The sequence below is a fragment of the Pteropus medius genome, unplaced genomic scaffold, assembly GCF_902729225.1.
Source record: "Pteropus medius unplaced genomic scaffold, Ma_sr-lr_union100, whole genome shotgun sequence".
Classification (NCBI taxonomy): domain Eukaryota; kingdom Metazoa; phylum Chordata; class Mammalia; order Chiroptera; family Pteropodidae; genus Pteropus; species Pteropus medius.
Genome location: NW_024355205.1, coordinates 27,937,339 through 28,202,802, shown reverse-complemented (window position 1 = coordinate 28,202,802; position 265,464 = coordinate 27,937,339). Strand labels below are relative to the sequence as shown.

The following is a 265,464-nucleotide window of genomic DNA, read 5'->3' as shown; positions in this document are numbered from 1 at the left end:
CACACACAAATGTTGCTTGCAATGTTGTTGGACAAAACACTACATTTCTGAACTTCAGTTTACTCATAGCCCAAAAGAGAGATGACAGCAAAACATACTGCATGGGGTTGTTATGAATATTTTGAAGATCTAGCACAGTGCCTTGCAAATAATAGTTTCCATATCACTTGAGAGATTGATCAGCCATTCACAGAATACTCAATAAAAATGACTTAACCAATGGACAATTATCTTTTCATATAACAAGAAGGAACCAGAAGCTACAGCCACGCCACCCTGAACATGCCCGATTCCATCTGATCTCAGAAGCTAAGCAGGGTTGGGCATGGTTAGTACTTGGACGAGAGACCTCCTAGGAAAACCAGGTGCAGTTCAGATAGATAGATAGATAGATAGATAGATAGATAGATAGATAGATAGATAGATAGATGGATGATAGATAGATAAATAGATAAATAAATAGATAAATAAATAAATAGATAGATAGATAGATAGATAGACAAACAAACAAACAAATAAATAAATAAATAGATAGATAAATAGAAGTAACCAGAGGCAAGATTGGTTTCTTTAATAGCTCAATAAAGTCAGGGCTATTTATTCACTTCCCTATTGTTTTAGTAACTTTATTTTCTCATGGTCTCAATGTGGCTGCTGCAGCTCTCCACACCACATCCCCACGTGACAACTTCCAACGGTAGGTGGGGTGGTGAAAGAGAAAAATCTTTCCCAGAAGCCCTCAGCAGACTTCCTCAGAACTGGGCCACATACTTACTCTCAACCACTGCAAAAAGAAATAGGATTTTTATAATTAACTTAGATCATTTTTCTATCTCAACAAAATAGGGACACAAGGGAGAAATTGCTTTTTCATAGGCTATCAGCAGTTTCAATACTGTTTCCTTCTATTTCTGAGATTTCACCATCCTGATCAGGACAATTTTCTTTAAAACAGAATTTCATACACCCCAGAATCTGAACACTATCCACCTTCCTCCTCTTAGCAGTCAGCCCGAAACCCCTACTCAGGCCTGACTTCTTTCTTCAGAAATAAGCCACAGCTTGGGTAAGACTGGTCAAAGCGATAAGAAAGAGCAAGGCGGGATCTGTACTTAAATGACTGGCAGTGTGTAAACAGGTTCCTACGATGGGGCAGAAAGCAGGGCAGAGGTTGGCTCCAACAGACTGGCCACACGCAGACTGGTAGGGTTGGGGTCTCAGAAACAAAACAAGGTAGGAACTGCTCTGGGACATAGAGCTAGCGCCAACCGGTCAGAGCTGAGTCACCAGGCCAGAGGGGAACCAGTGGCAGTGGTGATTACATTCCAAGATTTGCAATACTGGAGCCAGAGATCATGCCCCAGGGCTGCCTCATGTGGTTGTGCAGACCCCGATCTGCACAAGAGCCTCAAATCAAGAGGAGTTGGTGGGGCCAGAATCCAGCTCAGCTCTGCTCTCCAAGCCAGGACTCCATGGCTAAGCTCCATCTGCCTAGAGAAGGAGGTACCTTTTCTTCAGAAAGACTGCCTTTCAGAAGAACCTTGGGCTTGCTGAGGCCTGGAAGGTGCTTTTTTCTAATTCCTGTGGCCTTTTTCTAATTTGTATGAGTTACCTGTTGCCCTGTCCCACCTGATTCTAGAGACTGGGCGCTGGGATGATAGGAAGACAGGGAAGTTCAAGGAATCTCAGTTGTGGGAAGAAAAGGCCAGGAACCAGGGAAGGACCGCCTAGGACCTATTTTGCAGAGAGCTCTCTTCAGCAATATGTTAAGGAGCAGAACTTCTTTCTGTCCTACCCTAAAACAAGTCACCCTCGAACTCCAAGAGTTAGAGTGTGGGGCCATAGGCATTCCAGCCAAGGGGTAACTCTGGGCAGGATTCTCCTTCAGTCCAATGCAGTGTGGGTAGATGAGTGAAAGCACTTTCGAATGTCACCACTCCTACTCCCCCATGAAAAGAATGTCCTTGTAGATGGACTTCTTATAGCTCCTCCCCAAGAATATCATGTGTTTTCGTGTTCCTAAACCTCTATATGTGATGTTTAGTCACTACCCCACGTGCCCAGGTAAACAATACTTGCTCCTTCCTCAAGGATTCCATAGAACTTGAATGTCCCTTAGGTCACTAATCACGTTTCACTGAGGTTGTTAGTTTTTCAGTATGACTCCATAGCTAAGCAGGAAACCCCTCCTCAGGACCAAAGATCTCATCTATATCATATTGGTTTTCAGCTCAGAGCCGGAGGGGCTATGAGTGAGCCAGGGTAAAAAACGAAAGACAGCATTTAACCTGTGGAAGGGCAATAATCAGCATGGCCTGGGGGAGAGGTGGAAGAGAAGGAAAGAACACCTGTAAGAGGGCTGAGACAGATCAGAGAGAAAAGCCTCTCTTAAGCATAAAAGCCCCCAAGACGAGCTCTGGAGATACCAAGCAAAAGATCAAGATTAGTGCAGAAGCTAATCAGGAACGGGGTTCCACCACTAAGCTGGGGCTGGATACCTGACTGGAAACCAAATGACTCCTGGTGCAACAGGAGGCTGCTAATGAGAGCTTCTTTCCTTCTCCTCAAGAAACACATGCCTCCCAGGGTAAGAAATCCTATCTGTGGCTATCGGGGAGTGGGGAGCAGAGTTTGACTAAAGAGAGCTGGTTATTCACAAGTATCTGTTAAACTGTTGAATGTATCTGATGAGAGGTAAAGGGAGGCCCAAGTGCTCCCAGAAGATAGGCCAGTGAGTCACCAAGGCATGAAAAGACTGCAGGAAGGAGACCATTGAGAAGATGGTACCGCAGAAAGAGAATCCCCACCTCGGTTAATGAGGATTAGCGGGAGGACGTGCTGGGTTCACTGCAGCGTACTTTCGGGGTGATGCTTCCTGGAGTGCTGTAATTAGAGACGGCCATACACACATTCTGTCATTTAGGCAGGTTAACAAATACGCAGCCCTTTCCTGTGTGTGATTCCAAATACTGCCGGCCCGGGACAGTGTCAAGTTTCTACGCAGGAGCTGTCTAATCCAGACAAGCTTTCCCTTTGAGCAAAGAAGGTTCTCAAATTCACGTCTGTGGGTAAGGCCGCCCTGCGCAGACTCTGCCCGCCTCCCCGTGGAAGATTTGCTTACTGTTCAGCCCGCCCTGCAATTGGAAACGAAATGACTACGCGTTTAAAGGTATGCAAAGGGGTTTTCTGCCAGGACAGCAATAGTTTAAATGTAAATCATGGCTCTTGCTGAGAGGAGACCCGGAGGATATTTCTGAAAGGAGAACATAGGGGAAACTTGAGGTGGGGGAAATGTGTTTTATTTTTTTAAATTGAGATAGAATTGATACACACACACACACATATAATATACGTTATATTAGTTTCAGGCGTACAACATAATGATAGAATGAAATGATCACCACAGTAAGTCTAGTTAACATCCATCACCACACATAGTTACAATTTTTTTCTTGTGATGAGAACTTTCAAGATCTACTCTCCTAGCAACTTTCAAATATACAATACAGTGTTGTTAACTACAGTCACCATGCTGTACGTTATGACCCCAGGACTTATTTATAACTAACAGGAAGCTTGTACCTTTTGACCACCTTCATTTATGTCCCTCAACCCCGAACCCTGCCTCTGATAACCACCAATTTGTTCTCTGTATCTATGAGCTCAGTTGTTTTTTTTTTTTTAGATTCCACATATGCTAAGATCATATAGTATTTGTCTTTCTCTGCTTGACTTATTTCACTTAGAATAATGCCCCCAGGGTCTACCCATATTGTCACAAAAGACAGGATTTCCTTCTTTTTTATGGCTGAATTATTTTTATATATACATAGATATATAAATATATATATAATTTTCTTTATCTATTCACTTAAGATTGTTTCAATGTCTTGGTTATTGTAAATAATGCTGCAAAGAAGATGGGGTGCATATATCTTTTCGAGATAGTGCTTTCATTTTCCTTGAATAAATACCCAGAAGTGGAATTGTTTGCTGTTTTTAAGGTATGGTGCTGATGCTGTGGGTCCAAGGTCACCCTTTGAGAAACCCAGCCTTGGAAGACACAAGGCCTGAGGCTGGTTTGCAGGAAAATGTGTAAGGTGAAAAACATCACAGCAAGAGTTTGTGTGGACGAGAACTCTCAACACAAATTAGAACCACTGGATGGCCAGATGGTTGGAAAGCCAAGAAAGATGAGAGCTTACCTAAGACAGAGGAATTTGGCAAAGGTTCCTAAGAGAAACATACAGAAATATCTTCTTTACCTTGACTTTTGTCATGTGACCCCTGAAACTCAGGGTCACTTACCAAGAAAGCAAGCAAGAGATGCCTTGTGCAAGAGAAAGAGTCACAGAAGTGTTTTGTGTCCAAAACCAACCCCAGAAATGGAGAGAACAAGTGCAAAATGCAAAGCCCACCCTTCACCTAGTCAGTGCCAAGCTAAAGGTGGGAGTGGCCCCAGCAATACAATTGTGACCCCACCGGGTCAGGCCTCCTCTCTGCACAGGCCAGAGGGGGACAAGTAACAAGGCCAGCATGAAAGCAATGGGCGTGCCATAGCAATCAAGAGTGTTCTTTGAGTCCATTCTCCTCCCAGGTCCCTAATTTGTTGTGAGTGGCCTTAGAGGCACTGGGAATCCAGGGCAGCCCAAATAATGTGTTCCGGCTCCTCTCCCATGGAGACTGGTGCCAATCTGGACGGGAGAAGATGGTGGTGGAGAATGGGAGGTAATTCAAGGTGGAGGCAGTTTGAGGTTTTGCTACAAACATCCTACAATGTACCAAGCTCCACTGACACGTTCCCCAGTTGTCTTGACAGATTAATGTTTTTGAGAGGAATTGGGCTTCTTTTGCTTGCAGAGCTACTTTGTTCAAGTAGACAGTTATATGATTAAGCTGCAAATAACCAAAACCCCACTCAGAGAACTAACCAATATGAGGGTGTACTTTGAGAGATCAGGTACTGGGGAGAAATGAGGTAGGCTAGCTCCAGAGTTGATTAATTCAGTGTCTTGATAATGTCATCACAGACCCAGTGTATTAGTCAGAGTTCCTCAGAGAAACAGAACCAATAAGATACAGATATATAAAAAGGAACTTATTATGAGAGATTGCCTCACACAATTATGGAGGCTGAGAAGTACTCAATGATCCTGCCTCCTGCTTTTCACACCCATATAAATGACATTCTGCATGAGATATTATGCAGCTTTGTAAAAATCCTGGGCAAGAGGTATCCATTTAAGCTGCACCTAGATTCCTGACCCACAGAAACTCTAAGATTAGAAAATGTTGCTGTTTTAAGCTGCTAACTTGTGGGGTTATTTGTAACAGAAATAGATCACTAGCATACTCTTCTAAATCATTTGTAATAGACTCGGTCATGGAGGGGACTCTTTTAGTATAAGCCATGCCAAAACTCTGTGCCACTTTGGCCTCTTTGGAAGTTAAAGTAATAAAGATCTCCCACTCTAACCTGGTGAGGAGACTGCTCTACTCATAACTGAGGACGCAAAGTCCAAGTAAATAAACAGATAAGGTAAAGATACAAAGAGTTTCTCTCTTCCTCAAAAGAAAGAAATAACAAATCTTTAGGGTTTAATAATGTTTGGCAAGGTACTTTAGTTGTAAGCTTATGAACTTTGCTATTCATGCATTCATTCATTCATTCATTCATTCATTCATTCATTTCCTCAACAGCTCTGCCACTTACTAGCTGGATGAACACAGACAAGTGACTTGCTTTCTCTGAGCCTTAATCTCTACCTATGCAAAAAGAAAGACGTTATAATACCTCCCTCATGTATTATTATGAAGATTAAAGAAGGTACTTTATTTGAAAGAACAGTGCACAGTGGTGTAAATAGTGAGAATTCAAAAAATGTTAAGTGTCCTTCTCTGGTATTCTTTTTTTCTTAAAAAGTTTACATTTGATCTGTGTTTTTAAAAGATCACCCTAGATCCTCTATGGAGATGATATATAGATGGAAAGAATGGAAATGAGGAGGTGAGTCAGGAGGTTATTGCAGTCGTTCAGGTGGGGGATGGTAATGGCTGTGCCTCAAAGGGTGGCAGTAGAAGATGGCAGAAGTGGATAGATTTGGAATGTGTTTTAAAGGTAGAGTTGGCAGAACTTACTGGAGGCACGAAGAGAGAGAACAGCTAATTTCATCCCAAAGAAAAAGCACTTGACCCATTGATGCGGTCTAGATTAGCATCGTACAACAGAACTTTCCGTGACGATGGAAATATTCTATACAGGTGCTGCCCAGTCTGGCAGATACTAGCCATGTGTGCCCACTGAGTACTTGAAGTATGGCTAGTGTGACGAAAGAAGATTTTTTATTGTATTTTAAATAACTTAAACTTATGTAGCCACCATATTGGATCGCACAATTCTAGGTTATATGCCCCCTAGACGTTTTCCCCCGTAATCCATTGTTATGTCTGTGTAATCCAAATTATACAGACATGACAATTTACAGCGCCTACCATTTGTTTTCACATACGCTATGATGATCTTGTCTACTATTAACTAGTTTCTGTTAATTGAACTAAAGTCTGAAAAAAAATCAAGACTTTCCTATTTCTGTTAATCCTAATATTATAGCATTAATGAGTAATCCATTTTGACCAATTGTAAACATCATATAAACTATATCCTTTCATGTTTTAATTAAGTTGGAATATTGCTCTTCTTCCTAATTTATGTGAACTCAATCTCTATGATAACTATAAATCGTGTTACTTGACCATAATGCCTATAGGAGGAATGATTAATTTCAAAAGGACTTGGAAGTGAGTACTATGACCTAAACAAACTGGTAATAAATCTGTCTTCTGGCCTAAGGACTGAAGTTGTCATCACACCACAGGTACTTAGCAGGTATCTCAAGGCTGACTTAAAGGAAACTGCAGTGGTGATATTGACATTGAAAATAAATTTAAATTTTGTTCTAGCATATTTTGTTATAAAAGCTCTTCAATTTATGAAAGCTCTTTTTTTCTTGCTTTCTCTTCTCATTTTCCTTAAGTGAGCCCCAAATATCTGCTGACTAGCATATAGTCCATATATACCTCAACAAACCCAATTTAGCACTCAGAGAACCAAACTTATTATCTAAGCTGTATTTAATAAAAACCTTCAGGTCTTACCATGGCACGTGCACTCCCTCTGTGTACATACTAGATGATTGTACTGACTATTTTTGGGTTCTGTCTGAAACTCTTTTCTCCCTAAGGTAATATCTCTTCCCCTTACCTGTGATTCTGATGAAAGAACCAGTCACAATACTCTTCCTGTCCTCCAGCCACAACCATTTAACTTGAATGGTATACGATACAATCGGATTTCTTATCTGGGACTTTACACACATCCTGGAAGAAAGGAGACCTCGCTTTCCTTTGTAGTAACTAAACTGGGATGCCGTAAACCTGGAGCTGCCTCAAATGATGCCCTGTCGTTTTCCAATCATATAGAGGCAGCGCGTCTGAAATGGGAGAGAGCGAGACCAGCACAGAGAAGAAAGTAGAGGAGAGAAACTGTCCCTGTCCCTGAGGCCAGCTCCACTCATGGACTTCAATCAGCCAACAATTTCCCTTTCATACTTAAGCCCTGGGAGCTGGGCTTCTGCCACCTGTAACCAAATGGGTTCTTTTGAATCTGGTACCTCTCTGAACTCACAAGGAACCACACCCCCTTCACTCTTCGTGCTCCAGACAGAACACTCTCTCTGGTCACTGCGCTTTTTCAGAACTGGCCCTTTGGACATATCGTTCCCCTGCCGGGAGCCCTTGCCTTCAGATCTCAGCTTAAACATCACTTTCTCAGGAAGGTCCTTCCTGACTTTAGATGAAGGTTCATTCACTTGCTGTCATCTCCCATGGCATCCCGTGCTTCCCCATCATAACACTCACCCTGCATCATTGCCTCTTTGTTGCTTGTCTTCACCACCAGACTCAAAGCTGCACGAGGCCAGGGCCTATAGCCCTTTTTCACTGATGTACAATGGTGCTCGGACCAGGGGAGGCACCAAATGAATATTTTGAATGAACAAATAAATAGTGTTTTCTCTCATACTTTCTCATTTGAAGCTGACAACGTATCTGTGAGTATTGTCAACATAATGTTAAAGCATAGTACATGTTCTCACTCTCACTTTTTAACAGAAAGGATCCAGCTGGTAGACATTGTTCTTCTCTAAGATCCCACAGCTCAGAATGCCGATTGCTAAGCTAGAACTGTGATATTTTCAGTCCCAGATCAGCTCATTTCTCACCTAATTCCAAAAATACATTTCCATATAAAAATAATAAACTCCTCAGATGCAGCCAGGATTGAGCACCACTGTTCTAAAATCACCTCGTTTTTAAAAAAAGTCTTCAAAACAGCTGCTACCACCAAGTGCTATCACTCTAATTGTTTTGTGTGTCTCCATGTATTTATTTAATTCCTTTAAAGAAACTGTCAGTTCCTCGAAACATTAGTCTTGCTACTCAAAGTGTGGTCCCTGGACCAGCAGAATTGACACTATCTTAGAACTTTTCAGAAATGAAGATTCTCAAGCCCTCCCCCCACCCCAGACCTATTGAATTAGAACTGCATTTTAACAAAATCCCCAGGTAACACCAATATACAGCTAAGAACCACTGCTCCAGAATAGCCAATCACACCAGATATTTTTGTACCATAAGATTTGTATTCACAGCACGTGGGTTCAGGGGGAGATTGTAGGTTAAGGAACATACTTAATATTAGCTGTCGAACAATCAGGTTTCGAGGTGGTCAGGACAATGAGTCAAACAGAGTAACAATCAAGTCTTTATTAACTTACCACGACAGTGCAAGCGAGAGACAAAGAAGACAGGCAAAGACCAGGTGGCATGCAGAACAGAGCAATCTACTCATGAGCAAAAGGAGCACCCCCAAAAAAGTTTCCTGACTCTTCATGGACCTATAGGCTGGGGTGAGGGAGAAAAGGAAGGGCTAGGAATGGAATAGTGAGTTAAAGTGTCTTAGCCAAAGCCCCCAGAAAAGGGAACTCAGAATGGAGGCACTTGGGCTAGAATGGAAGCTACGCATAAGAGCATGGCTGGATGGGGTGGGGCTGAGTCCTTGAGTGCAACTCACTCCAGAAAACTGTAATGCACTAGCTGTGCACCGAGTCTGGAGTGGCGAGGGCTGTTTCCCTCCATGAGGCAGTCCAGGCAAAGCTCTGTGGTTGCCTGTAATCACACATAGATCACAGAAATGATTTGAGCTTAGAGCCAGATTATTCCACTTACTGGTGCAAATTTTGTACCATTTAACTGGTAAGGTCATGACTTTGTTTGGTTGCCTCAGCGAAGCAGCCTGTGAAACTGACCAAAGCTTAATGATGGAATTGTCTCTAAGCAATGGTTCTCTAAGTGTGGTCCCACGCCAGCATCACCTGGGAACATCTTAGAAATGCAAATCCTTGTACTCCACCCTGGACATTCTGAATCAGAAAATGCGGGGATGGTGCCCAGCAATGGGTGTTTTAATAAGCCCGGCCTTCCGGGTGATTCTGACACATGCTAACATTTAAGAAACACTGTTCTAGATGAGGGTTTCTCAAACTCAGCACCGCTGACATTTTAGGAAAGACACTTCTTTGTTGTGGGGTGTTATCCTGTGCACTGTAGGATGTTTAGATGAGTCTCTGGCTTCTACCTACTAGAGCCCAGTACCATCCCCCTAATGTGATGCCCCAAAATATATCCAGACATTGCAAAATATCCCCTGGGTGGTGGGGAGGACAAAACTGATCCCCATTGAGAACCACTGCCTCAGAGTAATAACTACAGCCTTGACCAGTTCCAGCCTAAATCATGATACATAATCATGTCCATATACATTCAAGTGTTCACAGATATGTGACACTGTCACATAAACTGAGGTTTGAATAGTCCACAGTGTACAAAGCACTTTCATATATGCCATTTGTTCCTCACGTTAATCCAAAGGAAAAGGTAATACCATCGTTCCCATATTACTAGCAAGGAAACTGAGATTCACAGAGGTTATCTGATGTGCCCGAGGTCACTGCCTGCCAAATAGCAGAGCTGAAACTCGAACACAGATTTTTCTTTTTCATAGATAAAGAGAATTATCTTATGAAACAGGTTATGGAGGGGATAGTTCTAACCTTGAACAATATCATTGCTTTTGGAACAAATTCAATTAATTAGCTGAGAAGTAATAGTTGTAGGAATACTTAAACAGAGTGTTCAATATGAAAAATGTGTGTGTATCCAAGATTAGGGTAAGCCTACCCATAGATGCTGGCATGAGCTATTCCTTGGAAATAAAAGTTTTGTGATAGTAATCGTGAGCCTTAATCAAAGTTGTCAGGGAGGTTTGTACTCATATCAGAAAAGTAAAAAAAAAATAGCACAATTAAACAAATTTGGGAATAGTCTTTCTCCTCTAAAGCCCAGCCCCTAATGAGAAAGTAAAACAGAATCAGAATCGTTGACTGAAAAAGGGAGAAAGAGGACACCCAGGACACCACAGAGCCAGCCATCGACCCGCTGTGACCCAGGGCCCTGCAGAATGAAGTGCCGCCCCACCAGTACTGGGCTCCTCGGGAGGATGGTGCTAACGGCCTGCAAAGCCCACAACTTCCAGAGGGTGGATGCAACCCTCATCCAGAGGTGAGCCGGGGATTTCCAAGACACAGTAATAGACTTTGGCTTCTGAGCGATCATCCACCCACCAGCAGCCAACTTGCTGACCTTTGGCTGGTCCTCCGACATGGCCAAACTTGTTGCAGAGCATAAAACTGAAATGCTAAATAAAGATCAAGGCCAAATCAAAGTCACGATGAGACAAATGGCCCAAAACAAACCTTTTAATGTCAGTTCTTTCTTGCCCTGAGAAGGATTTGAAACCTCTTGCCTCCTCTTTAGAGGATCGTGAATGGTCTCATAAACTGGAGTTTAAATCTGGAAACATTTCTAATAGGAGGAAAGAGCACTGGGCTTGGAGTCAGAAGGCCCAGGTTTTTATTTTGGAAGTTCAACGGAGAAACTGCTCTTTACCAACATCCTAAACTTGCAATTAATATGCCCACAACTTGGGAAACACCACGCATAAAGCTGAAGAAGCCACGATTTGGAGTCATGCAGGCCTAGCGAGAAATCTCTGCTCTGCTGTGTTCCGGCTGGGTCATGCCAGACAGCTCTCTAACCCTTCTCATCCTCAGTTTCCTCATCTTTAAAATTGAGGTGATAATAACAGTCGTAATCCAAAGGCTATTAAATGGAATCACATAGATAAACGATTAGCACATAGTCCTCGGTAAAGTTTTAATTAAAATCTATACCTCATATGGAAATAGAAGAAATGAGAGCCACTTACAAATTGACTAGCTAAGAAATATTGTTTACATTCTATTAAAAAGACCTCAGAATTGGTAGATGACAGTCTCTCCAAGGAACATGGGTCATTTCTCATATCTCGTCCATGATCCAAATTAGCAGATAATTAGACGTGAGAGTCCCTACATATATAACACCATTTTGTAATACACACTTTTCTGTTAGTTTAGTTATAGGGGAAATTGTGAATGAAAGAAGAAAAATATAGAACTGTGCTGTTGAATACAGTAGCCACAGGTCACATGGGGCTACTGAATCTTTGAAATGTAACCAGTCCAAGTTGAGATGTGACATAGAATAAAATACACACCAGACTTTGAAGATAGTACCAAAAAAAAGAACATATTTCATGAATATTTTTATATTGGTTATATGTCAAAATGATAAAAATTAGATAAGTTGGAGTAAATAAAATGTATTTGAAAATTAATTTTACCTGTTTCTTTTTACCTTTTTAATGTCGACTACTAAAAAATTTTTTGAAATTACATATGCAGCTTGCATTATATTTCTATTAGACAATGCTGGTATAGAAAGAGAGGACGCGTGTGCACACGCTCACGCACACACACACACACACACACACACACACAAATGAGGAAAAAAGGATTTAACAGTGAAAAAAATCCCAGTTTGCGAGGGAGGACACAGGCTTGACAATCCTACCTCCACCTAAAGAAAAGAAGTCATCGAGATTAATTTTTCTATTAGCAAAGAAGCTAAAAGAGACTTCTATTTACATATTCCATGTTGTGACATTTGGTAGAGGAAAGAAAAAAGGTTACGCTTCCTTTACTTCTTTTCATTGGGTAACAGTTTTTAACCTTATAAAACAGTATGCCCTCTTTTGGTTGGAAAGACCTAAGTTAAGGAAAGTGCACCCTCTGCAGGCTACTTAGTAATATTTTAAAAGAAAAAATAGGCACAGTGAGGGAGACTGTAAAAATAATGTAGAATGAATAAATGAATGAATGAGTTACATTTCACATTGTTGCATTTACAGCTTTTACCACGGATTCAGTAATGATGGAACTGAAGGCAGGGAAGTAGGTTTATAATGTGGAAACTGTTATTAGATCACGTCAGCCCTTTCTTTTTTTTCTTCCCTCTTGCCCTCTGTCCCTCCTGCCTTCCTTTTTTTTCTTTCCTTCTTTCCTCGCTCCTTCCCTTCCTTTCTTCCTTCCAGTCATCTTTTAACAGCTGAGATACACCTTTATTATAAATTCTATGTAAAAACAGGAGCTACAAGGTCAAATTCAACTTAGAGGTCTAGGCTGCTTATTTTTACTCAATGTCTTTATGAGGTTAATACTTCATTCATGTTTCTAAGCCCGACCTTGCAGACAAGGTCAAGCAATTATACGACTACAAACACTCACCGACTACAAAGTTGATAAAATGAAATAGTAAGCAGCCCTCGACTTAGGAAAGGATTATCTTCCCAAAGACCGTTGATATGCTGGTTGCTTAAAACTAGAAATCTTCATCTCAGTTGTTCCTGGACAAGTTTGCAAATGTACAAATGCACATTAGCCTATAATGAAACAGACCGCTAATTACATTATTATTTCTACTCTACCAAAAAGTAACATATAACAGTATCTTTACAGGAAAAGACAAATATAAGGCCATGCTTGGGCTCTCAGGAGCCCGTCCTCCTTTCTCCAAGCAGTATGAGCAGGCTTCCCCAGCTTCTCAACTTAGGGACGAGAGGTGCCTCTAGGAGACCTATGTCAGACATCCCCGGCACTCGTTTGCTTTCTGTGTTGCCAAAAAAAAAAAGTTAACTCACTGGGACAGTCACAGCCCAAGATTTCCAAACTGGAGAACAAAGGAAACAAAAGTTTTTGTCATCATGAGATCAGAGAAAGCGAGACCACACAAGGTGGGCTGTCCCTGCCTTTTCATAAACACACACACACACACACACACACACACACACACACACACACACACACACACAACTTTTGTCTGTATCACCAAAATTCATTTCATAAATTAATCAATTGCAGGCTAGGCCTTCCTGTAACAATAATAATAACTGGGCTTTGATAGCCTCAAGAAATATAGCATTAATGTTATGGAATATTTTTATTTACAGCGTAATTTATTTTAAAACCAATTCAATTCCTTTTAACCTATCAAATAAAACCAGCATAGTTAAATTAAACTTTGTAGGCTGGGAAATAACTTAAGGGGCGTTTATGAGAAGGAGCAGGAAAGAACCCAGAAATTATTTTTATTCCTTACACATAATTCAAAACATGATGAAAATGTAATGCAAGCCTGTAAATTTGTGTACTTTTTGTCAAATACAAATTACGCAGTTTAAAATAAACCCTTGCAGGAGAGCACAATAGAAAGTGATAGGATTTATTAGTTGTTGTTTTTTGTGCTTATGTTTAAGCTTCTTAATCAAGAATATGTAGAACGGCCTAAATTATGTGTCTATTTAAGCTTCACTTCTCATAGTTAAACTACTGAAAAAAAATAGAAGCATCTATTTTTTACCAGAGTTATTGGAACATAAATGAAATATTTTCACAGTTCTGCTCTATCCTGACTGCACAGTCTGGAAATCCAGCACTTTTGAGAAATATGAGCACTATTTAATGCATAATGGTTCAATAAAGAAGCTCTTATCCACTCACTTAACTTAGGAGATTAAAACAAAACCGTAATTCCCCTCTTGGGCATCTAAGTTTAGTTTTCCCTATAACTGGTCCATGAGTCCAGGTTCGATGTAAAGCAATCTTTTAATCAGTGTCATATAGCATGGTGATTAAGAAAATGGGCTTTGGAATGAAGCCTGGATAAATCCTGCATAAGCCTTTAGGAGTTGTGTGGCCTAAGACAGTATCTTAACCTCTCTGTGCTTCGGCTTCTTGATTCAAAAATTGGAGTTTATTTATTTATTGAATACCTACCACGTGCCAAGCACTGCTTTAAGAGCTGAGAACATAATAAAGAACATGTTTGGTCCAGATTCTCAGAAAGGTTACATTCCTATTGGTGAAGAGAAACACCTTTCTAAATGAACTAACATGAAATTTTCTAGCGTGTGTTAGGAGTTACAATGAAAATAAAACAAAGTGATGTGAAAGAGTTATTATGGAGTTTCTTTAGACAGAGTTGTCAAAGAAACCTTCTCTGGGAGGTGAGACTTAATCTGGGATCCTAATGACAAAGAGGAATCACCCACGCTTAGGTCTGGGACGAAAGTGGAACAGGCAGAAAGAACAGCCAGTGGAAAGCTCTAAGGAGGAAAAGAGCTTGGCACGTTACTAGAACAAAACAGAGCAGAGTGAGTGGGAAAGAAGCAGGATCTGGGGTAGGGAGGGGCTCGATCACGCTGGGCCTCAAGAGGCCCTGGTATAGAGTTTGGTTTTTATTTTAAGTCAATGGGGAGTCATTAGATAGTTTTCATCGGGGTTGCTGTGAAGATTAAATGAGATGACGTATGTGAAGGGCTTAGCACGAGGAACACATGGCGTAGGGTGAACACGCAACGGGAGGTGACATCATCATCATTTTTTTTATTCTATAAACCCTGACATACGATACCATAAGTGAGGCCCAAAGTTTTTATTCTTATTAAATTCAGGGTCAAGTTATTTAAAACATTAATGAAGTGAGAACAGGGCCTGAGCTGAAGATGGGCGTCAACTGTCAATCACCATAAAGCCAAATTCTACTGCAAGATGCATTTCACTTTATTATCTTTCTAATCATCATCATCATCAATTAAATTGAAGTCAAATCTAAGGCCAGCACTGTTCACCATTCTTAATTTTTACCATCTGGAGTGACATGGCTACCTGCCTGTGTGATGAAATGATTCTGGAGAAGCAATCTTAAAAATGCCATGGTCGCTATAAAATGACCTAAATATTCCTTAATTTCCCCTAGAGCATCATTGAGTAAGTGGACTTTCTGCTTCTCAGGCTTGGTGAGAACCCTCTCACCCACTTCCCAGAGCTGGTGAGCAGCACACACTTACTGGACTGGGAATATCAAGAAGTCCATCTCAAGTCAGAACTCATACGAGTGCATCAAGGATTTTTTTTCCCCTGGCCACACTTGATCATCTGTGCCTTCTCTTTCTGTGAGAATGCCATATAAAGCAATCCTTACTCCGTGGATCATTTAGTTTACTAAATCATCGTTTATTTTTTCCTCAGGATATCACATGCTATTTTAGAGTCCGTTTTCAAAATGTCTTAAATGGCTTGGCTCAAAATTGGTTTTGTATTAAGGGAAAGAACTAGTGTCCCAGAGTTTCAATCAGCACCTTAGTGAACAGTGAGCTGACCTTCTGCACATTGCCCAGAGTTTGCCAACAGCAAGAATGAGCTTAGAGATGTCCATGGTTCATTTCTCTCTGCTGCTTTTTCACATCTTTTTTTCTCTACAGTATTTTCAATGAAAACAGGACTACAGTTGACAGTCTTATAGGAACGGTTTGGAGCAGGGCTGGCATATAGTCAGATCTGTTGCCACACCCTCACATAACTACTGAAATTGCAATGACCTGAACTGCCTCGTCACTTTGCATGGAAGTAATTTAACTACCTATGTCCATTCACAGAGAGAGATAATTATGATTCTGCATCAAAACCATCGCAGCATTGTTTCAACCAACACAATAACCATGTTGTCAGCAGTCAATTAATGTTAAATCTAGTAGCATTTCAGTCATATATAATAACAGAAGAACGAGGTTTTCTCTGTAAGTGAATTTTCCAGACAAGTGAGGTTCTCCCCATCAAGAACCAACAGATGTTTTAAAAATCAAATCATTTTGGATAGAATTTAAATGTATTTGACATGTTCGATGACCATTTAAACAAGATGCAAAGATCATTATTTATTTTGTTTATTCATAGCCAATGATCACTTTCAGTGGGATGTACTGATCCATGCAATGGCTTCACTAAATAGCCCTAATTATGCTTCTCCAGTTCTTCAAGTCTCTCTTAAGTATGTCAGGCCCTTCTCTATCTGGCTATTATCTGTCTCTTCTTACTACTATCAGTAGGTCTGAGTGTTTGTTACCTTGAGTATTCCCACGCTTGTTCTCATTTGCTCTGTGTGAGAAATAAGATTATAAAGCTTATGGGAATTAGTGGCATTATTTCATAATTCTCAGTCCAAAAGGCCCCAGGTAAGGGCTTAGCAGTCTTCCCATATCTTAGATAAGAAGGAAGTACATGGACTTGGAGACAGGCATTTTCGTGCTAATTTCTTTTTCCTTTTTTCTTTGTAATTTTTTGACAAAGTTTGAGAGTAATCTTGTGATAAATGACTGTGTATTATTACATTTTTCTAATCAGATTCTCTTGTATCTCTTATTTCTAAGCAAATTTTCTTATTCATCTTGGAAAGTTAATTTCTAACTAAATAATGTTAGGCTATGTTTTCTTAAGTTATCGAAAATCCCTGTATGATGATGTAAGGGGGTAAAAAAAATCTTTTGGGAGGGATTTCTCATAGCCATTACCCTCTTTGTTCACCAGGATTCTTGATGTGATTTAACTTGCACCTCAATTGTGCAATCTGGCATAGTGTCAGAAGAGCGAATATCTGTTAAGGAACAGAAAACAGCTAAACCAAATAGCAATGAGAAAATGTAATTTCTCCAGCCAAGCACGACATAAATAGATCCTTCCTTAATTTTAGTCCCCTGAGACTAATGACTGACCCTAATGAAAATCCTAGTGGGAAATCATAGTAATAAAAATAGCCAAAAATTAAGAATAGGACCAGTGAGAATGACGATGGCTGATAAGCATTTGAACCACCAAGCCTCCTTACTAATCCAACCACTAAAATAAGCACAGGCTTACGGACTGAGTGCCTAAAAGAAGTCAGAGACATTATATACCAATCAATTACCACATGAAGCTTAAGGAAAAAAAACATCTGTAATGATCTTTTATTCCCATTATTGTTTTTAATGGAATCAGTGTACAGTAATGTGAGTCTTACTCTTGTTTTATACTTACTTTAGTGTTGTGCTACTTATAACGTGGTTGTGCTTCTAGCAAAAATTACGAATTCCTCTTCCTAAATTAGTAAAAAAAAATAAAATCTGAAATGAGGCTTCTAACCTCTTTAATCATCCCCAAAGCATCTGTAAATTTATAAACTAGCACTGTAAAAAATATATCTATACCCCACCTCATTCCCTAAAAGATTTGATGTGACTTATAAAAACAAATAAAATCATTAAGGATTTCTTTTAAATTGAGATAGCCTGGGAAAAAGAAGAAAGAACAAACAAGATTTTAATAAAACCAAATAATGAGTAATATACAGAAATGTCCCACCATAGTCTTATATAGTTGGTAGAGCTGGGTTACACATTTGGCTCAAAGTTTCTAGAAGTTTTAAGAGAGAAACAAATAAGTTGTAAGATTATAGAGGCCATAAAATAAAAACAATGGGTGAATAATGGGATAAGCTGTCTCTACAGGTCGTATAAAAAAGATACCATGCAATGCAGTGTTTGACACCCACAAAAACAAGCCCAGAGTAGAGACAACAGTCCAGTACATCTAGCTTTCACTCTCCCTTGTTATAAGTCAATGGCAGGATCCCAAAGTGCAATTTGTCAAACTCAGTTCTCCAAAGAACGAGAACACTGATGGGGTGGCTTCATCCAATTGCCTAAATGAGAGTGTACGACATGTCATTCAGGGAACTTCCCTCAAACATACATTCTTGCAGTTAGGCCTTTGATTACGACCGGATCAATGATGCTTAAAAGTTATATTCTCAAATGAGAATACAGGGTATAGATATTCTGTGGAGTAAAGTTAGACAGAGAACATTGATGAACTAACCAGGGTAAACGCCGAAATACCTTTTAAAAAGGACCAATACTGTGCCATCTAAAAACTTCTGAATTCATTTTAAAAGATAATGGAAAAGTAGGATCTCAAATTACTACAGCACAAAGAATGACTGTACTAATTTTTAACCTGAACCGTTTCAATCTAGATATTATCAGTCACTTACTGTGGTTTAAGGAAAAACAAAAACAAATCAAAAAACAAAACAACTCAGCAAAACACCAAAAGAAAATTTTTATGCTGCTTTCTAGTGAATCCTACAAGGTAAGTTGGTTCCAATATAGTATTTCTCTAAAATAACTTGCTGAGTGGAACTGTTGAATACAAAGCAAATGAATATTGGAAAACTTTTGCCAAAAAGGATGATTGAGGTTTGAGTGATGATGGTAACTGACTGCACTGTTGTCTTCAATTTTCATGCTTCCTTGCACCTACACTCTTTGATACTGCCCTCCTACACTGACTCTGGGCTTGGCCATGTGACCTACTTTGGCCAATGGGTAGCAGCAAATTTGACAAAGCCCTTACACATTTCTGCTTACGCTTGTAGAACCCTCAATTTCCATGAGGACCAGCCAGGTAGCCTGCTGGAGGATGAGACCACCCACCAGTTGACTGTAGATATATAAGCAATCCCCGCCTAACACTGCAAAGCCTGGCTAGATCAGCCAAGGTGCCAACCCAGTCTTAGTCTTCTAAGAAATAAGTCCATGTTGTTTTAAGTCACTAAATGTTTGAGTGCTTTATTAATGCTAATTGACACAGCAATGGCTAACTGCCACAGTGCCTGAATTTAAGCCTTTCTTTTATTAGTAGAAAATAGGACCAAGAGCTGGTAAAGTCATTTCTAGAGTTTGATAATATCAGTAGATAAAACTATTTATTATGTTTACTTTCAGTGGGAGTAGGGAGGGATTCAATTAGCTCATCCAAAAGTAATGCTGAACATTAAGAAACAAGTAAGAAAGGGGGCAGTCAAAACATCCCTATCTTACTCATCTTGAAATAAGTAGTTAATTGATCAGGAGACTATTCTTCCAAACCCAGATCTTTGCACTGGTGTTAAGATACAAATTCTCTGCAGTAGCGCCCTTCCCTGCCTTAGCCACAGTAAATATGTTCCAAGACCCCCAGTGGAGGTCTGAAACCATGGACAGTACTGAACCCTATGTACACTGTATTTTCCTACACATACGTACCTATGATAAAGTTTAATTTATAAATTAGACACAGTAAGAGATTAACGATAATAATAAAATAGAACAATTATATACTGTAACAAAAGTTATGTGAATGTGGCCTATCTCAAAATATCTTACTGTACTGTACTCATCCTTCTGTGATAATGAGCTGCTACAACGCCTGTGTGATGAGATGAAGTAAATGACAAGGGCATTTTGGCGTAGCATCGGGCATATGGCACTCAATTTAAAACTCATGAACTGTTTATTTCTGGAATTTTCCATTTAATATTTCCAGACCATCGTTGACCACAGGTATCTGAAACCATGGAAAGCGAAACCATGAATAAGGGGGAACTACCGTGTAAGAATCAGGACCGGGTTCAGTGCTGTACAGTACAGCCTATATAGCTGGTTCCTATGCACGGGGTCAAATACTGAGTAAAGATCAATAAAAGCTGTGATTAATCTTATCTTGTTCTTGAAATATACAGAAAGGAAAAGTGATTTACCGTGGAATAACTTTCTCGAAAGTCTGCTCCTTGCATAGAACATTGGTCTGAGAAACCCAGGCTTGCATTTGTCATGGAAAATTGGCTAAAACGAGGCGGGGTAAAAACACCCAGTAAGCTCATAAATCCATAATTTAAAAGGAGATTTATATGTTTTTTTCAAAACAGGGGGCAGTGGGATTGTACTATGCTTTAGTCCATGAGAACAAAGTCATGAAAGACTCGTTACCAAGAGACCATAAACAATTTTAATAACAGAAAAATCTTCACCAGGTATCTTATTTAACTTGATCTTTTTAATCGGTAAGACTGAAATGTTTTCCTGCGTGTACTAGAGAGAAGCAATTTATCTCAAATTAAAAACTTGAGAAAATGGGGCCTCTCATATTGCTTGATATTGGAACTTCTTCAATTTTCCTCATCAGGTTCCTCGAAATCTTTCCTGACTCTCAGTTCTAGGACAGCCATAAGGAATTAATTAAAAAAACAAAAACAAAAAATTTTAAAAATCGGGAGTAAAAATTGGATTTGGCAAGATCCTGAACGACTTCTAAATTTCATCTCGTATGTTGGCTTCCAAGACTGGCCGTTACTGTTTTTAATTTCCTAACAATTATAAGCACAAGAATTTGCTCCATCAGCATCTCATGTAGGAAACAGGAATCGCTCTAAGTATTATAAGCAAAAAGGGATTTTAATACAAAGATTCAGATGCTTCAGAAATCCACCATGGATGGCGAAGCAAGCTTCAAGGTTGACCTCCGGGAATAAATCCCAGTTGTGACATAACTGACCCACCTTGGGAGACTACTTTCTATATGATCCGGAAGGTGAAGAATCAGCAATCATCCCTGGACAGCCTGGGACCAAGAACACATAACCATAGCTGTAATCCAGAGAGCCAGAAGTTGGAAGAAGCTGTCACCATCTCCACAGCTGCCCCTTTGCACAGAGTAACTACTGGAATAGCGATGTCAAAAATGCATCCTCTAGTGACTCGGCTTGCTGGCAGAATTATCAAAGCAACATGGAAATAGACTTTATCTCTCTATCATCTTCTAACCCTTCCGTGAAGGTGCCTAATTAGTGGAGACTTATTTATATACAGAACCATAACTGCAAAGGAACCTGGGAAATACAGCTTCAACTCTCTCAGGACCGCAGAAGTGTGCCAGTCTGGCCTGTCCATCAGAGGAACTATGAAAGTAACTCTTAATTTTACCAAAAGGACTGATTGTGTTTAGTTTTAGTTTATCTATAATCTATTCATAAAAGCTGAAGGGAAACTTGTCTGTCAAGTCACCCAAGATAGAGATTTCATCACTCTCCAGAGATCTAAACTGTCACCGATAGAATTTAAATGTGACATGTCTCATTCCATTTTACTTTCCTCTTCCTCATCATCTAACCAGCTCAGTCATGGCTGGGCACAAATGAGCACCAGGGTAACTAAGCCAGCATTTAAAGGAAGGAGAAAATGATCATTTTCCTCTAGTCCAAGATCTCCATCTTCAGACTAGTAATAAACAGGGAGTTGATTAACTATACTACTTTTCATATCTTTTTATTTTGCCTTGAATTAGAAAGGCTTTAAAGGAGTTACTAATTACGGCACAGCCTTGGACAGACTGACTGGACTACTTATGAAACTGTGAATGTAGGCCACACTCACAGCTCACTTTGGAACAAAACAGTCACAAAGAATCCCTTACACTAAGGTTACAGATGATCCTGCCCCCACCTCCTAGTCACCACTGAATGTACCAGAAATTCTTGCTTAGGCCAAGATAGCCATAAAGGTTTGTAGTCTCCTTGATTTGAGAATTCAGCAGAAACTGGGGACTTTTCATTGGATGGCAATAAACTGAAGCAACCAGATCTTCTCCCTTGGGATGTTTAAATATGAAGCACAGAGACTCACCTGAAGGGGGCTTGAAGCTGAGACATATAGAAAACAGGAAGCAAGCTGAAGCTGACATGTAGAGAGAAGAAAAGAGGCCAGGGGATGAAAGAAGCAAAGAGAAGCACATGCCACATTGGAAAAAGCCATAGAGACAGATGCACTAGGGTATGAGGATGGCAGCTCAGAGACACTCAACCTGTCGGTGGTATACATGAAGTCTTCCGGCTCGAGGACAGTCGTACAATTTACTTTCGTGTAAGCCTTAATAAACTGCACCCTCTAAAGTGATCAGCATGTTTCCTTTCTTTGTAACCTTGAAGAGCCTACCTCATACACACTGCCCTGAGAGTAGAGGGTTTATATCAGGAGCAGCCTCTGTATGCAAACAAAGTTGATGACAAATTTACCGTTCAATATATCCCTGAGGTCACCATAGAAGGAGTTCAGGGAAAGGTAAAATCTTCTCTCTCAATTGTTTGAGGCTTGAGGCATGTCTCTCTATCTGCTCTTTAGCAGACCAAGTGTTTAAAGGGTTCTTCCTGCAGTGGGGTTCATAGAATCAGTGAGTCCAAAGATAACAGAAATGTGGCCCAGCACCCAAGCAGATAGTGGGTGATCTGATAAGAGCAATATACACATCAAGGCAAATCTCTTCTGATTTGTCAGAGAAATTAATCAGGACAAAAACGTTCCTGTGAGAATAAGGATGCTATCTATGAATTGAATTGTGTTCCCACCAAATTTATATGTTACGGCCTTAACTCCAATATAACTGTACTTGGAGACGATGGGGCCTACAAGGAGGCAATTAAGGTTAAATGAGGTCATAAAGGTTGTGTGATACAATAGGATTAATGTTCTTATAAGAAGCGACATCAGAGATCTTGCTGATGGTGGCTGACTACAAGCCAGGACAACAAGCCTCAGAATAAAATCTACCTTGTTGGCACTTTTATCTTGGAGTTCCCAGCCTTCAAAACTGTGAGAAAATATATTTCTATTGTTTAGGCCACAGAGCCTATGGTTATTTTGGTATAGCAGCCTGAGCTAACTAAAAGAGTTTGATAGCTATCATCCCTCCCCACACCCCAATTAAGTTTTAGAAAATGTGAGATAACTGGCACATCCCTACCTCTGTGAAAGTTTTTTCCCCCTATAATAGAAAGAGATCTAAAACCTTAGATTTAAGGCCTTCTGCAGTCAAATCATTAATATAGTCAGAATATGGTAAGTTTGCTTGAATTTTTTTTTGAAAAGGTAGTGTAGGAACCTTATCATAAGGCCACAGCTATGCCATATTTTAGTGGAAGAATCTTCTTCATTGGAAGGGAAGCTACCTCCAGCTTAACAACCAAAAACAGAGACTAGACATATTGGTAATGGCATGACCATGGACTACATGTGCTTGTATGCACTCAGCATCAACCTAGCTCCCTCTTCCGAAACCAACATGGCCTCCCCCATGGGCATTTGGAGCAAAGGAAATGAACATGGTTTCTGGACCAAGATGCTCACAGGATGCTCAACCAATCAGAGGATCCTCTTTGTCACTAGAAAAAGCATCAGGAGTAACAACTGGAACTGCCTACACCCACACAGCTTGCTGTCCACATTAATATGACTTTACTGCTCCAATGTCTTCATCAATAACTATTCCAGGAAACACTAACTCAGGAGGATAAAAGTTGCAAATAACTTTATTGTTCATTCCAGAAACTTTCTGATACATCAACTCAATAGAAAGTATCAAATGCCAGTTTATACCCTAAGACTCTGAACCTCTTGCCTCAAAATCCCTACCTTCCTGTGGGTGACTGACATGGGGCCAGCTTTCTTGATTACATGGAGTTGTGAAAAATGACATAAATGGAGCTATTTTAAAATGGATTTGAAGCAGCCATTCCAGAGGAACTGCCTTGCACATCTCGTTCCTTGAAACTTTGGAGTATCTGAACTGGGCAAACTAACCTTTGAACTGACCCAAACCAATACTGTTTACCAACAACTGCCTGCAAAAGCCAACCAGAAAGCAGACATCCTGACCACAAGAACTGACCAGTATGAACTTTCTTTCTTAAGACAGAATTGGTACCCAGCCATGTATAGCTAGAGTAACTCAGCTTGTTAACATCAATAGAAATTTCTTTCTTCTATTCATGTAATTATGCCCACTTTTTTTTCCTCAGAAAAACTCTCTGCCTATATTTGGACCTTATTTGGGTTTCTACTTGGATCTGTGCTTCCCTAATTGCAATTCTTTTTGATCCCAAATAAATGATACTCGCCTCTCATTTGGGCTTTTTATTTCTAGATTAACACAGTTAATGCATTTAAAGTCTACTGTCTTTTTTTTCTGCTTCTCTATTCCAGTTCAGTGCAAAGCAGCAATCACAGACAAGCATGTTTGGGCTTTCACACTAAGTCATGTCTCCTAAAATTGCAGTCATACTCTGAATCCCATTTGCCTGACTCCCAAGTAGTCATTTCCAAACTCAGAGAAGGAAACAAGGGTTTCCTTAATTCAGAGAAATTTGATTAAAATGAAAAAAAAAAAACTGAAATTTATAAAGGAAAATTGAGATTTTCACAAAAAAAGAAATTGAAGTAATATAATAAGTCAACACAAAATGAGTTATAAAACCCAAAACCAAATAAAAAGATTGAATTTTGATGGAAAAATAGATACGATAACATGAAATAAATAATACAAATTGGGAGTGGGGGGGAACCAGAAGATTTGATGGGAGTCAGTAAAAAAATAAGAATACCAAAAAATTTAAAACACACAGATAAGGCAAAAACATTAAAACAACTCTGAAGTACAGAGGTTAAAACTTTAGGCAAACAAAACAGGAAAAAATAGAAACAGTCACTGGAAACAAGTGGTTACTCTTCATCAGAGTCCTGAGTTGGCTTGGACATCCCAGGGCATGAGTGGAGGTCCTCCAGAAGAGGGAGTTGACAGGGCAACACCCTCAATCCAAGAGAGATGTAGGGCCATGTTTTCAATTGGCACCTAACATGAGGATCAGGACTCTTGAATCAAAATAGCAGAAACCTACAGTCTCCTTGGCCTTTTGCAAACTCCTGGGCAAAGCCTTTTGATTACTCGGTGATATTCTCTGGTTTTACAGCATGCACACCTGGATGAGATGAATGAAGTCCATACCTCCCAATTTTGTGGTGTCCTCTTCTGGACCCATATTTAATCATTCAACAATTATTTATTGAGACTCTATTCCATGCAATACCCAGTGATAGGTGCTAGCAATACAGCACCTACCTAATGATTGAGAGAGATTAGAATTTTGTCATTACAACTGTGATGAGCGCTATTAGTCATTCTCATAACAGGAATTACCTCAGCCCAAAGGGAGAGGAAGAGCAATCTAGGTAAAGAGAATAGCAGAGGCAAAGGCCCTGATGCAGACAAGATAAAGCAGACAGGATGAATATTCAGGCTATTGTGGGCAGAATACAAATTGGAAGGTTAAGAAGATACATGTAAGATAAGCAGGGACCAGAACCTGACCCTTGAAGCCACATTAAGGATTTGTGTTTATTTTCTTCTCTGAGTGAGCAATATTTGAACTATTATTTGGATCCAGTAGAAAATTTGCCCTTGACATTTGATTCTATCCTTATGAATACACAGTTTAACCCAAATAATACAAAATTAATGAATTTTCATCTAAAAAGCATTCTTCTTGGCAACTGAATCAATTTGATTTCTTGATAAATTATGTAGATTTTAATTGATTTCAATTTTTTCCATTTTCTTTTTAATTGGTTAAAATTAATGTAAGATCAATTTATTAGAAACTTTCAATGGAAATTTGATTCATCAATTATTTTGTTCTCAAGTTTAATTTTCCATGGTCCTTATAAGATTTGATTCCTTACATATTTTTAACTAATTAAATTTCAACAGATGTCATTTTTAATCCCTTTCATTTGGATTAGTTATAAGTAATACTCTCTTTGAGTCAGATGAATGACAGTTTTTATTTCTCAGCTAATCTTGAGAAAAATCTTGAGTTGTTCTATTATTGTTCAGGACTTATCTACTGCAGTGATTCTCTACCTTTTCAGTCTCAAGAACCCTTTATTCTTAAAAATTATTGATGCTCTCAAATAGCTTTTATTTATGTGGATTACAGCTATCAATATTTCCTGTATTATAAACTTTTAGTTTATAATTTTGTCACTGACAAATTTTAATATTTATTAATTTAAAATAACAGTAATAGGCCCATCACATGTTAACATACATATTTTTATTAAAAACAACTTTCAAAATAAAAAAAATGAGAAGAGTGGCATTGTTTTGCGCTTTTGCAAATCTCTTTTACATCTGATTTCACAGAAGACAACAAACTTCTCATGCCTTTTACATTTAAACTGTGTTAGTCACACGCATCCTGTAACCTCTTTCAGTTAAGGTCTTAACTGAAAGAATGAGAGTAAATGTCTTAGTATTATTACGAAAATAGTTTGGTCATGGTGGACCCTGAGGGAGTCTTAGCACACTTCAGAGGTCCTTGGACCACACGTTGAGGACCGGTGATTTTTTGTACCGCTTCTCAACAGGTGATTCACATACTATTTGATGTGGCAAAAAAGCATTTTTTAATTTTTATAACTGTACTTTTTAATGAGAAAATAGAAAAAGTTATAACTGATGATAGACACGACACATGTGATTTTTTAAGGCATACTAAATCTGCCCCAATTTTTAAAAATAGTAATTTGTACTGTCAAAGAACAAAAGCTGAGCCAAAACGTTCTGCTTTACGTTTTCTGTATTTTCAACAACAGTGTTTTACTTTCACCGTGTGACGTTCTTAAAAATATTCTACTACCATTCAATCTTTTTGAAATCAGCCATGTGTTGTGGGTAGACACAGAGGTCGGGTTTTAAAAGACTCTGGGATAGTAGGGATTTGTGTTTTCAGGAAAAAGCACAATACAAGTAATACAGATAGTGATTAAGAACGTGCATTCTGCAGTTTGATCTGGGTAGGAATCCTAGCTTTAACATTTACTAGCGGTATGATCTTGGATAAATTACCATGTGCAAACTTCAGTTTCCGCTTCTACCAAATGCAGAATAGTTAACTCCTAAGGGGCCATTAGATAAGATACCGCACGAAAAGCAAGTAACGCAGAGCCTGGTACATATGAGCATTCAGTATGTAGTTATCCTTACAGATTTTAATTATCTCCCTCACGTCCCCAGCATGTTTTACTCAGCCTAAGAGCAGACGTCCAACGATAGACTGTGGGGGATGAGGGCAGATGCTCTGCCTCGGGATAAAAGGGAACACCTGCCCCGATGTGATGGGTGGGTCTGTAAGATTACTTGGAAATTAATTGGAGGGAGGCGTGGTTTCCAGGTCAGAAATGCCAAAAAAAAAAAAAAAATCTAGCGTCCCTACCCCGGAGTCTAGATGGAGGGAACACTCCTTAGCCAGCCACAACGACCTGGGTCGCCTGCGCGTGCGTGGACTCGAAGACCAAAGACGCGCTCTGCGATCGGTCCGATCGATCGACCTGATCGAGGATCGTCAATTCCGTTCTGACTGCGGAAACGGCTGAATCTCGCGATGCTTCAAGTCGGCGGCTGGGGAAGGGGCGGGCCTAAGGAGGAGCGTAAGGCCGCAGCGCGCTGCCTTCCCAGGAGGCTGTGCGCTCCCCTTGCTGCCTTTGGGTTCTTGAGAGCGAGCGCGTGAACGGCTATCTGCAGTCTAGTCATGGCGCTTCACGTCCCCAAGGCCCCGGGCTTTGCCCAGATGCTCAAGGAGGGAGCGAAGGTAAGGAATGGAGGGAGGGGGAGTGGGGTGGGAGAGTCGGCGAATGGCTGCGGCGACCGCAGCGAAGGAGAAGGGCCTACTAACGGGCCGGGCGTGCTCCCCCGAAAGAAGAGAAGATTCCAGAAAGAGTGGTGGTGTCGAGAGGGCTCGGCCGCGGAGGCCCGCGGGCGTTTCTGCCCTTCCCCGACCCTGGGGACCGTCGAGGTGTCAGAGGCGGCAGGCTAGGGGCAGAACCGCAGGATTCGCGTCTTAAACAGTAGGGCAAGTGTACAGCCGCTCGTGCATTTCCCCTCTAGCCGTAAAACAGAGCTGATCATACTCTCCATCCTGCAAGGGTATTGTGAGGGTGAAGTCGAATAACGTAGACAAAATTGCTTTGAGAACTGCGAAGCCGAATGACACGCAGTTCAAGGGGTGGGTGATCTGTAGAGAAACAAGGGCCAGTTCTTGGCAGCTTCCTTTCGAGAAACATAGGGCTCCCCATTTAGTTCGCAGAAGTGGCGCGTTGTGGTATGACATACTCCTTACAATCCAAATGGGTTCTAGTCCCAATTTTGGTTAGCTAGCTTAATGTAAAACTTAGCCTTCGAGGGCTTTCCTCATCTTTACATTGAGGAGATTGGACCAAAAGACGTAGACCTTTGAGTTGTAACTATCAGACTTCCCTATGTAATGCGCAGGATGAGTGATACCCTGGTTTAAATAAAACTGCTTTGTTTTATGGCCAGAATGTAATTTCAAGAGCATTTTTTCAAATGTCTTAGTGCATTGCTGATAAATTTGTCTCTTGGACTGTTCCAATAGTGGTCCTTTTTTTGTCCCCCAAATTTCCTATGTTTAATTTGGAAATATGGATCAGCATTGTTCAATTTCAGGCAACAGTTTTAGGGAACTAGTTTCTTGATGGCACATGCACTTTTGGGATAACGAGTATAATTAAATAAATATAGAATTTAATGTAAATGTTGGTGAAACAGCTTTGCTGAAAATGATGACATCTGCTTTTTTAAAAAGTCAGGCTGAAAACTTAATAGTTTTTATTCTGAAGCAGAATAATCAAACAAGAAGGATAATTTCAAATAATGATAAAGGAAATAAACAGTACTGTAGTAGAAAATGAAAGGAAGTAAGTCTGCCTCCAACAAAAGGGGAGTGAGGTAAAACAATTAAATAAGGTGTTCAGAAAACAGCTCTTAGCTCAGTGCTGAATGACAGAAGGAACCTGCTAAGGTTAAAAGAAGTGTTCCAGGCTGAGGGACCAGTAAGTACAAAGACCTTGAGGATGAAATGAGTTCAAGCTGTTAAAACAGTAAGAAAGGGCTGAAGCTTACCAAGGGAAAGGAAGACTGGTAAGAGATTAATTTAGAGAAGCTGTAGCTAAGGGCCAGAACTTGTAGGGCCTTGTAGCCCTGAGGAGAGATTTACATTTTTATCCTAAGAGTGATGGGAAATCATTGAAAGGTTTGATAGAATCTGATTTATAATCAGAGGGTTATTCCTCCAGGAATGGGAGTGGGGAAGAAGAGTGCAAGGCAGATCAGACTGATGCCATCATGAGTCCAACCCTTGTCGCTGAAGACACTACTTCTAAACTGGTTTGGTTCACAGTTCCTTTTATGAATGGTATAAAAGCCACACTTTATACTCTATAACAGTATTTTCTGATAGAACTTTCCGCAATCGGATATCCACTTAGCCACATGTAACCACTGGGTGCTTGAACTTGAGAAACTGAATTTTTAATTACGTAAAATTCAAAGAGCCACATGTGGCTAGTGCCCGCTATGTCAGGCAAAGCAGCCCTAGAAAAATGTTTACGTGCGCAGTAGGCTCATGAAACCTGTTTGAAGCCACAAGTAGATCACAAGTCTAAAGTCCAGTATAAAACTTGAGAATTTTAGTACTGTGAGCAATTCAGCAATTTTCCATTATATGTACATTTGAATTGTGTTGCCATTCAAGTTTGTATACTTTAGTCCCTAAACATTTGGGGGGCAGATACGTTAAGTGGGAATTCCCAGTGAACATAAAACTGCTGGCTTTACAATGCTTAGGCTCTACCACAATTAGAAAAATATTCATACCATATTTCAACTTTTAGTCAAAGTACTGATAAGCCAAAGGTATTTTTATCTGAAATAGCTCATATGCTTTCTTTAATCAATTTTAGCACTCTTCCCTGCACTTTTCACTTCATTAAAAAAAATTTGTAGACTTTATGTTTGATGTGTAAGTAGGTATCAGTGGTCTCTAAAAATGTTATGCTTTATTCCTTAAACTAGTGAGCAAGTTTTTGGATTATTTATGAATACCAAGCAACATGCTTTACATACGTAAATCTTGATTGATTGTCTCAGTAATACTGTGAGGTAGGTACTCTTATTACCCCCATATTACAGGTGAAGAAAATACTGTTTCACTGTCCTGTCTAATCAAGTTTTCTTTTATAGCATTTTTCAGGATTAGAAGAAGCAGTGTACAGGAACATACAAGCTTGCAAGGAGCTTGCCCAAACCACTCGTACAGCGTATGGACCAAATGGTAATTTCTAAATTCATGTTTTAAAAGATACATTAATAGAATTTTGTATACTACCTCTTTCAAACTTATTGTTTGAGAGTGTTATATATATAAATTGAGTTATAAACATCAATTGACAATATGGCTTTGAAAGTTATTTCATAGTTCATTGACACCAGTACAGTGTTTCCAAGTTTTAATCAGCAATTCAGATATCTTTAGAAAAATAAATCAAAATATTACTTTTTATCCTGTCGAGAGGATAGAAAAATTATGGTGCTTTCACCATTGAGATGGTATCTGTGTTCATTGTTACAGTTGCTGAACAGTTCTTTTATATAAAGCGACATTATGATTTAAGGGAGAAAAATTTCTCTTGCCTCCTACCATCAACTAAATTTAATTGATTCAGATTTATGGAATAAGCACAAAAGTAAAAACACTTTTAAGTAGATTATTTTGTTCTTTGTACATGTTAATACAATTTATATCTATTGAATAAAAAAGAGACAAGGTTGGCATCTTCCTAGTGAACATAGGAGATTAGAAAGGAAAGAACATTGGTGTACACAAGCAGAGCCATGGTATTATGAGATAATCTTAAAGAATAGATAGTATGTTCTTCCAAAGTTATTTTAAGAAATACGTATGAATTTATATCGCTTGACTAGATTTTCCTGGGTATTTGGACAAAGTTTTGAGTAATAATGGATTTGTTTTTCTATTATTTTTGAGGAATGAACAAAATGGTTATCAACCACCTGGAGAAGTTGTTTGTGACAAATGATGCAGCGACTATTTTAAGAGAGCTGGAAGTAAGTTATTTCTTTTAAAAAGCCAAGAAGTGTTTGGGTGGCATAAAAAATTAAGTATATTTAAACAGAAGAAAACTCTTATTTCAGATTGGATAATATAAGGGACCATTTTTTTCCAAAGTTCCTCAAGTTATTAATTTATGGAGGAATCGATTGTGATAAAAGTATGTTTGCTAATAATCATTTCAAATTGAATGTGTTGTCTTGTTCTATAGTACGTGACACTGAAGTGAATTATTCCATAATGCAGAAACAGCTGTACTTAAAACAGTGGTTTAAGAAGAATTCAAAACATTTGTTTGATTTTGTGAAAATAGAACAATCAGTTGGTGGAATTTTGTTTTGTGCAACTGCAGTTCTCATGTTAGAGTCTGTGGAATTGACACTGCCAGTAGTTAAAGGAAGGTCTGGCACCTGAACAGGATGAGAGCCGTTCCTCCGCTAGCTGCTTTGTAAGGAAGGATATGTTCAGCCTCAGGGAATTTTCCTAAACTTTGCTCTTAAAGCACCAGCATGTAATCCTTTTAAATGAAACTGTGTGTGATGTTAACATTTTTATAACTTAAGTAACAGTATAGTCTTAAAATAACATGTTGAACAAAAGAACAAATTTAGTTCCACAAGGTATTTGTGGGGGGACCTGTCCTTGTGAATGTTATGTTGTACACCGTGATGTTCTCAGTTCTATTAAAGTACGGTGGGAAAACTGTCCTCATAGTACAACCGTAGTACTGACTTTTTAGTTTTCTCACTGCTATCAGTTGTTACTCTTTGTTTGTTTCTAAAAAAGCATCTAAATCCTAAGGACAAACCACTTAAAATTTTGATTTGCTCTTTTGGTAAGAAACATTCAGTATTCCCTTTTTTTTTATCCACAATTGCTATCCCTTAAAATAAGAATATGGATAGAAATTGAGATTCATGACCAATTAAATGATGACGATATTGGTTCACCTGGAACCTTTTTTAAAAAATGCCTAGGTTCAGTGCTTGAAATAACTTTGGTTTTTATTTTAGTGAATAATGTTCTGAACTCTGTGGGGATGTATGTGCTAGATGACTAAACATCAAAAGAGAGGGCACTTTGAAGATGTTTTCACTTGCAGCGATGCATTTGTGCTGGTGGGCCTAGAGGGACTTGGATTGTCTTCTTGTGATCACACTAACACTATGAGTAGTGTAGAGCGCTGGTTGAATGGAGTTACCTGGCTCACAGGGAGATTGGAGTTTATTAATTTAAAAAGGACTTAATGGAATTGAATGATTTTATATTGTTTTAAAGATCAAATGTTTTAACTTGATAAATTCAAACCCCTTTACCAGGTACAGCATCCTGCTGCAAAAATGATCGTAATGGCCTCTCACATGCAAGAGCAAGAGGTTGGAGATGGCACCAACTTTGTTCTGGTGTTTGCCGGAGCTCTTCTGGAATTAGCGGAAGAGCTTCTTAGAATTGGCCTGTCAGTTTCGGAGGCAAGTGTTCATTTTAGAATGTACTCCCATTTCATTTTTACCTGCACACACACCCCCTACTGCTTCAGACTGCGATACGACAGTTCTCTATCACGATTATGCTAACATTGAGCAGTTCACTCTGTGCCAGGCATTGTGGTACATAGCTTTACATGCAGTATTTTATTCTGTCCTTAACTCTATGAGTGAGTTCTATTAAAATAATCCCATTTTATTTTAGATGAGGAAAATGAGACTTAAATTAGAAAAAATCTTGTTCAAGATCTTGTAGCTAGTAAGTGGCAGCTAGGATTCAAGTTAGCTGGCTATCACAGCCTAAACTCTTCATTAGGAGCATCTGTCGTGAGCGTTATTCTGGAGGTATGCTTTATTGTTTTATGTTGAAAATAAATATCTGTATTCATTGCGTTACCAAAATAAGCTACTTTAAGTCATGTCAGAATTATCTTTTTAAGAAATATTTTTGCTCTTTAAGGTCATAGAAGGTTATGAAATAGCCTGCAAAAAAGCCCATGAGATTCTTCCTGATTTGGTATGCTGTTCTGCAAAAAATCTTCGAGATATTGATGAAGTGTCATCTCTACTTCATACCTCCATAATGAGTAAACAGTATGGTAATGAAGTCTTTCTGGCCAAGCTTATTGCTCAAGCATGTGGTGAGTAAAAATTCAGTGAATGTAGAGATCCAAAATAAAAATGGCTTAATGTGACCAAGATATTTTCTCTGTTGTCCCATTATCTATCTTTTGATATGTTTTTGTTTTCTTAACAGTATCTATTTTTCCTGATTCTGGCCATTTCAATGTTGATAACATCAGAGTTTGTAAGATTTTGGTAAGTTTAGAAAATGCATTAATGTTATCTAGATAGGTCAGTTGTTTTTTGGGGGAAAAATGTGTTAATGTAAACCTAAATTTTGCCTCAGGTTTTAGACTTAGGACTTCTGCTTTCTGAAGCATCTTTTATATAACATTTTGATTTTGCTAGGTTGTAATACTACTTGTTAAACTTAAAGGGATATTGACATTATCTGCTATTAGTTATTTTTCCATGACAACTTGAAGGTTGAGAATAGTGCATAAACACAGTGTTTTTTGCCTTCTTCACATATGCTGAATTATGCCAATAAGCTTAGAAGGCAATTTTTAATGGGATGTAAGTTCTTTTGCTCTACAGTAAAATTCACTTCGATGTTAGTATTGAAACGAGTATATTTTTGATAAAAATGTTTGTGCTTTATGTAGTACAACCTATAGTTAACAGTGGATCTGCACGTTAGCAAATGATTGTTAATGTAATTGAGTTTAGCATCATAAGTACATTTGCTAACTGTGTGTTTACGTATAAATTATACTGTATGTTTTCTGACTCCATCCATATACTGCCCACCCCGACCCCTTATTAAATTGTAAGCTTGTGAGATCACAGAATCTGTTTCCTGGTCTATCCCCATTACTGACAGCTTTGCCTGGTACATCGACACCAAGTACTTGGTAACTGAGTGAATGAATGACTTAGAGCGACTTAGAGCAGTTGTCCTCTGTCTTTGTTTTGGTTCTTCCCAGTATACTGAAAGACCTCTTTTCCCCCCCGCTTTCCATAACAGTGGCTCATTCCCATGGTGATATTTACCCTGAGCAGACTGTTGTGCTTTATGTCCACCCCCTCTTTCATCCCCAGGGGTCACTAACTGCCTTAGCAAGTGTATTACTTTATTTAGAAAGGGATGTTTTTGGTACATCGCAGAATCAAAACTTGACCCTAATGTTATTTTCATAAGATCACTGATTTTGGTATTCATCTCCTTAGGGCTCTGGTATCTCTTCCTCTTCAGTATTACATGGCATGGTTTTTAAGAAGGAAACTGAAGGTGATGTAACATCTGTCAAAGATGCAAAAATAGCAGTGTACTCCTGTCCTTTTGATGGCATGATAACAGAAACTAAGGTATGTAGACTTCAGAACTTTAAAGGTAAAAATTTGAGGTTGCCTTTTTGGATCGTTTTATGATTCTAAAGTTTTGAAGTGGGGTTTGCTCTTAATTCAGTGAATACTTGTAATTATTGAAAACAGCTGGATCATATCTATTTTTAAAAATCAGATTTATATTCTTTGCATATCTAGATCAGATGCTAAATATTAGAATGTACATGGCTGCAGTATTGTTTGTATTGTAATATATGGCCCTTGACGTCTAATGTAACTTACACATTTAGTAAGTAAAATCTCAATGAAGAGAATACAAGTACTTGTGTACTCTTCATGAGAAAATATTTTAACATAATGATGAGATTCTGTAGCATCTCGAAACAAAAATATACTAATATAATTTATAGCTGCTAAGTTTGTTTTTAAAAATACACATGAAGTTTGAAGTTTGTGTTTACAGATCACTTCAACTTTATCCCTAGAATTCTTGAAATCTGAGTTGATGGTTTTAAAAGTTTGACAGGAATGGAGGTAGGGAGTTGGTCATTTAGTCCACATTTTAGAAAAGTTGAGAACATTGCTTTGGTACAGTAGTTGATGTAAAGACATGCCAGGATGCCTGCCCAGCATACCTAAAATTAGATATTTCTCCATCTTTCCCACCAAAGTGCTTGTCAAACAGAAAATGCATCAGTTTTGTGAGGCGAATGTGTCTAGGAGCAGGCTGAGTTTCTCTTATTTTATTACAGATTTTGTTTTCTGCTTCATAATGTATATTTATCTTTGCATTTTCTCCCAGATCTCTTATCTCTTTAGTAAACTGCTGTCCTATGACGTTGAACACCAAAGTAGTAAAAGAGTGTTAAAGAGTGCTTGCTTGTTTTGCTAGGGAACGGTATTGATAAAGACTGCTGAAGAGTTGATGAATTTTAGTAAGGGAGAAGAAAATCTCATGGATGCACAAGTCAAAGCTATTGCTGATACCGGTGCAAATGTCGTCGTAACAGGTGGTAAAGTGGCAGACATGGCTCTTCATTATGCAAACAAATACAATATCATGTTGGTGAGGTAAGAGAGAGCAGTATCATTCTGTTAACCCATATTGTAAAAGGCTTTTTGGTAGCGAAACACTAAACAAATTCAACACACCACGAAGACTTAAAAAAGGGAAGGTATAGGGTATTAGATCAAAAAGCAAAAGGACCTAACTTAATCTAGGGAGGCAGAAAATACCTCGTAGAAACTTATATTTGAGCTGAGAACCGAAGGACCAGTCATTAGATGTTATTTGAAAGGGGAGAGAGAAAAGCATTCTAGGCAAAAGGAACACCTTAAGAGACCAGGCACAAGCCTTGTGCACACTCAGAATGTGGGGTCAGGGACATAACTTTAACCAATGAACACATGAGGCACACTAGACAACTTATTTACCCATTCCCGCCTCTCCTGGCACTTGATTTAATGTGCACAGTAAATCACTCTTCTTTTCCTCACATAACATCATTACCCAAAGTAAAGCAAAAGTTTTCTACATACCAGGGCTTGCCTGGTGCTTTAGAACTATAAACTCTTGACGTCCTAGAGACTTGAACTCTCCCAATTCTAGAACAATGCCATAGTTGCCTATGTCTGAGCTGTACACTGCAATCCAAACCTATTCTGAGCTTGAACCTTCAGGGACAAAAAAATGTGACTTGGGGATCAGTGTTCAGCTTCCTGCTTAATCTCTACTTTATCTGAATTAAAACTTCTATTAAGGTCTTTTTCTTTTTAAGGCTGAACTCAAAATGGGATCTCAGAAGGCTGTGTAAAACAGTTGGTGCTACAGCTCTTCCTAGATTGGTATGTATTTTGTACAGCATTTAAAGATATTGAACATATTTGAGTTATTTTTATTACAACAGTCACTTTCTTACAGACTCCTCCTGTGGTTGAAGAAATGGGACATTGTGACAGTGTTTACCTCTCAGAAGTTGGAGACACACAGGTGGTGGTTTTCAAGCATGGTAAGTAGTAATGGTAAAAGATGTTTATATAAGCGTGCGTGTTCATTTTCTTTGACTAATCCCAGTGTATTTAATTTATTGACAGAAAAGGAAGATGGAGCCATTTCTACCATAGTTCTTCGAGGCTCTACAGACAATCTGATGGATGATATAGAAAGGGCAGTAGATGATGGTGTTAATACTTTTAAAGTTCTCACAAGGGTCAGTATTAGCAGAAATTTTAACTTAGTAATATGCAAGGCCTCAGAATCATAGTTGGCAGACTCCTGAACACTGAGCCCTTCAAAATGAATGGCTTGTGTAAAGCAAAGCACCTTTTTTACTTAAGACTAACTAAAGTGTCCATTGCTGATGAATATGATAGTTATCTAAAATGATTCTGCAAAGGAATAAACAGTAAAGCAAGGCTTTTTAAAAAATTGTTTTAAGGGGATAGTTTATGGTTATTTTCAGTTACAATGTACCTTCAGTAGCTTGAGCTGTTTTTAGTGCTGTGTTTGTGGAAATGCAGATAGATATTCTGTTCCCATCCACATATTTCAACTCATTTAACGTTGGGCCTCCCTTTTCATATACCAAGCTCTGTCCAGTATGATCTGGCCCAAATCACTAAATTTGTATAAAATTTGTAATTAGGATTTGGGTAATAGTGCCTGATTAGAAACTTCTGTGGTGGAGTACTGAGATCTAAAAGATTAGAAAACCACAAATTGCATCTTAGTGACTTACTTTTTTTTTTTTTTTTTTTAACTACATATTACAGGATAAACGTCTTGTACCTGGAGGTGGAGCAACAGAAATTGAGTTAGCCAAACAGATCACATCATATGGAGAGGTATAGCTTTCTCAGTATAAATTGACTTTATTTTTGTTGTTTGAACAAAATACAATAATAAACCTGTTTTTGTTTTAGACATGTCCTGGACTAGAACAGTATGCCATTAAGAAGTTTGCTGAGGCATTTGAAGCTATTCCCCGGGCACTGGCAGAAAACTCTGGGGTTAAGGCCAATGAAGTAATCTCTAAACTTTATGCAGTACATCAAGAAGGAAATAAAAATGTTGGATTAGATATTGAGGTATTTGAAAAAACAGTATGAACTTAAATTGTTTTACTTTGTGCATGTACAACCTAAAAGTAGATATAGTAAGTTTAAAAGGAATCTGACAAAATGTTTTTGTTTATAAGCAAATGATTTTTGTAATACTTAGCTTTCAGTACATAGTTTGATAGAGAATTTAGTTTTCCTTCTGATTTAATACTTTTGTTTTATAGGGTGTATAGGGTAGTACTTTTGCCTATTTCCTTTTCTAGTATTTAAGGAGCCATGCATTTTTTACTGAGTATAAGTATTTTTACATCAAAGAATTTGAAGTGAAAGAATAAAAATTTTGTCTTGACAGGCTGAAGTTCCTGCTGTAAAGGACATGTTGGAGGCTGGTATTCTAGATACTTACCTGGGAAAATACTGGGCTATCAAACTGGCCACCAATGCTGCTGTCACTGTACTTAGAGTGGATCAGGTGAGTGAAAAGTGGAATTTTGATCTTTAAAAATACTAATTTTTATGTAGTTCAGTAGTATATTTTCCTGGAACTAGATAGAATATAGCACTATTCTCATTCTACTCAAAGGAGTATTCCTTTACCTTCGTCTTAGAGATGCTGCTGTGCCCCTAAAAACCATTTTTTTCTTGGTTATTACCGTTTGTTTTGAATATACTTCGATTCATTTAAAATGAAGATCTTCCCAGTGAAAGAAACCTTTGCCATTTTTAAACTGGAATGGATAAAACAAATGTGATTTTGATTCATAGTTTTCAAACTTTTTTTGCCTAAGAACCCCTTTGTAAAAAATCTGGAGAAGTGTAATACTTAATAGGGAACATGGAAGGACCTTAAAGGCCAGAAGCGGACATTGTAGAATACCAACTTTAAGGAAAATGAATCCTCTAGTTGGTGGAGGTTATGGGACCTGGGTGATTAAAATTTTTTCTGTTGTGACAAATTATGTTTTTGGGTACTTCTAAAAGATTATGGAGATATTAATCATAGTATTTCTGTGTGTGTGTGTGTGTGTGTGTGTTTTTGAATTGTGACAGAAAGAAGTGGTAAAGACTACTTTGGGTTCAGAGATAAACCAGAATTTGTAATTTTTCAAGGTGTTTTCTAGTAAACTTAATGAAATTAATTTTCTTACAAATTAATTTTCCTACAAAATTTTATATGTGATTATTAAGCAATGAAATATTTGTAAGTACTTAATAGGAAGTTGTAATATATAAATACAGTAAGTGAAAATCATGCCAAATTAATCTTAGGAGAAGCAAGTCACAGATGGAAACTAGACTTTAAGCACAATAAGGACTAGTGAGGGTAGTTATAGCAATACAGATTTCATCTCAGTAAAACTTTTTTCCTACCTCAAGATGACCAAAAATGGAACTGGATGTTTACTGCATTTATTAATAGGGTGTTTTTTATATCGATGTGTTAGGCAGTTTTCAGTGGAAGAATCTGTTTGAGTTTTTAGTAAAGGTAATGGAAATTTAAGGAAATTTTTGTTGTGAACGTTAGCGTGTGGCTAAGAATAAAACGGGGGACCAAAAATAAAAAGGGACAAGAGATGCTAAGGAAATAGAAGCATGAAGTAAGCAGAAATTCTAATAGTGGAAGTTCCTTTACCTAGGAACTTTTCGAATATTATCCAGGCAAGATAATAATTGTAATAAATGTATTGGTCATGAAGGCACTTCTGAATTTTGGTTTTAAACTGGAAGCCTGTTTTGTTTTATGGTAGAGGAAGATAGTCACATTGTTAGGTGCTCCTGGTCTTTGCACTCTGCATATAAAATAGGTATCTGAAGAAGCCATTTGACATTAACCAGTTTGTGTTTCTGTAATGAACTTGTACTTTTTTTCTTAAGTACCTAATTTTTTATAGTATACTGGGAAGGGACTTGCAAATCAAGTTATAAGCATTGGATAATGTAGGAAAACTGGATTAATCTTTGTTCAAATGTTCTCATTATTTCACTAGTTTTCAAATTACGATCCTCACATCAATAGCATCAACATTACCTAAACTTGTTAAAAATATTAATTCTTGGGTCCACCCCAGATTCACTGAATCAGAAACTGGAAGGAGGTCCAGCAGTCTGTTTTAAATAAGCTCTTCAGGTGGTAATATGATACCCACTAAAGTTTGAGAACTACTATTCTAGGTACTTTTTTAAAAATCAAGCTACACTTAGGTTCTGAAATTGTACTTAATGCCTTTAATTTGGTCTGAATTAAAATGGTACTCGGTAAAATGGTACTCAAGAATTTCAGGTTTAGATTTCTTACAGAAGCTTCTGAAAAGGGGTGTGGAATCTATTGGAGGTGGTAGCGAAGACATTTTAGTTTGTGTTGATTTAGACACAAGCCAAAATACAGAAAGATCTATTATATTTGGGAAGCAACGAACACCGTTTCCAGTTTTAAGATTCAGGATGTACATTAGAGTTTGAGAGTTCTACTTTGAGGAAAGCCAACTAATTTAATTTAGCTTCTCTCAATTTGAGCCCAAAACTGCCACCTTCTCCGAACTCTTTTAAAATGATAGATGGTTATGCTTGGAAAATGCTGGGTTGGTGCATTATAGAGAAATGAGAGACTTCTGGTGTGTTTTTTAAGTTACCAGAGGACTAAGTACATGGATTTTTGTTTATAAACTCACGCTTCTTGCCACTTGAATGGTTCTCATGTGCAGGTACCAGAAATTTTCAGTGTTAACATGTATGTTTATGTATCCACCACTTTAGATTATAATGGCAAAACTGGCAGGTGGACCTAAATTTCCTAAACCTCAAGGAAATTGGGATAAAGATGGTTGGCAAGACGAACCTCATATATAAATGGCAAATCAGGTGCCAAACTGAGATGCATGCAGATGTTTTTCCTTTTAGCTCATTGGGTTATTGAAGTGCATGTCTTAGAATCAGCAAATGCCCTTCACTAATGTGTGTGGATATGGTTGCCGTTAAAATCTTCAAAAGCAGGAAACTCACACTGCTGGAAGCTAACAGTGTATGCTGATGTTTCATATGCAATATAAAATAGGTTGCTTATGTCAAGGTGATTATTTACTCTTGAATCAGGCCAGTAGAAAAATGTTCTTTTTTCCTCATTCTCAAGATTGAGTTATAAGTATACTCTTGTGGTTTTTGATTTGCAGATCATCATGGCAAAACCAGCTGGTGGACCTAAACCTCCAAGTGGGAAGAAAGACTGGGATGACGACCAAAATGATTGAATGGTTAATTTTTACTGTAGGCAAAGGCTGTAGGTATAGTAGTACTCTAGGAATTGCCTGATCTTTTCCTATTCTTAAATTAAGAGGTGTTTTGTGTTTATATCCTTGGCTGGTTGATAAAATAAATGTGTTGTTACTATCAAAGCCTCATTGGTGACCATTTTTCCTGCGTCTAAGTGACTTGTCTCAACCTTCTTAATTAAAGTAGCTGTGGGACATAAGGCAAGTTACTTAAGTAATTAGGGGCCTGCTCTTATAAGTTTTATTGGAGCACAGCCATGCTCGTATATTTACGTATTGTTTATGGCTGCTTTCTACAAAGGAATGGCAGAGGTAAGTAGTTGTGGACAGATCAAGTGGCCCACAAAGGCTAAAATATTTAGCCTTTTATAGGAAGTCCGACCTTGGACTAGATTTTTTTAGTGTTTTTTTTTTTCCCCCCACAACTCAGGAAATCCTGACTCAGAGTAACTTGTTTCATTAGCAATGAATGATTTGTTAAATGGCTGATTTGAAATACATACATTCTAGTAGCAAAGTACTAACATGCTTGTGATGCAGCTGAAAATACACATCCTGACATGTAGAAATTAAGCCAGTCCGTTTTCATAAAGCAGACATTATTTTTTTAAGAGTTTTGAAAAAGAGAACATACTCAAGTGGTAAGAGTGATACCTCTCCCTTGACTGCATAGCAAAAAGGGTTCAATGCACATCAAACCCTTACAGGAAGTTTAGAAAGGCTTGGTATCTTTACAGCTTTTGGAGTTGCATTCAACTCAGAAACATTGGCTGGCTAGGTAAAAAGGGATTATTAGCTGGACAGTTCACATCACAGGCCTTTCTTTGGCATGCTGGCATTAAGGGGACCCGGTACCCAATTACTTAGGGTCCCACGAGTGTCTACCTTGAGCCAGTTATCAATTAAACTGAACAAGTGCAGAGTCAGGCCCACATCCCAGCTTATGCACACGGTATGGTATCAGAAAGATTCCAGGTATATGTGTTTCTCCCAATTATATATCACTGCCAATATCAAATAGCTATGGCTATAAAATTAATATTTAAAAAAAATCAACACACTTGTAGTGAAGTTAAATTAATTAGTCTGAAACAATTTTTAGAATTGTTACCTAGTAGGGTAAGTCAATACAACTTAGAATGCTCTAAGTAATAAAACAAGTTTTGGGGGTAAGTCAGTTTATTGATGTGTTGTAACCCACCACCCAGACATTAACCACAGAGGGTTTAATTCAGAATCCTTTCCAGAAACTGAGAGCAGGAATAAAAACCACTATGACAATACAAAGCCATTGTAAATTTGTAGTTATTTTCCCTTCAATATTTCAATAAACATGATTTCTGGCATTATTTAATCTGACGTGAACATGATTTACAGTTAGTCTTTACTTCTTTATTAATATTACAGCCATTATAAAAGCATAAACGTGTTTCCAGAGAAAGCACTTTGAAATTGTTACAGTATTCTCTCATAAAATAGGAGGTACGCTTGTGAGTTAAGTACTTTAGTTGTAGGCACAGCTTGCACATGTGTATCGCTGATGTGAAACCACTGCCCTTTGGTTGATTCCATTTCAAAATCTGTCAAGGAAATGTAAAGTATAAATGGAAAGATTCAAGTTCATTAATTTTTGGTTTTGCCATATATGGTGAATACCAGAATTTTATAGACATCTTACCATGTGGAATATCACCGTGGAGAACAAGATGAGAGAGATGACTATTTGCCGTTCGTGCCTTGGCATAGGCAGTGTAATGTCCTGACCTCATGGTACCACTGTGTTCAACAACTCCGTATAAGGAATACAGTACCCTTGTATTTTCTTCAGCAACATTCTTTAAAAATGAATAGAATTCAGGTTAGTTCTAGTCCCATTTATACAGATACTGTTGGCAAGACAATTTTAAACCACATAAAGTTTCTTTCACTTTGAGAATGCAGAAATCTTTCATGAGTCTGAACTTGACTTTTCTCCCCACCTTTTCACAACTTACTGAGGATTTTCACACTTACTTTACACTATTAGAAACAACTGAAGTTGTCAGTTTCTTCAGGAGTGTTGGGTCAGATAATTCCAGCATACCTCAACAACTCTATCATCCTGGTTTCTGCCCCCAAATGCTAAGCCTTTAATGGCAAGAGGACGGCACTTAGGTCCTGCCAAAAACCACCTGTTACATTTCAAATGCCCCCTAGGGATGCAGTGAGAAGCACAGTCAACCTCCCAAGCGCGCGCTCCCCATCTGGAGTGGAGGCTGCTTATTCTTTAAAGATCCATGTGCCATAGAACTGGTTGGAATCACACAGGCTGGGGGCCACTTTCAGACAATATGCTACATTTATACTCCTGTAAAAAGTCCTGAACAGGCATCACTGCCCTTCTATAGTACTGCCAGTACACACCTCTTTAATCTATGAACTTGATTCACTGAACCTGATACTTCACCCCAAATCCTGTCACCTACCTCGGATTTATGTCCACCAATGAGCCTCCACAGGATTTTCACTGCCATTCCATTTTAGACAACCACAATCAGAACTATTCGAATTGGTCATCACTCAGAACTGTTAGAATTCTTACTAACTAGCCTCAGTTAGGTCATAACTCTTCCATTCCTCCTACTCATCTTACTCTTCAACCTAACAGGATCCTCCAATCCTCATTGTCTCCTGGCTTAGGAAGCCTCTTTTGGTCTTGTTCCCATATAAAGTCTGTCTTTGCTACTCAAAATGTGGTAATGGAACAGCAGCATCGGCCTTACCTGAGAGCTTGTTAGAAAGGCAGAATCTTAGACCCTACCCCAGACCCACTGGTTCCCAAGTGATTTGTGTGCACATTAAAGTTTGAGACTTAGACCACATGTATCTTACAAATAATCTCTCTCCTACCCATCGCCAGCTCTGCCACCACGTCCAATTCATCATAAAACCCCACTCCTACCAACATACCTTTCACCATCCCATCCCCAGACAGCTGCTATTGCTAGGAAACAAAGTTATGTAACCATGCAGATGGTTAAGTTCATGACGTTCTACCTCATCAGAGTCTTCAGTGTGACTCCATAATCTTGTAACCTGTCTTTAGCTGCCTCTTCCATAGATGTCCTTCACAGCAACTGGCCCCAACTTTCACCAGATAAAGGAGATATCTTTTTCTCCTTTGTATCTTAAACTTATAGATTTTCCTCTTGGCCTACAAACCTACTTAAGTCTCCCAGACTTAAAAATAAAACTCCATGGATCTACCACTTTTCCTTTTCAACAAATCCTCTAACATATCTACATGCTTTATCTTCGATATTCTCATTTCTCCACCCACTAATGTTACCTACAATTCTTGAAAAATTTACCATGACCTCTATACTGTCTAATTCACAAATACTTTCTAGTCTTTTTTTCCCTGATAATTCTAACACTGAGGCCACTTGGCCCTTTCCTTGAAACCTGAACACAGGGCAATGGCATTTTAAGCAAAAGAGGGATTCCTAATGACATATTTAAAACTAATCCAACCAAAGGTTGGTTGGGTTTTTTGTTTTTACCAGCAAAAGTGTCTCTGGCCTATTGTGAGAACATAAAAATAATCACAATTCAGTCTGAAATACCAGCTCTGAAATACCTTTTGTGGAAAATTTTTAATTGGGGAGGGACTTTCCATCATTTCAAATTTTGTAGATAATGTTTATACTGAGTATTTCAACTCTGAATACAGTACAACAGTACCGCTCAACAACTATCTGAGTTGTTGATTCTCCAAATTCTTCAAATGGAGATTCGTTGAGACCCTTCGGGGCGTCCTTTTTTTCCAGCTAAGCCTCTCACACTCGGATGCTCTCCAGAGTTCTATATTCGCAACTTCTTCTTTCTCTCTCTCCATGCTCTACACTAGAGATCCTATCTTCTCATTGTTTTAACTCCTACCTGTATACTAATTTCAAAATTCTTATCTCCAGCCCTAACCTCTCTGCCCTGGGCCTCAGACATGTACATCCAAAAGCTTTCTAAAAGTAGCCAAAAATATATATATCTCAAAAATATATGAAACTCGATGTATCCAAAACTGAACTCATTATCCTTTCTCCACCTTCCAACCTGCTCTTCCAGCTGTATTTCCTACCTCTATTTGTGGTACCCCTATCTGCTCATATGCCTAATCACTCAACCAGGCCCTGGGAATCATGCTCAGCTCCTCTTTCTATGTCACTCTCAGCGTTCACTTTAAGGCCTCTGCCTTATCTTCCATAGCCACTTGATCATAAGTCTGGTTAATTTTACCTCTTGAAATATTCCTTCAGCCTTCCCCTCTTCTGCCCTAGTTTAAGCCCTCATCATCTATTGATTGAACAAATTCAACAGCCTCCTAACTAGTTTCCCTGCCTCTAGCCATTTCCTCCTAAGAATCCAGCCTCCATGCTTCAGCAAGTAACATATGTAATATACAGATCTGGCCATGACAGCCCATCGCTTTGAACTTGAATGGCTCCCCACTGCATACCTAATAAAGCCCAAGTTCCTCACCAAGATAATCCTCCAAAACTTCATTCCTATCTCACTTCCCTGGCTTCATCTCCCAACGTTCCCCAGACCTTGTACTGTAAGCTCCAGAAGTGCTTATACTGCCAATCCATGGCACCCACCATGTCATTTACACTGCTCTGCCTTTGCTCCTGCCTGGAAATCCTGCCTATTCTTGATTCATCCCACTATCTCTTACTCCTTAGTTAACTACTAGTTGACTTCACAGAGCCTCCCCTGAACCACGAGCATGCCCGGTTAAGTGAGTTCCACCCCTGCTCTGTGTATACCCATCTTAACATTCAACCATGATAAACTGAGATTATCTATTAATGTATCTGCTCACCTTTAGTTTTGGGCCCTTAGCTCCCAAGTCGATGTCTGCCACAATAAGGGTTCAAAACAATGTTAAACTGAAATAATAAACCTAATGTTCAAAACGATTCATCACAGATCTTCAAATTATAAAGGTACAAAAACCAAAGACCCGCTCTACTCAGTAATTCTTATCAGCTTCATACTGCTGTGAGTTGCTGTTATAGTATTTGGTAAGCTATGATTTCTCTTTACAAGATTTTTCCCGAAAAGACCACTTTTACTTACCTTACATTTAAGGGTACAAAAAGGAGCCAAATCTAAGATTTCTGGAAATTTTATGTGTTTGTTAATTTTGCGTAGGTTAAAACCAGCCTAAAAAAAAGAGGGGCATTAGATGAAGTTCTTTTCCTGGAAGAGCTGTGCATGTTAAGTAAACTGTAGTCCCACTGATGCCCAGAGAGCACCAACATCCAGCCCTTGTTCAGTTTCCCTGACCGACCGATTGCTAGTTGGTTTGTTTTTGCTAAGTACACAACACATACACACACACACCCGCCCCCCAGCACATTAAGAAAGCTACTCTTGTAAGAAAATTCTCGATGTTTCTTTTTCAGCCAACTAGAAAAGCCACATTCGACCAGAGGTTTTGGGTGCCTAAAACCGAGCAACAGCAGAATACTGTTCTGTGAAGCACACATTCTCAGCCTTACACTCTAACCAGGCTCAGTGAACTGTTCACAGAAACCCATCCAAGTTAGGCCCATACCAAGCAGAGGAGGAAAATGTTCGAAAGGTACTTTTTGAATTTGGAACTGAACTTGAAATTTCAACTGCTTAGAGCAAAAAAGATCAGGTCACCAAAATGATGAAGGTCCAAGGTATCAATGTCTTTTTGTCAAGAGTCAGTAAAATTAAGATACCACACACAAAACAGAAAACCATCACTACATTTCCTCAGTGTGAGATATACCTAGTAAACAGGGCCTTTTTTTTTTTAATCCAAAAATAAGATTAGAGTAAGATGCTAATATTACTAAAAAGAGCAACGTGAGTTCTAATAAAATTAAGAAACAATTGTTCTTAAATTTCTCCTCAACCTTCACATGCATCTTCATCAAAACTTCTGTTTTACCCATATATAGTTTTTACTTTCCTACTTCTTTGAAGTTAGAATAAAAAAAGTAACAGAAAACCAAAGAAACAGTTACATGGTGAGACATAACGAAGCAGGTGCTACACGTTTAAAACAAATTTTAGGTAACAAGCGTTACCTGCTGAAATCTCTTTAAATGAAGAGTGAGAACAGGAGGAGCAAGAGAAATCAGCATCTGCTTTTTGGCATTGGTGTAAACATGTTTCTTTTCACCTAAAAAAAGAAAAAAACATTTACTAGCGTAAAAATCGATTTAGAACTCTAAAGCATTCAGTTTGTTATCAAATCATTTCAAACATCTAAAGTGAGAATCAGTAAACTTTCCGGAGAGGAATAGAAAAATATTTTAGGCTTTGTGGACCAAGAGGCCAGATCAAGGATATTTTGTAGGTATTCATATACGAGAGAAAAACTTCCACAAGTTTTTACTGATGGAATTCAAAATATAATAATATGTGAGTATGATTGCAGTCTACTGAAGAAAAGAATGGAATTATTTTTGGAGAAATAACTTTTAATTAATTGGGGTTCGAAGTTAGTGTTTTCTACCATAAAATCATTTTGAAATATTTATCTATAAAAAAACATTTTTAGTTCAGAGATGATACAAACACAGGCAATAGGCCAAATCTGGCCTGTGGACTGCAGTTTGCCGACATCTGCTCTAAACAGAATTGCTATGAAATTAACACAATTTACTTTTTGTGCTGACATGTAAATAAATAAAAGCTAGACTTTAAAAACAGTTGAACAATTCTAGCAAGACTCCTTAGACATCCATGGTCTCTCCCCATCCCACTTACTCAAGCTGAAAAAAAGTGGGGATGAGCGGAGGAGGGGAATTAGTATCTTTCTGTTCGTATCTGAGGGCGATTGTAAGAAAGCACTGTCCTCCTAGCACCTTGCAATGGGAATGTCGCTTTAGTTCACTGACAAATTGAAGTGTAGCTTGCTTCCCGGGAGCAAGTGAGGTGAGGGCCATCACAAATGCGGACAGGAAACTGAGGATAAAAAGCAACAGCCACTACCTATTAGGCTTCTGTTGTGCCAACACGCCAGTGGGATGATTGACCCACAGGGAGAGGCATCCGAGAGCAAAATGTCTCGCAGTTGAAGCCACAGAGTTCTGCTTAACCATCCTTCTATTAAATATGTACATGGTAGAGGGAACCTATTGATGCCGTCCAAATCCTAAAACAATTAAAATGGGAGTACCCCACCTATGCAGTGCAAAATGTGCCTCTGAATGTTAATTTTACCTTCTGTAAGAGAATCTCAATACCTTTTAGATTTGCCTTTGGTCCATTATGCTGTCTCCGGGTGCATACTTCACAAAGCAGTTTATTTGCATCCCGGAGTTTCTCGTTTCGGGTGAACTGATATAAACAGTGCTGGATTGAACATTCATCAGTACCGACTGCTTCCCTGTTCGCAAGAGTACAGAAAGCAGTTTCTGGATCTTCGTTTACAAACTCAAACACCTTGGTCCCAGGAGCATGACTGTCATTCAGAATCTCTATGTTTATTTCGTCGGGTTGAAGAGCAGCATTCAAGTTAAGGTTTTTCAAACCACTGGAAATGTCCCCTTCTCCATTGCTTCCTTCTTGCGGGTAGGCACCATTTAAATTCCTAGTACATTCACTGGGAGAAGATGACAAAACCTCCAGATCATTGTCCATGTTGACATGTTTCATATCTATTTCCTCTGTGGATTTTTGATTGTCAGTTACACTTTCTATCAGTTTTTCTTGGCCATTCAAATCTTTCTGATTAACACAATACTCTTTATTTATAACTTCCTCTTGTGAAATGTGGTCAGATTTACTATCCACTTCTCCTTGAAGTGACATTTCGACCTCACAATCATTATCTTCAGGATGGTCAATGGTAGAGATATCATTTAAATGAAGAACTTTTCCTTGAATTTTTTGTTGCCTTCGTTGGTTCTGTGTAAAAAGTATAAAACATTTTTTAAAAATGGAGAGGAAAAGAATGAGCATACATGAACCACATTAGCTTTTCTTGCTTATCAATCAAATAATTAAGTTAATAAGGAAAATTTCACTCCCAGAATTCTAATCCTAAAAATTCCTTTACTATCGGGGATCAAATAAATTATGAAGAAAAGTTCTTTAATTGAAAGCTGGAATAAACCATCACTGACCACCAAAAAATTATAAATTATACACTAAGGCAAATAAAAATGTGCAAGACATGGTCTCTGTTCTAAGAGCAGTGATCTAGACAGAGCAGGAAAACTGTCCAACCTAAGCAGCCAGGTATTACACCAGGTTGTGAGTCTGACTGTATATACGACGGGAAGGGGCAGATCCAGGTGACTTACAATTACTGGGTCAAAGTTTCACTGAAAAGATCAAAAACACACTGAAAACTCAAGCATCAACAAGTTTAGGGCTACTTTGGGCAGAGAGATAGAAGAAAATACTCTGGGAAACAAATGATCCCAAATTAGGGAGAACTCAAGGAAGCAGCATGTACAGAGGGTAATAATGAACTTCCTCCTCTAAAATCATCATCTTTGCCATTTGCGGCCTATTCCCAAGTAGGGGTGGGGTGGGGGTGGGGGTGAGGAGGTTGGCAGGCATTTCATCAAGATCCCTGCTACTGGAATGCCTAAAGGCTCAAGGGGTTAGCATTTTCGGTTGTAACTAAAAGGACAGTCCCTGCGAGGCTAATTTGTTATAGCAGAAGGCTGAACAGCAGTATACAAGACACAAGACACAAACATTTTTAAATGTATTTCAGTTAAATAGAGATAAACATGAAAGAAAAGTGGAGGAAGAATAAAAACAAATACTTATAAGAAAAGGAAACACAAATGGCTCTTAAACATAAAAACATGCTTAACTTCACATATTAAAGTGGAAAATAAAACTGCAGAAAGATGGTAATTTCCAGCTATCAGACTGGCAGAAATCCAGAAGTTTGATAACACTGCTGTCAAGGATAAGGAGAAACAGCAAATCTCATATGTTGCTGATGGCAAAATAAATTGGTTCAACCTTTGTGGAGGGCAGTTAGGTGATATTTGTCAAAACTACAAATGCAATCCCTCTTCTCAAAATGTACTCTACAGATGACATGTACAGTCTTGTTCTGCATATCGTTTCAGACAACAATGGACCGCATTTATGACAGTGGTCTCATAAGGTTATAACGGAGCTGATAATTTCCTATTGCTTAGTGATGTAGCCATCAGAACGCCATAGCGCAAAGGCTGCAAAAATCAACGATGCTGTGGTTGAGATTGGAAACTATTTAACTTGCATGTGGATGAGGATGACACTGAAGAGCTCTTAGTGGTGGCTCCTGAGAAACTGACTAAAAAGGAAGTGTTGGAACAGGAACAGATCGCTGAAGGAGAGGCGAGAGAAGAGGAAACTGCAGGGGAAGAAAAAGAAGAACCCCCAGGAAAATTCACAGTGAAGGGCTTAGCAGGAGCTTTTGCAGACCTCAACAAGCTCCTTAAAAAGTCTGAAAACATGGACCCCAACACTGAAAGGTTTTAATTAATAGAGAGGAATATTCATGGTGCATTACCTGCTTACAAGCAAATCTACGATGAAAAAAAGAACCAACCAAACAAACCACCATAACGTATTTCTGAAAAGAGTGACACCTCCTCAAGAAGAGCCTCACATAGGCCCTCAGGAGGTATTCCGGAAGAAGGCACTGTGATCATGGGAAGTGACAGCTCCATGTGTGTCACTGGCCCTGAAGACCTTCCAGTGGGACAAGATGTGGAGGTGAAGACAGTGATACTGATGATCCTGACACTGGGTAGGCCTAGGCTGATGGGTGTGTTAGTGTCTTAGTTTTTAATGAGAAAGTTTAAAAAATAAAAAAATAAGTAAAAAGTTTTAAAAATAGAAAAAAGCTAACAGAATAAGATATAAATAAAAAAAAATCTTTATACAGCCATACAATGTTTGTATGTTAAGCTAAGTGTTATTACAAGAGTCAAAAAGTTTAAAAAACTTTTAAAGTTTATAAAGTAAAAAAGTTAGAGTAAGCTAAGGTTAATTTATTATTAAAGACAGAAAAAATATTTTTAATAAATTTAGTGTAGCCTAAGTGTAGAGTGTGTATAAAGTCTACAGTAGTACACAGTCACGTCCAGGTGTCACCTTCACTCTCCATTCACTGACTCACTCGAGCAACTTCCAGTACTGCAAGCTCCATTCATGGTAGGTGTCTTATACAGGTGTACCATTTTTTACCATTTTTTATCTTTTGTACTGTATTTTTACCATACCTTTCCTATGTTTAGGTACACAAATACAATTCTATTACAATTGCCTACAGTATTCAGTACAGTAATGTCCTGTGTAGCTTGTAGCGTAGGAGCAATAAGCTACGCCACGTGGCCAAGGTGTGTAGCGGACTGCACCCTCTAGGTTGGTTCAAGGGCACAGTACGATGTTTGCATGATGATGAAACAGACCAACAGTAAATTGCTCAGAACATATCCTTGTTGCTAAGTGACTGTATAAGATTACTTACTGCAGCACTGGCCATTAGAGCAAGAGCTGTATGTATAATTTTTAAAAGAAAGGAAAAACAAGACTACATATTTGTTTTTGATCTTATTTTCTAAAAGAAACTTCAGAAGGACATATAGACTAGGTAAAGTGGTTATCTGTGTCATAAAAGGACAGGAGGGGAAGGGACTTTTGATGGATGTCTTTAAACATTCTTAAATTTTGAATGTCAATGAATAAACAACTAAAAAATTTATTAAAAATGAACTCTTTAATTGTCACAGTAATGCAAGATTAAAAAAACACAACCTTTTCTTCACAAATGGTCAGACATTTCCCAGCAGAGACTATTAAATGAACTGATTCATTGAATTAACTGCCAAATGAAAGTGCTCTATATAAAATGAGACATGTCTACCGATGTCATTCAGACTTCAAACTCAGTGGTTCAAAATATGAAATTAGAAAAGCATGGTTTTCTTCCAAATTACCCACCTTGGCTTGCTTTTTGGCTTGCTTCTTTGCTTTCTTTTGTAAGTGCTTACTTGTTCCTGAAGGAATATCATTTCTCTCTTTTATGTAACTGTCATTATCTTTTTCTTCCTCGCTGTCTTTATCTTCATCCTCCATTGTCTTTTTCAGATTTTTATCATTTATACTTTTCTTACCACTCTTAAAATATGGAGAGAATATGAGCCCAAAATAAAATTTTACAACTACTGTTTGGTGAAGAGATTTCAAGTTATCTAAATATTTTTCTATTCTTATTTTACACTAGATTTATTTTCCACAATGTAGAAAAATTCATTCATCTTAAATACCAAAAAGCAATCTTCACATACTAAAAAACAAGCAAACGAACAAAACAGTAAAAAAAGGTAACTTCCGATCCAAGTATAATAAAAAGAAATGTAACAAATTTTATTGGATACATGCTATATCTTGTACTTATGTCCACTTCTAAATGTACTTTCTGTTTATAGGTGATTTACATGTCCCAATACAGGTATTTCTTTTTATTCTTTTCTTTCTTTGCATGTAAATGATAGTTTTAGAGAAAGATAAAATATGGTAAGAAAAAATAAAGTAAAAAATATGGTAAGACTTTAATCACTAAGTAAGTGATTAAAGGGGCTCTTAAGTCATATTAAGTTGAATAATAATTTATCCAATATTCTTAACATGTTCTCTTTTTTCCTACACCCACTGGATAGAAATCAGATTAATGTGGATTACAACTGAGGTACTCTCTGTTAACATCCATGAACTTAAAACTGTAAGGGGTTTGTAGTTAGTCTTAAACAATGAAAATAAATAGTAACTTTTAATATGAAGAAAATACTTCCCTATATGTAAACTAATCAAGTTAATTATCTATAAAGAATTCGAGAAACATCATCCTCTTTTTTTTTTAAAAAAAGTATTTACCTCATTCTTTATTCAAATCTTTAAAATCCTTCTATCTCAAATACATTAAGAAAAATTCTCCGTAGGCTAGTAACGTACAAACCTGGAAAAGGTGACAGGCTTCCCTCATAAAATCTAACAGAGGGAAAAAAAACTACTTAAATAAAAGAAACTCAATAGTCTTACCTGATCATCTAAAACTGGTAGAGACAAATCAAGGAAAGATTCATGAACCAAGGAGACCTTAACCAACCAAAAAAGAAAGTGTGAAAGGAAGGAAACGATTCACTTCAGATATTATCTAGTAAGATCATGGTGGGAGGTGGAGTGTGCATGGAGCTAAGTTTTAAAATAAAGGTTTAAAAAAAATGAAATGAAAAATATACAGCACTGAGGATGCCAGATTAGGGGACATAAAACAAAATATTAAGCTAACTTCTTCCACATGTAAGGAGTGCTCATAGTTCTAGCAAAGAATGATGCATATTTGGGTAGTTCGACAAAGGATCTCATGAAACTAGATGTTTCCGTTTTTGAAAGAAACAACTGATAAACTGTACTCTACTTAATGAATAAATCCAGCATATCTACTTACAGTTCTACATTCATCACACATGATTGTACTAGTCAGTTCACCACCAAAGATGCGGTCCACAAAACTTGGTACTGATTTTTTCTTTTCATAATCTATAAGAGGAAAAGTTCATCAATTACCCTTATATAATTGATTGAATGAGCTAAAACTACTTACTTACCTACCTGACCCTAAAATTTTATTTTTAATTTCCTATCTGAGATTTGCTTTTCTTTATTCATTACCATAATTGTATTTTTATGCTAGAGTCAGCAGCCTATACTCCACTTTTGAGCGTAACAAAATTTAAAATAATCACATCTCATGAAAAAGAAAAAAGTTCTTATTCAAGGTCTAGTCTGTGGAAAATAAATTGTGCAAGTCAGTGAGACTTTCTGCATATCGATATCTCCACTAGTAGAATGAGCAGGTGGGCTAGGCTGGATGATATTCAAGCTCACTTTCAGCTCTAACATTCTATCATTTGGCAGCAAACTTGGGCGAGAATGCATGTAATTTGTTTTGTGAACTCTAAGACTTAACTCTATTTAAAATCAAAATCAAAACAGAACAAAAAATTTTTCATGCAGATGTTCCAGATAAAACCATCCTTTTATTTTCCTATGTTCTCAGAAATAATCTTGATAAATTTAGTATAAGGTGACATAATTTTACTACCTGATCGCTCCATTTTCTAAATACATGAAATTTATAAGCCTTATTCAAGCGGTAGCTGTCCATTTATGCAGAAACACAATTTACGACAGTGCGAGCAGGAACGATTCTATCACTGGCCAGGCCCTACAGGGCACCAAAGAGGCAAAGAGTTGCTATGTATTAAATATAAATTGTGCTTTATAATACAGTAGCTACCAGTCACTTGTGGCTACTTAAATATAAATTAATTAAAATTAAATAAAAATAAAAATTTAGCTCCTCAGTTGCACCGATCGCATTTCAAGGGCTCATCTGCCAACATGTGGCTAATGGCTACTCTGTCAGAGTAGATGAAGAAGAGTTCCATCATCACAGACAGTTCTAGCAGACAGATCTACGCTAAATCTTTAAATGCAACACAATAATAACAAAGAAATTGGCTCCGTGATTAAAAAACCAGCAACTGACAACTCAGACAAGTATAATTCATTTATCACTGCTAATTAGAAGTCTAAGCTTTTGAAAAAATAAAATTGTGATGTTAGCTCTATCTTTATAAAGTTCACTATAATACTGCATAAAAATATACCAAAAGTTATTTTATTCTGAAATATTCACCTTTGGAGTATTGAATAATTTTTTAAAAAATCAGTGAGTGATAAAGAGAAATATATATTTAAAAATTTTAGAGTCAAAATATCTGTGCCAGCAATCTTCACCTAAGGTACAAAGGAATTCAACTATAGTGATTTAGTTCAAAAAGTTCAGACATTACCTTTAACTTTATTTTTTAGTTCTTCATCCAATTTTTCTGTAGAATTACCAAATGCTTTAAGAATTCCTTTACTCACTCTCTAAAAGTAATAAAATGGACATATGTATACTATTAAATTTAAAATTTTATAGTTATTTTCCCTAGAAAATATGTAATCAAGTCAAAAAGTGATCAAGAATTAGCTGCCCATACTTACTAAATAAAAATTAATATTTCTAAAATCACATTTTCAAAATTAATTCAAAGAGCTAAAAAGAATTATATTTATAAACAATCACTAACCCATGAAAACAAAAGCACTGTCTTATTTCAAGATTTCAACTTTTTCAAACCAAAGCTTTTCAGAACACGCCCATCTCCTTCGGAAAGACCACTGAAGTATCGTGTCTGGGAAGCATAACGATAAAATGAGAGCTACAGGGACAGACTCCATCATGCAAAGCCCAGCTCCACCATTACTGGGTGAACTTGAACCAGGTACTGAACTTTTCTACATCCTAGCTTTAGAATCTATGGAGGGAGGAAATGATAATAGCATCTACCTCATAGAATGGTTGTGAGGACAGAGTAAGGTCATTCATATAAAATACTAAGAACAGTGCCTGACATAAAATAAGAGCTAAATAAATATTAGTTGTTATCGCTATATTACTACTAGTATTAGTTATATTCACATCCCCAAATATATTACTTTACATCCTGGCAATTAAACAAAAATTTTAAAATGCAACAGATGTTCCTTGACTTTTACAAAATGAATATACGGTAAGTCCTCACTTAACACTGTCAATAGGTTCTGTGACTTTAAGCAAAACAATGTATAACAAAACCAATTTTACAAGAGACTAATTGATATAAACAACAGTTAAGTTCCTAAGGCATCTCATGAACGTTGTAATGAAACATTAAACGAAATGACATTATTCATTATTCGGGGACCTGCTATACTTTCTAGATTCAAAAAGCTTCCTCAGAATAGGAGGAAGGTACGCTATAGCTGGGAATTGTTTTGGGAGAGACATGTTACAATACTTTGTAGCTCCCCTGGTATAGGCCTGTACAGAATCCTTAAAGAATGATAACTCCGGAATCGTCAAGCAAAATAGAGCATCATGAAAAAGGAGAATCATTTCTAATTCTCTTCATTTATTCTAACAATTAAAACATACTGGTCAGAAAGGTTGGTGTAGAAAAAAATTTTAAATACAATGGCCTTAATAACTAGTTTTCATTGCTTTAATAACTCTTAAGATATCAAATGACCGACAAGTAAATGAAGATGGAATTATAAAATACACTGGTCAAAATATGCTAACTTGGTGTTCTTCAGCTCTCATGCCATCCAATAAATAACGAAGCAGCTCCTGGCTGTCTTGCTGCTGATAGCCTTTAAAACGCACTGCTCTACAGAAAAAAAAAAAGAAAAAGAAGAAAGAAAAAAAGAAACCAATGATCAGTCTACTAAAATATGAAGCTATTTTTGTAAAATCTTAACCATAGCCCAAATCCTGGAGTGTTCTAGTTTCTCAAAATTTCTGTTAAGTCCAACAACGCCCTTGGCAGATTTCATTTTCACATAAAGTACATGTTCTTTAATCTAAATAAAATAAACAATGCTCTAATATATGTACTGGGTTGACTCTAATGCTATTCACTTTTTCATTTAATTTCTCAGCATCTTACTGATGAACTGAAAGCACAATCAAAGCAGATACTCACTTTTTACAGACCTGAGAAAAGAGTTCTTTAGGTGTCACAATTCCCTTTTTGGTCTCTTGCATCTCGTTAAGAAACTGGCTCATGGCTAAGGTAAGAGGGCCTGGAGGCTCAAGGTTTATTTCTAAAGGTTCCTGAATATGGGAATAAAAAATACTTTCTTCAGTCGAGTTTGAAAGCATTTATTTTACCAAAATGTAACTAGTCAACTTGTACTGCTAATGTTCCTGATAGAGTTGTCCATTTAAAAAAGTTCAAAATGACATCAAAAGATATAGAAAGTTTCTGGTCATAGACTATTTTATGAAGATTATTAGAACTTACTACCTTAGAAGTAATATAATAGCGCCAAAGCAAAATGTAAATAATAGAAATGGATAAGGTAAAATTCTTTGGCATTTAAGTCACCTACAATATTAAAAATGATAATATATGCCTAGGGCTTCACAAGTATCAACAACATTCTCAAGAAGGCAGCCAAACACTAGAGCACAGCTGAACCTGGCATACACACAGTAAATAAATGTAAAGGCCTCTTATGATTGCTATTGTTCTGAAAATCTTTAACTTGGTAGTCTAAAACAAAACAAAAAAGATAAAAATGAACATTGATGCTTTAAAATGACTTAAAAAAATCAATATTCAGAGAGGAAAATTATTGATTACAAGAAAAATTTAAAGTACATACTGTTAGTGCCAAATCAGGAGGTTCAATTTTTACAATTGTTCCAGACATTTTCACTTCTTTTAGCAGTTCTCTAAGCACAGGTGTTTGTGACAAATTCTAGAATGCCGAATGGAAAAAAAAGGAAAATTATCTAAAGGCAAATCAATTCATTCAAATATTTTTAAAGTGTCTATGCTATCAAAACAGAAAATCGCTATCAACACTGCAATCTTCATTGTATCTATCTTGGGAAATAAAAAGTAGTGGCATCTCCCCACTCTATTTGGCTCATAAATACTTCAGCTCGGAGTTTATTCATCACCTCGGAAAGGCATTCATTCTTCCATCACTCCACATGAAGTAGCTACCCACCAGCACCATGGTTCTCTCTCCACCACTGACCACCACTTGTAATTAGCCATTCATTTCTGTATTAGGTTATCATATGCTTTCCCCACCCAAGAGCGAATTCTATGAGGGCAGGGGTCAAGTTTGTTTTGAAACCGATTGCACCCTAGTGTTTAGCACAGTGTTTTACTGACATGCAAAGTAAACATTTCTTTGAGATTTCTTTGAAAACACAGAAATAAATTACTTAGGGGGAAAAAACTCAATAAGTAAGAAATAATCAAAAACAGCCTATAATACGAGAAAAACACTAGAACTGTTAAAGGGGAAAAAATTAACACTGGCACCTGCATAACTGCATTGAAGAAGCATGTATTTCCCAAATTACTGAGCCCTTTCACAGTTATTTGAGAAGTAGAATTCATGGGAGGATTTTCTTTAGCTTTGTTTTCCTTTTTTTCTCTCTCTTGTTCATTTTTACTCTCCTTTTCTAATTTTTTATTTTCAAGTTCAATGCTACCATTATCTTTTGCAGCTTTAGGGGGAAAAAAAGAGAGAGAGAGATTTAGCAACATATGTAATACAGCCATACTAAATGCAAAGTTATACTTGAGACAAACAGAATTTGTGAATTTTACCTAATATCATTATTTTCCACCTGTTTGATTTAAAAATGTTTTTTAATAAATATGTTACCATCAAGAAAGAAAAAATAAAAAAAAATTCAGAACTGATGTAAGCATTAGTTTGACAAATGAAACCAAACAGGATATGCTTTAGCATAAACACTTTTTTAATGTACGAAAGTTTTTTTTATAAATGAGCATATCTTACCTTGTAAAATTGGAATGTAAAGCAATCAAGTAAAGAATGTGGACATAAAATAAATTTTTAAATGAATTCTGTGGGTCAAAAACGAATCCTGAAGTTAGGAACAAAAAATTCTGGCTCTGCCAAAGATACTTCCGTGACCACAAAAATCTAAGCAAGCTTAACACTGACGATACATGTCAACCCAATTAATTTAATTATGCGTGAAAAATACCTGAGAAGTATCTGGCCTTTTGAAGGAGTTACAAATACTTTAATTTCATCCAAACAAAAATAACAAAAGTAAATTCAGTATAAGGCAGGTCTATCTTAAGCCCCTGTGTAGGGACCAGGTGTTACTGCTCACTACTTAGTTCAGACTCTTCATCTCATATGACTAGATTATTTCTCAGATTCTCTTTTAATTCTAATGATTTAGAATTACCTACATTCTCACTGTGTTACATTCTTAATGAAAAATAGTTTCATAGTTTGAAATCAACCACAATTAATGTTATTGAGCTATATGTAATGGGTAGTACAGTAAAATAATCTAGATATCAGCAGATATATAAATCAACAGTACAGTATGTATTAAGAAAAATGATATTTTTACCTGATTTTGGAGTTGCAATACCGGCTTGTTTTCTAATGTAATCAACCACCTGACCCAGTCGGTTTGAACTACAATACTGGACCTCCTCATCACATAGGTAACACCTGCGTCCCCAAAGACCACAGAGAAGAAAAGTGACAGACTGACAACCAAAAGAGGCGACAAATGATAACTCCTGGAACCCGAGGTGGGTAATCACTGAATTATTCTGCTAGAAAAAGTGAAAATAAACCTTTGATGTTCTCTTAAAGAAGACTATCCATATTAACTCTGGTTTACTATTCGTAAGATTAACTCAAATTATGGCTACATATAAATATTGTGAAAAAAACAAACATTTTACTGAAATGGGTATTTATAACATTAAAGTCAAAAGTTTTTTCTATACATATTTCAAAAATTAGGCCTACGTCATCAAAATTATCAAATTTTATAATTGACAGATGATATTCAGTGAACACTGCTGTGTAAATGATTTTTAAAGATGTGGAAATTTGTTTTAATGACGTTAAAATATAGGAAATACATATATCAGCCTGACATTTATTTTCATGAAAATTCATTGCTAAAATTTTACTAAATTCTCAGTTTATCTGGAATTTGTTCTTAGTGTCTCAACTTTTAAACTAATAACAATCCACCCCATACATGGTGTCACAAGCAAAAAAAAAAAAAAGGGTGAAAATTCCTAAGTTTTCTACATGCTACAATGTTTGTATTTGTACAATACTAAGCAAAAGCTTCTCATAACACCACGTTCTCTATCTAGCCTTCTAAAAGTAATGGTATTTAAACAAATACAAACATTTCAACTTTCTTGCTCCTTAAACATTACAAATGCCTCCATTCTCCAATATTTTAAATAATTTCCAGTCAATGAGCAGAGGAGGTGAAACTCACCATACACTCCAGTTGTCCAAACTAAGAACCAGACAATGAGGTTCAGACCTTGGTGTCATATAGTGCTTCAAAGCGTGCTGCTCCTGAGAATTTCTGCCGCAGCCCTGGAAAATTACAATCACAAATCTCAAAGCCACAAAAATTCACCAAAAGAGGAAAGAGTTCATAATCTGTAATGAACAAAGAAGTGGCTGAAGAAATTCTACCATTCTTACAATTTTGAAAATAAAATATTAGACTCTAAAGAGAATTAAATCTTAAAATATGAATAGGCAACTGACACTGCCACCTAAGGAAGAAGATATTTAGGAACGTACGCTTCCTTCCTCTCTGATCTGCCTTTTCCCGTCCTAACTAAACCGTATTAATTCTGTCATTAACTAGGTCTACTTTGTACTCCTATCAGCTTCCTAAATATTTTCTTAATTTCAACCTCTTTCTTCACACACATTTTTTTTTCAGTTTAATGTTCCTAAAACAAAGTGCTGTTCATACACTCAATTCAAAAATTATAAGTTGCTCTTAAACTCCTAATTGATAAACCTGATTCCTCTCTGATGCCAATCTACCTTTACGGGGTTAACTCCCATAATTCACCTGTTCACACACCATCTATCAGGTAAACGCACTCAGCACTTTCACAACAACACAGTTCTGTTCACATTATTCCATGTGTCTTGGAATCCTTTACCATGACTGCCACTGATCAAATTGTACCCAGTCTTCAGGATCTTGTTCACAGGCTAGCTCCTCTCAGGATGAGACAACATCACATTCTTTCTGTAAACACAGTCCTACCAAACATGGTATACATTCCTGATGGCATTCTTTATTTTCTACCTTAAAGTTGTTACTTTCTCTATCATTTCTCCCTTGGACTATAAATCCAAAAGGCACAAAAACAAATTAATATATTATCAAAAAAACAAAAACAAAAACAAAAATCTAGCAAATGGAAGGAAGTCAATATTCATTGAACAAGTAAATGAAAGCTTTTTACCTATAAGATGTGTAGGCTTATTCATAAAAGAACATGACCAGATTTTCTGCCTGCAGCTGGTTAAATCGCTGCTAAGAAATAGATCTCCATTGTGTAACTAACTGAACTAGCCACCAACCCTCTTGGACTACACTGTAATAAGTAGTCCTATTTCTACTGTAGCCAAAAATATACTTTGGAGGGGAAATATTTATCAATGACTTCTAATCCTTTACCTATGGTAGCAAACAGTACTGATTTATCACTCAATATTTGATTCTAAAATGAATTAAATATTAATTTAAAAAATTATAACACCATTTGAGATGATTTGAAACATAAGAATGAGATGAGCTGTCTTAAGACAATAATTGAGAATTACTTGCCAACAGTGCCAATAATAACTATAACAGAATAAAAGTTAACAGTTAATATTGATGTTAGGAATTAAAAAGGTAGCAAAATAAATAAAACTTATAATAAGAAATGTATTCTGGAAAATTTGAAGTACCAAATAAATTCATGCTTACCATGGGTAATTAAGAAGTTCAATGAAAACCTTTCAAATACACATAATAAATATATTCTTCATATAAATTTAATTGCCTGACAATAATATCACCATTCACCTATCAGAATGGCTAAAATAAAAAGCTGTTATAATACTAAATGCTGGCAAGGATACAGAAAAAGTAAATCACTCGTACAATGCTGATCTGAATATAGAATGGTACAGCCACTCTGGAAATAGTTTGGCAGGTTCTTAAAAAGCATTAATTAAGCATTTAATTATCATATGACCCAGCAATTGCATATTTGGACATTTTCCTCAGAGAAATAAAATCTTAAATTCAAACAAAAATTTGTACATAAATGTTTGTAGCAGCTTTATTTGTAACTGCCCCAAAATGGATCAGCCCAGATATCCTGCAAAAGGTGAATAGTTAAACAGTGGTATATCTATACCATAAAGTACTACTTAGCAATAAAAAAAAGAAACTGTTGATAATACATGACTTGGATGAATCTTTGGTGATTATGCTAAGTGAAAAGAGCCAATCCTCAAATGTTGTATACTGTATGGTTCCCTTTACATAATAGTTTTTAAATGACAGAATTTTAGAAATAGAGAACAGTTTTGTGGTTGCCAGGGGCTAGGGGAAGGGATGGCAGTAGAGAAGCAGGGATGATTATAAAGGACAACATGAGATCCATGTGATGTAACTACTCAGTATCTTGACTGTGGTGGTGGACATAGAGGTGACAAAATTGTACAGACTTAATACATATACACACATGCATGCACACGCACAACACACATACACACACAATAAAAGAAAAGTAAAACTGGGGAGATCTGATTAAGATTGTTGGGATGTATCAATGTTAACATACTGGTTGCGATATTATACAACAGCTTTGTAAAATGTTACCACTGGGAGAAACTGGGCAAAGTGTATAGAGATATCTCTGTATTATTTCTTATACTGCACGTGAATCTATAATTATCGCAATAAAATTTTAATTTAAAAGAAAATAATAAAAAAAGGCTCTCTGCCTCATCTTCAAGCTTCATGACAGGACTGGCTAGTAGCCTACTTTCCACCAAACCGAGAGTGACTAAGAGGCCCTGACCTTTATTTAGTACCTTGGCATACCTGTGAGCTGTTCTGCCACCCAGATGGCCCCCACCCCCATGACCAAGGTACTCCTTCCCGCAACTGCCAGGAATGTGGCCTACTGACAGCACATAGCTCACAGCTCAGTCTATCCATCCCCAAGAATTATCCTCAGTGGAAGGGAGCTGCCTTGGCCATGGTCAGTCCCTCACACCCGCCGTAACCACCTCCCACTCCCCCACCCCCACCACCCACACCTCGGCCAAGGACAGTCCACATCCAATGACTGGTCTACCCATAAATACAAAGGCCTGGCCTCTTGCCTCAGCTGAGGACATCCCTGAAAGCCAGAGGTCATTGTGAGATTAGCTGGGGCCTGTAGCACTATCTCTTTGTTCAACTTCTCCCTCTGCCTAATCGTGCTTCCCTCACAGTTTTCCTGATGAAAACACAGTGAGAATACTCCATAGTTAAACCACCTAAATCTCACAAATTTCAATCTCAGCATCTGTTCCCCAGGGACACATGACCTGTGCCAGCTGGCCTCCTAGTTACCCATATTGTACTTAAGTAATACCTTCTAAAACAATTCAAAAAGTTTTATAAAATCCCTTATAGATTAAAATCTAAGCATACCTGATGGCCACATTTAAGACATAGCCAAACTGAAGGATTTTCTTCCGCTTCTTCTTCAGTTTTATCTTTTACTTTATTGTCCGTCTTACAATCTTGGCAAATATTCCATTCCACATTCACTAAAGCCTTTTTCAAATTACCTTGTTCCAATCCTTTTCTAATATGTCTGCACATAGGTTCTATCAAAACAAACAATAAAGGAGTACATGAGGTAAAATACAGCTTTCTTCAGATGATCTCAAAACCTATTCTTCATCTGACCTTTAAAAATGAATTTACTCTGTACACAAATTATTAGATGATCTGAAAACTTAAATTTTTGCTTCATATTTCAATATAATGAGATGATTATGTGAGAAAGAGATTTTTATAGAAATTTGAAATTTTGCTTTTTTTTTTTTGAAGTCCTTCTTTTAGGATTTCAAAGAAGAACCCACTTTTAGGTTCACTGGCATCTACCACAGAGTAAAAACTATCTGAAAGGATGTATCCCAGGAACACAGGCATGGAGGCATGAAATGTAAAAGTGCAGGCTTTCTCCTCAGAATGGCAGTCACGTGTGTATAAAAACAAGCTGGTCTACGGCCATGCCACCCTGAACAAGCCCGATCCCATCTGATCTCAGAAGCTAAGCAGGGTCAGGCCTGGTTAGTACTTGGATGGGAGACCACCTAGAAAGACCAGGCGTAAAAAAATAAAAAATAAAAATAAATAAAATAAATATGGGATTGTAAGCTGACAAGGTCCCTGCAATATGTGAGGTCAACCAAAGGTTGCCTCGCCTAAAAAAAAAAAGAAAAAGGCTGGACCTGAGACTGAAGATGCTGTTGGGACCAGCAGTGCTCTGCAAGCCACTCTAAAGGGCTTTGGTTGTCTCAGGGATCTTGGAGGCTTAGAAACTAGTCTAGTGGCACAATTAACTTTCTGTCTGGTGAACTTGCACCAAGAGAATATAAATGCAAATAGATCATGTGAAAAACTACTAAATCCCAAGAAGTAGTCAAAAAAAGTAAAATAAAATAAAAAGATAGCCTTTTTCAACTAGCAAATCAGCAAAGATTTTTACAAATGGTATTAATCAGTATTGATAACGGTTAAAGGAAACAGGCACTTGATTATGCTGCTAGGGGGCCTGTGAGTTAGTAAAACATTTCTGAAAGGCAATTTGGCAGTAGAACCAAAAGAGCCATGAAAACATTTATAACATGAATTTAGCAATTCTACTTCTAGAACCTGTACTAAGAAGACAACTGGATTTGTGCAGAGATGTAACTACAAAAAATGTTTACTATTGCTCCATTCAAAACTGAAAAGTTAAAGGTAACTTAAATTCATAACAATAGATTACCTAAATAAATAACACAATACAAACTCATGGTCTTTTACATCAATGCTATTAAAAACTTGAAGACTATTAAATGACACGTAGATATAAACATTAAGTTGAAATGTAAATTACAGAATATAAAATACACTTTGATCCCATTTTCACACATTAAAATAGATGTCTATTTAGGGATATAAACATCATTTTAAAGGTTGAATTGGTGAAATGTACCTAAAGATTCAGAAGAATCATCAATTGGAACAGTTTTTCCCTTCGTCCGTTTCTTTCCCATGTTGGCACTTCATGGATTACTTACTGACCCAAAATAACAATCTAGAAAACATGATACAGTTAGCTTGACAAAAATAAAGTTTGTTTTATAGTTCTCTGAGATAGTAATATAACTCAGACACATATATTTTGCATGTCTATCACACTTTATAAAGTCCATTCACATATATCTTCTAGTTTTTGATAAAAACTCTTGAGTTAGATAGAATAGATAGGATTATATTCCTGTGCTTCATAGCTTAAGAAACTGATTCTTAGTAAGGTTAAGAAGTTTTCAATACATGTAAAGGTCAGAAGAGAACCTAGGTCTTCTTACACAGATCTTGAAAAGTCTCAGCACTTTACACTACTTAGAATTCAACTCACTACATAAATGAGAAATGCTGGTGGTACATTTAAAACTCAGATGATTTCCTTTCCTTTTAAACTACTTTTCGTAGTTCTGTAGTCTATGCAAGTGAAACTGATCATTTCTCTAAGAAAAATTTAAAATAATTCTGAAAGTAAACTCCTAAAGGGAGTTAGAAAATTTGCAAAATAATTTCAAAGCCAAAATACAAAAAGTGATACACTGTTTTGTATTTTCCACATGAGGATTTCCTATGGATATTAGCTGAGAATTCATTATAATAGCATTCTCAACTATTTACATTATATTATTGGCAAATCAATTTGGAATACTGTGACAAACCTAGCTGCACATCAGATCTTCACGTCTTTAGTCAACAATCCAAAACTAGTAAATATGAAAAGGGCTGAAAGTACATACAGGTCTACCTAACTTTAAATAATAGTAATGATTTTGAAAAGTTGCATTTAACACACATTATAATAATAACTTAGTGTCAAAATCACTTAAATGTCTTTAATAGTTATTTGACCTGGAATGTTTATTAAAATTCTGATTACATAAGTGGAAAGACTTGGAACATATGTTTTGAAAACACTTCTCAATTAATTCTCACACTTAGTTGTCTCTCACCCTGCCCTATCTTAGAGTCTTAGCATTCCTTTTTTAGTTCTTAATGGGTTAGTGTAATTAAAGGTAATTCAAAAAGGTCTGTATGAAAAATGAGTGCCACATCAAGTAATTGTTAACCTTTTCAAAGATAACCTAAAATGTTAACAAGTTTCCACGTTTACAAGGTAAATAAACAACAAAAGAATACAAAGTATATAAGTACGTATAAAACAAGGTATATTTTATGTACTTTTTCTCAACCTAAAGATAACATTTAACATATCTTATCTAGAATTGTAGATTTTAGGAGGAAAATATAGCACCCAAGTTCTTGCCTCCCATCAAACTCCCTCTAATCTATGCTGCATTCTAGCATCAGATATACTTGCCATCACATCACTCTGATTGAAAGCCTTTAATAGTTTTCCAGTCCACAGTCCTCAGTCTTGCACTCATGGTCCTTTATAAACTGTCCCCAATGCTCAGGCAATCCTGACTGTCATTAATTCTTAAAAGAACCACTGAAATTTAATTATATGGTGCTTTTGATCTTCAAAGCCCTATCTCATTTGCTTTCTACAACACCCCCTTAAAGAGAGCATTTCGGTAAAGGAGGAAACTCAAGAAAGAAATGATGAAAGTGTCAGAGAGAGAACTAAAACGGCATATCTTTCTTTTCCAAGACCACCACTCTTTCCATGCCAATTGAGCCAGTCTCTTTAGTATCCTCCACTCCAAAGCACCTTTCCCGCCCCCACCTCTAGCTCGGAGGTCTTTAACCTGAACACGTGTTATTTCTCTATCTGGAATCTAAAGTTCTAGGAGAAAGAACTGGTTTTAGGCATTACTTCTAAATTACCTATAGCATTTAAAATAGTGTAAGTACATAGTATGTCCTCAAGAATTACTTCTTGCTGGAAATGGAAAAAGAGAATAGTACCTGACGTACAAAGGATGATTACAAGGTGCAAAGATATGTACATAAGAATGAAGCGACCAAGTTCCCGTGAAAAAGAAAAAGGTAAAGAATGAAGAAGTCTGTAGTAGTGAAGACAGCACTAGCAAATCTGGTTTGAGAACTGCAGTGGCCCAGACTCCAAAGTGAAACTTGAAAGACGAACTGTAATTGCTGCAGGCAGAGGACAGTAGGGGAGTCACTTCAATGCTGTGGAAAGAGCTCCAATAAAATTTTGACAACTACAAAGGGCATCTAATGAGTCATGAGAAATACCATTAGCTATTAAACATCAGTAACTCATATTAAGTTTTTCAGGCTATTCTTCAAAGGAGAATTAGCTTCTTAGCCAAATTACTCTTTTGCAGGAGTCCACACAAAACTTCAATCAAAGCTGGTCTTGCTGGCTCTCATATAATTCCAGTTCCCTTCCCTCGATGTCCCCCCCGTCTTCCCATGCCTGCTTGGTTCCATTAAAAATGCAAGCGTTCGGAAAACTTTGGCAGCGAGTCTTAAAACACAGCTTTCAAGTTTTGCGCAGATCTGTCCTACCCTAGGAGCCTTGAATCGGTTAGGTGACAGATCCTGTTCTTCTACCAACCACCACATGGACGCGGCAGCAAACCCAGCTCCAGCCCGTAGGGCGCCCCAAATCGCGCAGCGCCCACCACACCCCCCCTTTCCTTCCAACTGCTCCGCACCCAGGGGGAACCTCGGGGTCCACCAGGTCGAGCTGGGCGCCAGCACCGACAACTCATTGGCCAGCTCCTGGAAGCGACAGGACATGAAGCCAATGAGAACGCCGTACCGGGCCGAGGCCGGGTAACGTGCTTAAGGAAGAGCGGCCTTCGCGAAGAGAACGAGGCCAGGGCCGGGAATTCGGCCTCTCGGAGCACAAGAAGCCATCCAAGCGGTGACTGCGAGTCACTGGGACCAGAACTCACCCACGGCGACAGCACCCATAACTGCATCGCCTAATGGGCGTTTGGGCTGGCCCGTCCGCTCCGTTTTCCTCCCGGTGACGAGTAAAAAGCGACAGAGCCGAAGGCAGAGTGACAACTAGAAAGCAACAACTTCCGGTCCGAGGCATTATGGGAAGTCGCCTTGGCCCCAGGGTTCCCCGGGGCTGACTCTGGGTAATCGATGCCTGCGCACGGCTCCTGACGCAGCAGCGCCCAGGAGTCTGGCTGTACATGAGGTGCGCTCGCTGGGACGCAACGAAGGGGTTATTTAAATGCTTCTGAAGTATGGGTACCAGGTGGTGGGCCGAGGTTTGGTGTCTCCTGGATGGTTACCTTACTCAAACAAGTTACATCAGAATTCCAGCTAAGAGGGGGGCATTCACATTTCACGCGGTTCCCCTACTTCTGTCCAATCGACTTCTAAAATTGAGTATAGACATTGTCTTGAACTAACCTTGCAGACAGAGGGTAAAATTTTCAAACATTTACTGTTCACTTGTTCAGAATATGTTTGTACCAAGATCTTTGTGAAGGGAATGAAATAAACGGGCCTCACCGCCCTGGAGTTTAGTTTTACACAGAAAACACAATAATCGCTGGGAAAAAAAGGGTGCAGATGCCAAAAGAGAAATAGGCAAGGGATATAAGCAGGTAATTCACAATAAAAGAATAATTGGTCATAAAAGATATGAAGAAATATCCTTATTAGTAATCGGGTAAAAATAGATTGAGAAAGTGGCATCCTAATCTGTTGAATTGGCCAGAATAAAGATAGTTACATGGAGGACAGGGGGAGCTTTCTTGCTCTTTATTGCTTATATAATTCTTTTAAGCTATCTTCATCCAGCACACAGGCTTTTTTTTTTTTTTTTTCCTATTCTAAAACAGCCTTATGGCATTATACTACTTGCTTCCTCTGCCTGGAACGCTGTTCCCCTTGATCTTCTGTGGTTGGTCTTATTGTAATAATGTTCACAACTTCAGAGTCACTGTCTCACAGAGAAATTGGCTGGACAACCTAAGTAACATAGCTACCCAATCACTCACCTCACTTTATTCTACTTCTCTGCCCATGAATTATCACTATCTGGTAATTTTCTTTTCATATTTACCTATACATTTATCTCCACGCTCCCATACACAGAACTGCGTGAGTGTAAGCTCTTTGAAAGATGGGACATCTTGTCTTGTTCATTGCTATATCTCTAATACTGAGAAGTGTCTGGAACATATTAAGTGCTTATGAATACTTACTGAAGAAATAGTTATTAGAAATGAAATGCCTGTATAAGAATGTTCATAGCAGCCTTATTTGCAATAAGCCAAAAAACTGGAAACAGCCACATTTTCATCAAAAGAATGCAAAAACTGTGATATAGTCACACGATGAAATACTACTAAGCAATAAAAAGCAACTGCTGATACAAGAACATGGATGACTCTAAAATATTCTGAAAGAAGCTTTACATAAAAGTACCTACTGTATAATTCCATCCATATGAAGTTCTAGGACAGGCGAATCTAATTATGGTGTGAAGAAACCACAACAATGGTATCCTCTTGGGGTGTTGGCTAGAGACTACCTGGGAAAGATCATAAAGGCACTTCCTGGGTAATGTTCTGGTAATGTTCTGTATCTTAATAGGGTTTGAGTTACACAGGTGTATGCATGTGTCAAAACTCAGAAAATATACATTTAAGATGCATTTCATTTGTACCTCAAAAAAGGTAAATTTGAATACTGTTATGCATGCTGAAGTACTTAGAGATAAGTATACCAATGTCTGCAATTTCCTTCGAAATGTATCAAAACGGATTGATGAGTGGATTAGACATGACAAAACCAGTAAAATGTTATGATATTGTTTAGGTCAATTTAACATCAGCACTATGGACATTTTGAACCAGCAAATTCTTTGTTGTAGGGGGACATCATGGTATTGTAGGAAGTTGAGCAGAATCCCTAGGCTCTACTTATTAGATGCCAGAGGCAACCCTCCAGTTGTGAAAACCCAAAATATCTTCAGACATTATGAAATGTTCCCTGGGGAACAAAAACTACACCCCCTTCTCTTGAGAATTGCTCCACTGCTTCACTGTAAAATTCTCTCAACTTCGATGTATGCTTGAAATTTTTCATAAAAGTTGGAGAAGAAAAGCAGATTACTTAACAACATTGAAAAAATACATACAAAACATCAAGTAGAAGATGCAGCTGTAAAGACCCAGGCGCCAATCTTATTTTTTAAAAAAAAAAAAAAAAATTGTAGAAGTTAGCAACAGTAACCTATACTAACAAATATTAGTGTTTACAAAGTATCTTATTGATTTCTAAAGTTAATATGTAACACAAAGAAAAGTGCATTGCATATATTTAGACTGTGAAGAAAAACATTTGTAATTACTCTCGTACTTAATCGCCTTCAAATCGTCTTTTTCTTAGCCGAGATAAATTTCTGTGGGTGCACAGGATCCTTCCTAAGGTCGCCACGGCCACCATCCACTTTCTTCTCTTCCTATTGCCTTGTTGGTTAGGGACCAGTAGGATCGCTACTGCGTGGGAAGAGTTCAGGAATGCAGACTATGAGACCCCCCACTGCTACCTACCGTATCCCCATCAGCGCTATACCAAGAGGAGCGTTCTTTAATGGACCACTCCTTGACCCAGGAACCAGTGCTGGCTATACTCATCCTTGACAGTGGCAGCAGCTGTCAAATGCCAGTGGGGAAAATAAAAACTGCGACTGAAAAAACGTGGTTGGCCAAGGAATCCCACGCGTCCGCCACGCCCCGCGACAAAGGTCGCCGCGGCTCGGGTTTCCGGGACCAGCGCGCAGGCGCCCGGAGCGGAGGGGGCGGATCGCACTTCCCCTAGGTCGCGCGGCTGAAGTGGTCTTCGGGGGTCCTGGTCCTAGAGCTCTGAGAACGCCTCTGGGAGAGAGCTGAGCTGTCCATTCAGACAGGAAACACGGGGTTACTGCATCGAGGGGGGCCGTGGCTCAAGGTGAGTTTTCTGTCCACTGGCGCCCAGCAGGACTGGGGGCGGGGAGGCGGTCGCAGCAGCAGCCGGTTCCACCTTATGGGAACTTGGCGACGTTGTGGCACCGCCTTCTCGGCACTGCGCGCCGCTCGTTGGTTAGAGCCGGCTTCGGCATTTCTTGCCCCCTCACATATGGCCACCACCACCCCCCAACCCCCAACCCCACCCCATTTCCCGCCACACGCACAAGGTCTAGTCAGTTGTTAGGTGCGATGGCACCGGCGCCCGGGTGAGGAAAAAAACGATTCCGCTCGGAAAACTCGAGTTTCATTCTACGTTCGTACAGCACTCATTGAAATCTTGTCTGAGAATTCTCTTAAAGATTTCTTTTCTTGGACTTAAATCTCATCTACGAAAATAATTTGACAAATAAATGACCAAATACCATATCTGACATTAAAGAAATGCTCCAACCATGTTGGATGAAACAAAACTTGAATAAAGAGAGAGACATGCTCCTAGAGGGCTTGTGTTAATGGATCATCCGAGGCAGCCTTTGGGAGAAGGATCTGCTCTCGATGCGCTGGCCTTTCGTGCTTCTGAATCTGGGTAGCCTTCAGAGTCATCAGCTAGCTTGCCTTCGTCTGTGAGACTCTAACAGGCCAGGATTCCTCCTCCTCAGATTGCAACACTATTGCCCAGTCGTCGGATATGTGAACTTTTTTCTAATACATAGTTGGTACTCACTGCTCGTCTCAGTATACACCTACTAAACACTGCATATAATCAGTATAATGACAACGTGAGCTTGAGTTGATTGAGAGACATTAGAGCCGAAGTCCAGGTAAGAGGTTCTGGAAGGAAACAGACACATACTCAACTTTGAAACTTTGCAGAAACTGTTTAATAAAGGGGCTGTTTACGGAGATGTGGCCAGGTTTAAAGGAACACTGCATGACTACTCCCGGGCCTCAAAGGTCTGCTGGAGCTGAGGAAGAGGGGCTGCCTGCAGAAGATGGGGTCTTCAGGGGGTCACAGCCATCGTCAGAATCCCACCAAAGCACAAGAGTAGTGAAGAAATACTGTGGATTCTTTCTCCCCCCATCCTCCTACTTCCTGCCAGAGCATTGGCTGAACCAAACCTCAGGAAAGGCAGAAGAGTCTGGTGCTTTACATCATGGAGGTCAGCTGTCCAGAGTCTAGAGCAGGGAATAGAAAGGCTAAGAATGGGTTTAGGGGACAAATAGAAAGTAACTAGCACAAGAGAAAATAATCCAAATCATAAGCCCCTATATTAGGCCTTGGTAGTTGGTGTTGTGAGGGACAAGTTCAAGTCTATGCTATTTTTCTGTGCTCTCCTGCCTCACAGATACCTATACTGGTCATTTTACGCTTAGTCTTTTTCTCTATATTGTTCTAGATCGTATTAGATATATGTCCTGATCATCAACTAAATAGAAACCTCCCGGAAGAAATGATGGATGAAGCTCTAAATATAGTAGCTGCTCAATATACTTCAAAGTTTCTTACCAAAGCTGAAAAGAGTTCTAAGAAGACACCATTAACCTAAATGATGGTGTTTGATTTCACAAAGTAAATTCTCTTTGAGAAGGTAAGCCATGTTTTCCTTTATAGCAATGGAGGTGTTGAGCTTTTTTTAAATCCTTTTCAGAAGTGTAACTCATCTTTTTTCCTGCTGAATTTAGAAATACTGCAGGCTAATTACGAAACTTCTGATGCTGTAGAAGCATGCAAATTGGAAAGTAAAAATTCTTCCCTTCTTTCTTCCCACATTTTGCCAACTGTTAATAGTTGTTTCATTCATCTTAGGCTGTCATAATTTTCTCTTCATTCCTGAAGGACATTTTCACTGGATATCAATAGTTCTTTGCTTTCAGCAGTTGAAAAATATTATGCCTCTTCCTTCTGGCCTCCATGGTTTCAGATGGGAAATATTACTTTATTTAAATTGTTTTCTATTATAGCTAAGGTTCATTTCTCTCTTGATGCTTTCAAGATTTTTTCTCCTTTCTTTAGTTTTTAGAAGTTTGACTATGATGTGTCTTGATATGGATTTCTTTGGAATTCATCCTGCTTGAGATATGTTCAACGTCTTGAATTCATTTATATCTTTTGACAAATTTGGGAAGTTTTCAGCCATTATTTCTTTGAGTACTTTTTCAGCTCTGCCACATTTCCCCTCTCTGGGACTCTGATGACATTAATGTAGATCTTTTGATATAGTCTCATAGGTCCTTAAAACCATGTTTGAAATGCATACACTAACACAAAACACCATTAAAAAAACTGTGTATTAAGAATTTTATTTAAAAATGAGAGGACTATGTAAAAATTTTAAACTTCCATATGGCAACTTTCTGGAAGGCAATTTGGTAATATATACCAAAATTTAAAATACTATACCTGTCATTTTAACATGTCACCTCTAGAAACTTATCCTTGTATATACAGTGTTCACATACACACACACAGTTCACCAAACTGTATATATAAAGAAGAATCTCTATTATAGAATTGTTTACAATAGGAAAAATGTGGAAGCAACCCAAATGTTCAAGGTAAAGAATGAAATAAATTATGAGATATCTACATGATTATATATGAAAGTCAACCTCTAGAAAGAATGAGATAGATAACTATGTGCTGGTGGTGAATAGATCTTCAAAATATAGCTGGGGAAGAGGGGTGGAAGTGGGGGGAAATATGTATATATGATCCCCTTTGAATACAGTTTAATTTTGTTTATATATCTAACTTGCTACGTATATTTACACATTATACCAGCATATATTTTCCATATATGTGTATGTATAATATTTAAAATTTTTTTCTTATATAAAACCCAAAAAACTCTTTGCCTTGGATTGGGGGTTTAGGTAGGTTGGGGAAGAGACTACCAGAAGGTAACTATATCTTTATTTTTAAAATTTCCTCTATAATTTCAATTTTCTAACCTTGTATATATATATATTTTTTAATATTAACGGGTTGCTTGAGCTTTGAGATTGTTGGCAGCTTTTATTTTCTCTTCACATTCTTCTGTTTTTTAAAAATGAATAAACTTAACATTAAGAAGAAAAAATTAACTATCCATATAATTAGCTTTCTTATTCTGTTCATTCCGGGTTTCCGAGGTAACCAGTCATAGCCTCTCTCCTGGCAATGTCATTGATACGGCTTTTGACTGCATAATTAGACTACTTTAGTGAAATTGCTCATTGTGGTAGCTCAAGATGCCAGATCAACTATCTAGATACATAGGAATTTGGTGCCTGGTTATTACTAGAGTTTTATTGCTCTCATTGGATTGTCCCATATTTTGGGTCCTTAACATATGACATCTATCACATACATATTACAACACATTACAGAGCAGAATAATGGGGAAAGATCCTCTGATTACATTTCACGTTTTATGAAGAAACCAAATATATTTTTAATAAATACCCATATTAATATATTGAGTTCTCCCAAGGTCGCATATGTCAATTGTCTCTCCTATTCTTACTTCCTTAGAAACTTACAGATATCCAGACATGATTGAGATTGAACAGGCCGAGGCCCAGCTCTCTGAGTTAGACCTGCTAACCAGTATGTTCCCTGGTAAAGATGAGCTCATAGTGAATGACCAGCTGGCTTTAGCAGAACTGAAAGATTGTATCGAAAAGAGGACAATGGAGGGGCGATCTTCAAAAGTTTACTTTACCATCAATATGAACCTGGACGTATCTGAGGAAGCAATGGTAATTCAATTCTACTTTTGGAAGAATTGAAACATGTCAAGACTTAAAACAGCACTTAGGGCATTTTTCTTCTTGTTTTGATCAGGTGATATTTTCTCTGGCCTGTATTCTTCCCTTTAAATACCCCACAGTTCTGCCTGAAGTTACTGTCAGGTATGTTACAGAAACTGGCCAACTTTAGAGGCCAAAATTAATCTAAGATTAAAAGCCATTCTCGAGTTTGTTTTCTGTTCTAGGAAAATTAATTCTTTTTATCCCACATCTTTTCCATCAGATCAGTATTATTGAGTAGATCCCAGCAGACTCAGCTGAACACAGATCTGAACACATACCTGCAAAAGAATTGTCTTGGAGACGTCTGTATATTGAATGCCACAGACTGGATTAGAGAACACGCTTCCAGCTATGTCAGCAGGGATACTACCCCTTCCCCCGCTCCAGGAAGTACCGTCCGGCCAGTTGATTTCATTCTCACGAGACTCTGGATCTACAGCCATCACATCTACAACAAATGCAAAAGAAAGGATATTCTAGAATGGGCGAAGGAACTTTCCCTATCTGGGTTTAGCATGCCTGGGAAACCTGGAGTTGTTTGTGTAGAAGGCCCACAAAGTGCCTGTGAAGAATTCTGGTCAAGGTTTGCTTTTACAAATTTTATACGCTGTGCAAATAATTTAGAACTAAATCAGATACTAGAGATGTACAAATAAGTATCTCAGTGGGGTTGTCTCTTATGGGGATTCATTCTCAAGTCAGTGGATAAAACAGAACTCACGTATGGTCAGCGTCACTTCCATCACTGGGCACAATGCACATAGGAGACATTCTGTAAATAGATGTTGAATCAAGCCCCTCCATTTCTGTGGGTCTGATTTTTCCCTCATCTTGGTGATGCTGTAGGCTGTCTATACCCCGTGAAACATGGGAATTTCTAATTTCATTTCTCTACTGATATCTTAAATGAGCATCTGAGAAGTCCCTCCAGGAGTTAGAGATTCAGCAATTTCCACATTTCAAAATTGCTGATACGAGGCAATGATAATGGAAATACATGAGTTTGTGGATGGGATTACAACCAGAATCATATTTGATTAAAATAAATCCCTCCGAGATAAAAGTAGATTTCTTCACTTCTAGGAAAAGGCATTGATAAACCTGTTTTATAACTTCTTAGTGTTCTAGAATACATAACAGGGTTTCAAATTTTCTACTTTGAAAATTTTTTTTCAGACTCAGAAAATTAAACTGGAAGAGAATTTTGATTCGCCATCGGGAAGACATTCCTTTTGATGGTACAAATGATGAAATGGGAAGACAAAGAAAATTTTCAGTTTTTGAAGAAAAAGTGTTCAACGTTAATGGAGCCAGAGGAACCCACATGGACTTCGGTCAGCTGTATCAGTTTTTAAATGCCAGAGGGTGTGGGGATGTTTTCCAGATGTTCTTTGGTGTGGAAGGACAATAACTGAGTAGAGGACTAACTGAAAGTATTTTGTCACTGTTGCCTTTGATTTTGTCTCCACTCTTTCTTGAAAGATTAAGTTATTTTACTTTAGTCCCATTCTAGAATGCTAGGAGGAAAAAAAAAAAGAAAAAGTGGAACAGCTGAAATGTATCTGTTAAATATATGTCATGATTGAAAACAACTGAGTTTTAAATTATAATCTTAAAATTGTTGACAAATTTCTTTACATATAAGCTACCAATTTTTAATGAGAAATTAATTTGATTTGAGTTAGATAATGTTGGTGGTACAACTTGTCACCCATTCCCAACTCCTTTCTTCTTTACTGGACTCCACTAAAGAACCTGGAAAAGCTAAATACTCGCTCTCCCAGCCTCTCTTCCAACCATGGTGGCCTTCGGACACTGCTTTGGCTTTGGAATGTCGGGGAAAACTTTTGCTTTCCAGATTAAAGCGATAGCTACAGCTAGAGCACCTCTTCTCCCTCTTTCTGCCACGACGCCGAGGTGATGGCTGGAGCTGCAGCAGTCTTTTCAACCATGAGAGAAGAAGGGCCAAGAGAACCACAGAGTTGTCAGTCCTCGTGTTGTTGAGCCGCTGGTCCAGCACCAGCCCCTGCCTATCTCGAGACAACTTATTAGGAAACATAACCAGTTTTATTTGTATTCTGTCCCTGTTACTATCAGGTAAAGCTAGATTGCCAAATAGACTTTTTCAAAGCTTTAGTTTTGCATCTACTCTAGCCATTTGATACACAAATAGGTGAAGTTTTTCTTAAATGCAGTTTGCAGTTCATCTCTCTTTGTGTACTTATGCTCTGCCCCTGCCCCTGGGCTTGCCTCATAGAAGGCCGGGGCATGAGCAGAGTTCACACTTTCTGATAGGCCTCGACAATCCATCAAATTCATAATTTAGAGAATTTGTTTTTAGCAAATTGGATTTTGATATATTTTTTTTTAATTCTGGAAATGGCTTTCTGTAAATTTAGTTTCAACAAATTGATCTAGAGTCAAATAAACACACTGCCTGGTTTTTGAAGTTTCCATAAATCGGTTCCCAAAGTGCTAATTAAATATTTACTAATTGCTGACTCTCAGGTTAGTACTCTGCTATGGGTTGGGTATTCCTTGAAGAGTCAGACTTGGTTAGAGGAATGAGGTTGGGGGTTGGGAGGGATACAATCCATCACTTATCTTAGTAAAAACTTGGAGGCAACCTATGTGACCATTAGTAAATGATTAATCAGTAAGTATACTGACATACATGGTACACATTATGCAATACTGTGTAGAAGTGAGAAAGAATAAAGTAGAACTCACAAAGCAATGTGAATGGGTCTTAAATATAAAGCTAGTTAAACACAAATAAGTATCAGAATGATATACTATATTGGATATGAATCTTATGTACCTCTTCGGATTCTCTCCCTACTGGCTCACCTCCCCATTGCATGTCAATTGCCTTGGAAACACAGATGCTTCCTCTGTTGCCACCACACAGCCAGATGGACCAGCTGTTTGTCTAGACTTTCTGACTCCCCCATTTCCTTCTAGATGAAATACTCCACAGAGCATGGGATCTGACATCCCTAGAGGCCACCCAAGGGGCCAGATGGTGCACATATTACTTATAGCAGGACTAATCTGCTAAAACCTTTTCAGTCCTCGTACATTATTTTAATAAAAAACGCATTGGTATGTACAAATACATAGATCTTAAGTGTAACATAAAAAGATAGAATGCAGTACGTAGTTTTACAAATTTTCTTCCCTGATATAGACCTGTCAAATTTAGATATCGGTTTATTGACATAGTGACCAAGAGAAGTACAGATTTTCCAAACTCTTGATTAGTAGATCCCTTCAAAAATGCATCAAAGTATTAGTCATCAGAAAAGAAAACAGCAAGTTAAATGGTCTTGTCTACATTATATAATGTAAGAAATACAATAAAAGCTGTAAGAAACTAGTTAAATGTTAGACCTATCAGCAATATAGCTTTCTTAGACTTTTACCAATCATTTTATACTTGATATATAAACATCCGTAAATGTAAAACTGTTCAGTATATATATTTATTCCACAATGACAATTTGTCAGTGTATTAATCCGATATATATATCTTACAACATAAAGAAATAAGGATAAATCTTTAAAAGAAACTATTAGTACCAAATCAAGTTATGTTTAAAGATTAAAAGATCTATAGAAAACAAAATTGTGGGCAGGAAACTGGCTACATGTCCACTTTTAATTGTAAAAGTAATTCCTGTACAAATAATAGTATTCTTAAGTAAAACAAACAAAATGTAAAAATTCTAAAATTAATCCCACAAATCCAAATTAGTTGAACTTGAGCATAAATACACAATATAGTCACAAAGTCAGTCTTGTGACCATATTAATTTGATAAAATGCAACCAAAAAAAGGACTGATTACTTTTAGCACTTGCATAAAAACAACTGTTACACAGATTTTTTTTTTTAAAGAAAGCTGCATATTAGAATATCAGGAAAAGCCAACAATATGTCATTTTTGAAATTGCATAACAGCTGCAAAGCAACCAAGACTTAATAGCATTTAAAGACAGGTGCTGGTATGTTACTTCTTGTTCCTGCCCTACCCCCAACAATGCGCACAACTACTTAGGACGACCTGAACCCATAAAAATTCTGCAAAGGGGCAAAATGAGCCTTCCATTTAAGCTCACTCTGCCAATGTGTTGCCATTGGGTCCAATTAGGAAAACAAACTTCACTACTTTTTTAAAGAGGAAAAAATATTAATATGAAAGGTTGGTTAAAAAAGAGATTATAAAAGCTAGGAAAGGAAGGAAATAAGAGGTTGAGGTAATCGGAATAGTTTGGGGGAGGGGCTGAAAAGCTGGGGCTCAGCTCAAATCTGTGAAGGGAGGGTGATGCCAGGTCGTTGCTAATCCTTCAGAGTTCAAAGAAGGGACCGGGTGGTGTTGGGGTTCTGACTTCTGAGAAGGGAGCACCACTGGCTGTCTTAAGAGCTCAGAGGAGCGAGCCTCATGGAGTTAGGACTCAGGCCTCTCAGGGGGAGGGTCCTCCCTGGCTGCTGCTGGGCCCTCTGGGGTGAGCGATAAAGCTGATTCTGATTGCTTTAAAAATGATGGGAGAGTGAAACCAATCACTGCCTAAAGCAATTGCTGATGCTGCTAGGATGATGCTAACAGAATGGAGGAAGTATTTTCTCCTTCCTCTGGTTTCAGTCTCCTAGTCACCGTGTTTACTGAACCTAACAGGAAGCCAGTTGAATAAAGGAAGAATAGTTTGCAGGACCACAGTATCATGGAGTTGAGTATAAGAGTGAGTGTGTGGACGTGAGAAAGGGACAGTAGTCGGCAGCATGTGCTTAGGTATCTCTTGTGTGATTCTCAGAAGGAAAATCATTAAGTATGAGAACTGCACGTTTCAAATTTTAATAGACCGCCACATTACCCTTTTTTACAGGAAGTGCACATAACGCTTATGATATGCGAACAAAGAGAGAATATTTCCCAAAGCACTACTTCTCAAATTTTAACAAGGCCTGGTAATCTTGCTAAAAATGCAGAATCTGATTTAATAGTCCCGAAGTGGGCCTGACAAACTGCATTTCTAACAAACACTCAGAGGATGTTGATGATTGCATTTTAAAAGGTAGAACATTTTCCTATCACCCCACTACCACCATATCATTCTACTGAAACTCCTGCGTGAAAATGTCTCTCTATGCCACATCCCACGCCTCTTCCCGCAGACATAGGAACATCTCTCGCTCCGGGAAAGCGAAGGAAGGAAGGATTTGGCGCGATGAATCCAATGCTTGGCTTTCTATTGGGCAGGAATGACGTCACTCAGATAGGCGTGGCTCTAGTTGTGCCGTGTATACCGGCTCTAATTGTGACGTTTACGCCGGCAGATAGGCAAGGACGCGGCGGGAGGCGGGGGCAGAAGTTGGGTGGAGGGCAGGCGGGGTGGGAGGCGGAAGGGGAGGGCCGGGGGAAACTGTTCCAGTGGACACACTTCCGGCGAGCGGGGCCGGAAGTCGTGGCCCGGCAGTGTCAACCAGGGGCTGCGGGCTGAGAGTGCGGCTCAGACCGCGACCATGGGCGGGAAGAACAAGCAGCGGACCAAGGGGAACCTGCGGGTGAGTGAGAGGTGGCCCAGCCGACCGGAGTTCTCTCCTCGCAGCGGCTTGCCAGGCCCCACGCGCCGCCGGCAGATGTTTGCAGCGAGGCTGCGGGAAGGAGTGTGTTTGCGTGTTGAGTGTGACCTCTCTGTTTTGCATGCGTCCCCCCCGGCGGGGTGGGTTATCTCTGAGCAGATTGGGGAGTTGTAAGCGAAAAGATGTTCCATGCCAGAGCTGGCCCCACCTGAGCACCCCTCTTTCCCCCACATAGATTTTTCATTAGGAAATGGTTCAGTCTCAGTTTCAACTGGAAGGTTACCTGGCCAGGGTACAGAAGGTGGAATTGGGAACAAGAGAGTTGGGTGGGAAGCAGTTAAAGTGAGCCTGGTGTGCAGAGTGACTCGAATCATGTCTGTTTTGCTCACAAACCCGCGATGGCTCCCCACATCCCTTGGGGTAAAGGCCAAAGCCGTTATGATGGTATACGTGGTACGTGGTCTACCCCTCGCCTCTTTCTATCTCCGACTGTTCAACTGCCTCTTCCTAGGCCACTTCTTCCAACCCCTTACCTCCTCACCGAGCCTTGACCTTGCCTGGCAGACGCCTGGACGCTCTTCTGTTAGGTGCCTCCAAGTTTTGCCCGAGATACCTCAGTGAGGTCTCTCAGGATCAACTTATTTTACTTTGTAGTCCTCCCCCGACTTTATTCTCCTTTCCTGCTTGATTTTGCTCCATTGCACCAGTGACTTCTAACATACTATGTAATTGACTGTCTCGCTTCATTTACTGTTTTGCTTCATTAGACTATAAGTACTATGAAGACAGGTGTTTCTATCTGCTGCTGATATTCTCAGATCCTAGAACAAGCACTGGCATATAGTACAAGCTCACGACATACTTTTTTAAAGACCCAAAAGTGGATTAAACCTACATGATTTGGGATGTTCTAATATTTTTTATGGTACTAGGTTTGTTATGGCACAGCCCAATCTAATGAGAATGCTGTATCATGTTTCTGATCCAATTCTTGTGATATCACTTCCACATTTTCTTAGATCTATCACAATCTGTTTTGGAAGATAAAATCAACAACAATAATAGTAACTTACCTTGTGCCAGTATTGTGCTAAGTGCTTGACTTGCGTTCTCATTTAAATGTTTATTCAAAAAATTTTCTTAATGTTTTATTTTTGAAATATTCCGAACATAAGGAAAAGTTGCAAAAATATTAGAGCAACAACCAATATACTCTTTTACTCTCTACCTAGATTCACCAATTTTTACTATTTAGTCACATTTGCTTTCTTTCTTTAAATATATGTATTTTGTTGAACCATATGAGAATTAGTTGCAGAAATTATAACAAAGTCCTTAATACTTCAGCATGTATATTCTAAAATTAATGCCATTTTTCTACATAACTGTGATTATAACAGAAAATCTAACTTCAGTATAATACTATTATCTAATAACATACAGCATTGTATTCAGATTTCTATAGTCATCTTAATGTTCTCTAGAAGTTTTTTTAGGTAACACATTTTTAAAAAATCATGATATAGTCAGGGATCACTCATTTTATTTAGTTATCATTTAGATCTTGATAGTTTCTCAGTGTTTTTTTTTCTCCTGGAAAAATAAGGTTGATGGTTCTTTTATGACATGGACAATTTGAAAGAATCTATGCCAGTTGTTTTGCTTAAGTAAGATACGTACATTCCTTATTACAAGATTCAGGTTAAACAATTTTTGAGAGGAATGCTTCATAGATGATGTATCTCAGTGCATCATAAGGGGCACATGATGCCTGTTTGTTCCATTATTGATGATATTTGTTTAATCACTTGGTTAAGGTATCCTTTTTATTGGTTCAAAAAAGTACAATAAAAAAGTATGTTGAGTGGTAATTCGAGACTGGGAATATCCTGTTCTCTCTCACAAATTTCACTTGATGGTTTTAGCATCCTTTGATGATTCTTGCTAGAATCAGTTATTACTATGGTAGTTTAAAAACATGTTTAATCTTGACAACAACTCAAGTAATGATTTAGCTATAGTGTGTCATTTTAAAAATGATGAAATTAACTTGCTTAAGCTTATGTAGTCAGGGAGTTACAGAATTGGGATTTGAGTGGTAGTCGTTGATTCAACAGAAGACTTTGAATCTGAATGCCATGTATTCAAATGTGATAGACAAATGTCTCCTTTTCTAGATGATACAGACAGATAAGTAAGCAAATAATTATAATATATTAATGAATTATGATAGAGCTATGAGTAGAAAGAAAGTGGAAGAACAGAAAAGAATGGGGATTGACCTGAGGGAGGCAAATGTTGAAAACATGAGTGTTTTGAAGGATGAGCAGATTTTCAGGCAATAAAGAAGGAAAGGTTTTCAGGTGGCGAGAAAAGGTAATGCAAAGACCAGATTATGAAAGAGCATAACAGATTCAGGGAACCCTGAATTCAGTTTTAGACTGAAACTGGCAGCAAAATTGGGAGGGGTGAAGAGGAAATGGGACAAGGGAAGAAAAGAGTGGCAGAAGATAAGACTGGGAAAGGTTGAGGCCAGATGGTGAAAGATCTTTAAGTGTTCCTGAGTTTGGTATTTAAACTGTAGATGCAAGATTGCCACATCAAACACCTCTAGAAGACAGGCATAGAAGAATGAAGGAGGTATAGTGTAAGAAAATTAACTGCTAGAAATAGAGTCGACAGTCTTAATTTTTGAATAGTGGATATAAACGTTTGACATACACAGTAGAGTAAGTGATAAGAAAAATATATGTGTATTACAATTAGTACATTTAAAAATAATTTGTTACTTTAAAAACTAGAAATCTGATACCTTTTCTTCTGCACCTGGTTATCACTGTCAGCTCTGGTAATTCAGGTCAGTTCAGAATCCTGCCTTGACTCCTTTAGCTTTTAGCAATAACTAGTTTTTCATACTATTTCGTTATTCTGTTTCAAAATAAAGCTGTTTACAAATGGAATTATGCATAAAATTCAGATGTCCTAATGTCATAATATTCAGTTTTCAGAATTGTAATTCACTAAATTTCTTTGCAGCTTTTTGTATATCAATATTGAGAAAGACAAACTGAATAATGTTCATTTCAATAAAGTTTTAAAATACAGAACCTTTTTTTGAAATTAGTCTTAAATGCTGCCGTTTTGAAAAAATGTAATTCAAGCCATTATTTTTCACTTCTGATCACTCATTTCAGTTTATAAAGTAGTCTAGATTATTCCTTGACAAATGAATTTTCCATACACAGTTTCTCTAGGTATGAGCAAATTGAATCACATATTTGGATAACCCTTTTTGAACATTCTTATAGAGAAATAAGAAACAGATGAGTGTAGATGGGTTATAATGTCATTCTGGACATTGAACTGAGGCATTTTCCTATTAGAAGATATGTTCATTTCTTTCTACAGTTCAAATCTTTCTCAGTCACAACTAATCCCTTAACTTTTAGTGCTAGGAGGCTGCTATAATGTGTATCAGTCAAACAAACCACTGACTGTGGTTCAGAACAAAAGAATTTGTCTTACATCTTGATTACTGCATTGATCTTTGCCTATATTAATGTGATTTGTAACCATTTTAGCCCAAAGAGATTAGTTAGACTAGGCTTTGAGTATATGGCAGTGAGTATGTCTGCCCTCAAGGAGCTCCTGGTCTAGAAGCAGCTGTCATTATTATCCTGTGGTGGTTGCTTAATGAATGTTTGTTGAATGGATGAGTGAAAAGATATAATCCACTTATGAGTTAGTTTTTTATATTATTATACAGTACACATGTGTATATACATATTATTTATAGAAAAGTTGCAAATTTATAAAATTTAAAATTTTATAAAGTAGTACTTAGGCTTACCATACATGTTGCATTCTTTGATTTTAAATATTTTATTCTAGTTCTTAAAAATGCTGTCAGGACCCATTAAATTGATGTAATGAGCCACTAATAGACTGTATCCAGTTTGAAAACCATTTTTTTTCTGATGTTTAGGAAACCAGGCAATAGCTCTTGGGATCATTATTGATATGTTCTTAGTGACAGAAACACCCATCTTTGGGGAACATTATAATATATGACATCTTAGGCTAAGAAAAAACAATTCTTGAAATAAAAGCTTGTTCCATCATGGGAGTTATTAAGGAATTACTGTAAAGAACTCAAAGTTAAATTTTGAACTCTTCCAGGATGCTGACTTTTTTCTCTCTACTTTCTCATCAGCCTTCAAACAGTGGCCGAGCTGCAGAACTTCTTGCCAAAGAACAGGGAACCGTGCCTGGATTTATTGGTTTTGGAACATTTCAGAGTGACCTAGGCTATGTTCCTGCTATTCAAGGAGCTGAAGAAATAGACAGTCTTGTAGATTCTGATTTCCGAATGGTGCTGCGGAAACTTTCTAAGAAAGATGTCACGACAAAATTAAAAGCAAGTTTTATTTCCATAAAAATAATCAAACTAATCCTTTTGTTAAAATGTCATTGGCATATTTTATGTAAAGAAAAATGAATCATCACTAATCATTTCTTTTACAACTGTACATTTTTCTGACACATAGACTTAAGCTTAGTTTTTTACTTCTAGGTTATGAATTAGTTTGTTGCTCTGCACTTTTTTGAACCATTTTGGTTTTCTGGCTATATAGTTTTTCCCATTAGAGAATGTAATTTGACCTCATAATTTTAAGTGGGATTTTTTTTTTATCTATCTATCTATCTATCTATCTATTTGTCTGTTTTTTTAAAAAAACAACTAAAAAGCTTCTACCATACTAGCCTGTAAAGAAGCTCTTTAAATTAGTCCCATATGGCACAAACATAAACTATATATTCTCTCATCACATAAAATAGAATAAGTTTCTAGAACAGAATAAGTATAATCAATAGTCAATATCATGGCTGTTGGTACTTAATCATGTTAATAATTTACTTTTAGGCTATGCAAGAATTTGGAACCATGTGTACAGAGAGAGACACGGAAATTGTAAAAGGAGTTCTTCCTTACTGGCCAAGAATTTTCTGCAAAATTTCACTTGTAAGTGCTAAGACTTTACTAGTTTATTTATGTTGTGTATTTTTTGGTTGAAGTCATGGGGGGACTGTCATACTTATATGACACTTTTAGTGAGGGCAATAAAATATGTTGGCATTATTATGCAGATTGGATCATGTTGGGTTGTATAAAGTATAGAGGGAGTCTGTGTTTTCAAAAATTAGGTCAGAATTACCCAGGTGCTTTTCAGTCATAATAAATTTTGTCAGCTTAATTTCTTTGTATATTTGCTGCAGAAGAATGAGAATGAATTGCTTAATTGTTCAAGGCTAACATTGGCTCTTATCTCAGTTGTTCTTATCTCATTGGAAGAAAGGAGAAAGGAAAAAATCAATCAAGCTCTGAATATAGTTGAATTCTTATTAATGGGTCTCATAGTATGTCTAGAAATGTCTGTATTTGTCTTTATGGGCTGGAGCTGTTTTAAACCATGTTATACTTTCAATAGGATCATGACCGCCGGGTTCGAGAAGCCACACAGCAAGCTTTTGAAAAACTTATCCTTAAAGTTAAAAAACACTTGGCTCCTTATTTAAAAAGCTTAATGGGCTACTGGCTAATGGCTCAGTGTGACACTTACACACCAGCTGCATCTGCAGCAAAAGATGCCTTCGAAGCAGCTTTCCCTCCAAGCAAGCAACCTGAAGCCATAGCATTTTGTAAGGACGAAATTACAAGTGTAAGTTCTTGGAACTATTCTGTATCTTCCTTTTTTTTTCTTAAATATTTAAGGGGCATATAAGACATATTACAATGACAGTTCTCTTAGATGACAGCTCTTTTATCTGTCATTGTGGGGAATGAGTGCATGAAATATTTTCAATGGAAGGTTGTCTTTTGTGTTTAACACAATTGACCACTTTGGATTTTTAATATAATTAATATGATGGATTCGATCATTCTAAATTATTTAAATTTTCCAGCTTTAATTTACAAATCTTAATTTATCATATCTAAAAAATTAGGTATATGTTTTATAATATATAATCTAAAAAAGGAGTATATCTAAAAAAGTCTAAACATTTCCCCCATATTTCCATATTAATACATGCATGTATGCAGATTTACTTCACTTTTTTGTTCTCTGGTATTCCTTTGTATGGTCGTATCACAATTTATTTAACTTTTTAAAATATATGTTTAAGGTTTTCCCCCATTTTAAAAAAAATAATAACAAACAACTATTTTAGTGAACATTCTTGAGTAGATCTCTTCATTCACTGTGGGGGTGATAGTTACCAGAACTTCTAGTCACCACATGTTGGGCAAAGGATAAAAACATTTAAACTTTCTATAGCTGTTGATAAGTTGCCCTTCAAAAAGCCATACAAATCTATACTTCCATTAACAGATCAGAAAATGTCTTCAACACTCGGACAAGACATTTGCCAGACTGATATCAGCCATATAACTTTTGTGGCTTTCAGTTTCTTTTATATCTAATACTGTCTTCCTCATTTCTTCCTTCCTTTTTGCTATTCCTAATATATGGACTGGAAAAACCAGATGGCCAAGCTTCTTAATATTATATGAAGAAATAAAAGTAGATGGACTGCGAGTGAGGGGAAATTAAGGATTTAAAAAAAAATTATGCTTCCATTCATTCCTTTATTTAGTACTCCTCTGATAGCACCTTGCCTATAATCCTATTCAAACACCTCCCCACTCTGTCCCTCACTTCTTCCCTTACTCTTTTCAATTAGTTAACCTTCCCGTGGTTTCCCATTATACTTACAAGTCCAGATTTTTAATCAGATTTTTAATCTTTGACGACAGAGCTCTTCATGACCTGGTTCCTGCTTGCCTCTCTGATCTCTTCTCCCAGTACCTCTCCCACACATACGCATTCTAGTTCCCCATTTAGGGTCTCAGTTCTTCCATTGTTCATTTCTCAGGTGTCCCAAGCTTGTTTTTCTAGTGAGAGGAACCCCCAAAGGGAGTTCTCTAATCCAACTGTAAGTTAAGAATCATTGGTTTATTTAAACATCAAGTAATAAGTGTTATGAGAATGAAGTGTCATGAGTTGGGATACTTAAGAGTTTTAGAAAATGGATTTTGAGACAAGGAATCTCAAAAATTACAGATGCTGGGTATGAACTTTCCCAAGTACAAAATTAATTTATCAGAGAGGAGTTAGGCAAATGAAGATTAAACTATCAGAATTATTGACAGTATATTTACTGCCTATAAGAAGATGGGCTGTGGGTCGGCTATACCATTGAGTTCCAATCCCACTCTTCCATTAGTTCAGTGTGTGACCTTGGCAAGTTTCTGTGCCTGTTTCCTCATCTGTTAAAGTGGGAGTTATGAAGTACCCAATACAGTATGTCATTGAGTAGTCATGAAGATTAGTTTAGCAAATGCATGAAATATGCTCAAAGCACTATCTGCCTTGCGGGAAAGCTCATAAGTGTTAGCTGTTGTTCTTGCTGGTAAAGTTGGTACTGGAACACTGGATTCCCCAGTACTGTACCCCAGAAGTAGGCAGACTTACCTGACATTTCCATTGGACATTTAGACATTCCTGTTGGTTGAAGCAGAGCACAATCTGTGTTTTTTTGTGAGCAGGGAGATGCTCAGAAAGAGCGGAGGGGGAAGCAGAGCCTGATTTCTCTCCCAAACTCACTAACTGCGCATTCCTTCCACTTCTGTGTAAGAGGAATGAAAAAGCAAGAGGCCAGAAGTACTTAAGGGAAAATTCCTTTTGGTGCAAACTGGAGGTGTTTTGAGTACCCTATCCTTCTTTCCCCAACAGCGGCCAACCTTAGAGATTGACAGGGAAAGAAAAATAGGTAAAGTTCAAACCTTTTAGTTTTGCTGCTTAATTTTGCTACTTTTGTGGAGAAGGGGTAAAAACTTTTAGGTAAGTTTTATGCTCTGTCTCATCACTATTGACAATTTAATAAAATCTCAAGGCTGTGGGAATTTTTCTCCCTCTAGGTGCTGCAGGATCATATTATAAAAGAAACACCTGATACACTCAGTGACCCACAGTAAGTTGTATTCTCCCTATGTAACTCATGTTAGGAATTTGTTTCACTTATAGGTAATAAGGTGATACTTTCAATGTGACATTTTAAAAAAGAATTCTAAATGTAGAGTTGAAAATACTTATTATAGTGCTATATTAAGTGCGAGTCATCTTGCTATTCAAGTTGAATTTTCTGGGAGCTACATATTTGGTTCTTTTACAAAGAAATATTTTTAGATTATTCCCATATTTACCTTTTGACAGTCATAGCAGGAACCAATTTAAGGTCTGGTTGAAAATAGTTAAGAATTATGAATAGTTCTATTGAAAGAATAGTAAAATGTTTCATTACTTTTATTCTTATGTTCTAATCAAACTATTAAGAGTCTATAAGGAAAAGTAATCTTAGATGCACTGATATTCATTCCCTGGAATCACCCTGTCAGCTGCTGCTGAGAGCAGTGTACTTGGACGCTTATTTCAAGCCATGGCTTTTCATCTACTTTCACCTCGTATTATGCGAAAAATATGTGATTAAAATTTTGTGAATGTTTGTATTTTGAAGGAAGGTGTGACACAGGAACAGTAGAATATAGAAATAAAGCAACTTTGGTAGATATTTAATGATAAAACGTTTAAACTAGGAGTGTCAGATATGTAATTTGGCTTATACTAGGTCCTTATACATATTTATTTTCTTTTCACATTAAGAACTGTTCCAGAGGAAGAGAGAGAAGCTAAATTCTTTCGGGTTGTAACTTGTTCCTTATTGGCATTAAAGAAATTGCTTTGCCTCTTACCTGATAATGAGCTTGAGTCTCTGGAAGAGAAATTTAAATCTCTTTTATCACAGAATAAATTTTGGAAGTATGGAAAACACAGTATACCTCAGGTATCTTAATCTTTTCTATTTTAAGACATTTCTCTGATTCTTTTTTCCCCCTAATCTTGATAGCTTATGTTTATGCTTTATGTTTATTGTTTATATTTAAAGCTCTACAAATACATCTTTGTGGTGAGACTGAATTGCCTCTCTTACCAGAATGTTATTGTGTTTTCTTTTTTTAATTTAGTTATTTGGACTTCAGATTCAGAGTTGAAGTATCATACTCCTCTGTTGATGGCACCTTAAAATTGTTGGCATGTGTAAGGCTCTTCTCATTTAATGTATTTATTTTTTTCCTTTTGTCTCTATCTCCCTCTCTATTCTCCACCTCCACCAGCGGAGCATTGTAAATGTGCTTAGTGTATATCCACTTGTTTGTTTGCTCGGTTCCCGTTACTCATGATTATTATGCCATATAGTCCCCATAAACACATTAACAAATATGGAGGCTTTGCTCTTAGGGAGGAGAACACAGCATTGGGTTCCTGTGAGTCTCTGGTCAGCATTTTTGTCATTTAGTTAATACACAACCTTATTTTTTAGGTCTGTTTAAAGACATCTTATTTAATATATATTTTGGTTCATTAACATTGAACTCATGGACAATAATAGCACTAGAAGTCACACCTGAATGAAACTTACCTAACATGTATTTTCTCTGTTAGGCATGTCATAGCCTTCTTGCTTGTGGTTTTAATTCACATAAGTAGTATTCCATTTATTGTTTTTTATTTAGGTTTTTTTTTTTTAAGTACTATAATACTTTAAATTCTCTATGTTCCTTTATGTATGTTTGGTCCATGGCTTCTGACTGCTGTGTCATATTCAGAAGTTTACATCCATTCCATTTTACCACCTCGGTCCCCGGTGATAGGCACCCTGCTTGCCTCCAACTCCTCACCCTCACAATTAATGCAGCAGTGAACACCTTCATCCATGTATCCTCCGATCTGTGAGCATTATTTTCTGATCCTCTCAATTTCTGAATTGCTGAGTCAGAGTGTATGCATATGTACTAAATTTTCTGAAATAGTGTCATATTGCTCACCTGAATGGCTGTGTTACTCTAGACTCAGCCATCAGTGCATGATGAAGCCTATGTTGCCTTATATTCTAGCTATGACTAGGCATCATTCAGCTTTTTAATTTTTATCAGTCTAATAGGAGTTCAAATGATATCTCTTTAATTATTTTAAGTGACTTTTTTAGCATCTTTTCATAAGCTTTTTAGATTTTTGTGTTTCTTTTGAAATCTCCCTTTTTTTGCAATAGGAGTTTTCTCTTTTTTAAAAATTTTACTGGCTTTCTTTGTATATTCTAAATATTAGTCCTGTCGTTTTTAGGCATTGCAGATAATATCCCATTCTGTTACTTTTCATGTGTCCTCTGTTACAAAGAAATCTTTGACGTAATCAAAACCACTGATTTTGCCTTATAAAAGGCCTTTTCCACTTTTAAGCCATAAAGATATTTTTATATTTTTAATAGTTATATCTTTTTTAACAGTTATATTTTTTTAGTTTTACCTTTCATATGAAGTCTATAATCCATCAATAATCTAACTTTTTTTATGATGTCAAATAATGATCTAGTTACATTTCTCTTCGTGTGTTGTGAGCCAGTTTTCCTAACATGACCTATAAACTCTTGATTCATGGTCCTGCCATTTTGGTACATTAAGTTCACAAATGTTCAAAAGTTTTTCTCTAAACTCTTAATCTTCTCATCCATTGGTCTTTGTTTCTTATGCCAGTACCACTGTAAATATGACCTGATATTTCCTAATAATTTCTCAGGTGGGTCTATTTTAGTTGTCTTTTCTATTGACTAAGTCATTTTAGAACTTATTCTTCTATATAAGTTTCAATAAATTTATTGAATTCCTCAAAATTCTAACTGGAATTTTGATTGGGGTTGCACTGAATGATTTGGGGAGAATTGCTGTCTTTATGTTGTTGAACCTGATGCTATGATGAACCTGTCCTGTCTCTCACTTTATTTGGGTGTTTAAATAATATCCTAGAATAATTTTTAAAACCAACTTCATTGAGTTATAATTTGCACACATTAACATGCAGACATTTTAAGCATACGGTTTGGTAAGTTTTGACAAATGTGTACATTCATCTACATATATAACAAGATATGAGAAATTTTTATTACCCCTAAATGGGTTTCATGTGTTCCTGCTAATCATCTTCCCCCATATCCCGGGTAACCGTTGTTCTGCTTTCTGTCACTACAGATTATATTTGTCTTTTCTAGGTTTTTCTTTAAATGGAGCTATATATTATTCTGTATCTAGCTTCTTTTGCTCAGCATAATGTTTTTAATATTCCTTCATTGTTGCATGTATCAGTATTCCATTCTTTTTTATTACTTAGTTTCATATAGTCTTTATGTGGACATATGTTTTCATTTTTCTTAGGTAGGGAGACAAATTGATAGATCATATAGGAAGCATATGTTAAATTTATAGGAAGCTGCCAGAATATTTTCCAAAGTGGTTGTACTGTTTTACATTCTCATCAGCAGTGTGTGAGATTTTACGTTGTTCCATATCCTGACTTAGATATTGTCAGTTGTTTTAAGTCCTCTTCATGGGCCTGGGATCGGGGATTGGTAAACTATAGCTCATGGGTTAAACTCTGTCACACCTGTTTTTGTAAATTGATTTTTGTATTGTCTTTGGCTGCTTTCGTGCTAACAAAGCAGAGCTAAGTTGTTGCAACAGAAACAGTTTTTCATTGTGGTTTTCATTTGCATTTCCCCAATGGCTAACGATGTCAGACATCTTTTAATGTACTTATTGGCCATTTCTGTATCTTCTTTTTTGAGGTGTTTATTCAGATCTTTTGCTCATTTTTAATTTAATATATTTTATTTTTTATTTCTCAGATTTCTACATGGGTTTTTATATTTTCTATTTCTCCAATGAAATTTTCTCTTTTTAAAGATTTGTTTTAAAGATCCGTTTTAAGTTCACAGCAAAATTAAGGAAAGGTACAGAGATTTCCCATATATCTCCTGCCATATGCGTAGACTCCCCCATCATCAACATTCCCCACCAGCGGGGCACATTTGTTACAGCTGATGAACCTACACTGACACATCAGTATCTCCAGAATCCATAACTTACATCAGGGCTCACATTCTGTAGGTTTAGACAAATGTATAATGACATGCATCTGTTTCTTGTTTTTTTCCATTCATTGTTGTCATATTTTCCTTTGCCTCACTGGGTATAGTTATAATAGCTTCTTTAAAATCTATGTTTGATAACATTAGGGTCATTTTAGGATTGGCATAGTTAATTGCCTTATCCTTTGCAATGGAATCACATTTTCCTGGCTGTTTGCTGAGAAATTTTAGATTGTATCCTGGACATAGATATTTAGGTTGTATCCTGGGATGTTATGTTTTGGAGACTAGATAATTGTATACAGTATTGCTCCAAGGGGTGTTGATGTTTTTGTGTTAGCGGGCAGGTAACTTGGTTAGACCCAAATAGCAAACTGTCAGGCCTGCACTGGGCAGTGTCTCAGATCTCAGTTCTGTTTTTTGATCCTTAGCTTTAAGCTGCTTTAAATTTACACTGTGCATGTATAGTTCAAGAGTCAGCTGTAGATTTAGGTTATTTAAACATAGAATGTAGGGATTCTCTTCTCTGGCTCTCCTTTCTAGAGTTCCTCGTCACTCTCTTGCAACCGGTTGCCCTGGGTTCCTTATCCTGCCTGGTTCTGTTAGTTCCTCCAACCAGAAGGATGTCAGGCTTTCTATCAGAGCTGTAGTTGCTGCTGTGCCTTGGTGGTGACTGCAGCCACCTTCAGGGCAAAGCTGCTCAAAATGGGACCTCGGTCTCTCTGGATTGCTTACTCCAAGTTTGATTGCCCTCCAGAATGTGTATTTTAGTCCCCTCAGGTTGTTGTTTGAGTTTTGTTCATAGAGCCTATGTTGTTGTTTCTAGAAAGATTAATCGATCACTCACTATTCCATATTCTTTTGCCCATTTTTAAAGTGAGTTTTTGGTTTTTACTTTTTGAGTTGTGAATGTGCTTTATTGATTCTGGATACAGGTATTTTGTCAGATAAAGTATCATGAATGTTTTCTTTAGTCTGTGGCTTACCTTTTCATTTTCGATAATGGTTTTTGGAAAGTAGGAGTTTTAATTTTGTTGAAGTCCAATTTTTCATTTTTTAATAGTTTCTGCTTTTAATTTTTCAATCTAAGAAATCTCTGCCCACCTCAGTGTTGCAAAGATTTTCTATAATTCTAAAAGCTTTATAGTTAAGGTCCATTTAGAGTTAATATTTATTTATGTATGGCATAATGGCGAGAGTCAAATTATTATATGTTTTTTATATATAGGTGTCCATTTGTTGAAAGACAGTTGTTTCCTTACTCTGGTACCTTTGTCAAAATTCAGTTGACCATGTATGTGGGATTTTAATTTTGGACTCTCTATTCTGTTCCATTTATCTATATGTCCATCCTCACACCAGTACCACACTGTCTTGATGATTACTGTTTTATAGTAAGTCTTGAAACTCCACTTTTGTTCTTTTTAAAAATTGTTTGGGCTGTTTTAGGCCCTTTGCATCCTGGAATAATACTGTATAATATATTCTATACCAAACATGTCTTTATGGTTTTTGTCACTATTGTGAAGCGGAATTTTTTTTCAATTACATTTTCTATTTTGTTTATACTGGTTTATTGAAATACTCTGCTTTTGTATGTTAATTTTATATCCAACAACCCTTTCATACTTCTGTTCTAATTGTCTTTAGATCTTTTTGAATATTTTTATAGCCTGTTATTTTGCTACAATTGTAGTTATTTGGGTTACTTTCCAGTTCTTTTCCTTGTCTCTTTGTATGAATCGGGTCATCCAGTAATGTGTTGAGGAAAAGGGGTGATAGCAGGCATCTTTTTCTTGTGTTCTGACTATAATGGAAGTAGTTGTAGACTCTCGATGTTAAGTATGATGCTTGCTGTAGATTCCATAAAGTTCAAGATTTCTTTTCTATTCTTAGTTTGCTAACTATTTCTGTTATAAGTGAATGCTGAAATTTTCTTGATTGCTTTTTCTGATACCTCTATTTGATCATATGATTTTCCAGCCTGGAATTTAAGAGACATACTTAGTCATGCTCTGTTTTTCTTTTTAAATATTCTGCTGCCTTTTATTTGGCAATATTTTATATAAAATATGCAGCAATAAAATACTTTGTGGGGTTAAATATAGTTTGTCTATTTTTTTTAATCCCAGAAACATTATTATATTCTCAGTCTTCACTTAGATTTACCTACGCATTTGTTGCTTAGCTTGCTCTTCATTTCTTTATTTCTTACCTTCCATCTGGGATCATTTACCTTCTGTATAGAGAGTATTTTTTGGATTTTTGTTTGTGTTGGTTCGTTGGGGGTGAAATCTTTTTTTCTCTATCAGAAGATGTTTTTATTTCACTCTTATTCTTGAAAGCTATTTTAGTGGGTACAGGATTAAATTTTAGTGGTTATTTTTTGTTAAAAATATTATTCCTCCACTGTATTCTGATTTACATTGTTGCTATCAGAGTCCGCTATCAGCCTTACTGTCTTTTCTTCGAAGGTAGTTTGTTATTTTCCTCTGGCTACTTTTAAAATTTCTCTGTGCTTTTTTTTTTTGTTTTGTTTTTGTAGTTGCACTATGTGTCTTAGTGTGGATTTATTTTTATGTATCCTGCTTGGGATTTGTTGTAGTTTTGAATCCATAGATTGGTATATTTCATTGGTTCTACAAAATGCTGTTTTCTCTCTCCAGATATTTCCTTTGCCTCATTCTCTCTTTTCTCTCCCTTTGGGATTCAGACTACATACATGCTAATCTTCTCACTCTGTTTGTCCGTATATCTTTTATGCACTCCTTGGTGTTTTTCATCTTTTTGTCTTTCCATGATACTTGGTGGATAGTGTTGCTCTATCATCAGTTCATTGATTCTTTCTCTGTATTTAAGCTGCTTTTAAATAATGAATTGAACTCTTATTTATTTTTGGATTAGGAATTGCGCTTGCTTCTTTTTCAGATCTGCTACGCTTTTTCTAAGAATCTTTTTCTCTTCCAATATCTTTAAACTTTCGTTAAATATAATAAGCATTGTTGATATGGAGTTTGTAACTGATAATTCTAAGATTTAAAGTGTCAGATATCTTTGGTTTCTGCTGATAGTGGCTCATAGTATCTTGTTTTTTGTTTGGCTATATTTAACTGGCTAGTATATTCATAGGAATAATTTGAGGCCCTAGATGAAGACTTCTGCCACTAGAGAGGATTTATGTTTGTTGCAGCCAAAGAAATAGAAAGTTGAATTCTTTCTGCCTTCACTTTCGGAGTTTTATTAAGGGGAGTGCCGAGTCAGTATGAATAACCTATCTGCCATTACTAGAAATAAAAGCTTATCATAGTCTTACTAGGCTTTCATTTAATTCAGCTTTTTGTTTTTTCTTTTAGATCCGCTCTGCTTTTTTTGAGTTAGTTTCTGCTTTATGCCAGCGTATTCCACGGTTGATGAAAGATGAAGCATCCAAAGTGAGCTCCTCTGTTCTACTTAGTATTGATGACAGTGACCCCATTGTCTGCCCAGCCCTCTGGGAAGCCGTACTTTATACACTTACAACTATTGAGGTATGTAAGAGAGGCACAGTTAGTACATCTAGGAATACTTGTCTTAGCTGTATTTCAGAAACCTCTTTAGATATCATGTGAGAGAGAGCCTATCAGATTATAATATCTAAAACTTACTGGAAAAATGCTTTCTTGGAAATAAAATAATCTAAAACTTGGTATAAATCTTAAACCGACTATAAAATGGCATAGAGTTTTTATTTTACTTTCCGTTTAGCCAGTATCAATTATTCTTTACATCAGATGGGACCCATTGAAGTAGCCATATCTGAATCTTATATTTAAGATTAAATATTGCTGTCCCTTTTAGAAAGGTTTTATAGAATTATTTTAAGTTGAATAATTATTTATAATGAATATTATCCTGGAAGTAGGTGGCATACATGATTACTATATGTAATAAGTTTCTTGTAATTTCAGAGTTTTAGTTCTTAATGGCGGTGAGAGATGGTAGCCTCTTTAGGTAGAATACTTGATTTTTTATTTTTGAGACCTATATGTCTTCTCTCTTAATTGAGAAAAATACACTTGTACTCCCTAATTATTATTATAATATTTTCTTCATTTAGGACTGTTGGCATCATGTAAATGCCAAAAAAAGTGTGTTTCCCAAGCTGTCAGCTATGGTTCGGGAAGGTGGTCGAGGTCTGGCCACTGTCATCTATCCTTATCTTCTGCCATTTATCAGCAAACTCCCTCAGTCCATTACAGATCCAAAGCTGGACTTCTTCAAAAATTTCCTCACCTCTCTCATTGCAGGGTAAGGAATCTAAATTCTAGATCTTTAAAACAAGAGATTTTTCTTGTTTTTATAAATGGTATAATGACATATACATTATTATCTTTCTTATTTAAACTTCTCGATTGTTTTGCTTAATGGGAATTAGAGAATAGAGAATTAGAATGTTTTTCCTTGGGTACTTTCAAGGCTTCCGTGGTGGCAGCAGAAAGTGAGATAAATATGGTAAAGCCCTTTGATGGCAGCAGGCCATTTCTCGAATGAGCGATTTTTGTGTGTCTTGATAAATATAGATGCAGAAAATGAACCAGTGAAGTTTTTAAAACTTCTGTAAACTTATATAACAGCTGGTTAAAGTCACACTTAAAAAAATTATTTCAGTGTATTCGTTGAACTTAATAAATAAACGAGATACCTGATTTTAATGATTTAAAATTTTTTTCACACTATTTTTTATTTTATTACATCCTCTTTTTCAAATCTGTTGGTCGATTGGTTCATGGATAGACCATAAGTATTCGTTATCTTTTGTTTACACATTTTTGAAAATATGCTTTTTTCACAGTTCTTCAAGTTCATTTTCTATTCAGGCCATATTTTGGTTCTTCTTAGTTTTTACTTTAAGAATTTTATTTAAATCCTGTTCTTTTGGATGAGATCTTTTCTTTGTCTTTATTTTGGTGTTTCTGAGTTGTTTATTTTCTTTTTCATGAAAGAGTAAGCCACAGTTATTTATTATTTCTTAGGCTATCAACAGAGAGAATCAAAACCAGCTTCTCAGAGTGCTCAGCAGTAATATCTGCTTTTTTCGAATGCTTACGTTTTATAATGCAGCAAAACTTAGGTGAGAAAGAAATTGAAGAGATGCTCGTCAATGATCAGGTATTTATAATGTGAATATCAGCAATGCCTTTCCACACTGACCGTGAAGAATCAAGCTCATTGTGTGTTGTTGCCATTTTTATTAATTAGCCTTCCTTGTAAAGATTTCATAGTTGCTAGCATAATACCATAATGCCTGAGTACTAGTCAGTCTCAGAAGTACATACCCTGACTGTTTTAGATAGTTGAAATGCAAAGCAGAATTTAGAAGGTGCTATTGCGATCTTTTGTATTAAGTTTAAATTATGCAATAATTATCTTATTCTAAAATACTCAAGTACATGTATTTTTTTGTGAACAGTTGTGCTTGGCTTTTAGAACCAGTGATGAGAGGAGGTTCTGGAATATAGTTCCTGATGATAGAAAATTAGTTAATGAAATTATATAAGCCTATCCTAGTTGATATCTCAGATAGTTAACTTCTCTTCGTAATTTTTTTTAAAAAGGATTCTGAATTGTGTCGGTCCTATATGTCTTTAATATTGGCTTAGAAAGAAAAGGAGAATAACTTCAATAAGTTCAGAAAATGCAGAGAATACAATTTTATTTGTTAATAATCTTGGTCAGTTATATCATAAAAAGGAGTTCATTTAGGGGAAATACAGTGAAATAATTAAGCTCTTTATATGATACAAAAACGATTTTCAAATAAACTTTTCCAGAGTTCTGGGGGGAAAAATCCATGTCTTTTTATTTATTAAATATGAAAATTTATGTTCTACCAATAGCTCGTTTAAATTTTATTTCTCCTGAAAGCTAAACTTGTGTATTTCGCCTTCTCTTTTAGTTGATTCCTTTTATTGATGAAGTTCTCAAAGACCCAAGATTGCAAGATGGGCAGCTATTTGACCATTTAGCAGAAACTTTAAGTTCTTGGGAGGCCAAAGCAGATATGGAAAAAGATGATAAAATGGCTCCCAACTTGGAGAAGGTGCTACTAAATTTCTGGGAGAGACTATCAGAGATCTGTGTGGAGAAAATCAATGAGCCAGAAGCTGATGTTAAGTCTGTTTTGGGTGTATCTAACCTGTTGCAGGTCCTTCAAAAGCCAAAGAACTCATTGAAGTCAAATAAAAAGAAAGTTGGTAAGGTTAGGTTTGCTGATGAGATGCCTGAAAATGATAAAGAGAACGGAAAGTGTGTCTCCTCAGAAGGAGAGAACAGTGAAGGCTCTAAATTAATGGCTGAACCTCCTCCCTCCCATAATGGTTCGGACTTTATATCTCCACTACGGAAAAAGCCTTTGGAAGACTTAGTCTGCAAACTAGCAGAGATGAGCATTAATTATGTCAATGAACAAAAGTCAGAGCAACATCTAAGGTTTCTTTCCACTCTGCTCAACTCCTTCTCTTCATCCCAAGTATTTAAAATGCTACTAGGTAATGAAAAACAGAGTGTCATCCAATCCAAAACTCTTGAAATAGCCAGACTTGTACAAAAGAATCCCGCAGTGCAGTTTTTATACCAGAAAGTAATAGGCTGGCTAAATGAAGATGAAAGGAAGGATGCTGATTTCTTGGTGGACATTTTGTACAGTGCCCTGCGTTGCTGTGACAATAATAAAGAGAGAAAAGTTGTCTTGGATGATCTAACTAAGGTATTACTGTTGTATATCTTTTGAAATTGTAATGGTTTATACTGGCACACTAATTGTAGTTGAGTAGAAAGAGACCTCTGTGGGGGTGTTTTTTGGGTTGTTTCTTGACTATGTCAATTTAAAGACAATATATTTTTTATTATGATTTGGGAAGTGTGTGAGACCTCTGGGTAGGTGTTGAGTAAATACGTTAAGATGACAAAAGCTTGGTAGTAATAAAAGGGTATAAATTCTTTAAGTCCATGCTTATTTAAAGTTGGACTAGCTAAAATTTTAGTTTTGTAATGGTTACGTGATTACTTTGTTTGCTTGTAAAATGTTTTACTGTTCCTTCTAGCAGATTCTAACTCTTTCTTCTTTCAGGTGGATCTGAAATGGAATTCTATTCTTCAGGTCATTGAAAAGGTATCTTAGGGATTTTTTTTCTTTTCGTATTTATGGGCATAGAAAAATTAAAACCCCAGTCATATTCGCATACAGGTATGTAGTCAGGTGTCTGTGTTAGAGAATTTCTTTATTATAGCTTCCCATGATTTGGGAAGATATTTGGTGTTTGTCTCTGTAGTATAATTTTTCTGGTTAGGAATATCAGGGAAGAGTGAACCACAGGCTCTGGAAAATCCCGTTTCTTCCCTAGCAGGTAACAAAGGGAAAGGTAAACATTTTATTATCTTTTAAACTAAGGCTACAGGTTTCTTCTGTAGAAATGGACTGAGTGGTTCTAGTTTTGGCTAGAGCGCATTAGGAAGTTAAGTCTGCCCTGCTCTGGAATATTTTATAGGCAAATTAGTATCTTCCAGCCTTCATTTGATGGCCACTTGACTAAGAAAATTGGTGATATGAATAATGAAAATAAATCAAGGAACATGAACAGTTTTGGAAAAAGTTATAAAAATGGCTTAAGGATTCTTTCCTAATGAAGATGTAAATGATATCACTAGCCATACTTCCAACCATGGCAATGTTATATGACTAGCTACCTAAGATTCTCCCCACCTTTTTTAAGCATTTTTGAATCATTTTTAAATTTTACACAGATAACTCTTTAATTTACAAGTTTATTTTTTCTCTTTAAAAATTATGATATGAAATACAGAACAGAATTTACCCTCTTAACCATTTCTAAGTGTACAGTTCAGTAATGTTATTTATATTCACATTATTGTGTAGCCAGTCTCCGTAAATTTTCCATCTTGTAAAACTGAAACTCTATACCAATTACACAGTAACTCCCCATTTTTCCCAATAGTTTATTTAAAAAAAATTAATACAGAATATTAATTTACTATTTTTCAATGAGAATTATAATTTATCAGGCACATTATTTGCATTAGCTTATCCAGTGCCTTCTCTCTCTATAGTCAGGATATGTGTAAAGCCAAATTATGAGACAGGTGCTTGACAGAGCTAGAATCAGAGTAAGCGGAATTAAAAATCTGCTAAGAGAAGACTGATGTATCTATTTCCAGATTAGAAAGACACCTGCCATGTAGTTCAGAAATGTGTTTGGAAGACTGTTCTCTTTGTGGTCAGTGTTGGAAGTTCATGTCTGGTATCTGCCTCCTACACTTCCACGGCTGACTAGCTTCCCACCTCCTTCAAACTGGTCAGATCCTCTCTGTCAATAGCATAAAACATTGAAGAGTTGAACTTCATGTCTTGTTAACCCGAGACACATTCAGAAGTTTATGTTCTGGATTCTGTAGGATTCTATAAAATAGATTGGCTTTATTTGATAAACTATATTAGGAAAGCCAATTTTATAGCCATTTTAACTTTTTTCTTGTTTTTATGTCACCTCATACTTGATGAGTGGAGCCCTAAAGTCACTTTTTTTAAGAACAAACCTAAATTTTGTATCCAGAAAAGGACTTTATAGATTTTTCTAGGTTAATCTTTATTTTTCAAATTAGGAAATAGGCCCAGGTTGGTGAAGAGATTAGTCTAAGGTCATAAAGCCAGAATAGTGAAAAAGCATGGTCGAAAATAAAAGCTCTGGTTACCTACGATAAGGATAAATAGTTTTTCAGGCACTATCCAATCCACACTTGGATTTTTTTTTTTCCAGATTGCTTTGAAATGAACCAAGTTGCAAATTCCTTTCTTCTCAGCCCTAAAGCAAAAGAAGCTCTGGGAACATGGATCAGCATGCTTTTGGGGGTGGATTTGCAGTTTTTATTCTTGCTTCTCTACCTCATGAAAATAAACCAGTTGCTGTCAGATATCTGGCCTCAGTAACTATTTCAGAGAATTCGTGCAAATAATTAGAAGTCCCATTGTTCATACTGAAGTCACTTACCATTATTTAATATTAATTGTTCTTTAATTTTGGTAAAATTAACAAAAATTTAATATCTGTAGAGCATTTTAAAAATCTGTCCTCAAAGTTCAGCCATTCATTATCCATTGAACATATCTGCAGTGTTGATAGTAGGTATCAAAGAAGTATAAGATAGTCTCTGCTCTCAAGGAATTCACAATCTCATTGGAAACAAGACATACACAGATGAAACATTATAAATGATAATACAATCCAGTAAGTGCTTTAGGAATTCAGAGAGAGTCTGTGAGAGTATGGGCTGGAGAGGATGGGAAGACTTCATAAAGCAGGTGGGATTTGTACTGATTCTCAAAGAATGGATGGGATTTTAGTAAGTAGAGAAAGGGGGAATATTTATGGTTGGGAAGATAGCATGAGCAAAACATGGAAGTGTACGTAGCAAGGCTTACTGGGGAACAGGGAGGATACCAGCCCTAGAACTTGAGGACGAGGAGTGTGGGACAGTGTTAGGGCCACATCATGAAGGGAGGTAATATATAATACAAGTAATATCTTAGGCAGATATACTTTTTGATCTTGCTTCTAATCTTTGCTTTAATTTTATGGTTTTAGGCATGTTCCAGTTCAGATAAACATTCTTTAGTAGTTCCTTGGCTAAAAGGAGATATTCTCGGAGAGAAGTTGGTAACCTTGGCAGATCATCTTTGCAATAAGGACTTGGAATCTACAGTGTCTTCTGAACCTCACTTCTCAGAAAGATGGACTCTTCTAAGCTTGGTATTATCCCAACATGTTAAAAATGGTAGGCAAAAATAAGGCTTTTGTTTTTCAGTAGGGAATAATTCTTTCCCTTTTTGGGGAGATTGCATGCTGCTGAGTTTGCATATTATTGGTTGAGAATAACTAGACATAATTCATTCAAATATCTTAATTTCGTAAGCACCCTAAATGTTTATCAATCTTTGTAGCATAACTTGAGAGACATTTAATATTTTGTTTTATATTCTAAAGGGTTTTGAATTTAGCAAAGCTGTTCATGCTAATTTTGTAGAGCATTGATTTTTAAATTTAATTTAAAACTTTTTTTAATGAGCGTTTTTATATGAGAACAGATCGATTTTTTGATACGATTTTCTAATATGCAAACACCTTTTTTTAACACATGGAAAGGCTCAAGTGGTAGTTAAAGTAAGGTATTCAAAATTATACCATTAATATTTTTTATTTTTTATCATTTTTTCCTCTAGATTACTTGATTGGTGAAGTGTATGTTGAAAGAATTATTGTTAAACTTCATGAAACTTTATCCAAAGCAAAGGAATTGTCGGAAGCTGAAAATAATGACTCTTCAGTGTCTTTTATCTGTGATGTGGCCTTTAACTATTTCAATGCAAAAGGATGCTTGTTACTGCCATCATCTGAAGATTTATTATTAACTCTCTTTCAGTTGTGTGCTCAGAGCAAAGAAAAATCACATTTGCCAGGTAAGAGCCTACTGCTCAGATGTTTTGCTGGGAACCTCCGGCTCTGGCCTTCCTGGTATAAGTAACCAGGCTTTGTTAACTGAATCATAATGTGTTTGAAAGTTGAAACCATTCTGAGCAAAGGACTACACATCTTAAACACTGTAGCTTTAGGAACGAAGTTATCGATGTACGTGGACATCATATCTAAAGTTCTTACTTGACAGCAAAGAAACAGTTTTGGAAGGGGCCATGATAGATGAGGTAGAATCTTAGCCCCTTCACTCAGTAAGCCCTGGCAAGCTGCCTAATTTCTTCATGCCTCAGTTTCTGTATTCATGAAGGAGGATGTTAATGTCTTATCTTTCCTTCTCTTATAGTTAAAAATTTTCGAAAGGAATATTAAAAAATACCATTGGTAGAGAGCCCTCCTCCCCAACCCTTTAGTACTGCTCTATTTAGAAAAGGTATACTATTTCTCACATCTCTAAAAGGACAGCTCTCTTGTAAATATGTTCTGAGCAGAAAAAAGCTGACTTTAAGAATCTTACCATTTTTACATTTAAATGGCATGAAGTAGGTTGTATTATTGCATATTTATGACATAGTTATTTTGACAATTGAATTGTAATTTTTGTTTTCTTTTTTAAATGGTACCTTAAAAATCTGAGACCTTCAGTGAGTTCCTTCAGACATTTTGTACTGATTGTAGTTACTTCAGTGGGATTATAAATTACTGTTGACATCTTGATTTTAGACTTTCTTATCTGTAAACTGAAAAATACTTGGCTCTCTGGTGTGAATTTATTGGTCCATCAAAGCGGCAGTTCAGATAACCAGAGTACCTTCCTACGTTTGTCTGCTCTTTGGCTGAAGAACCAAGTTCAGTCTTCATCTTTGGACATCAAAAGGTAACTATTTTTGTGCTTAGTTGCACAGTATCTCTTAATATTTGATCACTATCCTTAAATAAGATTCCACAATTAGTGGGATTACCTATGAAAAATAATTTGTTATGTAAGAAATCTATAGGACTCTTAAGAGAAGATCCAGATTTTTCCGAAAGTTATTTGTTTTAATGATCATCCATTTAAGCTCATTAATTGAAGAATGCTTTGTTATAGCATATCTGGTTGAGCCCTAATTTATGGTCAGTGACGTGCTGGTGGTACTATTCTCTGCTTTAGGCTGGTGCGGATTGTAACTATAACCTCTCACGGCCAGCACACATAGTGATCTTTAGTGTTTGTGTTTTGGGGGTCTGACAGCCACGGTTTTAAAATGTTCAATTATAAATATATTTCACATCTCATACCTAAATCCACATATGAAAGTGAAAACTAGGAGAATGCATCCAGAGGCTATTGAGGTTGAGTCAAATCTTTTTCTGATCACAGTGTTCTTTTCATGGAATAAGGTAGCTGCATTTCAGAAATATCTGATCTGAATAGGTCAGGTCCCCTTCATTCTGAGATAGAAGCAGCATTCAATTCAATCATAAATGTTGGATTAAATCCCCAATTTGACTTTGTGTGTGTTGAGAGAGGTGGAGTAGAAGGGCCATTTATCTTTATTTTTGTTTGCCTTTTTTGTTGAAGTAAGCTGTTATCTGCCAGAGGGTATTTAAGTGCACCAGGCTGTTCAGATAAGGGATGGCTTAACTACAACAGTTAAGTTGTTTGCATTCTTTTTAGTCTTCAAGGCCTCTTGTCTTCTGTTGAGGATTTGCTGAATAAGCTTCTAGAGAGTGAAGACACTTACCTTCTGTCAGTTTATATTGGAAGTGTAATGCCAAACGACAGTGAATGGGAAAAGATGAGACAGTCTCTTCCTATGCAGGTATGTTTGAAATTGGAGAGCGCATATCTCATTCTGAAGTTCGGATTTCATACAGGCTTAAATATTTTTGTTTCTGTTGAAGGAAAATAAGCAAATGAAATGAACATCTTTTGTTTTATTCTGGGGAAGAAAAAGGTAAATGAAATGAATATCTTACCTTGCCTTTATGCCTCTGAATGCTTGTATATTGTATGTTTGCTGTTTACAAGACGCCAGTTGACACTAGCAGTAGCCATGGGACAGGGCGACTAAGACCTAGTTTTGTACTTAGGAGTCTTAAAGAAATGTACATGTTGATAATTTCCTTTAGTAGAAACCGGACTTCTAGGTTTCTGTGGTTTTACTGATGAACTTGTAATAACTTCATTTTTGAGTTATTTTAATAACATGTTGAAGATATACTAATAACTTTATTTTGTTCCTCGTCTTAAATATATAGGTGGTAAATAGAGTACCTAATGATTATGTATATAATTTATTCTTTTTACAGTGGTTGCATAGACCCCTTTTAGAAGGAAGACTGAGTTTGAATTATGAGTGTTTCAAAACAGATTTTAAAGAACAAGATACAAAGAAGCTTCCCAGCCATTTGTGTACTTCAGCATTGTTGAGCAAAATGATACTGGTTGCACTGAAAAAGGAAATAGTCCTAGAAAATAATGAGCTTGAGAAAATAAGTAAGTATAATGAGCATTCAGATATAAGTGTGGACTTTAAAATAATATATAATTTGGAAATAATTCTGATTATACTGCAATTTAAATCTTTAAAGAATCAAGAATCTAGCTCCTATAACTTGAGAAACTTGAGGTTACTAAGTGATCAATATTAAAGTGCAAATTGGATGGAAACATACTAAAATTTTGGTAAAATCTTGTTCTCTGTTGAGCAGAATTTCGTTTAAGATCATTTACTCAAGCTGGCATGACATCAATCTAAGCAGGTCCTATGACACATAACCCTGAATAAAATGGTTAAGGGAGTCTGGTGTCTCATTAAGAATTCTGAATTTTTAGTTAATTTTTGAACCACTATACCTTTCTATTCATTAGGCTATAATTTTTTCCTGGCAAGTGGAGGTCCAAATGTTGAAACCTAAGAGGATTTAGGAAATGGTATAGAATTCTGGTTAGCACTGTGACCTGTACAAGGTGATATGAAAAGAATGGATTTGCACAATTTCTGTGTCAGTCTTGTTTGTGAGCCTTCAGCTGTAACACAGTTACTAGTGGAGGAGAATATGTGCCCTGTGGAAGAAAGCTGGAACACCTCCATTGATAAGCCAGCTCCACATTCAGCTAAGGGTAAAGAGATTAGCCCGCAGTATACTTTGCTCACAGATGAATCTGTCCAAAAGCAGACATGGAAATTAGAGTAATAATTTTTGTAATAACTTATTTTTGTGAATTATATTAGTAATTACAAACTGACAACATTATGTATTTAATCTTCTCATTAGTCCTATCAGCTAAATACTGTTTTTCTTATCTTGACTTGATTAGAATTACTTAGTTTGTAAGGGATAGGATTAGATTTTACAACAGGTCTGAAGTTCCTGAGTCCAAAATTCATACCATACATAGCTTTATAAAGAGAGTTGTGACTAATTATGTATTAAAAACCTACGATATGCCGGATTTTATAATAAATATTTGGTCGTTTACTTCTCACAGTAGTCCCATGAGGTGGACTGTAGTATCCTAATTGTAACTATGCTTACAGGTCATTTGAATACAGAGCAGTCTGTCACTGAGGTCCATGCCCTGTTTACTGTATCTGTGCTGTCTCCTGTTTCTTAACACATTGGCTTGAACTTCTCATTTCAGGTTTTGGATATCTTAGTTGTTTATCCTGTATGCACTTCTTACCATTCGAGGCAAAAATAGTAGGAAGATTATTCAGTATCGCTGATAATTAAGGTCCCTGTCACATTGTTAACTAACCAGAAAAGGGACCACTAAGTAAGATTTGGGAGAAGTGTGGTATTTTGTATCAAACAAACGTTATGAATTTTCATCACCTTGAATATCTCAAAGCATATTTAAAAATTAGTTCATAGATATTTTGAGATTAGTGGACATAGCAGTGTTAGGAAATGGGGCAGAGAAGTGAAGGTGATTGAAAGGTCTGTTCCCAAAGTGCACTTGGTAATGTGTCATCCATTCTGGTAGTTGCAGAACTGCTCTATTCACTGCGATGGTGTGAAGAATTGGACAATCCACCTATTTTTCTAACTGGATTTTGTGAAATGCTTCAAAAGATGAGTATTACATATGATAACTTATGTGGACTTGGTAATCCTTCTGGCCTTTTGCAGCTGCTATTTAACAGGTAAAAATCCTTTTCAATTTCCATTTTTTTAAATGACTATTTAATTGCTAGTTTATGGCTTTGTTGCTAGTTTATGGCTTTGTTTCTATAAAATGTAAACCTTTTCATGCTGATTTTTTAGGTCAAGGGTTGGTCTAAATTAACCCCAATTCTTAATGATAAATACTTTGTGGTTACTAAGTACTTGATTTACTTTTCTGGGGAGATATTTGGACTTTACTTGTAGAGATATTTGGACTTTGCCTGTAGAAGCTGTTTTAACTTGTCATCTGCGACCCATCCTCCCAATGCCCTCAGATTCAGTCTTTTATCTTGCATGTTGTTACAGGTGCATCTTAATATTATAACCACAAACCCTCTCCCCTAGATAAGGAAGTAGATATGAAAACCAGTCGTAGAGATTACAGCAGTTAGATATTAAGCTTGTTGAACTTAACTCTTTAACGGCTTCCTCTTTAAGAGTTTTGCTCTTGCTAATAGTATTTTGAGTATGCTTCCCAGTGTCGGAGGCCCCGGGCTGGACAGGCCTTCCTCTCCAGTCCCACTCCGCATACTCAACTCTCAGAACTTTACTCAATGAAGTGTCTTCTGGGTTGTGTCCTTCTCCCAGCTGCAGCTGCCATTCACTTCAAGCCTGACCTTTAAGGTCTTCTCCCCACTGGGACCGGAGAGGCTTGGTGATTGCCTTGGGGTGAGAGCTCAATGCCAGCGTGAAGGTGTCGGAAGCTCAAGCTCCCAGTCCTTTCAGTAATGGCAGTTGTTTGGGTGCAGAACTCTTGTGTGAATTGCTACCCTCACAAGGGCATTTATTTAATTCTGTAACAGGAATCCAAATCTTAAATACACTTTCAAAATTGATTTTTTTTTTCCTTTTTTAGATCCAGGGAACATGGCACTCTGTGGTCTCTTATTATTGCTAAATTGATCCTTTCTCAAAGCGTTTCACCTGATGAAGTCAAAAGGCATTATAGGAGAAAAGAAGGGTATACTTATTTAAAATGTTTTTCCTTTGTAATTTATTGTAATTGGTCACCTTGGCAACCACCAACTAATGAACAATCTCTAATGAATCAAAACCGGTATAGGAGATGAAGAAATTAAATTAAAGGAAATGAGAATTAAAAACTTTAAAACAATTTCAATTGCTTTAGGTTTGAGACACATTTTTTTTTGTAATTTTAGCTTTACAACATTTTGTTGTGAAATTTTATACTTGTTTTAAACAATTAGAATTTTATAAACTTTTTCTCTTTTCCCCAAAAATCTTTCTGGTAGACATCTTTCTTTTTCTCCACTCTGACTTCCTTTTTCTATCACTATTTGCTGTATGGGAGTGATGGGGAAAGTTACTCCTTTTATATAAGGATCCTCCTACTGAAGTATAGTCTACAAATGCAGTAAATGTATTCTTAAGACAAAGAAAGAAATTACATGATTGGACAAAATAGAGATCTACTAGAGTTGATCATACTAGAGAAGCTGAGCATTCAGCTGAACACTCAGCTGAAATTTACCAAGGCACATTCTTGAATTTACTGATTTACCAAGAATAATTCTGGAATGATATGTATATGTTCTGGTACAGTAGAATTGTAAAGTAGACTTCAATTTTTAAATCGTTTTTGAAAATTTACGAAACATTATTTTGAGATCATTATAGATTTATTATGTTGAAGTAAATAAAGATTCACATACAGTTGTAAGAAATAAAAAGAGATTTCATATATCCTTTCCCCCATTGATACCATTTTGCATAACGTTAGTACAATTTCACAACCAAGAAAATTGATACAATCACTATATTGACCAGGTTTATGTGCACTCACATGTGTGTTCTGTGTAGATCACACATGTGTGACTACCACTGCAGTTTAAGATACAGCACAGTTTTAATCATAAGGATCCCTTGTGTTACTCTTTTATAGCCACAGCCACCTCCCTTCCTATTTTCTCATTTCTGGCAACCAATAATCTGCTCTCCCTCTCTGTAATTATATCAACTAGGAAGTTTATATAAATGGAATCATACAGTATATTATCTCTTGATATTGGCTATTCAGCATCATTTAAAATTTTTTCTCTGATTATAAAGGTAATGGAATTGACTAAAGAACTATTAGAACTAATTACTTCTGAGATGGATATATACTTGACATGAACAAATCAATAAGTTTCTTATTTATCAGTAATAATCAGTAAAAAATGACATAGGAAAAAATTCCGTTTGCTATGACAACAAAATAAATATATACAAATTAACAAAATATTAGAATTAAAAACTCTAGTAAACATTACAAAAGAAAAGATAAATCATAGAAATGGTCATAGCAATCTATAGTTTCAGTGAAATCTCAGTCAAAATTTTAGCAACATTCTTTTGAAAACCTTGACAAACTGTCTTAAACAAAGGAAACATGCTTAGGAATAGGAAATTTCTGATAGAGAAAAGTGAAAAGGACTTACCCTACTAAATACATGAAATTGGTGAATAGACAAATCAGTGAATCAAAATAAAATATAGAGTCCAGGAACCAGTCCATGCATACATGAGAATTCGGTTTTTGATACAGGTGGCCTTTCAAATCAGGAGAACCAATAACAAATGATATTAGAAAAATTGGATATGTATTTGAAAAAATTAGCAAGACCTCTTCACTTACATATACATAAAAATAAAGTCCAGATGAAAGCTAAATGTAAAATGCACATTTATAAAAGTATTAGGGGAAAATAAGAGATGGATAATCCTGGCATGGGGAAGATCTTCTTAAGCAAAGCACAAAACCTGGAATTCATAAAAGAAATAATAGATGTTTGATTCCGTAAAAATGAAGACTCTAGCAACCTAAGCGTGCATCAACAGATGAACAAACAAAAATATGTAGGGGAGGGTTTCAGTTTTGTGAAAAGAGTTCTGCAGATTGGTTGCACAACAGTGTGAATATATGTCACACTATTGAACCGTACAGTTAAAAATAGTTAATATAATAAATTTTGTATATTTTACCACAATTAAATATTTTTCAAAAGGAAAAAAGAAAACTTCTGTTTGACAAAAATATAGTAAACAAAGGTTAAAGGACAAGTGACAAAATGGGAGAAAACCCTTGTAAATTAACAAAGAATTAATGTGATCTTCTGTTAATCATTAAAACAATCCAAATTGAAAAATGTGTCAAGGACTTGAACAGGAAATTCATAGATGAAATAAAATAGTCAAAGGTAATTCATTTATGAAGTGTGAAATATAAATTTGCCTTAATAATGACAAGTATAAATTGAAAGAAGCATATTTTATCTAACATATTGCCAGGAATTTAAAACATTCATATGTGTACAGCAAAACAGTCACGTGTGCACATTTCTGGTGAAAGTGTAAATTGATTATACTTTTTTGGAAAGAAATTTGAAATGACCAAAATACAATTGATCTTGCAATTCTGCTTCTAGGAATCCAGCCTATAGAGGTATTTGCACATATGCAAAGTATCTGCTCAAGGACATCATCACTGCATCATTATTTTTAAGAGCAAAAATTTGGGGAATAAAACCTAAATGTCCACTTATAGGGAAATAATTAAATTTTGATAACATCCATGGTATGAAATATTATTGTTTCTGTTTTTCATTTATTGGGTAGCTTTAAAATGGAAAGAATAATTTATACCTATATGTTCTGACATAGAAAAATCTACAAAGTATATGTGACAGTAACACAACTTAAATATTTTGTATTCAGGTATAGAAGTGACAAATAATATAGCAATATGTTCAGTATGATTTCATTGTATAATCTAACTATATACATACACATAGGAATATCAGTTCATAGAAAGGACATACAAATGGTACTGTTTAAATCAAATCAGTTGACTCTTAAAGCATAACTATGTATTGTTTGTCTAATTAAGAAAAATCATCTATGAGGAAAAGATTTATGCTCATTTTAAATATAAAAACATGTAAAAAAAAAAAAGCAGCAAAAAATATTTACAATTTCATCATCCAGAATCAACAATTGTTCATTTCTTTTCCTAGTTTCTTTTACTTTTTTTATGCGATTATTTTGTATAGTGGAATTATTAGTCCTTTTGAACGGTCTAAAAAGGAATTTTCTGAAATAACTGCATATTTAGAATAAATATCATTCATACTTTTCCTTTAAACAGTTTTTTTCCACTAACGGAGGGTAATATGCATACCATTCAAAGTCTCTGTCCATTTTTGTCAAAAGAAGACAAGAAAGAATTCATTGCTCAATGTATACCTGCCCTTCTGGCCTGGACTAAGGAAGACCTTTGCAGTACTAATGGTTAGTTTCTTAGTAATACATATTTTATTGATTTGATTATTGCTTGAGATGAAAGTAGTGTTCTTAATATCTAAACCCAAATCTAGCAGAGATAAATTATAGCTGATTTATTCGTAGTTTATACTCTTGCTACCTAACAAGCTCACAGTCAGTAGAATGAGTGTCATTGGAGAGTGGTCATTACATTTTGTGGTACAGAAATGCTGCGGCCTTATGGGAAGATCTGCAACCACAAACACCCTCTGATCACTTCTTTTTCATCTGTAGCTTTATTTTTTTAGCTGTGCCTCATTTCAACCTAGTCAATCAGTGATTAAACATATAAAGGCAAAAGATGAAATAGCTTTGTTGTGTTTTAAACTTTTTTGGACACTGCCATCTATTCAATTGTTTGTTAATTTAATAAACCCTTATTGAATGCTGGCTATGTGTTTTTTATAGAGCAGATGTACGTAAAGTTATATCATGTGATAACTGATATAACAAAAAGATGTCCAGTGTGCGTGAGTGGCAGAAAAGGAGTTTTCCATTGTATTTTGAGTTGTCAGTGGTGATTTCACAAAGAGAACTATTTTAACTGAGTGTTGAAGGATAATTTTCCATATGGCCATAATTTGAGAAGTTCATTCCCGTTATACAGAAGCATAAAAGAGTGAAGATAATTTAGTTGAGCTGGCCGTTAAAGTAGAAGGTGAGGGACAAAGGATGTTATAATGCACAAGAAGATGGATTTTGAGAAATGGTAGGGAGCAGATCATAAAGGCATAGGTTGGTGAGTTAAGGAGTTTGGACTATATGCTATAGGCAGTAAGGAGCTGTTGGTCTGAATTAGGTAGGAGAGTAGTAAGGCAATCAACATTTGCATTACAAAGCTTATTTTAACAACAGTAGGAAGGATAGATGTGAGAGAAGAGAGGTTGGGGGTAGAAGACCAGATAGGAAGCTATTAGACTAGTTTTAATGAAAGATAAGAGAGCTTAATTCAAGGTATAGGTGGAAGAGAGGAGATGGAAATGAAAGAGAGAAATGAAATATAATCGAAAGCGCTCTGTGGTAATATTTCTGAACTGGGTGGTTGGAAGTACTATTAGCTCTTAAGAACCAGCTGATGTCAAAAGTAAATGTTTGTGGCGTTAAACTTTGCTGTTGAGTTCACTTATAGTCTTAGACTATGGGATTAAGTTGGGATTTGCAGTTGTGAAATGAGTTCTGAAATGCAGTTGAACTGACCGCATAGAGGAGTGCCTAATGGGAGTACAGGTGATTTCTCCCGCACAGGCTGGCCGAGAGGAAGAGGGGCAGGAGTCTGGGCTGTGGTGTCACACCATTGTGTACCGCTCACACAGACTAACGGTACACAGCTGGGCAGAAACCTGGCAGGTGGGACGCCCGAAGGAGGGCAAATGTTTTTGATATTCGACAATCAATTTTGCTCTTTCAGCCAAAGTGATGGAACAGAATTAGCTAACAGATACTTTTTAGTTGGTAGAAAATCAGTTGTTTCTGATTATATTGAGTCTCCTCTATTTTGCCAGTAAGATTAAAACAATCTTTCTCTGCCTTCAAAGGAAGATGAAATGCATTACACAGTTAACCCTTGACCAACACGGGTTTGAACTGCGCCAGTCCACATATACACATATTTTTTTCAATAAGTACACAGTTTCTTCTCTGTATCCCTGGGTTTCTCATGAGTATTTTTGATCCATGGTTGGGAATCTACAGTTGTGGAGGGCTGACTGTGTGTTATTCTATGCCATTTAATATAAGGGACTCAAGCATCTGCAGATTTGGGTGTCTGTGGGGGCAGGTGTCCCAGAACCAAGTCCCCATGGGTTCAGAGAGATGACTGAGTTTGGGGGGAGTCAGAAGGTACGTGCAGATTTTCGACTGAGGGTTGGCGCCCCTTAACACTCCCGCCCCCCAGCACTTCTTAAGAAAAGTTTTGATCCATCTCCAAGTAGACCTTTCTTTTGTATCATAGCAGTACAATTTAAATTTTTTTAATTTTCATTTTGAATTTTACTTTAGGAGGTTTTGGACATCTTGCTATTTTTAATTCTTGTCTGCAAACCAGAAGCATAGATGATGGAGAGCTATTACATGGTATATTAAAAATTCTAATATGCTGGAAGAAAGATCATGAAGATATTTTTCTTTTCAGTTGGTAGGTAGTACTTTATATGACGTTTTCTCTCCCTATATACAGCGTGGACCCAAATTGTGTATCTTATAGTCACGATTTCGTAGAATAATATGATGGTAGATATTTAAGTCAGTCTTTTATGAGTATATAAGATTGAAAGTATTTTCTAATTGAATGTTTATAATTCTTTAATGTTTTTTCTTATTTTGTTTTGTTTTTGTCTTTATCACAGTAATCTATCAGAAGTAAGTCCAGAGATACTGGGAGTAAATATAGAAATAATCCGGTTTCTTTCCCTGTTTCTGAAATACTGCTCGTCTCCTTTGGCAGAGAGCGAGTGGGACTTCGTCGTGTGCTCCATGTTGGCCTGGTTGGAGGTAAATTAACCTGATGTGTCAGGACCTCTGTTGGGTCTTCCTGCATATCTATACCAGAACTGTTTACTAATCATATTAAGTAGTGATTGTGATTGGTGCCTTTGCAAACATTTAAACACTTAATAGTGTTTACTGTCCCATTTCACAGAATGGTAAAATAATAGAGGTTTAACATCTGTCAGTATCATTCAGTGACCATATCTACTAACTGCTGTTAAACTGTTCTCTTCATTAACTCATTTCAATATATTTGCAAAACACCCCTTTCAAGTTTTGTCTTTTCATGACAAGTTTTTTGGACTTTTGGTTCTAATTAAATTATTCTTAAAACATGCTGTGTCAGTATTGCCAGAGTGATGCATTAGAGATTAAGCAAATTCGAAGAGAATTAGTGTTCTTTTTAGCAACCAGATGTGTAATAGTTGTGGTCCCCAGCACAGCAAGTCAGTCAAATCAAGGTTGAATGTCTGCTTTGCCTGCTATTAGCTTGGTGGTTTGAGGTTTTAAACTTGACCTAATTGAACCTTAATTTCATTATTTTAAAATAACTTAATGCCCAATTAGTAGGGTTCCTGAGAAAATTATAAATGTATCTTTAATGTATTTCATTTGGTAAATAGTAATAGATGTTTTTCTTTTTTAGTTGTAGAAATAAAAAAGCATTTCCATATAAGATTCATTCTAATTCCTAGATTTAATTTTGAAAAGATTATTTTTATATAAAATATATGTCTTCTGAGACTATACACTTCAACGGCTTATTTTTAAATTTAGAGAAATGAAAAGGACTATTGCCTTGATTTGCAATGTTTTGGTAGAAGTCTGCTTACTGATTTCATTTTTGTTTCTTCAGACAACAAGTGAGAATCAAGCATTATATTCTGTTCCGCTCGTTCAACTGTTTGCTTGTGTCAGCTGTGATTTGGCCTGTGAGCTCAGTGCTTTTTTTGATTCTACAACTCTGGATGCGGTTGGCAAGCTTCCTGTAAATCTAATCAGTGAATGGAAAGAATTTTTTTCCCAGGGCATCCACAGTTTGCTTTTACCTCTTTTGGTGACTGTTACAGGCAAGTGAAAAAGGGAATAATAGTGAGATTCATTAAAAATGACTTGTCAAAAATTTCAAAACAAAATCTTTAGATGTTTAAGTCAAAACAGTACAGAATAATAAAAGAGCCAGAGAGAAAGCTAGGCATCTCAGAAGCATCATATATGCTCAGTTTATGATAAGAATTGAAAAATGGCAAGGTAGCGAAAGACAACTGCAAATTAAAGTAACAGTAATTCAAATAACATGAATAGGTCCTTTATAACATGAACTTTCTCTTTTTTAAGGATGATATAATAGAAATTATTGAACAGTTGAGATTATCTGAAATATATATTCAGTTCATGTTTCTAGTTAGGATTAGTCTAATGTTTGTCAAGTTTTTATTTCATTTTCTTAAATAACATTTGATTATCTGTGAATCAGTCAAGCTGCATTACTCATTTGGTTTTGGTATGTGCATTTTTTTTTCCTTTTTGTTATCAGGAGAAAGCAAAGATACATCTGAAACATCCTTTCAGAATGCGATGCTGAAGCCCATGTGTGAAACATTAACATACATCCCAAAAGATCAGCTGTTGAGTCACAAACTCCCTGCACGATTGGTTGCTGGCCAGAAAACAAACTTGCCAGAACATCTCCAGACTTTGCTAAACACGCTGGCCCCATTACTCCTCTTCAGAGCTCGGCCTGTGCAAATTGCTGTTTATCATATGCTATACAAGTAAGAATTCTGAATCATTGTTGTGGCGGTCTAAACAAATAGTACATATAGTTAATTTTAGCACTTAGTCATAAAAAAAGTCAAAGTTAAAAAAGCAAGAAAACAAAAGTAAACTTGCCTGCATGGTTTTCTGCTCTTAAGCATGATATTTAACAATGGACAATGTAATAGAAAATAATTTAAAATAAGGTTCTAATTTCCAGGTTGATGCCTGAATTACCACAGTATGATCAGGATAATCTAAAGTCATACGGCGATGAAGAGGAAGAACCAGCCCTGTAAGTTTTTTAAAATAATTTGTTTTATTAAATTATTATAATTCATCTCACTTATAATAGCTTTAGAAGACTGAGACAACACAAAGCTCTAAATATAGAGCGTATATTTATTCATTCAACAGATCTTTTAAAAGTATCTATAAGATGTAAATTGAAATCTAGAGTTCACTCAAAAAGATTGTTTCTCTCTCTTTTTAATTGTTCCTAAATCTTATTTTCAGTTTGTTGCTATTTAGTAAAACTTCTTTGGCAACATGGTAGCTTTTGTGGAAAGAGTTAGATTAATTCAAATACATATTGAGCACCCATTTTGTGAAAAGCATTAATTAAATGCTGAGGAGAGAATACAGTGTTTAGTAAACATTCTTTTTCTTAAGGAGCTTTCAATCCACCATAAGACAGGATTACTCTGTAATAGAAGACGGTGCTAAGAGAAAGGATAGAAAGTGTGTTAAAGGAGTCCAGCTGCTGTGCATCAGGAAGGAAAGACTTTTTCTTGCAGAAGAGACATTTATGCTGTACCTTTCAAGTTAGTTGGCATTTCAGCAGGGCAGGGAACACAGCAGAAGCGAAGGGAACAGGGCAGGGAACACAGAAGTGAAGGGAACGACGTGTGATGGCGTCGAGGCGTGAGTGTTCAGGATGTGCTTGGGGAATGCGGAGTGGGCACCACTTTTTTTTTTTTTTTTTTTTTGGTCTATATCCTCTCACTAGAACTCTGTGAGGTCAGTTTTTTTTGTTTCTCGTTCTCAGCTATATTCATGGGACCCAGAATGGTTCCTGGTCTAAAGCAGACTCATGAGTAGTGCTCATTTGTTGAATGAAAGAATAAGTGAACAAGCTTGTGTGGAGTAGGCAGGGAGGGCATACTGAAAGATAAAGCTGGAAGGGTACGTAAGGTAACGGAGGCCTTACGAATGACAGTTTTTAGGATTTGGGACATTATTTGATTGAAGATGTGATATCACCAGCTCATCGTGGCAATAGTACGAAGCATAAATTGTACAAAGAAGCGAGCAGAGACCATCCCAGAAATCATAACAGTGTGCATGGGGCAGTGTGAAAGTAGATTCCTGAGCTGATATTGGTAAGATCTCGTGACTGTTGGTATGGAACAGAGAAGGGGTGGTACATGAGATGGTGGTGTTAAAGGTAAAAACTTGAGGGCAGAAGCTTAAAGACCTGTTTATGGGCTGGGAGAAGGGCCATAAGGGATGTCATAGAGAACAGATCTGACAAGATTTACAGAAGTATTCACTTTTTGAGAATTTCTTAAGCTCACCTGAAAGTGTCAGTAAGTGCAATAGTTCAGTAAAGAAGAAATTTAATTAATGTCATGAATTAATGTGAATGTTAAATTTACTTTCCTGAAAAGACAGTCTTAATGATCTCTGTACCCGTTACAGCATGATAAAGGACATGGCAGGACTTGGTAGTTCTTGTTTTCCCGGTTTGCTAAAGGACTTTAGTCTGATCATTTTATCTTCTCTGGGTGTGTGATTTTTTCTTTTTTTTTTCATATATTAAACAGAAGGTCGAAATAGATATTTTCTACACTTGATCTTAGCCAAAAGGCCGAGAAGCGATGAAATAGATGTTTTCTATAAGGAGCCTACCTTTAAATACTGACTTCTAGTCTATAGTTTTATAACCTATTATTTATTTTTAATACACAAATATAAAATTTACACATTTTTAAATATTTTATATTTAATGTATCACATTTATATATTATATATTTTATATTCACATATTTATAAATCTAAAAATATATATACTTTTTCATGTATATATCATATATATTTATATAATATATTTTATATCTTTCAGAGTCTGTAATTGCCATTATGTGAAATTAGGAGTTAAATTTGAGTATGTAAAAGAGGACTTTTAAAATGGTTTTTGGAAAAGAAAGATTTTTTAAAAAATGAGGTTTATACATGCTGTCAGTTTGTTAAGGGAATGAGTAATGAAGAATATTGTGCTGTTTCATCATTGATTTTTAGATCACCGCCAGCAGCGCTAATGTCTCTTCTTAGCACTCAAGAGGACTTGCTAGAAAATGTTTTGGGGTGTATTCCTGTTGGACAGATAGTTACTATTAAGCCGCTGAGTGAGGACTTCTGTTATGTTCTGGGATACCTTCTCACTTGGAAATTAATACTTACTTTCTTCAAAGCTTCGTCATCTCAGGTAAATAAATGTGACAGCTTTTGACAGTTCTGTCCTATATGTATTTTTCTTTTTTCCTATCTTGATGAAAAAGGGAATGACACTTTAATCTAATCTTGTCTGGCTAACTTCAGCCTTTTTGCTGAATTTATTTCTGTTCTTCCTTCCTCTCACAGTTTTTACACACAGAGTTTTTGCAAAAGTATTTAGTCTCTGGAATGTGTGTAGATCAATTTCTAACAGAATGTAGCCACCAAGTCCTTTTAATGCAGGACACAAGATTTGTATAATTAATTTTGTACTACCATAGTAGTAATATCAAAAGAATTGGATCTTGCTATTTTTTTCTTTGGCCAATTTCTGACTCTTGTGAAGATTTTGTTAATATATCACTGGGAATTTACTTATTTGAAAATCAGTGTTTGGAGAAAGATCTAGGAAACATTTCCTGTGTAAATCAAGCTATTATTGTCTCTAAATGGTGAAAATATCCTGTAATAATAATTTTGTCCAGATTATTCTGCCACTAGATGTCTCTGTTGTCTTATGTTTAGGAAGACCTCATTATCTAGAAAGGAAACTGGAAAAGCCTACTGCAATTTTTTTTTTTTTAATTCTTTTTAGGCAGATGCCCTCTTTATAAATTTCTATCAAACTTCATTTGAATCAGTTTAATAAAGTATGGCTTCTTTGACAGGTAAATACAAAAAAACTTAGTTTATCACTTCATATTTGAAGTGTGACTAAATTATCATGGCATTCATTTCCAATGTGATTTTTCAGAATGTTTAAATTATATTTATGTTGTTGCAAAGAAGCCGTATGTTGGTGCAGATGTATCAACATTTTGTTTATTCATTCATCTGTTGATGGATATTTAGGTTGTTTCCACTCTTTGAATATTATGACTAAAGCTGCTGTCAACTTCCATGTATAAATTTTTGTATGTTTTCATTTCTCTTGTGTTGTATACCTAGGAGTGGAATTACTCTGTAATGTACATGTGTTTTTAAAAGTCCATTGCTATGTATGATTAATTTTTTTTTTAGATTCTACTTTCTTTTTTATTTTGAAAAAAATTCAAATTTACAGTGAAGTTGGAAGAATAATTTAAGGACAAGTCATATACCCTTTTCCGAGAATCACACATTTTTACTGTGTTGCTACATTTGCACGTGCCATGCTTTCTCTGTATTTCCTTTTTCCTGCTGATCTATTTGAAAGTTGCAGACATCATGATACTTTAACAAAAGTATTTAAACATTCATCTCCTAAGAACAGGGACATGTTTATACATAAGCGTAATGTAATTATTACACTCCAATTTAATTTCGATGCGTTAATATTACCTAATTTGTATTCATATTTCCCCAGTTGTCCAGTAATGTCCTTTATAGTTTCAGTTCCTTCTCTGTTGAGGATTTAATTAAGGTCAGTTTGCATTTGTTTGTCACATTTCTGTACTGGTAATTTCCCTACCTTTCTTTTCTTTCTTGTCACTCACCAGGTCAGTTATTTGGTAGACCATCTTACCATTTGGATGTGTCTGTTTGTTTCCTCATGATTAGATTCTGGTTAATTTTCAGCAGGAGTGCTTACTGCACTGTGTGATGTGTCCTCAGTGTGTCACCTGTGGGGGCACAGAATGTCACCGTGTCCTTTTATTGGTGATGTTAAGATCGGTTACTTGGTAAACACATTTATGAAATCCATTGTTAAACTACTTTGATCAACATATATTAAAAATTCCAAATCCTATGGCTTGATCCTTGTATTTGAGCGTTCATAGTATTATGAAAATGGTGTCTGACATACTATGAGGAAATGTATGGTATAGTGGAAGAAATCATTTTAAAATAGCTACAAATACCAAAGAGCTTCAAAGTAAATGCCAACAAAAGAAGACGACTGTTATTTAGGGACAAGGAGTCCCAAAGTGCGGGTCTGTCACAAATACCTATAGTGCACCCAGTGGTGCCAGGTTTTTATATTTTTAAAAAAGAGACCAATCCATTTTTTTATGTGAAATTTCCTGATTTGTAAAACAACTGTGAGAAGACCTCAAGATATTTTGTAGTACTGATTTGTGCTGTGTCCTAAAGGGATGCTGGGGTGTTTTATATTGGGTGGTGTCAGCCCTGAAAATGGAATTAATTTTAAGCAGGATTTTGAAAGATTAAGGACTATGGTGTGGAAGGAATGTGTGGAAGACTTGGGAGGAGAGTGAGTGAACAGCTATGGGGAATGGTGAATAGGTATTCGTGGTTCAGGGACTCCAAAGGGAGGTAACTTATTAACAGGGAGTCAGTTTGAGAAAGATATTAGAAGCATATGTCAAATAATGCGAGAATAGTGAAAACGGCTGCTAGTTTGTGAGGAAAGGGAAGGGTGCCTTCAGATGGCCCACTTGCAAAGTAAGAATGTGGCATCTATTTCATAGGACTCTTCCATGTCATTCTAAGTGTTCTAATTAATGCTTTTTTTTTTTTTTTTACTGTGTTCTTATCTGGTTATCTGTTATACTTTGATTCATTCTTATCTACTGATTGTTTAATTGGGTCTGCTAACAATTTTTTTTTGCTTTCCACCAGCTTCGGGCTCTGTATTCGATGTACCTTCGGAAAACAAAGAGTTTGAATAAATTGCTCTATCACCTGTTCAGGCTTATGCCAGAAAATCCGACCTATGCAGAGATGTCTGTTGAGCTCCCAAATAAGGAACCTAAAACCTTCTTTACTGAAGAGCTCCAGTTGAGTATTAGAGGTCAGTGAGATGTGTGTGTGTGTTTTCTCTGAGAGACTAGGCTCAGGCCAGGTTGGGTTATGCATTACCCTGCAATGTGGAGAATAGCCCCAAAGGTGGAGTGGACCCTGGCTATGGGAATGTTGAAGTGCAAGATTTTCCACATTTCTCCAAATAGGACATATAATTAGATCTTGTGGATAAGATTGTTAAGAATTTAATACATTTTTGAAGCCTAGTTTGTTGAGCTGTTCTCTTTTGCTCCGTAAACAAATATTTGTTATGTGATAATATTTTGTAGGACTATAAATAAGTAGTCTTCAGTTGAGGAAACTGAAAAAGATAAGTAAAGTTTATATCCTTTACCACGGGAGCTCAGATTTTAGCTGAGGGGATAACACTAGCTGTCTTATTGTGTTATAAGTGATTTCCTAAGAGTAGTTTTTTAAATATCTTAGAGCTTTGTAGATGGGACTGTGTCTTGTGAGTATTTTGGTAGATATTCTAGGACTTTTGTATAATATAGCAGTGAACGCTGGGGAAAGTAAAGGAGGCCACACTTCATTATTTATAAGAAAGAGAATCTTTAATTTTCCTTCCTTTTAAAAATGTGTGTTTCATCTTATTTGTGACCTGTCATGTGAAATATAGAATGCTATTTCTAGGCAGATTTTTCAGTGTCGATTGGGATCTTTTTTTTTTTTTTTTTTTGACATTCTAATTGTTCCTTTTGAGTATGTGGGAGAAAGCTAATACTCTAGAATTCTCGTTTCTTTGGTATATTTGTTTTATGAGCTCTGTCACTAATGTTGAATTAAAATTGATTTCCTAATACTAATACTAAAATACTAATGTTAGTCTGTTATTCTATGTACGAAATCATGTTACTAACTAAAAATTTGCTTTTTCTTTAGAAACAACAACTCTTCCATACCATATTCCACACTTGGCTTGTTCAGTCTATCATATGACATTGAAAGACTTGCCCGCCATGGTTAGGCTGTGGTGGAATAGTAGCGAGAAGCGTGTTTTCAATATTGTAGATAGATTTACAAGCAAGTATGTCAGCAACGTTCTTTCTTTTCAAGAAATATCTTCTGTGCAAACAAGTACACAACTATTTAATGGCATGACGGTTAGTATAATCTTGAATTTTTTCTAAAAAAGCGATTTAAATATTGATTATGTCTGACATTGGTACTGAATATCACCACAGTTGTAGTCCTCGGTTCAGAATTTATAGAAATCACCTGCTTTATTTTATGATTCCGTGTATCAAATCTTAGTATTAATGCATAGATTGAAACAGTGGTATAATTTCATTTACCCCCCTACCAGATAGTCTTTGAACATTCATTAGTCCATGTAGAATATGTGCGGGAGTGCCTACAGGTGCCAGGCATTGTGTGCCAATCGCTTGGGAGATGAAGCGTGCAGTTGGGCACATTTCCTGTTCCGTGCAACATGCAGTCTTAAGAAAGGGGGCAGGCAATACAGACGATGGTGTTTTGCATTTGAAACTGAGACATTAAGGGAAGAGTGCTCTGTTATCAGTGGGAACAGTTCATCTGGCAGAGGGGATTAGGTGAGACTTATGGAGGAAAATCACTTTGATGTGAGCAGGATTTTGTAATGGGGAAATGTGGGGAAAGGTGTTTACTACAGAGAAAACAGTATGGCAAAAGCAAAAGCGTGGAATGAAAATTTCTGTGATTGCCCAAGAAATGATGACTAACCCAGTATTTAGATAGAGTAGGATTCCTGAAGGTGGATGAATAGTCAGAGAACAAGCAGTGGTGAATTAAGGCCATATTGGAAAAGGCCTGAAATGACAGGCTGAAATATTTGGTCCTCCTTAGCCACTGAAAATTTTCCTTTGAGGCAGTGATGCGATCAGAATTTTAATCTGTGAAATTGCTCTGACTGCAATATACAGACAGCATGGGCTGTTAGCCTGGAGCTTGGGCTCAGAGAAATAGTTAGGGGAGGCTACTGGTGTAGACATTATGAGCGCTGAGCAGGGCCTGAATGAGGCAGTGTTCGTGGGAATATTGCTCACGAATTCTTGGGGAGGGATGTGAGAAATTTTGTGGAAGCATCCAAACTTGTAACTGGAAAATATCTGGGATGAGGTAGAAGGAGAAATTTAAGATGATGCTATGGTTTTTAGCCTGGAAATGGGAAAGTCAGCAGAATAAATTTGTAAAGGATGATAATTTGTGTTTTACGTTGAGTTCACAGTGCTAGTATGAAAACCAAAACCAGGTATAAATTTTCTGGCAGTTGATGGTGGCTATAAAGATCAGGAGAATTCTGTGGTAGAGAAATACTTGGGAGACTTCTAAATAGAAGTGATATGTAACCTGGGTTTGGAAGACAAGGAATAATTAATAACCCATTCTGTCATTTGCCTACTGAAAAGCTATTTAACTGTTATAGAGTAAGCCTAATATAATATATACTTTTTATGAGCAGAGTGTTTTTTTTTTAAAAACAAACTTTGAATGTTATATAATCAATATAAAACAGTCAGCGCTCCATATCTGTGGGTTCTGCATCTGCGGATTCAACCAACCTCAGATCCAAAGTCACGGTCAAATTCGGGGCTGTGGAACCCAAGGGTAGACGGACTTGAGCATCCATAGATTTTGGTATCCAAGGGGTCTCACAGATACTGAGGGACAACTGTATGTCAGGTATTTATTAAATATATCATGTCTAATAAATGGATGTATTTAACTGAGTTTTCTTTGAATGAAAACCGGCTGCTGATAGTCAACCTATCGAGATATTTTTGAATGAAAGAAAGAAAAGAAATTTGACCAAAAGAAAAAAAAATTGCCTTTCATGTGTTACAGGTTAAAGCTCGAGCTACTACTCGAGAAGTAATGGCTACTTACACTATCGAGGACATAGTTATTGAACTTATAATACAACTGCCTTCAAACTACCCATTGGGTTCAATAACAGTGGAAAGTGGGAAAAGGGTCGGAGTAGCTGTTCAGCAGTGGCGGAACTGGATGCTGCAGTTGAGCACTTACCTCACCCACCAGGTGAGTTTCTGCACGCCCTTTAGGCTTCCAGACTGCAGATCCCGCCGATTTGCTATTTGAAAGGGCAGTGAAGCTTCTATCTCTTCTGCTTAAGGTAGAAGTAGATATTGTTCCCTTGGATGAAAACAAACACATGCCTAATGACTGGAACCTGCCAAGCTGTTTTAATTTTTAAGGCTTTATAATTTTTTTTTCTGGCATTTGAGAAGAATTCACTTGACTGCATTGGCATTATAGATGATATAGAATTGAGAGGGAGTCTTTTTTAAGATATTGGACAGATGATGATTGTGTTCTGAGCTACTTCTGCTCTTACATTTCAACTCTCCTGTGGTTATAGAAATCTCAGTACTTTCAAAGAGCTTGGACTTTTAAACAACTTATAAGTCTTCTCTAGTTTCGTTTGCACGTTGTGAACATTGCACAGTAAAGAAAAATTATTTTAAAATAAGTATATTCACTAATTTGTAGAGCTGGAACAAATTAGCAGCCAAGAAGGTGAGATGATTGATTTGACCATTTTTAATTGAAAATGAGGAGGACTAATCTAAGTGATATAATTAGGAAGAGTTTCATGAAGTACTGGTGCAGACGCCTTTCTTCCGGGTCTGTCTTTACTAGAGCAAACTACGTCTGGTTCCTGAAACTTGGGTGGTCGTTTAAAATACCAGCATTCATAGAACTTAAAAGAAATGAATATAACGAAGTAGCTTCTCCTTTCTCCAAGTTATAACTCAGCTTTAAAATTTGTAAAGTTGAATAAAAATTACTAATTGGTGGTCTTCAGTGTACATTGACTCTTTGTTTTTTTTCTTGTCAACAGAATGGAAGTATTATGGAAGGCTTGGCATTGTGGAAAAATAATGTAGACAAACGTTTTGAGGGTGTTGAAGATTGCATGATCTGTTTCTCAGTCATTCATGGTTTCAACTATTCTCTTCCCAAAAAAGCCTGTAGAACATGCAAGAAAAAGTTCCATTCAGCCTGCTTGGTAAGTCTAAAGAGAAATTACCTTATTTATATTTTGTGTATATATTCTATATATATATGTGTATATATGTATGTATATATATGATATCTAACTTTGGAAAAGACAACATTGTTAAACTCTTAATTGTAGTTAATGGGTGACATATTAAAAGTGATTTTTCAAAATCCGTGAGAGATAATTTGTAATTTACTAAGAATGGTAGCATTAAAGCAATTTAATAATTGGATGTTTCTAATTTAGCTCTCAGCCCTCAAAAAATAAATGGTCTTTTAAACTTTAGACCATAAAGGAAACTGAAAAAGTTAGAACCGGGAGCCATCTGACTCAGAGCTCTGTGCTCTTTTAAACATCATATTGAAAAGACAATGACCCTAGGTTTCACAGGAGGTCTTCCCTGTAGGTCTTAGTGGCTGGTGCGGGAAGCTGAGGGAGGAGGGAATGGTGGAAGGAGCACTGCATTGTGTTGATTCTGGAGCTGAATGGAGGGAGCAAAATTTCAGTATTCTTTTTCACTTTATCATTTTAAGTTTGCTTCAGATGTTTATGTAAAATGGCAGCTTTAAAATGTTCTTTAACCTGTGAAACCTTTTCTTTTTCAGTACAAATGGTTTACATCTAGCAACAAATCCACTTGTCCACTCTGTCGTGAGACCTTTTTCTGAGGTTTTTTTCCCCCCCATTGGACGTGATCCCTGGAGTAAATCAAGCAAAGGCAGTGGATTTGGGTTCGTCTTGAAGGGTTGATGTGAGGAGGGCAATGAGCATTACTTTTAAGTAGGATCTTTTCTGGAAAATTACTTCGGTCAATGTAATGATCCTAAAATCAGGTTTACTTATCTTAGATTGCTTTGTAAATGTTTGGAAACCTTTTCTTTTACATGAGAATATTACATATTTGAGAGAAAATATTTATATTAATAGTTTAACCTCTTTGTATATCTAAAAATAAATATGGAAAACCCCTAAATTACAGATTTGGAATTTGTGAAAGCATTGTACAACTATATTATATTGATAAACCCATTCAGTTCATTGATCTGTGTATTAGAACAGTTCAAGTGAGGCAGATGAATTGAGAGGGTTGATTTATATCTGCAGATATTTTAAGACTTATTTATTAGTTATGACAACAAAATTAATATTCTATTTGTAGATTATTTTAATGATAAAAATGACACTAAGCTATTAATATAGCTTATCTTAAGCTATTTAAAGCATGCTCTAAATCCTATATAAAAGAGTATAAACTGAATTTTAAGGTGCCTCCATTTATTAAGGGTTATGACATTCAGAGAATAAAATTCATGACACTGACCTTTTGCTGTGGAAGAATTTCCATATATTAGCGAAATTCGAATTGCAGATTTCTCAGTGAATTTATTACTCAGTTTGAGTGAGTCTCCAGAGGGTGAGAATTTGAGAGAAACAGGAATTACATTATTTCATTCATGAAGTAGAGTGGTAGTTATACCTCTATTGAGAGGGATGAAATAAATGACTGAATATTTCTGAAACATAAGATTGGTGGAAAAGACAAAAAAAGTGTAAATGCTGTAGATGGCTTTCAATTTTGTAAGTGAATTTTACTATTCTTACTGGCCAAAGTTTAACCAAATCAGAGATTTGGGGGAGCTAATTTTTCCAGCCAAGTTAAGAATTTTAGTACTGAAATGTAGTATAACAAGCTGAAATGGTGAAACCTGCCTTTTGCCACAGCACTATTACCTTTAAAAACTGTGCCCAAAATATAGGTGTGGAAGTTTGGAACTTGGAGTAATTTTGTTGCCATCTTCTATTACATGGGAAATATTAGCATATCTAACAGCAGCAGGGTTACTAGAAAGATCAGATAATTATCTCTGTTGCAGATGTTTAATTGGCAAAAAGCAACCTGTGTTAAATAAAATTATTGCTTACCATCAAATGGGTAAAATGGTTATTACTCAAATAGTATGAATGTGGTCAGAGTATTATAGTTGAGAGTGAAGTATTAAGTGTGAGTCACAAATCTCTTGAGTTGTATTTGTAGATGCAGTGTCCTACCCAGTTCTGTCACCTCAATTTTTTTCTGTAGTATGTATTACCATATAGCCTTGAGGCTGAAAGAGTCAGTAAGTGAAGTACAGATAGCAAAATTCTACTACCTCTTCTTAACCCCTTTCTTAAAATAGTCTTTGTCTCTGACATAATAATTCCAAAGGACTGTGTTACTCCTCTGTAAAAGTTACACACTTTTTCTTTAAAAATTGTATTATATAATAAGAGTTTGTTTATAACTTTTCCCGTATTGGTACTTCTTGGCTTCTGACCCACACCCCAAGTAGAAAAGAAAAGGGAATAAAAGGGAATAATGGAGCATTGTTTTTCCACAGTAGTATTTAGGCATCAGGTTCTTGGTGAAACACTATACTAAGTGGGATACCTACTCTTCATACTTAGGACTCTTTGAGACTTGTAAATAAAAATGTAAAACTTGTTACTGTTTATATGCTAAAGAAAAAGCTTTCCAAAATAAGACTGAAATTCAGAATACCACGTTAATTAAAGTTGTATTTATATAGCTTTGACAATTCTGCAGAGCATCCCTTAAAATTTTAGCATAAGGACATTTTAAATTGCATGAGATTCAAAGCTTTTAGCAAAATTATTAACTTAAAATCCTAATGTAAATTCAGATTTTAGAATTTATTTTTAACTCTTATTTATCACATGCTCAAATGTATGTACATAAGTTTCTGTGGCTTAAATAATTCATGTTATTACTGGATAAGTTTTTGTAGTGTGAACAATTAATGTTATTATTTGATTGTTATACCATATGCCCATTAAGATTCTTTTTAATTACAAAATATTTCAGATATACAGAATAATAACAATATAAATGCCCTTGTACTCTTCACAAACTATTTTGCCATATTTGCTTCTGATTTTTAAAGAAATAAAATGTTACTCTTTCGTACTCCTCCGGTGACACCATCTCCTCTTTCCCTCCCTGTTCGAAGTTGGTGAAACTCCTTCCTGTTCAAGGTTTTCTACTTTCCTGTGTGTTTGTATCCATAAATAATAGCAGTTTTTAAAAAACTTTATATTTGTAATATCCTGTTGTATGCATCTTTTGTAACTTGCTTTTTCACTCCGCTGCTGTTCAGGACCACGTGTGTTTTCTCACCAATTCCCCCTACTAATGGTCATTTCAGGTTTTTTTGTTTGTTTTGCCATTTTGAACAGTGCTACTAGTGTACAATTTTGATGTTTTCTCATGCAAATGTGCTAGATATTCTGGAATTTCAGGTAGTAGGTATCTATACTCTGTGACTTTAGGTGTCAGATTGCTCTCCAGAGATGTGAGCAAGTTCGCACTCCCAGTGGCATTGTAAGAGGATTCTGATTTTCCTACCTCATCAACAGTTAGTTTTATCAGACTTTTAAATTTTCCAGTTGGAGCTGTGAGATAGTAGGTCTTTGTTTTAATTTATATTTACCTGGCTACTGAGAATCTTTGCTTCATTTTGTATATTTATTGGTCATTATTTTGTGAATTTATTATCTGTATGCCTTTTTCTCTTGGATTACATATATCCTCATTGATCATAACCCATTATCTGTTACTGGGCTTCTTCTAGTATGTGGCTTGACTCTAACATGGGCTGTGGCTGTCTTTAATTATACAGAATTTTCAAGATAACTTTAGTCAGATTTATCATTCTTTTTCTTTAAGATTTTGTCCTTTCCCTGAGGTTTAAAATTTTTTTTATTGTACTATGTCTAAACTTATAATTTCAAAATATGTCTTATTCACTTGAAATTAATTTTTGTGACCGTTGTAAGGTAGAACACCCATGTTGATCGCCATTTCTCATAGCATCGCTTATTAAATAGTACCCCCATTCCCCATTGACTTTGTAGTGCCGCCTCTCATTACCAAATCCCCTTGCCTATGGAGATTGGTTTCTGGACTCTGTATTCTATTTCATTGATCTATTTATCTGTTAATTCTACACTATTTTTTTTTTAATAGTTTTTTAATTAATCTTAAAGACTAGGTGAAGAGTCCTCTACTTTTGTTTTTCCTCACGACTTTCCTTGGATAGTCGTATCTTCTGCTAGCCAAGAACTCTCTTTCCCCTGCTTGTTTACTGTCATGGCCAATTTGTCCTTAACTATAATGAGTTGTCTTATATAATAACTTGGCAACTATCCATCTTAGATTTTATCTGGTTTGGCCAGGGGGCTCTTGTAAGATCTTGTGGCCAGATCTTCTCCTTAGAGCCTTACAACCCAATTATCCTGTTCGTTTGCAAAACTGGTGCCAAAAATTTTGTATATCTGTAATGAAATCCTTGAACCTTTCCATGGATTTGTGTTCCTATTTTATAAAAGCTCTTTGCGAAAAGAACTTTGGGCTAATAAGCAGAGTGTTTATCATGGAGCTTTGTTTTTTGTTTTTTTTTTTTTTACTATGGATTATTTTTAAGAACACCAACTTCTTTCGTAGCATTAAGACATCAAATAATTTGTATATTTGGTGTACAGATTTTATAGGGGTACCTCAGGAGGTTAAGAAATCTGTTTCCATGACATTCCAAATTGATATGCTATTTCAGAAATATACTGGCTACAGTATATCCATTTACTCTTCTATTTTTAGCAGTGTGCTGTGTGCTATAGAACCATAAGTTTGGCCACTTGAACTTGGCTTTTGGTGAGATACTAGATTCCAAAAGACTCTGGTGTAGTTATTGTATAACCAAATAGTACTGTTCCTTTTAATTCTTTAAAATACCCATTAACAGGTAATATTTATTAGAGTTTAATGGTGGAGTTTTCAAAATGTCTGTTCTTGGTATGGACATCTCAAACTGCAGAACCGTAACCATGGGATTCTCCTTCATTAGCTAAAGGTAATGGAGTTTCTGGATTTGAGAGGGCTACACCAGTAAAATGAGAAGGAGAAGGTGATTATATACTTTATGTGGAATCATTAGATTTACTTGTGCGTTTTGTTCTTTTACCCTGGAACCCTGCTGAACTTGTTTATGAGTTCTACTAGTTTTTTCGTGGATTCCTTAGGATTTTCTGTGTACAAGATCATGCCATTGACAAATATAGTTTTACTTTTTTTCTAATCTGGATGCCCTATATTTCTTTTTATTGCCTAATTGCCCTGGCTAGGCCCTCCAGTGTTGAATAGAAATAGTGAGAGCAGCAAGTGTCTTGTTTCTGATCTTAGGGGATAAACTTTCAGTCTTTCATCATTGTGGTATTAGCCATGGTAGATACAATCAGATTTAGAGGTGAACTTAGTACAAATTCTGAAGACAGTTCAGCTAATTGAGCTGAAGATCCTCTGATTCAGCAGAAAATAACTGTTGTGTCAAAGGAATAGGCTCTAAGTGGCAGTAGATTTTTGATGTATGCCATGCTGTTGAAAAACCATTAGAGCAGAGTTTCTCAACCTCAGTACTACTGGCATTTTGAGCTGCATAATCCTTTGTTTTGGGGACTGTCCTGGGCATTGTAGGATGTTCCGTAGCATTCCACCCTCTATCTACGAGATGCCAGTTGTGACAACCAAAACTGTTCAGACATTGCCAAATGTCCCCTGGGTGGCAAAATTGCCCCCAGTTGAGAACCATTACCTTAGTGCATGGACTAATTGAGCACCACTAAATAGAAATATAATGCGAGTCACATATGTTATTTTAAATTTTGCTAGTAGCCACATTAAAAAAATGTAAGGAGAAATAGGTGAAATTAATTTTAATAACACATTTAACTCGGTATTCAAAGTACTATTTTAAGTACGTTTAATCATGAAAATTATTAGATATTTTTTCATTTGAAACTTTTAAATTTATAACATTTTAATTTAGATACAAAATTTTCATCAGAAATCCTTGATCTGTATTCAGATTTCAGAAAACTTAGTTAAAAATGTAAATTCATATTCCCAAGTCTTTCCAAGCACTTAAAGTTTTCCAATAACTGTATTGTATCCATTTTTAAGTTTAAATTAATTAAAATTAAAAAAATTAAATTTAGTTTCTCAATCACATTTATGACGTTTTAAGTGCTCATTAGCCACATGAGGGTAGTGGCTGTTGTGTTGGACAGGGCAGGCCTAACTTTACATGTACACACAGAAAGAAAAGTTTATGATTCTTTCGGGAAAATCTGGACTCAAACTCAGCTCCAAATACTAATACTTCATGTCTTAACAGCCTTTTGCCCATAAGGATTCTGAGATCATAGCTTATTTTTGGTTATTTTTTGAATTACACAAAATGTAATTATATGTCTAAGTCATCTATACTTTGATCATATATAGCATTTTCCAGAACTTTAAAGATTAATCCTGCAAATTTTACCTGGCAATTTCATTTAGTAAGTAGAACTTTACTTACTAAAAGGTTGTGTCATGAAGAAACTATTATTCCCTAGTAATGATGCCAAAATGATATTTATAGATTGTTAGACATTTCCACTATTTGGGTGGTTTTAGTGCTCCGGGGCTCCAATGTTTTATGGTAGTGAAATTATTAGTAGAGAAAGTGACCTATGTCTTTGTTTTGTTGTCCATTTATATTTTATAGACCTTACTCTTTAGGAGTTTAGAAGGTGGCCAGGGAATTCTGAAGTACTAATGTCTCCTGGAGTGACATTACTGGAGAGATTTTGGATAGTTATCCTCCTTTTGAGCCATTATAGGACATGGCCCTTCTGTTATGCTATCATTAACCACAGCTGCTCACTTCTCAAAGAACAGAGAACTGCTGGGTCTTATTTTTATTTTGGATATCAGTTGCCTTATCTTGAGGGTCAGAAGTGTGTTTGATTTCTAGCTTTTTGAAATGTTCAGTGATTGTTGGAGACCTTCTAAATTGGCATTTCTGAGTCTATTTTCAGAAAAAAAGGGAAAAGCCAGTTCGCTTTTACATTAGCTCTTTAGGCTACCCCAGAATATTTGAAATTTTCCCTAGGTTTGTTTTTGGAGTCTGCTACTTAGTTACCTTTTTTGTTTATTTAAAATTTCGAATTTTTGTCCAAACTCTCCATAAGGGAAAGGTTTCCGAAATAACCTTATGTAGTGCATTTCCTATTTGCTTAACCTTTCAAGGTCATTTCTTGAATTATAAAGAGCGGGCTTATTTCAGCTATTTCCGTGTGTGTGTGTGTGTGTGTGTGTGTGTGTGTGTGTGTGTGTGTGTGTGTGTGTGTGTGTGTGTGTGTGTTCTCGTTACTTTTAACCATTTTGCTCCCATCTGAGGGGCTAATAATTAAGTGAACTGTTTGGTATGGAACTCAAGGTCCAGGACAATAAATAGATCTAACACAATTCTGAATTCTGTAGCAAATTTATCTTCCTATAATCCTTAATGATAGCTCTCCACTTGACCCTAGGTTCGAATGTTAGATTTTTCAGATCTGCATTCTGGTCTAATAGTTTTGAGAGGGTATTATATGATATAATTGTTCTATCCTGAGAGAGACTTTGAGGAAAGGATTACCTTTTTTCCTTTACCTGGAGGTAAAGGTAAGTACCAAAGGATAGAAGGGGTTTAAGTGAATGGTTAAGACAAAGCTGGGTACATAAAAAGATACAAAGAGGGTGGGTTTCAGAAGATTTGAAAAGGAATGAACCAGTTTTTCTTTGATAGATGCTATTTCTAAGAATCACTATTTCATTTTGAGGCCTTAGCACACCAATCCAAAGTTGAATTGGATTAGGCTGAATCCTTTAGGCTTTTGCCCTTAATTTTTCTAGAGCTGCTTTTAAATATATTAATTTCGATATATCAGGAGTTCCCTGTAATGGCTACTGTAATTCTAAGTCAGTTTTGGGAAAAATTTGCCACTTAACAAATTAAGCACAAGAATTAGGATTGGAATGAAAATTCTGCCAGGAGGAAGTTTTGCCTTTGACAAGTTAGTGACAAAGAAAAGGGCACTACATTAGTCAAAAGTGTGTTTGTTAATGATAGATGAGGTTCCCCAACCAAATAGAGGATAGGAAGGAGCCATGTGATCAATGACCCCAAAAATCAATGATCCTGAAATATGGACTAACTAAAGTGAGCTGCTTTCACAAATTGCAAGGCTTTGGGGAATACACATATGAAGATTTCATAAAGGACTCAAAGCAAAGTTTGCTTGTCATTTTAGCAGCCAATTGTCATCAGTCTGATGGACCATTCATTTTTAGGGCCAGCTCACAATGATTTGGAGACTTACCCCATGCTTCCATCTCTTCCCTTAAAACACTTCCTTTACGTTCAACAGATACAAGTCAATAAGAGACAAAATCAGAACACACAAGCCAAGAATTTGTATAAATAGATGAACAACAACAACAACAAAAAAGCAAAGCAAGCATTGGAGGACCTAGGATAATGGCAAAAAAAATTTACCAAATGGTTCATCTCTAAATCAGAAGGTTTGATTATCATAAAGACAGCCCTAAGTATAATAAGTAATATAATATGAAGATCTTATTGTTTAGAAATCTTAGATAAAATCAGTAATAAGAGCTCAATGAAACTAGTCAAAATTCAGGTTGTTTTTGAGAAATTCACCTGGCAACAGATCTAAAAACTTTTGGAATTTGGGGCTCAGAGGCCACTGATCTTTGCTGTTGCTCCAAGGGCCCATTAGAATCCTGTCAGATGAGATATTATAAAGAATCTTGGTGTGAGAATTGTCCAAAGAAGATATCAAGATTACCACTTCACATTGGAAACAAAAATTGTATTAAGAAAGGGAGAGTTATGCTGGTTAGGCTTGTCACTTTGAGTAAAACCAACTGCTAAATTTATGTAAGGTTTTCGAGTCAGGTATTGTTTCGGTGTTATGTTGGTTACAGAGGTGAAGTGGGTTGACGTCAACCTTATAAACGTGGTCATTCTGACATATGTTGGCCAGCTCGCATTCAGATCACTGGAAAGTTTATTGTTGATCAGTTGACCTTCAAAAGTATGAGACTGTCACTGAAGCGAGCTGTTACTGAAGCGAGTTGTCAATGATCAACTGAGATTAAACCGAGGCAAATTATTATTGATCAGAGGAAGAAAGGTGGAGAAGGACATACTCCATTGCTTTAAGGACACTCCTCACAAGTCACACACAGCACTTTTACTTACATTCCATTGGAAAGAATTTATTATTGTGTCTACCCCTAGCTACAGAAGCTGGAAAATATAATCTTTATTCCAAGCAGCCAGCTAAAAACCAGGTGTTCTATTGATGAGGGAGCTGAAGCGAACAGATATGAGAGGACAACTGTCTACAACTCATATTTGTATAAGAATGGTTGTTTTTCTAATACTAGTCAATATTTGCAAACCGGGATGACCATAATTTTCTAGAATTGCATATGCCTTTAAAATGTACAATCTTTTCTATCCTGTCAAACAATCTCTAGTTTTTAGTTGTATATTTAGCTCATTTACGTAATGCAGTTATCGATATATTTTTATAATTAGTTTTCTAATTATCTCATCTCTTGTTTCTTTTTTCCTTTTTTTCCTTCTTTTGGATTGAGTACTTTGTATTTTCATATTTTATGTTATAAATAAAATGTTTATATTGGTTTCTTATTTATGGTTATCCTAGAGATTACATTCATAGTCGACTTAACAACACCTCATATAAATTAATAATTTTACCACTTGATGGACAATTCAAGAACCTTAGAATAACTTCAGTATTGTTTTTTGTCTTGTTTTCAAGTACTTTATTTTTCTTTATATTTTAAAACTCACAAAACCTTGTTTTATAACTCTGTAAATTGACTGGTGTTTGCCAACGTGTTTACTCTTTGCGTGGCTCGTCATTCTTTTCTGCATCTTCGTCACTCTTTCATCACCTTGACAGTGTTATTTGTCTTTTAAGGTTCCATTTTTTTTCTGTTGCAAAGAATATGTAAGTTTTGTTATTCCTTTTAAGGAAATGTGTCCCTTTCTCTACCTTACTCCCATCTTCTTTTAAGATTTTCTCTGGTTTTGAACACTTTTACTCTGGTGGCTATAGGTGTGGAATTTTTCTGCTTGGGGTTATAAAACTACTTGAATGTTATGTGATGTCTTTAGTCATCGTAGAAATTCTGAGGGATGAACTCTTCGAATACCACTCTTCCATTCTCTCTCCTACCCAAATAGGACTTTTCACCACAAACCATGTGTCTTAACTTCTTTTCTGTTTTCTAGTTTCCTTGTTATCTTCATGTTCAGTATGGATTTTTTTCTATTGACCTATCTTCTCCTTCATCAATCTTTTCCTCAGCTGTGTCTAATCTGTTGATACCTCATCTACTGAATTCTTAATTTCAGTTACATTATTTTTTATTTCTATAATTTCTATTTCTTTTTTGTTTTAAATTATGCTAAAATTCTTCATCTTGTATATTTTCTTGAACATGTTACACAGTTACTTGGAAGTTATTTGGAACCCTATGTTGGGATAATTCTTAATATCAGCTTCTCTTTTTCTCTTGATTTTCAACCATTTGGTCTTCCCTCCTAGTGGAAAAATTTTTGCCTGAATGCCTGACATTATGTATGAAAACTTATTGAGATGATGACATTAACTCTTGATAATGTTATCTTTGTTCAGCAAGTATTTGCTTTTTGCTTCTAGCAGGCATTTTAGATAAGAGCAGATCAGTGAGAATTAGCTGGTTCAAAGCTGTAATTCAGTCCTCTTGAGGGTTGGTATGTTACATTTCATCCAGAGCTCTTTCACCTTGGCTGACCCTGAACTCCAAGTGTTGTATCCTCAGACCTGTAAGACTGCCTTAAACTCTGCTTACTTTTTTAAGCTCTTAGCCACCATTTTCTGCTCTGCTTTTTCCATCTTTTAGCTTTTCAGCCTTAGGCTGCTGCTTATGACTTGACAATTGCCTTAAGAGGAAAAGAAGTACTAAAACATCAGTCTCACTTCTGTACTTCTCTTCTGGGCATGATCTTTATTCTTCAGGTTCTTATTGCCTTGGTAGCTCTAGTCTATTCAAGCAGATATCTCCATTTCTGTTTCTATATCTATATCTAATTTTTGGCTAGAGTAGTTGGCCTGATAAAAGTTAATGTACTTAGCCAAACTCAGAAAGTCCCACTAGAGGAAAGCAGGTATTTAAATTATTCCCATAATATCAATTCTATTGATTTTCTTCTTTAAACAAATTATAACCTTCATAGCAATAATATACTACACATGCAATATTTTGGTATTCCTGCTTGAGCATATTTTGGGACATACCCTCTATGTTACGTCTTAATGCATGTAGACCTTTTACATACATTCACCAGCTCATGCCTGGATGGACAGAGGCTGGCCTGTAAAAGCACTGGTCAATCAGCTATGGGTCACACTTTCCCTTTTTATTTGATCTCAAACTAGAGTGCCATCTGTCTTGGTTCAAGAGCTGTCCCTGTATATTTTAGTTTGAATTTAACTTGGTCTTTTCACTTTGGCTAATTTGTAGACTATGGCAATTTTAGTTCAGAAAAGAGACTCACTCTGACAGACTTCATAATATTCAGTGCATTGTGGGGTAAGAACATAGATAGATCCAGTCAATAACTGGAGTTTCAGATACACTGAGCCTACTTTGTAATACACTGATAGTGTCCTACAACTGCATCAAACCTTTTCCAACAAGTCCTCTAAATTTTGGTTCTATTTTGCTTAAACTCAGTCAAAAATTTTTAATGAAAGATGATGATATTTACCATACACCATGGGAGCCAGGGAGGTATCAGCACTTAGCAAATCAGCTAAATAAGCGGGCCTATCTACTTTAAAAATTCATGATTATTTTAAGATGACTGTGCTCAAAGACAATGATTTTATTACAAGCCACCGCAAAGTGCTTTTATGATCGCTCTGTGAAACATTTAAATCGAGTGATTATTATAAAATAATTTCATTTATTTTCTGCTCCAATTTTTCTTATTTCACATATGAAAATCAAAGATATAAATGCATTTCATTAGCAGAACTTTGCAGTTAAATGATGCCAGTTTTCTATCAATGTCATGAGATATATCAAAATAAATCAGTTAAATCAATGCCAAAATTGGTTCAAAATTTTTAAAATTCAAGGAACTAAATAAACCTTTCGGAAATTCATTCTGTTGGTCCAATATCTGACGATAATGTGCATGTTACACATTAAATTAAAGCATAACACTTAGTAGAAAGCTATTAGGATTTATTAGTTATCAGTCCAAAGCTTAGCAGTTTAAAACAACAAACATGTATTGTCTAACACAGTTTCTACGGGCCAGGGTTTTGAAGATGGCTTGTCTCGGTGGTTCTGAGATCAAGATGTTGATCTTGAAGTTGAGATCAAGATGTTGTCTGTTTCTGCCGTCATCATCTGAAGGCTCGATTGGGGTTGGAGGATCCTCTTCCAAATGGTTCACTCACACAGCTGTGGGCAGGAGACTGTGGCCCCTTACCACATGGATATCTCCATGGGGCTGCTTGACTGTCTTCACAAACGTGGCATCTGGATACCTCCAGAGTGAGTGATCCAAGACAGTAAGACAGAAGTTGTAATTCCTTTTATGGCCAACTCTCCAAAGTTTGCATCAACACTTTCAAGTTCTCTATTACTAGCACTTCTAGCTGTGGCAAGGTTAGCCACCACTTTGTACTAGTGCCATGTTACATACGGTAGTCACTGCATCTCGTGCCCTCCATGTGAGCATACTTCACTAATGATCATTTATTTGCACCTTAACTAAAGCAGGTCAAGCAGGTGCTCAGGGACTAACTTGGCCCATCAACATAGGTGATGCCTCACTCCTGAGAGCCGAGACTGGCGCCACCTGTCAATTCTGATTCTGGCGTGACCTACTGTAGTGAGATGCTCAGTTGCATATCTTCACCAATGCTTGAGATTGTCAGACTTTGTTTCTGCTAATTTAGTGGGTCTAAAATATCTCATTTAGTCCTGCTTTGCATTTTCCTAATTAACAGTATTGTTGGGATTTCCATATATTTATTAGACATTTATAATTTTTCCTATTATCATTTTAGCACTTTTATATTGGATTTCTATTGTTTGGTTTTCTACTTACTAATTTATAAGAATTCTTTATTTGTTCTGGCTACTAATCTCTGTACATGTCGAAAACTTTGTGAATTGTCTCATTTTCTTTATGGTGCCTTTTGATGAATAACTCTTTAATTTTAATGTAGCTTTATCAGTCTTTAAGGATGTGTTTTAATCATTTATAGAAATACTTTTCTTCCTTGATGTCATAAGGATATTGTCCCATATTTTTCCTAAAACTTAAAAATTCAGGCTTTCATCATTTACTCCATTTAGTGTACTTTCGTATTTGGCATAAGGCAGGAATCCAATTTGTGTGTGTCTGTGTGTGTGTGTGTGTGTGTGTGTGTGTGTGTGTGTGTGTGTGTATACACACATACACATATATATGTGTGTATATATATATGTATATATATGTACATAAATATATATGTATATATAGTCACTTATAGCAGCACTAGTCATACAATATTCCCTTTGATCGGCAGTGCCATCTCCATCATACATACGTTTCTATACATGTACATGTTTCTTTATGGGTTTTCTATTCTGTTTTAATTTGTTTGCCTTTGGGCCAATACAAAACTGTCTTAATTACTGTTGTTTAAAAATAAATATTTGACATCTGGGTAGTGCAAGCTCCTCCATGCTCCTCTTATTATTTGGGAGTGTATTGGCTGTTCTTGGTCATTTGTTCAAGTTCCAAAAAACCCTATTGGGATTTTGAGTGGAATTTTACTGTATCTATAGGAATAATTGGTATCTTTATATTATCGAGTCTTCCTATTCTTTAACATAGAGTAACTATTGACTTATTTAAGTCTTTAAAATGTTTTTTAATGAAATTTTAAAACTTTATGCATGCTAGTCTTGTGCATATGTTAGATTCATTTCACAGTGGCTTATTGCCTGTGTCATTGTAAATGGTATTAAAGTACATTTTTCTCTTTTGAGGGGCCTTGTGCATAGAAATAAGTTGTGAATATTGATCTTATAGCTCTCTTATTATTGTCTGTAGCTGCTTTTGGGTTTTCCTAGTAAATAATCGTATCATCTGTTAATAATCTCAATCTTGTTTATCCTTTCCTATCCTTTTTGACTTATTTTTCTTATTTGCTGGCCAAAACTCCCAGTGGACAAGTTAAAAAGGAGTGGCGATGGGTGATATCTTTTGTCTTGTTTCTGATTTGAAAAGGGAATGCTTCCAGAATTTCTCCTTTAAGATTATTTGCCATAGATTTGGTATACAGGCCATTCTCCAGTTTAAAAAGTTCTTTCTCATCCTAGTTTTCTAAGTATATTGAATTTTAACACGTTTTTCCACATCTGTTGAGATGATAATGTGTTTTTCTTCTTTAATCTGTTAGAATGATAAATGGAATTTATAGATTTTTCTATTAAACCATGCTTACATTCCTGAGATAAACTCAACTTGGTTATGGTGTATCATCTGATTTATGTAGACTGCTAGATTTAGTTTGTTGAAGTTTTATTCATTTTTTCCTTTATGTTGATGTGATTGGCCTGCAATTTTCCTTTCTCATACAATCCTTATCTGGTTTTGTTATTAAGGTTACACTTGCCTCATACAATTAGCTGGGGAAAGAATTGTCTCTTCTTCTTGGACCTGAAGTTCAACTATATTGGTAACATCTGACTGAAATCTGGCCAGTGGCATGCGAAGTGATTTATGCTACTTCCAGGACTGGCTCGTAAAAAATCTCACATGCATGATCCACCATTTTTTTTCTTTCCTCTAACCATGCTGACTTAGTAGCAAAAAGTGACGGTGGTACAAAATAGAAGAACCCTGCCTCAGTCTCTCAATGATCGAATGGCACAGAGGACTCTTCATCCCCTAGACAAACATATTAGACTACAGAATGAGTAAGCAGTCAGAAACTTATACCGTGTCTCACTAACAAAGAACTCGATACATTGAAGTGGAATGCTGGTTGATAAAATCCTAAAATATGTGGTTTTGGTTTAGTTGTTTGTGGCGTGGGGAGAGGTGAGTTAATTGATATCAGAAACTGGGAAGATGGTGACCTATGTTATACACTGGCAAAACAATTGGTAAAACTGTGAGAAGTAATTAAGTATCAGCTGAGCTTTAAGGGAAGAGGTTGGAAAACTGTTTATAGTGGATGTTGACTGTTATTGACTGCATATTGGAAAGGTGTTATAGGAAACAATGGACCAGTTTATAAAAAGTAATGAGAAGTCAGAGAGAATGTAAAAATGTGAGGTAATGAACGATTGAAAAATCTGACAGCTTCTAGATTCCAAACAGTAAAATAACACAGTCTTCTTAAGATCAGATTAAGAATGCTATCTTCCCATTGTCCAACTCTACCACTGTTTTGAGAGAAAGGTATGGATGTAAAGAAGATATAAAGCGCTTTTGAGACCTATGTCTCAATGAATTGGAAAGGACAAAATGAATTGGATGCAGTGATTGGCATATGGGACTCAGCAAATGTATCAAAAGCCTAGTCAATTTTCAAAGAAATCTATTGTCAGAGAAACCTAAAGCCTACCTCCAAAAAAGCAAACCTCGTGCTTCTCAAATGTACCTTGGGCAGGAAGCTGACAGCAAAAATTTCCAAGCCCCCAAAATGTTCTAGCCATTGCAATGTGGACAGAGTGATACATCTACCTCCAGGACTGGCCCATAAAAATCTCCCGTACACGATCCTCCATTTTCTTTTCCTTTTCCATGCTGACTACAGGTCACATGCTGTGCGTAGTGGTGGCACCAGGCAACACCCATCTCAAATGTGGCCAAGGGGAAGAACAGACAACGCAGAGTGGAATCACAGAGAATGATGAATGAGAATTGTTCCCAGACAGCAGAAGCTGCTAGTGCTCTACATATCCTTTTATTTCCTCTCCTTCCTGAGATGGCTGAATTAATTTTGCCGACCTTGCAATGAGGTTGGGTTCTGGCTGATGTAATAAAGGAGGAAGTGAGGGAAGCCATTCATAAAATTGGCCCATGAAAATCTCCCATGTGTTACCCTCCATCCTTGGAAGGCAATGTTGGAGATGGTGGCATCACAAGATGGAAAGGTTCTGGGCTGATGCATGAATAATGGAATATAGCCCCTCCTGTCAGCCCCCTTCCCACAACCGTTCGGGACAGTGATCTACCTCAGCACACAATAACTCTGACTTCCTTATGCCACACACATTTTGGGGTTGTAACAGCAGGCAGCTTACCCTAATATGTTCTCTTTTGTAAAATCTCCCATTGCCTCTCATAAGACGCCTGAGATTACATTTAGGGCCAAGTGAATAACCCAGGATTCTCTCTCCATCTCATGATCCTCAACTGAATCACACCTGCCAAGTTCCTTTTGCTATACAAAGTAACATTCGCAGGAGTCTAGGGATTAGAACACTGATAATTTAGGGAGTTATTACTCAGCCTACCATACATGCATATTTATCTTTATCTCTGAGGATGTTTTTCCTTTTTCCTTAAGTACATATTTTAAAACTTCTTTTATTGTAGATCTTTTATTGGTAAAAGTCCTTGTTTTTACATATAAATTACTTTTTAAAACCTCATTTGAGACAGTTTTTCTGGAACACAAAAGAACCATTATTCTCAACATTTTGAAGATGTTTTTCCACTGGCTTCCAGCTTCTAGCTTCTATTGTTATTCAATTATCATTCCTTTATAGTGGGGGTTGGCAAACATATTAAAGGGACCAGACAGTAAATATTTTGTGGTTTGTGGGCCTTATGGCTTTTGTGGTCTGTCAAAACTTCTCAACTCTGCCACTGTAAGCCAAAGCAGCCATAGGCAATACCAAATGAATGGATATGGCTGTGTTCTAATACTTTTGTTACAAAAAGTTTGCCAAACCCTACTTGACAGTGATTTGTGCCTTCTTTTTGACTGCCTTTTAAGATCTCTGCCTTTGGTGTTTCACAGTGTTGCTACTACATGTCTAAGTGTGGATTTCCCTTTAGTCTGTTTATGCTTGAAGGATCTATCTTCTTTTTTAAAAGTCAATTCTGGAAAAATATTAGCTATTATCTTTCCAAATATTGCCTCTTTTACATTCCTTTTGGGACTCTTGTTTTGCTAGACCTTTTCATTCTATGCTCCATCATCATTAATTCTCTTTCTAGCTGTCTACCTTATTCACTATGGTTTTTGATTTCAGGAATTCTATTTCTCATTTCTAAGAGTTGACTTGTTCTTTCCAAATAGTATGTTCATTTCTAAGAGTCGACTTGTTCTTTCCAAATAGTATGTTCAGTGTGCTTTTCTTTATGATTGTTAGTTTTTCAAACATTTCTAACATTCTATAATATGAATATAACAGTCCCACTATTTGTATTCCTGTTGTTTTTAAAATTCTTTTTTTTTTTTTCTGCTTTTACTGACTGTAATTTAACTTTGTGGTGATCAATGGTCTGGATACCTTTACTGTTAAAATTTTCTTGTTAATGTTGGTACCCCACACAGACAATACAAATCCTCTAACAGAGTGTAGCACAGACCACAAATCATTACCATTTTTCTTTCTATTCAAGGTCCAGATGAAGTTCATTTTTTTGCTGCTTTCTCTGGGCTAATGATGTAGTGTTACAGGCCCCCTTTTTAAGAACATTTAACAGCTCTTTTTAATGCCAACGGAGCTATAACTGCAGCTCTCCTCCTGAAGGCTCAGGGCCCCAGTCCTTACTGGTCACCAGCACCCACTTTTCACACCAGCATTCTTTCTCTTCTTTACAACAATGTAGGTACTTCCCTGTCTTTAGCTGCTGTATTAGTTTGTTAGGGCTACCGTGACAAAATACCACAGGCTGGGTGGCTTAAACAACAGAAATTTTTCACAGTTCTGGAGGCTGGAAGTCCAAGGTCAAGGTGTTGGCCAGTTCAGGTTCTCAAGGCCTGTCTCTTTGGCTTGCAGATAACTTCCTGTCTCACCTGGTCTTTCTTCTGTGTGCGGCCAACCCTGGTGTGTCTCTATATGTACTAATCTCTCTGGATAAGGACATCAGTCAGCGTGGACTAGGGCCCACTCTAGTAAACTCATTTTAACTTCTCTCTTTAAAGGCCCTACCTCCAACTACCTCACATTCTGAGGTACTGGGAATTAGGGCTTCAGCATGTGACTCTGCGGGGCGGGAGGGAGGGGCGGACACAATGCCTTTTATGTAGTATTCCTATGGTTTTAGTCTCTTAAGATAATAGAAGTCCTTTATACTAATTTTAAAGTGTTTCAAACATTATCTGAAAAATATTCAAGACCCCATTCTCCAAAATTATGACTAAAAACCCACAATAACATTCTAAGAAGGCTTTTTTTCCATCTTTTTATTTTCTTCCTGGGATACGAGAGGTTACTTATAAGATTTCACAGGGCACTACTTCTGGGAAAGGGAATCCATTTACAGATATCAGATTCGAGTACATACTAACTTTAGCATTTTTGCTGCTGAAAGTGGCATAAGCAAATGGATAAAAAGTTTCTGAAGTCACAGCTGTGTCTCAAGGCTGCCATACTGGCTTTACCTCTATTACTGTGCTTCTCTGAACAAATTATTTAAGCTTTCTGAACATCAAAGAAGGATACTTCCACTCTTTCTGTAGATTGTCCTAAGGATTAAATGACAATACTATTTAAAGCAATAGTTCTCAATTTTGGCAGGCTTGTCTTAAAGAATGCTGAAGTAAATTTTTAAAAATACAGATTTTTTATGGTGAAGTTTAGAGTTTATAATCTTAAAAAGCTTCCACAGGTGATTCTGATTCTCAGGTAGCCACATCAAAACTATAATCAAGATTCCTCTCACTCTGGCCCTATGCATAATGTGGAAGTTATAGAAAAAGAGGTTTCTAAATTTAACAAAGGTAATTTGACATTTCTTGAAAGATATACATAAGCTTTTCAAAATGTGACTACCTTAAGAATATTGAGTTTATATACAATTCTTAATCTGAGAAAAAATGTACAGCAGTTTGCAATATATATGCAAGAAGAAAACAAATATGTGATAAAGGATAAAAAGGTAGGAAAAATCTGACCAGGGAGGAGAATGGAGGCAGAAGGCATTCTAAATTATACAATGAAGACAATAAACAAGTAAAAGTAAAAAAAAAAAAATGTAAATAAAAGCTTAAAAAAATTATATAAGTAATACATTATCACTGTGGACATGCTACCACAAAAGATGAAAGTTCCTCCATTCCCACCTGGTATCTTCTAAGATTTTCTGATACACACATACAAACCTACCCTCTCTGTAGGTTTTCAAAAATATACAACTTTCTATTTTTTTCCCACTCAAAAGTACATCATGAATCCCTTTTGGTTCAGTACATCCAGATCTGACTCATATTCATGAATATATTGTAATCTATTCTACCAATCCCTTTACTGATGGACCTTTAGGCAGATTTCCCTGTTTTGCTATTGTAGGTAATGCTGAAATGAATATTCTTTCATATATAATATAATATGTATATTTTATATATATATAAAATACAAACTATATATACACTGTATTTACGAGCATTTATGCAAATATTTCTGTAGGCTTGATTCCTGGGTAAAAGAGAATGCCCAATCCTTCCACCTTTTTCTATGTGACAAATTTCTGACAATTTTTACTTGTTCATCAAGAAATGACTTCAGTTTCAAAATATGGTGAATACATTCAGCTTCTGTAGAGAGATCAGACACTGTGTATTAGGACTTGGTGAACTTGAGGACCGAAAGGGTTTCCTGGCCTGCTTGCCTGCAAAGTACGGCAGTCCCCTGCAGACCTTTCATCTTCATTGTTTTCAAAATTTCTTCTAAAATGAAATGAAAACAAAAGGTAACATCCGATTAAATCATTTGGTGAAGTGTGTATAATTGCTAAACAGTTTAATAAGTGATAGACTATTTACAAATTTTATTCATCTGAGAAAACAATGTATACCAAGTAAATTTCTATTAAAGTGAACTTGGATTTCAGACAGATGGGAGCACTCGGTATTTTAAAGGTGTTGCTGAGAGTTCTAATTAGACTGAATGGCCTGCTTTGCAGTGGTAGCCCACTTTGGACTCAATAGAAATGTCAATTATACTTGTTATTACAGCAATTAGCTTTTTAGTTGCTTGGCTCCAATCTTTGCCTTATATCCTTCCTTGTGGATAAAAAATATCAATAAAGGTATGGGCCAACTGTATAGTAACATTGCACAGGAGAGTAAATAAAGTAGCTTATTTTTTTCAGGTATATTAAAAAAAAAGCAAAACCACCCCTTTTACAAATAAATAACACTAAAAAGACCTAACTAAGAAAATGGAGTTACCAAAAACAAACAAACAAACTCCCAAAACACCTAGTAAATCACGATGTGATTTAAGGGGCTAAGGTTATAAGGTATAAAACAAAAACCAAACCAAAGTGTACAGAAAAAGAGAAGAAAGATTATCGTCAATTTAGTTACAAAGTAATCTGAAAACTAAGATGTAAAAATCCATACCATGAGGTCGCTTTCATGATAAAACTTCAGATGAACTAAAGAGTATATAGCAGAATTGTCAAGAGCATTAAGACTAGAGATGGAGAGAAAATTCACAATATGGGGGGTGAGGTGTTAGAAGGAGAAATTACAGATTTGTATTTGTATATTAGTTTACGAATTAGAGGAAAACTACCTCCCCAAAGACAACACTTTTTGAAAAACCCCAGATCTACCTCTTAAAAATCTCTCTCCTCTTTCAACATGTGTTGTATTAGCTGTCAACAGTGATTATACTCATAACGTTCCAGGTTACTTTATAAATTATCTCTTTCACATTATTAACTTCTGATTTCAGCAAAAGACATGGTTAAAAGATAAACTGGTCTGTATTACCTGGGTGGTTTTCTTTAATGGTAACTAAGTAGAATGACCCTCTTGGTGAAAGGAGATCTGGAGCCAGAGGAAAGAACCTGTCCATGACTTCGCGACCATTTCTGCCACCGGCCCAAGCGGCCTCTATTCCATGACTTCCTACCTGTGACCAGTTAGGAGGATTGTTATGTTTTAACACAAGTCACATTCCATTTAGAACCACACACTGAATCTTTCTGACAAGTAACATTCACGAAACAAGTACATATTTTGAATTTTTCTGCTGTCCAGGAGGCAGCAAAGTTTAATCTGAGCCCCACCATTTCTTAGTCTTGTAACCTTGTTTAAATGTGTAATCTTTGTGAATTAGCTTTCTTCCTTAACTGTAAAATTAGAAAAACAATAGTTTCCCACTATAAGATTAGCAAAAAAGATAAAAAATTATTTTTTTTTTGGAAAAAATGAGGAAATATAAAATTCGAAGTGTCTTGTTCCCATTAAGGACTTAATAATAGTTGATATTATTAATACAATGCTTATAACAAGACAGAGGTAATTCTTGTATTTAACATAGAACGACTGGGAGAAACTAGAAGGGAAAGCTTATAATATAAGAGATTTACTTCGCAGAAACAGTTTCAAAATGCCCCACAGTATCTGGCTCTCTTCTAGATTACTTAACATATGAATCATATAGACTTTTTTTTTAGGAACTCACTTGTCACATTTTTTCCTATAATGATCTAATCCTATTGGAGAAGCAAAACCCTTGAGAGTTTATAAATGTATTAAAAATCTTTAGGTCCTTATCATTGTATATTGTTTTCATAAGTAAATATTTTGAAAAAAATCAAAAACTAGTTAAACCTTAATACAAGTATTTTCTATTTTTTCAAAGTTTTTGTCCCTATTTTAGTTTATTTTGGTATATAATTGTGACCTCTGCTTTTATTCATTTAACATGGCATATGTTTCCTCATTAAAAATAATTTTATAGCCATATAAAATTTCACAGATAGGAGAAATATGTTCATACACCTGCTTAAAAAAAACTGCACTTTTCCCTTCAGTTTTGCTTGTCTGCTCCTCTCCCATGTTCTACTCTGCAACACCCCCACACACATCCACACGGTTTTTCTTTCTGTCCATGTTTTACAAAGATAGCATTATATTCTACATTCTTACCTGTATTTTGCTTTTTTCACACAATACCTTATGGAAATCTCATCATACGATCTAGTATAGTTCTAATTTTTTCTTTTAATGACTGCATAATATGGTGGAAAATTATCATCTTATGTAGCTATTGATGGGCATTCAATGTGTCCATCTGCTTAATTATTTTGCTTCTATGTAAGTTATTCTCATATCTATCATAAGCGTCTCAATATGTTCCACAAAATTAATCATATTTTTTTTTAAATAAGGAATTTATCAGTTCTGTTTTCGTCATGACTTTTTTCCAGGAGACTTTCCATTTCTGTTATTCCTATAATTCCTTCTTATTCCAGGGCTCATGTCTTCCTCTTCCTTGGTTTTCCCCCTTATTTTGGTGGAGCCCATTCTCTGGATGTTTCATTAGGTACAGTGGTCTGTGGACAGAGTGCCTAGGGATGGCAGCTTTTGCCAAGACTGTCTTTTGTCATTCTGTTCCAGTATGAACTAGGACCCCTTTGTGCTGGACCGTTTATATACCTCTTCAGGGATGCTCAGCCAGGTTTATCTGCTCTCACTAGAGATCACCTTCCAGGAAGATTGGCCAGTACCAATCACATTCTTACAGGCCACAGAAGGGAGGTGTCCACCCTCATGAGAGAGGAGTCATGTTTGATTGACTGCTGTTTGCCTGCTACCTGGGCCTACTGCTGTACCAGCTCTTGATCCTTCAGAGATTACAGGCATGAACCAATAGCATCTAACCTCCTGTTTCTGGGTATACTAGTAAGTAGAGGCCACTACTTTTTACATGCATAAGCTCCTATTACTTGTATATTATGTCTCCTGGATCTAACCTCTAATTCTCTTTATCTCTTCCCTTCATAATTCCATCTTTTTCTCTTCATATGCTGTGCACTGAAATATTTCTTGCATTTGGTTTCAGACTACTAATTTAGGTCTTGACAGAGACCACATTTTCTTTTCATTAATTTCCTTATATTTTACTTTGTAAAACATGTTTTTATGCTCTAGGAGACCTTTGTTGTGCTGCATTTTGATCCTGTCCTCCAGCTAACTTCTCGTCCCACAGGAACTGTGACACTCTCTTTTGGGACTGCGACAGAGGCCAAGGAATTGCCTACCTTCAATGTTCTATATGCCCTGGAACCTGTAAGGCTCAAGAAACAAGCACATAGCTTCGTACGAGCGATGTGGGAGGAAAGAAGCCCATTCATGTTCCCACGTCCCCAGAACCTCCTCTTCATCCAGTAGTCTTCCCTGTAATTTGTAGATCTGATAGGCCACGATTTATTTAACTGTTTCTCTTCTGTTACATAGGTTCATATTATTTGCCATTTTAAATAAAGATGCAATAAGAATTTTTGTGAATTTCAATATTCTACTGTTGAATGAGTTCCTTAAATTAGATCTCAAGTACTGAGATTATTGGACTGTAACATTTTTACCACTTTTTATATTTATTCCCATAGTGTTTGCCCAGAGAATTGTATTAAGTTGCATTTCCCTCAACTGCTGTTTACATTATGACAATGACTTTCCTTTTCATGAGTTCACATGTCAGCACAGAAATAGCTTCTTAGTTGTGTAATTGCCATTAGGAGTAACAGCAGCTAAATAAGCCTTTCTCATCTTGGTAGAGAGGAATTTAATCTTATTAGCCTTTCCAGAGAACGATCACCAAAGAGTAAAACAGGCACAATGATTCAAGGGAGAGCTAGCACCTAGTCCATTAGTAAACTCTGTCTGCCTTGACTATTCTCTCTTTACATTGGGAGATGGTTAATATGAGTTACCTCTTCATTATTAGATTTTTAAAATCATGCATTTCAAACAAATATTTTGTTTTGCAAATTTGTCATTCATGATAAAGGGTATGCACACATGTTGGTACGTATGTATGTACACACGCACACATACACACACATGTATTTAAATACCATGGCCTGATCTAGAGAGGACTGTTAAGGATACATATGGGTCAGTTTGTAGTTCCTTTTGTTTTAGGTTGCTTTCCTATGTCTACCAATAGTACCCAACCATTGACGATTAAGAATAAAATCAGAGCAGTCTGTGTTGATCAGCAGCTGACTAACGTCATATGATGAAATTATTTGATGTTAGAAAGAAAATAGAAAATAACAATTTTGTTATATGTCTTACCTCTTCAGGTGGAGTCACTACATAGGGAGGATTAAATACCAGAAGATCAACTTTTTCCTTCAATCTTGGTAGCAAGCCATTGACCTAAATGTTCAACAATAATCATACTTTTAAGCCAGAATATAAATTAAATAAATCTTTAAAAATATCTGTTTTTAGAAAAAGAATGTGTTTAAAGGCCACACCTATAAACAGAAATGGAGATAAATATTTTCACATTTTCATTCAGATAAAGATTATATGAATTTACCTAAAAATAGGGAAAATAAACTATCAGATTGAACATAAAATGTTCAAGAAAATCTCTTGTTCGATAGCTCATATGTTTACACTGAGTTCAAATAAAAAAAAGATAAAATAAAAAGGCAAACTCAAATTTTGTAGCTTATGTTCTACACAGATCTGTATACAACTTGAAAGCTACAGCTGCTAACTTAAACATTTGTTTTCCATAACCAAGAGAAATGTTTCATGAGATGACAGAAAACATCAGAAGATGGATTTTTCTTTTTCTTTTTCTGCTTTCTATTTAACTAATTGCAAATGCATTGGCTGAAACAATTAGATATCAAAGAAAGAAATGAAAATATTCTGAATTCTATTTCTAAAGTTTTATTTTATCAAAAAACATAGTTCATACAAATTATGGATACATTAAAGAACCAAGATAAGAAATTTAAAGAGCAAAATCACCATATTGATTTCATGTCAGTCATATGAATAGCTTTCTCAATATAGTTTTCAGCAGCAGTAACAACTTTTAGTAACGTAAAAAATTTCTTATATCTTTGGCCTACTATTGTTTTACGCTGCAAAACCATTTGTGAATTTTAAAAAGCAGAAAAGCTAAATAAATACCCTTATTAGTATAAGAATGCAGGTCAAGGGGAACTGAAAGCATTTTATATTTCTTATGACAACTTGGTACATGCTATAAATTTTTGCTTATAAAAAGGCACTTAATATTTATAACTAAAAAAAGGTCAAAATTATCCAAGTTTCATTAATATAATCAAGTAAAATGATGATTCTGTAGTTGTCATTTGTTGCTGTCAATAGCCCAGGACCCATTCCTTTCTTCTGATTACTTCTCCTTGACTTTCACTGAGGAAGTTCTCTCTCTCATTCGCAATCTAAGTGGTTTGGGTAGGGTTATCCCAGCCCAGCTGCGGGAGGGACTATGATGCAGGTCTAAGTCATTCATCTTCAATTACAACCTCCCTTGGCCAAAGTGGGAGACTGAGAGAGGGAAATGACCCACGATGATTCAAACTACCCATTCTGGGGCTTTTGCTAGATTAACTGAGTAAAAGTGTTTCTTTCCATGGGGGTTGCTGAGAAATAAAATATAGATAATAAGATATAGCAAGTATCTTGTTACCCTGAAGGGAAAGACTGCCAGGGAACAGAGCCATTAGAAATTCAGACCTAAGACAAAGATGCCTGTAACATCGCTTGAGTTCCTACAGGCAGCTGTGCCTGAAGCCACCCTACTTTTTTCACCCCACTCTTTTTAAGCCAGTTTGAACTGGACTCTGTCACTTCTGACAGAAAGATGTTTGATCTACACGAGCCAGTAGAAATTCTCTGTGAATTGTGAACAAGGAAGATTACATTGGTTAAGAACTTACTTTATAAACTATGGGGTATACTCTTCAGTGAGTTAATAGCTAATTCATTACTCAAGTTTCTTTGACCTAAATCATTTAGATCTTAACTTATTTTAAAAGGAAATTAATTATTATTGGGCAAAGATTAACAGCTCACCAAATCTGTAATTATGGGTTGAATATGAACTTTGTTACAGCGTGCTGTCTCCAGGGTACAAACTGCTGCATTAGGGTTGATATCAGTGCACCTAAAATTAGAAAAGAAAAAAAAAAAAACTACATCCTATGTCCCACAACACAAATCTGTTACTGAAAAATTCAAGGAATGTTCCATTCCTTTTATGTAAAGCAATTTAGAAAAAAATGTGAATGCTTTAATAATGGGGAAAAAGAGATTTGTTATATTGATGAAAAAGACATATTATGTGCAAGAGAAGAATACACATAACTGCACACACATCTGAAGGAATTTAGTAAGTTATGAATCTACTGGAGGAATACTATGCAGTCATCAAAAATTAAATTTAAAAGGAATTATTGAAAGGAAATGCTCATGACACAATGTTAAATGAAAAACAGAAAATGAAAAAAAACAAGTTGGACTGTGTGGTAAAATCTACAGGCCATTTTTATCTTCTTTATACCTTCTATATTCTCAAATTTTCTAAAAAGAAATTTTAATAACATTTTTTCTGATCAAATTATTTACCTAAAAAAAAATTTAGAGATGACTTAGAATCCTTACGCTGCTTCTATCATTAGACTGACAACAGTTTTGAACATGCAGTTGTTAATTTTTAGGGAAACTAATTTGCAATCTGAGTCTTTACTATGCTTAAATAAACACTATCAGAAACATATTACCTACTTACAAAAATGATTTCATCCAAGCAATATTTATAGTACTTATAGTATCTCTTGGTGGAAGATGTGAATTTTATATTCTTACACTTACATGTACAAAACTTGAGGACCTATCATAGTGGCTAGGAATGCAGATACCACTCCAGACCCTGAACCTACTTCAAGGCATATTTCCACTCTAAAAAACAAAATAAAATGTTAGTGCAGTAGGATTAAAATATATATCACAGAAAATAACTCTCATGCTTTTAATACATATTTCTCCAGCAATATATCTCACCCACAAATATATGGAAATATAAGAAATTTATAAATAAGCTAATGTCTCAAAACTACTGTGTTCATTTAATACTGCATAATTCAAAATTGTTAAAATTTTGAGTGTTTAACTTAAGTCCATAAAATAGTAATCTAATAGATGGCTTTAGATTAATTTCTATAAAACATTACATAAAAACTATGGAAGAACATTAATTCAGGTTGGAAATTTTATATGAAAGACATTGGCCCTTTCCCCAAGAAGCTCCTAGTTTAGTATTTCCTAAAATGATAGGGTCACAATATTTATGAAAGACATTCCTCTATCATCTTGAAGTATAGAACGTTAATTCATCAGCATATCTGAGAGAAAAAAGTTCCTCCATTCTACAGATTATATATTTAGAGCATAAAAGAAATTTCACATTTGTACTGCTATACACTGAGTCGGGAAAGTACTGAAGTATCTAGACTTAGAATGTTAATAATAATCTTAAGAACGCTACCAAATAATTCTCCATTCCACTGTATTTTGTCTTTAAAATTTCCTTGCCTATAATCTTATATATACATCGAAAGGACCAACTATCTCTATTACAGAAATAGGTCTGATGGGATTTCGGAGTGTCACTAGCACCTAACTCCCCACACTACTACCCAACAACAAATTCTAGGGATTTCTAACTTTTGGGACCAGTCCATATATCTGACAAGCCTTTATTATGCTGTACCAAGGTCTGCTGAATCTTACTAGGCGGCTTCTATTTGAAAATAACTATCATGGTCTTATAAGTAATTAAAATTCCAAGACCAGAAATATCCAAAACTTTATAACAAAATCTGCTCCTTTTACAGCATTATTTTGCAACGCCAATTTGTGCTTGTAAATCATTCTGGGATAGCTTGAGAATAAAATATAAGTTATAAAACAGTACTGTTCCAGTCTATATTCCAGTAAATCAAAAGTTCCATCGTTTACAATGAAAATCTAGTTTAATAAGAGTTGGGACATTTTATACATGGAAAAATCTGACCAAGTTAAGAGGGATAAAATACTAGATAGATCTTTGAAGCCCGACAGCTATGTTTCATACTGAGAAATCTCATTTCAAGTTTTGATCTTTAAATACATCTAATTACCCAATTCCTTTCATTAAAAATGTAAGTATTCATTCTTTTTGTTATGAATTTAAAATTTATAGCGAGCATTTCAACAAGTCGATCTTATATTTATAAGGTGCTAGGTAAAATTCTCTAGGCTACTTGCTGCATGTAACTATTAAATTTTTTACAACTGAATGAAAAATTGAGTTCTGTCGCACTAGCCACATTTCAAGTGCCTAGGTGGCTATTGGCAGTTGCTACAGACTTGGGTATGCTAAACAGTGGCTTTAAAAATACATCCTCACTCCATCTCACAACCTCATTATATTTTTGTGCCCTTCCATTGCTAGAAGGTGGTTTTATGTACTGAGTACATTAAATAACACCACGCTACTTTTAATATTTACTATTTTTATATTAATAAGAAATATTTTCGTAATATCGTTTTTAAATGTTATAATATCGCTCTTAGGGGCATGCGCATCATGGCATGGTAAGGAGGTATGAAGCTCCTGAGACCAAAACAAAATTTAGGCAAAATCAGATCAGTGGCACACTCATTACATGTGTCTACAGGAAAATCATCAGTGACGGCGTTCTGGTGTCAATCTTTGCTATGTGAGCTGACACCTTCTCTCGGGACGGAAGGCACCAGTCCTTTCCTTGGCCCAGCCACCGCCGCCGCCGCCGCTTCGGGACGCCCAAGCCCTGTCCCGCGAGGACCCTCGCTCTTCTCGCACCCCTTGAACTCCGTCATCGCCGCCTCGAGAGCGTCCAGCAGCAGAAACGTATCCTCCGCAGGCTCGTACACGTCGCTAAAGGCCCCGCGGCCCACGTGCCCGTGCAGCGGTGTGGGGAACCTGGGCGCCGCCATCTTTCTCTCCTCCGGCCCATGCGTGAAAACTGCGCATGCGCAAGTGTGCGTGCGCAAGCGCGGCAATGGGAGAGGGCGCCGGGGGCGGGAGGCGGGGGGTCATACCCCTGGCTGATTACTTCCAAATCGTTCCCCTGGCTGATTACTTCTAACAGTTGGTCAGTAGATGCTCTTGGAATGTCTAAGTAAACAACTAAATAATCTGCTAAAACTGACATTTGCTTTCCTCTTTAGAATATTTAAATTTATTTCAGTTTATGGGTCAGTACCTGGCAGAGTGCATCCTCATTTGTTTTTTGACTAGGGAAAGTGTCTTTTTTGTACAGTTAGACGTTTTCTTTTATTCCTAGTTTGCAAAGAATTGAAAAAATATATAATGGCTACTAAATTTTACTTTTTATTTTTTAATCACTAAATTTTATACTTTGAAATTTAAGATTAAGGGTTTTTTTCCCCCTCATTATCATGAATGCCACTCTTTGTACACCTCACTCAGGCAAGATGATATTTTTCTTCTAATACTTTGCTGAATTTGGAATAATAGTAATCTAGTTTTCTTCTGTATCAGGATTATGCTGTCCTCACAGGATGAGTGAGGAATTCAGCCGTAACACTGCTGGGCTTGGTGGTTTCGTTGGTGGTTCTCATGTTCTGGGGCATCGTCAGTACTCTATAGGTTATTAGACTTGCAGTATTTGCATTCTTTTTGAGTTAATTTTTGAAATTTCCCAATAAGACATTTTTACATTTAGTTTTTTTTTAAATTTGAGAACTAAAAAATACAGGAAAGTATGTGGATTACATTTTTTAAAGTCCTGGGTACCCATCATCTAAAATTGACAATTATTACTAGTTTCTCATGTTTCCTTAAAACAATTTTTAAATATAAGAACTAAAGTATTTACAAATGAAGTGCATGTTCATTCTGTACCCATGTCCAGGTCCATTTCGTAATTCTCACTCCAAGGTAACATCTCTCATCAATTCAGTGTGTATCCATCCAATCCATGTTTTAATGCTTTTACATTAAATATTCATGTGTTTATGTGTTTTCAAATTTGTATAACTGGTACTAGGTTGGACATATTGTTCTTCTAACTTTCTCACTCAGCATTATATGAAATTTATGTTTATATATATATATATATATATATATGAAGTTAGTTTACTTCTTTTAATTGTCATGTAGTATTTTATTCTTTAAAAATATAAAACATTTTTTTATCTGGAATGGATAAATATCAATTGATAAACATTTAGTTCTTTCCAGGTTTTCACTGTTATGTACAACACTATAATTAACTTTCTTAAATATATTTTTATCTGATCTTGTAGAATTTTTTTCTATGATTTAACCCAGTGGACTGGCAGGGTTTTAGTGCGTACACATTTTTAATTGTGCTTTTAAATTGCTAATTGAGGTTAACTGTGTGTTCATATATTCATCATCTGAGTTTTTTTGTGAATTGTCTGTTAATTTTTGGTTATATATTTTTTTATTTTGTTTTTGTTTTCATCGAAGTTGATAACTCGTAGTTTAATAGGCCAAACAGTTCTACATAAATAGTTTTGAAAAAACAGTCCACTCTAGCACCCAATTTCTTATATTTCATTCTCCAGAGGTGACCATTTTCAACTCTTAGGTGTTTCTTTGGCCATTTATTTCTATTATCTGTATACCAACCTTATACCAGTGTTACTCGGTTTCTCAACTTGAACATTATCTGTTCAAGTTTCCATGGTAGAAGGTAAAGTTCTCATGAGAAAAGGCAACAGTTTAATTCTCCTGCCTTCAGTAAATAACTGTAATTGCCAGTCCCTCCCTCCCCATCTTCTCAATGTTATTTTACATTATTCTGTCTATATAAATGCTATTCAAAACTGATCTGTGTATTATACCAGTTGCACAACTTTTTGCTTTTCCTTGTAGTTAATTGTTATCTAGTGTATTAGTTTCTCAGGCCTGCCAAAACAAATGACCACAAACTGATTGGCTTAAAAAAACAGAAATTTATTCTCTCACAGTTTTGGAAGCTAGAAATCCAAGATCAAGGTGTCAGAAAGGCTATGTTCCTTGCGAAGGCTCTAGGCAAGAAGCTTTCCTTGCCTCTTCTAGCATCCTATGGTTACCAGCAAGCCTTGGCCTTCCTTGGCATGCTGCAGCCTAACTCCTGTTTCTGTGCGGGTCCTCATATGGCGTTCTTTCCTGGATGTCTTTGTAGCTCCAAATCTCTCTCCTTATAAGCACACGGTCATTGAATTTAGGGCCCACCCTAATTCAGTATGACCTCATTTTAACTTGATTACATCTGCAAAGACCCTATTTGCAAATAAGGCACATATATATGGTAGGGGAATACAATTCAACCCACAACACCTAGTAATAACCACTTTTTTTATTTGCATAGTTTTCTGTATATCACAATTTAGCCCTCACATCTCTTCTAATTGTTTCCCCTCTGCTCCTCCCCCCTCAATACATTTAAAGACATTGAATATTCTTATTATTTCTGTCTCATCTATTTAGGCAATGGTATTATGTCTCTGGGGTTCATCCCTTGGTTTTACCTCTTCAGCTCCATCCTCAAGCTAGCTCTCCTACTGGTACCAAGATGGCTGTATCTTTATAGCCTCACACCACCAAATTCAGTGGAAGAGTCTTTTCTAGTTGCTTGAACTAAAGTCCTATCATTCATCCCTTTTTATTGGCTCCAAATGGATCATGTGCTCATGCTTGAATCCATCCTCTGGCCAAGTAGTAAAGTAATCTCCTTGGGGTCTGGGGTGGGGACTCAGCACAACCAGAGAGCCAGAATGGTACCTCCAGAGCAACACTATGGTACTGATTTGTGTGCTGGGCAAAAAAAACCCAAAATGTCTACTACATGGAAATTTCTCATACATGGTTGGTAGTTATTTTCCTCCGGTTTGTTATTGCCTTTGCTTTTGTTCACAGTATTTTTTGCTATGCAGATATTTAAAAACTATAAAAAATTTTTTGGATTTCTTATTCATGTATTGTGCTTAAAAATGTCTTTCCCAGTCTCTGCTCTTGAAAAGAAAGTTCATTTCTGATTTCAAAGTATAAAATTACTACCTTATTAATTAGGTCTTTACATCTTCTAGAATCTTATTTTATATCTACTTGATCTATTATGGCCTGAAGGAAGTAACGTTCATATTGAGGGGGAAAAATACATTTGACAAAATTTATTTTTGTTCTTCTGATGTTGCTGTTAATATTCTTGTACTAGAATGATCTCAATTAAAAGTATTGAAAAGAACCTCTCCAGTACTGAATGGCCAGTACAGTAAATGATAGGGTTACCTGCCAGCACAGCTATGTTTGTATCAGCCAGCTGAATTGTCAAGATGATTACTCATCCACTGGATAATTTCACAACCCTCTTCTTAAATTTTGTTACTTTGGACACATTCTATCCTGGAAACAAAATCTAGGCTCCATAATACATTTGGAAATAGTAGATTCATGTCTTTTTTTCCAGCTGGTACTGGTAGAGTTTACACACTTACTCCTGCACCATAGGAACAGCTGCTTGAAAAGCTGAAGTGTGCGTTTAGTTCCATTTCTTTGGCACAATAGAAAGTCACGTAAAAGAGAGAGACTCTCAGCCTGTCCGTAGTTGGAAAATTAATTCTTTTAAGTGCTTTTAAAAAATCTCTACAGGTGGTCAGATCTTATGAACTTAGGACCAGCAATGACCTCATCACCTTCAGCTGCTCTAAAAGTTATCTTTGGCTGCTGCATGCTTTATGAAATCTTGTTAATTATGATTGTTTTTCCTAGTTAAAAGTCCTTCTGGATAAATTTTTATAAAACATTTATTTTTATCACTTACATAACTACATAAAGTATTTTTATTGGTGTCAAAATGTCATGTTATTGCCAAACAGATTTCATTACAATTTCTAGAAATTATTGGAAAGTTAATATTCACAGTTTAATGGCACTCTTGCTGTAGTATTAAATCGTGCTTTATTGAAATTCACAACACAAGTCTTAATTACATTGTGTTTATATAGAATAAAACTCAGAATAGACAGCTTTTCCAGTTAATCTCTACGGCGAATGGCTACACTTGCCTTTTTTTTTTTTTTAAACAGACAAATTGTGAATGAAATTCATTGTCTTTCTGAAACCGAGTTTTCACTAAAATGAATGTTAGGCATACTCATTCAGGGGAGCTTGGGAATGACCAAAGGGCTGACTTTGGTCAGATCTGCCAGAGCATGTACTTTCTCTGGGGTTCTTCTTTGCTGGGATCTTGTGTATTCTTTCATATGGATTGAATTGTGTCCCACCCTCAGCAACCCCCAAATTTTTATGTTGAAGCCATAACCACCACCGTGATGGTATTTGGAGATGGGGCTTCAGGAGGTCATTAGGTTTAGATGAGGTCATGTGAGGGCAGGCCCTAATGATGGAATTAATGTTCTTACCAGTAGGGATAACAGAGAGCTGTCTGTCTGTCTGTCTGTCTGTCTGTCTCTGCCATGTGAGCACACAGTGAGAAGGCTTCTATCTGCAGAACTCGACCATGCTGGCACCGTGATCTCAGACTTCTGGTCTCTAGAACAGTGTTGCTTAAGCCACTCAGACTATGACATTTTGTTACGACAGCCCAAGGTGACTAATACATCCCCCAAGGACAAGAAGGTTAGAGCCTGAGCACATTCAAAAGGTGCAGTGGGGGATTCATACGGTGGTCCAAGTGGTCCAGGAAGATGTTTTAAAATTTCAATTACTGCCTCATTACTCTCTTTTAGTGTATAAATAGAACCTCAGAAGAAGGTTAAGTCGAAGAGACAACAGTAAAAGAACGGCATTCCAGTGGAATCAATGAGTAATTTGTAAGTAAAATGACCATTTTGCCCATACTGATTTGCTAAGAAGGGAAATTTTAAAAATTGTTATTCTTCAGAAAGTTGAATTTATAGTTTAAGTTATAGAATGTTCTGAGCTGGGCACTATGCCTTTCTCATAATGTTCTCATTAAATATTTGTTGATTTGATTTAAAATGTTTTCTACTTTATGACATAAATTTAGTAGAGTAGGATTCCTGTTAAATCCTATATTATTTGTGAGAAAGTATACCTTTATGCCTACTCATGATAGGTGTGGCACTAATTAGTTGGGACTGAGGGTGAAGGTTTGTTCTGGAAATTTGGAAAAGCAGCTTAAAAATAGGTAATACATACCTGGAGAGTCTTTCTCTCCAGCCTCTACTCAGATACCTATTATTTTGTATTTCACTAAATCATCAGAACGTATATTTAAATTCCTTTGTTCCAGTTTTATTGAGATATAATTGACATATAGACTGTATAAGTTGAAGGTAATTTGATATTACCATGAACTACAGTGAGTTAACATCTATCACCTTTCATGATCATAGGTTTTTTTTCTTTGTGATGAGACCTTTTAAGATCTACTCTTAGCAACTTTCAAATATACAATACAGTATTATTAATTATAGTCACCGTGTCGTACTTTACAGCCACAGGACTTATTTATCTTATAACTGGTAGTTTGTACCTTTTGACCTCGTTGTACCTTTTGAATTGGGTAAAGGTTGAAAGGTACAAAATTCCAGTTTAAATTACTTTCAGAAACTGCCAAATCCTACTTACTAAAAACAATTGCCAAGGCAAGGAAACAAATTCTCTAGAACCTCCAGAAAGAATGCAGCCCTGCCAGTGTATTTTAAACTTCTGATCTCGTGAATTGTAAAATAATAAATTTGTGTTGTTTTTAAGTCACTATGTTTGTGGTAGTTTTTTACAGCAGAAAAATAAAACAGCAATAACCACTGATTTATTTTCTTAGCATGTTACAACTAATACCAATGAAAAGTAATTTGAACTTTAGGTACTGGTTTTCATTCTCTAAAGAAACAAGCATGGCAGATGTAAAAGACTGGCCAACTTAAACTTCTGACATATACTGGCACATCTAAAGCTGAGAGAGCTGGTAGTGAGCATACAGTGCTTATCCAGTCCTTTAATGCCCACCCCTTTAGATCTGCGCTGTCTGCCTACCTGGAGCTACTAAACACTGGAAACACAGCCAGTATGAAATGAGATGTGCTGCAGATGTAAACAAAACACCGTGAATTTTGTAAAGAAGAATGTAAAATATCTCAATAATTTTTTACTGTTGACCACATGTTGAAATGATACTATTTTGGATATATTGGGTTAAATAAAATATGTTATTAAATTTCAATTTTTTTTTTACTTTTCGAATGTAAAACGAGAAAGTTTAAATTACATTTGTGGGTCGTATTATGTTTCAATTAGACAGTGTTGCTCTAAACCGATGAATTCTATGTAGTGATATAATTAACATAGTATAGATTATTTACCATGTCAATATGTTACTCAGTAATAAATATAGCAGTCCTGTTGAGAGAGTTAGTGGGCTTATTTTATGCATTTTAAAACTAATATCTCCATTTTTATAGTCACATCCTCCTAGAGTCTGTTGTCCACAATCTCAAGTTAAATCGTGATGAGTTAAGTCAGACTTTGAAAAATGATCTGGTGAGATTGGAGGAAATACTGTTGGCAGCTTGATGGTGACATTTTTGTATGGGGAAAGGTAGAGTTTTCTGTGATAGATGAGAGTCACCTTTGCACTTTTTTTTTTTTTTTAATCAGGAAAAGAAAGGTAGTCTATAAATATGAAGACATTGTTACTTTGAAAATCTTGATTTTAGGTAATGTTTCTTTGTTAAATCAAAAACATATTTTTCCCCTGGTGTAGGAATACTCACAGGAAAGGCTTAGAAATAAAAAGAAGAGGCAGCTTGCCTGAATGAAATCATCCAATTGAAGCCATTAGGAAAAATCAAAAACTTCTGGATTCACTAACACAAATGTGTCTGGATGAGAACAGAACATACTATCAAATGAGTTATTAGCTTACAGCTGCCTAGACCTGCTGCACCTCTAGATGGTTAAGGAATATGGGCAGAACACGTGTGACAGCTTCAACATTTGGGACACACATGCTTTTTCACCTGCAGGCAGTAGGGATAGATTTAAATCATTCAGATCTTTTTGTCTTCTCACAAAGACCTTGTGGACATCGCATCTTTCTTTTACTGAAGAAATAGAATTTCTTTTGAAATCCAGTCAATGTTTCATGAAGGCATCTAGCCAGTGTAATTTCCTGGACCAGATTAATGTTTGTAAGATCAAGAAATCTTAGGAAACTAAACAGAATCTGTAAGCAATTATATTTTGGGTGGTGATTACCTTAGAGTTGAGTGAGGAAAAAACTATATGTGTGTTGTTAGGAATATATATATGTTTGTGTTTGTATAGATAGAATATCTATGTGTGTAGATTAAGAATGTATTTACATATCGAATATACACATATAGAGTTATATGAATGCAAAAGCAAAGTGACAAATATTTGGTAAATGACAGATATTGCCTTCTGGTACTCCATGCCATTTTAGGCCAAACGTCATCTAGGACATGAAGTTCATAATTTGACTTTAGGCACGAGCAAATCTATATATGAAAGAAATTTATACAAACTTTAAAATTTTAATAAATGAATAAATGTTATAAATGATTTTAGTGGAAGGAATTCCTCTTAAATTACTTGGATTATCATCTGCACCCCCATTTGTTCACTTTATTTTTTAGGGGTTGCCACACCCAGCATCTCCTGGTTGGTGTACTGACCGTGTAGAGTGGTCTATAATAAAATAGTAACTTTTGAAAGGTTTACCCACTTCCCGATAATATCACTGTGTACATTTATCATCATGATGTATGTACAAGGAATTTATCAGGGAGTAGAGAAAGCTTTTCAAGGAACATTTTGATTGGATGGAAGTCAGCTACCAGAGGCTAATATCCAACTGGACTTCCAGCAGCAAATGTCGTTTCTTTCCCAGTAGGCGGTGGAATATAACTTTCTTGGCTTGCCAAGACTATAAAAACATCCCATTCATTAAAATAACTTAGCTTTAATGATTTAAGTAAATAGTTCCCCTGATTTGTTAAATAAAATTCCAATTAGATATAAATGCACTTAGGCAGAATCTCGTGTAAGTGGTTAACCCCAATACAGGACTGTTTTTATATTGCAGACCAGGTACTTCAAGCCTAAGTGCCCTTGGTTAAAGTTGTCAGGGCATGAGGCTGAGTGAGGACACAGCTTTACCTGCCTTGGGGCACTGCTGAGACTGGTTGGCACTCCTGGAGCCATAAACCTTTTATTATTTTTCTGCATATATTATGCCATGGAATCCTGTGGCCTTCTGGGGCTTTACTGCTTGTAAAATGGCACAACATTTTTGTTGGCTGAAGTGCAAGGTGAGAATTGCTCATCACCCTTGCAGAGCAACTGGAGACCTCTTTCAGGGTTCATTGGTTAATCTGTACTGGAAGGTAGTTAATGAGCCCATGGAGAAATGTTAACATTAAATTAAAATATGTGAACGAGGATTCCTACTAGCATCTGATGAGCTAGATGTATTGAGAATCAGAATTCAGGGAAAGATCCAAGTGTTGTGTTCTTTTGTGAGGCATGCAGAACTCATTTTTATTGATGAAAATTAAGTCCACAGGGCCGAGTGCCACGAATAAGTCAGAGGTTGGAACCCTTTGGCTTAACTTTATTGGCCAAAGAGTTTCTATAAAGAGATGCGTGCTTGCCCTCCTGTAAGAACATTCATTACTTTCATACATAATCGATATACATATTTTTGGATATAGTTTCACGTCATTTAAAAAAAAATCCAGCTTCTTAATGATATAGAATTTATGGATGGAATAAAATCAAATGCTTAAAATTTATTCCCATGCAATATGGAATTGGTCTTGGGGAAAAAAGTGATCTTTAGCCTGATAGGTAAGTCATGGTACTAAATATCTCTTCTTGGCAGGTCCTACTGAATTCTTAAGATTCTCAATGCTTATAATTGAGCCAGTTGGAGTAGCCAAAAGAGTAAAAGGCAGTATAATGTAGCAATTATAAATAAAGCTCTGGAATCAGCAGATCAGACGCCAAATCCCTATTAATTTAATAGTGTATAGTATAACAAAATAGTTTATTATTCTACTAATTAGAATTTAGTCTACCAAATAGAAGCATATTCTACTAAATAGAATTTAGTAGTATGTAATATAGCAAAATAATTGTGCAGGTTTTTATTCAGCTCTTTTGGTTATAAAGACTAGATAGTCACCTATTCCAATAATTAAGAAGAAATAAATGCAGCAGTATACACACATTGTTTATCAAGAAAGTCTCTCAGAAACCCAAGAGCAGAGTTCATAGCAGAACAAACCCTGTGATATGTGGAACAGGAACTAGTAAATGATTTGGAATCCAAAACAAGTCTGGGATCCTCAGGAGTAGGAGTCTATTCATTTCACTCTGGGTGCCCAACTTTAATATGAAGACACAATGCATCTAGTGTCTTCTCTATTCTTTCCTGGATACTAAATGGCCTGCTTCCCGCCCCCCCACCCCAACCCTATTTTTCTATTCAGATTCCTGAAGTAGGCATTCTGGTCTGTTTGGGTAAGCATTTATTGGCCAGGCAACATCTTAGTCCAGTGAACAGTCTGTAGATTGGCTGGCCATGGGACGAGTCTTTGCCCTTAACCCAAACAGGGAAGGGGAGGAGTTGGGGTTATTAAGGAACCTACCCCTTCAGCAGGGAGACTGGGTGGACAGCTTACTTTTGTTGGGTTGTAGGTATGACTGACAGTCTTTGAGAGTTGGTTATGGTTGGGTTTGATCTGCTTATGATCTTATTTTCTGATATATTTCTCTACAACCATTGGGGTACAGATAGAAAGAAGACAAAGACTTCCTTTATTTGAGAGCACATCTTCCAAATGTCAGTGAATGGCAATGAAAATCAGATACGTTTCCTAAGTAAGACCCAACCTTTTTTTTTTTTTTAGGCCAGGCAATCCTTGGTTGACCTCACAAATTGCAAGGACCTTGTCAGCTTACAGTCCTTGTTTTATTTTATTTTATTTTATTTTATTTTATTTTTTTATTTTATTTATTTATTTTATTTTATTTTATTTTTTATGCCTACAGCACTTGGTCTTCCCAGGTGGTCTCCCATCCAAGTACTAACCAGGCCCGACCCTGCTTAGCTTCCGAGATTAGATGGGATTGGGCTTGTTCAGGGTGGCATGGCCGTAGACAAGATCCAGTCTTTTAAACTATTCACCACATACATGTAAAACAGGATTTCCTATAGATAAGTGATTGAACAGAATTAATTATAGGCAAAGGGTCAAGTAGGTAATGAGGTTTTGTTGACAGGGTCATTTCTCAAACCCAGAGCCATCTTACACCCTAGTAAATTAAAGACTTTGTAGTTTGGAAAGAAGAGGATGTGACTTAGAGTCAGGAGATACCCGTAAGTCCCACTTTTGCCCCATATCCTATAGGTTTGGTTAAACGAATGAGCTTATCTGACCCTTAACTTTCTCATCATAAGATGTAACTGTCATACAAGGTCGTTTTAATACTGTATGAAATAGATAGGCATATGATACATGTTACTTAATAAATAATCTAAAAAAATCAGAGGTAGAAGGTTACAGATGTGGAAACTGAGGTCCAGAGATGCTGTTACACTTGTTTAAATTCAACCGACTATTTAATTGCAGTCAAAACTAGAATCCAGGTCTCATGACTTCCCAGGTCAGTGGTCTTGCAAGCTTCTCAGTTTCTCTGTAATTTTCAAAACTTGCTCTTCAGAAAGATTGTGCATACATATGTAAAGTTATAGCTTCCAGGTTTTTTTTAATGAACAAAACATATTTTTGTAATTAGACTAAAAATCCCTGATGTTCGTTTTCAAAAAACAAAAAAAAGAAAGAAAAAAAATATTAATTCTTATTTACTGTGAAGAGTAAGTAAAAATTAAACAGTCTAAATTACTAACTATCCTTGAGGAACATGTGTTTTAATAGTAACTCAAGTCTTGAAGGAGTGAAACTAGGTAGGCACCCCTGGGCCGCCCTGGCCCCTTGCAGTCATTCTGGCCACATGATTACCTCCTGTAGCTCTAATGCTGAGAGGAGTGCCAAGCCTTCTAAATGGCAGTCAGATGATCCAGACTGAACAGCCATGAAACCCAAGGTGATCTGGGCTTACCTGGCTGAAATCACAATCTGGAATTGTGCTCCATGCCATGCATTCCTCTGCCTCATGAGCAAAACATGGCATGGCGCAGTAGAAACTTCATGTAATCCATTATATTTTCAATTACCAAGGCACTGACTTTTGAGAAATGTTAGAGGATGCGATTCTGGATCTTTTTAGCAGAATACAATTGGTTCGTCCACATAATTGTTATTTTCTTTGTCTGGGAGTGCAAGACTTGATTTTCTTCCTTCTTAATATTTTTTATTTTTCAATTATAGTTGGCATACAATACTAAATGGTTTTCAGGTGTATAACATAATGATTAGACATTTATACAACTTATGAAGTGATCACCCCGATAAATCTAGTATCCATCTGACCCCGTACATAGTTATTACAATATTATTGACTGTATTCCTTATTCTATACTTTACATCTCCATGACTATTTCATAACTACCAAAATTGTACTTCTTAATCCCTTCCCCTTTTAACCCACTCCCTCAACCCCGCTCCCATCTGGTAATCCTCAAAATGTTCTCTGTATCTATGAGTTTGTTTCAGTTATATTTGTTTATTTTGTTCTTTGGATACCACATGTAAGTGAAATCATATGTGTTTGTCTTTCTCTATCTGACTTACTCCACCCAGCACAGTACCCTCTAGGTCCATCTATATTGTTGCAGATGTAAAGATTTCATGTCATTCATTCATTCATTCATTCATTCATTCATTTATTTATTTTTATAGCTGAGTAATAGTCCATTGTGTATATGTACCACCTCTTTGTACGCTCATCCATTGATGGACACCCAGATTGCCTTCATATCTTGGTTCTTGTAAATAATGCTGCAATGAACATATGGATGCACATGTCCCTTCGCAGTAGTATTTTGGTTTCTTCATGTAATACCCACAAGTGGGATTACTCAGTCCTTCTTTGTCACTTGTTATTGCCTTTGTTTTAAAGTCTACTTTGTTTGGTATAAATATTGCTACCCTAGATTTTTTTTTTAATTTCCATTTTCATGAAGTATCTTTTTCCATCCCTTTACTTTCAGTCTGTGTCTGTCTTTTGATTTGAAGTGAGTCTCTTGTAGGCAGCACATGTAAGGGTCTGTTTTCTTATCCATTCAGCCACCCTATCTTTTGCTTGGAGCATTTAATTCTTTTCATTTGAAGTACTTGTTGACAGACATGTAGTTATTGCCATTTTATTATTTATATTTTTGATAAATTTTTTTCTTCTTTTAAAGAAGTCTCTCCAACATTCCCTTTAATACTGGCTTGGTGGTAATGAACTCTTTTAGCCTTTTCTTGTTTGGGAAGCTCTTATCTATCCTTTGATTTGAAATGATAGCTTTGCCGGGTAGAGTCATCTTGGTTGTAGGTCTTTGCTTTTCATCACTTTGAATATTTCGTGCCAATCCCTTCTGGCCTGCAAAGTTTTTGTTGAGAAATCGCTGACAGTCTCATGGGAGCTCCCTTTTAAGATTCTCTCTTTAAGATTCTGCTTTTAAGATTCTCTCTTTGTCTTTAACCTTTGGTATTTTTTTTTTTTTTTTTTAGGCAAGGCAACCTTTGGTTGACCTCACAGATTGCAAGGACCTTGTCAGCTTACAATCCCTTATTTTTAATTTTTTAAAATTTTTTATGCCTACAGCACTTGGTCTTCCTAGGTGGTCTCCCATCCAAGTACTAACCAGGCCCAACCCTGCTTAGCTTCCGAGATCAGACAAAATCAGGCTTGTTCAGGGTAGCACGGCCGTAGACAACCTTTGGCATTTTAATTATGATGTGTCTTGGTGTGGACGTCTTTGGGTTCATCTTTTTTGGGACTCTCTGAGTTTCTTGGGGTTTTATGTCTATTTCCTTCACCAGGTTAGGGAAATTTTCATCATTATTTCTTCAAATAGGTTTTCAGTTTCTCGTTTTCCTTCTTCTCTGGTATCCCTATGATGTGAATGTTGGTGTGCTTGATGTTGTCTCAGAGGCCCCTTAAACTGCCATCATTTTTGTATTCTTTTTTCTTGTTGTTCTGGTTGGGTGTCCTCTACTACCCCATTCTCTAAATTGCTGATTTGATCCTCTGTTTCATCCAAGCTGTTGATTCCCTCTAATGTACTCTTCATCTCAGATATTGTATCCTTCATTTCTGATGGTTATCTATGTTTTTTTCTTTGTTTATGTTTTCCATTTCCATTTTTATGTTTTCTATCTCTTTGTTAAAGTTCTTACCAAATTCACCTACTCCTCCCCTAAGTTAATTGGGCATCCTTATAACCAGTGTTTTGAACTCTGCATCTGGTAAATTGCTTGTCTCCATTTTGTTTAGTTCTTTTTCTGGAGCTTTGTTCTGTTCTTTCATGTGGGACATGTTTCTTTGTCTCCCCATTTTGGCTGCCTCCCTGTGTTTGTTTCTATATATTAGGTAGGGCTCCTAAGTCTCCTGGTCTTAGTACAGTAGCTTTGTGTAGTAGGTATCCTGTGGGGCCCAGTGGCACAGTTTTCCCTGGTCACCTGAGCCAGGTGCTCGAGATGTGTCATGAGATGTGTGGGTTGTGTGTGCCCTCTTATTGTAGTTGAGCCTTGGTTGCTATTTGCACATTAGTGGGAGGGATTGACCCTTGGGCTGATTGGTTGGGAGGATTGGCCACTGAGGGGCTGACCCTGTGGAGCAGGATTGACTTTAGCAGGGCTTTGGTACATGACCAGTCTGCCCTTCAGGTGTGTCCTCCTCAAAAGCAGCCCTGGATAGTGCTCCAGCACTGGGTGAAGCAGGCCACTGGATGTGCTGGCCCATGGACCTCCTGGCAGGAGCCCAGCTGCAAGCCAAGTTCAGCTGCAGTCTGTGAACTTCTGAGGCCACCTGGTAGGAGTCACCAAGCAATCTTCAGACGCCTGCCACTCGTGCTGGGCTTATAGGTGCCTTGAAAGGCCAAGCCAGTAATCGAGGCCCGCTGCTGGTAGTGCTGGGCTTGGGGCTGCTCAGCAAGAGGTACAGGCCATGCCCAGGTCAGGTGCTACTTCTTTGGATTTTGTGAACCTTTAAGAGAGATTTTAGGAAAGTCCGTAGCATGAGCCAAGGCAGGCCATTCGTGTAGAAAAGCCACTGGAAGGGGCTTGAGTGGGCCCACAAGTTGGGAGAGGTGGGGTCTCAGGGAATCATCTGGGTGGAGTGAGTCTGCGTGCCCAGAGTGGGGAGGGCCCAACAAACAAACAATGGATTCTGCCAGCAATTATATCAAGGGTAGAAAAGCTGCCCCTCCAGCCCTCGCCCTGAGGCTAGACAACTCAGTTCCTCCCAGTGTGTCCCTGGTGCCTTTTGAGCTGCTCTCCACCGCTGGAGCTCAGAGCAAGTGAGACCGCCAGCAAGTAAGTATGCGTGTGGGCCCTTTAGGAGTAATGTCTATGACTACCGTAGCCCTCTTTCTCACTTAGCCACAGTCTCCGTTGGTTTTCACAGCCAGAGGTTGTGGGGACTTCTCTTCCTGGCACTGGAATCCTGGGCTGGGGAGCTCAGTGTGGAACCAGGATCCCTCACCTCTTGGGGTGGGGGCATTCTGCAGCTAAGATAACACTCCTGTTTCTGGATCACTATATGTGGTTGTGGGACCAACAGGCTCCACCCATCCTATTAGTCTTGAGCTGACTGTTTATGTATGTCCTCAGTTGTAGAACTTCTGTTCAGCCAGACCTCAGGTGACTTCCAATGGTGATGGTTCTGTAGTTTGATTGTAACTTTGATGTGGTTGTGAAAGGAGGCAAGCACTGTGTCTACCTTCTACACCACCTTGACTGGAAGGGGAGTGCAAGATTTTTGAAGCATGTCTTCCTTCTTCCATTTACTATAATCCCCTCACAAACACTTATTGTCTATTTTTGCAAAGCACCATGGGACACACAAAATGGTATTTTATGTTCTCTTTCCTAATGGAGTCCATTTTCTTGTTGATGAGAATGAAGGCTCCATGAGTTCTAGGACCTTGTCTATCTCATTTGCTGTTGGGGTTCAGTGTCTAGAACAGTATCTGGCACACAGTAGGCATTTAGGAAATACTTGTGGAATACATAATGTATGTACCTACATCAGACATTAAGATCCTCACAGCTCTATGAGTTAGGAACTATTAACATTCCTATTTTGAAGATGGGGAAACTGAGATTTAGAGAGATTAAGTACTTTCCCAGCTATGATCCTTGGGCTTCATACTAAAGTCATCTGGCTTTTAGCCACTATGTCCACAAAGTCCTCACTCTTAGCCACTATGCTTTGTTGCTCCTTGGGGCAAAGACACTCTCTCTATGTTTTTGAAACTCAAATTGAGGGGTCTTTATAGTGGAATCACATTTGTGGTATAAACAGAGAGCAAGCTAGAAAGTTTTGAGGAATCTGAAACAGGCGGGACCAAAACTGCCCTTGATATAGGAAAGCTTTAAAAGGCTAGAAGTAGAGTTCATCTCTTCTTGACTTATAGTAGAAGATAACCTTGAAAATCCTCTTTATAATTATGATTATGCTATAATCTTATATACCATTATAATATTATCTTTCGTCTTTAATCTAGTTTCATCACCTTAAATAGTTTGTATGAGCTAGAATCCAGTTTAGTTCATATTTCTAACATGGCATCTTCACATTGATTTGAAAGGAATTGAATTATCAGGATGGTAAGCTCGATAGACTGGAGAAAGCTTACACTGAAATATCTTTACCAAATTTTTAGTTCTGATGAGCTTGCCTTTTTCACTCATTCTTTGTCTCCTCCCCTTTTTTAAAGAAGTTCTAAAGAAAAAGAAAAAAAACAACTATTCATACGAAATCATTTTTGACATCTTCAGAGATTTCTCTAGGTTCTGTCCTAAGCCTGACTGTTGTTTTCTTCTACCTACATTCTTCCTACACTTGAGGGATTTCAAAAAATGTGCTTCATTATTTAGACTTGTTTTAATTTTCTTTTAACATTTACTTTCTCTTGAGGTTAAGAACATTTTGTAAATTTGCAAATACCAAAAGTATTTTGCACACAACAAAATAGATTTAAGAAAACAGCCAGATCAGATTCAGAATATTTCCCCAAGGAGAGGAAGTGCACAAAATAGTCAAATGATTAATTGAAAAACAAAGCAAGAGAACTAAAATATTCCTGTGAACTAGCTCCTAAGGTATGCTCTTTTTCCATTAAGAAACACTGTCAAGTCTGCACTGTTTGTTTTTTGAAGTGAAACTTTGATGGCAAAATTAATAACTGAATATACTGTGTATTTCGCACTAACATTAACATTCTTTTTCTTGTCAAACATTTTGCTACCAGCTTAGGCATTTACCCTCAATGTGTTTTTCATCCTGTTCAGGCGTTCATTTTTCTTGTTCCCAACAGATGTACCAAAGTTTTCAAGTCAAGCTTCTTGAAAGGTAGAACAGGTCACCATATCTTTGTAGAGACTGATAATAAAAGCATATTTTCTTTTGTTCATCCATAATAAATAAAACAACTATTGGTTTGCATTTCACTCTATTAAGTAAGGTCTCCATACTCTGAGGATCTTATGTTGGTAAACAAGTCAGTTTTGGAGATGCCTGGTATCTGAAGAAAAGTGGCGAACCATGTATGATCTGATTCATAGGTTGATAAAGTGGTTGAAATCGCTAAATTGACAAAATGACCAAAGTTGATAAATTGATACATATTTCCTGGGCACCGACTATACACAAAGCCAACTTCAAATTGAGATTCGAATTCTAGTAAACAGAGCAGAGGATATAGGGGCTTGACCAAGTTTGGGATGTGCTTTCTTTATACCCTGCCAGCAAATCATGAACAAGAATTAACACTTTCCAGCTTTTTGTTCTTTCTAACTTAAATGTAACTGAGCAAGAATTTGACTTTCACACCTAAATCAGTCAGTCTTTATAACTGACACTTTCTAATGCACTCCGCTTCATAACAGTGGCACAGTATAATACTACTTCTAGCCTACTTTGAAGTTAACACAAACTTTTCTGAGTCTCTTGTTAAGAAATACTCCCTACACCTGCAAGATCTGATTATATTTATTTGCATATTTCAAACTCAACAAGGTTGATAGGCTTATTATGAGTCCTTTATGTCAGGGACTCAGAAGACACTAAAGAAATATGAATAACATTAGTAGAAGCAGCAGTAACAATAGCAGTAAAAGTAGTTAAGAATGGTAAAAGCCATAATTAATGTTTGGTGAATGCCTTCTACCCAGGCATCATGCTGAGTACTTTGTGTGCAGTAACATCTTCCTTTCACGAAAGAAAGCAAAGCTCAGAGAGGTGGAGTAACCTGCCCTAGACCTCACACAGTCCCAGTGGTGGAGCTGGGAAATGCATTTCTCTTTAAAGTTTAGCAGAACTCACCATTTGAGTGTCTTTTTAATTTTTTTTAAAGGAGAAGTTTTTGACTATCATTTCAATTTCTCACTTTTATTGGATAAATTGAGTTTTCTTCTCTAGATTTAAAAGCTGTACATGCTACATTTATTCTTAGGGTGGTTCATCCTTACTTAAGCCCATTGTCATATTTATTTTCTTCTACTGAGTGCTGAAACTTTTCAATGTCCGTATTTCCCCGGAACCAGACAAGTGGTTTAGTATGCTCTCGTGTTACTTTGTTCTCTTCCCCAACCATGACCCCACATCTTACGTTGTTACTTTCTAGAATGATTCAGGGTCACTAAGGCATGTATTATCTTTTTCTTTGCTTTAGTCTCAGCCTTTTAAAAACAACTTTCATTTTATTTAAGTCTTCTATGCCCTTGCTGGTTTGTTTTTTCTGCTCGTTCCATCAGTTACAGAAAGTGGTATATAAAAATATCCCACTTTGATTGTGAATATTCTATTTTTTCTTTCAGATTTTTTGATTTCTGCATTATAGATTTAGAACCTATGTTAATATTGGCCCATATTAGAATAATTATTCTAATAAGTATGTAAGACCAATAATAATTATTCTTGGGGAATTGAATCTTTACTACTATGAAATGTTCCTTTTAATCATTAGTAAAGCTTCTTACCTGAAAGTCTATTTTGTGTGATATTAGAAGAGCTATAGTAGGCTTTGTTTAATTGGGGTTTAGCGCATTTTAGTTTTATATTTTTGTATTTTTTTAAGTTAAGGTGTATGTTATGGACTGAATGTTTTCATTCCACTCAAATACATATACTGAAGTTTTAACCTCCAATATATTTGGAGATGAGACCTCTAAGGAAGTAGTTAAGGTTAAATGAGGTCATTAGGGTGGAGTCATGATACAAAAGGATTAGTGTCCTTATAAGAAGAGACATCAGATTGTTGTCTCTTTCTTTCTGCACTCACCTAGAGAAAGGGCCATGTGAGGACATAGCAAGAAGGGGACTACCTACAAGCCCGGAGGAGAGCTATGACCAGGAACTTTGATCTTGAACTTCCCAGCCTTCAGAACTGTGAGAAAATAAATTTCTGTTGTTTGAGCCACCCAGACTGTTATGGCAGATGAAGTTGCCTAATTCAGACTTTGATAGTGAGATGTAGGGTACTGCTGTAGCAGTACTTAAACATATAGAAGTGGCTTTCGAACTGGGTAATAAGTAGAGGCTAGAAGAGTTTTGAGGTGCATATTAGAAAATTCCTTGAAGGCCTTGAAGGGAGCATTGATAGAAATGTGGACTTTCAAGGCAATGTTTGTGAGGTCTCAGACGGAAATGAGGAACAAATTGTTAGAAACTGGAGGCAAGACAGTTCTTCTTATAAAACGGCAAAGAACTTGGCTAAATTATATTCCAGTGTTTTGTGGTAGGTAGAACTTGTGAGCAATGAAATCGGATATTTCACTGGCGTGTCTAAGCAACCGTTGAAGGAACAGCTTTTATTTCTCCTACTTTTGTAAAAATTGAGAGGAGGGAGATAAATTGAAGGAATTGTTAAGTAAAAAAGAACCAGAACTTGAAGATTTGGAAAGTTCTCAGCCTATCCATATCGCAAAAAATGAGGAACTGTGTTCTGAAAAGAACTGTAAGAATATGACTGAACGACCATTCGATAAAGAGATCATGGCCTGCTCATGGATTTAATCAACTATCTCAGCAGAAGCCAGGAATAGAGATGGATTTAAATCAGCAGAAACACTGCCAGTTTAAACTAAAGAGGACAGAGGAAGTGGTATGGAATAAAGGAAGACAGTAGCACTACCAGGATTCTAAAGGAGTGGATGATAGAGCTATTCAGCTGAAAACATGGTTTATTCTCCAAAAAAGGAAAGTATAACCCTGAAGATGATTCACAGACCGTCAGGGCTGCCACTTCCACCACAGGGCCAGGGGCTAAGGCTGCTCACTTCTTGGTTTCAGAGGATTGGGACCCTTCTCAGTTTCAACAGGCCAGACATATGGGCCTTTAATTTAATAACAAGTGTCCTTATGAGAGTGAGGCAGCAGAAGATTACACACAGACACCAGAAGAGAAGGCAAAGGGTCCACAGCAGCAGAGATTAGAGTGATGCAGCCACGAGCCAAGGAATGTTTGGAGCCAACAGAAGCTGAAAGAGGCAAGGAGCAGATTCTCCCCTAGAGACCTCAGAGGGAGAGTGGCCCAGCTGACACCTTGGTTTCAGACTTTTGGCCTCTAGAACTATGAGAGAATAAATTTCTGTTTTTGGCAATGTGTTAGAGCACAACAGGAAACTAACATAACCCTTTCCAACGCGATTCTCTCCTTTTTTCCCAAGCATTTGTAATTCCACTGTCTTGTTTAACCTCACTTCTGTGGCCTTAACTTTTCTCAATTATAAAATGAGATGGATGACCTAGATATATTATAATAAAGTGCTTATTAAAAGGCACGAGTCTGAACAAATGACCCCTTTGAACTCTATTTTATCAGAGTATTCTATCCCCAAATTAAATTTACAAATAGCCCATTAATTTTATGTTAGATACATATTAATTTATTAAAATTTGTTTTTAACTTTAGACTGAGATAAATGGGAGCAAGCAATACTTTTCACAAGAGAAAAAAGTAACATAACAGGGAAAACAGTTCTGTTTTCCCAGATTTTGTTTCTGGTCTCCAATTTCTGGCTCAAGGACCATCAGCCTCTGAAGGGTCACTTTTGAGGAGTTTTTTGGTATTGCTGGATGCTCCTGGCAAGTTTATTGCACAGAGAAGGATAATGGAAGAAAAGCTGGGAAAATGGCAATTGATTAAGGGGAAGAATAATAGATAAAAGAGATCAAGGAGAGAGAAAAATAAAGGAAGGCGGTATGGTAAGGAGAAAGAGACTGGAAAGTAGCATTTTTGTGGAAAGAAGCATTTTGTGATCCTTCCATCTCAGGTGTGCAGAGTACTCCATTAAAAACAGCACCATCATGTTAAATTAAGTTATGAAAATGGCATTTCAAGAATATTAGGTTGTCGAATTATGAGAGGTACACATGGTTTAGCTCTGAAGGGCACAGGTTAAATGAGAATTCACGTATTCCTGGCTTAACTTTAAACTCAGGTTGTTTTTAATCCATGAATAATTTATTGTCATAATAGTAGCCTCCTCATAAGGTAGTTCTGGGATTAAATAAAATATTTATAGTTAAAATCCTGTCATGTTGTACTTTCAATATTATCATTATTGTCATGACTATTATTTTTGTCATACTAGGTCTGTAATAGAAATTTATAAACCACATATGTAATTCAGTCCTATCTAGAAATTATAACTCAATCCAGTAGCTACAAGGTTCAGAAGTTTAATGAACTAGTTGTCATTAAATTTAAATTATATCTATTTGTATCTAGTTTCTTTTTATAGTAAAATGGAGTTTTTTTTCCTTCTTAAATCTGTTTGTTAAGAAACGAAAGGAGATTTTCTGTAATAGAAAGAAGTTTGGTTTAATAATTTTAAAGACCATTGATTTCTAACTTTGAGACCTTCCAACATTAAAATGTGGTTGTAGAATGTAACTTGTGTGCTTACCATTATTGTTCATTATGCAAAGTTGCCTTGGCTTATTATATGTTGGTTAAAGTAAATTATATTTGTTAGAATATGTTTGTTGTAGGAATTAGATTTACCACCAAAACTTATAATGTATACACCAGTACTATAAGTCTTAGCTCACAATCCATAATTTCTGACTTGAATCTATGACTTCATTAGAATATCAGTGACCTTTGTCTCTACAGGCATATTTGTAATAAACGAAATTATTTTAATCGATTTAATTGATAAAGCATACATAGTATTTTCCAAAAATAACATTATGTGTTTACAAGGTGTCTTCCAAGGAAGACAAATCTATAAAATTCTTTACGTTGTCAGTTTATACTATTATTCTGGAGTGGGAGGTCATTATTCCTGTTTTGCCAGAGAGTACAAGGGAATCAGTGGCTTTATTAACACCAATAACTGCTCTCTGGTGTGATCAAAACCACAACCCAAATCATATATTACAAATTCTCTTTCCAGTCTATAACATTGGTGTACAAAATTAAAATGCTTATGTGACACCAAAAAACAAAAAAAAAAGTCCTAAATTACATAGGCTCTGGATATGAGAGTTACTCAGAAACTAATAAAGATTATTTGTCCTATTGGATGGATGTTAAGAAACTATTTTGGTTCGATTGTGAAATTTTATTAAAATCTGTATGCGAACAGCAATAAAAGAGCACTTTCTATTAAAAGTTACCTATTTGCTTATTTTTCTCACCATTTTCAGATATGAGCTTTGGCATTTCAACAAAATTAGTGACCAAATTATTTTCGGCCACCAGTTCTGAGCAGTCGATTATTATTCCCCAGGAATTTTCGTAGGCCAAGTCTTACAGCCAAAACAATTTTTTAACAGAAGGTAATAACTGTGAATCGGTAGAATAACTCCATAAAGTCATGTGAAATAGATGGAGGAGCTGCCAGTATCCAACAAATGAAGATGACAAATGAATGGTTTATATGTAAAGGAGTAAGTGAATGTCGGTAGAAAGTAGTATACTCACACCTTCATCTGCCAGAAATATCACCTTTGGTAGTTGTAGGTAATGTTGATGATTGAAATGATTAAGCGAATATGGAGAAATCTGGAGACTAAAATATTGAATGACCAATCAGAGTGCTAACACCTATTCTGTGTATGACATTTCCATGGATTATGTGGATGATAAAGACTTGTGTAAGGCACAGCTACTATTTCCAAAGACTTCATCATTTGATTTGTAAAGCTATATTCGATACAGAAATAACAGTGTGAAATGAATAGAGAAACTTTTATAACTAGAAGAGGCCTTATGGGTCACCTAGCCTAATTTTCATGGTTAAAAAACTAACTTAGTGAGAACTTAAAATGAATTGGCTCCTTATCAATGTAACTGACATGATTTTTGTATTTTTTATTTTCTCCCTTTATCCTGAGTGCTGAGGTCCCAGTTGACCGTATAAATTGAGTTATAAATTTAATTTATAATTCATTGCGTTTGAGTTATGAATATGAATTGTTTTCAGTTCATGTGGTGAAATCCTAACCCCCAAGGTGAAAATATCAGGAGATGATTAGGTCCTGAGGAGGAAGTCCTCATGAATGAGATGAGTGCTGTATAACAGAGATCTCCCAGAGCTCCCTTGCCTTTTTAATTGTCTACCAAAGGTGGCCTTCACCATGGAAGGAGAAAATGTCTAGCTTTGTTCAGTTTCTCACCAATGTCCGTTATCCCCCAGATAAATAAGAACCACTTATTTCCTTAAACCCTGGCAGTACAGTAGCACAAAGTGGAAATGCAGTATATCTTATTTCAAAAGATAAAGCTCAGTTTATTAATTCATTAAAAACAAACATTGAGGAAAAAGATGGCTATCGGTTGGGCTTTTGGAACATGGTTACCTGAATTGGGTTCCTTCTCTCTACAGGGAGAGTCTGTGGGGATTAACTGCCTAAGGTTTTCATACTCAGGCTGGTGGGGACAGAAGCTACTTCTTCCAGACCCCATGAGAATCTAGCCATTCAGAATTTCCCACCCCATGACTGGGGTCCTGGTGAGTTGTAAAAGATAAATAACAAATCTAAGGCTCTCATTTGTGGCTGAAGTAATATCCCTTTGTGTGTGTGTGTGCGTGTGTGTGTGTGTGTGTAAATAAAATACATCTTCTTTAACCAATTGTTTATCGATGGACATTTAGGCTGCTTCTATATCTTGAAGAGCCTGTGTTCTTATGTAAATATGTGTGTATATGTCCTCTTTCCATAAGTTAAGAGAACAAAATTTAAAGTTAGAAACAACCTCGTCATGTTAGACATTTTAAAATAGGGGAGCCAAAAAAGAGGTATACTCTACTTCATGCTTGTTTAATTGGGATTTTTTTTTTTTTTGGTTAAAGTTCTAGGGTGCACCTCATAAATTATTCTCAGTCTTGCACATGTTGTAAGAATCACCTAGAAAAACCTTGAAATTATGTAACTGCCATTGCTGGACTATGTTACATCGGTCTATTTGTGTCTCTGCTGTAAAGTTATCAGTAGTCGCCTGTAAGCAAGGTGCTCCCAAGAACTGAAAAGATTTTATGTTGCATGCCATGTCTGGGGCTTGTGTTTGCTTGACCTGGTGCGACTAACCTGTCAGCCCGCAGGCAAAGCTGACTTGAACTGTACGTGGTTTCATTTCTTCCTGATCAAACTGTAGGTGGTTTTGTTTCTTCCTAATCAGACACTTTTACATACAGCAGGGAAGTTAAGGCACAAACATAAGACAGAAAATATTACTAATTGGAAAGAGCCAGGGGACTTGGGGCCAAAAGACAGTTTTAAATCTTGGCTAATTTTATAACTTTGGACAAGTCACTTAATGTTTGAGTCTCACTTTCCTTTCTGTAAAATAAAAATGCTAATGCCGACTACAGAGGTTGTTATGAAGATCAAATGAAATAACATGTTAAAGTTAAGTAGCTCAATTCTTAGCACGTGAGAGGCGCCTACACAAGTTAGTGTTCAGCTCAATGCCTAGTGCATGGTTACTCAAAATACAGCAGCTGAATCTGAAGTCGAGTTCCGTGAGAGTAGGCACTCGATTCACAGTTGTTGCTTGAATATACGAATCAGTGAATGAAGGATTATGATTAACATAGTCTCCTGTATGTAGTGCAACACCTATATGTTGAATCTTCTAATGATGGATAAGTGAGCCAGGCTAAACACCCAGAATGTGAATATATGTCACGCAGGTGTGAGAATGGGAGTGTTAATGGTTCTAAGAGGAGCATGATATTTTGAGAGAGTTTTAACTCAGAGTATAGTGTGTAATTTAGAACAGTCTTTTCAATTAATATAGTACAGGTTCATTGGTGCAATAGAATCTGCCTTCGATTCAGTGATCATTACCCTAATGCTATTATATTTATGTTCAAAAGAGCTCAAGTGCCCCAAAGCTTTTGTTTTTGGCTCTTATTACTAATTATTTACATCAGTGGAAACTGAGACTCCTGGGGAGGAGTCTAGAGAGGGAAAGGCCCAGGACAGCTCTAGGTGGCGGGGGTGCACTCAGGACCAGTCCTGATCGTCATTTCCTGTCTCAGCCCAGCCTTGTGATCATATCACCTTTGGCTGAGACCACCTCCTGAAACATGACTGTGCCTCTTGGTAGTGGCTCCAGAATGTTTGTCCCACAATGTGAGATTTTATGCCTCTTCCAAGGAAGGATACTTAAGTTCAGCCCTGATGATAAGGTAAAATGACTCCAAGGAGAGAGATGCCCAATGTCTGTGTCCTGCCATGTTGGGTTTATGTTGAAAACTGAAAATTAAAAGCCTAAAGCACAATAATTGTGCTTTTATAGTCTGGAAGCATCACATAAATATATGAACCTTCTTAAGCACTTCATAAGTATATGAAACAAGGAATAGTTTAGTCAGTAAAGTCCTTTTAGCAATTTGCTAATAAATTAAGCTCTGTTCCCCTGCATTTTTTTAAAGTAAACAATCACTATACACATTGCATGTTTTTTGAAAGAGTCTGAACTAAACAGTGTTTTTGTTTTCCTCTAACTTGTGCACAGATAGTGAAAATAACAGAATACAGACAGCTGTGGGACATGAGTCTGACAGTACTTGGCAAATGGATGTCAAGGACCAATCACTGAAAGGTGATACAGTTATTTTTTTGTAACTTGAAATTATCAAGCTGCTGCTGTTTGTGTAACCATGACATGGTGTGTCCCTCCTGCCCCCACAAACTGATTTCTACTCATTACTGATCACCAGTGCTCATTGGCTCATAGACCCATAAAGTTGAGTCCAAAAGAAATCAGAATGGAAGACAATACACAATTTTAAAAGTTTTTTTTTGACATCAATGGAGGAAAAATATTTTTCTCCTTCATTTCTGCTTTCCTCTCTCACCCTTTTCTTTCTTCTACCCACACATCTGTTAAAAAAAAAATATTTTGAAGCTATTTCCTATTGTAAATATATGGATGTACCATACCCAAGATTCTTGGTTTTATTTTTTCCTTTTTTTTTTTAATTAAAATTATTGGGGAGGATTCTTAGTTTTAAATAACAGGATTCGACTCTGGTTGGATCTGTATGGGATAATTCACAGCCCGGAGGATCTTGGTGCAGGAAAGACCCCCTCCCCGACCAGGAGCTGGCAGATCTCCTGCCTCTTAGGCTTCCATATTGGGAAGTGGGAGCTCTGCCTGCCACCCTTCTGAGAATTTTCTTCAAATGAACAGAACATTTCATGCCAGTTGACCCTAATAAAACATATCTATTACAGTGGGTATCAAATGAAACTTTTGCTTTGATGGGAACCACAGCTTTGGTTTCTAAAGTTCTAGAGGCAAGTTGAGAGCACAGGTTTTGTAGGCTACTTGGTCCAAGGAAAACAGCTCCTCAAGAGGATACACATAACTCTCCCTGTCCAGACGGCTTAGCATCTGTGGAACTTTGTATTTTAAAAGGAATTGCTGCAGTTGAGAATGAGATACCAAGGGGCAAATCAAAACTAACAAGAATTGGGTAATGGAAGAGAGCTTACTGTGTAATTAGAAATTTCACTTGTTCTAAAGAAGGATATCTCAAGAGGCAGCCACAGACTACCTTCATCAAAATCATTGTTAAAAATGAAGACTCTTGAGGATCGCTCCAGGTTTACAGAATTAGAAACTGGGAGTAGCTCTAGAAATTGGCAATTTTTTTACAAACCCCTAGATGAACTTTGAGCCCACAAAAGTTTGAGAAATGCTAGGAATGTAAATGAATGTAGGTCCATTAAAGTATTATTAAAGTTCTTGATAAGGTTACTATTTTCAGCCTCTCTTCTCCCCATTTATGCTTAACACTGTATTTTTTTAATTAAATATTATATTTTACTTTTTATAGAAAAATGCTATTCTAAGTCTTAATGGGTTTTAAAAAACCAAAACAGGGTTTTGCTGCTATTTATAGAAAGGTGGATATTTATAAAGCACTAGTCAACTATTTAGGGAAAAGGTCAATGAGCCCAATGGAAACTCTTAGAAGGTGAGCAGGTATGGAGTTTCTGGAAGGAAAGGAATCATTTTCTGACAGTGGTGGGTCAATGGTGAACTTTTCTCCACTGCTTCTGAGTTATGGAGGATTGAAAGTCCAAGGGCTCCATAAACTCAGTGGCTTAGAGTCAGTCTGTATTCCCTTTTATCTGCTTAGTGTCTAGTAGCTTCTAAATTTAGAAAAAAATCCTGAAGCTTCAATTCTTAACTCCCCCAAATGTGCTGTCCAGAACCGACACTGCTATTGTGAGCGTTCACCTAGTAGGTGTTAGAACCTAGTAGATGTTAGAGCCAACTTACACTCTCTGCTTCTCAGTGGTACCTCAGGCAAAAAAATGGCAGGTTCAGTGTCTGGTGAGGGCCCTCTTCCTGGTTTGCAGATGGTTGCCTTCCTGCTGTGTCCTCACATGGTGAAGAGAGAGAACACGCTCTCCTGTTTCTTCTTGTCATGGCACTAATCCCATTGTAAGGGCTCCACCCTCAAAACCTAATTACCTCCTAAAAGCCCCATCTCCAAATACCATCATGTTGGGCTGGGGGCTTCAATATGTGAATTCTGGGGAGACACAAACACGAACATCCATGGAGTCTGATCTGGCCTATCGTCAGCCCTTAATAACTATTTGTTGAATGAATGATCGCCTGAGTGAACAAGCTCATGTTTCTCCCGGCATCCTCTCCCCGAATTTCTGGGAGATTTTCAGTCTTACTGTGCTCAACCCTCCCTTAGCTTCCCAGAAGGCATCCTTGTTGGATTCTTCTGTTTCAGCTTATCGGATGATGTGGCTCGTTCAGAAAGGATGTATGTGCATTTAGAAGACCCCGCTTAGGCTGAATTCTTCTCAGTCCTGAAGACTGAGCACATTGGAGAACTCTTCTTTCCAACCTACGTAGGTGGGTGTTCATCACCAGAGCTGCTGTTTTGGGTGCGGGTGAGGAGATTTTGCGTGCATGTAAGCAGCACGTCACAGATGTACTTGGTTGCTGTGAGGATGGGTTAGTTCATCGTTTGCCTGCAGATTACTTATACCAGTCTGGGTGATGATCTTGTTACTGTTGGAAAGTTTTCTGTTAAGAATTTATTTTTATACAGTATATGATGAGCTTCATGAAGAACATCTTGAACAGTTATCATTATTCATAGGATGTTCTCCATTCTGGCAGAATGTTAATTAATATTTGATCATGGAAAAGGTTTGAATGGCTTTGGCGTACTAGTTGATGGCACTAAGAATCTTATGCAGAATCCACGTTCCAACTGGAGAGATTCTCTAGATTTAAAGGTTTTTTACTGTTTAAATCATCTAGATCTGTGTGCTTATTTCACTTAGCTTATTTTTTTATGGGGGAACCCACATAACATTGGCTACTTTGCCAACATTTATAAAACATTTTTTCCTATCAGGGTGTGTGCGTGTACATATCAGGCCCTCTTAAGGCTACAGTTACAATGGGATCTTAAGTGTGTGTGATGTCAGGAGGCAGTGAGGGTGACTTCCATCTACGGGGTGTCTGGATTGCTCTGTTTGTCTTGAACTTTTCCACTTTCATGAGTTTAGAAAAACTGCAGGCCTGTGGAGTCATTTAACGTGTTTTGACCATTTAAAGCAAATGCTTTTCAGCATTAATAGAGGACTTTTCTGGGTGCCTTTTTCTCCTCTCTTGAAGGCTCTAGGCTGAAACGACAACTCTGGCTCTGTGGCATCACTCCAGCTGGCTCCTCCTCTTCCCACCTGTGCCTGCCTCTCTTACAGCTGCAGCCACCTAACCAGGAGATGCAGGTGCATCCAGGCTCTAGTTTCCTGAAGTCACTTTTACATGACTGTCTTAGGAATGAGGAGTTTCTCAGGCTCTAAAATCAGGAAAGCTGGCAAACCAGGACGGTTGGTCACCCTACCTTTATTCTTTTCAGGGGATCTTTAAGAATTCTTAATTCTTAATTCTCCAGTGACTGAACGTTAAGTCTGTGACCTCACGTCATTGCCCAGCACTTAATTTTACTTCGATCTAAGATTGAGCCCACCTCACACCTACATCTAATAGAAAGGTCTGGTTATACTTCTTTACAATGGGGTTGCTGTTCTGATTATCTGTTGGTACTCTAGTTCCTTGTAACCTGGGTCCTGCCATATTAGCTCAGACCTGTTCAGAGCCCAGAGCTTGGTCTCCAGCTGATGTCTCTGCCCAGTGTGGTCTGCTTGTAGCTCTTTGGTGCCAAGACACTACCTGCACCACCCGTTACCTGTGCTCAACTGGAAATCTACCTAGCACTTACTGTAGTGGTTCTCAAAGTGTGATTCTGGGTCCACATGCATCAACATCACATGGGACTATGTTAGATATACAAATTCTCAGGCCCCCACCTTGGACCTACTGAATCAGGAACTGGGGGTAGAGTCCAGTGATCTGTGTTTTAACTGGCCCTCCAGGTGATTCTAATGCACACTGAAATTTGAGAGCTACTGCCCAAGATTGTGCACTGTGCCTTGGCAGCTCGACCTTTGAAGCCTAAAGCCAACTCTACCCACCTTGGTGAATATTTACTGTCTCAATCCCTGCCCGTCGCTGGCGTGGCCTATCTCCTTTCTGACTCACCTCAAGCTCCCATTCCTACATAGATCCTTAAAGGTTAGTTTCACTTCTGGTAGGGATTGTCCAGATTTGCCCAGGACTGAGGGGTTTTTTGGGCACGGGACTTTCAGTACTAAAACCGGGAAAGTTCTGGGCAGACTGTACAGGTGAAAACCCTAACTGAGCAAGCTCATTAATATCTTTTAATGTTTGTTGACTTATGGAGACAGTAGAAACAAGGAAATAGAAGGAGGATTATTGACCCTTCAGGATATCCCCTCAGTTACAGCCCAAAGTATGAAAAGCCAAAAGGAAGACAGTCTATTCTGGGGTGTGTGTGTGCTAATTATATATTTGAACACTTTTTAGAATTGAATAGTTTACATTTCAGCCAAGACTGTTTAAAGAATCTTTTTTTCTTTCCTTTCTGGGAAGCAAATCCAGCAGTCAGGTTTTTAGAATGAACTTGCTGCATGATCTCAGGCAAAGTACTGATCTGCTTTATCTGTAATTGGGACAGTAATAAATTTTTCTTCAAAGTACATTACAGGGAATGAGGATAAATGAGATTAAGTGGCATCTATAAAAATACTCTATTTTTTTGGATGGATGCTTTATAAACATGTCATTTTATTAACAATAATAAACCCATACACAGACACTTTCCAAAGAGAACAAAAAGTCTTTTGCAAGATATGAGAAACTTAAGGTAGCATCTGATCTTTCTAGACGGGAGTTATTTCTCCTTGCAGTTTCCTGTAGAGCTTGTTGTCCAGGCTGGTTTTCGACCTTTAGTACACATGAGAATCTTCTAGAGATGTCTTAAAAAACAAAAATAAAAACAAAAATAAACTGATGCCAAGGCTTCTTAATCTCCCAATTTAATTGATTTGCTGTAGTACTGGGTTATTAGTGGTTTTAATTTTACCAGATGATTCACATGTACAGCCAGGTTTGAAAGTCACGGGTCTAGAATAGTTCTCAATCATTAGTCATAAGAATCACTGTTGAGAATATTAGAAATATAAAATTAGTTTTCCATCAGTCCGGTTAAGTAGATCTGGGGTGGGATTCAGCCATCTGCTTAGTACACAGGCTTACCTGAGGATTCGGATGCAGCTGGTTGGCAATGTGGTGACTTTGAGAAATCTTCAACTCTGACATTTAAGTTTTTTTGCCCAGTACGTAGCACATGGTTAGCACAGGGCCTAACATATGGCAGGCATTTAATAAATATGTAATGAATGAGGCTTGCTGATTTGTGTTCACCAAGTGACAGTGATTTGGCTCTTAGATTGTAGGGTACCAGGCTTTAGGATTCGGGGGCTACTTTCAAAAGTACCTGTGTCTCAGTTAAGCTGACACAGATGAAGTAACATATGCGCTTAACATATACCTCCACCGTGTTTAGAACCTTCCCAGTGGGAAAACGCCAACAGGGAGATACATTTTTCTTCATTTTATTACTGCAGCCCCATACTGCAGATTAGTTTGTGTTTCAGTTTCTGAGATGGTTCGGTGGAAACAGAGATCCGAAGCAAACTTTAAAAAAGGACCAGCCAAAAGAAGTTTGCAGAGAGCACCATGATATCCAAATCCGTGACTGTATTTGACTATTTCTTTGTCTTAGAACTCAGCTTCTAAGCTTGGATTCAGCAAACAATGATCCATGGAGTTTGCTGAGTGTTATCATGGCCTCAGAAACAAAAGCCCCCAGAACCTTTTGAACTTTCCTGCTAGAAAATCACAACAGAAAAGCAGAGCCTTCAGATATAAAATTGTCAAAAGCCTTTGGATATAAAATTGTCGACTTGGCGGGTTAACAAGGCCCACCCTGTATGCAACACGGCTGAACGTCCAAGACAAGCAAAGGCCTATAGCGATCGCTTAACAGAATTAGCCTGCTGCCCTGTTCACATCACATTGCATTTGTCAAGCTTGATAGCGATCTCTCTCTTCCTGGAGGAACCCACTTTTTTTTTTTTTTTTTTTTAGTTGACTTTTGTATTCTGAGCCATGCCAACATTCCAGCCTCATGAGAAAGCCTGAACAGATTTAAACTCCAAATTCAAAGTACTGTTTGTACTACAAACATGTTACAGTTGTCAGTGAGCAGTACACAAACACATTAGGAGGGGGGAATGGAAATTGAATGCACATTAATTTCTGGGGTTAGCTGCCAGGTGGAATGCTATATTTCAGAAATCCAAACTGTAATAGCCTTCCCAAAAGTCTGTTTCAAGTCATTATGGGACAATGCTTTGTTGGTGCTAATTACAGAAGCTCAGCTAGATAATGAACTCAAATCTTCAGTAACAACTGGGGAAAGGAAAGACTCCAGCTGGAGTTTTTCAGCTGTTTCATAGCAAAGCTAATCTAACAACCCAACCCAACAATTAACAGGGCCCAGGGACATTTATATATATAAAAGTGTGTTGTAACCACCATTTTTATGGTGTGGCTCATTTTAAAGAAATCAACTAGAGAAATTCCTCACATATTTTATTCCACAAATGTTCTATAAAACTTTTGCTGCAATCAGTTCCTTATAATATCTTTTTAGAACGTGGGCCAAGATATCCAGCGTTTTTAAATAAATTACTATTTCATGTGATTTGTGATTTAAATTGTGGGTATCTTAATGTTGTTAATAGGACTTCAAACACAAGTTGCCAAATGTTTAAAATAATTTTACTCGCTTTCTTGCTTTCTTTGGACTGATACCATTAGGTAAATTTGTAACTGCTAAGGAAATGAAAAAGTACTTTATTTTCTTTGTCCCAGATGGTGTATAAGGTACCTACCCAAGTGCTTCTAAACCCTTTGGTTCCACTATAATGTCAAGTAGGAAAATGACTTTTCAGACTGTGGCTAAACTTGTAATTGGAATTCTGAAGGGTGAAATGTCCATAAAAAGGGAACAGAGAATGTGATATTCTACAGGATAGAATAACTCCCTTGTTTTCAGTTGTTTGTCCAAATTTTCTTGTTCAATCACCCTAAAATTTGAGTTTATGTCACTTTTTGTTCCTCCAGGATATATTACTAGAGTAATCTTCCAATATCTAGTTCCAAAGAAGCGAACAGTGAAAATAACCAGAATAAACTACTGATAAATGTTCCCGTTAGCAAAGAGAGATAGGGCAAGGTCTTGAAATACCTTCTGACTTGTAAACAAAATACTAAATTATGCTTTAATTTGAATACACTTGATTATATTAAAATTTTGTTGAAGATTGAGCCACCACTATATTCCAATAGCAAACAAATGTCAAATCTGTTGGTCTTATCATTAGCAACTGGAGAAGGGGCAGTGGAAATTCTCGGTAAGGGTCTTCTGGGACTATGGAAACTTGGCAGAGGATATTAGAGATTCTTTTCAGACATTTTAACCTCTTTTCTTTGGTACTCTGCCCTTGAATTTTTAGTTAGATTGTTAAGATAAAGACTCCTGATGGTCAAGTGATAGGAGTTTATAGACACAAATGTTGCTGTTCTTCCTTTGAAATTCCTCAAACCAGGAAAGAAAAGCTAGTGTTTCTGGAGCATCCATTAGGGGCCAGTTTTTTCACACAGGTCATGTCATTCAATCATTTCAGGATGACTCACTTTGTGCTCATCTCCACTTTTGCAGGTGAGAAAATGGGCTCAGAGAAATTAAAAATCTCGCATGGTATCACACTACTGCTTCGTGGGGCAGTAGGGACTCAAACTGAGTTTGCTGATTCTAGAGACCCCACCCTTCCTCACTGCAGAGCACTGTGACGCTAGATGTTCAAACAGGCTTCAGATAGTGTCAGTGAAATAAATAGGTGGGGGTGGAATAAGGATCCTGAAGGAAAAGAGGACAATTAAACGAGTCCCATCAGACCAAAGCTATATTTCACCTACTGTGCTTTACTCTGCCCATATCTTCTTTAAGAGTTATTGCCTTTTAAATTATAGGAAATGAAAACATTTGGTTTGTGCAAAGCTGAAAAGAGGAAACACTTGGTGGGAGTGGGGAATGTTAAGGCAACTGGATTACTTTTGGAATTTAGCTTCTGTTGTAGGTGTTTGAGGAGAAGCCACTGGAGTTGAGTACCTTATGAATGAGGCCAATGAAAAGCACACAGGGTTGCTTTGCTTTCCTTGCATTTTAATTTCCCACGTTTCTATTAGACAAAGAAAACATTCAAAAAATAAGTGTCAGAAATATAGAAATCAAAAGCTACATGCTTTAAAGCATTTGAACACCATGATGAAATCTGGAAATTTTCTGTACGCTTAACTTTTTTATGAAAAGGATGTAAATTGCCAATGCACATTTTTAAAGATATACAAATGTCATCACTTTTGATGAGCATACTATCAGCCTAACTTCTCATATTTTATCCCTCAATTCATGTCACTTAGAATAAATGGAAAAACGTAATGACATTTCTGAGGCATTTTAACTTAAGAAATCATTGGTGAAAAAAATCATGCACCTTAAGTGTGATGCACCTGTTGAGTAAGGGACTCGGGATGATTTTTTTAAAAAAAGAAATCATTAAAAAATGAAAGTAGAATGCTAGAGGACTATGTGGAAAATTCTCCACTAACTAGAAATTCAATAAGCCAAAAAATTGCCCAAGTAATTTCATGTATTTCAGTTAGTTGATTTTTCAGTTGACTTTTACCTATGCTTAAATCAAAAAAGTTAAAATATAAAGTATGTAAAAATATTTATAAACACAAGAATAGCATATATTTAAATGGCCAGGTTTTTTTTTTTTAAGTAATAGATTATATGGCTGTTATTTGGTTTCGAAGGCATGTTTTGACTCTACAACACAAAAGATTTTGTGTATTCTTATGTCATGGATACCCAAAAATACCAGACTAGTTTTACTTGAGGCTTTTCTATACACTATTATTTGCTAGATTTTTCCTTGAGGAACTACCAGAGCTTCAAGAATGCTCATTTTCTTCAGGTATTCACTGACTGAGGGTAACTAAAAAGTTAATGATGGATGAGAGAAAACTAATAGTTCTTAGGCTTGGAAATGGTAAAGAGGAACATTTAAAACAAAACAGCACGTATAGGTGATAGTACAACATTCTAAAAAGCAACTTTTAAATCAGCAAGAACGTACCCCTCTTCTATTACTTTTGGCATTAAGAAAATGAATCCTAATGCCTTTCTCGGTGGTCCTATCCACTTCTATCATAATTTGAGGGGAATATGAAAACAATAGTTCTTTGTCTCAATACGGTGTTGATCTGTGGCAAAGCTAAGTTGATGCTGCCAGAGCTTTACAGCAAGGGCTGTGATTGGGGTTCTGTGAAGTTCTGGAGAAGACACAATGGGGTCCAGCTGCAGCAAGGCCACTATGACAGTTTCTCTCCACAACTGTCCCAGTTGGATTGGCCAAAAATTCCTAAGAGGAGTGTGAGAAAAGAAGAGAAAGAGAAAAGCAGAAGACGATTTGGAGAAGGGAGGATCTCAGGCTCTGTCTAGACAACCCTCTGTAATTCCTGTCCATAAGCGCAATGGTTGGTCACTAGGAGAGTCTTACCGTATTTTATCTATCTGCACAGCAATTTTTCAAGGTGGCATTAATTCCACTTTAATGATGGATAAACTGTAACTCCGAGAAGGTTAAGTATGGTGACTAAGGACACACAACAAGTAAATGGGGAGCATGGACATAAGCCCCGGACTATGCTTTTTGTCACTTTAGTGTCTGTCTCCCAGCATAAATGGTTAAGGATGGAAGAGGCACTTGAAAAAGGTGATTGCTTTCTGCTACTTTTATAGGCCATTTTCTTCACTCCATCAGGCATCTATTAGTAGCCACTTGGTATAATTACTAATCTTAATAAGATCCCTCATTTCTCTCTTTACTGATTCCCGGAAGGTATGTATTTCTCAAAAGTGAATACTTATGAAATGAACCACTTTAAGTTCATATTTTTCAATAGAAATAGCAAATTAATAAGTATCTAAACATTACTTCCAAACAAGAGAAATAAGCTTTCACTTTACTTAATCCCATAACTGCCATGTTGAAGATATTTGTGATTTATGTTATAAATGGTTATGAAATTAAGAAAATACATCAATAATTTTGAAGAAGCTACTGTTTTCTCTTTTCACAATTTATTATATTCCATATCTTCCTCTTTCTTGTTTTTATTTAAAAATTTGTTTCAAAGTGTGTCTCTTGAGAAATTATTTCAGAAAGTGTGAACAAATAAGTTTTGAGTCATTCCATATCTAAAAATGTATTTATTTTGTGTTTTAATTTGAAATTTGGCTTGGCATAGGTTTCTAATTTCAATGCTATTTTTTTCTTAGAAATTTAAATATTACTCCAACATCCTCTCACACCGAGTGTTGCCGTTGAAATGACAGATAGTAATCTAATTCTCATTCCTTAGTTGATAATCTTTTCCTCCTCTCTGGAAGCGTTTAGGGTTTTCTTTTTAACATTGAATTTTTGTAGTCTCATGTGGATGTGATTTGCTATGGTTCTTTTACTCATTCTGCTTTGCACTTGAATGGTCTATTTGAATAAAAAGATTCATGTGTTTCTTCAGCTCTGGGATAGTTTCTTCAACAACTTCTGTGTTATCTCCTCTTTTCTACTGTCTCTGTTTTCACTCTGGGCTACCTGTCAGAGGGCTGCTAAAACTCCTGGATCTATCCTCCCTGTTGTCTGTGTCTTTCTTTATGCTTTCCATCCCATTTTTCTTTTGCTCAGCAATTTGGGAGAATTGCTTAGCTTGGTCTTCCAGCTCACCAATTCATTCTTCAATTATGTCCATTCTATGTAGATAACTTAAAAAATTCAACAATAAAATTTGAAATTTCTGAATTCTTTAGTTTGTTTTTCTTTGTGGCAATATCCTCCTGATTTCTCTCTGAAAATATCACTTATGTGTTAGTTTACTAGAGTTGCCAAAACAAAACCACAGACTGGGTGGCTTAAACAACAGAAATGTATTTTCTCAGAGTTCTGAAAGCTGGAAGTCCAAGATCAAGGTGCCAATAAGGTTGGTCTCCTCTGAGGCCTCTCTCCTTGGCTGGCAGATTACATAGCCTTTCCTCTGTGCATGCACATGTCTGCTGTCCCTTTTGTGTTCGGTCTTATTTTCTTATATAAGAACACCAGTCAGATTAGATTAGGGCCCATCCCTATGACCTCATTTTAACTTAATTACCCCCCTAAAGACCATGTCTCCAAATACAATTATGTTCTGAGGTGCTGGGGGTTTGTGCTTCAACATATAAATTTTGGAGGATACAATTCAGTTCATAATAACCATATATAAATTTTACTTAAAGACTTTTCCCGGCAATTGTTCTGTTAATTCTGTTTTCTCAGATGTCAGTTATTCAAGGTGGAATTGATACCACCTTGTGGAATTAATATTACAAATTACCAGATTGTCTTGGTAACTTGTGGTTGTTTTCTCATCTTTGTCATTTGTGTGAGCATGTTGATTGTAGTAACTGTAGCTCATCTCTAGTAATTGTGTGGGAGAGTTAGGATGTGTGATGTGCCTCTTAAAGAGGTTTCCTGTTCCTCCTTGAGCCATTTCTACCTGGATACCACCTGGGGCTTGGACACTGGAACCGACATCAGTGCTTTCTTTATCCCAGTTGCCATCTCTACTAGTATCTGTTTAGCAGGATGTGGGAGGGACTAACCAGCTTTACTTTTTCAAAGATGCCTTTAGACCCTTCCCTATTATTTTATGTACTGACTCTGGAACTTTTTGAATGGCATGTTTCACACTAAGGCTTTTTCCAGTTTTATGACTCTGGAGATGTGATTCTGTCTGATTACCACTTTTTAGAGATTTTTCGAAGTGTCCCCACATGGTCCATTCTCTCTTATTCTAACATGGTGGTGAATTTATCTTTTTATGTCTTTTTTTTTTTTTTTTGCTTTTTATATAATTTGAGGTAGGAGTGATTATATATATGTATTCTAAAATTTTATATCACTGTGAAATAAAATTGGAAATGCCATGATATTATCATTCAATAACAGTAAGTATTCAAATACTTTAAAAATGCCATCAGTACTTCTTGCTAGATCCCAAGTAGTTGTTGCCTAATGCTCAACAATCTTCATTTCTATCTTCCTAGAAAATTTTTACTTTTACCATTTTTGTTCCCACATCTCTTTCTAAATGTCTTCAGTAGCCATGTGGGTCCATAGACATCTTGATCTTAGGACTTATCTACCTTTTTGAGGAACAGCATCATTAAACATCACTACTGAGAAGAGAAAGATTTAAGGAGCAGGTGAATTTTATTTTGGATATGTTGTGTGTGAAGTGACTAAGTGATATTTACATAGGAACATTGAAGAGTCAGTTGGAGAGATACAGTAGAAAACTTTTCAAACCTCATCCTACTGTTTTATGATTTATTTATGAAAATCTTACTATATTATTGGTATTATATTATGTACTAGAGATACGAAGATTAACAAAGCATGATATTTGCCCTCAGGTAACTCGCAACCTAGTGAGAGAGTCTGATGCATGAGAGAGACACATGTAGAATAGGTAAAAAAAAAGAGGTATGTGCAAAGGGCCTGGTGGATGAGTAGAATAGTGATGAGCCACTCCTAAATCTCTGCCTACTCTGTGGATTCTCTTTGGGTTGGAATGTGCCAAAGTAAAGTACTGTTCACACTTCTGGGATTTTCGTACGTGCTTGGCTGGCTATCTAGAGCACTGTTCAATGGGTATTGCACAACCTGTCATTTTTCATGTTAGAGGCTGATTCTTGGGTTTAGTGACAGTCTCCCCAGACTAGTCTTCTTCCACCTCTCCGCCCACAGTAACCTACATACTATTATTGGTACTCTGGAAATGTGGCTCTTTGGAAGATGACGTGTGGTTTCCAGGGGAAGGGCGGGGGCCAGATATGATTACAAGAAGGACACGCAGAACACAGAATGGGGAAAGAACAATGAACTGAATCTGGGGAGAAATAACAATGAGAATACTGTGGAGGAATGAATCTTGGCTTCCCGGATGTGGTTCTGGCTGCGGGTTGTGAAGGGAAGAAAGGTGTGCTGGATATCACCGATATGTCATAAACAATATCCTTGCCCTTTTAAGATCCACCCTGCACTGTAAGCTGGAATGTTAAAAATTACATTTCCCGGTTTACCTTGTCAGTAGGTTGCAGTCTAGATCTCTCCAGTGTGAGGAATGTGTGTGAATTTGAGAAGACAGAAAAGAAGGAGCCATTGATCTTTAGTTGCCGTGGCAGGCAAGTGACTGAGCATCAGCAGATAAGAGAAGTGAGATTTTGCAGATGACTATTGGGCGTCCTTCCAAGAATTGCTCCCTCTCATGCTAGTGGAGGCTTATTGGGATTCCGACCCTTTCTGATTTATTGAATGTAAGTGGAGACTTTTATGGCTGTTGTCCCCAGTCCTTTTAACAGTGTTGTAAGACTCTGAGTCTCTTTATTAAATTATTTCTTGATTGAAATACCTGGAGTTGCTTCTGTTGTCCTGACCAAAACTTGACTGACCCAAGGGAATTGACTGTTGCTTGAACTAGCACGAATGGTGTGTGTACCACTTGTGGGGCCTAATTTAGTGTTCTTTCTAAAGATGATTTCCTTGAGAACCAGAGGCATGGATGCCACCAAACAGAGAAGAGTGTGTTTCTGGCAGGGTAAGGCACTAGCACTGGCCTGAGAGGATCTCTCTATGCACCATGGCCACAGTCGCTCCAGGCATTCAGACTTATTGGGCTTTATCATGTACCATTTTAGTAGCCTTCTGGACCATGAGACTATGTGTGAGATCAAAGCAGTGAGAGAATGCAAGGGAATTTATACCCAGATATTGATAATCCTACAAGGTTTGCATCAACTGCTAATTATTCCTTGAATCATTTTCTTGAATATTTCAAACTTTTTTTGTATTTCAAAGATGAAATTCCTTTTAGATGATACTCAACGTAGCTCTGACTTCCTATGAATTCTGTCTAATAGCTTTGTAATAAGTTTTCAGTATGCTACATCAAAGCATTTTAAGAAAAATGTTGGAACAAAGTCTTTTTTCCTGGGCAATTTTATCTACATAGCAGAAAGTGTTTTCCATTTCAGAATATTAAATGTGTATTAGTGTTATTTTGAGTCATTCTTACAATATGGGATCTGACTTGGAAACTTCCAGCTGTGGCATTTTAAATAAAGTTATCATGATGTCATCAGGAACGTTATTTATTTGGCTTTGCAGAAACACAGGCACAGGAAAACTTATGTGGACTGTCAGCTACAGTGGTATTTATATCCATATTCTCCTCTCGGAGCTCAGGCTTTATCTGACGATGGCCTAGTTGGAAGATTTCCTCTTGTCATACTTCCCTGCTTAAATACTTTAAGTAAATAGAATGTGAAATTAGAACCCAGTGGCCTGTCGCTTGAGACCTTCTGTCATTACGCATTAGTGTTCCTCATCATAATTTGATTTGGTCTCTACCTTTGGAATATGTTTTGCGTATCTCTTCCTCTGTACCTTTGTTTATGCTATTCCTATATCTTTCCTACCATTATTCTGAATACTGCCCTTTCTTCAAAGGTTAGTTCTCCAAAAACATTCTTCAGTTCAAACTGCTGATCAGCAGACCCTCCCACTTTTTGAAGTCATAACTTATATTATCGCCTCTGTAGTGGGACTGTGAATTCCTCTAGGACAATAAATCTAAGACAGAATCTTATTCTGCTTTATTATCACACTAGAGAGTACATGAAAATTTCTGAATTCGATGACAGATTGAATCTGTTTTTCTTGAGTGCTTTAAAAATGACATCATGGTGAACAATATTATCATTCTCTTAATTAAAACTATTAAATTTGAATTAGTTAAAAGGTCTTTTAGGTAAATGACAGATCAGAAGGAAAAAGTAGAATGATCTCTATTTGCAAATGATAGGATTGTTTATATAGAAAACCTTAAGGAATTTACAGAATAACCTTAGAGTACATAAGTGAATTTAGCAAATTCACAGGATACAAGATTAATATTAAAAAATCAATTGCATTTAATTTAATAGCAGCAAACTATGGGAAAATGAAATAAAAACAATGCTATTTACAATAACATCAAAAAGCACAACATATTGAACAACTAATTATCTGCCAACAAATTGGATACCTAGGCAATGAAAAAATCCTAGGAAACACAAAACTTAGAAGAGTGAATAATGAAGAAATAGAAAACCTGAATAGATCTATGCCTAGTAAGGATATTGAAATAGTAATCTAAAACCTCCCAGCAAAGAAACGCCCTGGATTTGATTCACTGGTGAATTCTACAATTTAAAAAAATAATTAGCATCAGTCTTTCTCAAACTCTTAAAAAAATTTGAAGAGGAGGGAACACTCTAACTCATATTATGAGGGCGGCATTACTCTGTAACCAAAGCCAAAAAAAGACACTACAAGAAAAGAAAGCTACCGAATAATATTATTTATGAACACCGATGCGAAAATTCTCAACACAATACTAGGAAACCAAATTTAATAGCGTATTGAAAAGATCTCACGTCATGACCAAGTGAGATTTATTTCTGAAATATAAAGATAGTTCAACATATGAAAACTGATCAATGTAATATACCACATTAACAAAATGAAGAAAAAAACTACACTATCATTTCAATTGAAGCAGAAAAAGCATTTGACAAACCTCAACACTCTTTCCTGATAAAGACATTCAATAAAATAGGAATTGGAGGAAACTACCGCAATATGATACAGGCCATATATGAAAAATCCACAATGAACATTATACTCAATGGTAAAAGACAAAGTTTTCCTTCAAGATCAGGAATGAGGCAAGGATATTTGTTTTCACCACTTCAATTTAACATAATACTGGAAGTCCTAGCCAGAGCAATTATGCAAGAAAAAGAAATAAAAAGTATCTTGCAAGAAAAAGAAATAAAAAGTATCTAAACCAGAAAAGAAGTAAAATTCTCTTTGCAGATGATATGACCTTATATATAGAAAACCCTAAAGAGTCCACCAAAAGACTGTCATAATTAATAATAGAATTCAGTAAATCTGCAAGATACAAAATCGAAAATCAGTTGTGTTTTTATACACTAATAATGAACAATCCAAAGAAGGAAATTAGGAAAACAGTGTCATTTACAACAGCATCAAATAATAAAGTATTTAGGAATAAACTTACCCAGGAGGTAAAAAACGTATACCCTAAAAACTACAAACATCGCTGAAATTAAAGAAGATACAAATAAATGTAAATATGTCCTGTGCTTATTGATTAGAAGACCAAATATTGTTAAGATGTTCATACTACCCAAAGCAATCTACACACTCAAATTTTCAGTGGCATCTCTGAATTCTTTTATTATAAATCTCCATCTCAGAGTGTGTTTCTCAGGGAGCTGAGCTGGGACATTTTTGGGGAGTAGAATTTAGAAGACACACAGATGAATTGCATATGGTAGTAGGAAAGAAGGAAGAAGATTCTTGGGTTTTAATTTGAATAGCTTAATAGATGGTGATGTCATTTCCTTAGATGTAGAAGATTAGGGAAGTTTGGGTGGGCATTGAATTCAGCGTTCTGTTTTGGTCATGCTAATTTGACATGCCATTAGACATTCAAGAGAAGTCATCCAGGGAGAAGTTGAGATTAGACTCTGGAGCTTACAGGAGGTCGTGAGTGTAGATAATACCTTTGGAAGTATGAAATGTCCTGCGCTGGATAAGTTTACTTAAGAAGGGACCTCAGTTTAGTTCCGACTCCCTCTGACATTTTCCAGCAGTCACAGCTACAAATACCAGCAAGGGCCCTGAATCAGTTTCTGAGAGCTGCCATAATCAAGTACCACACACTGGATTGCTTAGAAAAACAGAAATTTATTGTGTCACATCGCTGGAGGCTAGGAGTCCCAAATCCAGATATTGGCAGGGCCATGCTTTCTCTGAAGCATCTAGGGGTGGATCCTTCCTTGTCTCTTCTTAACTTCTGGCGGCCTCAGGCATTCTCTGGCTTGTGGCAACATAACTTCAGTCTCTATTTCTATCCTCACATGGTCGTCTTATCCTTGTGTGTCTCTTCACATAATCTTCCTTATGTGCATGTCTGTGTCTGTGTCTAATTTCCCCCTTTTTATAAGTACACCAGTCATACTGGAGTAGAGATCTACCTTACTCTAGTATGACCTCCTCGTAACTAATTACATCTTCAATGACCCTACTTCTAAGTGAAATAGTATTTATTCTGAGTAACTGAGGGTTAAGACTCCAACATACTTTCTTGAGGGAACACAGTTCAATCTATAACAGGCTCTTAAAAGCATTTTTTTAAATCAAGTTCACAGAGTTAAAGAGATATTATGTTTAAGTCATGCTACGTACAGTATATGACATTTTACATTAACCAGAATATTAAATGTATTAAAACCGTGGCACTGTACACACGTTCTGAATAAATAAGAGCCTACAATCATCTTTCTTGACAACTTTCCCTTAGAAAGTAAATGTAAAACACTTCGGAAACATCGCATGCCGATCAAGACAGTCAGTTTAGAGGCACGGAGTTATAATTCCTGGAAAACACACCAGATTCCATGAATACAGTACATTACCAAATTTGTAGATAATAGTCAAACAGCTGACTCATGTTTCTAGAGTTGTGGAAAACAGACACTCAGCCACAGTACATAATGATGTGTGCACTCAAAAACAAACAAGGAAAGAGAACTCACAAAACTGCTGGAGGTTTGGAGTAGGCAGAAACACTATGTACTGGCTGAGTTCTCGAACAACCTCCATTTCAACTTTCTGTCAAAGGCTTTGCTTGTTTCCGCGTCACATCATTTTTCACGGTTGTATGCTTTTAAAACATGTAGCTCCTATAATTACACTAGTTTTAGAGACAAAGAAGCAGAACTTTTAAATAAAACAATGTAAAAGTCATGCAGAAGTGTCTGTGAAGACATTAGCCAGCTGAAAGTTCCAGGGACTGGAGAATGTTTTGTCTGAGAAGCAGTTCAACTGACAGAAGCCTCCAAACTCCTGACAAGTTGTATCGATTTGAAGTGGCTGGTTGTCGTTCCAAAATGTTTTGGTTTTAACCAACATTTTTTCCTTCGTAGAGGTATGGTTAGAGACAATTAGAAAATATGGTATGATAATCAGTCATTTGTCTTTTTGTTCAAGCTACTAAGCAAAATTCTATTATAATAACCTATTAGTCATTCCTCCTTATCCAGCTGGAATATGTTCCAAGACCCCCAGTGCATGCTCGAAACCATTGATAGTACCAAACTCTATTTATACTTTGTTTTTTCCTATATATACCTACCTATGATAAAGTTTAATTTATAAATTAAGAACAGTAGGAGATTAATAACAATAGTAAAATAAAACAATTATAACAATACGATATGATAAAAATTATGTGAATGTAGTCTCTCTGTCTCTCTTTCTCTTTCTCAAAATACCTTATTATACCGTACTCAACTTTTCACTTTAAGGAAGTACTTTACAGTTTATATTTGGCATATCCGAATCGCCAGTATCACTATGCTTGTGCTTTGGGGCCATTACTAAGTAAAGTAGGATTACTTGAACACAAGCACTGTGATACCAGGACAGTTGATCTGATTACCAAGACAGCTACTCAGTGACTAAACAGGCAGGGAGCATCTACAGCATAGAGATGCTGGACAAAGGGGTGATTTACTTACCCGGGTGGGATGAACAGGAGGGTGAGAATAGTGAGCAATTTAAAACTTACGAATTGTTTATTTTTAAAATATTCCATTTAATATTTTCAGACTGTGATGCATCACTGGCTACTGAAACTATAGAAAGTAAAACCACGTATAAAGGGAGACCACTGTAATAGATGCTTCAAGAGCCTATGTGATACTGGGTACTAGGGGCAGGTAATGGGAAGGAAACATGGCAGCAGGGAGCCAGAGCTGCTGTGGACCTGCCACTGAAGCTGCTATCGCAGGCACAGAGCGCAAGCAGAGATTCACTGGCCTGTGGCATGGCCGAGCAATAAAGTTGGCTTTGGAGCTAACTTCCTTGAGACTGAATGCACAGCCCTACCTCGTGTCATTTGGATGTCCTGATAAATTGTTTAATTTTGTGGCACTTCACTTCTCTTGCTTTTGCAGGATAGGAACACTGAAAATCATTTTACAGCGTTACAATCAAGAGGAAATTTTATTAAAAACACATCTTCTTAGGCCCCGACCCCAGCCCAACTGAAACAATTTCCAGGGGCATAACCTGGGAATCTGTATATTTAATGACACTGCTGGTTTCTGTATATTAACAAACTCAGAGTAGTTTGAGAAACATGAATTAATACAGTGTGTAAAGTATCTAGAATAGGGCATGCCACATAATAGGCGCTCAGTAAGTGCTGGTTTTCTTACCGCCCCCTTGCATTTTTTTTTGCCAATCTGATAGTGAGATTTTAATTTGTATCGTTCTTGTTATAAGTGAGATTGAACATCCTTTTGTATGTTTAATAGATATTACTTAGAACCGTATGAAATTACCAAGTTTTGAACATTTTTAGCATACTGAACTGCAATTTCATGTAATTTAACCTAATTTTATACTATTTTTTCTAAACTCTGTTCATGTCTTTTGCCTATTTTTCTATTGTGTTGATCTTTTCCTTATTGATTTCCAGGTGAACTTTCTATATCAAGGAACTTAACCTTTTTGATATGCTTTAAATATTTTTTTCCAAAATTGCCTTTTGACTTGCTTTTTGATATTTTTATCCATGCAGAAGTGTTATGTCATCAGTATCACTTTTTTCTTTTCTTTAATTTTAAATTATAATTAGAAAGATTGTTCCTAGTCCAGAATAAGGTAATTTCTTTATAACTCCAAGGTTTTAAAGAAGTTATCTTTTTAAAAAGAACACTTCTAGTTTTACTTTTTACTATAGAGATATTTGATCCATTTATAATATTTCCCAGTATAAGATATGAAGTATGGATCCAATTTTATTGTATTTTATTCTTTCTAGTTAGCTACCCAGTTGTCTCAACACTTTATGGAATAGGACCTTTCTCCTCATTGGCTTCATACGCCACCTTCATTATATGTTAAATCCCCGTAAACATTTGAGTTTTATTGAGACTTTCTAGTCTCGTCTATTGGTGTGTCCATGTGCTAGCACCTTATTGTTTTAATTATTGAGGGTAGCTCCATGACTCATAGCAACATCTAACAAGAGAGAAAAATCTGTCCCTATTAAGACAATTTGTCATCTTAATGTTCTGATAGCTTCAGTTAAGGACATAAAAATGTTGTGTAAGCAGCTTTGTATCAACGATTTTGCTGGTAGAAACTGATTTAGAACAGTAGAAAGTAAAAAAGAGAATGAGCGTGATTGTTAGTGCTACGTGTCAGATTAGCTAGGCAATGGTCCCCAGGATGTCTGGTCAAACAACAACCAAGATGTTACTGTGAAGATATTTTTTACATGTGATTAACATTTACAGTCAGCAGGCTTTGAATAAAGCAGAGTACTCTACATAACATGGGTGGGCCTCATCTAATCAGTTGAAGGCTTTAAGAGAAAATATTGAGGTTTCTTGGAAAAGAAGCAATTCTACTTCAAGAGTGCAAACTCCTGTCTGAGTTTCCAGCTTGTTTGGCTTGCCCTGTGGATTTTGGACTCAAGACAACAATACCTACTCTTACCTGAATTTCTAGCCTGCTATCTTAACCTATATCAGACTTTTTAACCTCCACAATCACATGAATCAATTCCTTAAAATGAATTTTGTGCGCGCTCTCTCTCTCTCTCTCTCTTTCTCTCTCTCACTCTCTCACTCACTCTGTGTGTGTGTGGTGTGGTGGGTGTGTGTGTGTGTGTGTGTGTATGTGTATCTCCAACTTATTTTGTTTCTGTGGAAATTCTTACTGATACACTGAGAGAACTGGATAAAAACTGTGATCATATTTTTTTTGAAACCTAATATTTTCTATTAGTAGTACCATACCGCTCCATGCAGTTGATTAATGGATTTCAGAGTATACCCCATGTACTCATAACACTTTTGTCAAGAGCGAGTTTTAGACATAAATGCGTAGCTTGTCTCCTTTTTTCTTCCATAGCATGTTTCTTCTTTCTTCTTTCCTGGTAAGTGTCCCCACTCTGATACCCTGTCCTGCCCCACAGCCATCTGTCTCTGTATCTTTTCTAACATTCTTACTAGGTTGCTTTATTTTTATTGAGGAGAGGGACTGTGTGAGATGAGTAGAAAGATCTTTAGTCAATGAAGGGTCCACAGATCATCTGATTTAGGAGATAATTTATTCTGCTATTCTTTTGGATACTTTTGATGACTGAAATTGTTATATAATAACACATACTCTCTGAAATCTTTGAAAATTGGCCTCTTCTAAAAGATTATTTACCCAGGAATTGACATTATCACTTTATATATTGAAAAATAACCTTTGTTAAAATACAGAGATTAGCACTTTTTTAATCTTTAGAGTTCTCCCAATCCTCCACTACTAAGTTATATATCTACTTATGATTACAGTTTTGCTATAAAGGGCACAGATCAGGACTAGGCAAATGAAGGGACACATAGGACAAGGTCTGGGTGGGTTCTGAACACAGAGCTTCTGTGTCCTCTTCCTGCCTCCACTAAATCTGAAAGAAAAAGATTACATTACGGCTTTGTTTTAACTGGAATTTTTAATGGTTGGGTTGGTTTTTCTGTCACAACATTAAGCAATCCAAGATTATGGAGTTTGAGAGTTTCACGTACATGTAAGCGTAAGACGAATGTCTGGTGTTTATGTTAAGTGCCACTGCTTTAAAACAAAGGGGCCGCTTGGAAGCAAGAGGCAAATAATTCATACATGGTGATGGTGCTTTGATTTCCCAACCAGTTGTAGATCTGGACCAATGAATACAACCATAAGGAGTTTTCTGTCTTGGAAAATCCTTAGGCACATAAACTGCATCATCACATGCATAAAATAGGGTTGGCAAAGCTATAATGAGAGTCTCAGAGTGTATACTGTGAAGCTCAAGTGTTCTTGCAAAATGCTATTACTTAAAGAAATGAAAAATGAATATCTGGCTATTTGATTGAAGCTGGGCTTTCTCATCACTGAACCACACACACACACACAAAAGGAAATTCATAAAAGAATATTTAAAATTTAGACATGCCCAACTTTGTACCTGATCAAAATCAAGCTGTAAGGATAGTTTTTTATAAATAAAGGAACAGACTTAGGAATGAGAACATAAATAAAATATGATGTTTCGTACTCACATAAGAAACATGTTTGAAAATCTCATAGCGTTTTTCAAACCTTCGGAAATTAAATGCTGATTTGGTTATCAAAATACTGCATAGAGTTTAGCATTGTCCTTTTACATAAGGAAACAAAGTTTAGTGCAGTGGTTTCACAGTTTTTTGAAATTGGTGAGTCTTTTGTCTAAAACATTTTATGAATGAGGTCAAAGGGTGTGGGAGGTCAACGTAGAAAACAGATCAAAGTGGAAGTACTCAGGCGAAGGAATGTTTGGATCTTGGCACCCAGGTTCTTGGCCATACCACCTGCCCCACCATTTCTAGGCAGATGCCGTGGAGTTTGGAATTCTTGGTGCTGTGCATAACGCAGTTTGAAAACCACCAGGTCAGTGTTTATTTACAGTCTAAAGACAGTACTCAACTTAGGGTTCAAGCAACTAGACGGAGCACCTTGAAAGATCCTCAAGAAAGTACAGGCATCTCAGCACATTGAGTGAGAGACAAGGTAGCCTTTCACTGGAGGAGATGTGATGCATCTCCAGGACCAGCCGCATCTTTAGCTATAAAAAGTAGTGGCGATGAGGGATACAATGGAGATCTGTGTCCTTGGCACAGCCCCTGGCACAGAGCAGTGCACAGAAGATCAGCTGTTACTATTACTACAGGTTCTACTGCAGATGGCGTGACCCCTACTGCGGGCACCGCCACTCTCGGCATTAGTCTCTACAGAATGATGATCTGCCACTGCCATTTTTTTTTCCTGCCAAGCCCCAGTGAGTATAAACTTGAGATTTAAAAAAAAAAAAAAAAAAAAAAAAGAGTGGCTATTGATCCCTTATTTTAGTTTTTATTTACATTCTAGGGATCCAACTCCATTGCTGAGAAATCGAGTAATGAAAGTAAATAAATCAAAATTGATCTCATTTATTCAGTTATTAGCATAATAACTAGCTATGAAGTAAGTGCTGAACATATGATATCTCATTTATTTTTTATGGCAACTCTGGGATGAATATTTTTATTATCCCCATTTTACAGATAAGGAAACTGAGGCCTAGTGAGGCCAATTAAATTGCCCATGGTCACAGAGCTACTATATGAAAAAAGTAGGACTAACAGTTCTTTTGTATTATGATTGTTTTGGGATTTCATCTAGAAAGAGTCAACAGGCATTGAGGCAGTGATTTTAAGCACCCGACTCGAACTCCATACTGAGGTTCACTCACTCAGAGTCCCTGTGTACTGGGGCAATGGCAGTGGGTAGCTGCTGCTTGTAAGTAAAGAAGAGGCAGCCTCAGGCGGAGGGAACAGAGGATACTTTTGGAATGCTCAAGTGAAGTGACCCAGCAAAACAGGGTCACTTTTTCAGCGAGTGGTCCCCTGGACTGGCTGTTGGTAGGAACTAAGCTTAAGAAGAGGCAAGGTTCATGGTGCTCCAGCCAGAAATAAATGATTGGGAACTTATGAAGAATGGAATGGGGGGAGGTGATTGGTGGGTGTCAATCAACTCAGTCATGCAGATAGAAATCAACAGAAATCTTCATTGTCTGTATCTGTTCCAAATATTCCTTTCAGTCTTTCAGTAGCTTCTTGCACACTCACACATCACAGAATCTGTCATTTTTACCTTGATTACCAGGCAGTACCATTTTACGTCCTATTTTACACTAGGCAATTTCTTCACTGTTATAAAATTGGGTTTTATTTTCTTGCATCTGTTTATTTCAAGCTTTGATATTCAGAATTAGATTCTTAAGTCTCTAAGTTCCTCTTTAAAAAAAACTTATGTTGAAAACCTCTTTCTAAGTGACTCTCTTACCTGATACCATTGGTCACCTCTTGTCTTTCCTGTGCCCCTTTGAGACAGGGACACCATGTGCATTTAACAATGAGGATGGCATTAGTCTTGGTAAAGAGTTGGTGTCTAGAGATTGTTGATGATTTCTTCAAGAAGTGACTAAAATAAGAATGTCCTGACTTCCAAAGCAGTTTACCAACTCCTCAGCTCTACTGGAAGAAAGACATACTTTTCATCCTTGAAACTTCAGAAAGACCAACTAATGGTCTAGAGAATACTTAAGGGTCATCAAAAAACACAACACAATGCAACAAAACAAAACCAAAAAACCTTAGGGACCCTAGAATAAAACTTAAATCACTTAAAACTTAAAACTTTATCTAAAGTTTCTATGTGCCTTTAATATTAGCTTTCACATCCTAGGGAACCAACCACCAACAGACCATTAAACAAACTGTTAATCACTTCTTGACTCAGATTTGTTATATTTCTATCAATCACATTTGGACCAAAACTTCAACATCACTTTAGGGTAATTTATATTGGGCACATTAAAAATTCCTGAATCAAATTTTCTTCTTGATAAGCTTCTAAGCTCCCAAAAGTATGTCCCAAATTCATATGGCCAATAGTTTCCATTTACTGGACATTGGGCTACTTTTAATGTACTTTATGACTCAACACAATCGGAATGTTTATATATGATTGATACTTACATATGGAAATGGCAAATACTTCTGACATGTATACTATTCTTCCCCAAACCCTCCCCCTTTTTTTCTGTGCCTTTTGTCTTTTCATTCAGCAAACACTTACTGAGTACCTTATGAGTATTTACTGAGTACTCTCTTGCTCTTTTTCTTCTTTCTCAGTGTTATCTAAAACAACTTTGGACACAACATAGATGAAAAATAACAGAATGAATTTAACAAAGACAGCACGTTCCAATCCTAAGGGCAGTATTTGTTCTCTTTCAAAGTGCTCATTGGACTCTATAAGGTAATATTACATTTTCTGTAGGGTTATGTTTGGATATACTTATTAAGAAAAGTGGCAGAGCCTAACCCTTTGACACAATGAAGTGCTACAGAAACAGGTGTGGACTTCAATGGCACTCATGTGTCAACTCTTGGGCTCCAGAATTCTATCAGCACATTTAATGGAATCATCGCGTGAGCATACCACAGAATCCACACTACTTACTTGAGTCTCATATTACATAGAACATCTCATCCCCTAGAGAAGAAACAGCCTTCACCAAGCCAGACATCAAACAGAGGCTTCTGGGGACCAATCCCATGGTTCTCCATGGTTACTTGTCAACTCTGTAATCAGTGAATAATTTAAAACAGACATCTTCATGCATTATTCAGTAAAACCAAATCTATGATACAATGTGCTGATACCACATTTCCTGAAAGGAATTTGCTGACTTTGATTATTTTTACATTTCTTTTCTCCAAATTCCCAAATATTCAGTTACAAGATTACCTGTTGATCCAAATGACAGTTTTATTGATGTCCCCATTCAATTGTATTGACATTGTTGTTTTCAGGGTTCACATATCTTCCAAATACCTCACATGATAGGCAATTTATGAACATTCCTGTTAAATTTACAATGTTGTCTCAACGTGACATTTGAATTATTCTGATTACACATGTCCATATTTAGGCAAAACTCTTGTTCCTTTACTTTCTCCATTAAAAAGGAGAATTTTAGCTGACTAATCTTTTAGCTCTAGTATTTTTAGTGAAAAACTTCTGAAATGAAATTTTGATATCCAAAATATTTTTGGAAATAATGGCTAGGCAGTGAAGTATTTATGCTATTGATTAGATAACATTCTATAATATTGTAAACTAATGAATTTGCTCGTATCATATTTTAAAAAAACCCAAAACTTTAGGTACCTACATCATTACAAACGGGTTCTAGGGGTTAGGATGTGGACATATTTTTTTAGGGGCCACCACTGAACCAATGCCATAAACTAACATTTTATCATTAGCCATTTTACTTTGGGTGTATATAAACTATTTCATGACAACCACTTAGTTTCATCCTATCAACCACATAACCTCTGAATTCACTAAAACAAACTTATTTGACAGAATCAAGAAGTTGGTTTTCCTTACTAAGTTCAATTCAATAAATTATCTTGGAGATATTTGAACACATAGCTTGAAATTGGCAAAGCTACTTTTATAAAATAGGCGTGTTTTGTTTTAGGCAGGTAAGTTGTTGGAATTAATCAGGCACTTCTCCAAGAGGTTTGTTAAATGTTGAGAAACCTTGCATTTGCAATTCAGAGGTAGTCACCAGTAGATGGCAGTCTTGGCCCATTAGAAAGCTCCAATCTCTTGATTGTATTAAGACCACCACTTCTTCAGGCAGGTTTTTGCTTCCCTTACAATACAACAATGCAGCTAAAATACTAAAATACATATTAATACATTTATACTCTGTAAAAAGAGAAAGGAAACACTGAGATAAAAAAAAGGCCAAGAGAACAGAATTTCTAGGCACTTCAAGACACCTTCGAGTTTTCTTCGTTTGGGGCTAACATCATAATTATAAATTCAGTTTGCTTTACCCTCTTCCCCCGTTCTTTGGTGCAGTGGTTTTCCACCTTGGCCGCACTTTGGAATCCTTTGAGAAGCTTTGAAAGATACTGATGTCTGGGTGCCACAAGAGAGATTCTAATTTACTTGGGCCTTGGGAGCAAAAGCTTGAAAAGATGCAGAGAGAGACAAAAAGCAGCAAGGTTCCTGGGAAGCTGTACTCTTGAGCAAACAGACCTAACGTGGAAGAGAACAGATGAAGTTTAGAGGGGAGGAGGGCTGAGGAGGGCTGAGAAGGTAGACGCCAACGCAGGGAAAATTGCCATGTCACGCTAGTAGCAGAGGTTCAGTAACAGCTCTTGTTGCATGGAACCATGTTGTGATTTGGAATCACATTTATCTTATTGCACCAAGCATCCAACTAGTAAGTCCCTGTGACTTGAGATAGCCTGTGGGACTCTGTTTCTTGCAACCGTAACAGCAGGGCTCAGGGAGCCTTCTGCTGGATAAGATGTGGACCCCATGAGTTTTTCCCTATTTTATCTCATCCCTTGTGCCTGTGGAGACTCTGGAGATGTGGGCACAGTGGATTTGGCTAATCCTCCTCTGGCTGTGTAAAGCCACCAGGTGACTGACTCACGGTCAATGCAGGCACCAATAAATCTAGAAACAGAAGATACTAGAGCAGTGGTTCCTGACTTCGACACTGCCTGACGCAAAATTCTATTTTTGTTAGAGATTTCTTAAAAGTACTGTATGTTTCTTTTAAACATTAACTTTTATATGTTTTTGTCAAATAGAGTACCATAAGAGGAATTTCGCCAGAAGAGGAAACTTAGAATGTTCCACTTCCCCTAGCACCCTCCTTCCATTCCTTTTTTTTTTCTTTCTGGAATTACATCATTTTTGTGACTGTCACTTGAGACCATAACACAGAAAACATGAATGGTTCTCAGCCAAAGAGGGACAATGCCCCAATGTCTCAGAAATGGAGAATGGCTTGTGACCCCTCCTCTGTCTAGAATAGAGTTATATGCACAATTTTCTTGGACAAAGAGAAGAATCAGAGTCTATAGCAGTCATTCTCAATCCTGGTTCCATTATGAAATCCCTTCTTTAAAATACTGATGCCTGTGTTCTATCCCTATTTTGATTTCATGAGTGTGGCCTGGGTATTGAGATTTTGAAAAAGCATCTGAGCTAATAGTCACGTGCAGCCAAGACTGAGAACCCTTAGGCTACACACTCTCTCTAATCCATGCAGGTACAGCCATCATCTTCTACCTAACAACCGACTCCACAGTTGGAACCCTTTCCAGACAGAGGCATATCCTTTACCTTATTCCTAAAATATTCTTTAGAAATGACAAAATGCATTTAGAGTGTATACATGTACAATGCCACTTAGATATTTCCAACATACATTTAGAGTTTGTTTTTTTTTCCTTCATTAATTATCTTCCTAACATTAGAGGGAAGATAGACACATATTTATTGATTCAATGAGTATCGATTGATCATTCCATATATGCCCAGTAGTGTTCTAGCAGATACTCACATTGTGGTTTTTTTTTCACATCGGCCATGGAATAATCTCATGTGCTATCACTCACAGCTAATGATACCTGGGAACTGCTCTGCTCAGAACAGTCACACAATGTCCAAAACAAAGAATCAGCAGAAAGCCTGAACTTTGGTACACCCCGTGGCCATCCACAATATGCTTGACAAGTGTGGGTTCACTGATTTAAGTTCTCTCTGAATAATACAAAACATTTTAACAAGAGCAATAAAACCACCCAAACCTAACCAAACAGCACTTTGATGTTCAACGGAACTAAGTGAGTGGTTTAGAAAAATGTTCTTAGTTTATTCCAGGTGTTTATCATCAAAATGGAATCACATTTCCAAGTTTTTCTTCTGAAAGCTGGCATTCAAAAAGATTTCAGAGATGTTTTATGGTGTAGTTCATTGCTTCAAGTTACCAAGATTTTTTTTTCATTTCTATAAATGTATTAATATTATAAAGTGATTGATTAGTCACAAAGTGTTTATAAAATGGCCAAGCTTGTTAAGTCATTAAAAAAGGAAACAGCCGATTAAAAACTTAGTTAATTTAGGTACCTAAGTTAGTTAAAGTTAACTCACAAGGCATTGGGTTAACAGTGATATGTTGGTGTATAACCTTTATAGTATTAGGCCAACGTTTAATAATAACAAAAGAAAATCTTTGAGTAGGTACTGTTGTAGTTTTCCATGAGAAGGATGTCATTGAAGTCCTTGTCCATTAGTGGTTAAGTTAGTGATTTTAGTCTAATGTGAGTCCAAACCCTCTTTTTTCCTTTGCTTAGGAGCTGTCATCCATTAACCCGAAGCAGACTTTACTTAGGTTCACATTTATTTAGGCTGGTTTGCAGACTCGCTGGTCTAGAGGCCGAAACAAATATATACGGACTTCCCGTAGCTTAAAGACTCCTTCAAATTATTCATGTAATCCATTTGTTGGCTTTTTTGTGCCAGACTTTAAGTAGAACTTGGCTTCTTTTAGTGGCAAGAAAGAATTTACCCTGGAAAGACTCCGCTTACCCCCACTCCACTGCACTAGTGAGTGACGTCGATTTTATCGATGCCTTTTAGAGGATAAGGAGGATGATTTTACAACACAGGAAAATCGGGTAACATTTCATAAAGTTCCCCTCCTTGTCGTCCCTTCTCCCATCCCCCTCAGACCTCTGCCAAGTGTTTTGTCTCCTTTTCTTCTTCGCCAGCACTAAACTTCCCAGCTTTTTCGTGGGTATCCATGTCTCTTTCACGTGAAGAGCAATTTAGTCTCAGCATCTCCCAGCCAAACTTGCATACTCAAATCTTTATAAAGCAAGAGGGCATTAAAAAAAGAGTTTCCTATCACTAGGATCGCCGGATTGAGCAAATAAAAATACTGCCAATGTTGCATGGGATATATTCACACTAAAATTTATTTGATGTTTGTCTGAAATTCAAAGTCATTATTTTATTTTATAATTCATCTTCCAATTATATTAGTTTCAGGTGTACAACATAGTGATTAGACATATTTTCTACAATGAAATTCAAACGTAACTGAACATTTTGTGTTTTACCTGGTGCCTTCAAAAACCCTTCTGATCTTCTACCATTCAGTATTCTGGAGTTAAAAAATGACGATTACCATAAAAATTCACCCTGAGCTACCGTTTTGCTTTTTAATAGTTTCATGTTTAGAACATATGAGTTACAGTTTTACTTTTTTGCCCTTTGTGCAGACTGTCAGTGTGCAGCCTGGCCTGGCTCTTTTAAGAAGGGAGAAAATGTTGCAAGGAACGTCCCCCATACAGGGACTGAGGCTCAGCTCTGCTGAGCTACTCAAACCAAATGTCATTCATCTTTTGCTCTGCTTGATCCCATCCCTCCTACTGCCTGGATGTATTTGAACGCACCTGATGATAACAAACTATCAATTGTAAAATTCATTTGGAAAACCCTGGGTGTTTTATCGACATATAAGATGTGGATATTAGACATCAATTTTGAATTCTTTTTTTTTTTTTTCTTCAGGTTTTAGAATTGGATATTAGAGAGAATGTAGAGAAAAATTCCAAACGTATGTTATGGGACCACGTGTGCTTCTGGAATTATCTGTGGAAATGGAAAATGTAATCATTAGACATGGCAACTTATATTTCAGACTCGTTTTCAGACTTTCGGCAAGGCAGCAAGGGAAAGCTTGAGTATAAGATTTTCATAAGCTTTTCTTGTGAAACAGGGTTTTTGGTCTAGGTCTGATACTCTAAAATTCTTATGAAGAATTAACATAAGCATTCAGAATTACTAAATTAAATTATGTTATCAATTACTTTTCCTTCAGGTGTTCATAGGAAAAGCACAAAATTGCAATCAGAGCGTGCTCTGCATTTCTGCAAGGGTCCTATTGACTGGGTTGTGGAATCTAAGAAATTTATGTTGATTAACTAGAAAGTCAATTTTGGTTACAGGATGTGATATTTGGCCAACGTGTAAAATACCAGCAACCAGTAGATATTTAGGTTCTTGACAAAAATGAATCAATGAATTTTCTTTCACAAGATAAGCACAAGGAATCCTTTTGTCTTTATGCTGATAAACTGATTAATCATAAAAGAAAATTAAAACATGCTTTCACAGTCATGCAGCAGAACTGTAATACAGTGTCGTTTCTGGGAGTAAAAGGTGGTAGGCTGTGTCCTGATGAGGTGGCATTTTCTTAGTAGATGTCATGTTCGGTATGGCCTTCTGTCTTGTAGGCTCTTAGACTGGATTTTGGCAGAGCACTAGAGTAGGTCCATCTCTTAAGAGCAGACTCGTTGGATCAGCTCATGAAGCCGAGGACTGAAATCAGAATGTTTCCGTCCACCTCTCGAGCTACGACTCCACGCCTCTTCCCCACTATTTCTTCTGCTCCAGGCATGACTTTCTTTTAGTTCTCGAATGTTCCATGCTCTTTATTTACTATCGATGTATGTGTACGTTGTTCCCTTTTCCAACGATGTTGATTTCTGCTATCAATGCCAGCCCCAAACCCCATCTCCCTTTTTCTCTCTCTTACACACACACACATACACACACACACACACACACACACACACACACACACACACATATGCACACATGCATCGGCTGAGGGAAGCCTTATGGATGCATTTTCACGGCTCTCCCGGCTCTAGATTATGTTAGGCCCCCCATGCTCCATACCTTTCCTCATGCATGGTGTTTTATCATTACTATATTTATTTATTCAATGTTTACCTTTCTTGCTAGATTATAACCTCTGTGAGAGCAGATACAATCTAACACTGAATGACTGCATTAAGGCTATGAAATGAATTGTGATGCTCTTACTCCAGAATCTTCTTTGCCCTTTGACAGGTTTGGGAACTCAGATCTGCCCTATGAGATAAATTTGCTAGCTAATAGTAAGCATCTCTCTTGATAATTGTCGAAAAAGGTTGACAGTTTTCTTCTTGTTTGGATGTGCCTATTTAATGATTTCTGCCCATGTCCAAGCAGATAAAGGAAGCAGCAAATAGTATTAGGGCTTAGTTTCATGAACATCTGTCTAAGCCATTGACTTTGGACATAAATGTAATGCTGGAGACCCTCTGTCCTGGGCTCGCTCAGGTCTGTGCAGCTTGACACATGCTAGCTAAAATGATTAGGCATTACACCACAAACCAACTGCCCATCTGACTAAATTATTAGAAAATAAAATTCTTAGGGGACTTTTAGAATAGCTTCTCTTTAATGCTTTTATTTTTTAATGACTTTTTTTTTTTAATGTCTTCTTTCCAGGATGTGAAACTTTTCTTTTTTTCCCCCAGATGAAGTTAATGTCCGAGATTTTGTTTCAGTGAGAATGGAGTCAGAGAAAGGGAGTTAGACTATCTGATAGATTTTGTTCTGGCCTTGTTGGGACACGGAAGGAGCTCTGGACTGGGATTTGAAGCTAGACACACTTTCTCCAGTTTATTCTCATTTGAGTGTTTAAATTGAAAGAGCATGGGCTACTTAGGAGTCCAAGTTCTTAAAATCCTAGCTCCCTGTTAAGGCATATGTGATCATAGGCAAGTGACCTAAACGTTCTGAGCCTCAGGTTCCACTTCCGTAAAATGGCATTACACTGTCACTCACTTGATAGAGTCGTTGTGAGGCTTAAATGACATAATCCATGAGAAGCCTTTAGCGTAGTTCTTGGCGCACGAGAAACACTCATTACATCATTACCCATATTTAAAAAACAGGATCAGGAATGTCTACTACCGGGGCTGTGGTGAGGATCAGGTAAGCAAGCAGATACAGAGGCAAAGCTTTATGTCTGGCCATGTACCTGTCTCAGGAAAGTAAGTTCTCTCCTTCTTTTTACTTCCACATCAGACCATGGTGTATCTTTCTGAAAACTAGAACAGGCTTTCTTCTTGCTCAGGCAGTTCCGAGAACACATTTTTTTCCTTTTTAAAATTATTTCTTTTCCTTCCAACTAAACTGGTAAGTGATCATTATTGTACTAATGCTATAATGACCAACCTGTAACTCATACCCTGTGATTTTACACCATTTCTTCATTCTTTCCATTATCATATATTCCTTGTAGTGATCTTGGTCTTGAGTGACTCTGAGTTCTTTTCTTTTTGTGGGTCTCATCTATGTTATTTAGATCTTTGCAATCCCTAAGACAATGATGGCTGCTCTGATTTTTGCCTGTCTCTTCTATCACCTAATTATGTAGGCACTTCTCAATTTTTAAACATGCTACACTCTCAGATTTCTTTTGGATTGCTTTTATAAAAAATGACAAACCATTTGGTTTTTGATTTTCTTTAAGCAGAAGAAATTTAAATTCTGAGCCCCCTATTGAAATTCCAGATCAAATTTCTTTTTTATGTTTCATTATTTAGAAAGTCAAGAGCTTTATAGCAAAAAAAGGTTATTTTATGTGTCTTTTATGTAGCACAAGTACTGACATTATTTACATTTTTATTTGCGACAGCAAAAATGTTGCTTGCACTTTTTTTTCCCTTACTCCAGTTATATTTGTTTTGACTGAATGTTCTTTCTCCTAATAAGTTTTGGTCACTATATTCCATTACCGAAAGCCTTTGCCAGTTTTATGGTTTAGTTTCCAAGAGAGGCTTTGTTTTCCCTTTTTTATAGGATTTACTGGAGTATTTTATTTTCTACAGGAAAGTTATAAAGAGCATCCCTCCCCTTCTCCCCCATTTGTTGTTGTGTTCATTCCTCTCTGTAAAGACGTTTGAGGTCATGACACTGGTCTCCAGGAATTCCATGAAGACTGACTGTGGTCTCATATGGGGTCATTTGCTGGTTCTGTCACTATGCTCCCTTCACTTAGAGCAACTTTTTATTGCAAATAGAAAGACATCGTTTTTTTCCAACAAGGTTGTAGTTGCTGGCTCTCCGAGTAGTTACTCTCTTCTTCTTTGCTTGTATAACTCTGTATCCATGCTTGCTCTTCTGTGAAGTTCAGTTCTTCTCAACTGCCTCAGGACAGTTTTTAAAAGATTAGTTTATTGGCTTTTTCAAATTCCATCTGGGAAAGAATTCTTTTTCTTCTAATTTTGTGTCGTTTCCCATCCTAAATTCGGCGGAGCATCATCGAAAGAAGTCTAAACAAAAGAAATACCTACTTTATTTTCATTTTATATGTCTTTCTTTAAGTTATTTAAGCTTCTTCTATCAATAATTTTAAGTTTTATGAGACTTTGTCTTTCACCTTTATTGAAGCGTAATTGACAAAATTGCAAGATATTTAAAATGTACGAGATGGTTTGATATACATACGCTGTGCATGGAGTCTCCCATCACACTGATAAAGAGATCAGTCACCTCACGTATTTACCTATTTTCTTTTTTTTTTTTTTTGTGAGAACATTTAAGTTCTTTTTCTTAACAAATTTAGGTATACAGTGCAGTGCTATCAACTATAGTCACCATGTTTTACATTAAATTCTCAGAACTTATTCATCTTCCAGCCAAAAGTTCATACCCTTTTGCCAACCTTTCCCTATTTCCTCCCCGCTCCTGAGAACCACCCTTCTACTCTCTGTTTTCTATAAGTTAGACTTTAAAAAAAAATTCCACATGTAAGTGTTACTGTGCAGTTTTTATCGTCCTCTCTCTGGCTTATTTCACTTAGCATAATGTTCTCAAGTTCTGTCTATGTTGTTACAAATGGCAAGATTTCCTTCTTTTTAAAGGCTGAATAATATTCCATACATAATGCCACATATTCTTCTTTCATCTATCAAAAAACTTAGGTTGTTTCCATACCTTGGCTATTGTAAATAATGCTGCTCTTTTTTTTTTTTTAATTTTAAATCACCATTATCTGCATAGAAACATTTTGAAAATTGATATAAAAATATTATCTGTCTTATGTCAAAGTAATATATCTGGCAACAGAGAACATCAGTATTTCTAGAGAATTATGATTACATAATGGGATATTAGTTTATTTTTTTCTTTTATGTACTTTAAGACTTTTTTTTAAAAGAGAAGCTTAAGTTTAAAGCAAAATTGAGTGGAAGGTACAAAGGTTTCCTATATTCTCCCTGCCCCTACACATGCATGGCCTCCCCCATATCAACATCCCCCATCAGAGTGGCATATTTGTTACAATTGATGAACCTACACTGACACATCAGTTACTCAAAGTCCATTGTTTACCTTAGGGTTCACTGTTGGTGTCGTGCATTCTGTGGGTTTGGACAAATATATAATGATATAGATCCATCATTATAATATCATACAGAGTAGTTCCACTGCCCTAAAAAGCCTCTGTACTCTGCCTATTTATCCCTTTCTTTCTCCCTAACCTCTAGCAACCACTTATCTTTTTACTGTCTCCATTGTTCTGTTGTGTTCAAAATATCACATAATTGGGTTTGGATTAAATTTTAAGGAAGATACGCAGTTTGATCTATGGGCAAAGTGTTAATGATAATCATGATTTTACACTTTACAAAGCACTTAAATAAACATTAGCTATGGTCTTTCCAACAACCTTGTGAAGCTGAGAGAGAAGATGATATTATACCCATTTTACAGATGAGAAGACCAAAACTTAAAGGTATGATTTCTCTGAATGATGAAGCTAGAAGTAGAGCTCATATTCCATATTATTACTGAATAGTATTCCATTATATATACACACCACATCTCCTGGGCTCTGTAATTGTCAATTCTGTCAATTATATAACAAACATTTAATGAGAATCTAATCCCTGGGCTAAGCACTGGGAACCAAAGACAAAGCAAAGTTCTTGCCCATGAGGAGTTCATAGTGCAGCGTTAGAAAGGCCTAATGAGCATATAAGACCACAAAAAAGTGTGATCAAGAAGTATAAACAAGGTAGATACTTTCAGTGTTATTAGTACTGACTAGGTTACATAATTTTCCCAAGAAATGTGTAATAAAATTAAAAGAAATTTATAATGCTACTAGGATCTGAAATAATGTCAAGAATGTAAGAAAAATACTTTACCTTGTTTTTTTTTTTTTTTTGATTTTTCACCACTTGTAACCCATCATAAACAAATGTATCAGATTTAGGTATGTTCTCATTAAGCATAATGACAAAACAATAGAAAAAAAGATTTAATGACTATTGAATTAAAAGAAAAAACTGTATATGTTTAGCTTATGAAATTACTAAATTGAAAAAATCTGATATTTACATAAAGTGCTCTTGGCCAAAGATATGAAAATAGAGGAAAGATGGCAAGGGCATACAGTGATGAACAAGCCATTATTTCCCTCAGCAATGATTATGCTAAATTTATGCCTATTCAACTCAACGTTGATTTAATTCACCACAATGTTGCTTTTGTGACCCAAAGGTTGAATACAAAAGAAAAAGTATAAACAAATATCTTAAAGGTGAGAGCTTATTCTGGATCAAATAAGGCATGAGTATGAGTTGCCAGATGAAACTGTGAACAGGCGTTTCAGATAGGACTAAAACGTGCAAAGAGAAAAGGGGCATGATGTTTATGGGAGATGGTCGTGAATCTTGGGTCGGTAATTCAGATGGACTCAGAAGGGGGTTCGGGTCTCACCTGGGCTTGCTTACCTGTCTAGGAAATGATCGGCTCTTAGCTGGGCCAATGAGATGATTCGACTTGCTCTATACCCTTCTTATTTCATCCAGCAGGCTCGTCTGGGCATGTACTCACGGTGATGACAGAGGTGTAAGAATGGAAGCACAAATATGCACTTTTTAAATCTCCTTCTTGTGTAATATTGCTAATATATCATTGCATCAAGCAGTTACCTGGCTGAGGCAAAAATCAGAGTGAGAAATACTCAAGAATACATGACCAATGCTATGAGTTTAGGGAGAGATGAAGAATTGAGGATATATTTACGGTCTATCATGAGATAAATGCTAGAAATAAAACTATCGTGTTAAAGGACGTGCCGAAGTTTAAAGTTTAGTACATACTACTAAATTCTTTCAGAAAAGTACCATTTTGCATTATTTTTAGGGTTGTTTGTAAGTGTCCATTACTTACTCTATACTATTATCAGCGCTTGAAAAAATACCATTTTACATATAAGCCAGCTATTAATTTACACTTAATTTATGGAAGGGTTGTACTTTTTAAAATATGATAGCAGCTGTATTGAGATATAATCAGTCATTTAAAGTGTACAAGTCAATGGCTTTTAGTGTATTCAGAGTTTTGCAGCCATTCCCACATTTAGAACATGTTTTAGCCCCTCCCTTCCTGCAAAAAGCCCATACTCATTAGCAACACCTCTGTTTATTGCCATGAATGTTTTAAAATTTAAAAACTTCAACAGTTTTTTCATTACAAGTTTTTTATAAATTAAAAATATTAAGCTTTTCCCTATCAATCTATTATAATTATTACCTAAGTTTTAAAAAACTATTCATTTCTTCTTTTATGACATGCAGAAGTTTAACATTTTATTTAAAGTCTCCATATTTTCCTTCTGAATAGGTGTAATTCAATGTGGATTAATGAAAGCGAAAAGTAATGCATTTATGGATAACTTATTTTTTAAAAGTTAGAGTATAATTGGTATATAATATTATATTAGTTATATTAGTTTCAGGTGTACAACGTAATGATTCGACATTTGTATACCTTACAATGTGATCACTCCACTAATTCTAGTAATTAGCCATCACTGTGCAAACTTATCACTATATTATTGACTATATTCCCCTTCCCCTTTTACATCCATCTCCCCTGCCCTGCCCAGCAGCCATCTTTTTGGTCTCTGTTTCTGTGTGTTTTTGTTTTGTTTTGTTTGTTTCTTTGTTTTGTTTTAGATTCCGTATTATTACTGAATAATATTCCATTATGTATACACACCACATATTTTTTATTCATATCTCCATCAGAGGACACCTAGGTTGCTTCCATATCCTGGCTGTTTTAAATAATGGTGCAGTGAACATAAAGGTTCGTATGTCTTTTGAATTAGTATTTTGGATAAATACCCAGAAGTAGAATTGCTGGCTTGTATGGTAGATCTATTTTTAATTTTTGAGGAAACTTCATACTGTTTTGTTAGTGGCTGCACTAATTTGTAGTCCCACCAATAGTGCATAAAGTTTCCTTTTTCTCCACATTCTCACCAACACTTGTCATTTGTTGATTTTTTGATAATAGCCATTCTGACTGGTATGAGGTGGTATCTCATTGTAATTTTTATTTGCATTTCCCCAGTGATGAGTGATGTTTAGCATCTTTTCGCATGTCTGTTGGCCATCCATTTGTCCTACTTGGAGAAATGTCTATTCATGTCTTCCACCCATTATTTGATCAGATTGTTAACCTTTTTGTTATTGAGTTGTATTAGTTCCTTATATATTTTGGATATCAACCCCTTATTGGATATATTATTTATGAATATATTCTCTTATTCAGTAGGTTGTCTTTTTCTTTCATTGATGGTTTCCTTTGCTGTGCAGAAGCATTTTAGTTTGTTGAAGTTTTATTTATTTATTTTTGCTTTTGTTTCTTTTGCTTGAGAGGACATAGGCAAAAAGATATTACTCAGGCTGGTGTCATACAGTTTATTACCTCTGTTTTGTCCTAGGAGTTTTATAGTTTCAAGCATCCCATTTAAGTCTTTCATCCATTTCGAACCTATTTTTGTATACAGTGTAAGAGAGTGTGGGCCAGTTTTGTTTTTTCTCTCAAGTATTTCTCCAATGTTCCCAGCACAACTTGTTAAAGAAACTGTTGTTTCTTCATTGTATATTCTTGCCTCCTTTGTCATTGATTAGTTAACCATATAAGCGAGGGTTTATTTCTGGGCTCTCTTTTCTGTCCTATTGATCTATGATAACAGATGGCTTCAAGAGATCATCTTCCAGAGTCCTTAGGCTTGACCCTAAAACATGATGTATAAAAGGAACAATCGATAAATTGGACTTCATCAAAATTAAAAACTTTTTCTCTGTGAAAAACCATGTGAAGAGAATGAAAAGAAAAACTATAGGCTGAGAGAAAATATTTGTGAACCACATATTCAGCAAAGATTTGTATCTAGAATATATAAAAAATTCTCGAAATTCAAGTAAATTCAAGTAAAAATATCCAATTAGAAAATGGGAAAAAACATAAAGATTTTAGTGAAGACGTACAGATGGCAACTAAGCACATGAAAATATATTCATTATAAGCCATCAGGAAATGCAAATTAAAACCATGATGAGATACTACTAAAAACCTATAAGAATGGATAACATGTAAGAACAATAGCAAATGTTGATGAGAATGCAGAGAAACTGAACCACTTATATGTTGTTGGTGGGAATATAAAATTGTTTAGCCACTTTGGAGAAGTTTAGCAGTTTTTTATAAAACAAAACCTGCAATTACCATATGACTTAGCAATTGAACTTTTCAGCATTTTTGCAGAGAAATGAAACTTTATGTTCATATGAAGACCTGTAAATGAGAGTTTATAGCTGTTTTATTTGTAATAACCCAAAACTGGAATCAGTCCATTTGTTCTTCAATAGATGAAGGGTTAAACAAAGTGTGATATACATCCATACCATGGACTACTACTCAGCAATAAAAAGGGATAGACTATCGATACATTCAGCAACTTGGACATATCTCCATGGTATTATGCTGAGTGAAAAGAGCCAATCCTGAAAGGTTATATACTGTATGATTCCACTTATATAATATTTTAAAATGACAAAATTTCAGAAATAGAGGTCTTGTTCACAAGTAAAGTTGTTATTCAGATATGGGAACTTTACTTTGGAATTTTAATGGTGTCTCTTAGATCCAAAATCCTCATTTCCTTGGCTGAATAAATAAATGATTTTACTAGCTAGGCTTTGGAAAATCTCTTCAAAATCAAGCACTGTTTGGTGACTTTATCTTCATCTTTGGGAGGTGAAGCCTGGTTTATACTCTAATATCAAAGGCCTTCATTTTTGACCAGTCTCCTTCCCTGCTAAATGTGCTTTTTAATTCTGTTGTGACAGTTATTTGTCACTCTAAGTTATCCACTCTCTTTTTCCTTGAGAGCAGAGGCTTGATTTTGTCCTGCTGTCATCTTCCCAAGAGCACAGGGTAAAGTACAACATCTGTGGAGTTCTATGGACAACATCCCAATGAGTGAATTAAGATTGGTCTAAGGCAGTCATGATGGACTCATTCCTTTTGAAGCATTGATTTAAGAATAGGCACGTGACTAAATCTAGCCAGCAGGACCTGACGAGAAGTCATTTGGGGAGTTTCTGGAAATTTTTGCCTAAAAGCAATTGAGATACAGGAGGAAATGCCCCTCCTCTTCACTGGATATTGCTGTGTCTAGAGCTGTCAGCTGTTGCTGCTGCTGCCATATATTAACTATGAGGAGTGTCATGTGACATACTAAGAATGACAGAACTGACATATAGACAGTACCAGGGGCTTTGATGATATTGTTTGTCCCTTGAATTAAAGAACCCCGCCTTGCCCTGCCACAAGGTTTCTCATTGTTCGAGCTACCTCAAATTGGATAGTCTGTGACTTGCATCAAAAACATTCAGATATACCTGATGCATAACAGAAAACCAGAGGAATATGTTTTAGTAAAAACCATTCAATAATAGAGTAATCACGGTTCACGGTTCTTCCTCTACTTTTTCCACACTTATGTGAGTTTTTTCCGGAATAGGGTTATACACGGCAACCTCGTGTAGAGTGGAGTGATTATTCTTTGAGTTGCATCTCATTTTGTCCCTACCATGAGGTGAAGTGATGCGGCTGAACACAGACCGATGAGCCTCTGGTCCTGTGGCACCCACTCCTGTTAAAAAAAAACGTGCAACTGTTGTCTTAGGCCAGGCTGCCTATACAAAGCATAGAAAATTCTGCTCGTGTTTTCTTCCTGTCTTGAGTTTTGAAAAGAAATCCCGACTCCAGTCTTGCTCTCCCTGCTCCATGCTTGAGGGGTCACCGTCGAAAGCCCCAGAGGTCTACAAATTCTTGTGCACATAGCCCGTTTTTGCTGTGCTGCCCTCCTACTTTCCCTCACCTCTTCAATCTCTCCCTCTCTGCCAGATCTTTTTCAACGGTTTCTCCCATCTCAATAAGATCCTCCCTCCACCTTGCTTTCTTGACCTCTAGGAATGCCCAGTTGCTCTTGTCATCTTCAATAACAAATTGAAAGAGTTGTGTACACTTAATCTCCATTTCCTTCCCTTCTATTCACTAATCAGTATTTTATAGCTTGGCTTCCATACTCATTGTTGTACTGAAACTACTCATGGTGATGTCGACCAAAGACCTTTTATGTCACTAAATTCAAACAATCTTCACTGATTTCTTTTTTTGGTGGTTGTTGCCCTTCTCAGATGAATTTGATACTGTTGGGAGACAAATACCCCAAACAGTATCATTCCTTGACTATATTCCATGGAACCTCATTTTCTCAATCTTTAGGTTTTCCTTCTGACTCTCGGGTTGTTCATGTTCTCTCTCCTTTGCATTCTTGTTATCAATCTCTCATCCATGGTTATGGCTAAAGTATATATATGTATGTATAGTGTGTGTGTGTGTGTGTGTGTGTGTGTGTGTGTGTACTTAGGAGAATATATATTTCCTCCTGTCTCAAGTTTTCTGTCTCCTGAGCACTAGACCTGTGTTTTCTGAACAACTCTACCATTCATCTGTTTTCTGAACAACTCTACTATTATCTTCTGCAGCTCCCAATTTGAGTTATAACTAGCAATACTAGTTAGCCAATTGCCCAAGTTATAAGCCATGGCTTCAATTTCCTGATCTCTAAAGTAAAAGGGTGCATTAGGTTATCTCTAATGTTAGTTCTAGCTTCTACAAGTTTGTAAGATATTAAACTATAAAAATTAAATGAATCAAAAGGATTCAAAGTGAGTTTTGCCTGAAGGTCATCTTCCACTATTACCTAAATTTTCTCATTACTAAAGCAAGGCTCTTTTTTTCTGGGATATGTCAGTTTCCATTTGTAAGATTCTTTTCTGCCACATTTTCCTCATGGTATCCTTTTTAAAAAAGAAGACAGGTACAAGTATAGATGCGACTTGCAAATAGGTTGAAGTGATATTCTTGTGAAAATTAAATATGAAGATGCTCATTTTTTTCACTGCTATACACCACTCAGGAATACTTAATTTGGATCTAAGGAAATAATACTATTTCTTCAAAAATAGTCCTGAAGTATGAAAATATTTTTACTCATAGTGACCTTGATAATATCCACATGAGATCATCACATCACTAGAGAGAAGGAAGCAACAATTAACAAAATTTCAAGAGAAGCCTGAATGGCGTGTCTATGAATACTTCTTAGCATTGGCAGCAATTTGTTTTTTAGTAGGTTAGCTTGATTCTCCAGATACCTTGATAGAATTTTCCAGGAAGAATCTGAGGCCACCTGAACTTAAAAACCAAGGAAGTCATAGATAGTGATAATCTTGTTGACCTCTATTATTTTGAAGATAAGAAAACTGGATGTGAGAATGTAGGTGATTTACCCATGTTTACACAACTTGTGAAAAACATCTTTGGGTTTCTAGCCAGAACTTCAGGAATAAAAATGCAAATGATAAGGCACTCGTGGGAATCTACTCCTAAATTGTGGTTGATTTCCTTCTCTACAAAATTAACCTCATAGCATCTGAAAGAGTTGTACTATTCTTGATATTTGTAAGCAAAATCCCAGCCACAAATTGCAGCCTGGAAGTAGTTTTTCTGCTATAGGACTTCAGGTTTCAGGTCACAGGAAAACAAAAACAAACCAGATTGGTGGGGTCTTGGCTTTCTGGTGAGAGGTGCAGTGGAAAGCCTAGTGCAGAGCATCAGTACAGTGTTGCAGCTGGGATTTTCCCAGAGATGGCCCCTGTCTTGGACTTGTCTTTGCAGATTCTCTCCATATGTGGCCGGTGACCTATGTCTGTATTATTGTTGCAGTCTCAACAGCACATTGTGTATATTTGAAATGAAATTACTAGAATCATTCCTATCTTTCTTTGGGATACTTCTTGCCCTCCCAAATCATATTTTGGGTAAACATTTTTTGTTAAAATCATCTTTTAGATATTTGGATATTAAAAGGTAGAACCATCCATTGCTATATTCTTACATTTCTTTACAGGAGGTCAGTTCTTTGTTCTTACTGAGCTCTGTATTTCTAGTTGTTACCGGTGTCTAGTGGCCTATTAGGTGTTCAGACACCACTTTTTCATAATAAATGAGGGAGTTACCAAGTGAAGGAACAAGTAGGGGAGTTTAAAATAAATCATTTATGGAAGAGCCTACCCTAATGAATCATTAGCTAACTTGCTGCAAGCATGTAAAATCAGGCCAAATATCCAGTGCATTATTCACCCACTTAGACTGTGGTATCCGGTGTGGCCCCAGTCCGAGACGCCATATGCATCAGAAAATGTTTTTCTCATCTTTTGGCATCTCCTGGAACTCAAAATAAAGACTAGAGGAGAGAAGGCATCAGAACTATTTGTCCTAACTGATTGAGGTTTGGGTCTCAGTTATTGAAATGAGCAGACTACCTCAAACAAACCAAGAGAACAAACTGAGAAACAATTTCTATCTGATCAAACCTGTATAATTTCATGTAACTTAATCATTACTGGAGGCTTACTAATTCCAGGCAGTCTATTCCTGAGATGCAAAATGAATAAGATGCTGTCTGTCCCACTGAAGGTGTTTTAGCTCAAAAAGACAGACACAGGTAAGTAACTATAGTGTAAAGCAAAATAATCATCATAAATGCTTAGTGAAGGCAGGAGTAATGTAATGGAGAATTAGGGACAGTTTCATGAGGGAAAGTGGTATTCAAGTTAGGCCTTTAATGATGAGAGAATTTGGGGAGACAAAGAAGGGATAAAAAGACATCCCAGGCTCAAAGAATTATATGAACGAAATTTCCCTGGGCATTATAATTTAAAGAGATATTAAATAATGTAATAATTATAACTCATTCCAGATTTTTCTTTTGATATGAAATAGTAAAAACAATTCTAAGGTAAGAAAAAAACAAAAACAAAAAACAACTTCACCCAGAATTGGATACAATCTGGAATGCTTTTAAAAAAATACTAACAGACTGATTAATAATTCTTATGGCATTAAGACGGTGTAATGAGCTGTCATAACCAGAGACCAGTCAGGCAACATTTTAAACAAGCTGAGTTTGCCCATAAGAACATTTTAAAGACCAATTAAAATATTTTCTTCAGTTCATAGTGTGCTTTCAGAGATTACATGCAAATCCTGTAATGTAAACAAAGATGTTCTGGACCGAAGTTGCCTGATTGTCTGTCATTTTTTGTCTTTTAGGGCTTGCTTAACATAGACATGGTTGGGACATAGGTTTTCTTACCGAAGCCTCTTGAATTGGTCATCTGACTAATTGGGCTTTGATTTCAGAACCACAAAACAGTGCATTTTCTCCACGTTGTCTCTCCCATTCCTGCAAACCCCAGAGAACAAGCCGTTTGATTGTGATGGAAATTATTTTACTTTCTCTTGATTTATGATCCGCGGAGAATCTTTAAGGCTGGCATTAGATTACAGGTTTATTATTTTTTATTCGTTTTTTTTTTTTTTCCGTGATTTCTCATTGTAACGGCATGTCCCAGGGTAAGCAGTCTTCCCACCCCTAGCCCTTTCCTGGGACAAGATGCCAGGAAACACCAGTCCTGAAAGTGATGGGTGTGGAAATGACAGACAGTTGGCCTGCTAGGTTGCTGTTCCCAAAATAGTGCCCTCAGAGCATTTTTGTCCCAAGTAAGGTGCTGTTGTCCCTTTAGGAGATTCTTGCAAGTAGTTTATTTGTCCTCTATTTAACAGCCTCCTTCTATCCTAAAAGGACTCTAGGTGACTCATAGTAAAAGATTATTAAAATGGACATAGAGAATAAAAATCCAGAAAGAAGAATGGGGTGGAGTGTGGGAAGTACGCCCTCCAGACCCAAACCCTGGAGCTGGTGTCTTGGCCTCAGCACAGCTGACATCCTGGGCTGGGTCATTTGTCACTGTGGGAAGCTGTGCTGTTCATGGTAGGATGTTTAGCGGCATCTCTGGCCTCCACCCACTAGATGCCAGTAGCAGTGCCCAGTAGTGACAACCAAAAGTGCCTCTAGACAAGGCCAAAAGTTCCTCCGCCCCCAAGGTGGTAAATCAGCTCAGACTGAGAACAATTGCCCTAGAGACTAATAACAAAATATCTGACTTTATACTTCCAATTCATCTCTCTCTGAATCGGAACTCCAGACAGTGTACGTTTCAATATTGTGATATAGCCCTCAACTGTCACGAGTCCTTGTGGTGACCCTTTCGCAGACCCTTGTGGTGGCCACAGATTCGAATCTGGGCTCGCCACTCACTAGTTCTGTGGTTGCTATGTCTCGATATCTTTATCTATAAAATGAAAATCATGGGATTATTTGTGAGGATGAACTGACATTATGTTTCTAAAGCACTTATCACAGTGTCTGGCGTGTAGTAAGTACTCTATCAATTCTAGTAAGAAAGATGTGGGTCTTTTAAAAAAAAAAACCAAAAACCTTCTTTCTCCACCTTGTGTCATGACTAGGGTAAGCGAAGAGAGGTGGCACTGGGTACTGACCGAGGTGGAGGAAGAGACAGATTTGTAGCATAATTACATGCAGGAGATATCCCAAGAGTGCTCGGAGAGATCTGTGTCTTCTAGATATCTGACTCATTGTTGAAAGCCTCATTCTCCATCCTCTTCCCTTCGCTTGGAAACAGGTAGAACTGAACAGGTGAGGCAAACCCAAGGGGAAGATCCAGAAGGGAAAGGAATAAGGAGCTTCAGGAGACTGAGCAGCCATGGGATGTAGAGAAGAGGGAAAAATCCCAAAGGAAAAGGTTTGGTCCTACCAATTGTGATCCCAGTGCCCTGTCGAGGAGTAGGATGCGAGGGACTGTTTGTGGGATACACAAGAGTGGAGGAGCTGTCCCCAAACTCTGCCTCTTCGTGGAATGTTTTGTGAGCGGGACGCGCCTTCTTCAGCAACGAAAAGCCTTGTTGCAGAGACTGCAAATAAAAATCACCCCTTTGTGGTGCACTCCAAAGATAACCCAAGCCTCAGACAGTGGCTACTTTTGCCTTACAAGTACTGCCCCATGGTGCCCAGAGTGCTAGCTGATGACTCGATGCATCCAAATTTAATTATGACGCAACTCATTAACCCAAAGCCAGGGGATGTTTAGTTAAAATGTGACCCTTGTGTGCAATTCATTCAGCGAAAACCATTGCTCACACAGGAAGTCTGTTTAGAGCTGATTCGGAATAGGAAACTTTTACAGTTTCAGGGTCTGAATTTTTGTCTTTGGAACTGGGTGGCTAAAACTTCAGCAGGATCATTCGAGCATGTGCAGGCTTTTTCCACATAGGAGAAGGGAGCCTTCACTTCATGGATTTTGTGGAGAAATTTTTCAGTTCCCTGGTCTCCTGTTTGAATTATTATGACCAAGTGGGAGAGATTGAGGATTTGTTCCAGTGGGAAGCATTTAAATGAGGAGGGATTAAAAAAAGATACCTACAGTTATTTTGTATCATCTCCAAGGGAACCCACAATCTCATTTTAATAAGGAAATTTATTAACGCTAGGAAATTTCCATCTGGACGACTCATTCCGAACATGGGTGTCCTCGTGCACACAGATGGTGCCCTTAGGAGCCAGACCTCTGGCTTTGTTCTGCTTTGCTGAAAGTTCTAGATCTTGACCTTCATTCTTGGGGAAAAAAACCAGAGGATCTTTGATACATTACTGGATTGAAATGTAAGTCCACATATTATGTTAGCTAACTCACAGCCCAGAATAAGATGTTTGCAACTTTTTACTTTTTCCTAAATACTTACACGCCACCCAGGGAGCAATGCCAGAAGCTTCAGGTCCAAAGTTTGGTCTCGTTTTGGAGCCTGGGTGTCCCACATGGGCCTAAGATAATTAACTTCTGGAGGCACCTCTTATCTGCTAGTGGGGTGGTCAGGATTTTTGCCAGTGTATGGTATGCAACTGGATCCTAGAACAGTAGCGCTCGACCCATCAGGAAATTGGTGCCAGCTTAGGTACCTGTGAGATGCTACATCGATTGTGCTCTAGATGAGACTGAGGAGGAGCTGCATCTCCCCTTTGCCCTCCTATCTAGGAGTGGGTGGAAGGCTGGATGCAAGGAGAAGGGTACTTCTCGGTTGGAAGTCGGGGAAGGGGAGAGCAAGGCCCACGGACCTCTGAGCTGGGATGGGCAGTGTGGGATGGCTGGGTTCTGAAGTAGAAAGGAAGTGGTATTTCCATAGAGGGAATACTTGGAAGTCCTACCTGTTTTTGCTGACACATGAAGTAAGGTGATATGAACAGAGCAGACGCTGTCCGGGGGCCGGGACGCTGCCCACCATGTGCCTGTGCAGGGAGAGACCTCTCTCGTTCCCAGGGGTCTGTGGCTGTGGTGGAGAAGAAGAGACATTTATCCTTTGGGCAGACTCAGAGAGCTAGTTTAAGAAGAAAGTGTAATCGAATGGCCTTTTGCTTCCCCCAATCTCTAAAGCTGTCCGTATCCCACCGAAACTTGGTACATGGGTAGCAGAGTGAAGTCCAGGGCATGCTGTCGACCAGAGGAGTGCCAAATGGGAAATGTACTCAGGTCACCCCCAGCTGCGAGAGGACTCAGTCTCTCTGAGATACAGTGAGAGATCCCCTCCTCCCCTCCCCCACACTTTCCTGACACCCCGACTGCTTACTTCTCATCCATAGAGAAACCATATTGAACAGAACAACTGACAGTCATGTTGGAGGCCGGGGTGAATGAAAGAGAGGACACTGGGAAGGGTGCATCGAGGAGATAAGGGGACTGACGAGTCCTGGGAGAGATTTCCCCTCATGGCCAACTGGCTTAGGGCTATTAAGGATAATAGCCCTAAGATTATAGCAAAGTCATTTCACAATGAATTTTACAACCCCTTGTTTTCATTATCGAGTATTACACCAATTAACACTGTGTTGTTGCTCTTGTCATTTCTTTAGCAACTACCCCTAATCAGATAGTTTAATTGGTTCTTCTGGTTCTCTGTATACAGGGCTGAAATTAAAATATCAACCGGGGCGCAGTCTTATCTGAGGCTTGATTGGGGAAGGACTCACATCCATATTCATGTGATTGTTGATAGAACTCAGTTCCTTGTGACATGATGGATTGAGGGCCTCAGTTCCTTGCTGGCTGTTGGCTGGAGGCTCTCCTTAGTTCCTTACCCCACGGACCTTTTAAACATAGCCACTTGTTTCCTCAAGGGCAGCAAGGGAAAGTTTCCTTGCAAGACAGAAGTTACAGTCTGCTGTAGTATAATCACATATATCCTGCCATGTTTGTCATATAGTATGTCAGTCTGAAGCAAGTCACAGGTCTCACCCACACTCTAGTGGGGGAGTTCCCACAAAGGACTGAATACCAGGAGGATACTATGATTATCAGATAGATCATGGGAACAAACTTAGACTCTGTTTGCCAGTTAACAATACTTAAAAATGAATAATACTCATGGTGAGAATTAGAAATAAATGTAGCTGTCACTGCACACTGATGTTTTGCCAAAGCACATGAGGGAAAGAGGTGGAATGATCATATTACCTAATCCCCGGCCACTGAGGAATGGCCCACCCGGAATGGTGAGCCTGTCTCCCTCTTTCCTGAGAATCACAACCTTAAGTTTTTCAGGAGGAGGCATCCACTCAGATGTGCAGGTACTTCTAGGAGGGGCAAAACTGGATAGGAAATCAGCTCCATTCTCTCCCGGTGAGTAGATGCAAAGTACAATCGGTGGACTGCCAACGAGACACATAATTTTTTTTTTTTTTATCTTTTAAAGGACTTTTGTGTTATTTGTGCATGTCCTTATAGAAGATAGATATGTAGAGATCAAAGAGATTGCATTGTAGCTTCTTTCTCCATCTCCTACACTTTTCGTTTATTACGACAGGCTTTTCTGCTATGATCTTTTTTTGCTGCCCGTTGGGCCTCTGCCATATTTACTGCTCTTTTGCAGCTTCGGCCTCACTTTAAAATTTTCGTCTTTAACGTTAAACTCACTCTACGCTCTCTTTTCCACACAGCAAATGTACATATACAACAAAGTGCAAATGTAGTTTATCCTACCGACACAATTCCCAGGCTCAAATCTTGGCCAATGCTGGGTGTTTCTGCTTGGCTATCTTGGGTTGGACCCCCCAGCAGCAGACATGGATTGGAGTATAAGTAGTTTATTTGGGAGATTTTTCCAGGAAATAGCATCAGAGGGTGAGGGAGCGAGATAGGAAAGAAAAATGGATTGAAGGGCATGATATCATGCAGGTCACTGCTGGGTGTGGCAGGGGGTTAATTGTGCAGGGAAATAGTATAGCACTTGCTTCCAGCATAGTTGCCTTTGCTCCCAGCCCCTTCAATCATTGGGTGAGGATGGCTTCTGGTGTGCCTCAACTTCCTAGCATTTTTGGCCTGTTCCAATGGGTTCAAATGGGCTGCAGGTGCCAGAGATCAACTCAGGGGAGAGTGGCTGGTGCTTGTAGTTGAAAACCATTGGTTTGGGAGCATCTGTCACATCTGCTTAACCATCTCTGTTTGTCCCCAGGAAAGAACACGGCCATACTCATCACCTCACTTCTTTTTATGTCTACATAGACCTCTGTCTGACAAACGTCACCACTCCTCAGTCACTTAGGCTTGAATTTACTGGAATTTTTCCTTTTTAAAAATTTTTATTGAGATATAATTGAGATATAATTGACATAAAACATATCAGTTTAAGGTTTGCAACATAATGATTCATTAGATAAGTATATTGCAAAATGATCACCATAGTAAGTCTAGTTAGCATCCATCACCACACGTAGTTACACATTCTTTTCCTCATGATGGGAACTGTTTAGACTTACTCTCTTAGCAACTTTCAAATATACAAAGCAGTATAATTAACTATAGTTAGCACGCTGTATGGAACATCCCCAGGAATTATTTATTTTATAACCGGAAGTTTGTACTGTCGACGTAAGAAACGTCCAAACCTGTAGAGAAATTTTATGAGTTTATTTGAGGCAAACTGATGACACAAGGGAGCAAGACCTCAAATGTTCCAGAGGATGGCAGCTTTGCAACTTCTTTTATGAATTTGAAATTAAGGAAGGTTATAAGATGGGAGAAAGCAAGGTGGGGATTGGATTACAGGATAGCTAACAAGAGTTGTGCTTTCTTGAGGGTGGTTTTGGCTTACTTTAAGGTGTGTTAAGCTAGATGGGCAGAAACCAAGGACAGGGCTTATTTAAGGCACGAATAAATCTTGTATTGAAGGAGTTACATGCCTGGGGTGTGACTCCCCACCATGACCTGCTCAGTTAGGAATTTATGATCAGATCACCCTGTGAGGTTACTTTCCACAGAACCCTTTTTTCTGTCCATAGTACCTTTTGACCACTTTCACCCATTTCTCCTACCCCTCAACCAATCTCCACCCAGCCCCCAGCAACCACAAATCTGTTCTCTGAATCTATAAATTTATTTTTGTAGATTCCACATGTAAGTGAGATCATATGGTATTTGTCTTTCTCTGTCTGATTTATTTCACTTAGCATAATGCCCTCAAGGTCCATCACTGTTGTTGCAAATGGCAAGATTTCCTTCTTTTTATAGCTTAATAATATTCCATTACATGTATATATTCTAGTTATCTTTTGGATAAACACCCAGAATAGAATTGCTGGATCTTAATTCTTTGAGGAACCTCCATACTATTTTCCATAGTGGCTATACCAACTTACATTTCCATCAATAGTGCGAGATGGTTCCCTTTTTTCCACATCCTCACCAACACTTGTTATTTTTTCATCTTCACTCTTTTGGTGAGGAGGCTGAGACTTAGAATGTTCAAGTAATTTGCCAGTTATCACATGTCTGGTAAGCGACAGGTCTTTTCACTATACTACATAACAGGGATTCCCAGAGATGGAAAGGGACCAACGTAGCTTGGCCTACAGAAGCTCTGGCTTGGATGACGTCCGTGACCTAACCTAGAACAATGGAGGTTGTGTTCCTGTGGCACTTCTCTCTGGGCTTCCTGTCTCTGAACTTCCTGTTTCCCCTGCACTAGCTCTTTCTAGGTCCCTCACTCGTCTACGAATTCTCCTGGGTCTTTGCCGGGCTACCAATTCTAATTAGTTCTAGAAACTCAGACAAAACACATACCCTCTCTAGAGCTTATTTAGGGTTTTGTTCAATGAATTTTGGGGACCCTATAAACCCTAATAATGTGAGACAGGTGCTAAAGGACTTGCTTTTTGTAGTGGATTGGATACAAAGGAAGAACTCAGCTGTATTTATTTTGAATATGGATTGTGGTTTGGTGTCCTTCATATGTCAAACAGAAAATATTGTAGACCTGTTAAAAATATCCATGGGCATGTTCTTTGTCTTCCTGTGCAAAGACTTAAGAGTATGACAGGAATAGCTACTGATGTGACTAACTTGGGCCATAACGGTAAAGGCCGTGACACATAATATGTTAAAGATAGCACCTCCAGGAGTAACTCATAAGCAGCAGTCCTCTCTTCTTGCGTGAATTCCTGCAGGTTATCAGTAATCTGAAGGCAACATCTTTCCTTAGGGCGAGTTAAAATATCAGTTTTACTCCAGAGTATCAAGTTATCTGGGAGTGTAAGGAACACACGACAGGAGAGATTTTATTACTAATGAGCAGAGACTGGAACGCTTTTGGAAGTCCCTCACGATGGTTCTTTTCCTACCTCGGTCTAGTGATCTCTTTGGGTTGAATTCTCTGTGGTTTGGCTTCAAACTCTTTCCCTTCCCATCTTCATCTTTCCAGTTTGCTGTCCCATTTTATAGTCTACAGCTTCCTTCCAAGTTCTTCTTTTCATCTTCTTGACTCCTCATCTTTTTTTTTCAACGTGTTGCAAGCCCTGCTGGTCATTCCTTTCACTTACTTTTGCAGAAGAGGCTAGTGCATGTGGCAACTGGGTGGACAGAATGGAAGGGGACCAGCGAGCCTCTCTAAGTCAGGCTACACAGTTTTCTTTTAGAGCTTTCTATGCACCCCCCAAATGTCTGATAATAAATTGAAGAAAAGCTTTGTAGAACAGATAGGGAAACTGAGGTCCCAAGGGAATAACGGACTCAGTCGGGCTTATATGACATATGTAACCAAAAGAACACACTTCAGGTCATCTGATCTTTACCGTAATCTTTGACCTCTAGAGCAGGGTGTAGCAAACTAAACCCGAGGGCCAAATCCTGCTCACCACCTGGTTTTGCACTGAGAGTTTCCCCGGTGTACAGACACGCCCATTGGTTTATATATATTTTTCTCTTATCATAGTAATAATGCTCAGTAGTTTTAGCACAGACCTCATGAGCTGCAAAGCCTAACATTACTCTCCAGTCCATTATAGAAAAGGTTTGCTGACTCCAGAAGGTGATAAAAGCCTTGAATTTCACAGACTTGATATTTCTTATAATTGACTCTAGAAATTTGGAGTATTATTTTAAAAAAGGCTTAATAAATAAGGCCTTACTGCAGCTTCAGAGGGCTCCAAGAAACTCATCTATCTACAATAGTTTTCTTTTCCATCATTTTATTATTCAGGGTTCTCCAGGAAAACAACCAATAGGATATATATTTTTATGTATATAATATATGTGTATATGTGTATATATGTATGTAATGTATATATAATGTGTCATATATCAGTATATATATACACATATATGTATATATATATTATATGTGTATGTGTGCATATATACACACATATATGTGTACATATAAAATAAAATATAAATATAATTTATTTTAAGGAATTGACTCACATGCTTTGAAGGCTAAAAAGTCCAGACCTAGGAGAACCAATGATGCAAATTCAAGTCCACGTCCCAAGGCAGGAGAAGACTGATGCCCCAGCTCAAAAACAGACAGAGAGAAAGAATTCTTTCTTACTCAGGATTTTATTCTATTCAGGCCCTCAAGAGATTGAATGAGTCCCACCCTCACTGGGGAAGAGCGGTCGCCTTTATTCAGTCTACTAATTCAAATATTAATCTCATCCAGCTACACAGACACACCCAGAAATAATGTTTAACCAAATATCTGGTCACTGTGGGGCCCAGTCCAGTCGACATAAATGAACCGTCACTACCCTCTTCCCCTCCTGGGAGTGGAGAGCTGTTACTGCAGCCTCTTCTCCTTCCTGGTCCAGATAGGGGCATAAGACATCATGGACCACTGCTGTATTTTGAGATCTCCTGGACTCTATGTGATTATCTGTGCTCCAAGGATCAAGGTCCAGAGGAAAAGCTGTCATTTGTGAAACCAGAATTGATGATACATCAGTTTTTGTCCAGTCTGAGTGAAGGACACAGATCCCAGGCAAGATAGGCTCTATAACTTGTGAGTCCCAGTGCAAGATTAAAATGCTGGGCTCTTGTTAAGACAAAACAAAACAAAACAAAACACAAAACAGAACAAAACACTGTGAGGAATTTCAAGATCACAATAGTGGAGAGTTAAACTATGTGCAGAATCCATCTGAGCATAGGGCCCTGGGCAAAAGTCACAGACTGCACGTCCAGGAAGCTGGCCCTGATCCTCGGTCTTTGGAGCTCAAAGGGCCATCAGAGGTGCCTATTTATAGATTGTGACAGTTGTACTTTAAAAACTGTCTACGCCACACTTCTCGGCTGACTACCTGGAGCGAGCATGCGGCCGCCTTTGGCTGCCCTGGAGTGGGGCCCATCAGGAGCACATGCTCCTTTGACTGGACACGAGTCGCTGGATTTTGCACTTTCTGGATCAAAAAGGCATGTCCGGATCCACAAGCCACACAGTTCCAGCCTACTCACCAACTTACCCCAGTACCTGGACGTTATTTTTAGGTGACCTATGGTGGAGAGGTCTGACTTGTAATTTTCATGCCTGAGAATTGAGTTTCACAGGAAATGTTGCAAAGAATTTAATACAGTGCCATACACACGTACTAACAAGGGCGCGTTGGTTTTGTTCTTGTTGCTTTACCATTAAGAATTTCTATTCTTAGCCTTTTTTCTCTTCTTCTCACCGCTCCTTCCTAACTCAATCTTCTCCACCTCCACTGTTCTTTCTCGTGCCAGTCCCTGAGCCCCTCACTGCCACGTGGGTTTCCTTCCCCTCATCTGCTGCCAGCTCCTCCGATTCTCTACGATGAAGGAGTTTGTGTTGGTGCCAACTTCCTTTCAGTCTTTTCCAGACTCATTTCTCCTTTTTACTCTTTGCTCTGATTAGATTCTCTTCTCACTTTCTAGACCTTAAATCTAAGACCTGACTTTCTCCCTTTGTTCCCCTGAACTGGTGACACAGTGCAACTCATACTTAATCGTGGCTCCTGCCTCCCCTGTCCCTGTCATTTTCTTGACCTCTATTCAGTCTTCCATCGTCTTTGGATTGTTAAAGCGTCAGGGAATAAGGGAACGGCCGGTCTGAACACCTCAGCTCATTCATCTTTTGTCTTAGTTGTACTCACTCTTCCATCTTTTTAGGACCTTATTAGTATATATGTCCAACGATCCACACTGCTGAGGTGAAAATCATTCACTGTACTTCCTCTGCCTCAAAGTAAAGAGGAAAACTGAGTGCATAGTCTATACATGATCTGCCTGCCTGGGAGGATGGAATGAGGAAGAGGTTGGAAGTTGAACCATGCAATAGCTTAGCCACAAGGTGGTGCTGTTGGCTGAGGTCGGCTTGGTTGTGGTATTATGTGGCTTCAAGGGAGGTGGCCCACAGCTCTTAGGGGATGCATGATTGAACAATCTGTCTGTTGCTCAGATAACAGGGCGTATCGACAGGCACTGGTAGTGAATCAGAGGCCTGGATTTGCCTTGTGTCCTCTTGAATTATAGAGAACACTCATGAAAACTGTGCCAATAGTAAGAAGTTACTTGACTTCGGTTGCTATAATTCAGGCCTTAGAAATGTGGGAATTGAGTTTACATATTTAGTTTAATGTTTAGTTCAAGATACCTTTTGTGCTAGAATATATCCTTTATTTTTTCTATCCCTTTCTCACTCCCTCACCCAATCGATCAATAAATGGGCCAAGCCTTTCTTCATAAAGAAAGGGCATTGCTCTTATTTCAGTCTTATTGACTACATTCCAGCCAGGATTTTCATCACCCAATGGGTGTGTCGACATTGGGTACTGAGTAAGTGCTTGTTGAATGACTATGTAATAGCCACTTAGCTGGTTCTATCTGGTAGTGTCAAAACTCGGCAGTCCATCCTCTTTGCAAGTGCTCCGTGATTCTTCTTTATCATTTTGCTGGTAAAGTTAAAGGTAATTGCTGAGCAAGTTCCCCAAACTTCTGATCACCCAAGATATCATACCACTTGGATTTACTCCCCCAAACTCTACGGTGGAAACATAGTTGAATCCATGAGTTGCAGCTTTTTTGTATGTGTTATGGGTGGGAGATACCTATATTAAAATCGAGGACCAAGAGGATTTGGGTTGCTGGAAAAGAATGAATGTGAAGTGCTTTGAGTGAAATAGACGTACACATCCATTTGTGTGTACACGTATGTGATAGCCAAAGGACAGTTCTTTAACATGTCGCCAAATTAGGATTAAACCTTGCTTACCTCCAGCTTAAATCATTACTTTTGTGGCTTTGACCATTTGCAAAAGTAACATTTTTTCTCTTGTTTAGAGTCTGCTCCATTGTGAGATTTTTTTTTTGGTTGCAGAGATTGTGGGCGTTATTATCCTGGTGCCATTAGTCTTCTTATTTTGGAAAACCCTATCGGCTATGATAATGAAAAACTTGAAGATCTCACAACAATTTTTCGAATGCCTTACACTTTCTATCTCTGCTCATGCTGCTGCTTCTGCCTAGAGCACTCGCCCATCTCTGCCTGGTTGACTCTATCTACTAGTAAAGGCTCAGATCGAAATGCCACTGTCCTCAAGAAGTCTTTGCCAATCCTTGCTGGCAAAATTAATCTCTTCCTTCCCTAGCTATTGATTTATACCTCTTCTAAGACATAGATCATGGTTTGCCTGGCCCAAGAGCAGCTTATTGCCAGAAAACATCTTAACTCCCTGCATTGCAGGGAGATTCAAAATAAGGACAATTACTTGTTTGACCTTACATTTCCCATGGGGCCCGGCAAAATGCCTTGTGTATAACAGGTTCCCAATAACTATTTGTTGAATTAAATTCGATTACATTTCATAAATGTTTATAAATGAGAGAGCATTGCCTTACATGGTTTACAAAAAAGTTCTGTTGAGATAAAAATAGGCCAAGAGCAAGAACTTAAGTTGAAGGGTTACGTCTTACACAATGAGGTTGTGTCTTTTTGGGTTTTTGGAAAGCCTCTCAGAATTTATGCTTCCTAAACATCTTGCTGCTCTAGCATTTTACCCACATGCTAAAAGGCATCTGAATGGATTTTGATAAAACGGAATATTTTTAGAAATTCTAATCAGCCCGGCTCTGCCAAATTCTTGGCCTTTGGTATGTGCTGCTGAGTAATGTCAGACGCTCACACGTACACACATTGACATTTATAAGGCATGAGGTGGGCTCGGCCAAGTTTAGAAACAAAGCCCCCCTTTTGATTGGTTCACCAGAACTTCCTCAAATGCATTTTTTGTTTGCTACTGGAGGAGCTGTCAGGCTGCTGCTACCAAATGAATTTCCATTCATTTCCATTATTCCAGGAAATAGCATCTACATACAAGGGTCGGGTACTCTGTGAAGTGGTGGATTCATGATGTTCCAAATTCAGCTGTGTGAGGGGGACCTCGGGGCACCCTGGCACTGGCACCAGCAGCAGCTGCGCGTAGGGTAGGGGGCTGCTCTAGAACTCTCTAGTGTGAGATTCGCAGGCATGAAAGTGAACAAAGCTCTGTTCCAAACACTTACTGAATGGTCTTAGAAAATTCCAGATAAAAGTCCAAAAGGCCTGCTCTCTGCTTTCTGAAGAATACTATATTTTACCTAAAAAATGAAACAAACAAACAAGACAACAGTTTTACTTTTGTGTTCCATAGAAACACCAAGATATATTTAGCAGCTTCTGGAATTCCACAGCCTTTTGAGATGGAAGAGCATCTCAAAAAGGAGAGAGCAGGACCGTGTGTGTGTGTGTGTGTGTGTGTGTGTGTGTGTGTAAGGACTGACTCTGTCTAGGCAAAAGTAGTAGGTAATTTATAGGAAAGAATTTTATAAAGCTAAGCAAAATAAGTTCTGTTTCCAAAATAGTGCTGTTTTGTGAAAGACGTTTCTTTTCACATTGTATAGTTAGTTAACTCTCTGAGGATTGTGAGTAGCTACCCCTGGAGGTGAAGTTCTGCCTGAGAATTCAGACTGCCCTCTTAAAGGCTGAGGGTGGAGTTTCTGGAAGGCGTTAACCAGTTAAGGCCCGGGACACCACCAATGGCGCCACTGCTCCCGTACCTACTGCTGCGACTCTCGACCCTCCTGCTTCTGTCAGGGCCTCGTGGGTTGGGAGGACCCTGGGAGACGCCAGTCTGTCCCGATCATACACAGGAAGGCACACACTTATTTTTAATTTTTTAGTTTTTTAATACAGTTGACATCCAACATTATTTTATATTAGTTTCAGGTGTATGGCACAGCGGTCAGATATCCACATAACATATAAAATGTGCGCCCCCCCCCCATCAGTCCAGTATTCACCTGGCACTGGTACCAAATGAACTTGTACCAGTGCCAAATGAATTTGGTACCAAATGAATTTCCAGCAAGTATCAGCAGCCTGTCAACATAGTCAATACTATTGTAACTGTAATACATAATTATTACAATAGTATTGATTATTTTTAGGCATGAAAGCTCACACTATTACGATTGAGGGCACTGGGGATTCTGGAAACTTCTGAGCCTTGGCATCTTTTACCTCTTAATTCTGAAGAATCACTGTTATTCAGTTCTAAAGTCATTTGAGTAAATGACGCCCACTCAGAGGCCAACCCCAGATGGAGAAGGATAGGATCACTTCACACACGGGGACATCTGGGGATACCTGCCCCAAACCTCCTGGCCTGTGCCACAGCTCACCATGCAATGACAATGGCCCTGGTCCCAAACTCTGTCCTGTGACAACACTGCCACCTCCCACTGTACAGTGCTGTCTACCTTTCGAGTTTGCCTCATGTTCGCTGTGGAGCGTGCTGAGCTGGCCTGATCCCTCTCTTCTCTCTACTTTTCCCCTACTTTTCTCCATCAGGGGAGGATGCGTGGTGGTTACCTGCCTAAGGACACACAGCCCGTAAAAGACTGAGTTGAGAGTGGAGCCCTTCTCCTGATGGCCGAGTGTGGGTCTGCCTGCTCTGTGCGGGCACTCAGTGTCCGTGGCCAGGGAGGTTCTGGTTTTAGATGGACTCAGTCTATTCAGGATCATATAAAGCCTGTGTGTCTAATTGAAAGACTGACATTTTATTATTATTATTATTATACAAGGAAATGTGTATCTATATTGCAAAAGTAATAATTTTCAAGACATGCCTCTGGAAGAAGCTTCAGGATCATTGTAGGGCATTGCTGTATCTGAGTTATGATTGGAACTCAGTGTCACACACCTAAGTTAAAATGTCTTTTAAAGACTTTATGATATCAGGGACAACGGCACAGCCATATGAGGTGTTTTTTACTGCAAGGGCAGCTGTTCACCTGTTCTTTTTACCCATCAGAAGGATCATTGATTCACTGTCTAATTGTTAGGATGGCCCAGGTATCCAGACTGGTGATGCTGCTTCCAGGCATTTCATTTTCCTATTTTCTCAGCTCTGTAAGAATGGACTTTTTTTTTTTTTTTTGCCTTGAGGCCAAGTAGCCTATTGCCTATTTACTGGCAAACAAGAACTGAAAAAAGGTAGATTAGAAATGGACTTGAGGACTTAAAAGCAGCAACTTAATTTTTAAAGACTTAAAAATATTGAGTGGGAACCAATCATATTACAAACAAGATAGTAGACTAATCCAACTGTTTTACCTTAGTGAGTTCTACCTTCTGTTCTATTTATTATTTTCCCTATATCCCATCTATGAACTTTTGCTTATGACGTTTCTAAACAGAACATAGGTGTTAGAAATTGGCTTTTAAATTTTTTCTGTCTAGATTTTCACTTGTAACATCTCTGTGCCTCTGTGCCCTTAACCAGCTGCTGGTTTTAGGCACATGATTTCAAAATGAACAGGAAGAGAGAGTAACTTTGTCTACTCCTCTTAGAATAATCCATGGTCGTGTTTTCAAGCAGCACATGGTACCTATATTAACCTTTCCCTCTTTTAATCATTCAAAGCTCAACAAAGTCTCTTTAAACAGTAAACGTGTTTTCAGGCATCAACCAAAATGATAGCCATTTTTTTTCAATATCATTTAAGAATTCATAGATCGGATAGGAAGCCAACAGCCTTCAGAAGTATTGGGTAACAAAGGTCTTAAGATGTCTCTGTGTTGTGATAGTGAATTAATGTATCTTAACACTCTCTGAAGGCTCCAAATGTGGCAGGTTTGGAAGAACTGGCTGAAAAGTTGTGTAATTAATATCTAAGGCCTGGCTATATTTCAGTTGCTAAAAATAATTTCTTTCATTTTTTTGTAAGAGAGACTAAACCAGGTTCTGTTCGTGCCTCTGTACCAATCATCTATAAAGTGGGTTTGGTCTAGTAGACATCTGTGGTTCTTTCCACAGTAATTACATGTGTCTATTAAATTGTCACATACTATACTGTGATGTCCCACACAACAGTGGGACACAAAGTGATTCCCTTGCAGCTGAAGATTTAAAATCTTAATGGAACCTAATTTCATACTTACCTAGAAGAATTTTTTTCCCTCAGAACTTATTTTATAGTAAAATTTCCAGGTGCTTTTCTTTTCTTAATTTAACCTAGATACATGCCTGAATTTTTTTCATATATGAATATATTTCTTCACTGTGCTACGAACACTAAGTCCACACACTGTCTGCATCTTTCAGAAATACTTACTTGCACCATAGTCCTTTCTACCTTCCAGGTGAACATAGGTTGTCTGCCTCTTGGCAAAGCAATGACACGTTCAATCGGGTTAGTTAAAATAGCAATGATATAATGGCTGATGTAATAACTGATTATTTTTATTTCTCAACTAGTCGTTTTGGTTGTAAACATATAGTTTGCTGTCTTGTTAGAGGTTATGACAATTTTAGGAAGACAATGTCAATGTTAGGAAGCCATAGAAACACCTCTGATGTTTTCGTAAGAGGAGGACAATCTCTCTTTGGTTACACTCATTCTTATTTCTTAGTGATATGATCAGTGAAATTGGCTGAGGGCCAGTGTCCTCTTAGCCTTCCTCTGTAATGCTCATCTTGCTTCTGAAATAACCACCCTCTTTGTGCTGTGAGCAAAGACCACGCTTTAATAACAAGGTTGCCCCTTAGAGGGTCACACTCTGACGATCAATTTCAAGGTTACCAACTGCTTATCAATATTGGTATTCACACCTCTTGAACAGACCCAAAAAATTTTTTTCTAGAGTAGTTTTAGGTTCATAGCAAAATTAATAGGAAAGTACAAAGATTTCTCAAATACCCCTTCCCCCTACGTGTATAGCTTCCTCCTTTATCAACATCTCTCCACTACAGTATTATAATCAATTAACCTACATTGACACATCATCATCACCCAAAGTCCATAGTTCACTTTAGGGTTCACTCTTGGTGTTGTACATTCCGTGGGTTTTTATAAATGTATAATGGCACATATCCATAATTATAGTATCATCCAGGGTAGTTTCATTGCCTTAGATATCCTCTGGGTCCACCTATTCACCCCTCCCTCTTCCCCAACCCCTGGCCAATCTTTTTATTGTCTCCATAGTTTTGCCTTTTCCAGCATGTTGTTAGTTGGACTCATGCAGTACGTAGCCTTTTCAGTTTGGCTTCTTCCACATAGTAATATGCATTTACATTTCCTCCACGGTTTTTCATGGCTCGATTGCTCGTTTCTTTTTAGTGCTTAAATAATATCCCATTGTCTGGATGTACCACAGTTTATTCATTTACTTGCTGAAGGACATCTTGGTCACTTCCAAGTTTTGGCAATTATGAATAAAGAATAAAACATGAATAAACATCCATGTGCAGGTTTTTGTGTGGACATACAATTTCAACTCTTTGGTTAAATACCAAGGAGTGTGATCACTGGATCGTATGGTAAGAGTATGTTTAGTTTTGTAAGAAATTGCCACACTCTCTTCCAAAGTGGCTGTGCCATTTTCCATTTCCACCAGGAGCATATGAAAGTTTCTTTTGCTTCACATCCTTGCCAACATTTAGAGTTGTCAGTGTTCTGGATTTTGGCCATTCTGGACTCTTAAACTTTTTAAAAGGTAACATGGCTGTTAGAAATTTTGTTTGAAATTTTGGCTATGTGTCCTTTATGCCAAGAAACAGATTTGTGTTCTCAAGTATTTAAAAATGGACTCCGGGGGCAGGCACTTGGGATCTTTCAGCTTCAAAGAAGTTATTTCAACTTTTTGTGCCTCAGTTTACTTCTCTAGAAAGTAGGATGATAATAGCATCAACCTCATAAGTTCTTGTGAGAATTATATGATATAACACGGGTATGGAATCGTACTTGGCACATATAAAAACACAAGATAAGTATGTGCTATTGTGGTTATAAAAATGTTGATCCAGTAGATAACCCAACCTGTTAGCCAATGCTTGAATCTTCTACAATAGCCGAATACTGCCCACCACTGGCCAGCCAAATCAACCCTGCAGTGGGAACCTACAGTTCCTTGTCTCCAAAGTCTGATAATATCTTAGGAATAGATCGAAAAGTGTATGGTGTTTATTGTACAACAAGATTTATCAAACATCTAGATCAATTTACTTAAATATAGATGGTTTAGTGGTTTTAGTAACATGAACAATTAAGTTGTCCTCCATGTATTTTGAAAGAGCAAACTAGAAAATGGAAATTCTATAAAAGTTTTAAGGAACAGGGAAAGGATGTTCCCATCCCACACTTAAGTTCTTCCTCTGACAGTGGAAAGAGGAACTAATTTTTAAATGCAATTTAGTTCCACAGAATTGATAATTTTGCATGTTTTCTCAGAATGTGGAATATTTCTTTCCATCTCTATTTCCAATTCACATACGCTATATCCAGAATCATTTTGACTCCCAGGGATTTTCTTTCAGAAACCCAGATATTCCAGCAATAATTCTCAAACTTCACAGAATCCTGTAAAAATAACTTGAGGGAAAGAATTGAGCCAAAGTGGTCCAATACTTTGATGGGAACCGGTATAAGGGACAATGACATTGTCAAGTGTAAAAGAACTCACTCTGGTCTACTTTGATATTCATTAAGTGTATGTACATCCACAGGCAGGTGATACTCTGCAGTCTGGAGAAATTTTTCCTCCAAAGTCTTCAGAATTATATAACATAAAAGTTTATTTTAAGCCAGTCATGTGGTCGGAGTATTGCAACTCCAGAATACAGCTTCATCTTCATTTATGGATGTTTCCTTTGAGGGTTGAATACCATTGTAGGTAGATATATATTCCACACAAGATCATCCAAATTAAGCTAATGTGTATTTTCATCATCACCTATGAGCTTGAAAGGGTTTAAAGCCATTCTGTTCAAACTGCAACAAATCCCACATAGACTTGGAAAAGCTATGGTGCCAGCATTTTTACAGATGAGCACAGTGGAGCTCAGTGAAATGCAGTAGTAGCTGCAGTCACACGATCAGAAAGACAGAATGGGCTTCCTGATCTGGGTCTCGCAGGACGGTTCTGGCTTTGCCCCCATTCACCCTTAAACTTTGTCCTCTCTAGGACATAGCAACCCTCCATATCTGGGCATTATTTTCGGTTTGTCCTTTCCCCTCCCCTTCCACACTGAAAACATCAGCTACACCTGTAGACTCCACGGCCACAACAAACAAACACAATATACACAACAGATGGCTCCAGCTCTGTCTGTCCCCATTGCCACCGGTCAAAGGCATCTTTGTATCTTGGTGCACTATTGCATGTGGTTTCTGACTGAGTATCCTGCTTCCAGTCACTGTTCCTTAGAAACCCTTCTCCATAGAGCAGCCAGAGCGGTCTTTATAATAGGCTTAAAGCATTCCGCAGGGCCCTGGCGTAAGCCCTTTTCTCATGCCCAGCTCTCAGACCTGTCGTCCACTCCTGCCCCTTCTTCATTCCGGGTAATGGATCTTGTCCATGCTTTTCAAGGTTGTCGAGATACTTGTCCCCCTCAGAATTTTTGTACCAGTTGTTACATCTTTCTGGAGTGCTCTGTCTCCATAGAACATAAAGATTAAAACAATTTTTTTTTTTCAGATTGACTGTAGCTTAACATCGCCTATTTCCAGATTACCCAACATAAAACAGCCTCTCAGTCACTATTGCATCGCCCTATTTTGATTCTCAGTATACCTTATATATTTCATAAGCTATACTTATCATACATATATTTCTTTTTTTTTTAAATCCCTTTTCTGTTTTGTTCTTCATAGTAGCACGTGTGATAGTGAGCAGGACGCTCTGCGTTCTCAGAGCCCATTAATACTTGTGAATGAATGCAGGGGCGACGTTATGTCTAATTTTTCTTATCTCACAGCATCATGCTTGCTCATTATCATCCAGCTTACCGAAATGATAGGAGTTCATCCAGTGGCAAAAGATGCTGACTCTGAAGGCAGACATACAGGGTTCAAGTCCCAGCTCGGCCATTCACTAGCTGGGTAACTTTAGACAAGTTAATTTCTCAGAAACTCAGTTTCCTCTTCTCTCAATAGATAGGGCTAATAATAGCACCCACTTCATAGAGGTGGTGAGATAAGGAAATGTGTGAACATGGCAATGGTGAGGAAGCACGCAGAACCCTGCCTGCTGTGCAGTAAGCACCAAGTAAGTGCCAGCCGTTCTGACCGTAGGGTGTGTGTAAGTATTTATATCCATTTAGTTTTATTATATATAAAGACATTTATTGCTTTTATGATTTATATCTATCTACATTATACATATATAGTGTTACAATTTTTAATTCTATTATTTGCTAGAGTAGGAAATAAAATGAGCTACAAGATTTGAGAAATACCATAAACGAAATGCCAGACACTTCTTTCGTAGCTGCCTTGGTTGCAGATTCAGACCGATTCCCCTTTCTGGTCTTTCACCCCCGTCTTCCTTCCTCCCTCCCTCCCACTTTCTCTTTCCATTTTAAATAGATTTTTATTTAGTGTAAGAAGACTCAGCATGAGATCTACCCTCAACACATTTTCAAGTGCACAGTACTGTATTGTTAACTACAGGCGGCATGTCCAGCAGATCCCTAGAACTCACTCTTCTTGTATAACTGAAACTTTATGTAACATTTTTGATGAAGTAAACAGCAGCAGCAGAACATGCTGTTATGGCAAGCGTCCTGCAGGTGGCAGCAGAGGTCTAAGTTTTGGGAAATACTCCAGGGTTCTTGCAGGCACGATATATGTGAAGGGGGTGAGAAAAGTGATCCCAAGGGCCTGTTTTTGTATCTTAAAATTCCCTTTCATTATTGTTGCTGGGAAGGGGTGTGTCATGATATTTCGGGAAGTTGCTCTAATGCAAATGACATCTGGGAAGCTGGAGGCAGCTATTATTCATTAAAACCCCAGGCAAAAATGAGAGCATTAGCTCATTAATAGGACGCAAGGAAGTGGAACCGGTGGTGGAGGTGAGATAGAGGGCGAGTAGCAGGAAGGAAAGCTTTTGAGTTTGGGCGGGCACGTCCTTTGGCCCCAGGACTCCGTGATCTGCAGGGAGGGGCGCAACTAGGGAAAGTCAGAACCGATCCCTCTAAATAGGGGGGCGAAGTGGGCACAGAACAGACCTCCCCCCTTGCGTGGGTCTAAGACAGTGAACGCCTGAAGAAATCTCATCCATAAGCTTTGGATGGCATGTAGATTTCTACAGCGTCCCGTGTACCAGAGTCTGTATCTTAGATCAGCGGAGTAACAAAATGGGTAAAAGGGGACTGGGAACGTTGTTGTCAAGGGTTCAAATAGTCACGCTCTCCAACTGCTTGTGAAATACTTCAAATCGACCACCAGAGGACAGTATTGACCCACAAAATGCTTACGCCCAAGGTTCCATCTTGTAAACTAAGAGGAACTCTACGATTGCAGGCGTTTCCTATTTGCAGTAGACATCGGAATTAGGCTTGTAAAATACAGTAATTCGCACGTTCCCAGAAGTGAGCACTACCTTCGTTGTCATCGTCGTCATTCTTAGTGGAGCTGCTTAGGTATACTTCAGTTATTGTTTTGGGGAGATGGGAGTGTGGAAGTTGTGTTGTCTGGGACTTTGTACATTTTATGCTTCAGAATTATGAGTGGAGGAAACTTAAGCATCTTGTGAGTTGATGTATAACATCCCCGCGGCCAGAATGCAACAACTCTGCCAAACTGCAAGACAAAAACAACATAAAACTGTTTAGTTCACAATTTTCCCTTGGATTTGCAGCCTATAGGTTTTTCCTAAAAGCATAAAACAAAATGGTTACAAAATATGGTTTATATGGCTTACATATTTTATAAGCATTTCTGTATAAAATAGCTCTCTAGTTACTGCATTTATATGGTTGAAGAGTTTGCGAAGGTGACTATCAAATGAGAGAGTATATGTAAATTACCTAGCACAAGCCTCACACATAGCAGGGATTATGATAAAGGGAAGCTGTTGTTCCATTTATTAAGAAGAAAAAATAAATTAGGGAGTAAGTGCCACAGCCCTATACCAGTGCGGTACAGGAGCAGCCAGCGAAATTCCAGGCTGTTGCTTTAGTGGAAACATTACAGGGTGAGCGGTCTGCTATGCCTCCCTAGCTGCTTGTCAGGGCCTGAGAAACAACTTAGGGTTCTACCCTTCAATAGACATGCAGACCACAGTTCAGCAATGAGCCATTACTACCTTCTGAGAATAGCAAATCCATATTTTTCTATTTTTCTCAATTTGGATTAAATCTTCAGTGCAAATTTTAAAGAACACTTCTAGGGGCACCTTTTTCTGGGATCAATGTAGCGTCTAGTTTCTTTGAGAGCATCTGATAGCCACAGTGACATTGAAGCTTCAAGATGCTATTGGACAAAATAGGGCATAACAGGCAAAGATGAATGGACTAGAGACTGGAATCATCCAACTTTCACCATCTTTTCTTGTTTATATTTCTTCCTCCCCCTAGTAGCCATAGCTTCCTTAAATTATTAAGCAGGATCTCTTGTTTGGACCAATTCAGATTGCAGTCATTCATCAAATCAATTTCTCTCTCTGTCTCTCTGTCTCTCTCCCCGCTTTCCTTCCTTCCTTCCTTTCTTTTTTCCTTCCTTCCTTCCTTCCTTCCTTCCTTCCTTCCTTCAACTATTTCCTTCCTTCTTCCTTCTTCCTTCCTTCTTTCTTTCTTTCTTTCTTTCTTTCTTTCTTTCTTTCTTTCTTTCTTTCTTTCTTTCTTTCTTTCTTTTCTTCTTTCTTTCTTTCTTTCTTTCTTTCCTTCCTTCCTTCCTTCAGCTATTCCTTCCTTCCTTCCTTCCTTCCTTCTTCCCCTCATTCCTTCCTTCCTTCCTTCCTTCCTTCCTTCTTTCTTTCTTTCTTTCTTTCTTTCTTTCTTTCTTTCTTTCTCTTTTTTTCCTTTTCCTTCTCCTTCCTCCTTCTTTTCCTCTCTTTCTTCTCTCCCTTCCTCCCTACTCCTCTTTTTATTCTTGGCACCTAATGCCTTTCTAGTTATCATATTCCATTCAGTTTAGGTCCAAACATCAGAAGCACTTAACTTCTTAGTTTTTGTTATGGGGTGAATTGTGCCCTCCACCCCCTATTCCGATATTGAAGACCTAACCCCCCAGTACCTCAAAAGGTAACTTATTCGGAAATTGGGTCTTTAAAAAGATAGTGAAGGTTAAATGAGGTCGTTGGGGGTGGGTCCTAATCTAATGACTGTTGTCCTTATAAGAAGAAATTTGGGCACAGACAGGTACATAGGAAAGGCCGTGTGAGGACACAGTGAGAAGTGGACACCTACAAGCCAAGGAGAAAGTCCTCGGAAGAAATCAGCCCCGCTGACACCTCAATCTTGGACTTCCAGCCTCCAGACTGTGAGACAGTGATTTTCTGTTGTTTAAGCCTCCCAGTCTGTGGTGCTTGGTTACAACAGCCTAGGAGACTAATATATCCTCTTTGATGCTTCTTTTTTTATTTTTAACATGGACTATTTCTGGAATGTGTGCCTCATCCTCGTGCAGGGGCCACATTAACCTTCTCAGCATCATTCCGATTTCAGTGTGTGCGCTGCTGAATGAGCGCTCCCCTTAGATTCTTTAATCTCCGAATTTACCCGTTTTTTTTTCTTTTCTTTTTTTTTTAATCGGTTTTCCTGGACTCCGGGTCTCACCCTGCTGTTGCCACTCTCCACCGTTGGTGACCGACTGCTTTGACCCGAACGTGAGAGACAGTGGGTCATGGCCTTTCTGAACAGCTTCATGCGCATCTGACAGGCACAGCACACTCGTTTTCCTGTTTAATTTCACTGCGTGTATATCAGCACGATCAGGAGATGGGACACACTTAAAACCAGTGGTGTGTTGGGTGGTGAAGAAAGGAGGCCACAACCAAAGAGAACACTTTGTTCTAAAACATTCCCTTACAGTTCTGCTGGCAAAACTTTTCTCCCTCAATACAATGGACACGTGTCTACAGAGCTCATTCAGATTTCCGTGTTTGGGTGAGAATATCAAAATACTGTAGATGGCAGCATGACATTAGGCATGATTATTTTAGAGCAAAACCACCATGTCATTGTCCCACTTTACTTTTTTTCCCTTTTTTTATTTTTTCCTAGTGGGCAAGTTACTGGAACCTTTAAAAAAAAAAAGATTATTTATGGTGAAAACTTGGAAAAGCAATCATGCCTGTTTTTCAAGTTCACTTCCATGGCCTGCACCACAGAGTGCCAATCAGCAACATCCCCTTGAAAAGCCCCTAGGGCGAATACTTTGTTATTCTAGCTACCCACTTGGAGAATCCCAGCATTAGATTTAAACATATTTTGAAATTAAACCTCAGAGATATTCCCAACCTTCTTCCAAGTTCCTAAAGATAAATTTCCCAAATGATGGCAAAGAAATAATTATTTTCAGGACGTAGGGCAACAAAAGGCAGACTGAGCTTTTAGACAGAGGCAAAGGTGTTATTCTGTAATGGGCATATGGACACAGTGCAATTTCCCCCACTTATTTTCTAATCAGAGCAAATAGTTGTTTCAGGGAACTCTAAGAATGACTGTTTTTTTGTTTGTTTGTTTGTTTTTCTTCCCCCCACCCCCCAATCTGAAATTCCAAACCAGGAGTCAGCAAACTTTCTGTTACAGGTCCAGATAGCAAATATTTTCAGCTCTTTGGGCCACATAGCCTGTATCTCAACTACTTTACTCCGCAGTTGTTCGCTGAATGCAGTCGCAGACAATACTTATGCAACGATACTTTATTTACAAAAGTGAGCAGGCAAATTTGGCTGTGGGCAGTAGTTTGCCAACACTTGCTCTAGACTGGACTTGCCGCCTTTCTGAAGAAAACTATCTCTGTGTTGGATTTGACTTCTATAGACCTTTTGCCTACCTTTGCTTTCTTCTTCTTCTTAAAAGCTGCTACTTTCTACATATGTTTCAACCATGATTTTGTGTTATGTTTTTTTGTAGTTAAAATGTCAGGTTGGATGGAGTCAAGAACTGACTCTTGAGCTCCATGTTGGAGATGAGTCTAATCATTATGTTGGCCTGGGTATATCTCATTTTTTTCTTATTTCTTCACATAGCACCATCTAGTTTGGGCTCAGTCTTAGGAATAAGGGTTAGGACTTGAGATTGTGCTTGGCACTGGTCCAGTAAGTATGAAGGTAATGGAGCAAATGCTTTTCAGGTACCTTGGAGGTGAATTATGTGCCTGTTAACAGAACAACCAGCTTAGGGAATAAATTACATTTGTAATTATAGTAGAGGTCATGTATGTATACTTTTATGAACAGTTCCCTGTGTGTTACAAAATACATTAAACAGTCCTCAAAAAGGCTATGCATTTATTAATAGGCAGGTTCCACAGGTGCTAATCCAAACATGGTTCACTTAGGGCCACTTGCCAATGTCGAAGCTCTGGCTGAAGATGGTCCAGATATGGATAATGCTGACGAGTCTGTGGAAATCGGCAAACATGAGCCCCTCAAGGTGACTCGAGGCCAACCTGAGCCCTGGGCGACCCTAGACTCTTTTGCTTCTTGAAGAGATTCCCTTGAGAGGATTGACCTGCCAGGTTATTTTTCACCTATCGAGACTGGGGCAGACCCCAGAAAAATAAAGCAAGTCATCTCCAGGAATTCACCCTGGGGCAGGTAGAGATGGAAGGATGCTTTTCATAGCTTCTGGCCTCACTTTATACTTAAGCTCATAAGAACATTATAGGAATGAAACTGAGGCTGGTTAAAGACACCCCTTCTCACACACAAAACCCCGTCAAACTACACTTTGTATGAACATAGTTGGTATGAATTAATTTATGAATAAACCTATCATCTGTATGTGGACTATGATACCCACTGACTGAAAAGGAAGCAGAAATCTGTGGTTGATCTTCAAATATTGATGTGCACTCATTTAAATTCCAACTCTCGTTAAGAAGTAAAGACATGCCAGAGGCTTACCTGTACAATCAAGGACTTTGTATGTTTTCATATTTCTTGACAGTTTGGAAGTCTTATTGCCTAGTCTGGGCTGCATAAATAGATAAAACTGAACAGAGAAACCTGCTTCAGGAACCAGCCTTGGAAAGTGTAGTTGCGAAGATATAGCTAGGCTTTTTGTAGGGGGTGTTTCCATTGTAAAACTACTCAAAGGACCAGAAAAGCGAATTCACATGAAAAGCATAGATTAGGTGCTTGGAGAGTGTGCTTTCTATAGACGGGCTGCGGAAAAGCGTATCAAGAGAATTCTCCTGGGAAGACCTGAGAATTTGCTCAAGGTGTTGAGATGAAAAGTACTGCTAGCTTGTTTTACTTATTGACTGAAACTGGATGAAAAGAGGAAAAAAATCCAGCAGATGATACAAAGTGGACTTTTTCTTATGCTCTGTGTAGTTTTTTGGGGAAACACTTTCCATTTCCACCCTTATTTGGCAACCTTTTAAGGTATGTTATCACTATGTACCTAAACATCTCTCCTCGCTTCTAGAACCGTGCTGGGCAGTACTGTAGCCACTTGCTCCATGTTGCTGTTAAGTACTTAAAATATGGCTACTGTGACTGAGGAACTGAGTTGTTAATTTTATTGAATTTCAGGTACTTTAAATTTAAATAACCACATGTGGCTAGTGGCCACCTCATTGGGGCAGCACAGATATAGAACATTTGCATTATCAAAGAATGTTTTGTTTACACAGCCTCTGTTCTAGAGTGTGACATCAAATTTTTGCTCACAGAATTATTTTCAATATTGTAGAGTTAGTTTTCTTCCAACTGAGAAAGTTTAAAAAAGAATGCTATGACAAATGGCCAACAAATATATGAAAAGGTGCTCAACATCACTAACTATTAGGGAAATGCAAGTCACAACCACAATGAGATCCATCTCACACCTGTTAGAATAGCTATAATCAACAGGACAAGTAATAACAAATGATGGAGAGGATACGGAGAAAAAGAAACCCTCATACACCGCTGGTGGGACTGCAAATTGGTACAGCCTCTATGGAAAACAGTACGGAGGTTCCTCAAAAAACTAAGAATTGATCTACCATATGATCCAGCAATCCCTCTATTGGATATTTACCCCAAAGACTGGAAAACTCATATCCAAAAAGATATTTGTACACCGATGTTCATAGCAGCGTTATTCACAGTGGCCAGGACATGGAAGCCACTGAAGTATCCTACGATAGATGATTGGCTAAAGAAGCTGTGGTACATATATATAATGGAGTATTACTCAGCCATAAGAAGAGATGAAATACTGCCATTTGTGACAACATGGATGGACCTCGAGATAATCATGCTAAGCGAAATAAGTCAATCAGAAATAGTTGAAAATCACATGATATCACTTATGTGTGAGATATAAATCTCAAAGCAACAAATGAGCGGGACAAACAAACAGAGACTCATGGACATGGACAATGGACTAGTGGTTACCAGAGGGTTGGAGGTGGGGGAGGAAGGGAGACGTAGATGGGGTTAAAAAGGGGGTCAAATATAGGGGTGTGGGAGAAGGCGAAGTGGGTAAAGGGGATCAAATATATGGTAGCTGAAGGAAACTGGACTTTGAGTGGTAATCACACAGTAGAACATATAGATGTCAAATTATAATGTGCACCTGAAAATTATATAATTGTATTAACCAATGTTAATACCTAAATAAATGAAAAAAAAAAAAAAGAATGCTATGAAGAAGACAAACAACTCCCATTTTCTTCAGACCTCACTAGCACTTGCTCGAAACTTCCTCCCACCACCTCCTGCCTCTGTTCTGAGTAATTCTTTTTATCTTTATGTGTAACGTTTTGTATTTAGGTCCTTTTAATGTAGTTAAATATAATATTTTAATTCCAGGAGACACTTCCTTAATAAGTTGTGCTTGAAATGTCCTCACTAATCTTTAGTGTAATAACTGAGTGGCCAATTCCATATGCTCCTTTGGGGAAGGGAACCTGTTTCCTTTATTTGTGGCAAACAGGAAAATGCTGTAGTTTAGCAATAGAAAATTAAGAGGGAGGAAGCTTTTTAGATCTTCAAAATGGAGTCAGGAATGCCCATGTCAGATTATCTTGCTGCTCTTTGTAATTTCTCAAGAGGATATCTGTGAATATCTAATTGAGGCTTTGTCGTGTGTATATGAGGAGGGGAGCTGTCTCACTTGAAGTACACATTAGCTTCAGGAAAAAGAGACCTTCAATTTTTAGTCATGGTTTATAACCTAGTGTAAATATATTTCAGGTTGTAGCTAATGATCTCAGAATAGTCGTATACCATCAAAATGGTCACAATGGCCATTTTTTTTTTTTTTTGAGAATTCTATCTGGAAAAACAATTTGAAAGCAAAATTCATTAAAATTACTAGGAAGCAAGCTCCCTGAGGGCACCAATGCTGTCTGTTGTGTCCCCACTGTAAACCCAAGTGTCCCCAAAGTGCTTGTGCTGTCCTTGGCTTCTGTTGCACAAATACATTTAAATGTGAGAGTTAGTTCGTGTATAAGTATGGGGTGAGGAATGCTATAAATGCAGAAATGTTGGGAGTCAGGGCCATCTCTGGATGACTTTCCTAAGCCCTACAGATTTGGAGTCCAGAGAATCAGGCTGTGACTGGTTAAACAGCTCCAAGGATAAGGAGCCAGGCCCCTGGCCTCTCCGTGTGGCCATTTCCTGTGTTCGAGAAAGGATTCTGAAAGGCAGACCCAAGTATCAGGGGTGACTGGAAGATTTGACTATTCCCGTTGGGATTCACCCTTTAAAGAGATGCTCGACTTCCTGATGGATGTAAGGAGGAAGGCAGAGAGAGAGGGGAGTCATCCCCAGGTCCACACGAGCACCCAGTTTCCCATTTCCCATTCCTTTCCCTTTATCGCGTCTCACCCTTACATTGCCAGAAAATTACATCAGCACCATTGCGCCCCGCTCAAAAGATTGCCAACACCGTCTCTAAATAATAGCGATCAACATATTTAATGGACTTCAGCTGTCTTTTTGGATGATTTGGCAACAAATTTAACTGAAAAAGAGTCAGATTTTAAAAAAGAAACACAGCTCTATTGCTTAAATGTGAAAATAATACAGACCACCGGCTAGGCTAATGGTTTTTTGAAAAAGAAAGTTAAACATGTCCGTTGCTGCCTCAATAACACATACATAAATGGAAGGTGACGAAAAAGATTAATGCGTAAAAAGAGTCTCAAATTTGCCAGCAAGTTATTGCTATTCTGAGCTGTCCACCTGCAACGATTATCTGAATGGCATCTGACGAAGCTGAAACACAATCCTCGAACCCTCCAATAACGCTATCCCCAACTAAATACAAACACACTGCAGTTCATTCTTCCATGTCTCTCTTCAACCTGCTCTCGACTGTGTTTTTCCCTGAAAAAGATTCTTCGCTTTGCGTTTCTCTCGTCCTTCTTGGATGCTGGGGACGTATTATTGGCTAGACTCCAATCAGCAATGGAAACTTCTGAGAGTTTTGGCAGACCCGGCTTGTGAAATTATGCAGAGCTTGGTAAATTTAGCCCATTTAGCTGAGCTGTGAGAGCAGTAAAGTGATGTATGTGAAGGTACCATTTTGTACAGCTGTTGAGAGTCCTTAAAAGAAATATACGTCCCAAGGAGCTTTCTTTCTAAAGTTGGTGCGTATTTCCAAGGCAGCCAGGAATCATACAGCAGCTTATCTTTTTTTTCTCCCCCTTTTTTTTTATTCTATGAACTAATTAAGCTCTGAAAAACCGTTTAAACACAACTAGGCCATGATTTCAACACTTCTCAAGAATAAAAAATAAAAAAGAAGCTGAGATTTGAAGTCTTGTTTTCTCTGGCCCTGCCCCCAAAGCCTCAAAAACATTAAATATAAATAAATAAAACTCTGCCGAGGACAGAAAATATATATTTTTTTCTTTTTCTCTGTTTCGTATTAGCTGGGACTCTTAGCTCCTTCTACTTGAGAATTTGTGGGTGGCCTCTTTTAAACCTCCTCAGCTCCTCGATGTTATATATGAAAGGAGATGAGGACTCCTAGGACTTATTGCAAAGATAAAATTTAAACTCCTAGGAATCTTGTAATATCACTAGGTGAAAGGAAACCGATCTGCCCGTCTGGACTGGTTTCGACTTTTATTTGCCTTGCACCTGCCTCCCTCAGCCTTCTCTTTGGGAACAAACGCAGTCAGCAGGGTTTCTAGAAAGGATATTAACATACTCAGGTTTCCAATTTGGGAACAGCCCCCTTTCCCTGCTTGCAGCCCCCTGAAGTGAGGTGTGAAAGCATCCTGGTATTTTATCGCAGTGTTGAGAGAGCAGGAGGCAGAGACAGATTGGGCTTCGGTGAAGGGCAGCAGCCAGCACATCGAAGGGGCTGGGTCTACTTTTAGGGATGGCATGGGCCTGACGTTTACTGCCTGTTCATCAGTATCCTTATCCTGGTAATTAGAGATGAGCTTGCTCTCCGGGTCAACTCATTTCAGCAAGAGCTACTGTAGGTACGATGCACAGACTCTACAAGCAAGCCTCAGGCATGCTGTGTGTGGCAGATTGCCAAAAACGGGCCCAGTCCTTCACCCCTCCTTGTGCCTATGCCCCCTTGCAACGTGACTGTGCAGTCCTTTCCATCAAAAGGTAGCATCTGTTTCCCATTGTTTGCCTTGGGGCTACTCTACTTTGGTCTTCAGAATGTAGTAGAAGTGATGATGAATCGGTGGAGTCTAGGCCTCTGCTCTAGGCAGAATTCCAAGATGACCCACAGTGGCCCTCACCCTTGGGTAATTTCCTTGCTTTGATCTCGTTTGTCACTTGTGACTATTATGAGTTATGTTATAGCGGAAGGGATTTTGGAGATCGAAACTTTCCAAATCAGTTGAACTTAAGATAGAGAGATTATCCAGGTGGGCCTGAACCAATCCCATGAGCCCTTAAATCTGCATCTAGAAGTCAGAGACTGAGGAAGTCAGAGATCTGAAGCATGAGGCTGATTTGAAGCGAGTGCCCTTGCTGGCGAGGAGGGGGCCTCGTGGTCAGGAGCGAGGGCAGCCGCTGGTTGCTGAGAGGGGACTCTGACTGACAGCCAGCCAGCAAGGAGACAGGGACCTCAGAATGCAATTGGAAGCAGACACCTCCCACTCCACCCCCACCAAGTCTCTAGACAAGAACTCAGTCTAGCTTGTTTTCAGCCTTTTGATGCCCAGAGCAGAGAAGCCAGTCACTGTTGTGCTGAAGTTCTGATTTGCAAAACCATGGGCTAATGATTGATTATTGTGTTGAGATGCTAAGTTCATGGTAATTACTGTGCAAGAATAGAAAACTAAAACAGTCTCACAAGACTTGCGTAGTTCTAGTCTCTCTTGGAGACTTGCCATGGTCATGGGACCATGACAAGACTAGGCTGCTGGAGACTGAGAGACCATATGGATCCCAGCAGAGCCCTCCTGCTGACAGCTGGCTGACTTCAGAAGGTAGAAACACATAACCAACCAACAAGTTGATCCCAGATGCATGAGGAAGCTCTTCTCAGAGTAGAAGCGCCCAGCTTATCCTAGTCTAGGTTGCTGACCTGCTGAATAGTGAGTGCTGTGCCCTGAATGTTTTGTATCCTCTAGATGCTACGTTACATCCTCTTCCCACACTGGCATGATATTAGGAGGTGGGGCCTTTGGGAGATGATGAGGGCAGGACCTTCATGAATGAGATTAGTGCGCTAATGAAACAGGCTCCAGAGAAATCCCTCGCCCCTTCCACCACCAGAGGTTATGAACCAGGAAGCAGGCACTCATCAGATGGCCCTGGGCTTCCCACACCGAATGAGAAAATGGATCTTGCTGTTTTTAAGCCACCCAGTCTGTGGAATTCTGTTATAGTAACCCGAACCGAGTGAGACGACACAGAGCTACATAAATGATTGTTATTTGGTCCATGATGTTTTGGGGCGGTGTGTTACATAGCAATATCTAACTGATACAGTATCTATCTTCATGAGCAGGCACCACACTTTTGATGTCCTTACTTAATTAATGTTCATATGTACATTATCACATTAGAAAGAATGGAACTGACTGTGCTGAAGATTTGAAGCTTTTCCCTGCCTAGCAGTGAGACCTTATTTCAGTGAGATCTGCAGGCAGCTGTGGCATGGTTTTGATCAGGAATTTTGCATAGGCCATATCAAACTTCCTCATTGCCTCTCCACTTCATGGCAGAAACATAATCAATTCATAAACATTCATTATAACCAGAAGCTCAGGGTAAATTATTTTAACAACCCAACTTTTCAAAATTGTTAAGTATGATTGTAAATCGTAAATATGTAAAAAATAAAAGAAAATTATCTTGCCACATTTCTGCTTATGGTCAAAAGCAGACAGGCCTTGGCAGACAACAAATGTAAAAAATGAAAATAAAAAGATTTCAGTGATATACTCATGTTGTCAGAGTTTAAAGCTGTGCAGACCTTTATAAATACATGCAGTGTGTCTTCACATGAGAGTCTAAAGTGTCCTCTGTCAGCTCAGAGAGGCCCTTTCGCAAACGTGGGTCTCTTCTTCAGCAGATGGCAGCCTATTTTAAGTTCCCTGCATAAACAGGTAGGCCTTTGAAGTAAAGATGTGGATGCCTCAATTTCATTTTGAATTCCCGATATGGACATTAGGGACTTCGGATTTAGAAATTTCGATTCCTATAGTCGTTCAGCAATAGGGAGACGGCTCCAGCATCTAATATTAATATCTCCTTCAAGGAGCTCTGACGATGGCTCACCTCCATCCCCAGATGAATCAAGACATGAGAGAACAGACATCTGTGGATGGGGGTCGCGGTAGGACTGGTGCGAAGGGGGAAACAGTCCTGTCGTAGGGCTGCTCTCGCTGGCGAATGGAGTATCGAGAGTGCTGTGGCAGGGGAAGAATAAACAGTGGCTTGCAAAAAACAGCAAGCTGGTTATTAAAAGGTCAGACATGGAAAAATGTCTGCGTGTGAAAAGACTGGGTGTAGGGAACTTAATTAGTGAGCCACAGAGAAAAGGAGAACGAGAGGTAAGGTGGGGTGGAGGGCACGCGTGTTCAGGGCAGCTGCAGAGAGGCCGTCAGTGCATCTTTGGTTCCACGGATACAGGGATCTGCAGATGTCCCAGGAAAAGCTAAGTACTGGATGCTGACTGTACTTGACAGGATGTCAGCTGGAGAGAGCTGTGGATGCTTCTATGAGAAACAGCCAACACTACCTAAGAGGGATTCTGCTATGTCCAGGCAAAGGGAGACTATGCGGTTTGGACAAACACTATTGCTGCTCACTTGTCAGGGGGAGGCGATCAGCAGAGGGGCAAACTGATACCCAGTAGAGCCTCAATCTTGCATAGTTCCTATTCTAGAAGAATCTGGGTATTACCAAGAAGCAAAATTTGATCTAGAGGGAGAGATAGGTTTCTGTGAGGCATTCAAGAGAGGGGAATTATGGTTAAGACTGAGACCCAGCAAAAGTCTACATTTTTCTAGGAATCTTTCCCTCTGAGGGGTGGGGAATCTCTGAGGATTTGGGTGTATATGCCAGCTGTGTGCTGGTCATCCCATCTCTGGGAAACGCCATTCACTCAAATTCCTTTATCCTGACCTGTGGACCCTCATCAAGTCCCTTTCCACACCCCACCCCTCATACCTACAACTTTCTTTTGTTCTAAGCAAGGTATGATTAGCTTAGTGGACTGGATCCCAGAGAGAGACACACAGGTGTGTCCTTGATCCAGAGTCTTCTGCCTTTGTGAATCCCCTTTACATGGGCAGCCCCTCCTTGGAGACCTCATATGACCTTGAACATCCCTTACATTGGCACTCATTGCATTGTCTTTGGGAGTCCACTTGTTTTTCTCCCAAACTAGATCCTGTGCTCCTGGCATACAAATCAGTCCTCTATTTTATTCCTCCCTGACCCCCAGCACAAATCACACTGCCTGGCACACACCGGGCACTCAAATCTCCACTGAATAAAAGAGACTAAATATGAGAGTCCACATATGATGATATTTTGGTTAAAATAATGTTTTTTGGCTATTTCTTTTTTTCAAAATAAAAGGATGTAAAATCTTGAAGAAACAAAGGTCCTTAGGTATTATATTTTTGTGTGGCATGTAGGGCTAGAAATAGTAGCTGTACAGACCCTGTACTTGAAAGGCAGCAGGAGGCTAACTAAGTGTTACCATCTTTGATATATATCAGAGAACAAAAGGGCAGGAGCCACTGGGTGGTCAGTGAAAGCAACGATCTTGTTTCAAGTTCAAAGCAGTGCTCTTGCAGCCCGGTATGTTATCAGGAGTGACACGGCCCACCCGTGCCCTCTGGACAGGCCCTTGGCTATCAACAGCTCCGCCTGGGCTGCAAGCTGTCTGGCTAGTCTCTGGGCTGGAAGTACCCAGCCTCACGGTCCTGCAGTGTTCTGCAGTGTTTTCAGAAAGCCAGCAGTTGACTCCAGTAACTTCTTGTTTCCAAGCCAGGTGTGTCTTTTATTTTCTTGCAGAGCTATTGTTTTATTACTGTCATAAAACTTTAGATTTAGGGGACACTTAAGGGCATGGAAGGGATAATTTAGTCCCATTCCTGAAATGAGATATTTTCACTGGCAAGTCTAAATGTTGTCATCAAATAATTGTTTCCAAGCAGATCCTGAGTATGGGAAAGTATAATTGTAATACAGAGTATGGAAGATTTTCGGGGATTAGGTATTTATAGATTTTGGCTCTGTCACGTAGTATCTGTGTGATCTTGTGTTATTCATTCTGTCCAAGCTTCCGTTTCTTCCTATGTAAAATGGACATCGTAACGTAAACAGGGAATTGTGAGCATTGGCAACTGTTCATTCCTTACTCTTGATGTTTCTTTCCACTGGGAAGAACTTCTTCCTCTCCCTTTCTCTTCTTCCCATTGTTAGCCCAAGTCTTATAGCTTCTCTCCATTATTCCCTCACTCATTCAATTTATTTACCCAATTGGCGGGTGTGAAAGAGCATGTGTCATGCACCCCGTCCTCTACGATTTCTCCTGGAGGCAATCTGCATGTAGGGAGCAGGGACCTTTTATCAGCGGGGAATGGGAAAGGAGAGGTCTACTGCCCTCCCCCAGAACTGCCTGACTTCTCTGTCACGGTGGGCTGGTTCTGAGAAAGTTCCCTAGAGCCCCTGCCTCCTGGTAGCTATGTCCTGTGTAGTGTCCCCTCCCTGGAGTGTGGGCTGGACCTGGTGACTTGCTTCCAACACACAAAATACAGTAGCTGTATTTTGAAATAGAAAGCAGGATATCACTTCTGAGGTTAGGTTACATAAAGACTGTGAAGTCTGTCTCTCTGGCCCTCTCTTTTCCTGTCTCATGGAGCCCTTGCTCTGGAGGGAAGCAAGCTGCTGTGTTAGGAGAAGTCCTATAGAGAGGTCCACACAGCAAGGAGTTAATGTCTCTGGCCAAGAGCCAGCGAGGAACTAGGCCCTCAGTCCAACAGCCTGTGAGAAGTCAATTCCCATCAACCACTGGTGAGTCTAGAAGCCAGTCTTCTCCCAGTTGAGCCTGTAGATGACCACAACTGGTGGTGGACACTGTGATTGTAGCCTCTTTAGAGACCCTGAGCCAGAGGACCTAGCTATGGTGTGCCGAGATTGCTGATCCACATAAACCGTGAGATAATAAATGTTCGGTGTTTTAAGCTGCTAAGTTTTAGGGTTGTTTGTTACACAGCAGTAAGTAACAGATACACTGGTTGGGTCTGGCTGGCTCTTGTGCTCAGTGTTAGGAAGCCCTTCGTCCCTCAGACGGCTGTGCATTCGCCTGCGCTGGTCAGGATCACAGTTTGCTCCCCACCTGCACTTTTCTTTTTGTTTTATTTCCCAATTGCTTAATAATCAGAAACTTGGACAAGGGAGACGCGTGTTGTTTATCACCTTCCAACCCCTCCACTAAAAACCTCAAAGATGTTATTTGTCTTCAAGAATTACCATAGGGATTGCTGCGAGTGAAGTACTAGAGGTCCAGCCTGGCCCGAGTCAGCGTTTTTCCCGTTCCTCTGCTACGATGCTCGTCTAGGCGCTGCTGTAAGGCTCCACAGAGGCTGATGCATTTTGAAGGATCTGTCTCCAAACCCGATTCACAAACGTTTCCAAGGATACTGTCTTGGCCTTGTCGTTTGCTCCTATCAAAACTTCCCCATTTGAAGCCTAGATCTTAGCCGTGGAAATCTCAGGTTCACATGAAGGTAGCATGGGAGGGATTTGGGGGCTTAAGCAACTGCTGAATTTTGAAGTCACTTCAGGAAGAGGACAGGCTTTCCCACCTGATCGTAGTGGCATGCCTGTGTCACTTTGGGGAGAAGCAGGGAGAGGAAGGAAGAATATTGTTAAATTGTTGAAGACTTTCCAGAAAGTCTTAACAAGGTTGTAAGCGTTTGGGCACTCTATGCTTTTTCTCTCTTGTTCTTTCTCACTTCAGTGAATTTAAATGAGTATGCATTTATTTCCAAAGCATTGGCCACTCCTGGAGGTTTTTCAGACATGGTCTAGGAGAGGACTCTGTACGAATAGCTTCTCCCTGGGAGCCACAGGTGAAGAGTGGGCACTGCTTGACTCCTCTGGAGAGAAATGAAGAGTCTGTGTCTTGGCTGCTTGAAGGTTAAAATGTGCTGTTGCGATTTCTTCCCTTGCGTCCTATTTCAGATTCTATTTTTTTCCCCTCCAAAGTTAAAAACAGGAAAATAGTATTTGGATTTTTTAAAAATACAACAGATCAATTCCTACTTGTGGTTTTACCCTGGAGCCTGGCATGGAGAGTAGTTCTGACAGATATTTTTTGGAAATCATTAGACTCATCAAAATTCAAACTGGCCCATGACATTGGGGTTATATTCTTTTAAATCTCATCCTTTTCCACCCCCCATGATCTCTGGCCTTTAATCCTGTTCTCTACATTATGAATTTAGGAAAAAACATGTATTTGCCCATTGAAAATACACTTAGATTTCTTTTATCTTCTTAGATTTCCAGGCAAATATAACTTTTTGAGTAGGAAAGAGAAGCACAGTCGATAAATGTCCAACCCTTTAAGGAGGCCCCATGGTTTAAAAAAAAAATTTCTGCCACCCTCCACTCTCAATTTCTTTTGGGCCTACCTGGGTAATATATTTATTTTCATATCTGCATTAGATTAACTAAAGTAATCAAAGGTCATACGTGATAATTATTTTTTAAAAGGATTTTATTTTAGGAGACATATAATTTTAATGTATAGTTAGTACGTGATATGTCTACATAGTTCATTTGTAAAAATACCCGTCATTTAATTAGGGCACTGTATTAGTTTCTTATTGCTACTGTAATAAATTATCACATACTACGTGTTCAAAACAACATAAAATTTTTATCCTACAGTCCTAGAGGTTAAAAGTCTGAAATGGGTCTCGCAGGACCAAAACGAAGGTGTCCACGGGACCCTGAAGACTCTAGCGGGTGTGTCTGTTTTCTTGCCTTTCTCAGTGTCGAGGGGCTGTCTGTATTCCTTCGCTCGTGTTTTCCTAATTTCTGCTTCGGTCAGCACATTCTGACCTCATGCTTCCTTCTTCCACTTTTAAGGTTATATTTTGTGGTTATATTAGGTCCGCTCAGATAACCGAGGGAAACCTCCCTTTCAAGGTCCTTAATTTAAGCATATCTGCAAAGTCTTTTTTTTTTTTTTTGTCATGAAAAGTAACATATTCACAGATTCTGAGGATGAGAATGTGGATATCTTTGGGGAAAGAGGTCATTATTCTCTTCACCAATGGCCTTTTCAGAAGAACTCTTACTTTGGTGTCATGATGTAAAATGGTCCCAGACTGTCTCTTTCTGATCATTGGTATCAAGGCCAGGAAGAGACAAACGACTACAGTCGTTTTCATTATTATCACTATTGTTTAGAAAAGATACAACGCATTTTTATTGCTGTTCTCTTTTGAATTCCCAGATAAAATTTTGGTAATTCACCTCTAACCGAGACCATTTCGGTGTGCCAACTTGCCCTCCTATAGAAGGAATCACTGTGAATTCAATAAATAAACCATTCAGTAAAGAAATCATAAGTTTAGGCACCAACCGGTTTAGACTGCCCGAAACCACACACCTTGGTCTAACTAAACAGCTGCAGACCGTTTTAGGTTATTACATGTATGCACACACACACAACGTATGAAATAAAGGCATTTTTGACCTCCACGTGAATCTAAACCAATCACTGAACGTTTACACAAAGTGAAGAAGACCTGCCAGGCTGTTCTTTTTAATTTCCTGATGTATTTCCAGTGGGACAAGATCCTGATGACCTGTCCATATTTCTTCTGCCATAACGAATGTTACAGATCTTTAAAGATGGCCACTTCATACGCTTCCCCTGTCTCCATGGATTCCTCACTGTTCCCTCTAAGTTTTTCTATGTTGTCCCCTGCTTCCTGTTCCATGAACATCACTAAAACTGTTCTTTCTACTTTTTCCTGAATATCCTTGGTGATTTCCAGCATCTCTACTTTTGTCATCTTATTGCCTAGAAGATGACCCTCTTTTCTTCTCCACTAATCTGAAGTCTCAACTGAAAGCCCAGATCAAATTATTTGGACTCGGTGAATCCTACAGTATCCAGGAGGCACGCTGTTCACTCCTAATTTTGAGCAGGCTCTTTTAATTTGTGGCAAGGTGCAACTTTGAAATGTTAACTAATAGATAATTTTGTTCCTGGTAACTGTTGGCCCCCTGTCCCTTCCTTCCTTTTCAGGCAGCTGCCAGAGCATTAGGGTTTTATTAAATTATCCAAAGGTCGATATAGCCAAACCAAAGATTTAATTTTCAGTTTTGGAGTTTCAAAAGTCTGGGCTTTGAATTTCACAAGGCAAGGTCAGAAGGACTTGGGAGTCAAAAAGTCTACTCCGACGCCAGTGAGCTATACACAGGGGAGTGTGTGTGCATCCCCTAGGTCTTCATAGACTTCCCAAATCAGCTCCCATATCCTCAAATCTCCAATGTTCTCTTTTCTCAATGGATTTGTCTGTAGATACACTTACAATTTGTAGTATTCCTTCTTGTTTTCTTTTCAAACTTGCCCCCTTTCCATTTCCTGCCTTATTCACCCCTATTCCTGTTATGGTGGAAAAATCCTGAGTGCCAAAGCAAGGAACCCTGTGAAATGCTGATATTGAGAAAGCAGAATGCTCCGATGACTGGCAGACACATCCTCTCACAGCTCAGATTGTTTCTAATTCTTTGCTCTAAACAAAATTGAAGACCTACTCAAGATTATTCAAAATAATCTTTGATGACAGAGCACTATGCTATGTTTGAATGTAACTCTGAAAAAGTTCAAATAATTGAAGGACATTGCTATAAAAAATCTATTTTTTTTCCACTACTTAAAAAAAAAACCAAGTCCTTTCAGTGCTACTTACTAAAATGAGAAATAACATTAATGTTGACCTCTGTCTCATTCGAGCAATGAGTAATATTCATTCTTGAAAAGATGAACTAATTAGGAAAAATAAACCAGTCCTGTCCATTTTATTAAGAGATAAATTTCAGGTAGAATTTGAATTTTATGTTTATCAACATTTTAAATATATTTGCATTGTTTTGATTAATGGTGCACTGAATGAGAAGTATAATGATATCTTGTTAAAAGGAAACTTTAAAAAGAAACTTGAACCTATATATACGATTACAAGAAATTAAAAAATAAATGGCAACTTACATTCTTTTATGCAATTAGTTATGATAGGCTTATTTAGCACAATTCTTTCAAATATAATATATTATTGTATTAGGATAAAGTTCTGTGGGGAACATGAAATGGAAATAAGACTTTACGGAACATTATAAAACAAGTTACGTATGTACATTTGTATTTTTAAATTGACAGAGGTATCAGCTTTCTTCGGAATTTATATTTCATTGGAAACATTTAAAAGAGTGGTTTAACAGTTTTGCTTTAGACTTTCAATATTTATAGTTTACTGGAAGTCACATCTAACAACTACATAAACTTATGATAAAAAAAAGTATAGATGTCAACTTAAAAATATGTCAGGTAGGGGTTACAAAGTCTTTTGGGATTATTTTAGGAAATAGATGAGCAAACAGGGTTGAAGTTCATAAAAATCATCCATACTTATTTAAAAGCGAGATTTCAAATGAGACTAGTAAGCTCCAGGCTGCAGGAGACGGAGAGGAGCGCATGGAAGAGCAGTAGAGCGTGGACCTGCCTCTGCCAGACGGTGGGGTCTGGGCTCGAGAATGAGAGACCCTGCAGAGTCCAGTCTGAGAACTGGCAGAACCTAAGTTCTCGCTCCAGTCTGCAGTTCCGGGGAAGCAGGTTATGGGTGGGTGGGAGCAGCAGAGTGGAGACAGCTGTGGCGGGGAAATGCTTGAGGTTTCCTATTCCTTTCATATGGTTCCTCTTAGCATCCCTTCTGGGTTTTAAGCCCAGCTGCCCGCAGTACTTACTCATCTTATTAACGTACCCTGTTGAGTTTACTTCCCTTCCCTGTCTCCCTTTCCCCACTACCCCACTAGATCACCTCCTAAATAAAGTTCCTGCACACAAATTCTATCTCGGGATCTGCCTTTGTGGGCAGCTAAACCAAGATTCGCACATTTTCCTAAATAGAATAAATTTAATTTCAATTCAATTTAGAATACATTTATTGAATGCATATTAGGTTTGTTCTAGGGACACCCAACAACTATTTATGGATTAATTATTTGAATGGAATTGCCAGGATTATCATCTGATCCTCTTTCTACTGAGTGTACATAAAGAGATTTGAGAAAAACTGTCCTTGAAGAAATTAATCTTAAAAAGATAATATGTGTAGTCAGAAGCTCATCTGTCCAAAGCCAGAAAGCAAACGCAGAGACATGATAAAAGTTGCATATTTAGTGCAATTCTTATTTGGAATAACTGTGATTTTTCAGTAGACTTTTTTTTCCTTATGATATTTGCTGCTGCTCCCTCATGGCAGCCAGGAACCATAAAAGAACCCAATTGTACTGTCTGGTTTTAAAGCAGCAGTTAAGCTTTATTTGTAAGGGCAAATAAGAATCATGTTCTATTCTAGAGTTAATAGGGAATAAGTAAAATTTCCCCTTTAACTTTCATTATAGCTCCTGCGAATGCTAGTAATGCAATTATGTAAATGTGTAGCTGAGGTCTGGTGGACTGCCTTTACTATTTAACTGTAAAGTTATAAAATGTCTGATTTGCATATTACTGCTTTTGGTAGCAGTGGTTTAAAGCTTATAAACAAGACTCTGTGTTTTAGAGAAGGGTTTAAAAAAGAGGCTTCTGGCTGTGAGAATATAGAGTTTTACCCAGTATTTGGCCTTGAGCTTTGAGCAGAGAGGTATGTTTATAACTACAATTAGAGAAGCCCAAAACTAGAGAGAAATAAGAAGTGTGTTAATAAGTTATTATCACGTAGAGCCAGAGGGCTTGGAGGGAAAATTGAGTTTCAAACCTCTCCTGGATGGTTCCTCTTACACGTGTGACTTTGAACAAGTGGTGTCTTCACACTTTTCATTTGAAAAGATATTCTAAGTCCACCTTGGCACTTAGAATCATCATTGAGGCATTGGTGTCAGTTGATTTGCTTTTTGATGCTCAAAATTCCTGAATAAATTCTTTCTTCAATGTGACAGTGTTTTAAATAAGGAATTGACTAGGTCAGAAGAAAACCCACAGAATGACAAGACAGCGCTGCTGGCTGCTTATGTCTGGGCTGGAAAGAAGCTAAATTATCATCTATTCTTTAAAACTCATTCTTTGGCTCTTACTATGTGCTAGGCATTGTTCTGGACACTTTACAAAGATGACTTCATTCCGTCATTTCATCAGTCTTGTGAGAGGCGCAGGGTTATCTATATCTTACAGACGGAGAACTGCCCCCTGTGGTCACGTGGCCAACGATTTCAACTATAAGTCAAAGAGCAAAGATTTGTAGTGATTTCTTTTAGCAGCTTTTGCTTAATTTTTATTAGATAATTTTATTAATTGATATATAGCTGTCATATGCATTTTCATTTTATTTTATTGTAGTGAGGATGCTTAACATGAGATCTAGCTTCTTAAATTTTTAAGCGTACAATCCGTTATTGTTGGCTATGGGGACAGTGCTGTACAGCAGATCTCTAGAGCTTACTTATCTTGTTTATGTAGAGTTTTATGCCCATTGATTAGTAACTCCTCATTTCTTCCTCGCCAACCCTTGCCAACCGTTATTCCTTCCACTCTTTGATTTCATGAATTTGACTATTTTAGATACCTCATATAAATGGGATCATGCAACATTTGTCTTTCTGTGACTGGCGTATTTCACTTAATCAAATGTCCTCAAAGTTCATCCATGTTTTCACATATTGCGGAATTTCCTTCTTTGCAAAGGCTGAATAATATCTCATTGTATGTATGTATATACCACATGTTCTTTATTCATTCGTCTGTCATAGACATTTAGGTTGTTTCCACGTCTTAGCTCTAGCAAACACTGGTACAATGACTATATCTTTGAGATCTTGATTTCAATTCTTTCAGATAAATGCCCAGGAATGGGATCGCTGGATCATATGGTAATTATATTTTTAATTTTTGAGAAGTCTCCATTCTGTTTTCCATAGTGACTACATCATTTTTTGCATTCCCACTAATACTCAGTGTGCAAGGATTTCAGTTTCTCCACATCTTTGCCAATACTTGCTATCTTTTTTTTTTTTTTTTGATAATAGCCATGCTGATAGTTGTGATATCTCATAGTGGGTTTGATTTGCATTTCTCTTATGATTAGTGATATTGAGCATTTTTTCGTATTCCTATTGCTTATTTGTATGTCTTCTTTGGAGAAATGTCTATTTAAGTACTTATTCCATTTTTGATTGAGTTAATAGTTATTTTACTCTTGTAATATTGCTGTAAAATTTCTAACCGCTATGTATATATATATATATCTTCCTCTTTTTCCACCCCCTTTCTTTTGAAGCGAGGCTCTTGGAAACTCTGTGACACTCCATGATCTCGGGATAATAAGCAACAGAGAAGAACTTAGAATTCAGTCTTTGACTTGCAGGTGAGTGAGTAGGTGCTGCACCGCCTGCCACCGCCCCAGGCTTCCTTGTGTAACAGAAGGTATGACTGAGATGCACGTGTGCTGCGACATGGAGACGAATTGTTCTCAGCATTTTAAAGTGAAATCGACAAGATCTGTGCAGGTTTCAAAGATGTAAATCCCTTGGGTATAAAAAGTAGTCATGCCACTTTCTTTGGCTCTGCTGGATGCCTTGCTTCCCAGGGAAACCAGCACAGGAATGATTTCAA

At 37.4% G+C, this 265,464-nt stretch overlaps 5 protein-coding genes, 1 long non-coding RNA gene, 1 other non-coding gene and 4 pseudogenes across 16 annotated transcripts; 6 read left to right on the top strand and 5 right to left on the bottom strand.

Annotated features, from left to right (window-relative positions):
- Positions 1–258: 258 nt before the first annotated feature.
- Positions 259–374, top strand: LOC120599178 (uncharacterized; annotated as a pseudogene).
- Positions 375–27,502: 27,128 nt separating this feature from the next.
- CCT8 (chaperonin containing TCP1 subunit 8) lies at positions 27,503–40,849 on the top strand. Its single transcript, XM_039857858.1, has 15 exons — positions 27,503–27,666; positions 30,117–30,207; positions 30,922–31,001; positions 32,325–32,474; positions 32,950–33,130; positions 33,247–33,308; positions 34,284–34,421; positions 35,293–35,471; positions 36,179–36,245; positions 36,322–36,409; positions 36,495–36,610; positions 37,173–37,244; positions 37,323–37,487; positions 37,813–37,932; positions 40,628–40,849. The coding sequence occupies exons 1-15, from the start codon at positions 27,607–27,609 to the stop codon at positions 40,703–40,705; spliced, it is 1,647 nt and encodes a 548-aa protein (XP_039713792.1). The 5' UTR covers positions 27,503–27,606; the 3' UTR covers positions 40,706–40,849.
- A 1,038-nt stretch (positions 40,850–41,887) lies between these two features.
- On the bottom strand, positions 41,888–70,179 carry USP16 (ubiquitin specific peptidase 16). 6 transcript variants are annotated; one of them, XM_039857855.1, is made up of 18 exons: positions 70,022–70,179; positions 64,477–64,578; positions 62,919–63,097; positions 59,685–59,788; positions 58,785–58,888; positions 57,706–57,893; positions 57,032–57,127; positions 56,347–56,477; positions 55,944–56,031; positions 54,628–54,706; positions 53,217–53,308; positions 52,808–52,864; positions 51,710–51,886; positions 47,995–48,658; positions 46,831–46,925; positions 45,845–45,931; positions 42,405–42,561; positions 41,888–42,306 (listed from the first exon to the last, which is right to left on the bottom strand). In XM_039857855.1, exons 2-18 carry the CDS (start codon positions 64,535–64,537, stop codon positions 42,182–42,184), a joined length of 2,484 nt encoding a protein of 827 aa, XP_039713789.1. In that variant the 5' UTR covers positions 64,538–64,578; positions 70,022–70,179; the 3' UTR covers positions 41,888–42,181. The 6 variants fall into 6 exon arrangements, with proteins under 6 accessions (XP_039713789.1, XP_039713790.1, XP_039713786.1 ...); XM_039857856.1 differs by lacking the exon at positions 70,022–70,179 and adding an exon at positions 69,828–69,962; XM_039857852.1 differs by lacking the exon at positions 70,022–70,179 and adding an exon at positions 67,397–67,553.
- On the top strand, positions 63,496–63,611 carry LOC120599184 (uncharacterized; annotated as a pseudogene).
- Positions 70,180–70,252: 73 nt separating the features above from the next.
- On the top strand, positions 70,253–76,949 carry RWDD2B (RWD domain containing 2B). 2 transcript variants are annotated; one of them, XM_039857859.1, is made up of 6 exons: positions 70,253–70,418; positions 71,815–72,006; positions 73,932–74,158; positions 74,244–74,311; positions 74,433–74,795; positions 75,389–76,949. In XM_039857859.1, exons 3-6 carry the CDS (start codon positions 73,952–73,954, stop codon positions 75,621–75,623), a joined length of 873 nt encoding a protein of 290 aa, XP_039713793.1. In that variant the 5' UTR covers positions 70,253–70,418; positions 71,815–72,006; positions 73,932–73,951; the 3' UTR covers positions 75,624–76,949. The 2 variants fall into 2 exon arrangements, with proteins under 2 accessions (XP_039713793.1, XP_039713794.1); XM_039857860.1 differs by lacking the exon at positions 70,253–70,418 and adding an exon at positions 70,935–71,238.
- A 2,681-nt stretch (positions 76,950–79,630) lies between these two features.
- Positions 79,631–127,422, top strand: LTN1 (listerin E3 ubiquitin protein ligase 1). The gene is made up of 30 exons (XM_039857710.1): positions 79,631–79,777; positions 84,009–84,212; positions 84,720–84,818; positions 85,285–85,515; positions 87,777–87,829; positions 88,519–88,699; positions 95,188–95,361; positions 95,931–96,121; positions 96,847–96,982; positions 97,770–98,579; positions 98,943–98,984; positions 101,473–101,662; positions 102,108–102,344; positions 103,081–103,234; positions 104,018–104,162; positions 104,653–104,839; positions 106,334–106,493; positions 107,372–107,476; positions 110,663–110,805; positions 112,837–112,972; positions 113,184–113,328; positions 114,182–114,395; positions 114,863–115,100; positions 115,304–115,378; positions 117,385–117,571; positions 120,142–120,313; positions 121,207–121,427; positions 123,151–123,345; positions 124,169–124,336; positions 124,936–127,422. Exons 1-30 carry the CDS (start codon positions 79,736–79,738, stop codon positions 124,996–124,998), a joined length of 5,298 nt encoding a protein of 1,765 aa, XP_039713644.1. The 5' UTR covers positions 79,631–79,735; the 3' UTR covers positions 124,999–127,422.
- Positions 127,423–142,723: 15,301 nt separating this feature from the next.
- HEMK2 (HemK methyltransferase 2, ETF1 glutamine and histone H4 lysine) lies at positions 142,724–153,324 on the bottom strand. The gene is made up of 6 exons (XM_039857711.1): positions 153,159–153,324; positions 151,148–151,234; positions 150,350–150,440; positions 148,583–148,666; positions 145,265–145,406; positions 142,724–144,211 (listed from the first exon to the last, which is right to left on the bottom strand). The coding sequence occupies exons 1-6, from the start codon at positions 153,290–153,292 to the stop codon at positions 144,105–144,107; spliced, it is 645 nt and encodes a 214-aa protein (XP_039713645.1). The 5' UTR covers positions 153,293–153,324; the 3' UTR covers positions 142,724–144,104.
- On the top strand, positions 153,309–248,964 carry LOC120598712 (uncharacterized). Of its 4 annotated transcripts, XR_005651720.1 has the most exons (5): positions 153,309–153,450; positions 158,081–158,164; positions 176,357–176,482; positions 178,016–178,165; positions 178,495–178,852. It is a non-coding gene; the product is annotated as an uncharacterized LOC120598712 (long non-coding RNA). The 4 variants fall into 4 exon arrangements; XR_005651721.1 differs by lacking the exons at positions 178,016–178,165; positions 178,495–178,852 and adding an exon at positions 247,514–248,964; XR_005651718.1 differs by lacking the exons at positions 178,016–178,165; positions 178,495–178,852 and adding an exon at positions 180,740–181,029.
- On the bottom strand, positions 163,386–163,504 carry LOC120599194 (uncharacterized; annotated as a pseudogene).
- LOC120599009 (uncharacterized) lies at positions 166,110–166,228 on the bottom strand (annotated as a pseudogene).
- On the bottom strand, positions 245,591–245,696 carry LOC120599213 (U6 spliceosomal RNA). Its single transcript, XR_005651824.1, has one exon. It is a non-coding gene; the product is annotated as a U6 spliceosomal RNA (small nuclear RNA).
- Positions 248,965–265,464: the final 16,500 nt, after the last annotated feature.

Bases quoted from the DNA above. Each gene is read 5' to 3' on its own strand.
- CCT8 (XM_039857858.1), top strand. From the start codon at position 27,607: ATGGCGCTTCACGTCCCCAAGGCCCCGGGCTTTGCCCAGATGCTCAAG. The intron at 27,667-30,116 runs GTAAGGAATGGA...TTTCTTTTATAG, and splicing joins TGCTCAAGGAGGGAGCGAAG to CATTTTTCAGGATTAGAAGA. The intron at 37,245-37,322 runs GTATAGCTTTCT...TTTTTGTTTTAG, and splicing joins AGATCACATCATATGGAGAG to ACATGTCCTGGACTAGAACA.
- USP16 (XM_039857855.1), bottom strand. From the start codon at position 64,537: ATGGGAAAGAAACGGACGAAGGGAAAAACTGTTCCAATTGATGATTCT. The intron at 56,032-56,346 runs GTGAGTATCTGC...TTTTTTCTGTAG, and splicing joins TTTTCTCAGGTCTGTAAAAA to AGCAGTGCGTTTTAAAGGCT. The intron at 45,932-46,830 runs GTAACGCTTGTT...TCTTTTTTTTAG, and splicing joins ATTTAAAGAGATTTCAGCAG to GCTGGTTTTAACCTACGCAA.
- RWDD2B (XM_039857859.1), top strand. From the start codon at position 73,952: ATGATTGAGATTGAACAGGCCGAGGCCCAGCTCTCTGAGTTAGACCTG. The intron at 74,159-74,243 runs GTAATTCAATTC...TGTTTTGATCAG, and splicing joins ACGTATCTGAGGAAGCAATG to GTGATATTTTCTCTGGCCTG. The intron at 74,796-75,388 runs GTTTGCTTTTAC...ATTTTTTTTCAG, and splicing joins TGTGAAGAATTCTGGTCAAG to ACTCAGAAAATTAAACTGGA.
- LTN1 (XM_039857710.1), top strand. From the start codon at position 79,736: ATGGGCGGGAAGAACAAGCAGCGGACCAAGGGGAACCTGCGG. The intron at 104,840-106,333 runs GTAAGTATAATG...CCATTCTGGTAG, and splicing joins TAATGAGCTTGAGAAAATAA to TTGCAGAACTGCTCTATTCA. The intron at 120,314-121,206 runs GTCAGTGAGATG...CTTTTTCTTTAG, and splicing joins GCTCCAGTTGAGTATTAGAG to AAACAACAACTCTTCCATAC.
- HEMK2 (XM_039857711.1), bottom strand. From the start codon at position 153,292: ATGGCGGCGCCCAGGTTCCCCACACCGCTGCACGGGCACGTGGGCCGC. The intron at 148,667-150,349 runs GTGAGCTGTTAA...TTGAACATTTAG, and splicing joins AACCCATAATTACAGATTTG to GTCAATGGCTTGCTACCAAG. The intron at 145,407-148,582 runs GTAAGACATATA...AACTGGTCACAG, and splicing joins TAGTGACTCCACCTGAAGAG to GTAGGAAGTCATGGAATAGA.